The sequence below is a fragment of the Antedon bifida genome, chromosome 3 (genome assembly GCF_963402885.1).
Source record: "Antedon bifida chromosome 3, ecAntBifi1.1, whole genome shotgun sequence".
Lineage (NCBI taxonomy): Eukaryota > Metazoa > Echinodermata > Crinoidea > Comatulida > Antedonidae > Antedon > Antedon bifida.
In genome coordinates this window covers 23,538,660-23,822,254 of record NC_136228.1, presented here as the reverse complement: position 1 = coordinate 23,822,254, position 283,595 = coordinate 23,538,660, and the positions used below count along the sequence as shown (strand labels likewise).

The window sequence follows — 283,595 nt, the reverse complement described above, 5'->3', positions numbered from 1 at the left end:
TTCACAGTGTAATAAGTGATTATGAGATTATTACTAAAATGTCAAATTTAACGAGATTTGAGAAAGACGTGGCTATATATTCAATAAAGCTAGGCCTAGGCCTACTAGAGTCTAGGTATGTAACGATGCTGCTTGGCCTCTAGCTGGCTGCCTGATAGCCTTATACACTACTCAGCAGTGAAGTTTGTTCTGGCACCCAATCTCGGCCTACCCATGATAGGGTGCCTGAATAGTTGCTTTTCAGTCAGACATAAGCTTCCACATCCGTTACTATTCTTTACTATTCTGAGCAATACCAGTCTTGTTTTGTAGAGAATTTTGTGTTTCACAATTCTTAATGTGCGAGAAAACCCAGGAACGATAAATGGGACGAAACGACCAAGCATTTTCGAACCCATGACTACAGTCCTACCTAGACATGAATTCAAGCCTAGCTAGCTAGGCTGAGCAGACGATTTAGCTAGGCCTAGCTTAAAATTAATAAGCAATTTGATTAAGATTATTATGCTGTTGTTGTACAGTGCAAATCATGATGTTACATGTAAATTATGCTGACATTTTTATCGGAAATATTACTTAGGCCTAAACAAATCGTATTAATTGTGTGTATAAATAGGGAGTTGTAAAAATTATTTTACAACTCCCTGGTATAAAATTGATTCGCCATTTTCCCAACACATAATTTACCAAAAGGGAGACATTTCACCAACGCGTTCACCGGCGACTAAAACGCGTCAGTCGCTAAGTGTAACACATTTTGCGACGTATTGTAAACTAATAACCCCTAAGTTACTGAAAAAGTGTAATGTAGTAAAAAACACTATTTTCTGACCGATTTTTTAGAAATTAGTTTTTGGAAAATATTGCCATATCTTCCCTGTTTTTTGTATGTAATCACTTTCAATTAAACATACTTAAACATAATATAAGCTGAGAAAGTCTGAGTGTAGCTCCACTTTAACATAGATCGAAAACCAAATAACATTTTAAATTGAAACTTAGCAAAAGTGTAATTTATATCATGCGCTAACTTTCTGTTGAAAAAAAATGGCATGTTTCACAGACAGTTACACGCACGCGGCATGCACATTTAAAAATTGAAAATGCGAAAACAAAATTTACATGACATTTTGAAAGTTTTTCCTTAGACTTTAATATAGGCCACCATAAGTATCATACTGTATTCCTACCTACCGTTCTTCTCCATTTCATGAAGGAAACTCGTTTGAACATAGTTATCAGGAAAACATTGATTTATGTAAAGCACTTTCTTCCAGTTTTTTTCTCTCTCCATTAGGAATCACCTCTATAGAAAAGATAAAAAGGTTTGTATTGTACTGTCAACTAATGTTTGGGGCATAAAGGAAATGATGTTTGTGGGTTGTCAAAATACTGATTAGGTTTATTTTGAAACTGAAGACTGCCCTCTGTAATAAGTGATGTTTTGTGGCGAATAAGTTGATGATTGACATTTTTTTAGAATGAAAAATTTAACAATATTTAAACTTATTTCTAGAAATAAAAATATCTATAATATATTAGCACTAAGGCAAAATTTGTTCCTCAATCTCTTCTTAAACCACAAGTCCGATATTAACGCCGCTCGAGCTGGGGTACCTTTTAATACCCCTTTATGCATTAGTCTATATTAGAACGGCAAATTTGTACGAAAAATGTGCTTTTTAGACCAATTTCTTTGCCACTACCAAACCTTGCGATCGGTAATCCTCAGCCATTTTCCTACGTCACAATTTGGTCAAACAGGTCATTAGCAAAATATCGAGACAGCATGCAGCACATGTGTGATTAGCGCAATGCTGCCGTACACCATTTCAATTGAATCTCACAGGTGGTAAGTACAATACTGACATATTGTATTCTTGCTCATGTTTCTACCTCATGCACGCTGTTCCTGCTAAACATAAGATGTAATCGATAATTAAGGAGATTTATGAAGAAACCACTGCTTAGCCATATATTAAAAACATGTTTGTTGTACTTGAGACCACAAGAGACGGTAAAAATATACATGGTCAAATGCATAATTTAATATTCTATAGATTAACGCAATTTTTAATGGTAGGAGGTGGCAGGCCAATATGATAATTCAAATATAAAAATTGCATATTTTATTAATATTACCAACTACTTAAAATTACCAGTCATAAGAAAGTGAACTTTTTGTAGTCCGATTGTGATGAAATTAAAACAGAATTGTTCAGCAATATATTGTTTTTGTCAATTAATCGACGCAGACATGTCAATAGAACATTCAGACTGCGCATACGATTTCTACATGGCTACATTTTGTTCTAAACAATTGTAACAGTTGATTCGAAGCGTTCTATAGAGGGCTGCGGTTAGAAACACGGAGTTCAATGAGCGTGTTTGTTTGATTGGCAGCAGTGCTGTAGTATAGGAAAGCACGTTGGAAAATCGTTTGATGTCATCGTCGATGCACCTTCTATTCCTTAATCCATGCTGCTAGTAAGTTGAATAAGTTTTAATAAATAACATGGAGGTCTTAGTAGTAGTAGCCTAGCTAGGCCTAGCATTCTCTAGCTAGACCTAGGCCTAGTACTAGTAGGTAGGCCGCCTAGCTAGCTAGTCTAGACTAGTAAAGGGCAGACCTAGCCTAGGCCTAGCTAGTTTAGGCATAGGCTAGGCCTAATGTAACACTCTGCTCTGATTACACTACTAGGCATAGGCCTACCATTTAGCTAGGCATTAATCATGACATTAGCCTAGCTAGTAGGAGGAGGTGCTAAATAAAGTAGCTGTTTTACATGGTTTGACCACTCAAAAAGAAAAACATACTGTTTATAGCTATCATTCATAACACGAGGAGATCCATACACGACTTAATTATTTATTAAGAGCTCTCTATATGAACTTAAATTAATCAGATCAAACTTGTGGTGCACCCTGCTATCTTGGGCATTATGGCATAGCCTATGACCGTTTCGGCCACAGACTGGAGCTATATTGTGTAGTCGTTTTTTGATAACTGAGAGCTATCAGTGTGTATCATCCTCGTATATAATTGTTTCTTAGTTGTAATAAAGATCACATTATTATAACTTCTAGCATGTTATTATAATATATAAATTTATAGGTAGCAAAACTAATATTTTTATTTAAAAAAAAATTCGATAAGTATTTTAATAACACTGAAACAACATTCTTAATATAACAAATGATATGTAGTACTACTAAATCAATGTCTAATTGCATAGGACTATGTGTACAGTATTATGATCAGTGTAGTTACAATTTGATAACTGAGCACGCATCTTTTAATATCTACCTCATCAATAATTAGCATTGATATCATATATCACATTGTTGGATATGATCAGTGTAGTCAGAATTTGATAACTGAGCACCCATCTTTTAATATCTACCTCATCAATAATTATTATTAATAATCTATATCACATTGTTGGATATGATCAGTGTAGTCATAATTTGATAACTGAGCACGAATCTTTTAATATCTACCTCATCAATAATTATTATTAATATCATATATCACATTGTTGGATATGATCAGTGTAGTCATAGTTTGATAACTGAGCACGCATCTTTTAATATCTACCTCATCAATAATTATTAATAATCTATATCACATTGTTCGATATGATCAGTGTAGTCAGAATTTGATAACTGAGCACGCATCTTTTAATATCTACCTCATCAATAAATATTATTAATAATCTATATCACATTGTTCGATATGATCAGTGTAGTCAGAATTTGATAACTGAGCACGCATCTTTTAATATCTACATCATCAATAATTATTATTAATAATCTATATGACATTGTTGGATATGATCAGTGTAGTCAGAATTTGATAACTGAGCACGCATCTTTTAATATCTACCTCATTAATAATTATTATTAATAATCTATATCACATTGTGGGATATGATCAGTGTAGTCAGAATTTGATAACTGAGCACGCATCTTTTAATATCTACCTCATCAATAATTATTATTGATAATCTATATCACATTGTTCGATATGATCAGTGTAGTCCTAATTTGATAACTGAGCACGCATCTTTTAATATCTACCTCATCAATAATTAATATTATTGATCTATATCACATTGTTGGATATGATCAGTGTAGTAAGAATTTGATAACTGAGCACGCATCTTTTAATATCTACCTCATCAATAATTATTATTAATATCTTATATCACATTGTTCGATATGATCAGTGTAGTCAGAATTTGATAACTGAGCACGCATCTTTTAATATCTACCTCATCAATAATTATTATTAATAATCTATATCACATTGTTCGATATGATCAGTGTAGTCAGAATTTGATAACTGAGCACGCATCTTTTAATATCTACATCATCAATAATTATTATTAATAATCTATATCACATTGTTGGATATGATCAGTGTAGTCAGAATTTGATAACTGAGCACGCATCTTTTAATATCTATCTCATCAATAATTATTATTAATAATTTATATCACATTGTTGGATATGATCAGTGTAGTCAGAATTTGATAACTGAGCACGCATCTTTTAATATCTACCTCATCAATAATTATTATTGATAATCTATATCACATTGTTCGATATGATCAGTGTAGTCATAATTTGATAACTGAGCACGCATCTTTTATTATCTACCTCATCAATAATTATTATTGATAATCTATATCACATTGTTCGATATGATCAGTGTAGTCATAATTTGATAACTGAGCACGCATCTTTTAATATCTACCTCATCAATAATTATTATTAATAATCTATATCACATTGTTCGATATGATCAGTGTAGTCAGAATTTGATAACTGAGCACGCATCTTTTAATATCTACATCATCAATAATTATTATTAATAATCTATATCACATTGTTCGATATGATCAGTGTAGTCAGAATTTGATAACTGAGCACGCATCTTTTAATATCTACTTCATCAATAATTATTATTAATAATCTATATCACATTGTTGGATATGATCAGTGTAGTCAGAATTTGATAACTGAGCACGCATCTTTTAATATCTACCTCATCAATAATTATTATTGATAATCTATATCACATTGTTCGATATGATCAGTGTAGTCATAATTTGATAACTGAGCACGCATCTTTTATTATCTACCTCATCAATAATTATTATTGATAATCTATATCACATTGTTCGATATGATCAGTGTAGTCATAATTTGATAACTGAGCACGCATCTTTTATTATCTACCTCATCAATAATTATTATTGATAATCTATATCACATTGTTCGATATGATCAGTGTAGTCATAATTTGATAACTGAGCACGCATCTTTTAATATCTACCTCATCAATAATTAATATTAATGATCTATATCACATTGTTGGATATGATCAGTGTAGTCAGAATTTGATAACTGAGCACGCATCTTTTAATATCTACCTCATCAATAATTAGCATTGATATCATATATCACATTGTTGGATATGATCAGTGTAGTCATAATTTGATAACTGAGCACGCATCTTTTAATATCTACCTCATCAATAATTATTATTAATAATCTATATCACATTGTTGGATATGATCAGTGTAGTCATAATTTGATAACTGAGCACGAATCTTTTAATATCTACCTCATCAATAATTATTATTAATAATCTATATCACATTGTTGGATATGATCAGTGTAGTCATAATTTGATAACTGAGCACGCATCTTTTAATATCTACCTCATCAATAATTATTATTAATAATCTATATCTCATTGTTCGATATGATCAGTGTAGTAAGAATTTGATAACTGAGCACGCATCTTTTAATATCTACCTCATCAATAATTATTATTTATAATCTATATCACATTGTTGGATATGATCAGTGTAGTCAGAATTTGATAACTGAGCACGCATCTTTTAATATCTACCTCATCAATAATTAGCATTGATATCATATATCACATTGTTGGATATGATCAGTGTAGTCATAATTTGATAACTGAGCACGCATCTTTTAATATCTACCTCATCAATAATTATTATTAATAATCTATATCACATTGTTCGATATGATCAGTGTAGTCAGAATTTGATAACTGAGCACGCATCTTTTAATATCTACCTCATACAATAATTATTATTAGTAATCTATATCACATTGTTCGATATGATCAGTGTAGTCATAATTTGATAACTGAGCACGCATCTGTTAATATCTACATCATCAATATTTATTACTAATAATCTATATCACATTGTTCGATATGATCAGTGTAGTCAGAATTTTATAACTGAGCACGCATCTTTTAATATCTACCTCATCAATAATTATTATTGATAATCTATATCACATTGTTCGATATGATCAGTGTAGTCATAATTTGATAACTGAGCACGCATCTTTTAATATCTCCTCATCAATAATTAATATTAATAATCTATATCACATTGTTGGATATGATCAGTGTAGTCATAATTTGATAACTGAGCACGCATCTTTTAATATCTACCTCATCAATAATTATTATTAATAATCTATATCACATTGTTCGATATGATCAGTGTAGTCAGAATTTGATAACTGAGCACGCATCTTTTAATATCTACCTCATCAATAATTATTATTAATAATCTATATCACATTGTTCGATATGATCAGTGTAGTCAGAATTTGATAACTGAGCACGCATCTTTTAATATCTACCTCATCAATAATTATTATTAATAATCTATATCACATTGTTCGATATGATCAGTGTAGTCATAATTTGATAACTGAGCACGCATCTTTTAATGTCTACATCATCAATATTTATTATTAAGAATCTATATCACATTGTTGGATATGATCAGTGTAGTCATAATTTGATAACTGAGCACGCATCTTTTAATATCTACCTCATCAATAATTATTATTGATAATCTATATCACATTGTTGGATATGATCAGTGTAGTCAGAATTTGATAACTGAGCACGCATCTTTTAATATCTACCTCATCAATAATTAGCATTGATATCATATATCACATTGTTGGATATGATCAGTGTAGTCATAATTTGATAACTGAGCACGCATCTTTTAATATCTACCTCATCAATAATTATTATTAATAATATATATCACATTGTTGGATATGATCTGTGTATTCATAATTTGATATAACGCATCTTTAATATCTACCTAATCAATAATAATTATTAATACTTAATGTTGGATATGATCAGTGTGATTTTGTTAAATTTACTGTATACGAGAGATCGAGTCCGATGGGTTTTGAAAATGTGTTATTCTTTTGTTCCTAATCACCCTATTGATTTGTATCCGTTTGTTGTTTAAATTTATACTTTTAAGAACGCATCGTTTATGATGAACGTGTGCCGTTGTAAAAATAAAAATATTCCATATCTTTTTATGTTTAATATGTATTGTAGGGGCCATCATGAGACATGCTTTGGCTTCTATTGAGGGTCCCAGTTCTTCTTAACAGAATAAATGTGCAGTGAATGAATAATTTGATAAATGAGGACGTGTGTTTTAACATCGATCTATACAGACCGTAATAATACTCTTCCAGAAATGATTTGTTGCTATAATAGGCCTATGACGAATTTCCATTACATTAATAATTCAATTAAAAAGTAAATCTTGTTGATTAATAATTAGTTGTACCATTTCTGATGAACGAACAGAAAACTAAACTTGCAGCCAATCAAAAAGCTGCTGTACTGTATAAGTAGGGAATTTTAAGTAGGAGTTGTTTTAAATGTCATTGGTCTCGGCTAATCAGTTATTGCCATTTGACTATGATAGGCATCTTTATTACCTATAACTATGGGTAGACCAAACAATATTAAAATATAATGACTTCTTTCACTTTTTAAAAGCTTCTGACCTAGTTTGTGTTTTAAAATGTCAATTTTGGATAAATTGACAGATTTTACCATGTAAACTGCATAAACTTAATGCAAACTTTAAAAAAACACCCACAAACATCATCCAAACAACTTAATATTGATTATACCACTACAAGAACTATAAAAGAGGACAATTTATGAAATAATTTTATTGAAATAGCTCTAAGTTTGATTTTTTAGGGTGAAAATGTCAATTTTGGATAAATTTACAGATTTTACCATGTAAACTGCATAAACTTAATGCAAACTTAAAAAAAACACCCCACAACCATCATTCAAACCACTTAATATTGATTATATCACTACTAGAACTGTAAAAGAAGAACATTTTTGAAATAAATTTATTGAAATAGCTCTAAGTTTGACTTTTTAGGGTGAAAAATGTCAATTTTGGATAAATTTACAGATTTTACCATGTAAACTGCATAAACTTAATGCAAACTTTAAAAAAAACACCCCACAAACATCGTCCAAATCACTTAATATTGATTATCACTCCTAAAACTATAAAAGAAGACAACTAGGCCATCTGCAAACATCCTTCAAACCACTTATTATATTAAGACAATATTAATATTTGAAGCAGATATAAAATGATGAATGCTCAGTTATCAAATGACTAGGCCTACACTGATCATATTCGATATTGGTATATAGACAATTAATATTAATTATTTGTGAGGTAGATATTAGAATATGCGTACTCAGTTATAAAACTATGACTACACTGATCATATCCAACATTGTGATATAGGATATTATTAATAGTCATTGATAAGGTAGATATTAAAAGATGCATGCTCAGTTATCAAATTATGACTACACTGATCATATTGAACAATGCGATATAGATTATTAATATTAATTATTGATGAGGTAGATATTAAAAGATGCATGCTCAGTTATCAAATTATGACTACACTGATTATATCCAACAATGTGATATAGATTATTAATAATAATTATTGTTGAGGTAGATATTAAAAGATGCGTGCTCAGTTATCAAATTATGACTACACTGATCATATCCAACAATGTGATATAGATTATTAATAATAATTATTGATGAGGTAGATATTAAAAGATGCATGCTCAGTTATCAAATTATGACTACACTGATCATATCCAACAATGTGATATAGATTATTAATAATAATTATTGATGAGGTAGATATTAAAAGATGCGTGCTCAGTTATCAAATTCTGACTACACTGATCACATCTAACAATGTGATATATGATATTAATAATAATTATTGATGAGGTAGATATTTAAAGATGCGTGCTCAGTTATCAAATTATGACTACACTGATCATATCGAACAATGTGATATAGATTATTATTAATAATTATTGATGAGGTAGATATTAAAAGATGCATGCTCAGTTATCAAATTCTGACTACACTGATCATATCGAACAATGTGATATATGATATTAATATTAATTATTGATGAGGTAGATATTAAAAGATGCATGCTCAGTTATCAAATTATGACTACACTTATAATATTCATCAATGGGTTATAGATTATTAATATTAATTGTTGATGAGGTAGATATTAAAATATGCGTGCTCGGTTATCAAATTATGACTACACTGATCATATCGAACAATGTGATATAGATTATTAATATTAATTATTGATAAGGTAGATATTAAAAGATGCGTGCTCAGTTATCAAATTATGACTACACTGATCATATCCAACAATGTGATATAGATTATTAATATTAATTATTGATGAGGTAGATATTAAAAGATGCGTGCTCAGTTATCAAATTCTGACTACACTGATCATATCGAACAATGTGATATAAATTATTAATAATAATTATTGATGAGGTAGATATTAAAAGATGGGTGCTCAGTTATAACATTATGACTACACTGATCATATCCAACAATGTGATATAGATTATTAATAATAATTATTGATGAAATAGATATTGAAAGATGGGTGCTCAGTTATAAAATTATGACTACACTGATCATATCCAACATTGTGATATAGGATATTATTAATAGTTATTGATAAGGTAGATATTAAAAGATGCGTGCTCAGTTATCAAATTATGACTACACTGATCATATCCAACAATGTGATATAGATTATTAATAATAATTATTGATAAGGTAGATATTAAAAGATGCGTGCTCAGTTATCAAATTCTGACTACACTGATCATATCGAACAATGTGATATAAGATATTAATAATAATTATTGATGAGGTAGATATTAAAAGATGCGTGCTCAGTTATCAAATTCTGACTACACTGATCACATCTAACAATGTGATATATGATATTAATAATAATTATTGATGAGGTAGATATTTAAAGATACGTGCTCAGTTATCAAATTATGACTACACTGATCATATCAAACAATGTGATATAGATTATTAATATTAATTATTGATGAAGTAGATATTAAAAGATGCGTGCTCAGTTATCAAATTATGACTACACTGATCACATCTAACAATGTGATATAGATTATTAATAATAATTATTGATGAGGTAGATATTAAAAGATGCGTGCTCAGTTATCAAATTCGGACTACACTGATCATATCCAAGAATGTGATATAGATTATTAATATTAATTATTGATGAGGTAGATATTAAAAGATGCATGCTCAGTTATCAAATTATGACTACACAGATCATATCCAACAATGTGATATAGATTATTAATATAATTATTGATGATTTAGATATTTAAAGATGCGTGCTCAGTTATAAAATTATGACTACACTGATCATATCCAACAGTGTGATATAGATTATTAATATTAATTATTAATGAGGTAGATATTTAAAGATGCGTGCTCAGTTATCAAATTATGACTACACTGATCATATCCAACAATGTGATCTAGATTATTAATAATAATTATTGATGAAATAGATATTGAAAGATGGGTGCTCAGTTATAAAATTATGACTACACTGATCATATCCAAAATTGTGATATAGGATATTATTAATAGTTATTGATAAGGTAGATATTAAAGTATGCGTGCTCAGTTATCAAATTATGACTACACTGATCATATCCAACAATGTGATGTAGAGTATTAATATTAATTATTGATGATGTAGATATTAAAAGATGCGTGCTCGGTTATCAAATTATGACTACACTGATCATATCCAACAATGTGTTGTAGAGTATTAATATTAATTATTGATGATGTAGATATTATAAGATGCATGCTAAGTTATCAAATTTTGACTACACTGATCATATTTGATATTGTGATTGATGATGATATATTCATATAAAGAGTTTGTTCTTCTGTACAATACTCACAGTATTTTTTAATCCATCCACATGAAGAAGAGACACAAGAAGAGTTGTTTGAAATTGTGAAGCCTCACAACCTTACTAATTGTGATGACATTTAATATAATATTACAGCCATACACAAACAGTAAGGTAGTTAGGGTCACTACAATCTATCAAAATAATTAACATTAATTAACTGGAAACATTGTTAATTATCAGTTTGAGTTTGACTTTTGTCTCTTTTGTTGTAGAATTGAAGCTCTCTTTATCCATTGCTTTCAACCTGAAAATAAACTGGCCTAATACCTTGCCATTAGCAATGAAATCAACTTACACACTAATATTTTATATAGATAGGCTGTCTATGACCCCCCAGCCTATCCCTAGCTAGGCCTATGCCTCTCTATACCATTCTGCTGGCTAGCTAGCAAGGCCCTAGGCCTAGTCCTATAATTAATAGCACAGGTCTCATATATATAGGCCTAGAGTGTTTAGACTGAGCCTGGTTATATGCCTATTTATTTAACTAGGCCTAGGGCAGGCATAATCAGCTTAAACTAAGGCCTAATAAACTAGTCTAGGCCTAGGCCCTAACTAGAATACATAGAGCTAGCTAGTTAGGCTAGCCTAGGCCTAGCTACTTATTAGCTAGTAAGTAGGCCGCTAGCTAGCCTACCAGTTCCCTAGTAGGGCCTAACCAGGTGGGCCTAGGCCTACTAGCCTAGCTAGTAGTAGTACTAGTAGTAGGCCTAGTACTAGTAGTAGCCTGCTGCTAGGCCTAGCTAGACTAGGCTAGCCCTAGTAGTAGGCCTAGGCTATAGGCCTAGTAGTACTAGGCCTACCTAGGCTACTAGCTAGAGTAGAGAGATACTAGCCTACCTAGGCTAGCCTAACTAAGGCTAAGCCTGGCCCTAGCTAGGGCCTAATCTGCCCTTTTTGGAGGCTACAATATTGTCTAAAATAAGCTATGACCTACAAACATAGCTTAACTATCTGTTAAGGGTGACACTTATGATGGGTAATCAATAAAATATGCTTCTAAATCTACCTTTTTGGCTTGATCTTAATATCCAGTATAGCCTAGGCTTGCACGGATCAGGTAGCGAAACGAACGATGTGAGAGCAGAGGAGGAGGAGGCCTCCTCTAGGGCCTAGGTTTCAGGCAGAAAAGAACATCTCGTGTTTGTGAAATTATATATCTATTTATAGTTATTTTAAAATATATTCCTAACATTTAAAAAATTATATATATTACTGATAATTAATTATAAGAATGATACTCTACCTAATGATATAATCAATAAATGTATTTTCCGTACGAAATTAATTATATACGAGGATGGCATAAGTGATAGTTCTCTGTTATCGAAAAACAACTACATAATATACCTGCAGACTGTGACAGACAGTTGTTTCGGCCACAACAGATTTCTATGGAGCGCCATTCACGCATAATATATTAGACCGTGCTATTGTTTTTGCTATTAGTTATCGCATCGCATGCTTTGTTGTACAGTATTTTATGGAACAAAGAGGAATATCAGGAACTCACACATCAATATAAGCAGAATCAAGAAGAAAATTAATGATAAGAAAAAAAAAATTAACAAAACTTTGTCGTTTTCTTCTTGATTTGGTAATAATTGCGCGCCAAAAAGTTCTCTGTTCCGTTTTTTGGGAGAAATATTCAGCAATGTTTTAAACATAGAGGGCAGTATAAAAATTCATGTTAGACTTTTCCTCATTCGTGTTAGACTTTTCCTCTTTTGTCTTTAGAGCGGTATGCTCTTATCTATAGATATATTTGGTTTTATTTTATCTCATATTATCTGAATTATTCTAGTATAATAAAGGATGACAGCAAAATCAAAAAGATTAAAATTTAAAACGATAATAAAATTTAGAAATGTTGTTTACTTGAATGTTGGTATATGTGGGTCACTATTCATTCATTTTATTGGTCAAAATCATTGTCAACATAATGTATACAAGCGAAACTTCGTTTTAATAAATCGTTAATTTTCCCTAATGTTTCGTTGTGTTGATAAATGCTGTTTTATTATTTTCTAAATATGCTGATCTGACAATACTGCTACTGGGAGTAAGTGTATTCCAATCCGTTATGGCTGTACAGTAAAAAGTCCCATATTATTTGTTGTTTTTTGGTAGGATGAAGTTTACACCACTTTGTCGTGTACTATACTATGGTTGTGTTGACCAGAAGCTTTCTTAACGTTAAGTACCGTACTTAGCCAGCATCAAACACAAAACGTCCATAAAACGTTTTGACTTGGTTTTTTAAAGGTTTTTAAACCGTAGTTTTACAAACGCTAATAACATTTTTCAAAAGGACCATGTTTTAAACATATAAAACGGTTTTTGAATGACGTTTATAAAACGTTTTTTTTTACGTTCATAATAATACGCCTTTATTATTAAATTTATAAAATGCACGGATCAAAAACTGAAGTCAGTAAATTATGCATTGAAATTAATTATTTATAGAATCGGGATCAGGATAAACTTGTTACCATCTTCAATCATTGAATTTGAGGTGCTGTTTGAGTGGGCTATTCTTAGTTCATCTTAAGCCCGGCGCACACTAGAGCTTCCAGCTGAGCCAACGGGCACGAGTAACACTTGCCTCACAGTGTGCGCCGGGGATTTCGTGAGGAATCGGCCACGCGTGCCGCTGAGGAAAATATCTATCGTGTTTAATATTTTTTGGCACGCGTGCCATTTTCCTCAAGTGTACGTGCGCCGAACGTGAGCTTCCTGCTCACTAAAAAATTCCACTGCGCATGACATGTTCTGATTTATTATGATATTTCAGCGCGTGCTGTATAGCGTAGTAAGTAATTATCCAATCAGAAAATCGCGTACTGAAGGCGTTTAGTGTGCGTCCGATAGAACGCGATCATAGTTTGCGGCAATTTTTTTAGTGAGCCAAGTGTTACTCGTGCCAGTTGGCTCAGCCGAACCTCTAGTGTGCGCCGGGCTTTAAACAAGGCCATATACATGGCTGCAGTCGCGTGCTCAAATTTTACCGACCATCCGACCAACCGACCGACATAGTGAGCTGTAGAGTCGCGTTGCACGCGACTAAAAATGGCATCTTGAATTAGTGCAAAGAGAGACTAGTGCAAGGCATTGTTATTACATTTGACACATTTGTATTTAAAAAATAAATCTTCTCTGCAACTGTGTTTAACTTAAATTGAACAACTCTATCTACAACATTAATAGACTTAATTTGTCGAGCTCTTTTGTCCAACATATCTTGGTCCTTAATTCATTCAGTATAATTATAACAGACTATATTATTCTGCATTACTTTTTTTTTTGAACTTGCAGAATACCATGCATGATGAACATAACGTTTTCTAGCGTATTGGTTAAGAAATGATGCTTGTCTATAAACAAACTTTTGTCTTGCACAATATTTTGTTCTACATTGTAGGCCTACTAACAACATTTCCACTATTTAACGACTGATCAAGTGATAAACCTAGGTAATTTATTTTAAGTTCCGTTACAACAAATCGAGAACTTATTTACTTGTTTTAATCTGTGATTTGTTCAAAATAAAATAGCCTCGGTTTTTCCTGAATTGATAATGATTATCTAGGCCTACTTGACATTAAGCACTATCGTCTGTATATAGCATAAGCTTACATTTTACGCTAATAATAATTTATGCATGTCATTAACGTAACAAAGAAGGGACCCTAAGTATACTTCCTTGTGAACCGGAGTTTGTTTTGTTGACACATAGGCTAACTGAAAAAAACATTACATCCCATAAAAATCTTGCGGGGATGTTGTCTAGGCCAGTACTCTTGTTTTAACATTTAAATTATTACCCTCTTTTTCAATGAAGTATTCCGACACATGGACTAAGCTCATGCCGGTCTGTGGTACTTTACTTTTATAAAACAACTGTTGACATTCTTCCGAGTCAGTACCAAAACTTGCTTTTCTCTTAGGAACTGACAAGGTTTTTTGACACATTGGTGAAAAAAATATTAAAATGGTCAGCAATGTTTTTGTTAGTTCTCTATATTTAATGAGATTTGGGAAGATTTTTAGTTTTATCATTAAAAAAACATAATGTTCTACGCATGGGCCTAAATTCTCCAGCTAATTAATATTGTATTTCATTGTTTATAATTAGGTTGTTTTGAATTATGATATGATTTTTAGAGCTTTTATCATATGAAAATGGTCGGTCAAAATCTGTGTTGTTTTCTCATCTCATCTAAAAAACACACTGAGGAATGTTTTTCACAGAAATGTTTTTAAAACCGCTTCGAATAAAGCTAATATAATAAAGCACAATAAGTATCAAAATTGTATTTTTGTTGTCAAAAGTCAATACGAATTTTTCGGGTGGCCGCTTACGGGAAGTAATTTATCATACCAAAGAATCAAATTTCTAAAAAGTGGCCGCGGTCGCTTATGGGAGGTATTAAATGCACTAATTAGAGAGGATAAACAAACGGGCTTTTGGAAGTGTGGTCTGTTGGTCACTCAATCACGGAGGTTAACTGTAGTTTACAGAAATCTTTATACAATACTTAGTTATTATTATTATTAGTCACGCAATCCAAATTGTCTAGAATGTTATCATCCATCCATGGTTCTGTTTTATACGTAGTCTTTTAATAAGGGAGCTATTTCTTCAATATGCTTATTAAAAATTACTTTGAAATTACACCAGGCGAAACATCAGTTTGGTCGAGTACATTTAACTTCGATAGAAATTCATCCTTTGTGTATTTCTCCGGATTGAATTTATATTAATTTCAATAAATAACATTCGATTTTATCGTCGTGCAATCAGTCGACTTCTTAAGGAGGTAACAACCCTAGCCCGTATAGGCCTACCTATGTTCTGCACATATTTCTTGTTTATTTGTACCGCTGTTTTCATGTTATGGGTGATGTGGATACGTTTTTCACTTTGTGGTTGTTTCCATGTTGGTGATGAATTCACACGGGTTATTACATTGGCTGATGCGGTTCATATTTTTGAGTTTTTGATGTTTATCCTTTTCACCGTTTTTGGGTTCAACAGGTTTCGGTTCCATTGCTTATTTGGCAATCGCAGTTGACAAAATGTGTTACAAAAGTATTTCAATAATTCTTATGGCCGGCATTAAACTTAAATAAATGGCTGCAAAAACAAATATTTTATGTTTGTAATAATAATTATTAATATCTACGGCACATCACCGTGAATTGATCTAAATAGATTCCTGTCATTTGAATCAAATGTTAATTATGTCAACAAACGACCAAACAATCATAGGCCTAGCAAGGCTAAAACGCCTAGGCCTAACCTAATACTAACAGGCCTAGGCTGGGCCTTTTTGATCTAAATTAGTACATATATCTCTCCAAAAATGTACTTCCATCGCTAAACCAGTCATCATCATAATAATCACCTCCCTGATTATAACAAATAACATTCGCGACGAAAGTACAAAATAGGTTGCGCTGTTGTATTTCAAAAGCAATAGTAACAAAATATTTTCCAAAACGCGAACAGATTTATTTTTCGTACACGAAAAAAAGTGCGTACTATTGCACGCCATGTGACTTACAATCAAATGACCGGAATTTATAATAGTATATATATAAAAAGAGTTACGGCATTGCGTTCACGGATTTTAGAAAGTCAGGTGATACATTACCGGCCATCTTTGTGTCCAACTATGCCTATGTAGAGTATGGAGTCGAGTCATTTGCTTTAAAAATAAATATCGAATTTAATATCAAAACAATCAATTTGTTTAAAGGTTCCGAAATTCAATGGATTAAACTATTTTTGTCGTTTAAAATTAAAATCATGTTCGCAGTAACTTTATAATTTTATTATTAGGCCTATTTTAACAAAAACCTTTAAATTCGATAGTTAAAGCCTTTTGAACGTTATACATTTTAAGTCGCGTGCAACGCGACACTACAGCTCACTGTGTCAGTCGGTTGGTCGGTCGGTAAACACTAACTTGAGCACGCGACTGCAGCCATGGCCTTGTTAAAACAAAGGACTCAACTCCATCTCATAGGAATAGGAATAGTGGACACAAAAATGTATATATGGCTAGCTCTGATTTGCTGCGGATTTGAGCGCCCTCAATTTGTATGGACATTTTGGGATGTGATGTTTGTTGAACAGAGATCGTCGCCATCTTGAATTAAACGCAAACGAAGAAAAGATTGTTGGAAAGTGAATAAAACTAGTAGTTATATCCACTGTAATCATTGCTTTACAATACTTGGTTGTAACTTCATATATTTATATTGGTTTTACGGTGTCACCCAAACGAACGAACAAGGGTTTGTTATTATTTCCATTATACTTAAGCGCATACAATTCAGAGTTGTGTAGTAGAGAGTTTGCTAATAATTTAATACACTAGCCTAGGCCTATGAAGCCTAGCCCTAGGCCTAGAAAAAATAATGTAAGTACAGTAGGCCTAGTCCTTTTAGTAACAAGGTATACAGCACTTTCGCACCTAGCTTCAGAATGAAATATTTTGTAGAAATTGTACAATCTGCTCCAATTATACAGTCAATGTTGAAAAATAGAGATGAAATGCTGCAGTTTTTGTGAACGTTTTTTTTTATAGCCTAGATAGAGGCTAGGGACCTACTAGCCTAGTTGCAGACCTATATTATTACGCGAAAAAGAGACAACTTTCAGGTCAACAACACACTTAGGACAACTACCTCTGGATTTAAGTTTATTAATGATAAACGAAATTTAAACAGTACACAGTCAGTATAGGCCTAGATAGTATCATCAGTAATATAATTATAAACATACAGTACAGAAAGAAAATGCCGCAACTTTTCCTACGAGCTGGCTAGAATGTAGGCTGCGTTGTTGGCTTTATAGGTTACATTGTTTGGCATCAATGAGCTACTTTCTGAATTTTATAGGTAGGGGGTTCGTACCCTTAATTAATAAACAACACTACGATGTTCTTAGTGAAGTAACAAGATGTGAAAATTAATGTGTTAATTTTGACTGGCAGAGAACCAAGTTATACATTACTAAAAAGTTATATAATATTTTTTAATCATAGTCATTTCCTACGTGCATTTTACCTACTCAACGGCAGGCCTCGAATTTGTGGATTTTAAGGGCAAGGCCAGTTGGCCTCCGGTTTTTCATTAATTTGAGGGGCAGCAAGGCCAACTTGGAAGGCACCAAGGCCATTATTTAAAAAAAATAAAATAGGCTAAGCCTAGGCCTACAGTAGTATAGTAGCCTACTTATAATAGTGTAGAATTATGGAATAGTAAATGCAATTTATAACTGAAACGCGATTTCTTGTAAATTGGGGATTCCCCTGCTCCCACGGCAGTTATGGAAACGCATGCAGGGATGTCACCAGCATGTCATAAGTTTTTTGTGAGGTAACAAGGTGTGCAAAATTAATGAGTAATTTTGACTGACGGAGGACCAAGTAAATTTAATTAGTGAACAGTACATTGTTAATTTGCATTGTCCATGCGTTTTCTAGACGATGACAATGTTGTTTATTTACCCTACGAACCACCCTATGATCGACCCGTTAATAATTATAATAACAATACATCGTAGTAGTAGTAGGTTACGAACAATAGGCTACGATTTACATGCTTAAAGATGTATTGTCCCTTTGACTAATTCCAAAAAAATAAAAAATAAAAGATTTCGAAAAAAGGTGGGTCATTTTGAAGTATCATAATAGTTAATAACTATCACCAAAAATTTGTCGAAAAAAAAAATCATTTAACTGAAATTCAGACGTTTTTCTGTTTAAAAAATAACTTTGACTTCCAGTCAAAGTTTTCGATCAAAACATATCCCATAATGAAACGCGCTTGTTTGGCTACTCTGTATGCATATTTCATAAAACTTCCTCACAATCTGTGTGAAAATACCTTCTCAACTGTGACGAGTTGTAAACAATCCTAATTAGCATATGCATAATGCGTACTCATGGTTTGAAATCTTTGTTTACTTTCGCTCACAACGATTTTCCAGACGAAATGTAATCAAACTAATTTACCTGTTAATTACGTAAACTTGTTGTTTTTGGCTCAAATTTTCGACTGAAAGTGAATAACTTTAATATTACTTTGATATGGCCAATTTAAATTTAGAATATTTTGACCTTCATTTTTTTGTGTTTCAAGGGACAATACATCTTTAAATATAGTGGTGGTCGGCGTCATGAAGATGGTGGTCGAAAATTCCGAGTGGTGGACGGGGCCGACCACCGTGGTGACATCCCTGCGCATGATACTGGTTTAGGTGCACTCGCCAAGACAGGGCTGTGGAACGGCCGCTAAACTAGGGAGCGCAAAAAATGAGTTTATCGAAAATAGTACTGATGTGGAAATGGCCGATACTTTACTGTGTAGGCGAAAGCGAATTACATGTGGTGAATCTTGATTACATACAATAGTACGTCTTCAAGCTCCTCGAGCAAGAGTCGAGCAATATTTTCTATAGTTGTGTGAAAACGGAGATGATGAAATGTGGTTTCGTTTTGCACTTTTTTCATACACAGTACTGTACGTCTTGCAAGTCGAGCGTTATAAGAACGAAATATGGTACGATGCTATCGGCATCTCTTTTTTTATTAGACGATCAACTGAACATAGGCCTAGTCTAGTTTTTACTTTATTTATTAGTGTAGCTAGTTCGCCGGTGAAAAATCTGCCTCAAAATTTATATGCACTAATGCACTACCTAAGTACTGTAGCTCGCGGCAAATGAACTCTCGTGGACGGCCTAGCTAGCTAGCTGGTGAACATCGGTAAAGTACGAACAGCGTATGCTAGCTATATACCTAGCCAGATGTTGTATAGTTGCTGCATTAATTGTCTTTCTATTTTTGCCAGACTCTGTTGTACAAATTGGGAAAAACCCGGTATTCCATTTGTTTTGGCCTCGCGATCGATCGAAAAGTGGGTGAATTACAGAAGAAAATCCGCGCGCAATGCATTTTAGGATTTATAGCGGGCCGCTATAATTGTTAGAATCGACTTATTTTTCACATTTTTAACAATTTAAAGACGAAAAAAGTTATCGCAATAGGACCATGTAGTATTATTTTTACATTAAATATGGTTTGTGTCTTTAACTAGCTTTTTTGGGTGCGTGAGGAAGTGACCTGTGCATAAGATGCACCCAAAATTTAGAGGTCAAATTTGCGTGTCAAAGTGCGTCTTGTACACCGACATATATGGTAGGTCTATTGTGTAAAAGGAAAATGGCCCTAATGAATTCGCGCTCGTCAGCTTTTTAATGATCGAAATAAGATTAGAGTAAGAATACATGTGGGTTCGTGGTGGAAAGGTGCAGGTACTATGTATGTATGTAATACGATCTTCTCGCTATCGGCAATCTATGGAGGTAACCACGCTGTGGTAGCACTAAAATTTCATTTAGTCAAAATATTTTTTGTTAGTCAAATCAGTTTATAGCCAAAATGGCTAAAGTTGAATACTTTTATTTAGCCAAATAAATCGATCTTTATTCAAAATTAATTACTGCACTTTCACACCTAAAACTTGGCATACGACTTAGGCGTCATCTACAAATTATTTCAGACCACAAATCAGCGTCCAGACGCGTTTTCTATTGTTTACCCAAAAACGCGTCTCAAAACCCGTCTGATTTGGCTGCGTCTAGACGCCAATATGCATGTTCGACTATGGCCCCGCCCCTATATACGGCTGACTGCACATTGTTATACTGTGTACTGGTGTTAAACGCGCTACATACAAGTGAATTCATTGAGAGCGTGATGTTAAATTATTATTTACAACCGGCAGTAAGACAAACAAATCAGTACAGGACATACCCTTTTACCGCCGACAGAGTATACTGTAAAGCGCAAATTTTCGTTTCTCTTTATTCGCGACTGTTTATTTTTGCGATTTTATTTTTCTTGTGCTAAAGAGTGAATTTACCACATGCAAAAACGTTAAAGTTAACTTTTGAAACATGGAATCACTCAAACTATTGACCTACAGTACAGAAAGAAAATACTGCAACTTTACCTACGAAGTAACTTCGTAGGCTACGTTGTTGGCTTCGTAGGTTCCATTGTTTGGCTTCGTAACCTCAATAAACAAATTTCAATGAGCTACGTTCTGAACTTCGTAACCTAAATAAACAACCCTACGATGTTCTTAGTGAAGTAAGAAGGTGTGAAATTAATGTGTTAAATTTAACTGGCGGAGGACCAAGTTGTAAATATATAATATTTTTTAATCGTAATCGTTTCCTTCGTGCGTGTTTACCTACTCAACGGCGAATATAAATATAAATTTCCCACGATGTAAACGTAGAGACACGATCCAACACAGGTGAACCTCAACGAACAGGCCAACTAATGAACATAATATAGCGAACGTCCAGTCCATCCAGAACGATGCCGAGAAAAAAAGATCGTAAACAATTCATTCTAAATATAGTATCAGAACGTTTTCAGTCGGTCGCTCAAAAAGACTGCCGACAGAAGACCGTAATAATTACAGACCTAGTTTTTTTGGTCACATGGCATGAAACGCGATACTCTCTCTGACTGCAAACTCTCGCATGTTTTTTACGAGTACAGTAATTAAGATCGTGTACCTGGATTTTGTGTCACATGACATGAAACATGATACTCTCTCTAGCTCTAAACTGCTCACATGTTTTTTCCCCTCCAAATTCTGGTCGAGCCTTTTTCTTTACACATGTTGTAATCATTTTAAAAGGCCTAGGCCCTATAGGCCTATGTTAAATCTTAATATGGAATATATATTTATTTTTCATATCCTAGCCTAGGTATGTGTCGTTGTTTTTACAATTCGCTAACCCAACCAAGGTAGGAGCGTTAAATAATTTATAGGCCTAGTGTAGGCCGCCGAAACTAGGCTAGTAGCCTCTAGACTCTCTCCCTCCCTCCCCATGAGCTGAGGTCCACAGGCCCGATGTCGTCTCATCGGCGAATTTCCGTCCAAATTAGGATAACATAGCCTCTAGGCCTAGTCTCAGATTTGTTGGTTCTGTGAAATGATACCAATGTTGTTTCACCATACAAGCAATACAGACGGGTTTTAATCACTCAGACGCGTTTTCTATTGTTTTACCTACTAACAGCGAAGACGGGTTTCAATCACACAGACGCTTCTTTGCTGGGATTGGGTAGCTCATGAATATTCATAATAGATCGTTAATGAGGTTCAGCATTGGACAGACGCGTCTGATGAGTTGGAAGTTTCCAGACGCGTCTCTGTGGTCTGAAATAATTTGTAGATGACGCCTTAACAGTCATTCAACATCACCGCCGCGTAGCGGGTGAACATGTTTGGGAAAGCTTGCAGTAGCACCGCCGGCCTACACAATTACGTATGTCGTATTAAGTATTGAGTACCACATACAGAGTACCACATCATTCCATCCGTCCATTCCATTATGGTCAAATTGTGTTCAGGGAGAAATTACCATCCTGATATTATTACATAATAATTTAATAATAATAATTACATGGCAGTGCATGTGTGTGTGTGTGTTGGCTAAATCTCCATTAGATAGACTCTACCATTTCCCGAATGTTTACTCTACTCACACACTGCACGCACAAGGAAAGTTTATTAAGGAGGGTAAAATATGAAACTACATTAAATAGGCAGCGTCTAAAATGCATAACACATTTTGATTTTGATTCATCGAAAATACTATATTTTTTTTTTCTGAAAAATACACCAAACAGCCAATCCCGGTAAATAGCTGACCGTCGGCTGTTGTCGTTTTTTGCACAGCCCACTACGCGTGATATTTCGTGTAAACTTCATCATCCATGTGTCATATGTAACGTATTGTTTATCAAATACTTAAATCTATGGTCATAAATTAACTTTCCGAAATGAAATAAAAAATAATTGTTGTTGTCAATTAATCCTCGATGCATATGTCAATAGAGCAATTAGACTGCGCATACAATTTATACATGGTACGTTTTGTTGATCCTGATTTTGAATATTGAGTTGATTAGCAACTTCAATGACAAGAGCGTGTTTGTTGATTGGAAGCAAGTGTGTTAAATGATCTTACCTCCGATGCAAGTCCTTGTTTTATTCCATGGTTTCACAAAACATATCTTGTTAGCATTAATGTGTACAGTTCAGATAATGCGATTTCCAAATAGTTTCATAATACAGTATTATGTAAGTCACATTAAACATTTAGACGACTATAATCAGTTTAAAAAACATTTAAAGGCACTATTTTTCAAACAATGTTATGATACCGATTGATGTGAAGCGCCGCTGATTATAATTAAATGTTGTATAAATGTGCGCTATACAAGTAATAATAATAATAATAATAAAAACAGGGATCTTTTTAATTATACTCGATTGATGTAAAATAATTCATGCAATATCGAATAGCTAGTGTGAGCTAATATTTCTTACGTATCTATGGATGTGTTTGGTGAGACCTTTTTTGAAAGGGTTTATAGTAATAATATTGATGAAATGTGTTTCAGATATTAGCCTTGGCGTTCTTTAGGGTCAACACAGCTACCTACTCAATGACAGGCAAGAGAGAATGTCTGAGCGTGCTGGGTTAACAAATAAGGTGAAAGATGGCAAGACGAAATATTCATCACTTAATTTATACGACACTTATAAAGGAGATACCAATAAACCTCAACGACCTACAGGTAAATAAGATAATACATTTTGTATACAAACACATGTCAGCCAAACTCTGATTAAGTTACAAATTTGCTTTGGTAAATTCAGTAAAAAGTTCAAATGGTCCCCTTGTATTACTGTGTAATTATTTATAAGTCAAAATCGTATTGATGTCATATTTAGGTCCTAATACATTGATTTATATCATGCCAAATCAGTCCCAAATCATGCTGTACAGTAACTGTAGAAAGGCAGACGGAAAGTTCTCAACTCGATTACACACTGAGAGCTGCGATAGTATGGGATCATCAGATCTCTTGAGTCAGTAGTATACTGTACTATAGACAGCGCCGCTATCGATCGGCTCCCGAGGCATGTGAACTGATCGAAAGGTGGACTTTGACCTCTTTTTTGTGTTAGCCAGTCACACAATAAATATAATTATGAAAAAAACCTGTGTGTATTAGTATTAAAAATCCCAGTGAAAGAGCCATTGTAGGCATTGGTCCAGTATATTAAAAGACACACAATTCAAAATTAAACCAAAATTACATGATAAACTTAGAATTGAGGCACTATAATAAATTCAGAATATGTATGCAATTTAGCAAAGAAGGTACAGTATACAGAACAAGAATCAATTGCAAAAATGGTCTTTCTGTGCTATGCGTGTGGAACACGCCATTTTTACTTGAACACAGAAAGTTGACCCTTGATATGAATTAAATTTTCAACAAGTACAGTTGAACCTCCCGTAAGCGGCCATCCTCGGGACCGGGAAAAGTGACTGGAGAGATTTGAAAACAAAATTTAAATATGTTTAACAAATTTATAATTAAGATATAACAATGCAGAATACCATTTTTAAAGCATTTCAGCAAAAATGCTTTCTTGCAAAATTTTTAAAATGGATAATAAAACGTTCTCCATACAGTCTCCAACCTGGAGTAAGTATATTAAGGAATGAAATTTGTATTAAACTTTTTGAATTGTAGTGAGTCATGGACGAGGATTGCAAAGTTTGGGGAAAGTGGGCAGTTCACGTAGAGTGCCACCTCCAGCTGTCTTGCCAAGTTTGAGAAGTGAAAGTGGTGGAAACGACCCAAACATTAACTTAGTACCAGACGGAGGTGCAGGATGGAAATCAAAAGACAAAAGAGATACAAGGTAATTTAATATTTAAAATCCCATTCCCTACGTTTTTTAGATCTTATTTAAGGTCACCAACTACATAACTTTTCAGCAAAATACCGGGTTTCCCCCAATTTATAACAACGGTGTCTTGCAAAAACAGAAACACAATTAATGCAGCAACTATACGTCGGGCTAGACCTATAGCTAGCATACGATGTTCGTACGTTACCGATGTTTACCAGCTAGACCTATAAGACTAAGCCTAGCTAGGTTAGACCTAAAGACCGCCCATGAGAGGACATTCACCGTGAGCTACTTGTTGTAGTACATTGTTTCTCTCTTTTTATCATAATTTAACATAAAATGTACATTTAAGACAAGGAATGACCTGGTTTAATGTTTTTAAAGTAATATATATGCATTATTTCTACAAAACAAATTGTAGGGAATCTTAGAGGCTTTAACAATTTACCCAATAAGCAATCCCAAAATTCTTGAAACTTTTAATTCATTCGCCAGTTCTTCATCGGGATCAAGCCTTCTTTCATTGTTACTTTGTCATATTATGTATCACCTTTTATTTTGTTACCATGACATTGAAAGTAAATAAATGTTCAAATGCAACCAAAAAAATTACTAGATTGAGCGTAGAATCTACTACAACATAAACTATGGCAGCTACACGTTGGCTACACATTTTTTATGCGTCTAGTTTCTTTCGTTGGGCGAATCTGAATCACAGTTATGTTATTATTTTTGACTGATTTTTTTCTGCTATAGATTCAATTATTGTAATGTTTTCATTCTAATCTCTAGTTCCCCTCCTGTACATTTAAATGTTGTAAGCCACCAAGGATCAACAAGGCCAGATCAGCCCTCTGGTGTACTTACTGCCATCCAGCCTTCAGATGCTCAACAGAATTCAGTATCCGACCCTGGCAATCCACCATCATGGGGGTCAGTTATTTCCAAAGATGGAAAGAAAGGTAACAATAAATTGGTTGATCTAGCAATAAATGTTTGTAAGGATGTAAATTGTGTCCAATGAGAACACAATTAGTTAAAATAAAGCATCTCAATTGGTAATCTAATTACTACTAATTTATACCGTACAATTCAATATTAGTACATTTTTTGATTTTTAAAAATTACTATATTAAAAATACATTTATTGATTAAATTAATTATAATGGTTGCTTTTTTATATTGTGATTTAGGTATACGTGGCTACAAACCACAAGATTTTCAAGAAGAGTTTCCGAGTCTTGGTGCAAGAGATGCACAAGCTTGCCTGCTTCAAAAAGCAGATCAACAGCAACAGAACCTCTCGACAACCAGCACAGAACAACAATATGGGCCAGGTCCAAGTTTACGGCCACAGAGTGAGTGCTGTTTAGTCATACAGACCTATAATTTGATCATGATGCAGCTTACTTTTTAAATTGTTTTGGCTGTACCCTTGTATAGAAATAAAATAAGCAAAAAATCAGCCAAAAGAAGTGCCAACTTTTCGGAAAATGTTATTTCTTTGTAAGGGCTAACATATTTTTGGCTTGAGTCAATTTCAGTTCCACTATAATTTAATGAAAATGTTCTTTTCAAAGCTATTAGTGGTTTGACATTTTAATTGTTACTCTATTTAAATTACTGTAAAGATGTAGGAAGCTGGAAAGATGGAGGTGGGTCACTTAGCAGACCAAGTGCAATTGAAAGCGATTCAAAAATGTCTGAAAACCAAGAAAAAGAAATTTCCTCTATGTCAGTTAGGCAGATGTCAATTAATGGAGGATCTAAACTGTTACCAGCATCCCAATTACCAAGCGCTCCACCAGTTGGCCCAAGAGAAACAATGCCTCAATATGTAAGTATCTGTATAATTTGTGATGCAATCGTAAAAAAACATCCTTAAAATAATATAATAAAATTTGTTGGCCATCATTGGGAACAAAAAGAGCACATTAATGGTTAACCAATGCACTGGTATACAAATAAGGCCAAAAAAAAAAAATTATTGTGTTGGCCACGCCCGACCGACCCTAAACTGCCGAAAATGAAGGTCTGTTTTTTTTTTTTTTTTGGAGCCAAACCGATTGGTGAAAAAATATTGTCTTATTTGCCAAATTGGCGAACATATTTCACCTCCGCCGGACGTGTAAAAAAGAAGCGTGCAACCAACCGTGAATCAATCACGTGATAACCGGAATACGCGATTATTAATTTTTTGGGGATCCAAGTTGAAATTAAATAAACACTTTGATTACACAGTGGTCGAGACAGGTTTTTAATAGTTATCACATTTTTAAACACCCTCATAATTAATGGACTCTACCAATTTTGATCTGCAGCAAAAGAACAACAGATCGTACATCGCACGAGGTTGTTGATGCGGTGTTTTTTGGTTTTACTGTACAGTACTACGATCCGATTACGGACTTGTTAAATGATTTAAAAGGCATGGGTTCGCCAAGCAAGTAGGCCTATATACGTTTAATAAAAATGTACCTAAGATTGTCGTAAGCTCTTTTGTTCAAACTTGTTATTTATATAGCGATAATCCATCCGTTCCGGCATGCACCCTAGGCTTCTAGCCGGACCTCTAGCCTCGATCGATCGATGTCGCTGGTGGGGAATTTCCCCGCGATAAGAAATCGGCGAAATATGGCTCATAAAACGGCCTACATTTTAATGTTATATCTTTAATGCCAGTGTAATTACGTATGGATAAAACAATATAAAACTCAATATTTTTCATCTAGAATAATATGTAAACTTGCGTAATGTATCATTAACACGGAAATAGTTTATTTCGATCTTGATTGTTTTTGTTGGCTTTAAAAATGGTAGCTAAGCCCGGCTAGCCTAAGCATTTTTGCCTCAAAAAGCTAGGCCTACGTTTATTTAATAATCTAGCTAGCGTGAACCTATGGTGCTATGAAAAGTGTTTAAAAGTCTTTTTGTATCAATTGTGTAAATTGTTTATTATTTTGCTGGCAACACATTTTTGGTCTGAAAAAAAAAAAAAAAAAAAAAAAACTTTTCCTACCGACCTACCCATTTTTAGGATTTACCCAAAACGTGGCCAACACAATAATTTTTTTTTTTTGGCCTAATGAATGATTATGAGTGATGAGAATACTTCACGAGTTGAAACATTGACTGCAGTCAATATTTCATGAGTTAATTTTACGAATACAAAACATTCATTATTTGTTTTATAACACAGCTACGTTTATTCAATTTATTCATCATAAATCATTAACGAAGGCTATGCCGGGAAGCTAAGCCATTATAAAAAGGCAGTGCTCCAACTTTGGACACGAAGTAAAAGAGTTATAAAAGGCGCTTACTAGTATCTGTTGATTTTCGAATGCGGATCAGTCAAAAATTCTCAAAATTTACAAAAAGCTGAATTAAACCCCATTAACTAACATAATTAGAATTTTTTGTTGGGTAGGACTATATCCACTGGTTTTGTACCAAGGTTAACCAATTTAAAAACACCAGCTCCCCACAGGAATCTGGTTTGAATTAACATTTGAAATAATGTGATAATGTGTTCAATTATCTAATTTTTAGGGATATGGACGATTGCCAACAAACGGTTCAGGACCAAACTATGCTGGAAATATTCATTCTGTATCTTCACAACCTTCCTCTTCATTTAATCACTATCCAGAAAAAAGGTAACAAACTTACTCTGTAGTTAAGTTTTATAGAACAGTTATGTCATAATGTTTAGAATGGATGAGGAAATACTGTATGAGTACCATTCAATACTATATAAGGATGGTTATTCAGGCCTGTCCAAAAAACAAGCCTGTTACCTACATCTGCGACAAGTTGACGAGCTATTTCATTGCCGCATGGAATGTCTGCCTGTAATTTTAAAATTGATTATGAAAACAAGACATTTTTACAAACTCTATTTAAAGATGTATTGTCCCCCAAAATCATGAAAAATAAAGATTTTTAAAATCGGACTTTGAATAGGCCATTTTGCAGTTTTAATGAAGTTGTTCACTTCCATAAGAAAAAAAACGGGGGAAAAAAATTATTTCACCAATAAAAAGACAAAATAAACAGTTAAATTACCCAAAAACTCATTGTCTTCCAGACAATTTTATCATTCTTTGCTTTAAACTACATTTTTCTCAGGTAAATAAATTTTTTTCAGACCCAATTTTTTGTGAGAGTGAATAACTATTATGTGACATTAAAATAACATATTCAACAAAAAAATTTTAAAAAATATTTTTTTAGGGGGACAATATATCTTTAAATAGATAAATTGTCTTTATGTGTATCAAATAGTAATATCATGTTTCATTAATAACATTACATTTGCATTTATCGCTTAAGGATACCTACTGGTAACAGAGGAAGTGCTCCCAACAGGCGTGATGATACTCCAAGGCCAGCAATAATAAGTGAAAAAACATTAATGCAAATGGACAATCTTGAGAATGATCTAGATGATTCTGGTTGGGCTGGTGCACCCAAAGAAGTAGATTATGGTGAAAAACTGGTGTTTAGTGATGACGAAGGGCATAACATTTCCAAGTCAAAACGAGAAAGAAAATCTGATACAGACACTCATTTAAGGTAATGTAAGGTTTAGTGCAAAGAGGTAGATTTTTTTTCTCTAATATTTAGGCAATCTCAATATGAGAAAAAGTTGTTGATGCTGCTGTTTTCTTTTATTGTCCAGCAGAAGCATTAAAATGAAGAATAATAAAATCAGACTTCAGGGGGACAATATATCTTTCTACCATGTTTAAAATTGTCAAATCAAATGTACAAAGACAACTGATAACATGTAATAAATCGGTTCATTCTCTATGTTTAGCTTAATTCCAGATGTGGACTTGCTTTGTATTCTACTCGCACTAAGGTCAAATTTGCTTTCGCAAAATTGGCGAAATTGTAAATTCTTATAGCAAATACTTAAAAACCAAAATGTTAGGCCTATCTACTGCAGACTCACCGGCCTGACAACCAAAATGTTAGGCCTATCTACTGCAGACTCACCGGCCTGACACGATACTAGACACCACGGATCGGCGTCGGCATCAAGTTTTTCATCAAAAAATATAAAATAATAAATATCACAAATACATTCACACCATAAACAAACCATAACAAACGTACGCTCGTAGTCAGAATGTTCATACAGCATGTTTGTTAACATGCACAGTTTCTTTGTTTGCAATTATAATTACTGCGCATGTTTATTATGAAAGGAAAAAGTGATTCACAAAATAAATTCTCCTTAGTCGGGCATGTGTACAGTTACAGATAACGCGATTTCCAACTACTCGCCTGTTCAATTAAAGTATGCCTCCGAACGGAAATCTCGAGTGACACAGAAAAACGTTGTTGATAGGCAAGTAACTCAATATCTCTAGATTGCGACCGCTTAGGCTGGCGACGACGGCCATGTTGTGGTTTACAGAAAACTTTATTCATCGCCAGTTTTTATTTTTTCGCCAATTGACAAATCCAATCACCATTTGCAAAAACATAAATGGCTAGCGTTAGCATAGCTACTTTTGAAATTAATTCCCAGGGTGACAATTTCCATTGTGTACATTTTGACAATTCCCAGTTATTAATGCCAATGTAATTCATGCACCTTATTCATGAACCATCTAGAGTGAATTCAAGCATATTCTCTAGCTTATGTATGTTACATTTAATGGTCAATGTGTATGTTGTATTTTAGAGCTGAAGATGATTTCAGGTTAACAGAAGAGAGACATCAACTGAAAATTTGTAAAGATGGAAGACCTCGGCAGGCTTGGTTACAAGAAAGTTCAAATATGCAAAACATGCTCCCTGTTCAGAATCAAGGAATAAGACAACCATGGCCTATTAATCACAGTAGGCAAACAACTCAGATGGGACCACAGGTATGATCATATTTTAGACCACTTTTTAAAAACTATAGCGTTTTTAAATTTCTATTGTTTAATGTGAACTACAGTATTGATCGCTGCACTTTCAACACTGCTTGTTTGATCAAGTATCGACAAGTTTCATTTAAGATATTCATGAGCTTACTGTTTTATCTTCGTCGGACGGCAGCCACCCTCTCACGGACGGCCGTACTGAGTTTTTAAAAAAACATGTAAGAGGTTGCGGTAAAACAGAGAGTATCGCGTTTCATGATATGTGACCAACAAATTAGGTCTGTATTAATTACGGTCTTCTGTCGGCAGTCTTTTTGAGCGACCGTCTGTACGTTCTGATACTATATTTCAATGAATTTTTTACGACCTTTTTTGTTGGCATTGTTTCTGGATCGACTAGATGTTCGCTATATTATTTTTATTAGTATGGTGTTGCATTGTGGAAAATTTAAACTTGCCATTAAGTAGGTAAACACCACAAAGGAAAGGATTACGATTAAAAAATATATATTTTTTTTGTAATTTACAACTTGGTCCTCTGGCAGTCTGACAGTTAGTTTTCACACCTTGTTACTTCACTAAAAACATTGTAGGGTTGTTTATTAAGGTTACGAACTCCCTACGAATTTTATAATGTAGGTCATTAAAAGTTGCTTATTGAGGTTACGATGCCAAACAATGTAACCTATGAAGCCAACAACTTAGCCTACGTTCTATCTACGAAGCCAGCTCGTAGGAAAAGTTGTGATATTTTCTTTCTGCCATATTATTAGTTAATACGCACAAAGAAAACTATTACGATTAAAAAATGTTATACGTTTTAATTTTCAACTTGGGGCCCCTGCCAGTCAAAATTAACTCATTAATTTTCATAGTAGGGTTGTTTAAGGTTACAAACTTCCGAACTTAGCTCATCGAAAGTTGAAGTAACGTAGGTACGTTCCTTTTCATAGGAAAAGTGGCAGTTATTTCTTTCTGTACTGTAGTTATTCACTTTGACCAAAAATTGGATCCAAAAAAAATATTTTTCTGGAAAAACCAATGGGTTTAACTGTTTTTCCATGAAAAATTAAATATGTGGTTCTTAATTTTTAAAAAAAAGAAACTGCATTTACATGTTATATTTTTCAGAGGTGGCATTCTCATAGAATGCCTACATCCGGTTATGAAGCCAAAGAATCTCCCAGTAACTTTGCATCACCGAAACGCTTTGTGCCATCTCATGTTGGTGGGCATCACATACTACAATCACCTCTACAAAGTGATAATTCTGCTGTAGAGCAATCTGTTTGTGATACTTCTGATGCTGGAAAAAACTTCGGAATATCTAACAATGAACAGCTCGGACATTCTTCAAAACCAGTTAATCTGCATCCTCCTACATCACCACCAATGTCCTCACCACCTACTACAGCATCTACAGTTCCTAAAGCACCAGTATGTATGCAACCTTTGCATCCTCCATCTCAGAGTCAGGTTAGTTATATTAGTAAAAATGTTTACCATATACCATAACAACATTGTAATTATTTCTTTGATCCTCTTATTTTTGAAAATTACATGTGTAAAAATGCATGGTGTAAAATTTAATTTAGTAGAAAAAATGTATTGCTTCTAATTTCTCATTTCAATGTAAAGCCTAGACAATCTAGCTAAACAGCCTAAAGTGAAACAAATGTCAAATTGTTCATTTTTAAATGGTCACAACACATATGATGAGAGCATCACAACTCTCTCACTCATCCCAATGATATGCAAATTAGCTTATGCAAATTAGAATGAAATTACAGGGTTATTATATCTAAAATACTACTAGTCAGAGAGTTGATTTTTTACTGATTTATTCAGAATGTATATATTTATGCTCTAATTTACGAAATAATGACCTGAAGTAATCTACAATTTAAGAGGCCAATAAAATCAAATAGTTTGTAGGGTTGACAGGTTTGGTAAGCACAATAATATTACTTTGCTCTTGATCTCACCAGATGCAAGCATTAGATGAAGAAGATGTAACATGGCATCAACAAAGACATAGGCAGTCAGAAAAAATGACAAATGCAATTGAAAGAGCAAGACAGCGTCGGGAAGATGACTCCAAGTCTGATGATGAACGCAAAGCTGCAGCGCAAGAGAAACTACGCTTACTTGAGGAAAAAATTGCACAAAGAAAAGGAGAACCCTTTGGAAAATCAGATGATGATACTGCTCTAAATCCTGCTGAGACAATTAAACGACAAAGAACTGAAAGTGAAAGCAGTGATGGAGCAAGACCAGGAAACAGAAGTATGTGGTCTTCTTGCCTATTTTGTCATAAATTCAGAAACAAATGGCTATATGTGAAAAAATACATGCTTATTTTAGTTTTAAAAAAAACCTCAAAATTATACTGTGATTACAAAAAGTATTTAAGAATTAAAACTATAAATATGTTTTATCTTGGTATTTATTTAACGCACAATGAAACAAATTGTGTAAAAAAATTAAATCCAATTTAGCTTTTAAGGAATGTAAATTTTCTTAAACTTTTTAACCTTACATTAAATTACTGGAACTATTGTCTTTAATAATTGCATATCCAATTAAATCTCATTTAAAAGCCTAAAAGATTTTAGATCCATTTTAAAATTGCCTTCATTAATTTTAATTAGAACTCACAAAATTATTTTCAAACCATTTTATAAAAAATGAAATGTAAATTAAATTAAATGATTTTAACTGATAAAAGAACAAACAGCAACCTTATTTATTTTTACATTTTTTCCCCCTTTAATTATCGTTTAAATGTTTAAAATTGTGCAAAAACTGCTTATTTTTCTTGAATTATTGTTTATATTATATTTTTTTAAGGTGGTAATAGTGGGTACACAACAGGAGCATATAGTTCAAGATCAACTGCAAAAAACCTTCCACCACGCTTTCAAAAGCAAGAAATGATGAGACAGCAAGAAAACCAGTTGCAGGTGAATTAACATAAGTGTGTCAGCAAAAAAGTTAGATACTTATTACAGTTATCCATCCCAAACACTATTGAACATAGTGGAAAATAATTAAGAAACATTAAGAAATACAATTGTTCACAAATTTTTTGTATAAGCAGTTACACATCAGATAAACGATTTAAAATCTCCATATCAACCATGTTTTGTCTTTTTCTGGTAATACCGTCATTAGCCTGGAAACCTTTCCCCAATTCACAATGTTATTTTAAACAGGGAAGTGCCTTTAGATATCTGTATTACTAGGTTTTACCAGTTGTAAGCACCTTTTGATATCTGTAGTAGGCGTCATGTCCAAATGTTTTCAAACCTGACAAAGCGTGTTATTCACGTTTTCTTTTGTTGTAGCATTAGCGTAAAAATTCTAAAATCGTCAGACCGTTTGGAAAATGGCCAATATGCATGGCTTGTAATAGTTCTGCCCACTAACATGCTTGACTGATTTTTAAGAATCATTTAACGTTCGTGTAACGTCGTTTGACAGTGCGTTTAACGATGATTTATCACAAACAAGGCCCAAACACTTTGTTTCAGTTTGCCTTTTAAGAGAGTTTGTGGCTGAATTGTTCTGCTGACGACGATAAAACAGTAATTAAAATCATGTACCTGGATTTTCTCTATCTATATCTATACTGTTCCCACTACTCCGATCCACGGCTCGCATGTTTTTTTCCCCTCCAAATTTTGGTCGGGCCTTTTCTTTACACATGTCGTAATAATATTAATAATTTAAAAGGCCTATGTTAAATGTTAACATGGAATATATATTTATTTTGCATATATTTTGTTGGTGTCCTATACTAAGTGTCGTCGTTTTTATAATTCGCTAACCCAAGGTAGGATTAAATATTAGATAACGATGCATACATGAGGCCGGTTAAAAAAAATTGACGTCTTCCAGCTTCAGATAGGATTTTAATAGGGAACAATACATTGTTTGTGTGTATTGTCCATGCTCCTAAAGGCGATGACACATAGACATAATAAAACAAACAAAGCGCGTGTCTAACGGCTAAACAATTATGGTGGACGGTACAATACTAAATGCATAATTTAATTAAATCTTTTACGATCGTTGCATGCGACAAACAATCAAGCGATCAACGGTGACCGTTTGACGCAGTTTGTACGTTTGAAAACATTTGGACATGACCCTTACTAGGTTTTACCAATTGTAAGCACCTTTTGATATCTGTATTACTAGGTTTTACCAGTTGTAAGCACTTGATTTGTTTGTATTTTAGTGCACAGCAAATCGAAACTTGCGACAACCTAGTGTACATGCGCAAATTGATCAAAGGTCACAGCTAACAGGACCACCACCTATTCCAGCTTTTGTTGCTGATTCAAGAGGTAAGCTACCAGTTTAACCCTAACCCATCAGGCCAATTTACATAGACAAGAAGTAACTCTAAGCGGAAAAGGCATGGTTTCTGACGTAAAATCTGCATCTATACTGAGCTTGCTCAAACAGCCGTTTGTTTTGTTCTTGAGACATAACATAAATTTTCGCGTTACCACTTGTTTGTAAATTGTCTATTCTTGGTGTCCCATAGCCACATATTTTCAATATAGGTGAATCACACTAGGCAGATTGCATATTGGGTTTTGTATGGAATTTTTAATCATCAATGTTATTAGGTTATATATATGCATCAATCTTTTTTATGTCGTCAAAGCTGCGCATCGTAAGTTAATGATGAATTACAAAATGAATGCATGCATGTCAAACTTGTTTGCTTCTCACTGGGCATATTTTTGTAAAAAAAACATTTCAAATTTTGAATATTATTGATTCCACAGTTGGAAGCCAATGAGTTTTAGATAGACCAAAATTGTACATTTATAAATGTCATCATATCACCTAAATTTAAAAATTGGGTTTTCATTCCTTACATGACAGTTTGCCACATTCATTACAGCATATCTCTCATTTCTTTCTCGATTGTTGTTGTTTTATTTATCAATCAATTTACTAGCTCCATTATGCAAAGCTATTTCAAAGAGATTATTACATTATCAAATTAAAATCTAGTTATGAATAACGCTTAATAATAATCAGAAGCATAAATATCATCACCACTTTATATCGGACTTCATCATCACTTTCATAATTCATTTAATTTTACATTTTTTCTTTTCAGTTATTCAAAGCTCAACTGACCGATCTCTAAATCCAAGAATACGAACAGACAGCCAGGGTTCAGATAGGGTATCAAGAGATGAATCTATACAAAGTAAACAGCCTTCCTACCAGAGGAGTATATCGACTGATAAAGAAACCACAGATGAAAAAAAAAGACCATTAAGAAAAGGGACAATAGAAAGAGGAAGACCCGCTTTTCAACAAAATCAAAAAAGTGAACAGGGCGTAGGGAAAGAAAGTGATTATTCTAATGAGACAAAAATGCATAGGAATGAGAATTATTCTATAAAAAAGACAGAAAAACAATTACCTGATACAAAAAATAATGAAGAATCATTGAATAACAGCAAAGATGACAAGCAAAGTAATCAACCAATTCACACATCCAGTGACCAAATACACAGCAGCCAAATTGATGATGAAAATCAAGAAGGCAAGCACAACTTTGTAAAAAAGACTGCAAGATACTCCAATCAGAAAGATCAAAGGAAGTATGTTGAACAGAAAGAAAACAATAGACAACAGAAAGAATCAAGTCGATATGGAAATCAAAAGGAAGGCAAAAGAAATGAACAAAAAGAGGCTGGTAGACAAACTGATGGCAAATATTCTAAAAGATATTCGAACTCGCGGGAAATTGGTAGAAATTCAGATTCAAAAATGAGAGGTTCTGAAACGCAATATGAATCTACTATTGAGAACAAATTTGTGGAGAAGCCATGGCAGTTGGAAAAGAATTCAAGTTGTGAACTTGTAAACCTAGAAGCACAAAGTCATTGTGTATTCGAAAATGAGAAATCCAAATTACCTAGAGAAAATGAAAACCTGAAGATTAATGATTCACTTGATATTAATGTGGAAAAAACAAGAAGAAAAGAACCACAGAGAAGAAAATCTAAGGAGCTTGTGGATAGTTCAAAGAGAAAAGAGAAATTTGTTGAAAGAAAGGAAACAAAGGGTGTCTCATTCTCCCCTTTATTAAAATCATTCACTGAAGATAAAGATAAAACTGAACTAACAGAAACTTCAGCATGGAATAAACCACTCAATGCAATCATACCGAAAGTAAATAAAAATAATGCCAATCAATTAAATACCAAAGGCGAAACTAAGGAAGACACTAAAGAAGATCAGAGAGCCATAGAGACTGCTCAATCTGAATCAAAGTTAAGCCTAAAAGATGGTAATGAGTCTAAAAGTAGGTTTTCCAGAGATAAAGGTCATAGAAGAGAAAATGATAGAAGAAACGAAAATTATAAAAGTGATGAAAGAAAAGTGGTGGATAGCCGACGTATCAGACGAGATTTCTATCCAACAAGAGGCCATGTCAGGGAGTTATCAAATCGGGGAAGAGGTCGTTTTGACCCAAGTAATAAAGGTCATGGAAGGAGCTTTGCCCCCTCTATGAGAAGCCGTGGAAGAGGCGATCGGGGGAAAAGATCAATTAGAGATGGAAGTAATTACAATAGCCATGTTGGAACAAAGAAAAAAAATGAAAGTTTTCAAGAGATTTATTCTGAACACGAAACAAAAGAGAAGAAGGTGGCTCAAGACAATGATATCTCTGCTGACGAGCCTTTATCATTTCCAAATGGTAACAAGAGAATGGAGCAAAAGCCTAACCAAAGTTCCATTGGTGAACATCAAACGGACAAAGAAGGAAAACATAAAAGTCGAAAAGACAACAGCAGTTTCAATAATAAAAAATATGAAGGATGGCAATATGACAGTTCTAAAACATCAAAGACTGATAGCGCCAGGAGAGGTCGTGGTGGGTCAACAAAAGGAAGAGGAAGACCAGTTAGATTTGGCATTTCTTCAAAAGAGGGTTATGATGATGAGTCGCAATCAAAGAGATCTGAAAAAAGCAATTTTAAAGTAGGCGATAATAAAAAGATATATCACGGAAAGAAATTTGACAGGAGGTTCGTAAAAGAGGATGAACCACATAGGGTTTCAAGGTATGAGAAGCGAACTGTGGAACATCGGCGAAGACAGAAGCCTGAAAGACCACCTCGTTTCCAAAAGAATGTTAAAGGAGGATTAATTAAAGGAAAAGAAAATGAACCTCTTTGTGAAAAAGTTGAATCAAGTAGTAATTATGATGATATCACAATTCAAAATGTTGTCAAGCCCCTCCTCTCGCATCAACATTCATCGGATCAAAATAATGAAGACTGGGAAACTGCCTCGGAAAGTAGTGAATTCAGTGAAAAGAATAAGAAAGATAAGGAGAGTTTAGATGCAGTACTTAATGTTGACCTGGATAACAAAATTGACTCAGTAGATCAAAGAAGTTCTATACCAGCAAAGAAGAGCTTCTCGAATCAAAGACCTGGAAATGAAAGAGCTTCTCACAGTAATACTGGTATGTTTTTTGTTTGTTTTTTATTTTGTTACAAAAGAAACTTAAAGCTCAATTACAGGCATTAATTTTGAATATAATATCTGGTTTAATGTACATAAAAAAATGTGTGCAGCAGAAATCATGATGAAAAAAGGTTGGTGGGTATACATTAGATAATTTTTGCTATACCGCGAAAATAAAAACCTGTTCAAATTTGAATAAAAACACCAGAAAAGTAAAATTCAAGTTTATATTACAGTACCTATATTGACTCTAGGTGTAGGACAATAAAAATCCAAACAATTATGAAATATAGGGGAAATTATAGATCGATAATTATTAGAATGTATGATCGATCAAAATTTTTTTTGCCCGCACCTGGCCTTTAAAGTAGCTTTTTTTTTTTTTTTGCAAGTACAGGGGAAAATTTCATTTTAAAATTTTTATTTGAGAAACATAGTTTTGTATTGTAGTTTTTGCTACACAATTTTAGAAATTTGTAGCATTTGTATAGCTTTTTGTTATGCTACACTGGTGAAATTATTCCCTGAAGTAACTAAGCCTGAATATTTTCTGTAGTAACTTGAATCCAGGGAAGAGTGGGTAGGACTTTCCTAGTTATCACTTCTCTCCATCTTTTTCCACAATTGTGCCTGGGTGAGAAATCAAATTTTTTTGCATTCCTATATTTAACCTGTTTTTGATTTTATGAATCGAATTTTGTAAATTTTAATAAATGTAAGGATATAAATATTTACTGGGCTAAAGGGCATGGTTAAAAATATAGCTCAATGTGATCTGGAGACAAAACTGTCGAAAATGAATTTACAAAAAACAAACATTCGTCAGTCTAGATCTGGCTTTGGAGTTTTCTGTAAACCACAATATCGCTGCTGACAACCAATCTTCATATTTTTACACCCATATTCTTAAACACTTTAAAAATGATTAAAAGTCTGACTTCATTCATTCAAACTGCAACCTTCGACTAATGCTTTATGAATCTAATTTGAGAAGTAATGGCTCGAACCAGCACTTTTTGAAGTACGACTAAAGTTCGGTTTAAGAATACGGACGTAAGTCAGGTCCATCTAGGCTAGGCCTATTGTATTGAAGGTAAGAGGATTGTAGGTTAAACTGACATGCACAGTTTAGCCAGTCTATAGTTCCAAGGCATGGTAATAACTATAGACCGATTAACCAATCAGATGACATGAATTGAAAGGTGCCGGTATATAATCCGTGTTATATTCCCTCTAATAACGCCATCCCTAATTTTTTTTCGATAGGCTCTCTATATTTTGAGTGGAACCTTGCCTTGTTTATAGTAATAATATTTATAATAAATGTTTTTAGAATATAGAATGGATAGTAGAAACTCCAATAATCGTAGAGACCAAAGAGGTAGCGGACATAGCAACAGAGCAAGTGAACCAAGGCGAAATTACTCAAAATCTTCTAATAAAAATAATGGAACTAGGTCCGCAAACAGCCATCACAATTCAGAAAATGGTGTAGTGAGACAGCAGCAGAATGTGTTATACAGACTTGATGACATCACTCTCAACAGTCCTCAAGGAGTGACAGTAGGTATTCTCTTAATAATTCTAGCATTGATTAATTTAATATTGAAACTTGGAAGGGTTTTGAATTCAATCAAGGCTATAACGTACAGATTATAGATGGTATCTTTTTGGTATTATCATTCACTTAAATCCTAATGAAATTTTGTGGAAGCCAATGACAAATCAATCAAACATGTAGGACGGGGCATAATTGTTTGGGCTCCAAACTTTTCCATTTGATTTCCTTGATCTGACTGTCTTGCTGTGTAAAGTAAAAAATAAACTAACTGGGAATTTATTTGAAAATCGGGTTACACATAACAAAATTAGGTTAATTGGCAGTCGTGTTCCGTACACTGAAGGCATTCCTGACATTCCAGATTGTTTTTTCATTTTTTTCTTTTCCAAGTTTTTTTGTCTTTGGTACTTCTTCTTCTCCTGATATTAGCATTTTAAAGGAGTGAGTGCAAAATGCAAAACATTGTTAAAATGTGACATCCCTCATTATTTATTTTTTACATTTATTAACATTCTGGTTTTAATATTCTTTTCAGAATGCCTTGACAGATGCAACAACCAAAGTGACTGTTGCCAAAAAAATACAAGATTCGAAGGCTAGGGCATCTGTAGACAAAAAACGAGATGTTCTTGCAGATTTTGATCTGAATAATTATGCTGGTAAGAATTATGTTTTACTACAGGACTACTACAGTAAAACATGCATTTCACGAATGTTCAATTTATGAATGCAAAAAACCAGTTTAATTTTTAGGAGTGTAATGGATGGCCTATAATAATTTAATTGCAGGCGATATAAGCTGCCACAAATAAAATATAACAAATGTATAAATAGAAATATGACCTGATTACACAGAGAAACCACCAAGTTATCAAATTCACCTACGTAGAGTACAGTAGAGTAGGTATCTCTCCTTGTGAACACAGTAATTCTACTCTTTTCTTCTTCATTGTAGTGCTAAATCTGCACAAAAAAATACACACATGAGTTGATCAATCCATTTTTTAATTCAGTCACAAAAATTAGACTAAAGCTTGACCTAAAATAATGCAGATAAATACCCAAATACCAAATTTGTGCTAAGAGATTATTAAAGTGTGAATGAATTATTGATACAGTTCCATGAAAAACATGAACAAATTATTTATTTGATGTTCAGCCATAATCAGACAGGTAATTACCATGTCAAGGTTGACCAAAAAAAACAACAAAAGTATTGGAATTTCATCGTGTTTTTGCATAATTGCATACAAATTGTACACAGACCATTTTATGTATAGTATGTGTTGCCGAACAGCATGCCTACGAAGGGCCCCTTACCACCTGTTTGGCAATTCATCGTTGAAGGAAATACAGTAGTTAAAAACAACGGATATGTTCAATCAAGCATTTAATTGGGCAGAACAAACGTGTCAAACCGAATAAATACATCTAAATGGTCTGCCAGACACTTTGGTCATAATACAATAGAAACACGTTCTTGTCGTTTGAAAATTCCTTCATTAATCTAAGGAATACAATGACAGTTATGCATTCTACAAATATTTATTAAATATTTAGTGTTCAATAATATCTGAAAACTTTATAATTTAGTTTTTTTTTTAGAATGACAATCACATATTTTGATACGTTTTTAGGTGTTGTAATTATTGACAATAACCCTGAGGTGATAGTGGAAGATCCTAATGACTTAATGACACCAGATGAAGGATTTCAAGAGGTTATGTCGAAGCAAACACGCAAGAAAAAAGCTCTACAGGAAGAAGAGCGGAAAAAACAGGAAACTAGTGTCACTGAGGTATGGAAAATATGATAGCAACATTATCCCAATCATTTACAGGCCGTAACACTCGCCTGTAGGACGGCTATATTCAACTTTTATGCGGCTCGTATAATAGAATAGAAGGAATAGAAAATGTACTGTAGCTGTATCTTAATGCAATTTTGCTATACAATGCTGTCTGTAATTGCAATAATAAACGGCAGTGTAGACTTATTATAATATAAAGTATACAAACAAAAAGCTGGTCTGACCATTGACAAAAGAAGATGGCTCAATTGCCCTTGAATGTCATGTTCATCCAGAACATCAAACGGTCGATGCCAATATTCATTTTCATTTTGATGGTTGGTACAAAATTATTTACAAAAGCAGAATTACATTATTTTCCTTCCCTAATATATGATTTTGTTTTAATATTTTATAGGCTGTTATTAAGAAACCAAAACTAGGTACTAGTATGAAGATACGACATGTACAAGGGAAGTCACTGAGATCTATACCAACAAAGGAATTAAATAGTAAAACAGAATTAAGTAAATCTACTTCAAAAGTAGCAAATCCAGACAACGTACAGGCAACCAACATTCCAACCAATGCCTTTCAAGGTGAGATGCAACCTTTTGATAATGAAAGTTATTTTTTTGATTTTACTTTGAAATAATAATAATCATTGTGTGTGCTTTATTGAAGCAACATTTTTAAAGTTGACAATAATATAAGGTTAAATTGGTTTTATTTTTCCATTCATTTGTTAAGTATGTACCACATGTACTTAAAGAACTTTTCACACTTCTCTAGTGCATATATTTCTTTATTTGCAGAATCTTCTAATTCAGTATCTAAAACAACTCAAGTAAATGCATGGATTAAACCATTGGCAGTAACATCAATACCAGGTATGAGAAACCGCACTGCTGCTGATGTCATTGTCAAAGTTGAAACAGAACAACCTGATAGTGGTATTGAATTAAATAGTGATCATCAAGCATCAGCACCATCATCTCAGACAAGTTCACCAACCGGTGACACAAAAGAAGAATCCGCATCTGGCAATCTGTTAGAACATGTAAATGATAAAATCAGACAACAAAAATCAAAGGAGACCGGTATTGGTAATACTATGAACAATTATAATAGGGATGTTAAACCAGACAGTAAGTTTTCTACATCGTATGATTCTGGTTTGTCTGCCCAAATTATTCAGACTGATAGTGTTAATGCATCCAATGTGTTTCTAAATGAAACTAAACCAAGTAGCAAATTTCAGGAAGAAAGTCATGATTCTTCAGGCAGGAACCAGTTGGAGCAATTTGAAGAACGAGGAAGGAAAGCACAAAGTCACCAAAATGGTTCTAGAAATATAGTGCAATCTCATGATAATTCAAAGGTGAGTTCTATCCAGCTTCAGACATGCTAAAAAAAAGTGATTTAAATGCCTTTAAATCTTGTGGTTCAATTAGACCGATCCCTGGTTAGCGACGAGGGCGTATCCCCTTACTTCAGTTTTTCTTTTTTGGCATGGTTGGAATCCATTTTATCGTATTAGTATATGTACAGCGCTTAGAGGTTTCACAATGTTGGGCGCTATATAAATCCAGGATATTATTATTGTCACAAGATGAATTGTTTACCAGATTTTTACATTAGAGATACAATCAATATTAATGCGTAATTTTACGTACCTTTACATGTTTCCGCAGCAATGTATTTTTCATTTAATTTATGTCAACTTTTTTATTTTATCTATAGGTAAATGTGACCATTGCATACACATCACTATTCTCTCACAAAAAAACAACAAAATATCAAATAATACACCACAAAAACACCCAATTTTACACTTCCGTTAGTGTCAACGTGCATCATCTAATTTCGAATACCACCACAATGTGCACTTTTTTGTGTTGATTTCAAGTCCGTAATCATTACAATACTTCTAACTAATTCAATAAATTACCGATTCATATTTTATCATTGAAATGTTTAAACTGCAGACTGATTAACAACTAACATGTTCTCATCTACTTCTCGCCCTCCTATTTGACATGTACAGTACATGTATGTTGTTACTTTTTGATGCGTACCCTAGATTAATATTCAAACAGCACACTTTCTTTAGCGTCTTTTATTTTCGTAAAGTCTGAACACAATAGAGTTCTATATCCAGTATTTTTTTCATTTTTTAGCTTAGATATTTCAAAGTGAAGGAATAGTTTTTCTATAACAAAATCAATGGCTGTAAATAGTTCCCAATTTTATTCCTGATACAATTTTTTTTTTTCAGGGAAGAGTGCACTTTTATTATACTTAATTGAATTGAATATTCACAAATCACAGAAAAAACTGAATTTAATTGAAAATTGATGTCAATGTCTGATTGCTCTGGTTTCATTAATTCATGAGAAACAAGTTTTTTGTGCGATATGAACTATATATAATAACTTGATAAGAATCCAATTTATTAACATCACATCTTTTTTTCTTTCTATAGAGCATCATTGCACAGTCTACCATAGTTGGATCACCGCAAAGCCAAGGTGGGAAACACCAGAAAAGTGCTTTACCAAAGGAATTGCCTCATTCTTTAGCACAGGCACAAGTTGGGCTAGCAAGGGAACCAATAGAAATGCCGAAAAGCTGTGACAGCAATATTGATGTCATTAGATCAAACATAGATACTGGCATTAATCAACAAGAAACTTGCGACAGTAAACCATTGCAGATACCTCACACAATGCATAGGGAGCTTCAAATAAATACACAATCGCCAAATTCTCCTGCAACTGAAGAATTAACCAAGAGTATTAAGTCCACTAAAAAGTTATGGGAATCAAGAAAAAGTTTAGGGGAGACTGCTGTGTCACCTGGCAGTAGCAGTATACCTGTTCAAAGCCAAGTGGTGACTGCTACCGCATCTGTACAGATTGCAAGCTCTGCAGATTTTACTGACTTTCAAAGACGGCAGCATGCCAGTGAAGGTATTGCACTTGGATCACAATCAGGGGTTACATTTGGAAGCTTTGGTACTGAAAGTGACCTCAGGAACTCTTCTGACATTAGCATTCAGGAAACTCGTGCTTCTACTGCGTCAACATCTTCAAGTGAAACATTTGTTTCATATAGTGGGCTAGCACTTAATACTGGAGCTCACCAGGCAAGCAATTCCTATATGGTAGCATCTGGTTATGCTACAAGTCTCAATGGATTCTCAAGTGCTGCCAACAATCTACCATTTCCATCTGTTGTTCTAACTAACACAATAGAAACCAAACCAATTGGTGGCAATATTGCAAAGGTTCCAACAGTGGGATATGCACAGCATACACAGTTTGGCTCTGTATTACGTCCTGGCAACGCATCGCCAAGTATACTCACTCAAGGTCCTGGAAATCAGGTTCCTGCTTTTCAAAGAGGTGACACTCGAATGATGGGATCTGGTGTAACACTTACTGGCCCTTCTATTGCATCGGTTATTCAGCACCAGCCATCAAACAACTATCAATATGGCATTGGGCAGACACATACTATTGCACCGTCACCACCAGTTCAAACATCATTTCCTCCTGTGGGATTTATTACAGGCCAACAACAGCCTCAGCAACAACAACAGAACCAGTTACAAGCTAATCTTGGTGTTTTGTCTCAACCTCTGCCATCTTCTTCTTTGTCTGGCCAAACTTTCCTTGGATTTAGTTCCCTTGGATTTTCACAGGGACTAGAAAATCCTAGTAATGCATCACACATTGGAAAACCTTCTCAAACTGGTGGTCCATCAAACTTGGCACCTGTTACTAAAACAGTTTCTAGTCTGCAGTTTAACAATGTTCCAAATGTAAATATACAGCCAACGGCATTGTATGCTCAGGTAGGCATCTACATTTTCTAGATGTAGAAATGTCAGACCACTACTAAATAGATCATTGTATTATTAATCAGAGGGTTAAAAAATACTGTGTACATTTAAAAAAATATTTTATATGCATATATTATTACAATTAAGCCAAGGTTTGCATAAATTCATTAATTGTTTTATTTTATTTTTTTTGTTTGTCAGTTTTGCTCTTTTCTGCTGTAAAGCTTCACTTAACAAAACATATCCAATTCTCTTAATTAGGATGGTAATTTTATTTTAGCATATAAAAAATGTATACAATTATTTCACATGACTTACTGTATCTTCTGATTATAATGGAATGATCATTTTGTAGTCTGAGTTTTCTAATAGAATAAAATTGGAAGCTTCAAATCTGAGTTTTCTAGACACCTCTTCGTATTGTACACTAAAACTGTTTTGACGTTGGTACAAACAGGGCCTGAAACGCAAATAAAACTAGTGGAGACAATGTCTGTTGCTACTTGTCATTCATTGATTTTTACTTTTAATGTATTATATAACGCTTTTCAATTTCCCTTTTGGTAAGCCACTTGACAGTGATTCATTTCGCTTTTTTTGTTATGTATTTGATCTTTTCCGGCGAAATAAATTAATTGAATGTTTGCAATTTCGAAAATTTGACGCTTCTTGCAATGCATCCATAACTTTTAACACTATTGTAATCTCAGTATTTATAGTATTGATTCTTGTACACATGAAAAGACCTTTTTTTTTTACTTCAGAAACCAACTACACCAGTAGGAAGCCAGCAAAATTTGATTGGATCAACCCTTTTACCTGCAATTCAACGCAACATTCAACAGGCTCAACAACAGTCATCGTTTTTTGCCACCAACAATCCAGTGGGTTCCTTGCAAGCCTCAAACACATATTTTAGTTCACTACAACAACAGCCAACAGTGCAAACCTTGCCACTACAACTAACATCACCCGCTAACCAGTATCAATATCATTCACAAACTCCAGCTAACATACATCAATCTTCTACAAATGTGAATATACCGTCAACGACAATGTTCAGTAATTTGGCACCTGCACAAAACAGCTTTTCCAGGGCAATGACTCAGACCCCAATAAGTTCAACTGTTTCAAATACATTTTCAGCTCCAGTAGACAAAAAAATTGAGTTTTTGGCAAGCCATTCAATAATTACACCACATTCATCTGAACGTAATTTGTCGCAGCGTTTTAGTGAGCGTGCTGGAATGCCAGGTAGGATGATGATTGAACAGAACAGGGGAAACATAGCCATCAGTGATTTGCAACAACATGTTGATGCAAAACCATTCAATCCAGTTAAGAGAAACGAGATGCCTTTCCAGCTTAACTTAAATTGCCCTCCTTCAAACAGAATAGCTATGAAGTCACCATTTGGTAGTGTACCATCTTCCTTTATTACACCAAACAATAGTGACAGTACTCTACAGCAGTTTCACCAGTCTGATATGCCAATGAGATACATATCCTCAAGTTCAAATAATGCAGCACTGCAGAAAGGTTGTCAAAACAAAAATGTATTTAATATTTCCAGCAATCCAAATACATCACTCGGAACTAATTCATCATCATCTGCTTTGTCTGCTATGCAAACTAAACAGCAAGCACTGAATTCTGCAGAGGCAGTCAAACTTGTAGTACAGCATCCAAGCAATAGAAATCCTATGAAAGATGGAAGTACTCTAAGAGGAATTGCAGCATCTGAAGTGTCTCCTTTCCCCAATCCTGCAATGTCTCATAAACCACTACCCTTTGGCTCATCTGTAGGTGGTAGTATGTTTCCAATGCAAAACCCTGCGAATGTTAATGCGTTTCATCAGGCTAATGCCCATCTAGCTGGAAATTCAGTAACATGGCAACCAAACCAAGGAGGTGTTTCTGTGGCAAACCAACATAGAAAAGTTGTTAATGGTAAAATGAGTAGTTATTCTACACGACCGCCTGGATCCAAACCATATGAAAAGTTAAGTGCAGATGAATTGAAATTAAAGCAAGACAAAGAAAAAGAAGCTTTATTGGCCTCGACAAGAGCATTCTTTCATGATATGAATCAACAGGCGAAGCCATCATCCTCTCATAAAGATACTACGGATTCCAACAGCTCTCAAACAAAGAGTAATTAGTTGTTTTTTTCTACAGATGTAGTATCATTTTTCATTTATTATATTATATAATGTACATTAAATTTGCTTTGTGTACATTAGATAGCCGGCCACATGCATTTGTACATGTACACAATTACTATTATTTCTGTGGCAAAACGTTGTAGATTAATTTCCTATTACTGCTTTTTAAGGTGGAATATTTGATACCAATGAAGCTGTGTTTAATGCTTGGAATTGGCTATGAATATTTACAAAAAGTGTTAAGCAGATATTGGTTGGTTTATAAATTTAATGCTAGTGGTGGATGTATAGAATTCCCTGATTTCCAGTTTCTATTTAATCATTTTTATTTATGTCTGTGTTTTTGTAAACAGTGTGTACTGTATAATTATATTTTATCTTGTGTTCCCTGTTATTATTATTAGTATTTACATTAGCAATTAGTTTTTAAAATGTGTAGACTTTGTGTTTGATTAATGCGTTACATAGAAATTGTTTGCTAATTTGTAATACATTATATATACAAATATATTGCTAAATCATTTAAGAAGTGTAGTAAATTTCCTTATTACCAGTGTTGTGACCAGATGCTACACGATTTAACTTAATTGCATGACAGCAGCTTAGAGCTGAGGCAAATGACTTAATTGTTTGCTGTGTCATTTGAACGATAACTATCTGTGTAAATTGGTGCAGAATGTGAAAAGAAGAAACATTCAACACCCAATTGTATGCATAGGTATCCAAAATTGTAAAACATTCTGAATCAATAGTGTGGCAATGATAATGTGGTACTAATTAATTGAATACAATGAATGAAGCTAAATATGTCTATAAAATCTAGTTGTTTTGGTAATTATTTTGCTTTCACTATCATTGCCTCTTATGTACCATTGATATACTGTAGTTAAGATACAACTTTGTAATATTGTAAAGGTAAACTTAATTAGTTTAAAAAAAATATGTTCGAGTAAAATCATATTGTTAGCTACTAGAATTATATGATTTGGATTGTCGACTGATAGGATCATAGACTTTAAATAAACTGTGGGTTTTAAGAGTGCATGATTGTATAGCTATAATTGATTTTTTTTGTTTTTGTTTATAGAGTAATGTAAAATATACTGGTATTAAGTGTTTCGTATAAGGATTTTGTGTATAAAACGACACAATGCTATATCCCAAATGTTGATTCTATTTCATTTTAGAAGCTGCATTTCAGAGGACATTAAAATACCTTTGGATGTTTAATGATGCTAGTTGCCATATTTGTTTTTAGTTTGCTGGAGTATGGTTTTTTTTGTGCATAATCTCACCATAAAAGGACTAAGTTATTGTATTTATTTTTACTTTTATTTTTGCTTTGTTTGCCGATTTAGCTAAAATGTTACGTGTATAATAATATATGGTACTTATAAGGCTTCCTTTAAAAAAGACCAGAGCGTATGAGAGAAAGCTCGCAATTTGTTACTTTATAGAAACTTTTTCTGAAAATTGTGTCGGAAAATGGGTGGAACATAATTAGGATCAACTATCAACTATATCGGAGGTCTTTGAACGTTGGCAAAGTATGCTTCATATCGAGTTTTATCCGGTCACAGAACTAAACTTTTTTTCACTTTTTTTTTTACTAAAAAAGAGATTTTTGTATGATAAATTACCTCCCATAAGCGGCCACCCTAAAAATTTGTATTTGAAAACAAAAATACAATTTTGATACTTATTGTGCTTTATTAGCTTTATTCGAAGCGGTTTTAAAAACATTTCTGTAAGAACATTCCTGTGTTTTTTAGATGAGATGAGAAAACTACACAGAATTTGACCAACCATTTTCAAATATTTTTAAAATTTGTCTGAAAATCATAAATAATACAAAACCACCTGATCATAAACAATAAAATAAAATTATCTGGAGAATTTAGAGCCCTGTTGCGTTAAGAACGTCAAAAAATATCGAGCAATAGCCATAATACGTGATTTTGGCCCTCCATATCGGCAGAGAACCTCCCGTAAGCGACCACCATCGGGACCGGCATAAGTGGTAATATTAACAGGGCCAAAATAATATTTACTGTATTTATATTGCAAGGATGTAGGCTAAGCCGCAACGCAAGCAAATTGACCAATCACAAGCGTTAAGTGTTGGGAGGTATAATGCAATACAATCCAGTGGCACTCCCCCGCACTTTTTTCCGCCATGTGCAAACGCCCACATCTTGCGCGAAGCGCTCTGTTGTGACGCTTAGGCCTATGGGGAAAATGTCCCCCTTTAATAGGCTAGTAGGCCTACTAGTACTAGTACTTCAGTTTTCAAATTAAAAATATCAATTGTTAAAGATGTATTGTCCCCCTGAAAAAATAATTCTTAAAAAAATTTTTGTTGAATATTCCATTTTATATAACATCTAAATAGATTCAAATGACAGGAATTTATTTAGGTGTTATATAATATACAAATAATGAATGTTTATGAGTGTAATGGTACAAATAATGGCATGAGGTGAATGATGAAAGGTTATATCAACGAGGCAACGCCGAGTTGATGTAACCTTTCATCATTCACCAAATGCCATTATTTGTACCATTACACGAATATTAAATATTGGATTGAAAAAAATATATATTTACATGAAAAATGTAATTTAAAGCAAAAAATGGTCAAATTGGCTGCCAGCCAATAGATTTTTGGTTGAATTTTAACATTTATTTTGTCATTTTATAAGTGAAAACCTGGTTTGGTTTTTTCTCTATTGAAGTGATTAACACTATTAAAACTAATGAATAACATATTCAAAGTCTGATTTAATTAATCTTCATTTTTCATGTTTTTGAGGGACAATACATCTGTAATATATCTATAATAACGTGAGAGTGCCATTTCCGTCCATCTAGAGGTGTTATATTTTCAAAATCGCTGAGTTGATGTGGACTCTACAGTTTCCACCCCCCCCCCCCCCCCCCCCCTTTTTCACAAAATCCTGGATCCGCCCCTGCAATCGCGTTTGGATTTTTGTATACATTTAATTTTAAGATATTATTTGTACATTTTAACGTTAAAAGCAATTTTTCAAAATTTTCCTAACTGACTTTTTTTCCCGCAAAATTTGTACTGCACCCAGGCTATTTGTGTATCACGTGTTCCAAAATAGTCAACCATACGGCGCTATATAAACTAATCCAAATTAAATCCAAACAAAATACGTCAACTTGAGTGTGCTATTCATTTTACCATGGAGAAATAAGTTAGTTCTCCATGATTTTACTAATGTACACTGAGGGGCGCTAATACTGATTGATGTTCACCAATCCCACCAATGTGTTACGCTCATGTGTGATTTTCCTTTCTATCATGGAGGTTTATACCTCCATGTTTCTATTGACCTTTAAATGTACAGGCATGTATTATAATATCTGGTACATAAATCAAATATGGGTAACAGAAATCATGACGAAAATACATGAAATGAAAAAATATATTTTGCTATAGCATGAAAATAAAACTATGAAGTTGATAAAAGCCAGAAACGCAAAATTCATCGGATAACATTTTTTACCATACCGTTTATTTTTCACAGTTTTTTAAAATATTCCTCTTACAATATTTTTGTACAAAATAATAGAGATTTCTTAACATTTTACGAATTCAAAGTCACTATTTCTGTTATTCCTACATCACTACTGTACTGTTTAGGATCCAGCTCGACTTCACCAAAACAAGATGCCAGTCTGTCCATTGAGAACTATAATGTCCATTGCCGTTTGGATTGCGCGCATACATACATAGATATGCATGATCAAACACATTTATTAATAGGCTAGATTAATAACTTTTCAATTCAAACAATATTATAATAAATTATAAATCAAATATAAAAATTGCATGATTAATAATTTTAATATTAATTCTCTTAAAGATGCAATACAGTACTTCCATTTTTTGTTGTTTTTATATTTAAATTGAGTAGTACATTGGATAGTGTTTTTTATTATAATTTTATCGCCGTTATACAAATTCTTCTCTCTTTAACTACTGGTTATGTAAACTGTTATGTTCTGATGATTTGTTAAACAAATGCAACACTTTTACAATCAATATTTTTGACATACGGAAAAACCTTCAAAAACATTCAGTTTTTAGTGGGAAATTAAGGCTGCTTTTTTCGCGGTCTATTATTATACAGATATTGCCTGCTTAGAGGTGAAATATAAGATTTGACATCCCCGAGGGAATGATATTATGTTCGAGGGAATATATATATCCCGAAGCGGCAGCTGAGGGATATATAATTCCCCGAGAACATAATATCATCCCGAGGGGATGTTAAATCTTATATTTTACCGATATAAAAGGCGATATCTGTTATATTATATAGCCAAGAACAAGTCTGCTGGGTTGGGTGAAGCTAGGCTAGGCCTCCTATTCTATAGTATTTGTATTGTATGTAAACAAGCCTCCTGCCTAGAAAGACACCTTACCTTGCGAAGAATAATATACAGATAATTACTAATTAATGATTCCTTGGCAATAAAATATTCACTTAGGCCTAGGTCGTTTAAATTAACAGAAGAATTTCCATCAATAAGCCTATTAATAATAATATTATAATCAGGTAGGCCGAATAAACAATTCATCGTCTTCTCTCGCGAGGAGCCGAATCTCCGGATGTTCAGCGCGTACTAGTTACTAGGTTACTACCGTGAGTATTGACCAATCACAAACGGTGTTTCATCACATTTAGGGAGGACTAATAACAAATGAGGGCGCTATGTATGCATAGTTTAAATAGTTTAGATGAATAATTTCTTCAAGCAAGCTGCGTGGCGCCACGGTGGAAGCGTTGTCTTGCGATGGAGTGACAATTCCACCCGAGTTCAAATCCAGTAGATGACTTTTGTTTATTTATCGGCAAACGCGAGTGTTGCCACACGAAAATTACACAGTCAATATCATCGAACTCGAGAATGTATATGTTTAATGACAGGGGACACGATAATTACGCGAAAATTAATCGGTCAATATCATCGTTCTCGAGGATATATACGATTTACGATCCTCGCAGCGGTAGTCATGTGACGCAGTTTCAACCAATCACGTTCACGTATTTACATAGGCTATGTAATATAAAACAATATTATTCGAGGTACAATTGAAGTTTCAATTTGTTCGCACAACAAACGTAACAGGGTGGTGCTGCGCGGTCGAATTGTGTGTGTGTTTATTAATGAACGCGTAAACTGCGTGCTATTTTCCGCTGCTAAGTAACCAGTTATTGTAGCCTATTCAATTCGTTTGTGTCAGTCATACTTCTACTGTATTCATAGCTTCATAGCTATAGCTTCCTAAATACTGTATTGATAATACTATTTTGTTTAGAATGTCATCCCAAAAAAATTGCAAAAGCATTTTAATGACACCAGATCCTTACCACATCCCGGGGTAAGTTTGTATTAAATTGTATGCGTGTGACATAAGGCACTATAGCCGAGCAACTCTAGAGGCATATGTCCTGATGATGCTTATCTAGGAAGGCATTATACTACTTTAATACTATACTAAAAATAGTGGATACAGATCAGGAGGCACAGTAAAATAAATAAGTATTCAATTGTAACTCATTTAGGCTTATTATTTATTTATTTGTTCATGCAGCCAATGAGATGATCAAACTTTTCTTTTCGTTCAGATACCGTGGATTTTGCCCTCAATTTAAGTTTCAAATTGGTAAAACCTTTGGCTGCACAACTTCCAAGTTGTTAACGAGTGATAATTTAGCTTCTTCAGGAAAGGTTATTCTCTCTAAAATAGACCCAGCTGTGTCTGACAAAGATGAGGATGCTAAAAAAGAATTATTACAAACAAGAGTTGCTAGCTTAGGAAATCAGAAATTAAGAAAGAGAATGGTTCCAGGTTATACTGGTCAGTACATCATTCTGTATATTAATTATTATTTATTCTAACAAATAAAAACAGTAGATAAAGTGTTTAGCCTATGGCTTTCTATTTGAATTTGAAAAAAAATATATTATTTTATTTATGAATAGGATCTGGGAAAAATCTTAGATTCTTCAGTACAGAGATTTGAAAAACTAGTCTATATTAAACTGGAATACTGTACTTGACTTGGCGAATTCCAAATCGATGTACTCGAAGTGCCAGTGAAAAAAAAGTGTGTCGTCCCTTTCCCAAAAACAGAAACACTTAGAACAGTGTTGTATCATTAACCTATTTATATGCTTCCCTCTGAACTAAAATGCGGTGTCACTAAATCACTTGAGTCTGTTTTTAAAAAACAATTGACACCTAAAAATCGCTATGTATATATTTTTTTATTTTTGTATAATTGTTTCTGTTTTCTAATGTTGTTAGAATAGTTAAATTAGTGTTATTTTTTTTATGTTTGTTTTAATCTGTTTTATTATGAAGCCATTGATTGTCAGCATATCCTGTTTAGGGCCACCCTCTATATGAGATTAAATAAATAAATAACATTAACAAATTCCCACAACGTATTATTATTAGTTGGTCAGATTTTATTTGATTGTTGAGACTAAGCTTTCTCATGTATGTTATCAGGGTATATTCCAAAAGGGGAGCATTACTACGGATCACGATATGCCAAGACTTGCCTTAATGCAACAGCAGATTTTGAAAATGGCCGACTCGCATACAGAAACAAAGTTGAACAACTTAAGTTAACGGTAATTAGGCCTATACATTTACTTTCTAAATATATATTATTTCAAAACTAATATCGATGTACAGTGTGGTTGTTTTTGGCGCAATACCTTTTTCAGTTTTTTGTTTTTTTGTTTAGAATGCCGGCATCGACCCACTGATACCACAGACAATAACATTCCGGTATGTTTCACCAAATGAGAAGCAACATTCCACATCACCATACTATATGAGCAACAGTAATCCAGAGAAATGTTTCGTCTCAGGTACTACTAAACAAGCAGAAAGTATTATTTAGTCTTCACATGTGCTTCAACAAAGTATTTAGTGTATCTTTTAGTCCAACACACCCACACACCATTCAACAAAACAAAAAATGCATGTTTGATTTGATTTCTTTTTAATTAATCGTTGTATGCTATTGTTTTGAAAAGTTTTGTATCATCGTGTGTAGCAATACATACTAACTATATTTAGGCAATAATTATAACTAAATTAGCCTATAACAAACATCTAATTTGACTATTTGGTCAAACTTAAACTACAGGAGAGCAAACCATTTTGGGCAACAAAAAACACTAATTGAAAACAAAAATTATTATTTAACGAATGGATGGCGAACTAATTTTAAATATTTATTTGTACAATTTGAGCAAAATATTAAAACTACAAAAGAAATTGAACATATAGTATTAGCACGATTATCTATCGAAATTAATCTAGCCGAAAATAATAAAAACAAGAATTAGGCTAGGCCTACAAAATTACAAAACCGGAAAGGTAATAAACGTCCCACCAATAATGTTCGATAGCTTAAAACTGTTGTTCACTGCAATATTTCACTCGGGTAAAATCCCAACCCAAATGGGAATTGGATAATACCGATTTCTAAAATAGGTGATAAGAAATAACAAGAACACTTAGGGCTAGTTTTAATCGTTGGAAAAAAAGTGTTTGACGTTTTTAATAGAATAACTAACCATACTGAAAACGATAAATTATTAACAATCAGGCTTTCGGACGTACTATTTAAAAAAATAAACAACATAATTGAACAAGTTTTTAAAAAATAGGCAGAGTAAATGTAAATGTGTTTTTCCCAAGCGTGCTTTTTAGTATAAATAATCATTTTCTTTTACTTAAATTTAAAAATAGGTGTAAGTGATAAATGTCATATTGTACACAAAATCATATCAGCGCATGTAAATATAAAGAATTCATTAACGCTTCTCTTTGAATGTCCAATTGATACAAGTATCACTATAATACCTGGCATCGTCACTTTCCAACATTATGGATATAAGCTATGCTAAAATTACCTAGGCAGACTCCCTATTGATTGCTTTTTATCCGTTTTTGGTTACGTATCATTGAAATGGATAAAATAAGATTTATTTTAAATGTTACCCTTTTCAATTAACTGATAGAAATATCAAAAAGGTGAAACATTTGCTTTGTTCAAAGTCTAGTACAATCAGAAAGTTGAAAACAAATATAAATTTATTGATGAATTTCTTGATTCACAATTTTAAAAATGCCCGGCTTATACAATATAATATATCTCTTGCATCGTTCACTAATATTAGACATTTGGCTAAATAAAATAAAATAGAATAAATTTCTCCATTTAATTCATATTTAATATATATATATATATATTTGTTTTTGTGAGAATAGGTTACACCGGATTTGTACCTAAAGCCCGAAACCTGATTGGAATGGGCTATCCAATAATAACTCATGAAGCATTGAACCTGTTCTCTGGTGATCTTGAAAAGGCTAAAACTAGAATGGATCATCCAGTAAAGTTGCCTGGACTAACACAAGAACGAAAGACATTTCGACGAATATACACACTTGATACCGGTCTTGTACCACAATATACCGGACATATACCTGGTAAAATATTCCAAATTAATGGTCTTTGTTCTAATAACAAACATATTTGACATATTTTACATGTAAATTAAGTTATCATAACAAACGTTACTGTATTAATATATACTGAAGAGTAAAATGAAACACGAAAACTTTGTTTAAAGTATCGAACGATGTAACAGGCTACCATATTAGACCAATCTCCAATAAACAACATCGGATTTAGTTAGAAAAACTGATGTCCGCTTACAAATACATAATACATAAATAGACAAAGTAACGGTTCTTTATGTGTTTATTATGGCGGGAGGTTCAATTGTATAATGTTGTTCTCACACAAGGTGATATGTTTTAGGTGGTGTAATGACAATTCTTAATTATTTTTTTCAGGTCAGAAGTTTCGATACGGAACGACATTTGGTCATAGCACACGTAATGCAAAGAGAATTTCACTTCCCGCACTGGAAATAAAATGATTTTGTTCACACTTAGGCCAATCTATACATTACATTTTTATTACACTTTTGTAGAAATATGTAAGAACTGTTTATTAAAAGTATGTTAAAATAAATTTGTTAAAGTATTAGGATAAATAAATATTGAAACATTCAAGGACAGTGTTTGTAAATAAGTTTTTGTCATTTAGAATGTTTATTCTAAATCACCTTTACGTCAAAGAGAACGACAAACTTCCATTCTTATATATTATTATGCAGTCTGTAACTATTTAACCAGACAAAATAAACACCTGAGAACAATAGCACAATAGAACAAAGTATATGGGGAAATAACCAGGCTATATCTTTAAGAAAAATCCTATATTATATTTGAAATCCTGGATTGATTCCGGTTTTATAAAAAAAAAATGTTTTTGAGATTCGGATATGTTATAAAAAAAAAATTGATAAATAGGCCCTCTCGCTTGCTTTTTTGCTTAGCTTTGTTTTTTTATAGGTCTACTGTAAAATAAATTTAGATATAAATGTTATAATATAGGAGGTTTAAATACGTATTGCAAAAATGTTCAGAAATGAAAGAAATAAATCTGAAGAAAAAAAATATGAAGAAATGTCTTCAATATAACTATTCTGAAGATGAAGTATCAATTATTAAAAACATTATTGTTGTTATGTATAAGAAGCAAAGATTTATCAAAGATATCAAAGAAAAATAAATACAGTACTATTAATTATGAAATTATACAAAGTGTATAAGAATATCACATTTCAAATTGAAAATATTACATTATAGTTTATATAAAGTGTATATCACGTAATTAAGATATTAAAGTCCCATTCCCTACGTTTTTTGACGTTTTGTCAAAAACAGCAGTAATACGAACATCGTACGGAAACCCGGCAATTTTTTTTTTATTATTAGAATCGACTTATTTTTCACATTTTTAACCATTTAAAGACGAAAACAGTTATCGCAATATAGGAACATATAGTATTTATTTTTACATTAAATGTAGTATGTGACCTTAAATTAGATCTAAAAAACGTAGAGAATGGGACTTTAATAAGAAAATTATAATTATATGTGTAATGTCAAAAGAAAATGTTGCTAATTTTCGTCCCCTTTTTAGCCTGAATAAAGCTGGGCAAAAGACATATTCGTTATGCAATTACAATTTTGTGCTTATATTACAGTATGTTGACCTTTGACCTAAAGTGTAGTAAATTTAATTGATATCTGACAAGAGATATGACAATGGGATTATTATGGGAAAATATTGTGAAATATGAAGATTGAATTTTTAACAATAAAACAATAGTTGATATAATAGAGAATAGTTTTGGCATAATTTCCAGCTAGCTGGAGGGGTCACATCAAGAGCGGATGCAACTTAACCCTATACTAAAACATTAATTTACACTTTTAAAAACTCTTACGACCCTCCGTTCAGAAGTTCCAATTAAATTAACAGTTGACAGGAAATCCCCTGATAATTTGTTTAAACATATGTTCATTTGTACACTTTGCTTTGGTCACTTACCCTCTAGTATAATTAACAAAAACATGATTTCAAAGTTGGTATGAAAAATGTAATCGTATAGTTTCTATATTAAAATATGTGAATATGAGCTGGCCTATATTTGTTTATTGATAACCCTTTTTAATAACTATAAATAAGGGGACCAATAAAGTGTCCCCTGAATAATGCTAAACATCCCCGCATTCGTATCATGAAGAAATTCTTCCTGAATGAGTGTCCCAGAGCAGGGCTTTTACTGTATAAAAGATAAATGACAGCAATTGTGTTCGATCTGAGAATTTTATAACTGAATTTAATCGGAAATTTATAAATTTAAGAATCGAGTTCACTGCAACGACAGGGATTCATAAATCCTTTATTATTAGATTATTACCTCCGCCAAGGAGGTTATGTTTTCACCCCTGTATGTTTGTGTGTGTGTTTGTGTGTCTGTGAACAGCCTGGAGGCCACAGTTTTTATCCGATTCTCACCAAATTTGGCAACAATGATCTATGCCCTAAAAGTTCGGACGAGTTCGAATTTGAGGGGAAAAGGTCATAGGTCAAGGTCACAACTAACAAAAAACTATTTTACTGCCTAGAGACCACAGTTTTTATCCGATTCTCACCAGACTTAGCCACAATGATCAATGACACATCATATAATTGTGGTTAAATTTTGAAGGGTCAGGGTCAAAGATCAAGGTCCACAAAAAACAAAAAAAAAAGAAATAAAAAATTAATAAAAAAAAAAAAACCTCAGTGGGACTTGAACCAGCGATCTCAACTGTGAGAGGCTGGATACATAACCATTACACCACACTGTCATCCACAACTTTGTAGTGTGCAGTTAACATATTTACACTTAGAACTAATAAAAAATGTAAAAAAAAAATATTCAGGGGGCATTTTATGTAGGGGAATTTTACAGTAGGCGGAGGTTTGTACTCTCGGAGTACCCTCTAGTTATTATTATTATTATTTCAAAGGAGAATGTAGTTCGAATATAACTTTTCTGGATTATAAAACTTAAATATTAAACGCAAATTATCATGTTGTTGTGAACATTATTTCAGCGAAATTTGTTTTAAGCTTGTGTTAATTTACATTCGGGTGGCTTTCGATTTGGTTCGTTTCACATTACTCTCAATCCATGCCAATAAACGGTATTTTGCCTCTAGGTACACAATTCTATGGTTGAAGTAGTCACTCTATATTTACGAGGACAGGCCTACGGGAAATATGGCTTCCACTAAGGATATAAACCGTAACATCTTCAGGCTAAAAGTACTTGCTATGAACACATAATGAACGTTTTACAAAACAAACTTTGTGATGACAAATAAGTTAATGATTTCGATGCATTACTTCCAGTTCATAATGTTTGATCATTTTCAGTAATATGGTTGCAGTTAGAACATCGTTTGACAGAGCCGTATTTTCCTTTGATTTTGTTATTTGATTACCACCACAGTATCATGATGTCAGATAGATTTTCGATGTCAAAAAGCTTCTCTGTTTCTCATTTGCTAAATCTTGAAAAAGTAAATTTTGGAGACGGTGGTGCACTATTAAGTACATGTGAGCCGATTGCTAAAGACGTTCAGGCAATGAGACATGCAATATCTTCTCCGGGATATCAATACCACAAAGGTAACACATTATCTTACTAACATTATGAAGGCGACTGAATGTTAAGTCGTTATCCTAATAATACAATAATTATAACTATAACAATATTGTGTTGTGCAATCCACCATTAATAAGGTTTAGGTATTCATCCATGAGCATTAATTAAGGCTTATTTCATAGTAGGCTTACAATAAATAGATATTGATACTCATTTACTTTTCATTATTTATTTTTAGTGGGATGTGTTCATTTTTTGCCGACAAATTATCTTTGTATTAATACTAGATGGTTATTATCACACCATTTCATAAATTGGCCAACTACTAGGATTGTCTGACAAAACCCCAGTTACATCAGTGTCATCGGCATACGTTATAACTGAAACATTTTTGTCGGAGCTTCTACAATCACTCCTCCTATTGCATAGTGTGGTCTTCTATAAGCAAATTAAGTATTAACGATAAAACAAAAGTTTATTTTACAAATGCGGTTCTGACATAGGCCCATGCCTTATAGGTTTTTTTAAGTGTTAAATAGAATCTAAAAGCATTAGTACTGCATCACAACAACATCACCGGGCGGTTTAGAATTTGTGTTTATATAAATTTCAGTATATCACCGGGCGGTTTAGAATTTAATGTTCTTTGCCTGATGTGTTTATATATATAAAAGTATCTCTTCGGAGATCCAGCTTCGTGAATAAAAATACTGAATAGATGAGGGCGTATCAATTTTGATCTCTGGTGCGCGTGCGTACAATTGAGGGACTAGTGCTATTCCGCCGTACCACGCCGAGAATGAGTCACTATCTAATCGAGTTTGAACAATATCATGAAAGCCCCAGTGGTCTAATGGTTAGGACAGCTGCATATCAAGCAGACGGTCCGAGTTCGAGTCTCGGTTTTCTCATTCTCACAGATTTCCTCATCTCTATCGTTTCAAATTTCAGTATATCACAGGGCGGTTTAGAATTGATGTTCTTTGGCTAATGTGTTTAGCCTATGAAATCACAATGCTGTGGGTATCAGTGGCTAGATCATTTTTTCAGTAATTGCCTTTGGATATGAGAGCACTGTTTCGATAATTTGACAGTATGTAGGGAAGACCGAGCGCTTTGAAACAAGGGCACATTGAAACAAAGTCGTTCATTTTCGATACGAACAAATTGGGCGAAAGTTTTAAATGCCCTGGCAACCCTATCACCGTATAAAAGCTATTTACCAAGTATCGGCGATTTTATATATGTTACTGATTGCCGTTTCACTTAAGTAGTTAAGTTAATTAGCCTTCTCAACGAAAATTACCAAAGTTTATTTTTCTTTTTGACTTTAGTAATACTGAATGACACCCATTACTTGCTTTTGACACCATTTTGGAAGTTTCAAGACTATTATTTTCAGAATTATTATTATTAGTACAGTATAGTTAGTAGTGTATTTGATTTGAAGAAACATTTCGTCATTTATATTTATAATGAAGGTGAGCAATCAATGAGTACAAAACGGAAGAAGTCCCGAAGGAATCGAACCACTTTCAGCTCGGTTCAGTTAGAAGCATTAGAGAAGGTGTTTGAACGTACTCATTATCCGGATGCATTCTTGCGAGAGGAACTAGCAAAAAAGGTAGACCTCAGTGAAGCTAGAGTTCAGGTTAGTCAACATAGAATATACATTACATAATAAAATCAACATTTTTATAATAAAAACATTTTTATTTATAAACCCCCATGCAAAAATGTATTTATCTTATGCTTAGCATTAAAGGTCTCACAGAATGGTGTAATACTTACATATGAATGTGAATGCATCTAAATGCTAGGTAATGTCTGTCACCCTTTTATTTTGATTCAAATCAACGCAACTAGTTTAGAGAATTTGCATTGATAGTACCGTAACATCTAGTTTTCATATTGTAATAAGTTTAATAGATAACTTGTTTTTCTTTGATGAATGACTGAAAGGGAACTATTCAATGCAACCTAAACAGCACACTCATAATAAAGAGAGCATTGGTTTTTCTTTAGATTAATATAACGAATTATAATGTTGTAAAGGAGCCGTACTATCCACTGTTTTGTTGCATGTTACACAATTACGTTACTCATTTTAGTACCGTATATAATAATGACGTAACATATTAAATAAAAATCGTATGTGATAGTGCATGTTTAACCAAATTATAAAAGGGCGATAAACAGAGAAGCATTGAAAAAGATAAAAGAAGAATAAAAGTTTCGCCACGATTCGCAAAAAAAAAACCCCAAAAAAACAAGCTTTTTACTCGTGGTGCCCGAGTCTAGGACTCTCTCATCTTCTCCTCTTCCATCTGGACACTATTGAGCCAACTTTCAAGTCATACTAGTTCTTTACGGCTCTGAAACATGGCATGCATATACTAGGGTAATAGGTGAACAAAGCTATAGAGAAAAAATGTTCGTACTTCAACCGGATGCAGAATTATGACGTCATAAACATGGTACCAATCGAAAAAAGTGCGATATATAAAGTACTACTCCTCCCGTATTCGTTGTATTATTGAGCTGGGATTTGGCATGGGTATACTACAGGGACATGTCCTCAAAGCTATAGAGCCGGATTATTTAATTTCAAACCGGATGCAGCCATATGACGTCTCGAAGATGGTACCTTGGTGCCAAACGATTTTCGTCGTAATATAGCCGTGTTTGGTGTCATTTCAAAGGTCTTGACTTGGAGTACACATTAACAACGTAACACACTTTAGATACCTTGGTGTATGGGCTACCTACAATGATGTTCATATTGGAGATCAAGAAGTAAAATACAGAATCAATTCAGCCAAAGGAGCATTTGCAGAGAATAGGGCATTGCTTACCAACAGAACGATCCACCTACAAACAAGAATGATGTTTCTTAATGGTCTAGTTAAGAGTAGACTCACCTATGGTTGCCATGCTTAGAGGGCAACAGGAAGTGAGATGTCCAAACTTAGCACAACATACAAAACCTTCCTAAGAAGAATGCTAGTGAATGGCTTTCAAAGGGTCTGCCCACCAAACCATGTAGACATATCCTCAGATGAAGACACAGATGAAAACTATATAGACTGGCGTTACGTAATTGATAATGACGATCTCTACAAAATTACTGGCTGTCAACCGCTAGAAGAATATGTCTACAAGCAACAATTCAACTGGATCGGACAGTAATTATAGTAGTAATTAGAAAAGAAAATGAAGATCCTACAAAAATTCTTACTTTTCACACAACACAAAGTAAACGAAGAGGTCGGAAGATACCTCAGTACTTGATAGAGTTGTACAACAAAGTCAACTTAATAACTTCATTGGAGCCTGCTTCAACAGAAATTTATAATTATTAAGTTGTTCTGTGACTGTGCAATTTGGTAGTAGTCACTCTCATACTGTACATTTAAAAGTAACACATCCAAATGCCAACTTTAAGTCAATGGCTACCAGATGTCTCTGTGAGACGGTTATTTGAACCAGTACCAGTGCATGCACACAGGAAGATTGAGATGGCCAGTGTGCGAATTTTGTTTTCAGACTAATGTTTTTGTCTATCAAAATAATGTTTAGCTTTGCGACAGCAAGGTTGCTTTTGCTGCTCTTGTAATTTCTGTTCTGGGCTCTTGTCTTTGATTAAAATGTTTAATTGATTGTAATTTTCTTACTTGATGAACAGGCCTTAAGTATCTCTTCGTGAAACTTTATTTATAAAATCGAATTAAATAAACATTGTTTCTTATTTCTATAAAATAGTCCATTTGTTTTTGTTTTCTTTTATTTTGTTGCAGTAAGTCAAGAAAGTATTGACAGAGAACCTTGATGATCTCTCATCAATATTTCTTTATGTGTTCAAAATATCATTGATAATTGTGGTACACGTGATATTTTTTTTCTGATATTCGAAATGGTAATGATAACTTTGATGCCCGTTGGGCTTCCAATACAAAATAATTATGAAAGAACTAGCTCTCTCATTGGGTTGAAGACGGTAGAAATAAAACGTCAATTGAATATTATATGCATATCAAAAATGAACAAAAACTTGAACAGTATCTACTTGATTAAATTGAGCATCTATATATAAATTTACGTAAGGGCAAAATTCGGTAAATCGCGCGTTACTTCTAGAATGTTTACTCGATGGTATATAAAGTTGGTTCGTACTTTCGGTACTAATTGTAACCACCTGATGTAACCCTGTTTACTAATTAAATTGAGTTAGATAATTTAGGTTCAACGATTTGCCCCCGAATAAGGGTGTTTTCCGATCGCGGTATACACTGTTTAATGGATATCCATCTTGAAAAATACCCGCACACAATAATACGAGGATGCTTCGCATTTTCATATCTTCTTCTACGATAATTGTTTTAATAGATGAAAACCGGTTGAACAGCTCGAGTACAGCATCATAATGTTGAAGATTTTCTTTAACAAATACTACTTTGATAGATTTAATATACGTTTATACAAATGTATTGACTTGCGATGAATGGAACATTCCAATCTCTCTTCCAAGTGTCAATTCCCTCAGGCGTCGTAATAACACAAAGGCAAGTACACTCATAACAGAAATTCGATCATTTTTTTCTATCTGTGACTGCAGAGGTGGAATATCTGTACAATCAACTTTATTATTGCAGTTCAACCACCACCCACACCACCACCCCTCCCCTTCAAGTCATGAGTAGCGTTTTAAGCCAGTACTTCTTATTTCAATTGATCAGACAGTTATAATATATAATTAAAATATGTAACTGAAAATGCTAATATCAGTAGATGTACAGTAGTGTACAACAAACATTATATTATATATAATATTGCGTTGTTGTAAGAAAACAATTCATGTTTGATACGAATTTTATAAATATGAAGATACTACTCCATCATAACATAATAAGACAGGAATGTGGCAGGCCGATACCATGCAATACAGACAATTCAAGTCTAAAGTTTATTTTTCATTTTAAAATTCTCATGATGGCAATTATATTTGGCTACACATTACATCGTGTTAGACTGTACTCATTCGCTCTATGTTCATATTTACAATTTCCAGTTATTAACGCCAAAGTTACTGTATTCGACAACCATCTGGGCAACTGCAATCGCGTATATATACATTTACTAAGGACGTAGGTTTTTATAGGACGTATTTAGTTTTATTCGTACAGTATTCGTATTAAGTACATTTTAGAAAGTGGGTTTGTACTTTATGTACTAAATTGTATCAGCAATTGAAAACCATTTAGGCCTACTAAGTTGAGTTAGATAATTATTTATTTATTTTTCACAAACTACATTGTTTTTACCAAAACCGCGGTATCACATAACTTTCTAAGGGCCCGTTTAGGCATAGTTATTTACCCGAGTTAGTTGCTTTCATGAGCACAGTTACCGCAAACTTTGGTGGGTAGGAACCAACTTATCCGGGGGATAGTTTATTACCATTAGTTAGGGTCTAATGTAAAGCACTTAGAGGAGTCAGTGATCCATTATGCGCTATATAAATACTGTTTATTATTATTATTATTACTCTAGACAAATTAGGATATGCCTACAGTACGAAAGATCACATGCCCTAAAGCAGAACAACGTTGGTAGATAGGAACCAACTAAGTATGAATTGGCTCAATCAATTGAAAACCATTAGGCCTACTAATTAAGTTTAGTTAGATAATTATTTATTGGAGATTAAAGGGAATTCACGATTTGCCCCGACGAGGGTTTTTACATTATATAAACACACATTAGGCAAAGAACATTAATTCTAAACCGCCCGGTGATATACTGAAATTTAATTGATTAATATGAAACGATAGAGATGAGGAAATCTGTGAGAATGAGAAAAAGTCTCCCCAACCGAGACTCGAACTCGGACCGTCTGCTTGATATGCAGTTGCCCTAACCATTAGACTACTGGGGCTTTCATGGTATTGTTCAAACTCGATTGGATAGCGACTCTTTAACATTCTCGGCGTGGTACGGCGGAACAGCAGTAGTCCTCAGTTGTACGCACGCGCAACAGAGATCAAATTGATACGCCCTCATCTTTCAGTTTTCATTCACGAGGCGGGATCTCCGAAGAGATACTTTTATATATAAACACATTAGGCAAAGAACATTAATTCTAAACCGCCCGGTGATATACTGAAATTTAATTAATTAATTTGAAACGATAGAGATGAGGAAATCTGTGAGACCGAAACTCGGACCGTCTGCTTGATATGCAGTTGCCCTAACCATTAGACCACTGGGGCTTTCATGGTATTGTTCAAACTCGATTGGATAGCGACTCTTTATTAACATTCTCGGCGTGGTACGGCGGAACAGCAGCACTAGTCCTCAGTTGTACACACGCGCAACAGAGATCAAATTGATACGCCCTCATCTTTCAGTATTTTTTACAAAATTTTTACTTTATTACTGACAGTTGCTTCTCAACGTTTGTATTAATTAATACTGTATTTACAAAAAATATAAACGTCTTAGTGGTGTATCGTTACATGTACTTTACTATTTCAATCGACTATGACAGGTCAAGTTCAATATTGAATATCGAAACGTGGCAGGCTATGGGCGCTTGACCTTTGACAAGATGGCCTAAAATTTATAAATTTAAATTGCATATTCAGGTATAGCCGCTCCATAATCTCTTTGCTTTCTTCCTTATATCTATATATACACTTTTTATAATGTTAGATTATTATTATTATCTATGTACAAGATCATTACATCCAACTATTTACCAAACTATTTACATTAAAATAAGCCAAATCATACATCTTATACTCTATCTCTAACAAAACATTTCAATCTTCTATCAACTAAAGCCGAAGTATAGTCATTTCCCGGGACCACACTCTATTAATATTAGTCACCACGGATAGACTTTCTTCATCAGTGCTTCTATGAATGGATGACTTTTGGAGCAGGAACGATAGTAGACCAAACCCAGTAGGCCTACCGTTTTGATTTTCATCATTCGGGAAATCTCCTCATGACATTATTTCAACAAAGTATTAAATCGTAATGTTTTACTGTGTTTAGTGGTATATTATTTGTAAAACGTGAAAACAATTGATATTTCGTTACTGAATTGATAAAGAATATATTTAAAAATTGTTCCTCTTTGCACCCATCCTCTTCCCCATCCCTCAACGCTAATGTTACATACAAAACACAAATTGGGTTTATTTAAATTTGACTCAAACAACGGGTCTCATTTTTTGACAAGTTTCTCTTTCGGAAGTAATTCTCAGGGTGCTAATTTTAGTTGACTACATAAATCACCGTGTCTATTTATTCGTTACTATAAACGACATGTATTATTGTCCTGCGGTACGTACATTCGAAATCGCCAGTTTTGACTCTACAGCTCACTATGTCGGTCGGTTGGTCGGTAAGCACTAACTTGAGCACGCGACTGCAGCCATGTATATGGCCTTGTTTTACGCTGAAATTACTATGCATTCGAGAACCATCTGTGGGCACGACCTAGATAGTACGTGAGCGAAGCGAGCGTACCATCTAGTCGTTAACATTTAAGCTGCTATCAAACACCCTTCCCCTTGAAAGAAAAACACCTAATGCTAATGCTTGTTGTAAATTGTGCAACAGAAATGGAGAAGAAACCATTATGCACTTTCTATTAACATGCACGACTCTAGAAGAAGAAAGCAAGTTAAATTGCTAAATTCCAAAACTTTTGGAATTTAATCATTTTTAGAAATATTTTCAAAATTTAGATTTAATCAACAAAACTTTTATTCTAGGCAATGACAATGATTTATTTGATAATACTGTATTACTTAATCTTTAATGGAAGATTCCCAAAGTCATTGGGTAAATCTTTATGGAAGGAACGATGTGCTATTTTAAACTATGTCAATGCTGTTGTGTTATAAATTGCTTTTTTTTTGTGTCATTTTTATTTCTGTTTAGTTAGTGTTAAGTTTATAAGTATCTTTGTTTAATTTTAAGCCTTAGTGTTTTGTATTACATGCACCATTATACTCTTTTTGATTCATTTTTACTCATACCATGAAATTTATTTTATTTTTGTCTTTGTATAATATTAAGCCTTTTGTGTGTATCTAAGCACAATAAGACACATTACGACACTTTATTTATTTTTTATTCATTTTATTTTAATATATGTTTTATTTTTAATTTATTTTTGTATGCCTTATATTTTGTATTTCACACTACCTTTTATTATTTTTTCATTTATTTTGATTTATTATAAGTTAATAATTGTATTTATTTTTTATGTCTTTTATGTTATTTTTTGGCATTTATTTTGTTATTATTTGGACGCACCTTTATCATCGAAGAGTGCCAGTATTGTAAAAGTGAAGTTTCCAATAAATTGTCATTGCCATTGCCATTGTCATTATCATCATCATCCCTAACACCATCGTCATCATTATCGCTATCACTATCCCTATCCCTATTACTATCACTTTCATTATTATTATTATTTATTACAAATTACACATGTATCCCGTAACAATGTATATGATGGTGACACTTATTTTAATTGAAACTGATGTACTTACAAAAACATGTGCAGTGTTTTGATTATATATGAACATAATATCTATGTATAACCCATATTATATATGAACATAATATCTATGTATAACCCATATTATATATGAACATAATATCTATGTATAACCCATATTATATATGAACATAATATCTATGTATAACCCATATTCATTTTTTTTATGAAGGTTTGGTTTCAAAATCGACGAGCGAAGTTTCGTAGAAACGAGCGTAGTTCTCATGCAACGAAATCATCGTCGACGATGCGGCAACCATTTACCGAGGCAGTGGCGGTAGAACAACCGATTGCTGCGCGACCACGACCAGTCTCGTCTGATTTCCCTGCTATCTGGAACTCAAACTGCTATGGCAATATGAACATGGTCCAGTCAACCTCCATGTTTGGAATTGAAAGTGATTCCATTAACGTCCAAAACTGGAGGATGAGATCACGTGAATTGAATGTTCAGCCAATGCTATAGAGTTGTATTTGACGCTATGAAAACAAGCAGGTCTATTTATTTTATATGAGTATTATATAAGTCATTGTGCTTTCACACGTAGAGTTAATGATGTTTACTCTGAGGAATTAGAATAATTTCACATAAATAGCAATTATATATTTAATAACTTGCATAACTTTTTTGCAGGGTATAAATTAATTGATTTATAAAAATAAATAGAGGATATATCTGGACTTGACGTATATTACATACCCATTGCTCTTAATAACATCATAATATCCGGCTTATTATTTAAATGTACATTTTTACTTACATAAGTAATAATAGAAATGGCAATGATTAAGATTATCAATTGTATAATATGCATATTAAATAGATGGATAGATTTCTTTTTGTAAATGATAGATATTCTAAGATTATAAATGTAACATCTGGTTTGTAGTATGCAAATGAGATATAACATTTCCTTTTTTGTAAAACATATACAATTCAAATGTTCCTTAATTTTGGTTTGATTAAAATATAATGATTTTTGTTTATTTTACCTTTCCATTTTTCTAAATATATCATTAGAAATATTTAAAAAATGAACAAAATCATCTTTATTGCAATCATAATAAAAAATACAAGATTGGATATTTGTTTGTAAACAAAAAATGTATTATCCGGTAATAAATTTGGGTTTAGAAATGCATATAAGTACTGAATATAAGTAACTAAATATTTTCATTAATGTGCTTTAGAATCAAAAGACTGCAAACAAGTAGGCTAGAGATTATTTTCTTATTCTTATTCTACCTTTGATAAAGTACCCCATAAGCGTTTGATTAAAAGAATTTTAATTGGATTTTATATCAGGTAGAAAGCAAAGCGTTTTTAAGAATATAAAATCAGGTGTTTCCTAAGTTCTTGACCCGGTGTTATTTTTAATGTATGTGAGTGATTTAGAATATGGTAGAGACTGTTCAATTTTTTCAATTTCCTGATGATGAACATTATTTGTTATGCTTAGAATGTTGTCTTAAGCTAAACAATGATTTAAATAAGATTTGTGAATGGTCAGTTCATAAGTAAGTAAGTAATTAGGCAAGCATTTTGTTGTTATGTTTCAAGGTGTAGCAAGGCAATGACTTGATCAGCAATGCTATATCTTTTATAAAGCTTTAATTTTACCAGTGCCCATCAAGAAACATCAGTGTTGCAAATGTGAGCACGTACCATTCAGCGGTTTCGGAGGAGATACGTAAAATTAAGCGACCAATTTAGTTAGCATTAATATATAGATTTTGTTGTATCTAGTTCGTATTATTTTATGTATATGTTAACTAATTAGCTAATGTTTATAAAGTAGTGTTTTGTTAATGTGTTTCGGTCTATGCTTATTGCTTGTTTTTTGCAAGGTTGTTCTTGATATGCCAAATAAATATTATTATAATGTAAATGTAACGATCCGCATATTAGTACATTTTGCTCTGTAGGCAATTCAGCAATTCACACTTTCTAGGAATTGATTACACTTATTTATACCTCGGCGGAGCTTGTTTGAAAAAACTCTCTCTGTAATTCTTTCAAAACATCATCATCACCGTGGTGCCGTGCCTGTGGAGTTGACGACCATGCTGCTCCATATATTTTTGTTTTTTGTGTTGTATAATAATTCAGCCACAACAGGATTGTGATCACTTCCGCAGTCTGCTCCTGGGAATGTTCTGCAGCTTTTATCAATTGTAATAAAATCAATTTCATTCTTTATTTTGTAATCTGGTCTGCTTAACTGGGCTAAGTATTACTGATCATCGTTGTATTAGGTTTACCTGTTCATCTTGTCTCACATATTCCGAGAACATTAATGTTCAATTTTCTCTCTAACTCTATATTTTCAGACTTTCCTTCTTGCCTCATATAGTTGACATTCCAAGTTGCAATTTTTATTTGCTCGTAATTATTGTCAGTAGCAGTATTACGATCTGGCCCAATGTCGTACATGGTATCCATACCGAGTGAGGCAGTGGATTTATTACTCCCCTTAACACTGTTAGGTTTTTTCCTATTTACCTCCGCCAAGGAGGTATATGTAATCGATCGCGTGTGTTTGTTTGTTACTTGGCCAAATTGAAAATTGGCCAAGTATGTTGATCTGTTCGGTTTGTTACTTGGCCAATTGAAAATTGGCCAAGTATGTTGATCTGTTTGGTTTGTGTGTTTGTTACTTGGCCAAATTGAAAATTGGCCAAGTATGTTGATCTGTTCGGTTTGTGTGTGTGTTTGTTTGTTTGTCATCACTCTAGCGCTCACGATTTTGATGCGAATGACTCCAAATTACTACCATACATGTCGCCTGGTGCATGCCAGGGACGACACTGCACAATTTTGGTTAAAATCTGGATCATGGTCCCAATTCTGGACCACTTTTTATAATTATTTTCAAACCTGCTAGTGTTAAAAGATATGTGAGCAGTCTTAAAGTAACAAGTAAACTTAAACTGCATTTTCTCGAGAACTACTTTTCCAGTCGGTTGAAGCTATTGTTAGTTGAAAGGCGGGTTACGTAACCTTTACATCAAACACGCATACACATGCTTGTAGTGAAATTAGTCTAAATCACACACAGCATTAAGACACACTTTCCGGTGACTAAATCTGATGTAGAAGAATTTTACAGTAGGTGGAGGTATGCACTCTCGGAGTGATTCTTCTTGTTATGAACAGTTATGGTATTCTTGGATAATACGTGGTGTGGTCTCCAATTCCCTTCCACGTTATGAGCCAGATGTTTTACAATCCAGCAAGGAGACAGCTTGGTAATTGAAAGTGATGGTTGTTAGTCATCATTCAATTCTCCTAACGCTGGCCTGCCTCAATACACTGATGCAGCCTCTGTAATCATCCTCTCATCATATAACTTTTGCTTATTCTTCACTTCAAAAACTATTTAATTTTAATTATTATTATTATTATTGTTTTTAAATAATACCGTAATGTTTCCATAAAACAAATCTAATTTTTTAGCATTATAAAATGTATCCACGTGCGACGTATAATTTACTAAAAGAACAGAATGAACAATATCATTCATGCAAAATTATATAATATTTTAAATATTTTCTGCATTCTTGTAAATGATCGATTTTATTCTTTCATTTTTATTGGATGGGAATAGGCTTGATCATAAACATACGTCATGTAAACATTCTTATTTAAAATATTAATTTGAGACAGAGAATCTGGAACCGAAACTGATAGAAGAACTACCGAGGGTCTTTGTCTGCATATAGTTATTTCGATCAGTGGAACCATAATAAAACCTTCCACCATGTCAACATATTGTCCACCTTTTTGGAGGAATTTATCACAGAGATACCTACTCCTTTCGAAAAAAGTTTGAAGATGGATGACGGTCTTGATGCATACTCCACCGGCACCTGATGCTGCTGAGATGTCGCAATTCGTTATATGAGTTGTTTTTAGTCGCGTGGACGCGACTCTATAGTTCACTATGTCGGTCTGTCTGTCTGTCTGTCTGTCTGTCTGTCTGTCTGTCTGTCTGTATGTATGTCTGTCTGTCTGTCTGTCTGTCTGTCTGTCTGTCTGTCTGTCTGTCTGTCTGTCGGTCCGGTATCACTATGCATTGTAGCACGCGACTTAATGGCTGTTGGCCTTGTTCTTAAAAATAATGACGTATTCTTTAGCTTACTCAAACTGGTAGACTGATTACTCTGAATCAAACACTAAACGTTGCCGACAATCATTTGTTTATAATTCTATTTATGTATTTAATAGCAAGTTTGTAAGATCTCTTTAATCTACTGGGTTTTTGTTTTCATTATATATTTGTATATTGTATGTATATCAAATGTAAATCAACCAACCAAATTTCATTTGTACCTCCTAGTTGTAAAAAGGACAATAATACTATCGTATCGTATTGTATAACAGTAAAAATACGTTCAGTGATGGAACAGAAGATCGACGTACCATCGTTGTTGTAAATAAAGTACGAATGAATTATCACCTGAGAAGATTATTGTGAAAGGCATAAATATATTGTGGACTCGAGAACCCGCTTTTGAAATACAAATAACTTTTAAAGTTCAATTGATGTACTATTGTAGTAAATTTGTAGGCGTATTATCTTTTAACTGGTGAATTAGAAATGTTCGTGAAACATCTATCTATTGATTATGGGATAATTATTATTTTAGAAAATTAAACGGGAAGATAAATATGTCAATTCAAGTGAATCGCGTCTATTCATTTGCATACACAAGCATTTTCGAACTTCACGATTTAGGGAAGGACAACATCCATTCTTATACATTTATGAAGCATTAATGCTAGTAAATTGTGAATACCTACTACCCTTGGGCAAAATCAACCATCTAAGACTGTGAAACTTTATTATTTATTAGGCCCTATGCCGCAGAATGTGAACCAACCAAAAATAATTGTGTGAATGCAAATAGCAAAGATTAATAATAGATTTAGTGTACATGGGAATCACAGTTAAATAACTTGGATTGTAGGCCTAATATACTGGATAAGACTTTAACAATAGTGAGATAATTGATTCTAGAAATTGAATGTCCGTGCTAAGGCTCGATGAATTATTTAGCATTCTTATAGACGATTTTCCGTAAAGTATATAATTATTTAATTTGTTCAATTTGCTATTATCACATCCAGGTACCAGCTATTTAAACTAAGTCAGAGGTAGGCTCTATGCAGAAAGGCTATACTGTACTATTTAGCTTTCTTTCTTTTAACAACTGCTTTCACCAGGGAAGAGCACTCTTTCATGGTTTCATTGATCTACCACATTGTCATTTCGAAAGAAAAAATCAGTTACTATAGGCTATATGTAACACTTTGTTTTAGTTGAATACCGAATCCAGAACACGAGGCCACAAACTGAAAATTTGTAAACCTCGTACTAGTCATCTAAGAATTCGGCAGAAATGTTCTCGACATCTGTTATTGACTTTTAAAACAACTTGCCCCAGCACAATAGCAGCTATGAATGTTAACCAATTCAAAAGCCTTGTAGAGAAGTTTTGGAAGCATCATCCACTGCAATTCGCCCCATATATAAAAGAATATACGACAGGGACCACACAAGCACAGCTTTAGATGTCCAAGATCAAGGTAAATCAAATCTAAGTGCACACTTTGTTCCGTATTCTTTAGTGCTTTTTACTTTATACGGTTTTTCAAAGCTGATCACCTGAAGATTTTAGGCCTTTGTATTTTTGTTGTCATATGTTTAAATACATGATTTTGTTTTTGTAATCATTTCTCTATCCGTTATCATTATTTACCAGAATTGTTATGATTTTTATACATATCATCTTTTAATATATTTCCAAAACCTGTTTATAGTTCTTATACATATTTTCTACATATATTCTTTTCTTTATACATACATTATCAATTAACACCATTTATGTTAATTAATCTATTTATAAACTTTTTAACAATTTTATCATTTTAAATCTCACATGCAGGAAGAATGTACATATTTACATATATATGCATACATATAAGCATTGATAAATACACATTTAACTACGTATTCATAAACATCTTACATAAAAAAACAAAACATATAACATGCAAATTTGTCTGGCTGTTTTACTTTATCATTTTACAATTAACTATTCATTTATTATCTCACTATATTCACAGCATTGACATTTTTCTAAATTGGGATTTATATATGCAACTCTACAAAACACAACAGACACAGAAACATTAATTTTAAACGGTCCTGTGTATATGCATGGACCTATACATAAGATAATTATATAGGTTTATGGTATTTGTATAATAATTAATAAAAAACTACAGTTTTACCAACCAAATGTCCTTCTTATCCTTCATCATTGTTTTGTTTATCATCCATCTATAAAAAGCTTTTCACACTTTGTCTTTTCTTTTCAAATCACCTAGTTATAATACATATTTATATTTGATTTAGTTTTTTTTTGTTTTCTTTAAAAACAAATAAATAAATAAAAAACAATAGAATTAATAACCGAGAGATAAAAAGGTGGTACGGATATATTACACGGAACTTTTGATATATTTGAGGTTAATTGATTTGGACCTATTTTTTCTATATACAATGTTGGTAAATATTTCCATTTGGCGTCATCGTTTTCATACAGTCTCCTCTTCTCTTAGTGTTATATGTCTGTCAAAGTTGTTTTTGAATGTGTTTACTGATGTGCTAAGAACAACATAATTAGGTAGGGAGTTCCATAAATTCACAATTCGTGAGTCAAAGAAAGAATAATGTGCTGTCTCTGGAGTCTAGATTCTACGTGAAGATCACTAATCTCCGGAACAAGTTTGGTAGCTCGATTTTGGACTAATATGTGTTAATATCTCTTTTAAGATGAGGAGACCATACCTGGACTGCATATTCCATCAGAGGTGTCACAAGCGATTTATATAGTGCAAGAAACATATCAGAGTTCAAGTATGTAAATGTTTTCTTTGCGTCCAATCATCGAGTTAAGCTTTTGCTGCAGATGTATTAGTGTGGATTGTTGATTTCAGGTTAGGTGTAACAACAAGGCCAACAGCCATAAGTCGCGTGCTCTCAGTACAGAAAAGCGATAAAACGCATAGTGATACCAGACCGACCGACCGACCGACATAGTGAACTATTGAGTCGCGTCCACGCGACTAAAAACCTCGAAGTCTTTCATGCTATTGACAGGTTCCAGAGGTGTATCCCCCAGGTGATATGTGTATTTAGGATTGTGTACGCCAAAATGCGTTGTTTTACACTTCGATTCGTTAAACTCTAGTAACCATTTTTTACTCCATTGTCGTAGTTTTGTAAGGTCAGCTTGAAGTATTTCGTTTAATTCGTCTGTAGATTTTGGCGTCATCAGCAAAAAGTTTAGAATTTGAGCTAAGGTCGTCAAGAAGACCGTTTACAAAGATGAGAAATAGTATTGGGTCTAGAACGCTACTTTGTGGTACACCGCTAGCTACTGGCAGAAAACCAGACAAAGAACCTTTCACTACAACCTGTTGACTGCGCCCATCCAGGAACTTGGAGGATAAGAGAGCCGATTCCATATAGAAGGCTTTTTTACAGTCGAGGTAAATAACATGGACTGGATCTCTGTCATCGGTTGCATTGTGAAGGTCTTGAAAAAACTCTGGGTTAGGCAGGAACGTCGAGCTGGAAAGCCATGTTGATGTAAACTGAGCAGTTATGGGTCTCCAGATGAGAAACTACGATTTTAGCTATGGCTACTACTATTAGATACGATTTTAGCTATGGCTACTACTATTATTTACCGAATTAACATAACATGCCTAGCATTGATATGTTTATGCGTTGTGGATGTTTATGCGGTCCGAGCCCAATACTTATCATCATAATATGTTGTCCATCCTAACCCATCTAGTCGCAGCAGGGATTGTTGGTATGAATCACCACTACAATTTCGACCTAGGCCTAGAATTTTACGGCGTACCAAGCATGGTCATTACTCTGCACCGTATAGGAGGTATGATAATTCTACTTCTTCATTTCAAACATTTTATGGAAAAGTCTCCGTTAATAATCTATACTTATGTGGAGATATTGAAGAAAACCCTGAACCACAAAATGTTGGAGTCGAAGGTATGCTACTCGGTGGTTACGTAACCAACTATGCACTTAAAGGTGGCGTTAATTTTTTAAATATCAACGCTCACAGCATTGTAAATAAGTAATTGTGTTTACAACCAGTGCTTGTAGCCGAAACAATTGACATCGTTTTTATGACTGAATCATGGCTAGATGGTCATATAAATTCCACTGAAATTTTCCCAAAAGAATATGCTGTTTTTAGAAAGGATCGCAATCGTCAAGGAGATGGTGTTGTTGTTGCGGTACATGATGATTTGCGTGCGATACCATGTCTTAATTATTCCTGTCTCGGAATCGATCTAATATGGTGTACAATTGAAAGCAAACACGGGAACATTTTAGCAGGGACGCTGTACAGACCTCGGGATAGCAGAGTGGATTTCTTCGAAAAGCTACAGGAATGTGTCGACCAAGTGTTAGTGGACGCCCATTTGTACTATACAGTTTAATAATTATTGCAGGTGACCTTAACATTAATTTTAAATCTACTGGCACAATTTCAACGGAACAACGAAATATGCAAAGCACGTCTTAAATCTAAGGCAATGTGTTAACTTTTACACGCATTACAGTAAGAATTCGGCTAATACAATTATCGATCATGTTTACTCTAGTAGTACTGACATGGGAGCTTATATTCAACCTCACCCAGGTGTCAACAGTGTTCATGAAGGAGTTTCCTTCAAACTTCGTATCTTAAAGAAGAACATTTCAAGACCAGCGGGTATTTTTTATGATTATTCTAAAATTTGTCTCCAACGTTTTATTGAAAAATTCGCAAATAATAACTGGAACTGTAATATATATATATATATAATATCAATCACACGTATATATATAGAAATACATACTATATATATCAAACATATATATACATACACATACCCATACAATATATACACATATGCATGAAATTAACATTAAAACCAAGAACGATAAAAAATATACACAAATATAATACATTAGACCTATATACACGGGCATAAAAAAACCTATAAACTTTAAATGTAAATTTATTGCAGCTATTAATGATGTTGTGCCCCTAAGGTCGGCCAAAAGGCGCCCTAAAAAAACTTGGATCTCAAGGAAGATTTTTAGTTTAATTAGAAAAAAGAATAGATTTTATAAAGCATCTATTAGGTCTGTAAATAACGACAAGTGGGATAGATACAAACGTATTTGTAATGACTTGAAATCTAAAATTAAAAAATCATATAAAAGTTATCTAAAGAACCTTTCCTTAAAAAATGGCCATTGTAAACAGTTCTGGCCCTTGCTAGAAGCTCCAGGGCTAAACCCGGCACTGATAACTTTGTCATCGAGGGTAATCGTGTCAACAACCTAAAGATCATAGCTGAGGCCTTCAATAAAAGATTCTCAGCTAAGTTTACTCATGACGACCCTGACCACCTTTTAAATAATTCTTGTATTTCTCATGCTGGCTACCCCAATTTCACTGATATCCAAAACACTGGTGCTGAGATATTATCTGTTATTAACAAACTAAAAACAGGTAAATCTCCTGGACCTGATGGAATAACCACAACTATGATTAAAATTGCTGCTATCTACATAATTGAACCGGCCATTTATGTAAAATATTTAATATATCGCTCAGCACTGGTGTGTTTCCCATTGAAATGAAGGCAGCTAACATCATTCCAATCCATAAGTCAGATGACTGTAGTGATGTTTCTAATTATAGACCGATTTCTTTATGTTCTACAATTGGTAATTGCTTGAGAGAGTTCTTCTTGAAGACAACATGGCTTTTTGAAGGGCAGGTCTTGACGTACCACCTTACTTACAGATGTTATAACTGATTGGTCTAAAACACTTGATGAGCGTTCTCCGCCCCATATCGATGCGTTTTTTCTCGATTGGCGGAAAGCTTTTGATAAAATTAGCCATACGAATCTGTTAAATAAATTACATAATTTTGGTATCTGTGATTCAATGCTGGACTGGTTTAAATCCTACCTATCCTGTAGATCTCAAAGAGTTACATTTAGGGGCTCCACTTCCGAGGATATATTGGTAAAATCCGGGGTTCCTCAGGGATCAGTGATTGGACCAATTCTCTTTAATCTCTTTGTATCCGATCTCCTCTCCTGCATTGAATCACAGATACAGCAATATGCTAATGGTACTCTCATATACAGAGCCATCAGAAACAAAGATAACCATAATGATGAAATGATTTTACAGTTGGATCTTCATGCTATTAACAACTGGTGTGTGACGAACAAAATGCTACTAAATACTGACAAATGTTTTTGTGATGCACATAACTAGATCTAACAGTCGTCTTGAACAAGCATGTGATTATTTTATTGGAGATGATAGATTGCCCGTTACGAATTAAATATTAAATATCTTGGAATTCACCTGAATCGCAAACTCACTTGGGCTGATCATGTCCAATATGTTAAATCCAAATCTAATCGCATGTTTGGTTTTGTGATACGCATTGTCAAATGTCGTGATAAAGCTAGTATATTGCGACTATATATATCGTTAGTTAGACCATACATTGATTACGGTTTACCTGCCTGGATCCCCTTTCTTAAAAAAGCTGTCCAAGGGAGGGTCACTCGTACATGCTTCCCAAGATCAGCCAGTGTCCCTTACTCTGAACGTTTGAAACGCCTTAATCTGATGTCAATTAACAATCGTATTAGGTATTTATGTATTAATTTTGTTACCATATGTATGTACAAATTATATGATGTTAAAGTTTTTAAATGTTTATAATTAATAATTTTATAGCTCGGAACTGATTCATTTTATAACTCTGTCTTTAATTTGTTAGACATTTCCGGGATCTGCCTGCGAATCTCTGCGACCAACTATTAATTAATATAAACTCGAAATATCTTACCAATCTGTTTTAAACTGTACATTTTAAAGATATTTTCTTAATTCTATCTATTTAAATTAACAATATTTTATATAAATCAATTGCAGAATGTTATAGTTTTATCTCAATTTTATAGGAATTCATGTTTTTTTTTTGTGTGTGCTATTCATTTTATGTAAGTATTTCGATGTGGAGAGCCTCTCGACGGTTATTTTTATTTATAACTTTTAGGTAATCCGGCCTCATTGATTTACTTTTATAATATTGTTTTATGTCTTACTTTGTACTGTACTGTATATTGGCGATATAAATGATATGATATGATAACTATAGCATTTCTTAAAAGCTTTTCCATAAGTTTGCATGCAACGGATTGAGCGATAATTGAGAGTATCAGATCGGGAACTGCCCTTGTGAAAAGGCGTGACAGTAGCGTCTTTCCAGATCTTTGGAATTTCACCTGTTGCCAATGATTTAGACATAATTAAACATAAAGGTAATGCCAGCACTGGACCACATTCTTTCAATACTTTAGGATGAACAGTGTCAGGACCAGCACACGAATTTGACAGCAGCTAGAACATCACCAGGTGAAAGACAATGTTGGGAATTTCAGGTCCGTGGTGAAGTGGGTTAAACTGTGGAAGTTCGGTAGAAGGCACTACTTTCACGATTAGAAGAAGAGAAAAGGTGCCATCAGGACGTTTAGTGTTGGTAACTTTTATAGTAATCTTACTTTTGGCATAGGCGTAAAACGCTTTGGGATTAGTCTTTATGTTAGCTGCTATATATTCTTCTTAAATTTCAGTTTGGCATGCCTTACTGCAGAAACAGATGCGTTTCTAGCCTTACAATATTGTTGGTAACGTGTTGTTGTTTTGCGATACTTTAACCAGGCTCGGTTCTTTGCTTTAATTTTGGACATCGCTAATCTTGTTAACCACTTTTGTTTGGTGGGTGGTTTGTTTAAACATATTTTTCTTGAGGGAATAAACTGATTAACAGCTTTATTGTAGTTAAGTAGAAAACAGTCCCACATGACATTTACAGCTGCCCTTTAAAAGGTTTCTGCCAATCCACCAATGAAAAAAAGTTTTACATTGATTTGTAATCTCCTTTATTGTAAACGTATTTATAAATAAAAGTTTCTTTTCGATTTCAAATCCTTCTAGTATAAAATCAAAAACCAAAACTGAGTGGTCGCTTGCACCAATCGGAGAAAAATAATTCAAGTTCTCTACCTCAAGCTCATTTTTAGTTAGAATTAGGTCTAAAAGTGAAGGTTGGTTTTTCCCTCTTGCTTGTGTTGGTTCAGTAATGTGTTGCGTAAGGAAATTATCGTTGCAAACATCGTAAAACATCTGTTGCTCGCTGGTTGGTCCACCCTGCACTAAATAGTCTGTCGAAATTATAGATTTTAAATTTTTAAATCACCAGTTATTAGTAGTTGGTTGTCAGCGGACAGTCTCGACAGTGTGTCAATAGTGTTTCTGATAGTTCGGTTGTACTGCTGGTGGAATATGGAGGCCGATACACGCAAGCGAGAAAAAGAGTCTTATTCCCATATTTTTTGATTGAACATACTGATGTTTCGTTGTTCTCCCAAGCAATGTCAAAATGACTATCAGTTGCAAGATGTTTCCTTACAAGAATGACCACACCTCCGCCTTCTTTACCTACTCTGTCTTTTCTAAAGATAGTAAATAAGTTAGTATCAAAATAAATGTTCGAACAATCAACTTCTTAATTTACTTTCTGTTATAAAAATAATATCTGGTTGATGGCTTCACCAACTAAAATATTAAAAAGTTCACTTGTGCTTGAAATACTTGCAATTTAGTTTACAGTTTTTTCTGCGCTTACTCTGTTGTTGGTTGGCTTCGACGAATGATCCATTTGCGATTGGCTACTCCTTGGTGAAGATCGGACTCCGTTTTTTTTTATCCCGGATGGTTATCAGTTGGGAACGTTCACTTCTTTGTTTTCACTTGAATTGTTCAGTGTATGTACAATAGATGAATGATAGATAGATGAATGATAGAGATATATAAATTAGTAGTAGATCCAGGATGTTGATTGAATGAAAAAAGTTTCCTAGTGTATATTTTGACCAATCACAGGGGGAGCGGGCGCGATCGAGTAAAAGTTTCATCGCGCCGCGCGCGTAGGAGGAGGCTAGTCTCCTCCACCGTACACCCCGATCCTCTCCTCATAGCAGCTCTCCTTCTCCCCTCTCATTCAGCAGCTACGCAGCAGCAGCAGTTGTCGTTAAATAACTGATTTAGCCTAATTATGATTAGGCCCTATTAGTATAGGTTATTGGATTATAGAATGGCTTTTCTCTACTACTACGACTAGTAGTGCTATTAATCTATACTATTCTGGAAGCCTAGACTCCTATAGTCTAGTGTGTAGGGTCTAGCTAGCCTTGCCTCTGGGCGGCCTACTGGCCTATCATATTATTAAAGGAGGCTAGGGCCTAGCTGGGCCTGCTGTTGGGTGACACTGAAAATAATGTAGGCCTACGTGTGTTTTGAGAGATCCTATGCAAACTTTGAACATGTTTTACAAAACAATAACCAATGATCTTCTGCTGATGACTCTTATTATTATTTGGCATTTCCTACCACCGGTATTCCTGCATGGTAAGTGAGAACACACTCCTCATAATAATTATTACTAGGCCTACTAGGCTAGCCTATTCTAGTAGGCCTACTACTAGGCTCTAGTTTTAGGCTAGAATATTATTATTAGTTGTTATAGTAGGACGTAGACCTAGCGCTTTAGAGAGTCAGTTTAGGCCCAAGCCCGATGCTACTGCAATTTCGCAACTAAAAAACTGGGCACAAGAATTCAGCGGGTGAATGTTTTTAAATTGGGTAAGCTCAAGAGATTGTGGTGCGAAAGGGCAGTAGCACTCCAGCAGGCCCCTACTACAAAAGGCCTGTACTGTACATTGTTAATACCATATAGGCCTAGGTCTGTCTATGTACTATAGGGTTCGGTACTATTCTGTTTCTCCACATCTATGGAATTCCGATTAGGTATATATGTTGTCAATGTAAAATGTTCGTTGAAAATAACTCAATTTAGAAATGCTTTGGAGATATTAAAAAAATTAATTATAAAGAAAAAAGAAGACCCATTCCCTACATTTTTTAGATCTAATTTAAGGTCACAAAACTACATTTAATGATGTAAAAATAAATATTATATGGTCCAATTACGATAACTTTTTCGTCTTTGAACGGTTAAAAATGTGAAATATAAGTTGATTCTAATAATTTTAGCGGCCTGCTATAAATCCCAACGTGCCTTGCGCACGGATTGATTTTAGTTTTCGTAATTCAGCAAAAATACAGATTTCACCCAAATTGTCTTTTCTTCTTGTTTTTCATAAATTGTCTTCTGTTTTATAGTCAGAGTATTATTATTTTAATCAAAATATTTATTTTATCATAATAGATTGTAATAAATTAACAAAAAACAATTATTTTGAAAAAAAAAATGTTTGAAATTGTTTTGGCTTTTTAGATGAAAACATTTTTTTAATTACAAATTTTATAGCGCAAACCTAAAAATCTTGTGAAAACCTTTTCCAAACCACTTAACATTGATCCTACACTACATTATGTTCTTGGAAATACTATGAATGAGTTGATCATTTTAAAAACATTTACCAGATAATCACATTTAATTTATAATTTCAAATATTTTTTTAGATGTTTTCCAGGTTTCTGCCAAAGTTACCAAGTATGGCGATTCTACCACTTTCAATTTCAATGTTGATTTTAATGCTGAACCAAACATTTTATGTGCTTGGTCATTTGGTGATGGTACAACAACTGTTACGCAGAAAAACATACTTAGAAATGAAGATATCTTGCATCACTATTATCAAGTTGGTTCATATCAAACTGTGACATCATGTTTGACATCACAGGGTGTTCTTGACAGGATTACAACTGTTGTTGTACAGAAATTTATTGATTATCTTGATTGTTGGATAGTTGATGAAAATCTTTCTGATCGTAACCTTTTTTTAGGTACAGAAAATGTTTTTTTAAAGTTTCAAACAAAAAGTATTCAATCGCAAAAGTTTTACTGTCAAGTGGATGGTATTTACCTGAAAGATCCTATAAGCAATATAACATCTCTTTCAAATGAAGATATTATTGAAGGTTTTCTCAAAGTCCAGTCTTCCCTTCTCCAGTCGATGTTGTCAGGTGAACACATTGTCTCATTTGTTGTTTATAATAATGTCGGAGGTTTGAAGTGTGATAAACAATTTATTTTGGTTGCTCCTTTAACAAATATGGCATTACGTATGTATGATAGCTTTGTTGAAGTTGGTAAAGAATTTGTTGTTGCTGTTTCTGCTGATGGAGGATACCCAGCAGATGTTAGATGGAAAGTGATTGAGAATAGCAATGTCATTTTGACAAGGAACAGCACAAAAGTTGGCTCAACAAGTCTGGAACTGGATTCCCAACTGCTTGCTCTAGATTTTCCAGGTGCGCTATTAACAAACATTTTTTAATCATTATAGTATTTTATATTATAGTAACATTAATAATTCTGCTAATGAATTGTTGACGCAACAGTAAAGTAAAAGTAACATCTAAGCGAATACTTGACATTTGATGTTAATTTTGTATCAAATTGTAGGTACTACTACAAAAATATGTAATAGTAATTTACAAAAATTCAGTAAAATAGATCTATTTTTTTTTAAACCACCTTTTGTAAATAAATGTCGGGGATACTCTTTGTTTATAATTTATTATTATTTATTATTTTCTTTAAAACAACACCTTTTGTAATAAACCTTTTTACTTTCCAAAAAGATTAATATTAAGTTGATATTTATTTTAGGAACATACACAGTTGTGGTTACATATACAAATATTTTAATGCAACTTAGCCAAGATGCAAACATCACAATTCAGTATCCAATAACAAACGTTCTCATGATGACCAATAGTCCCCTTCATTATCCAGCTGAGGATAACATTGTTTTAACTATCATGTTTGGACATTTGCTACCAAGCAGACCATTCTACAATGTATCATTTGGAGAAGTCTGTAAGTATACTACTGTATGTTTTTAAAACTTTAAAGCCTATTATGTAATTGAATAAAAATTGACAACTATTGGCAATCAAATTCATTGAGAACATTATCTTAAATCGCAAAGGTTAGAACATCAATTTTTGATTGATTTTGTAATGCCATTATGATAGAGTTGATTTTATTTATCAAGACAAAATTATTATAACTTACTAGTCTTGTAAGATGGATGCAACGGAAGTACAGTTCCATCCAGCCGCAACGGGAGTCGATAATTCTACTAACTACGCCTTGTCGTAGGCCTAGGCCCAGTGAGTCGGTTCCTTCTAGAAAAATAGGAAACTGTAGTCTTTGAGCCTGATTTAATATACCATCGGGAAACTTAAGATAGAAAATTAATATAAATTACGTCCTCAACTGTTGATTTTTTATCATTTTACCTGTTTTTACAAGTTGGTACAAAAGATCAATTCCTTATAAAAAACACACTACAAATAACTCAGAAATTATCGTTCTACGTCCTCACTTCTACTGTAGATGTCTATGTAACAGATTAAGGCGTTTAGACATTAGTTTTCTGTAACTGTGAAACCTGACTTTTTTTATGATTTTTTGGTTTCTGAAAACTTCTGAACGAGAATGATACAACATGAATTTAATGGTAATTGGCCTTGGTTTTGCTTTTGTTGCATCAACTTTCATTTTCATTGGCGATGCATTTCATCAAGATCGCTTTATTCAATACTGTCTGTTATTTTATAGGCAATTAAATTAATATAGCTATATAGTGTCTTCTTCAAGTTTACCATGCAAAATTAGGTAGTTCTGTCGACTGAAGGACTACTGTCCCAACTCATCAAGCTTTTCCATCATGGTGCTTTTTTCTGTTAAAGATTTTCATTCTTGTGGCGGATTTTATCAACATCGCCTGCAGTTGAGCCGTTGTCCTTGGTTATGTTATGCTGTTTAAACAGATTCCAAGACCGCCTCTAAAATATGTTTACTAATTGCAGATATTAATGCTTTGTTGATTGGAATTACATGTATCATCACTGGGGGCAAGGGGGCCGAGTTTATGTTAACGGCAGCGCTACTGTTCAAAGTGTACTGTCCAACTGGGATTAGTACACTTACAACGGCAGTAAATAAAGGATCTAGTGGAACTTTGAAGTTGTCACGTTTAAACAAAACATTAGCCTTTTATGGTAGCAACTTGCGCATAATGTAAAGGGTAGAAACGCAAATGAAAGCACAGCATCGGACACTAACTTTGTATTTATTTTTGTCCGCCCTTTCATGAATTAATTTATACTATTATTTGTTTGCTTTACTATATTTATTTATTTTCTTGCGTTGCTGCAGGGCCCCTGGAGATGCGGGGCTCCGGGGCCCTTGGGTTTAGCCAGTGAGCACTCATAGGTGTTACGTCACTGCAACAGATTAATGAGTTGTACTGAAAGTGGAACTATCAATCCCACTACATAGGATTTCGTTTTCGGTCATTTAAAAAAAAAAAAATCAAAATAAAGTGCTTTGTCTGGGTTGATTGAGACCTACAGTACTAATTATTTTCAGAACAACCAGTCAAATTAAGTATATATTATAAACCATGGTACACTTCCCAGCTATACTGTCAATCATACATTGGAAAGTAGTAGTAGTATGCACTAGTCTAGTGAGATGTTCTCAACAGACGTTTACATTGAAGGTCGTAATGGCATGTAGTATTTTTCGCTAGTTTATCAAGGTATCTGTATATAAAATTATGTAAGTGTAAAATTCGGTAAATCGTGCGTTACATCTAGAATTTTTACTTGATGAGGTATAAAGTTGGTTCATACTTTTGGTACTGATTTTAACCACCTAACCCTGTTTACTAATTAAGATGAGATTAGATAATTAGTTATTGACACTACAATTAAAACAAAGTGGTATACATTGTCAATGGATGTCGATGCTGAAAAATACCTGCACATGATAATACAAGGATACTTCGCATTTACATCTCTTTCTACAATAATTTAAATAGCTGAAAACATATCGAGTACAGTATCATAATGAAGACAATCCAACTTTATTTTTAAAATATATTTTAATAGATTTAATATCTTAATATCTTATATTTAATATATTTTTTTTTTTGTCTTTCTTGGAAATAAAAAAATTGTCCACTTACTAGGATTGAACCAATGAGATGTTACTTGAATTCATTTACTTAATTTTTATTTAAAATCAGATAACATCAAGAATATTGCAATAGAAGAAAATGTACAGGAATTCAATATCTCACAACAACTTGCACCTAGTCTTTACAGTGTGACACTTGACGTCTACAATGAGATCAGTGTTTTAAGAACACTAGAAAATATTGCTGTTCTTCAAGATATATCAAATATCATAATTGTTTCTTATAAAGGTAGTGTAGCAATATAAATATCATTGAAGTAAAAAAAAAATGTTATTTATTTTAGATTTATTTATATTATACAGTAAATCATACCTAAATCTCATTGGAACTCGTTAGTAGAATTTCAATGGACCAGTTGTTAAGATGCATGAAACCTGAAAAATGAAGATTATTGATAAAATCAGATTTTCAATAGGCCTAGACCATTTTGTAGTTTTAATAAAGTTATCACTTCCACACAGAAAAAAAAAATGTTTTCACTTATAAAAAGAAAAAAATGGCTAAATTCAACCAAAAACCCATTGACTGGCATCCAATTTGACTGTTCTTTTTTTTTTTCGATCCAATTTTTGGTCAAATTGAAAAATTATTATGAAACATCAAAATGGCATATTCAAATGCAAAATTACTTTTTCAGGGGGACAATTTATTTTCACATATTCACCATGTCATTTTGACCCTGAGTTTATGAACAAAAAATCACCTGTCCCTCCATTTAGGTACACTTGTCAGACAAAAATAGTATAAATTGTTTACTTGTTTATATTAATTTGTTATTTGTAGAAGGAAGTCATGTTCCTGCAATAATTCTTCCTATTGAATACCAAGTAAACTTTGAACTAGATGTCACTGGAACTGTTCAATGGGTTGAATGGAATTTTAATGGACAGATTATTAATACTACAACTACTCATAATACATGGAAATTTGAACAAGTTGGTTACAATAACATTTCTGTGACAGTTGGAAATACGTTTTCAACTGAGAAGTCATCTTTGCAGATCAACCTTCTCCATGGTATCACTGATGTACTTCTTGTAAACAATGGTCCTGTTCTGTTGACAGAAAACATTACATTTATCTTCTTTGTGAAGCACTTTGGAAGTGGATCAAAGTTTAATGTGAATACTGGTGATGGCAGTGTCCTGTCCTTAGATGAACCTGTGAAGCAACAGGATGTACAAAAGTACCTACCAACAGGTTTAAATCTACCTTTTGATCCAGAAATGTACTACACTTCAATTCTACATTATGAGTATTCACTAGATGGAAAGTATACAGCTAATGCTACTGCCTGGAATCTTGTAAATTCAAGGACTACATCTTCTATTGCATACGTCCAATTAAGACCATGTCGACTTCCAGACATCCACATTCGAGATGGAAGTGAAGTGACAAGTGATCTTTTTAAGTATAAAAGATATCAAAATATTTTATTCATTCCTGTCATCAAATTAGATTGTCAAGGTTCTATAAAAACTATTTTGGACTGGAAAGTATTTAAAATATCTGGTGCATTTTCAATTCCGGATGAAACAAATGAGTATCATCTACCCTCAAATATAAAGACATCATTAAAGGAGTTTTTTATTCCAAGTTTTACTCTGGATTATGGTTATTATATCTTCCAATTGACAGTAGCAATGGTTATGAGGGATGGCTCCATCGGAGTCAGTAATGTGGATCATAGCAAGCTAGAAGTTGTAGAAACTACTCTTGTTGCTTGGATAATTGGTGGCTCATTGATAAGAACAGGTAAATTGTGATTTTTCATTAATTAAATTAAGCAATAAGTTTAACCCTTCTTAAGTAGTATACTAATTCGGGGAGTAAGTGTGGCCGAGCGGTTAAGACAGTGGAACCGAAATCCATAGCCATAACATTGGCAAGGGTTTGAGGCTCACTCGCTCCATGGTTCTGGTGGTAGAACAAGTCTTCTCGGATAAGGACTATAAACCGTTTAAACTTTAAAAAACCTAGTACATCTTTTGAGACGAGTAGGGGGTTACCCCCGTGTACTAGTTCATTCATACACACACACCATCGTGGACAGACGTATTGGCGCTGTAGTTGGCTGCCGATGTCACAATGGAACCCTTAGTGGAGCAGTAGCCTTCAACTATGAAGTTTGCTCCTTAAAATAGAAGCAGTAGAAGAAGAAGATTTGTTCACTGATTTTATAAAAAAAATGTTGTTCTAAAAATATATTTATATAGCAGCTTATTAGCTTTTAACAAAATTGATAAACTATCCATAGTATAATTACGTCATAGTAAGAAAAAACTATAATTATTATAAATTGTAAAGATGCTGTATTTTATATTCTATTATTTTTACTGTATAGTATAGAGATATAATTGAAGCAATTGAAACATCTGACCAATTAACTCCCTAAGAAAAATGTAATTTCAATGATTTTTGTACTGTTTGGTAACAAAAGCGTTATCATGAAATTCCTTCTTTACTTAACTTCATCGGTCTGGACATAAACATAGAGAAGGAAATGTTTAAAGCCCCCTTCCCTACGTTTTTTAGATCTAATTTAAGATCACAAACTATATTTAATGTAAAAATAATACTATATGGTCCTATTGCGATAACTTTTTTCTTCTTTAAACGGTTAAAAATGTGAAAAATAAGTCGATTCTAATAATTATAGCGGCCCGCTATAAATCCCAAAATGCATTGCGCGCAGATTGATATTTTTGTTTTTCACCTGTAATTCGCCCACTTTTCGATCGATCGTGAGGCCAAAACAAATGGAAGACTCCTAACTTTTCAGCGAAAATACCAGGTTTTCCCCAATTTGTATCAATGGAGTCTGGCAAAAATAGAAAGACAATTAATGCAGCAACTATACAACGTCAGGCTAGGTATATAGCTAGCGTACGATGTTCGTACGTTACCGATGTTTACCAGCTAGGCCTACAAAACTAAGCTTACTAAGCCTAGCTAGGCTAGGCCTAAGACAGACCGTCCACGCGAGGTCGATCGCCGTGAGGTACTTAGGTAGTGCATTGTTTCTCACTTTTTATCATAATTTACCATAAAACGTACATTTAAGACAAGGAATGACATGGTTTAATGTTTTTAAAGTGATATATATGTATTATTTTCCAAAAAACGTCCAAAATTGCAGGGAAGGGGTCTTTAATATAAGGAACTTTATTAATCAATTATTTTTTTCTAGGATGGTATAAAAACATCACTATTGATGGTAGTGAATCTCATGACCCTGACTCAGCTGTTCCAAAATTTGTTTATAACTGGTTCTGTAGAACAGAGAACGAGACATTTCCAGATGATTTCAATGAATTAATGAACACGAAAACAATTTCAAAAGGTACTGTGATATTTTTTTCAATAAAGAAAAAAACGAGAGATTGACATTTTCGAAACAATCATGGAACCGTTTTAAAGATCAAGTAAATGTACCTCCGCCAAGGAGGTTATATTTTCACCCCTGTGTGTTTGTGTGTGTGTCTGGAGGCCACAGTTTTTATCCGATTCTCACCAAATTTGGCCACAATGATCTATGCCCCAAAAGCTCGGACGAGTTCGAATTTGAGGGGAAAGGGTCATAGGTCACGGTCAAAACTAACAAAAAACTATTTTACTGCCTAGAGACCACAATTTTTATCCGATTCTCACCAAACTTAGCCACAATGATCAATGACTCATCATATAATTGTGGTTAAATTTGAAGGGTTCAAAGATCAAGGTCCACAAAAAAAAAGAAATAAAAAAATAATAAAAAAAAACCTCAGTGGGACTTGAACCAGCAATCTCAACTGTGAGTGGCTGGATACATAACCATTGCACCAAATTCTCATCCACAACTTTGTAGTGTGCAGTTAGCCTATTTACACTTATAACTAATAACAAAAAATGTTTTAAATATATATATTTTTTCCGGGGACATTTTATGTAGGGGAATTTTAAAACATTGTAAATATTGTCTGTATTTGTATTGTGATTTTAAAGTTTTATTGTAAGTTTTTAATGTCTATTTATGAATTTATGCATGAACTATTGATTGTCACTTTCTTTACAATCTAAAACTTGTTTGAACTACTTGTTACATAGTATTCCCAAGTATCCCTCATCAGTAACACTCGCACCATACTAATAGATATTAGAATAGCAGTTCAAGTTTTTCACATCATGTTTTCACACGACATTAAGTTTTAAGGAAACCAACCTTTAAAGGTGAAACCAAATCGAGTAACGGATGCAAGTCTCTGGATGACTTCAGAGGAACAATTAAATGATATATCAAAATTGAAAAAATATTTATGCAATTGCCTTTGAAATTGAACATTATGATCACAAACAACAAACATGTTGATTCAGTTACAAACAATGTCCAAATCAATAAGCTTCTCACATACGAAATTCATTCATACTTTATAAACACATCTGGCCTGTTACCTAATGCTATTATTGTTATCAATATCATAGAGGAAGTTAAAATGTTGAACAAGCTTTTAGAAGAATTGTCAAAAAAGAGACAGTTGTTGATGTCGCCAAATTGCACCTATAAAAGTGGCTCTATTATAGACAACTCAATCTTGACTGACTAACAAATTGCTTTCCTGAAATGCTATACTTTGACCTGAGTAAAAAGGTTGCTTGGTGAAAATTAAATCTATACAATTTTGAAATTTAGTTTACAGGAAATCCTATATAGAATTCCAGATTGATAATTATGTGATATATTATTATATTATTATTAAATAGTGAATGAAGGTATGACCTGATAGTGGGGAACCTAATGAAATTTTGTGAGAAAGCTTCAACTCCTTTTTTATCATCTCTGTTTAAGATATATTTCTTGACTTCATTTGAAATTATTACTAAGACAATGTTAAAAATAAGTGTTGATTTTGTTATGAATGTATTTTGATAAAATTTGTGTATTTTCTGTTGAATAGTGAGTTCGATGGGAAATCCAGTTCGATTTCCTCGTTTTGAGTAATGCCGCGCCAACAAGACCACCAACCCATTTTAACTGTGTTCCTTCTGTTCTTCTAGAGCCTGATCCGGGAAAAGAGCACTATTTAAATACAGATTTTTTTTCTTTACATTCAAATTAATTACATTTTTTTATTTTCTGTTATTTGGTCATCAAGCCAAGCTGGTTCATTATGTGAATTAGAAATTAGCTATTCAAATGATAATAATAATATGTATAAACCCATTGTTTAATACCTACCACAAATAATTACCGATTATTGTATACATCAAGTTCATGTTTATTAGGTCAAAGGTCAATAAGTTTACTTCCGGTCATTTTCTAACAAAATGTTGCATTACAATAAATATAAATATATATAAATTTCAATGGCCAGCCGTTTTTTAGATACAATGCAAGTCACGGTGAAAGGTCAATAGTGCAGAAAAAAAGAATTTCTATTACATTTCGTCAAAATGTTCCATTACAATGAATATAAATATATACGCTCTGAGTATTTTGATACCAATATCTTGTTGATAGACCAAAGGGATACGAAGATAGGGCCAATTGGGCGCCATTTTTATCTTGGGGCTGTTACCATGGTTACGGGATCGTGACAATTTGTTACCTGGCATTTTTGGTATCCTAGCACCATATTAAAGAAGTGAAATCTCACTTTGGGCATTAAAATCCTACGGAAATAAACGAGGACCCTGACTATAAAATGCATACATTATATACGTTTTTAATGGTGGCCATTTTGAAATCTAAGATGGCGGCCAAAATAGGGTCAGGAAAAATTGGCCCCCAGTTGCAATGAATTCTGCTAGTCTTAAGGATTCCAAAACTGCCAAAAACTCAACTTGAGCATTAAAATCTCACGGAACTGATTTTTGGAACATTAGGTTCCCCACTATGATGTGTACTGAACTTGAAATTATTATTATCATTGCAGCAAAATATGTACAGAGTATATAAAATTGAACTGGAAAACTAAATTGTGAAAAAATTTCAACATACAACGTCCATGGGACATTTATTGCAGACAATACTGTGATGATATGATATTGTTTCATTTCAGGTGGTTGTTTACAAAAAGGAATGCACATTAAATCTAGTTATGAGAGTAAGCTCTTCATACCAGCTCAGACTCTTAAAGGCAATAACACATTTGTGTTTCGTCTAGTGATCACAGAACCGGGAAGAGATCCAGTTAGTACTCAACAAACTATATATATTAGTCCAGGACGTCCACCCTCACTTCATATACGGTATAGTATATAATATATTTTTGTTGGCTTAGTTGGAGGTGAAGGGGTTTACCTTGGTTTTCGAGGCTTAGTTAGAGGCCTATGCTCGTATGTCCCTCTTCAATCATCTTAGCGTCTTCTTTGAACTGGCAACTGGCAACTTTAGTTGGCCAGGTGGCCAAACCATATCCAGGGAAAAATTTCATTTAAAGACACCTTCCCTACGTTTTTTAGATCTAATTTAAGATCACAAACTATATTTAACTTTTTTCGTCTTTAAATGGTTAAAAATGTGAAAAATAAGTCGATTCTAATAATGATAGCGGCCCGCTATAAATCCCAAAATGCATTGCGCACGGATTGATATTTTTGTTTTTCTTCTGTAATTCACCCACTTTTCGATCGATCGTGAGGCCAAAATAACTTTTCAGCGAAAATACCGGGTTTTCCCCAATTTGTATCAACGGAGTCTGGCAAAAATTGAAAGACAATTAATGCAGCAACTATACAACGTCAGGCTAGGTATATAGCTAGCGTACGATGTTCGTACGTTCCGATGTTTACCAGCTAGGCCTACAAAGCTAAGCCTAGCTAGGCTAGGCCTAAAGACCGTCCACGAGAGGTCACTCGCCGCGAGCTACTTAGGTAGTGCATGGTTTCTCACTTTTTATCATAATTTACCATAAAACGTACATTTAAGACAAGGAATGACCTGGTTTAATGTTTTTAAAGTAATATATATTTATTATTTTTACAAAACATCACAAATTGTAGGGAAGGTGTCTTTAAAAATGTTGTTTAGCAATGTTGCTAATCAAACTGATTTTTAAGTTGAGAAATATAGTTTTGTATTGTATTTTTTGCTACACAATTTTAGAAATGTTTAGCAATAAGGTTGTTTTGTATAGCTGTTTGCTATGCTACACTGGCGAAAATGTTCCTTTTCAAAAAGATGCTGGACTACAAACTTCAACTTTGTCGGCCTAACTAAGCAAGCAAATAGACCTACCTTATTTTAATCATAAAATCACACAAGTATAAAAAAAAAAAAAAAATAACTTTATTGAACAGACGCTTTTAGAACAGCGGCACACGTTTTATGACGTGCGTTCATAAGTTTAAAGAAAAGGAAATGAATTATACAATAGTGAAAAAGTACAACACTTAACTATAGAGTATAGGACTACTGTATATAAGTATATTTATTCATTATTATTATTATTTATGTTCTTGTTAATACTGTATTATTATGAACGTTAATTGTAATTTATTTACAGTGGTACTATTTTTATTATTATTTATGTTTTCCTAATTATTTTTATACTTTAGTCTTATTTTTAGTATTTTATTAACATTTTTATCTTAGAAAAATCATGATTTATGTTTTGAGAGTTATAATGAATATAAATTTTTAAGAAGAAACCTCCATGTAACAGTTAAGTGTTGTTTACAGTGATAAAATAATTAATAATATGAAAGGCCTAAAATAAACCAAACTTAGCATTTGTAAAAATTAACAAATTAAAGTATGAAGTTAAACATAAGAAAATAAACATTTAAAATCAACGAATACAGTAAACACAAATAGTAATTTTAAAAAGATTTACAGAGATGTACACCAGTCTTTCTCTGTAACATTAAATACAATAATAGCGAAAATTAATAAACAAAATTATAAAGCAACAATGCAAATTAGCTATTTTTTAACTCGGATCTTTTTTTCCAGGCAACTTTAAGAAAATTCTTACAGTATTTGTCAAATGCTGTCAAGACAGCTTTACTAGGATCCAAGTTAATATCCCCGCCTAAAACTATAGTAGTTTTTCCATTAACATCAGCATTTATAAAATGTTCCCATGTTGCAGACTCATCCAAATTTTCAAGGTCATTATTTAGCTTCACTAATTGGATCTCCCTTATAGCATTAAAAGCTTGGCAATTAAATAAAAAGTGTTGTACATTTTCTATTTCACCACTCTGACATAAAGTGCAGTGGCCAGATATTTCTTTAGACCATTTACAGGTTCGTCCATCTAGAGGTAAAGTGTTGGATCTTAATTTAAATTTTAAGCTTGCACCTGTGAAATTGGTTTTATCAAGAAGATAACTCTCAAGGCTAGGACTTTCTTTTAGTTTGGAGTAATCTTCAAGGGATGACTTTTGGTTTATATTATTTAACCAATCCAAAGTGTATGCATCTGCAACATGATCATCTATGGTTTTAACAGAGAATGAATTAAAAGTATAATTTTCAGTATCAAAAACTTGTTCAAACATATTTAAGTCTTGGCATTTATCTAAATTTTCTTTACATAAAGCTAAAAAGTTGTATTTTAAAGAATCAAAATCACTGTTAAGTTGAAACATGCAATGGAGTGAAATATTAGGCCATCTATTTACATTCATATTTATAACACAAGTGTGAAAACAAATAGTTTGTAATCGATTTGAGATTCCATAATTCTTACTTGGTTTCCTGCTTCAAATAGACAGAATCGGGCGGTGTCGAGGTCGCACATTAACATCTCCATATCCCTTGTATGCAATTCAGACTATCGTAAAAACGCCCTCATTTGGTGAGAGTGGTGGTCTGGTATGGTATCATCTAGTCCTGACATGTTTTAAAAGCGGGTTCCACCTCCAATGTTAGGGTACTATCGTGCATGAAAATACCTGTTAACCATAGTTGTTGTAGATCTTTTTGCAGAATCTGTGATAACTCCCTCCACTGAATACCTGAAATATATAAAGGATTTCTACAGAACATTTCTGAGCCCGGGGCTGAAAGGAAATCTTGACCGTTCTTCCATGATCCATGACATGTATGGGGCTCTGGTTGAGTACCTGTCCAACAGCGATGGTGGTCGGCAACATTAGGTGAGTTCACCAACTCGATATCTGGATGGAGGATAATCCGGTCCGCTTGTCTAGTGGCTAGGAGCCACTACCAAGCCCACCGCACAGCCATGCCCCCTCAAGGTGCCTGATCTCACGATCAGTGGGAAACATGGTTGGACCGCCAAACAAAGTAATCTCACCTACCACTTCCACAGTAGTCCACTTACCAGCCATACCATTCTTTCCACATCCCAGAGGTCCACATGTCGATACATTTTGCAGGTCTCCCTGTGGCCGATCAAAATAGAAACGGCCGTCGAACCAAATGAAGCCCATGACAACAACTACACTCAAGCCCTCTGTCGGGTACTCTGGGCCAGTGGTTTAAACCACGCCGGAGCAAGTGACACATGTGAATGGCAAAAGACTTGACACCGGGCAAGATTGAACTCACCAGGAGCACCTCCTCCATCTTGGAGACATCTGTTTCGCTGACATCGGCAAACAGTAACCGATTCATATCGATAACAGCTCCTTGCGGATAATATGAAGAAAATCCTCACACAAAAGCATATTATCAATGATGGGGAAAACATAAAAAAATTTGTGCTACTCTTTTGTTTGCATCGCATACTGTTCACATTAATTTCCACACATCCCAGATTGGTTAGTTAGTTTCTCCTCACAGCTGCCAGTCAGGCCTCCATAGTGGAAGTACTGTAGTGTTGGTAGGTGGCTCCAATGTCATAGTCCCAGACTGGTCAGTGCTGAGACCACGAGCCTCTGGAAAGTGACTCGGATTCCCCTCATAGGCCCTCCTTGCACTTGCTTTATTATTATTATTATTATTACTTGTATAGCGCACATTTATACAACATTTAATTATAATCAGCGGCGCTTCACATCAATTAGTATCGTAACATTGTTTGAAATATAGTGCTTTTAAATGTTTTTTATGTGTCATCATTATCTTCTGAGAGTACCTGAAATGATTGTGGGGGCGCAAAAGAAGTAAGGACCATATCCTTGACCTTATTCCTATCCCTTATAACTATCATACTTTTCAAATTCCCTAATTGTTTGGGGAGAATTGTCCCTGGACCCAATACAAAACTATAGCAAGCTCCTGTATCTATTCTAAAATATATCTCCCCATTCTTTTTTTTTTTGTCTCCCCTCCTGTTGCGTAGAGGTATCTAATTTTGCTTGGAAGATTGCGGGAAGCTCGTCCTCCATGAATGCTTTAATGATTCACCTAAAACCCTCCATTTCTATTAGATTAGATTCACACTAAAGTCACTTTCGCTAATCAATGGTGAGACCTATAGCTTTAGATTTAGGAGTTCTCGATTTTCTTTTGGGAGCTCTCTCCTCATCCTCCTCCCTAGAGCTAAAACTTAAATCTAATGTAAAAAGCAACTAGATAAATAAAAATCAATCAATCAATCAATCTTTATTTCCATCATAACAAACATAAAATACAAACTAGACATGAAACTCGTCACTTTGACGAGTTAGTTATCTGCACGACAAACGCCACGCACACGTCATACGTTAGAATTTTGCACACAGAAAAAAATTATGGCATATGACCTGATCTGAAGAATATGATATGTTGTTAGATCTGAATTCTGTCAATTTTGTGTCATATAGTATATACAGTATAAACAGTATAATTTGTATACATATAACATACAGTGTAGAATAGGTGAAATTACGGGACCAGCCATTTCTTCAATTTTTTAACATGGCGACGGTATCAAAATGAAACACTAAAATAATAATTTCGGAAGGATATTATCTCAGCAACAACATATTAGCATGTAGAAGAAATTTGGATACGTAAAATATAGATGCGCGCTCTTTTAAATGTGATGAACTGTGACGCAAAATATGAAAATATGACTTTTTTTATTTAACTGGCCATATGATGACGTCACAACATCCGATTGGCAAAATTTTCACATGATTTTGTATCTACAATCCAATAGCTTCCAGAAAACGTTTTAATCGTGATTATTACATTTTATTCTTACGAGCTATAACAGATTAAAATTTACTGTAAAGATAAAATTAATGACCCACATAATTTAAATTTTTAGGCATGATGACGTTATAAAAATCAAAATATTTTTAACTCATGCGAAAGATAGTTGATTGACCTAGATAATATTAAAATCTCGGAGAAAATGGAAGACGGATAAGCGTGATGCGCTCCATTGAATGTGATGAGCAATAACGAAAGAGACAAAAATCCTATTTTTTACATTTGTGTGGCCATACGATGACGTCACAACATCCGTAAGGAAAAAATTCTGCATGAATTCATATCTACAACATATCTGCTTACATATTAAGTTAAAAAACTCGGGGGTAACGGTTGATCCTGAGGAGCTATAATAGATTCAAAATAGGCATAATTTTGACAATATTTTGTAACTTTTGCAACTAAAACGCATGCAAATGGTCTAAATAAACGTGTACGTACGACGTCATTTTAATTTGAAATGATGTCAATCTTTTTAAAAATGACTAGGAAAGGCTGGAAAATCACAATTTAATAGAAAAAAACATGATTTTCATGTTGCGTGCGCACTGCACGGCTAAAATTGTTCGCGCGCGGGGGAAATTTTGACATGCGCAAAATGTCATGAACGGCGTAAAAAGTTGATTAGAAATTAATTTTGCGCATTTTAAAATTTTAAATGCGCGTGCGCGCGTAACTTCGTGTAAAACATGCCATTTTTAGGGCACAAAAAGTTAGCGCAAGATATAAATTAGACTTTTGCTAAGTTTCAAATTAAATTGTTATATGGTTTTCGATCTATGTTAAATACGCGAAATTCATAAAAATGCGCGTAAGTCATGTTGCGCAACTCTGACGTCATTCAATTATAGGAAAGCACAACTTCACGTGATTGCCCATATGTTGACAAAGTTATAAAATGTTAACTTTACACGTTTTAGAGATACGCTCTGCACAAAAATGACAGAAAGAAAGAAGAGTAATACAGAAAAACTAGATTTGAACTCGTCCCTTTGACGAGTTCGGGTTATCCGCGCAAACGCAACATGCACATACTTAACTATATGAACCTCGACAATTATTATGCCATCCTATGACATGAAATAAATATGTTTACAGTGCTGAATTGTACCTATTATGTAGCATACACCATTACAGTATTTTACAGAATAAACTGTATATTTTGCCAATCAGATGCTGTGACGTCATCATATGGCCAGTTGAATTCAAAAAGTCATATTTTCATCTCTTGCGTAAAAGTTCATTGCGTTTAAACGAGAGCGCATCTCACTTTTTCACAAAGTATGTGCATGTTGTGTCTACAATCCAATAGCTTCCAGAAAACTTTTTAATCATGATTATCACTTTTTATTCTGACGAGCTATAACAGATTGAACTTTACCGTAAAGATGAAAATAAGTGACCACCGTTATTTACGTTTTTAGACATGATGACGTTATAAAAATTAAAATATTTTTAATTCATGCGAAAGATAGTTGATTGACATAGACAATTTTAAAATTTCGGGAGAAATGGAATACGTATAAGCGAGATGCGCTTTGTTGAATGTGATGGGCAATAACGAAAGAGTAAAAAATCCTATATTTTACATTCGTGTGGCCATACGATGACATCATAACATCCGAGTGGTAAAGGTTCTGCATGAATTCATATCTACAACATATCTGCTTACATATTAAATTAAAAAAATTGGGGGTCGTGGATGATCCTGAGGAGCTATAATAGATTAAAAATAGGCTTAATTATGACAATATGTTGTCACTTTTGCAACTAAAACGCGCGCAAATGGTCTAAATCAACGTGTTCGTATGACGTTATTTTAATTTGAAATGATGTAAATCTTTTTTAAAATGACTAAGAAAGGCTGTAAAATCATTATTCAAGAAAAAAACACATGATTTTCATGCTCCGTGCGCACCTTACGCGTAAATTTTTTCGCGCGCGTGGGAAATTTTTACATGCTCAAAACGTCCCGATCAGCGTAGAAAGTTGATTAGAAATTAATTTTGCGCATTTTTAAATTTTAAATGCGCGTGCGCGCGTAACTTCTTGTGAAACATGTCATTTTTAATCCATAGAAAGTTTGCCCTTGATATGACTTAAATTTTTACCAAGTGTCAATACAAAATGACTTTTGGTTTATAATCTATGACCTATTATTGAAATTCATAAAATTGCGCGTAACTTACGCTGCGCGACTCTAACGTCATTAAAAATATGGAGGTGCACAACTTCAGGTAAATGTCCATATACAAAGTTATGTCTACAAAAATTTGAGATATAGCTGCAACAAAAATCCGGGAAAGAAAGAAGAATAAAGATGAAGAAAAAGAAACGTGACAATAACAAGGGTTATCCGCAACTAAGTTGCGGATAACCAAAAAAAAAAAAAAAAAGATGATGATGAAACAGGACAGTTACAAGGAGTTATCCGCCATAGTGCGGATAACTAATAATACAGAAAAAAAATATTGATCCACTACAATCACAAGGAGTTATCCGCTACTAAGCGGATAACTAATTAAGATGGAGGACGTACAACTAAAGCAGAGCCTGAAAAAAGCGTTGTACTACCTTTACAATAATAACACTAACAGTAACTTACACATAATAATATTGAAGGAACATAAATAAATATTTATAAATATACATATTCACAATTTACAAAAGACATAACCCACCCACCCTTGTAATATGCATAGCCAACAGGCAAATTATTCCAATATTTGGGACCCGTTGAAAATACAGATTTGATTTTATGAATATCTAGCCGATAATTGTTTTTATTTCTAGTATCGTACCCATGGATACTTTTGTGTTCAGTTCGTTCGTTCATTTTTATTTCACAATGCATCAAACTTGTTATTTATACAGATTAATTCAATTCAAAGTATTAAACTAGATTTGAACTCTGACGAGTTAGTTATCCGCACGACAAACGCTACGCGCACGTCATACGTTGGAATTTTGCACATGGACAAAATTATGGCATTATGACCTGAACTGAAGAATATGATATGCTGTTAGTGCTGAATTCTGTCAATTTTGTGTCATATAGCATATACAGTGCAAACGGTATAATCTGTATACATGTTACATACAGTGTAGAATAGGTGAAATTACGGGACCCCCCGTTTATTCTTATTTTTAACATGGCGACGGTATCAAAATGAAACACTAAGATAGCAATTTCGGAAGGACATTATCTCAGCAATCACATAATTAACGTGTAGAAGAAATTTAAATACGTAAAATATAGATGCGCGCCCTTTTAAATGTGATGAACTATTACGCAAAATATGAAAATACGACTTTTTTTATTCAACTGGCCATATGATGACGTCACAACGTCCGATTGGCAAAATGTTTACATGAATTCGTATCTACAATCCAATAGCTTCCAGAAAAAGTTTTAATCATGATTATCCCGATTTATTCTGACGAGCTATAACAGATTGAAAATTACTGTAAAGATGAAAATAAGTGACCCACGTTATTTACATTTTTAGACATGATGACGTCAAAAAATTAAAATATTTTTAACCCATGCGAAAGGTAGTTGATTGACCTAGAAAATATCAAAATCTGGGTTAAAATGAAAAGCGGATAAGTGGAGATGCGCTCTATTAAATGTGATGCTCTATGACGAAAGATACAAAAATCCTATATTTTCTATTCGCATGGCCATACGATGACGTCACAATGTCCTGTTAGCAATATTGATGCATGATAAGATATCTACAACTCATCATCTTCCAGAATACGTTATAAAAATAACTTTTACCGTTTAGTTTAGAAACTACGACTGTTTTAAAAAAGGTATAATTTTGACAAATTTTAAGGACTTTTTCATCAAAAACGTACGTAAATTATCCAATTCGACGTGCTCGTATGACGTTAATTTTAAGTCAAAATTGTTTAAAAGTTGGTAAAATTACTAGAAAAGGCTGGAAAAACATAAATCCCGCGAAAAAAAATTGTTTTCAACGCTATGTGCGCACCACGCGCGTAAAAATATGCGTGCGCGTGGGAATTTTTGACATGCTCAAACTGACGTAAAACGCGTAGAAAGTTGATTAGAAATTGATTTTTCGAATTTTGAAATTTTAAACGCGCGGGCGCACGTAACTTTGTGTGAAACATGCCATTTTTTTCCCACAGTCAGTTAGTGCAAGATATAACTTAAACTTTTTCTAAGTTTCAATATAAAATGTTATATGGTTTTCGATCTATGTTAAATACGCGAAATTCATAAAAACGCGCGCAAGTCACGTTGCGCAACTCTGACGTCATTCACAATAGCAGGTGCACAACATCATGTGAATGCCCACATGTTGACAAAGTTATAAAATGTTATGTTTACACGTTTTTGAGTTACGCGTGACACAAAAATGACAGAAAGAAAGAAGAATACAGACTAGATTTGAACTCGTCACTTTGACGAGTTAGTTATCCGCACGACAAACGCCACGTGCACGTCATACGTTGGAATATAGCACACGGAAAAAGATTATAGCATTATGACCTGAACTGAACAATATGATATGTTGTTAGTTTTGAATTCTGTCAATTTTGTGTCATATAGTATATACAGTATAAACGGTATAATCTGTATACATATTACATACAGTGTAGAATAGGTGAAATTACGGGACCCCCCCGTTTATTCCTATTTTTAACATGGCGACGGTATCAAAATGAAACACTAAGATAGCAATTTCGGAAGGATATTATCTCAGTAACAACATATTAACATGTAGAAGAAATTTGAATACGTAAAAAATAGATGCGTGCTCTTTTAAATGTGATGAACTATGACGCAAAAGATGAAAATACAATTTTTTTTGTTCAACTGGCCATATGATGACGTCACAACGTCGGATTGGAAAAATTTTGATATGAATTCGTATTTACAATACAATAGCTTCCAGAAAACGTTTTAATCATGATTACCGCTTTTTATTCTTACGAGCTATAACAGATTGAAAGTTACTGTAAAGATGAAAATAAGTGACCCACGTTATTTACATTTTTAGACATGATGACGTCAAAAAAATTAAAATATTTTTAACCCATGCGAAAGGTAGTTGATTGACCTAAAAAATATCAAAATCTGGGTTAAAATGAAAAACGGATAAGCGAAGATGCGCTCTATTAAATGTGATGCTCTATGACAAAAGATACAAAAATCCTATATTTTATATTCGCATGGCCATACGATGACGTCACAATGTCCTGTTAGCAATATTGATGCATGATACGATATCTACAACTCATCATCTTCCAGAATACGTAATAAAAATAACTTTTACCGTTTAGTTTAGAAACTACGACTGTTTTAAAAAAGGTATAATTTTGACAAATTTTAAGGAATTTTTGAACTTTTTCATCAAAAACGTACGTAAATTATCCAATTCGACGTGCTGGTATGACGTTAATTTTAAGTCGAAATTGTTTAAAAGTTGGTAAAATTACTTGAAAAGGCTGGAAAAACATAAATCACGACGAAAAAATTGTTTTTAACGCAACGTGCGCACCGCGCGCATAAAAATATGCGCGCGCGTGGGAATTTTTGACATGCTCAAAATGACATAAAACGCGTAGAAAGTTGATTAGTAATTGATTTTTCGCATTTTGAAATTTTAAACGCGCGTGCGCGCGTAACTTCGTGTAAAACATGCCATTTTTTTCTCACAGTCAGTTAGCGCAAGATATAACTTAAACCTTTTCTAAGTTTCAAATTAAAATGTTATATGGTTTTCGATCTATGTTAAATACGCGAAATTCATAAAAACGCGCGTAAGTCACGTTGCGCAACTATGACGTCATTCACAATAGCGGGTGCACAAATTCATGTGAACGCCCACATGTTGACAAAGTTATAAAATGTTATGTTTACACGTTTTTGAGTTACGCGTGACACAAAAATGACAGAAAGAAAGAAGAATACAGACTAGATTTGAACTCGTCACTACGGACGAGTTAGGTTATCCGCAGCCCAAAAGCCACGTGCACGTCATACGTTAGAATATTGCACACAGAAAAAGATTATTATGACTACTATACTATACTATAGGTCCCTGGACCTATTTGTTTATCACAAATAGCCAATCAGTACTTAGTCTTATTTGGCCTGCTACATTATAGCAGTAGGTAGGAAATAACTGATTTGGGCTATACCAAATGCTGTTACAGCATATACAGTATAAGCTTTATACGTACTATATACAGTTCAGAATAGGTGAAAATAAGTGACCAAAGTTATTGACGCTTTTGAACATGATGACGTCATCACAAATTTAAAAATGGTAAATCATGCGAAAGATAATTGATTGACCTAGACATTATATAAAAATAGGAGGAAATAGAATACGGATAAGTAGAGATGAGCTCTACTAAATGTGATGCACTATGACAAAAGAGACAAAAATCCTATATTTTATATTCGAGTGGCCATACGATGACGTCACAATGTCCGGTTAGCCATATTCATGCATGATTCGATATCTACAACTCATCTACTTCCAGAATATGTAATTTAAAAAAAGTTCACCACGTAGTTTAGAATTTATGACTGTTTAAAAAAGGGCATAATTTTCACAAATTTTTTAACTTTTTCAACAAAAACGCGCGCAAATTGTGCAATTCTACGTTCTCCTATGACGTGATTTTAAGTCGAAATTGTTTAAAAGTTGGTAAAATTACTATAGAGAAATGGCTTGAAAAACCAAAATCTCGCAAAAAAATGATTTTTTTTGCGCTACGTGTGCGCACGTAAAAAATGCGCATGCGTTGGAATTTTTGACATGCTCAAAATGACATGAAACGCGTAAAAAATTGATTAGAAATTGATTTTTCGCATTTTTAAATTTTAAACGCGCGTGCGCACGTAACTTCGTGTGAAACATGCCATTTTTTTCCACAGTCAGTTAGCGCAAGACATAAATTAAACTTTTGTTAAGTTTCAATTAAAAATGTTGTTTGGTTTTTGACCTATGTTAAATACGCGAAATTCATAAAATCGCGCAAAAATCATGTTGCGCAATTGCAAACGTCGTGAAAACCTTCGCTGCACAACTTCACGTGAATGGCGATATGTTGAGAAAGTTACGAAACGTTACGTGTGCAAGTTTTTGAGATACGCGTGACACAAAAAATGGAGTAGAAGGGTGGAAGGTAGGAAATAAATACTAGACATGAAACTCGTCACTTTGACGAGTTAGTTATCCGCACGACAAACGCCACGTGCACGTCATACGTTAGAATTTTGCACACAGAAAAAAATTATGGCATATGACCTGATCTGAAGAATATGATACGTTGTTAGTGCTGAATTCTGTCAATTTTGTGTCATATAGTACAGTACAGTATAAACAGTATAATCTGTATACATATTACATACAGTGTGGAATAGGTGAAATTACGGGACCGGCCATTTATTCCATTTTTTAACATGGCGACGGTATCAAAATGAAACACTAAAATAATAATTTCGGAAGGATATTATCTCAGCAACAACATATTAGCGTGTAGAAGAAATTTGGATACATAAAATATAGATGCGCGCTCTTTTAAATGTGATGAACTATGACGTAAAATATGAAAATACGACTTTTTTTATTTAACTGGCCATATGATGACGTCACCACATCCGATTGGCAAAATTTTCACATGATTTTGTATCTACAATCCAATAGCTTCAAGAAAACGTTTTAATCGTGATTATCACATTTTATTCTTACGAGCTATAACAGATTGAAATTTACTGTAAAGATGAAATTAATGCCACACGTAACTTAAATTTTTAGGCATGATGACGTCATAAAAATTAAAATATTTTTAACTCATGCTAAAGATAGTTCATTGACCTAGACAATATCAAAATCGGGGTGAAAATGGAAAACGGATAAGTGGAGATGCGCTCTATTAAATGTGAGGAGTTATGACGAAAGATACAAAAATCCTAAATTTCATATTCGCGTGGCCATACGATGACGTCACAATGTCCAGTTAGCCAAATTAATGCATGATCTGATATCTACAACTCATCAACTTCCAGAATGTTTAATAAAAATAATTTTTACCGTTTAGTTTAAAAACTACGATTGTTTAAAAAAAGGCTTAATTTTGACGAATTTTTGAAGTTTTTTATCAAAAAAGCGCGCAAATTATCATATTCTACGTGCTCGTATGACGTAATTTAAAGTCGAAATTGTTTAAAAGTTGGTAAAATTACTAGAAAAGGCTGGAAAAACATAAATCACTCGAAAAAATGACGTTTTTAACGCTACGTGTGCACCACGCGCGTAAAAATTTGCGCACGTGTGGGAATTTTTGACATGCTCAAAATGACATGAAACGCGTAGAAAGTTGATTAGAAATTGATTTTTCGCATTGTAAAATTTTAAACGCGTGTGCGCGCGTAACTTCGTGTAAAACATGTCATTTTTAGTGCACAAAAAGTTAGCGCACGATATAAATTAGACTTTTGCTAAGTTTCAATTTAAATTGTTATATGGTTTTCGATCTATGTTAAATACGCGAAATTCATAAAAACGCGCGTAAGTCATGTTGCGCAACTCTGACGTCATTCAATTATAGGAAAGCACAACTTCACGTGATTGCCCATATGTTGACAAAGTTATAAAATGTTAACTTTACACGTTTTAGAGATACGCTCTGCACAAAAATGACAGAAAGAAAGAAGAATAATACAGAAAAAAAAAAAAAATAAGATGATGAAACAGGACAGTTACAAGGAGTTATCCGCCATAGTGCGGATAACTAACTAGATTTGAACTCGTCACTTTGACGAGTTAGTTATCCGCACGACAAACGCTACGTGCACGTCATACGTTGGAATATAGCACACGGAAAAAGATTATAGCACACGGAAAAAGATTATAGCATTATGACCTGAACTGAACAATATGATATGTTGTTAGTTTTGAATTCTGTCAATTTTGTGTCATATAGTATATACAGTATAAACGGTATAATCTGTATACATATTACATACAGTGTAGAATAGGTGAAATTACGGGACCCCCCCGTTTATTCCTATTTTTAACATGGCGACGGTATCAAAATGAAACACAAAGATAGCAATTTCGGAAGGATATTACCTCAGTAACAACATATTAACATGTAGAAGAAATTTGAATACGTAAAATATAGATGCGCGCTCTTTTAAATGTGATGAACTATGACGCAAAAGATGAAAATACAATTTTTTTTGTTCAACTGGCCATATGATGACGTCACAACGTCGGATTGGAAAAATTTTGATATGAATTCGTATTTACAATACAATAGCATCCAGAAAACGTTTTAATCATGATTACCGCTTTTTATTCTGACGAGCTATAACAGATTGAAAGTTACTGTAAAGATGAAAATAAGTGACCCACGTTATTTACATTTTTAGACATGATGACGTCAAAAAAATTAAAATATTTTTAACCCATGCGAAAGGTAGTTGATTGACCTAAAAAATATCAAAATCTGGGTTAAAATGAAAAACGGATAAGCGAAGATGCGCTCTATTAAATGTGATGCTCTATGACAAAAGATACAAAAATCCTATATTTTATATTCGCATGGCCATACGATGACGTCACAATGTCCTGTTAGCAATATTGATGCATGATACGATATCTACAACTCATCATCTTCCAGAATACGTAATAAAAATAACTTTTACCGTTTAGTTTAGAAACTACGACTGTTTTAAAAAAGGTATAATTTTGACAAATTTTAAGGAATTTTTGAACTTTTTCATCAAAAACGTACGTAAATTATCCAATTCGACGTGCTGGTATGACGTTAATTTTAAGTCGAAATTGTTTAAAAGTTGGTAAAATTACTTGAAAAGGCTGGAAAAACATAAATCACGCGGAAAAAATTGTTTTTAACGCTACGTGCGCACCGCGCGCATAAAAATATGCGCGCGCGTGGGAATTTTTGACATGCTCAAAATGACATAAAACGCGTAGAAAGTTGATTAGAAATTGATTTTTCGCATTTTGAAATTTTAATCGCGCGTGCGCGCGTAACTTCGTGTAAAGCATGCCATTTTTTTCTCACAGTCAGTTAGCGCAAGATATAACTTAAACTTTTTCTAAGTTTCAAATTAAAATGTTATATGGTTTTCAATCTATGTTAAATATGCAAAATTCATAAAAACGCGCGTAAGTCACGTTGCGCAACTATGACGTCATTCACAATAGCGGGTGCACAACTTCACGTGAACGCCCACATGTTGACAAAGTTATAAAATGTTATGTTTACACGTTTTTGAGTTACGCGTGACACAAAAATGACAGAAAGAAAGAAGAATACAGAAAAAAAAAAAGATGATGAAACAGGACAGTTACAAGGAGTTATCCTCTGAATGCGGATAACTTAAAAAAAAAAAAAAAGATGATGAAACAGGACAGTTAACAGGAGTTATCCGCTAAATGCGGATAACTGAAAAAAAAACTAGACATGAAACTCGTCACTTTGACGAGTTAGTTATCCGCACGACAAACGCCACGTGCACGTCATACGTTAGAATTTTGCACACAGAAAAAGATATGGCATTATGACCTGATCTGAAGAATATGATATGTTGTTAGTGCTGAATTCTGTCAATTTTGTGTCATATAGTATATACAGTATAAACAGTATAATCTGTATACATATTACATACAGTGTAGAATAGGTGAAATTACGGGACCCGCCATTTATTCCATTTTTTAACATGGCGACGGTATCAAAATGAAACACTAAAATAACAATTTCGGAAGGATATTATCTCAGCAACAACATATTAGCTTGTAGAAGAAATTTGGATACGTAAAATATAGATGCGCGCTCTTTTAAATGTGATGAACTATGACGCAAAATATGAAAATATGACTTTTTTTATTCAACTGGCCATATGATGACGTCACTACATCTGATTGGCAAAATGTTCACATGAATTCGTATCTACAATCCAATAGCTTCCAGAAAACGTTTTAATCGTGATTATCACATTTTATTCTTACAAGCTATAACAGATTAAAATTTACTGTAAAGATAAAATTAATGACCCACGTAATTTAAATTTTTAGGCATGATGACATTATAAAAATGAAAATATTTTTAACTCATGCGAAAGATAGTTGATTGACCTAGATAATATTAAAATCTTGGAGAAAATGGAAGACGGATAAGCGTGATGCGCTCCATTGAATGTGATGAGCAATAACGAAAGAGACAAAAATCCTATTTTTTACATTTGTGTGGCCATACGATGACGTCACAACATCCGTAAGGAAAAAATTCTGCATGAATTCATATCTACAACATATCTGCTTACATATTAAGTTAAAAAACTTGGGGGTAACGGTTGATCCTGAGGAGCTATAATAGATTCAAAATAGGCATAATTTTAACAATATTTTGTAACTTTTGCAACTAAAACGCATGCAAATGATCTAAATCAACGTGTACGTATGACGTCATTTTAATTTGAAATGATGTCAATCTTTTTAAAAATGACTATGAAAGGCTGGAAAATCACAATTTAATAGAAAAAAACATGATCTTCATTCTGCGTGCGCACTGCACGCGTAAAATTGTTCGCGCGCGAGGGAAATTTTGACATGCGCAAAATGTCATGAATGGCGTAAAAAGTTGATTAGAAATTAATTTTACGCATTTCGAAATTTTAAATGCGCGTGTGCGCGTAACTTCTTGTAAAACACGCCATTTTTAGTTAGCTAAAAGTTTGCCCTTGATATGACTTAAATTTTCATAAAGGGTAAAAAAAAAATTACGCTTGGTTTTTAAGCTATGATCAATCATTAAAAATCATAAAATCGCGTGTAAGTCACGTTGCGCAACTCTGACGTCATTCAAAATAGGAGGTGCACAACTTCACGTAAATGCCCACATGTTGTCAAAGTTATGAAATATTATGTTTACACATTTTAGAGATACGTGAGCAACAAAAAAACGGGAAAGAAATAAGAATAATACAGAAAAACTAGATTTGAACTCGTCACTTTTGACGAGTTCGGGTTATCCGCGCAAACGCAACATGCACATACTTAAATATATGAACCTCGACAATTATTATGCCATCCTATGACATGAAATAAATATGTTTACAGTGCTGAATTGTACCTATTATGTAGCATACACCATATTACAGTATTTTACAGAATAAACTGTATATGTTATATACAGTGTAGCATAGACAAAATTACGAGACCCATCTTTTAAATCCAATTTTTAACACGATGACGTCATCAAATTGACATATAAAGATAACAATTTTAGAAGATAATTATCTAAAAATTAATATTAAAACAAATTTGAAGAATTTTGGGCACGTAAAAGTGGGATGCGCTCTCGTTTAAACGCAATTAACTTTTACGCAAGAGATGAAAATATGACTTTTTGAATTCAACTGGCCATATGATGACGTCACAACATCTGATTGGCAAAATATTCACATCAATTCGTATCTACAATCCAATAGCTTCCAGAAAACGTTTTGATCATGATTATCACTTTTTATTCTGAGGAGCTATAACAGTTTGAAATTTACTGTAAAGATGAAAATAAGTGACCCACGTTATTTACGTTTTTAGACATGATGATGTTATAAAAATTAAAATATTTTTAATTCATGCGAAAGATAGTTGATTGACATAGACAATTTTAAAATTTCGGGGAAAAATGGAATACGTATAAGCGAGGTGCGCTTTGTTGAATGTGATGAGCAATAACGAAAGAGTAAAAAATCCTATATTTTACATTCGTGTGGCCATACGATGACGTCATAACATCCGAGTGGTAAAGGTTCTGCATGAATTCATATCTACAACATATCTGCTTACATATTAAATTTTAAAAAATGGGGGTCGTGGATGATCCTGAGGAGCTATAATAGATTAAAAATAGGCTTAATTATGACAATATGTTGTCACTTTTGCAACTAAAACGCGCGCAAATGGTCTAAATCAACGTGTTCGTATGACGTTATTTTAATTTGAAATGATGTTACATATATTAAAAATATTACACACAGAAAAAGATTATGGCATTATGACCTGAACTGAAGAATATGTTGTTATTGCTGAATTCTATTGTTTTGATTCATATATAGTATACACAGTATAATCTGTATCCGTATCACATACAGTGTACATGTAGAATAGGTGAAATTACGGGACCCGCTATTTATTGCAATTTTTAACATGTTGACGGTTTTAAAAAATGAAATGCGAAGGTAGCAATTTTGCAAGGAAATTATCTCAGCAACAACATGTTAACGTGTAGAAGAAATATAAATACGTGAAATATTAATGCGCACTCTTTTAAATGTAATGAACTATGACGCAAAATATGAAAATACTACTTTTTTTATTTAACTGGCCATATGATGACGTCACAACATCCGATTGGCAATAGATAATATCAAAATCGGGGTGAAAATGGAAAATGGATAAGTGGAGATGCGCTCTATTAAATGTTATGACCTATTACGAAAGACAAAAAAATCCTAAATTTTATATTCGCGTGGCCATACGATGACGTCACAATGTCCGGTTAGCCATATTAATACATTATTCGATATTTACAACTCATCAACCTCCAGAATATGTAATAAAAACAACTTTCACCGTTTAGTTTAGAAACTATGACTGTTTAAAAAAAGGCATAATTTTGAAAAAATTTTGTGATTTTAAGTCAAAATTGTTTAAAAGTGCTAGAAAAACATAAATCACGTGAAGAAAATATGTTTTTACGCTACATGCGCACCGCACACGTAAAAATTTTCGGGCGCGTGAGAATTTTTGACATGCTCAAAATGTCATGATCAGCGTAGAAAGTTGATTAGAAATTAATTTTGCGCATTTTTAAATTTTAAATGCGTGTGCGCGCGTAACTTCTTGTAAAACACACCATTCTTAGTTAACTAAAAGTTTGCCCTTGATATGACTTAAATTTTCATAAAGGGTAAAAAAAAAATTACGCTTAGTTTTTAAGCTATGATCAATCATTAAAAATCATAAAATCGTGCGTAAGTCACGTTGTGCAACTCTGACGTCATTCATTAGATCAGGAGTTTCCTGTCCTAGACTTTTCCTTGCTAATGCCCGCTCTGTTAAAAATAAGATTGACGAATTTGAAGCCACCAAATTCAAAGTCGATATAGCTGTGTTAACAGAGACTTGACTGAATGATGCTACTATTGATTTTGTGAATTGTTCCGGTTTTAAAAAGTTCACGAAGAATAGATGCAACAAGAGAGGTGGTGGTGTTGCTATTTTTGTTGGTGATGATTTTGTCTGTGAATCTTGCATTACACATGGTAGCTGTAATTTCGAATGCTTTTGGATAAAGACAACTATTCCAGGCAAGTCAAATCAAGGTATAGTCACTTTTATATTGGAGCTATTTATTATCCACCGTCTGCCGCTAATGCGGATTTGTTGATTGAGCACATTGTTGATACAATTGATAACATTCGTTCTATGGATTTCGCTGCTCCTATTGCTATTTTGGGTGACTTTAATGACCTAGATCTAGCTGAGCTGGAAGTGAATGTTGGACTGTCGCAAGTTGTTAACTTCGCTACGCGAAAGGATGCCCTGTTGGACAAGATATTTTTGAGTCGTGCTGATCTTTACCATCTTCCGGAACGCTTAGCGCCACTGGGTCGGAGTGACCATAATGCCATCCTATTGGAACCACTGATTGAATTACCTCAGCACAAGCGTCTATCAGTGCGTTCTCAGCCATATCGTGACTCCTCTGTTTTGTCCTTTGGTCAATGTGTTACAACCCATGAGTGGAATGATGTGCTGAATATTGAGGACGTCAATCGAAAAACCAAAATGTTCTCTTCAATTTTGAATGGTGCTTTTAACAAGATCTTTCCTGTGCTGATTAGGAACAAGCGCACTGCTGACAAACCCTGGATGTCCGACAAGATTCGAAGATTAATTGACTCTAGACAAACTTTGTTTCGTAGGTTTGGTAGAACGGATGAGTGGCGTTCAATTCGCAACTTAGTCCAAGATTGTATTAGAAAGGCAAAAAACAAATATTATTGTAATTCCTTATTAAGTCTTAAACGTAACAACCCTGTCATGTGGCATAAAGGTATTAAACAACTATGTAATCTTAAGACTAAAAATTCTAATTTCACCTTGCCTGGGCTGTCCAAAGTTGAAACTGCCTCTGAGATTAATGCCCATTTCTCTAGTGTTTGTGATGCCATCCCTCCTCTTAATTTAAACGATTTGCCTGCTTATCTCCCAGCCCCTGGGCCACCACCTTTAATATATGCTGGTCAGGTCCTAAAAGCCCTTTGTAATCTTAAGCCTAACAAAGCTGGCCATCCAGATGAACCCCCTATTAAATTATATCGAGATTTTGCTCCTGAACTTGCTGAGCCTGTTGCGGATATCTTCAATCATGCATTGAAGGATGGTGTTTTCCCCGACCTTTGGAAAAGGGCTACTGCAGTTCCCATTCCTAAAACTGTGAATGCTAGTTCTGTCTCTGACCTTAGACCTATTTCCCTTACCTATATTCTTGCCAGGGTTTTTGAATCTTTTATTGTTAAGTGGATTCTTGAAGATATTAAGGGTAAATTAGATTCTCGTCAATTTGGTAGTAGGAAAAAGGCTTCCTCAACTCACTATCTTGTTAGTCTTATTGACTCTACACTCAAAGATGTTGAGAAGGGTAAATGTTATGTGAACCTATGTGCCACTGACTTTACTAAAGCTTTTGATCGTGTTGATCATAATGTTATTATTATAAAGTTAATTGAACTGGGTGTGAGGTCGTCCATAATTCCCATCGTCTGCAGCTTTCTCACTTCCCGTTCTCTCAACACCAAGTTTGCTGGGATTTTGTCATCTTCCAAGTCACTGACTTGTGGTGTCCCTCAGGGGACATTGCTTGGCCCTGTACTTTTCCTAGTACTTATTAACGATGCTTGTGTTGATTGCTGCAGACGATGGAAATATGTGGATGACCTCACCCTTGGGGAGGTCGTTCGCAAAGGTGATTTGCCTTCCATGCAATCCCTGTTAGATGATTAGATGAGTGTTTGGTGTTCATCCAATAACATGATACCCAAACCCTCCAAATGCCATATCTTGGTTGTCAATTTTCTTAAGGACAAGTCGGACGATATTACATCGCCTTCTTTTAGTCTGAGTGGTTCCATTTTACAAGTAGTTGATCACATGACGCTTCTTGGTGTAATCATTCAAAATGACCTGAAATGGGAACTTAACACTAATAATATTGTGTCTAGAGCTTCTAGACATTTATTTTCCTTGTGCATTTTGAAAAAAGTTGGAATCTTAATTAATGATCTGTTGACTGTTTATATGGCTTATATAAGACCTATTTTAGAATATGCTGCCCCTGTTTGGCATGGCGCTATCACTAAGGATATGTCCAAGTCTATTGAAAAGGTACAAAAGAGAGCATTGCGAATCATGCTAGGTAACAACTATTTGTGCTATGATCATGCATTGTCTGTTACTGGTTTACCTACTCTTATTGAGAGAAGAAACAAACTGGTGTTGTCTTTCGGGGAAGGCTTATTAAAATCCGAGCTGTTTAGAGAAATACTTCCCCCTCTTCATAAGCCAGCTCGGTCTCTCAGATTCAACCGCTTTCTAGAAGTACCTCATTGTAAAACCAGCATGTCTGTGAAGTTGGTTACTAGTTCCTAGTTCCTAGTTCCTTATTCAAATTCAATTAAAGGGACAGTCACGTCACAAATATTTTTAAAAACAGATTTTAATACGTAATAATTGTCTAATTGAGTTGTTATTGCATCAACATGTTAGCCTTGACCTCCTCTACTTCTTCCGGTCAAAGTTCATTAACATTTATTCATTTACACCCTCTACGGCGAATAAGTAACTAGCTTTTACGAACGTTATAACACTTGACCTACTTAATTTTTTCAAAATGTTTTTGTATGGATCGATCACCCTTGACCTACTTTACCATTTTCCACCCCAGTTCCGCGAACTTTTTTGCATCTACGCCCTCTACGGCGAATAAGTAACTGGCTTTACGAACATTATAACACTTGACCTGCTAAATTTTTTCAAAATATTTTGGTATGAATCGATCACCCTTGACCTACTCTACCATTTGCCACTCCAGTTCCGCAAACTTTTTTGCATCTACGCCCTCTACGACGAATAAGTAACTGGCTTTACGAATGTTAAAACACTTGACCTACTTAATTTTTTCAAAATGTTTTGGTATGGATCGATCACCCTTGACCTACTTTACCATTTGCCACCCCAGTTCCGCGAACTTTTTTGCATCTTCGCCCTCTACGGCGAATAAGTAACTGGCTTTACGAGCGTTATAACACTTGACCTACTTAATTTTTTCAAAATATTTTGGTATGAATCGATCACCTTTGACCTACTCTTTCATTTGCCACCCCAGTTCCGCGAACTTTTTTGCATCTACGCCCTCTACGGTGAATAAGTAACTGGCTTTACGAACCTTATAACACTTGACCTGCTTAATTGTTTCAAAATATTTAGGTATAAATCGATCACCCTAGACCTACTCTACTAATTGCCACTCCAGTTCCGCGAACTTTTTTGCATCTACGCCCTCTACGGCGAATAAGTAACTGGCTTTACAAACGTTATAACACCTGACCTACTTAATTTTTTCAAAATGTTTTGGTATGGATCGATCACCCTTGACCTACTTTACCATTTGCCACCCCATTTCCGCGAACTTTTTGGCATCTACGCCCTCTACGGCGAATAAGTAACTGGCTTTACGAACGTTTTAACACTTGACCTACTTATTTTAAAAAAAATATTTTGGTATGGATCGATTACCCTTGACCTACTCTACCATTTGCCACCCCAGTTCCGTGAACTTTTTTGCGTCTACGCCCTCAACGGCGAATAAGTAACTGGCTTTTACGAACGTTATAACACTTGACCTATATATTTTTTCCAAAATATTTTGGTATGAATCGATCACCTTTGACCTACTTTACCATTTGCCACCCCAGTTCCGCGAACTTTTTTGCATCTACGCCCTCTACGGCGAATAAGTAACTGGCTTTACGAACGTTATAACACTTGACCTACTTAATTTTTTCAAAATATTTTGGTATGGATCGATCACCCTTGACCTACTCTATCATTTGCCACCCCAGTTCCGCGAACTTTTTTGCGTCTACGCCCTCTACGGCGAATAAGTAACTGGCTTTTACGAACGTTATAACACTTGACCTACTTAATTTTTTCAAAATATTTTGGTATGAATCGATCACCCTTGACCTACTTTAACATTTGCCACACCAGTTCCGTGAACTTTTTGGCATCTACGCCCTCTACGGCGAATAAGTAACTGGCTTTTACGAACGTTATAACACTTGACCTACTTAATTTTTTTGGGGGGTGGCAAATGGTAAAATAGGTCAAGGGTGATCGATCCATACCAAAACATTTTGAAAGAATTAAGTAGGTAAAGTGTTATAACATTCGTAAAAGCCAGTTACTTATTCGCCGTAGAGGGCGTAGATGCAAAAAAGTTTGCGGAACTGGGGTGGAAAATGATAGAGTAGGTCAAGGGTGATCGATCCATACCAAAACATTTTGCAAAAATTAAGTAGGTCAAGTGTTATAATGTTCGTAAAAGCCAGTTACTTATTCGCCGTAGAGGGCGTAGATGCAAAAAAGTTCGCAGAACTGGGGTGGCAAATGATAGAGTAGGTCAAGGGTGATCGATTCATACCAAAATATTTTGAAAACATTAAGTAGGTCAAGTGTTATAACGTTCGTAAAAGCCAGTTACTTATTCGCCGTAGAAGGCGTAGATGCAAAAAAGTTCGCGGAACTGGGGTGGCAAATGGTAAAGTAGGTCAAGGGTGATCGATTCATACCAAAATATTTTGAAAAAATTAAGTAGGTCAAGTGTTATAACGTTCGTAAAGCCAGTTACTTATTCGCCGTAGAGGGCGAAGATGCAAAAAAGTTCGCGGAACTGGGGTGGCAAATGGTAAAGTAGGTCAAGAGTGATCGATCCATACCAAAACATTTTGAAAAAATTAAGTAGGTCAAGTGTTATAACGTTCGTAAAGCCAGTTACTTATTCGCCGTAGAGGGCGTAGACGAAAAAAAGTTCGCGGAACTGTAGTGGCAAATGGTAGAGTAGGTCAAGGGTGATCGATTCATACCAAAATATTTTGAAAACATTTACAGGTCAAGTGTTATAATGTTCGTAAAGCCAGTTACTTATTCGCCGTAGAGGGTGTAAATGAATAAAATGTTATTGAACTTTGACCGGAAGATGTAGAGGAGGTCAAGGCTAACATGTTGATGCAATAACAACTCAATTAAACAATTATTACGTATTAAAATCTGTTTTTAAAAATATTTGTGACGTGACTGTTCCTTTAATTGAATTTGATTAAGGAACTAGGAACTAGGAACTATTAACCAACTTCACAGACATAAAACCAACAGACTTTAGGTCGTCTCCAGTTCCCACCATGGTGGATATAATTAATAGGCATCACTAGCTCTTTTTTAGATATGTAATAAGTGAATGTTTTAAGGTTTTTTATTCATCTATGGTTTATAATTTTAGGGTGCGATATCTAATTTTAATAAGATGTTTCTATTTTTATAGCAATTTTAACTAATTTTTATTTATTTGTAATACAATTCATTTCAGTCTTTGACTGTCGTTTTGTAATATATTTTTATATACCGATTAAATAAAAAAAAAAATTCAAAATAGGAGGTGCACAACTTCACGTAAATGCCCACATGTTGTCAAAGTTATAAAATATTATGTTTACACATTTTAGAGATACGTGAGCCACAAAAAAACGGGAAAGAAATAAGAATAATACAGAAAAAAAAAATATTGATCCACTACAATCACAAGGAGTTATCCGCTACTAAGCGGATAACTAAAAAAAAAAGATGATGAAACAGGACAGTTACAAGGAGTATGCGGATAACTAATAAAAGATGCAAAGCCTGGAAAAGACCAAATAAGCTCAATATAAAGCTTTAAGCCTGGTTTCACCAGTACAAAATAAACTAATAATTGTATCAAAAAAAGTTTAATGAAAAATTTTAATTAATGCGATTAATATACTAAATAAAAAAGAAAAAATCAAAGAAACATGCAACTGTTAAAAGAATAGTTTAAAATCTTGTTAAAATCTGTCCAACAGCAGTAGATAAATAAAATACTGTGTGACGTCATTTGAACAGGCATGTGCTGCCCGGAGGAAAATTTTGTTTGAAAAAAATTTATTTGATTTAATCTTATCAGGTTTAGATAATATTATTACGCCATAACAATAGCCAAGGGACTAATTATATAGGTTTCATATAGTCTAGTAAAGCATAAATTGTATACACCATTATTTACTACATTAAATTATAATAAGACACAAACGTGAAACTGTTCACTGAAACAGACAATTTTTTAATAATGTTAAATGTTATGTTATCACTATCAATCATCAGTTAGTAGAATGGTGCTTTTTTACCTTGTTTATCACGCCATTCTCCAGCAAAAAATCAAAGTCGCACACCCTTCTCGTACAGTTTCTTAACTTTATCAGAATACTTGTTTTTTCCTTCAAGTCAGAACGCACAAGATCATCCACAATAAAGTACACGCTCCCATCTAATTTCTCTCTCCTATTTCTCATTATGGTAATTTTATCTTGATAACTCAGGAACTTCACGAGAATGTGGCGTGGTCGCGAATCCTTTCCAATATAGAGCTTCCCGTCCTGATGAGCTCGCTCAACCACAATATCCTCCAAGTCAAACATGTCATGTAATATATTTTGCACAATGGTTTCTGCATGTTTGAATGTCTCTCCAACTTATTCATATCTCTGTACAAATTTTCAATCTTGTCTTTTTGACCGTCAATCGTAAGCCCTTGTTGGGTAGTAAATTCATCCACACGTAACATGTCAGCCTTCAGCTTCGTAATTTCTTCTGCTTGAAAATCAACTGATTTAGTGGAGTGGAGTTGTGGCTTGGTGGTTATGATGCTTGGCTACCACTCCAAGGGTTCTGGGTTCAAGTCACGTCACATGTCAGGATTTTTTCTAAGGACCAAATTACTCCACTCCCAAAGACTTGTAATAAGACTTTGTTTATGTAGAGCATCTTATGTATATGTTTGTCTTGTGAACCTCTGAGGGTCCCTAATGATCAGCAATAGCTGGATGGATCACCCTCATTAAATATGGTTTTAAAAAAAAAAAAAAGTAATATCACGCCTAAAGTTGTCAGCATTCAGCATCCAGTCTGATTTCCACTTGTCTTTTGAGGATTTTTTCAAGTGTCGCCTTTACATAGCTTTGGAACTCATTAACATCTTCCCCGCCAGCTGCCACTACAGTCTGGAATGGACTGGTATGCTTCGCTGGTTTCGCTAGGCCGGTTTAGGTTTGAGGTTACCGCCTGACCTTCGCGAGCGTCATCCGCCTCGGTAGAAGTATTTGTATGACACTGGTTAGGCTTACATCCTTCGGTTGTTTTTTTTCTTGTTGTTATTTCTAGTATTCATGTTTAAGGCTTACAAGAAGCATGTACTAGTATTTAACAATTGTAGCTACTATGCTTGTCTGGTAAGAAAAAAGAGGAAATATATTTTATATATATATATTGTTTTTCTCCGAGCACTCAGCCAAACGTGTTGCTCGCCTCAGCACGTCATACCAACAAAAGACGTCAATACAGTTGTTAAAACAACACTTACCACTAAACCTTACCCCAATGCAAAGAAAGGAGTGCGATAATGCCACTGTGAAGTTAACACAATATATTACGCACAGACAATAACATTTCTCAAGATGAAAAACCTCACTGACAGATGAAAAAGATGTTAAAACTAAAAACAAGATTACAATTAGTGGTAAATACAGCTCAACAGCAGCCATGCCTAGTATCCCACCAGGTGATACAGCCTAGGGAATTGCCTACTAATAAACTAAAAAAAATGCACCGTGGGCACAATAAACTGATAGGTTTCGGAGGACGAAACACCTCGCATTTAACCCGATCACATTAGGAATGCCAACCCTGCAATAGGTTCCCATCTCTCCGTTCACAGCGCCAAGTTTCAAGTTGCACTGTAATGTGGAGATAGCTGATCCAAGAATAGTTTGTAATTGATTTAACGTTCCATCCTTTCTGCTCGCAGTACCATGTTATGATTTCAGGTAGCACTATAATGGCCTACTATATCAAACAAATAGGATTACCTTATTCTAGGTTGAAACCCTTCGTCTTCTTGGCTTTGCTTCGCGAACGAAGATTTTATGAAGGGGTTTGTCCACGTCTGTCACATGCTCGTTTGTGGCTTACAAGTCCGATGCGAGAAAGGCATGTCCGTCCACAACGGCTGCAGAGGAATGTCGGGTGCAACTCTTGTGGTTGTGGTTCAGCATTTAAGTTTTTTCTCTTTTTTCTTTTTTCTTCAAGGGCTATCCTGCGTGTGTTTTCAAAGGAGTTGATCGCTTGGTGGGTGGTGTGCCGCCAGGCCACACGGTTTTTGGCTAGGGTGGACCATTGGTTATGGTTAATGTGACCAGAAATTAGGTTTTTCTTCAGGTTGTCTTGTTGAATCTTTTCTTTGGGGCTCCTATATTTCGATGACCGGAAGATAGTTCTCCGTATAGTACTATTTTTGGTAATCGGCGGTCCTCCATTCTGGAGATGTGTCCTGTCCAACGTAGCTGCATCTTCATCAACATGGACTCAATACTGGTTACATCAGCTTTTAAGAGGACTTCGGTGTTGGGGATGTAGTCATTCCAGTGGATGTTCAGGATGGTGCAAAGACAACGTTGGTGGAAGCGCTCAAGGAGTCGGAGGTGGTGACGGTACAGGACCCATGATTCAGAACCATACAGGAGGGTGGTCATTACAACAGCTCTATATACGCTGATCTTCGTATCTTTCTTTAGGTGTTTGTTGTGCCAGAGTCTTTTGTACAGCCTACCAAAAGCACTGTTTGCCTTTGCCAGTCGGTTGTCAATTTCTCTGTCAAGTTTGGCATCTGAGGAGATGGTACATCCCAGGTAACAGAACTGATGTACTGGTTTCAGGTCGGTCTCATCGATGGTGATGTGAGGGGGACGGTACTCTGTCCGAGGTGCAGGCTGGTGGAGAACTTCTGTCTTTTTCAGGCTAACTTCCAGACCAAAGAGCTTGTAGCCTCTGCAAAACAGGATGTCAGACGTTGCAGTGTTGTCTCTGTATGTGCAACAAGGACAGCATCATCAGCAAAAAGTAGCTCTCGAAACAGTTGCTCTGAAGTTTTTGTGTGTAGTCGTCTGAGGTTGAATAGGCTGCCATCGGTACGGTAACGTACGTAGACACCATCTTCGTCATCAAGATCTGCGGTGGCTCTTTGGAGCATCATGCTGAAGAAAATGGAAAAGAGGAATCTCAGAGTAGGTTGGGCCCCAGAGGTGCAGTGTGCAGGCCCACCGGCGTGTGGACACGTCCTGGCACTCACTAACCAACCACCTGCTGCCTTGCGGATAAAGCTCATGAAGCAAAGGCTAAGAGAAGAAAAACTCTGATTCCAAACTTGGGCAGATAAAGCTTGTTAGCCGTGATTACGGCAATTCTTCTAGGAGAAGGACACTCTGACATAACACCTACGACCTAAGGACCTCGCTGTCACCGTCCAAGTTTTTCTAGGCTATGGCAGATCAACCCTGGGTTTAAAGGAGCGGGGACAGTACTGCACACACTGTACTCCACTTTAAAACCCCATTGCAGCGATGGGAAAGGGCCAAGATCGGCAGGTGGAAGATGTCACTGGAAGCTGGTTGTTCCAATCCTGCATGTAGGCGGTTCAAGATATTGGACGGTCGCTTGTTGCTGTGGTGTGGTGTGGTGTTTTTACACAGGGCTTAGTATAGCGTCTAGTGCTGCAGCGTAGTGTAGTTGCTTTTGCTTCTCGCTTTCAGCTACAGCCGCCACCTAAATCATCTGAGTGAAAAGAAGGCCGAGTGCGTAAGTCCTTCCTGATGGTATATAGCTTCTGCTAAATCAAGACTCTCATTCCGCCTCCTCGTGGCACACCATGGTAAACTGGCGCCTTGCGGCCCCAGGCAAGGATGTGGGGATCTCGGAGTAGGTTGAAACCCTAATCTGCACTAAATTGATAGTGGTCATATTCTGTATTTCACTCCCATCTTTTTTACCCTTTCTTGTATATTTCACATTTTATTCTATAGATTAAATGACATTTAAAAGATACTTGTGGTTTTTGTAACTCAGCAATGATTTTGTGCCTATAAATTGAGAGTAGATAACATTTATTAACAAGTATTGCTACCAAGGACAAGTTTCTTAAAAGATATAATTGTTCATCTTTTAACAATAAGAATCTTTTACTTTTTTTACATTTGTTGTTCATCTTCAGCTATATCACAATGTGTACAGTTTTTACTATCTTATAATTTCCAGATACATAGCTTTTGATTTGTAGGTAATATTTATGCAAAAACTTGTAATTTAGTTGTGCCAATTTTGTATCCTTCATACCTTTGATATTACCATACAGTTTTCCTTAAATATGCATTCTTTATTAATACTTTCCAAAGCATAGGATTGCATTGCATTGAAGTCCATTAGATTTACACTTCAGTTTTTTTTAATATTATCATTTCATTTCATTTATTTTGTCTCCATAAAAATACAATATAAAAAATGTGGACAAAGAACAAGAAGACATCACACAAAACCAGGCAGAGACAGGATTCCTAAAAAGCGAACTTATAATCACTTTCTAGTAGGTCTCCTATTGCACTGATTGTATAAAAAACATTTAGAATAAAATTTGTATAAACATTAAAAATGAAAAAAATTATCATCGTCTTTATATTGTTAGCTCAAAAGATAAACAGCGCCCCTTGCCTTAAACGCTCAGCCATTTGACTCGTTCCTCAGCCGTTCGACTTGAGCTCATAGTCTTTCACCAATAATGCTATTTTTTTCAGAAATTGTAAATATGAGATTTTATACTGTGATTAAAAATGTTCATCTCATTTTGAATATTCATGAATTTGTAAAAAAAACAAAAAATTAGTGAAAGTAACATGCTTGACAGTTTCGCTGTCCTACTTGTACAGCTTCTTCAGAAGAAATGACAAATTTGTCATTAAACAGATTGAAAGAAAGAAGGAGGTAAATCATATACGCACAGCCTTAGGACCGTGTGGATATATCGCAAGTGGATCTTTGACTTAGCCAAACGAAAAAAGTCCAATCACCCTGAACATAATGGGGGGGGGGGGGGGGGGAGAGGACGTACGTTACCAACAACAAAACCTTTGTTACTCTTCCTGTTGTGGATGGCTTATCACAAAAATGTCAGCGGATTTATAAAACGTATGGTATAGCCACTTTATTTAAACCACATAGCACTCTAAGGAAACAAAAGATCTCACCCCACACAAAAAAAGTCAGGTTTGGTTTATGAAATTAATTGTCTTGACTTTTACATAGGACACACGGTGACAGACTCAAGGAACATAAATCTTTTGTCCCCAGCCGGTATGAAATTTCATTAAAATATACTACTTACTTTACTGAAGCAACAGTATGGATCTAGCTCTCTAGTCTGCTACCTATAGTTTAGTCTAGTAGTAGCAGTCAATCACGACATAGAATCTAAAGAGACCGATCCTCTCTTCGTGAGCAGCTCACATGACCTTGTTTGTCTGTACCATACTAACTGTATCCTTAGGCAAGATGCTTTACTCTCATTGCCTTGTGCTTCGGATGGGACGTAAAGCCGCTGGTCCTGTACATACAGTAGTGCATATGAAAGAACTTGGTACACTATTCGCAAAGAGTAGGGAATCGTCTCCCAGTGTGATGATCTGGAGCTGCCGTGGGTCCGTGGAGGGCCTATAATCCGAATTTCCTCAATTTCCAGTTAAGCTTGATGACAAATACCTTTACCTTTACCAACATCTGCAACTGGCCTGCCAAGTTGCACACACTTGGCATAACAAATCACCTTATATGTAGCCAAATGCAATTCAAGATATTTCCAGTCCAATCATGTCCAACAGTTGCTGTGCACAAGATCGTCCACACCTAAAACCAAATTGCTCATACTGTGTAACAACTGTTCCCTATTATCCGTTCAATAGTTTTTCCAATAAACCAAAGTGAGGCTAACAGATCTGTTGTTCATCAAAGTGAAACACTTTCTTTTTTATTGTTACTAGATGCACAATGAACTGTGAGACATTCTTGAACCCTTCAGAAAGACTGATCCTTGCTGGTAAATGTGGTGATTGCACAGAGTTTACAAGGCCTTCTTACTTGTGGTACTTCATACCAAAGAGTACAAGTAACAGGAAACAAGAATTGGTATGGGGTCATGATACCACAACAAGTCAAGTCAATGCCTATCTTTCACTTCATGCTAATGTTTTTAATGCTGAAAATTCTGAAATATACACCTTGCGACTAACAAGTAAGTACTGTTGATAGTGTTATTCCTATTTCAGTCATATCCTGTGGCGTAACACAGGAAGAGACCCCTGGTTTAGCACTCCTAAAGGGACTCTGTAACATTGGGTAGTTGCATTGGGCTGCTCATGCTCTGAGTTTAGCCAGTGAGCAGTGGTCTTCACATTAAGGTTTTTTAACTAGACAAGAGGACCAGTAAATTTCTTTTTTACTGGAACTCCACTCTTTTTCTCTGACACAGAATATTGGCCTTAACATTAACAATCAAAATACTGTTCATACCTGAACATTAACTTTTTTTAAAAACTAAAAACGAGGTACAGAAAATCAATCTTAGATTACATTAGTTCAGGTATGAAATATATATATATATATATGAAAGCCTTGTCTACACTATCAAACTTTATTTGTCAAAAAAGTTTGATGGTGTAGACAAGGCTTAAGGAAATTGTGAAGCTCTAGGTGAATTGAGTAAAATTATTGACATTTTATCAGATTTTACTAAAATTGTAACTGGTCAAGCGGACTTGTTATTTGAATATTTAACTAGTCCACCACACATTTAACTGGCCATTGGTCAGCGGACCAGTGTTTTTTCTAACAGTGAGTGAGCATTCATAGCTGTAGTTCATGACTGTAGCCACTTTTCATATCAAAATAGAATGACAGATGGGAATACATACAGCAACTTGCAAATTTGAGAACATGTCTGAACAATCTGTTAGATGTATGACTTCTTCGCATAAAGTTTTCAAAAATCATGGTAGAGGATGGTGTCGTGATGTATTTCTGGGAATGTAGTACATATAATTCTCGGATAAGGACTATAAACCGTAGGTCCAGTGTACATCTGGCTCATGTGCACTTTAAAGAACCTAGTACATCTTTCGAGATAAGTAGGGGGTTACCCCGGTGTACTAGTTCATTCATACACACACTGTCGTGGACAGACGTATTGGCGCCGTAGTTGGCTGCCGATGTCACAATGGGACCCTTAGTGGAGCGGCCTTCAACTATGAAGTTTGCTCCTTAAAATAGAAGAAGAAGATAATTTAATTATAATTTATATAAATACATTTACAAAAGTTTAAAAACTGTGTGATCAATTCGTCGGCGACACCACTAATGTGGCTACAGACACTACGCGCGTGAAATGGATTTTGTGTTTTATGTTTAGCCTTAACATACTAGTTCATTAATTAACAAGATTACAATAAAATGACACCTTTTAATAGCTGAATTGTCTAGCTTTATAGATGTGTAAATAAAACATAAATGCAAATTTCTATAAGCTAAAATTATGTGTTTTGTGAAGCTCTCGACTAAACCGTGTTTTTCGTGAAACGCATGGTTATGACAAATGACTATGCGATTAGTTTTACTTTGTGGTGTCGTTGACGAATTATTGAGAATCAAGATTTTTAAAACAGGCTAGAGCCGGGCCAGACTTCATTCAGGGTATTCATCATCTAAGCTATCCTAGATTTTGTTGTTGGTAATAATGATGACATTGGCATTGACCATTGTGGTGATGTTGATTGTAGTGATAATAATAATAGTAATATTGTATTTTAATATTAGTTAGAAGTTGGAGTGGTTCATCCAGCTACTCAGAGTTTATGTTTTTAATAAATGCTCGGCCTAGAGGTGGAACATGTTCTGTCAAGCCGACTGAAGGCATTGTGCTATCAACTTTATTTGCAATTCAGTGTCTTGAATTCCATGATGATGATATTCCGCTACACTATGTGGTGCATGCTGAGACAGGTGCTGAAGTGGTTGCAGGGGTCAGCTCGTTGAAAGACCACTCAGGAGATGGTAAATATGTGTATTTAATTTATATCATACTTTTTAATTTTTAATTGATTTTTATTTAACCTCCCACTTTCGGCAAGGGCTTGATTGATATTGAAGTACTATATTAATTATGCGGCTTCATTTGGGTGTGGGCAGAGTTTTCGTAAGTACAATGAATTGAAATTTGAATTGATGTTGTTTAGATAGCATACAGTATGCCTTTCTTGTTTGTGGTTAATTGGTTCTAATGACTGTGATAGCAGCCCTATTTCATTAATTTAAGTTTAGTAATTTCATCTTGGTTTAGTTTTTAATGGTTGTCCTACTAAAAAAAACAAACTAACAATTAATTCAAGTGAAGGGAAAGAATGCTTATACCATGTTGCGCTGCCATACTACACAAATATAAAAAATGATAGTGTTATAGGACATAGTGAAATTTGCTTAATTCTGAGATAGTTAGAAATATTTTAACAATGGGAATCACGACATTTATTGCACACTTGTTTGATTAGGTAATTTGATATACTATGGTGTTGATCCTGTTTTTACTCCAACACTACTACCAATTGGACGGGATGAAAATAACTATATGGTCAAATTAAATATAAAAGTTTTAGATGCATATGGAGCATATACGGACACTTTTCTGGATGTTAAGGTATCTTAATTGTTTATCTTTATTTTCTGGTTATATTTGTTTGTAAAAAATTAGAATATAATTAGGTCCCGTAATTTCATCTACACAGTATTTACTGTAGGCAATAGGCACAATTCACCACTATATAAGTGTATGACATACTTTCATACTTACATGTTTGGTTTACGCGGATAACACAATAAGATTGTTGTGCAGATTATCACGAAGATGACATAATTCGTCAACATGACAAGATCTTCTTTTTTTTTATTATGGAGGCCAATAAGTTGATGCTCATGTACAATTTTGACCTACTTTTTATATATCACTTTGTAATGTTTTTTTTGTATTTGATTTTGTAAATCGCAAGCAATTCATGTTTTTTTCTTATTCTGATTTGTGTACATTTGAATAATAAATAAATTAATACAAAATAATGTGACAATAGGAAAAATAATGAAAATAGGAAACCATTAAACAATTTTTAAACAATTGCTAACAATTATTTTTATAGTATAATTGTATTGATCTTCCCTAGGTGATGCCCCAACAAGTTGTTAAAGGTAAAGACATTGAAGATGTAGCACTAGAAATGACCACGGCAGAAGATTCCAGGTTAGATCAGCTGCTTACAGATGGAGATACACAATCAGCTGTACAGCTTATTACAACTGTCGGTTCCATCCTCAATGCAGAAGCAGAGAAAAGTCACTCAGAATCAGGTAGTATTACCAAGAAGAAAGTTAGGAAAGAAGAAAAGAAGCAGAAGAGAACTGAAGTTAGTTTTTTATAGTTCTTCAAAACTTCCCTACAATTGTTAACATTTATAAAAAAATAATGCATATATTTTACCATGAAAACATTAAACCAGGTCATTCCTTGTCTTAAATGTATACTCTATGGTAAAAGAGAAAACAATGCACTACCTAAAGTAGCTCACATTGAATGTCCACTCATTGATGGTGGCTTAAAGCCTAGCCTATAGGCTGAGTTTGTAGGCCTACAGCTAGTAAACATCGGTAATGTACGAAAATCATAGGCTAGCCATATTCCTAGCTTGGAATTCTGTTATGTTAAAACAAATCAAGGAAGTTTTGGTTCTTCCTTGTTTTTCATCCCAATAATAAAAGTGGGTGCATGAAGCAAAATGTCAATCCTTCAGGCTTATATTTATAGCGGACTACTTAAAGCATTAGAATTATTAGTACTTAATTTTGCATATGCAATTTGTGATTTTAAATTAGATTGAAAACAATTTGGGAAAATTTCTATAATTTATTTATTTTTTGATTAATGCAATACAGTGGTTCTAGGACACCTACCCCCTAGACAGTTACCCCCCGGATGTTTACCACCCGGACAACTACCCCCTTAGGACAACTACCCCCCGGACAACTACTCCCCGGACAACTACCCCCTTAGGACAACTACCCCCTTAGGACAACTACCCCCTTAGGATAACAATCCCCCGGACAACTACCCCCTTAGGACAACTACCCCCTTAGGATAACTACCCCCCGGTCAACTACCTATTATACACTGTTGCAGAGTCAGGTTGTTCCTAGGGGGTAATTGTCCGGGGGGTAATTGTCCGGGGGTAGTTGTCCTAAGGGGGTTGTTGTCCTAAGGGGGTAGTTGTCCGGGGGGTATTTGTCCGGGGGGTATTTGTCCGGGGGGTAGTTGTCCGGGGGGTAGTTGTCCTAAAGGGGTAGTTGTCCTAAGGGGGTAGTTGTCCAGGTGGTGGTTGTCCGGGGGGTAGTTTTCCGGGGGGTAAATGTCCAGGGGGTGAATATCCGGATACGCAATACAGTATATAACTGTCTATTGTCAGATATACTAATTTTATCTGAATAGGCACGTGAAGCAATTATTGAAAGTATTCAAAACGTTGAAATACGTGATATGGAATCTCTGAAGCAAACGTCTGCTGCTATCACTCAAGTAACTCAAGAAAAAGAAGAGATATCAGACAAAGCACAGGTTATTAATAAATACATTTTATTTTATAATAATAGAATAGTTTTATATCAGAATTTTGCAGGTCAATGATTTTAGACATTGTAGGAACGAGTGTTTTACTTTCTGTATTAAAATGGTATATCCAATGATTACATTGTTTTTTATTTATTTATTTATAAAAAAACATATTGTTTGGTCAGGTAGTCGAGCGTAGGGCAAATCTGTGGTCATATGCGAAATAAATTAACATAAATGACTAAAATCTATATATTAATGCTACTTTTTTTACTTAATGCTAAATTTTTTGCGTAATTTTACGTATCCGAAACAGCTGAACAGTACGTGTTCACATTTGGCACACTGATGTTTATTGAGGGGCCGTGCACGATTGGCTATATCACTTTCCTGAAGTAATTTTCTAACAGTAATTTTACATGCTTCGTGAATATCAACTACGCAACATCCTCTGTTGTGTACCGCTATGGCCGGATCTACAAATATCATGCCGGGCCGCCAAATTAAAACAGTGTTTAGTCTCGGCAGCCAGTCAATCGAATGATCGCGTCGATGAAGTTTTAATTAATTACACCTATCCTTTGAACAGAATGATTTTTGTAAATCACGGCTTGGCTCAGTGAGTAAAATGCTGTGGCCATTGATATCAATGCTTAGTACGTTCGAGTTTGAATCCACGATATGTGTAAATAATAAGTGTCACCACTTAAAACAAAAAATTAAAACTAGACCACAATGTAATTACAAACTAGCAAAAAAGATATAAAACCTCACACAAAGAAATTGCAAAATATAAAAAAACCATTCAAATTTTTTAAAATGTAAATGAAAAAAAAAAACCCAAAAAACACACAAATACAAATGGGTGTCGTGTTTCCACAAAATATCAAATATCTACGAAAACATAAAAATTATTTTATTATTCCAATACTTAATTCACATCTTAATTCTATAACTTACCAATTGACCGTCATGTCCCTCTCATGCACGTTGTCACTTTCTGATGCGCACAGTACAGCACAAAGTCCTATATTGCTTTCATTTTGTAGCTTACAGATTCCAAAATAAAGGAATACTTCAAAATTTTATTCTTGACAATTTTTTTTTTTTTTTTTAAATAATTTTTCAGGGGCCGGGAAGAGTGCGCTTTTATTATACTTCTTACTAGTCATCCCATGCGAATTATTATTAAGGCAGACAAGACCGTGCAGAGCACGAGTTACTACTAGACCACAATTTATTTTTGTTTGTTGTTATTCAAAAGTAGCGAATAAGTAAAAAATCTCCCACACAAAATCTCCAATGCAAAAATATCAAAACCATTGAAAAAAATGTAAATGAATAAAATGAACACACACAAACAAAATGATGGTTTGATATATTGTTGAACATGAAAACAACTTAGCAATTCATGTTTCCGCAGCAATGTGTTTTTCATTCGATTTATGTCCACTTTTTTATTTTATCTATATCTATATATAAATTATGGTTAATTCTGACATAGGCGAGCACAATACAAAAACTTCGGTACAAATCTCCGCCTTGGATACCTACCTTATCTATCTCAGATGTACCGCGAAACTTAGATTTGATAACATTAGTGTTCAGTTCGACGCTATTTTTCCATATTTCTATCTTAGCAAGATATTATAAAGAGTTTTTGAACAACATTTATGATTTCAACAGTAGATTTTCTACTCAATTTCAATTCTTGGCGGTCAAGTCATTTCCAGGTTTATGATAAGTTCACCTTGCAGCAACATGGTTTCAACTATTTTCTCTCTTTTATACATAAGGGAGCAGTTAAAATAATAGATTTGACCCTAAAGGTGACTGGAAACAGGCACTTTCCATCAATCAATACAGTGTCCCTTTGGAAGACGGAAGAAAAAAAACAGATAGTAGGACTGGAGCTTAAGTTGGCCATTAGTCATAGCCATTTTAGTTTTTTGTTTATTTTAGGAACGGACCGTGCGTGTGAAAGGTACAGTAGTTAAAAAATAAAAATTATACTGCAAATTAATAAAGATCAAATTAAATATACGCCATAAAGAATCGGAATATATTGTGGGGAATAGTATTATAAAATTACATAGGGAGATTTGATGATAAGACATAAATCGAGTGAAATCCCGATAGCTGAGTTTTATTAAGTAAGCTGGCAGGAATAACTGTAGGCTATCTGTGTCCCGTTAGGACCGAGTTGTCTGCCCATGTTGCAAGCCGTAATGTCTTCTTTCTTGGGCCAAAACGACCCACTCTGTCACGGCAGTTAGTTTCAAAAGATGTTTAAATTAAATAATGTATTAATACTTATTAGGATGATATTTATTTGAATAAATGCCTCTCCAATAAAACATCACTTTGAATAATAATCACCCCCCCCCCCCAACCCAACTATCTAATAAACGTCCATCCGATCCACATTTATAATAACACAATTATACTATTTGTAGTAGAATTCATCGCACTGTTATCTACAATTCACCAAGCATTTGTTATTCTTTTTTACCACCTTTCATATCTATTACAGGATTTCATTTATTATAAATGTTACCATATTATTAAAATGAACTCCGCCTCCACACCTCCGCCCTATAAGGGCCCTACCAAATAATAAAGACTATACTTTAAAATGTTATTAATCATCTAAGGCACTGTGAAACAGAATAGTTTATTTTTACGAATGTCAAGCATTTTCAATAATGGTAACCGACAGAAAACGTACAAGAAGAACGTTATCATTCTGAGAACTATCGTCTACACTTCCTAGAGGGGGAGCGAGCGAAGCGAGTTCACCCTCTAGTGTATCAAATAATTAATACACCACGAAAAACACCCAAAATAATATAGTTTGTCAACTCGGCCCTAAACCGTCTCGGCCAAAGTCAAGTCGGACCAAAGTCAACTCGGCCCAAAGTCAACTCGGCCCCAAGCCAAGTTGGCCCAAAGTGAACGCGCCTCACCTCATCTCGGCCTCAAACCAACTCGGCCTCACGTCAACTCAGCCAAATACTAATCGGTCAACTCGGCCACATTAAAGTATGGAACGCAAAAAGTGCTAATAGTTAAAATGGTAGGATTAGTAAGGTTAGGCCTACACATAGGCCTTGACAAAATAAAACGGACAATTCAATATAAATTATAACACACTCTGTCGTTTTTCGTTTTATTGATAAGTAGTATTTATCTATATTATTGGTTGTGATGATGTACAGTTTCAGTATGTGTTTGTTAGTCCGGCCTAGACTATATATTTTGATACATTACAAGGATGTTCCCAGAAAGAATGATAGATATATTAGATAACAGTAAAATAAAAATGTTTATAAAAAATAATATATTTAAAATTATTTTATTCTTTTATCAATTCGCTTCACTTTTTGTGTTCCATACTTTATTGGGGCCGAGTTGACCGATTAGTTTTTGGCCGAGTTGACGTGAGGCCGAGATGACTCGAGGCCGAAATTGACTTGAGGCCAAGTTGACTTGAGGCCGAGTTGACCTGGGGCTGACTTGACTTGGGGCAGAGTTGACTAGGGGCCGACTTGACTTTGGCCGAGACGGTTTAGGGCCGAGTTGGATCTAATTCCTTTCGCTAGTGTTTGCGCGCATCATATAATTCACACAGTACAATTTTTTCTTTAGCGTTTTTTATTTTCGTAAAGTTCCATATCCAGTATTGCTTTCAATTTTGAGCTTACAGATATTTCAAAGTGAAGGGATAGTGTATAACAAAATCAATGGCCGTAAAATAGTTCCGAATTTTATTCTTGATACAATTTGTTTTTATTTTAATAATTTGTCAAAGTAGTTTAACAGAGTGTGCTTTTATTATACTTGCCTATGCAAAGTATATAACTACATATTAAGGTAGGAAAAGACTGTGCGAAGCACTGGTTACTGCTAGTTTGAGAGGAAGTTGTTTTATTTTAATGGTCTCATTCAATTCTAAAATATACATACAAAACATAATCATATCTTCATTACATTTCTTTAACATGTCAAATACACTTGTCTATTCTTATGGAAACTTAACGAATAGAAACCTAACCATAGACGAGCACAATGGAAAAACTGTGTAAAGATCTTCTTGGTTACCTACCTCATCTATCTCAGATGTACCGCGAAATGTAGTTTTGATAATATTAGTGTTCACTATTACGATATTGTTCCATATTTCTCTCTTAGGAAGATAAAGGGTTATAAATTTATTTATAAACCTTTATCTAATTATTTATAAATTTCTGATTTCATTGGTAGATTTTCAACATTTCGCGGTAAGTGATTTTTGGGTTGATGTTAATAATCACTTTGCGACTTCCAGGTTTTTGCTTTCATGGGCCGTGCGTGAAGTTATGCAAAATGAAACTATACTGCATACTTGATAAAGTCGATTTACTAGCATCTAATTAAAAGTTGTGCGAAATTGTGAAAGTGCAGCCAATATTTGGTTTCTTACTACCACAAATCTCCCTCCTCTCCCCATAAGTCTATGCTAAGTTTATCAACTACAAATATAAGTTAAATGTGTTTAGTTATGTTTATGTTTAATTTTTTTCAGAAATATGCAGCTGAAGTTTATGTAAATTTGGGGAAATACCTGAATGAACAGTCTAGTATAGGTGTAGGAGGAGAAGCCGTAGAAGGAACAGCCAGGTATTGAACATGCACCTTGTAGTAAGGATTATTAGGTTTTCCAGCTATTTGTGCAAAAATAGATTGTTTTTAGCTAATTTTGTTCTTCTTGAGATGCTGAATCCAAAAAAAGGTGCCTTTTGTTTTTTCGACCACTCCTTCAGCCACCATTTTGTATTTCAAAATGGCTGACATTCCACACTAAACTTAAGTCATCCATGGTATCATTAGAAAGGGAATGTAATACTGATCATTTTATTCCATTACATCTATATCAATAAACGCAAGGTCAAAAGATCAACATGCAATTTCACCATATACTGTACTGTTTGGTATCATTGGATAGTTTTTTTTATTCTGAATACAGCTTTGTTAATGTTTGTTTGATTTTCTTTTTATTTTGTTATTATTGTTCATTTGATATTTTTTATAATATATATTATCTTAATACTGAATAAGTACGGTACGGCATAAAATGTAAAGTTTCCGAGTTATTTAAATCGTTTGTCAAATCACACCCTTGTTTCGTTGGGTATTTTTTTAAATTCTGAATCTATTTTAGCTTGAGAAGTCTAAATTTCTGTTTTCGTTAAAAAAAATTCTAAGGGTCATGGTATCATTTGCGTAGCGTTCAAAATCATTTGTATAACAGTGCTATTGTTGTCCAACCAATATTATTATACAGTGAAATTATATTAAAATCAATTAGTTTTCCTCAAATTAACACGAAATAAAGAAAAGTCAGTGTCCTACTGCCTATAAACTACTAATCGATATTGTAAAGAAACGAATTACTGGGTTTTTAACGTCTAAAAGTACAAAGTGATATGATATGATTTGCGATTATCGCAATATAAACCCTAACTATAAGTTATAATAATATTCAAATTAGTTTGAGAAAAAACAAAAAATGTTCACACTCTACAACTACAGACAGCTTATAAATGTATGTACAAATGTATTTACAGTATGTAACGATGTCAGTTATTGATTTCCCTTTCTGCATTTACTGCATTTCTCACTTTATTCAAAATACAGTGGGGTTTTTTTAATGAGTGAAGTGCGATCGACTTAGACCACACTCCGGTAGGGAATCGAATCAGCTTTTCAGTCATCGGTGTGTTTTGAATTATTATTTTATTGTTCTCAGGCATGATTCTCATTGTGTCTGTTGTTTGTTGTTCATATTTGTATTCTTATGAGTATGAGCGTATGCCACCGATTTAAATGTATATTCAATATATTATGTTATCATCTGAAACCGTGGAAGATTATTCGACTAATTATCATATACAGTAGATGAGCTGTTTTCTATCCTGCCTTAATGATCAATTTACCTGCAAAGCAATGGTTGTTTGATCTTTTTACTTGCAATGCGAAAACCGGGCATATCGAGGATCTTGATAGTTAAACTTAACTTATACTATAAAGTATTTTCACACACTGAAATTGTTATTATAACCAGATAAATGTTACAAACATTTGAATGAATTGTTAAACCAATAAGAAAAACCGTATTAATCTTAATATGAAGGAAACCTTGTTCAATTTACATTTAAAAACAATTTATGTACATTTATTGGAAAAAAACAAAGTAAAATCGAATAGGTATTAGTAAAACTGTATTCAGAATAAAAAAAACTATCCTACGATACCAAACTGTATTTGAGAAAATTAAATGTTGAACTTTTGACCTTTATTGGTCACGTGCCTTGTTTTATTGTTAAATAACTATGTAACTATGCACTTTTTTGTATGGATGTATGGGATAAAATGATCAGTATTACATTCCCTTTCTAATGATACCATGGATGACAAAGTTTAGTGTGGAATGTCAGCCATTTTAAAATTCAAAATGGTGGCTGAAAGGATGGTCGAAAAAAATTCCACCTAACTTTTTTTAATTCAGCAACTCAAGAATAACAAAGTTAACGAATAAAATCTATTTTGCCATAAATATCGAGCTGGAGCTAGTTTTCTTTTCCTTGACTGTACTATTGTTTATTTTATTGTTTTATGTCACACAATATATGTTACCATCAAGTGACCAGCCTTAATGCAAACATTAGGCTGAAAAAAGGGGGATGGTTGGTCATTACAGTTTTTCAAAAGAGTAACATGGTAAAATGATGGTGCGTCGCGTGCTGTATAGACCAGATAGTGATGGTGTAATGATAAGGCAATCAAACTAGCATGTGATAGGCATAGGTTTCAAGTTTGATGACCAAATCCTTCAGATGGCACATTAAGCCACTTGTCTCGTGTACATATTAATGAACCATGCCTGCACCGTCTACAAATATATCATTCATAAAAGCAATGTAGTAATATTTTAATGTTTTTAATGTAAGAGTCTTACCTAACCTAACCTCTAAATCTGTAGCACCCATTTCACCACTAAATCTTGTAGCATTTCATGATACCATAATTTCTTTTTATAATATTTATGAAAAAGTTATGATCTTCAACAGAAGATGCTTTTATCTTTCTCTATAGGTCTAATGTTCTATTAAATTTGTCTGAAACAATATACTGTATAGTATAAACATAACTTCCTGGCAATTTATTATCTGTAGTCCTGTGAACAAATTGCATCACTCATGTTTTGTAATTCACCTAAATGGTGTGATTAGCTTTGCTGGCCATACAAAAAAACAAGCTTATATTGAATAAATATGAATTCATCTTAGTTCATCTTGTATCGTTTCTAATCTTTTAATGAAATTAAGAAAAAATATATAAATAATGAGGGTCTAACAATCATATTAATATTGTAGGCTCTTTTTTTTTTAACCAAAATGAAATTCAGAGGTTCTCTGCTGTAGAATACAAATTGGAGTCAAATGAAATAAATAGAAATGTTCAAGTTGAACATAAACATATTATATAAGTATAATTCTTTAGGCCCTAAAAAATGTTTATTGTCTCATTTTTTCAGAAGGCAATAATTATTTAGGTTGAAATATATCGACCTTTTCAAACATCCATACACGATACAACTGAAGAGGTAAAAATAATATCATTACGTTCCTCTTGTTTGATTTTTTGTAGGATCAACGTTCCCTTCAGCAAACCATGGGGGTAGTCTGTTGTTGTAAAATTCATTGTAAAGTTCTTCTATAAAGTAGTTAACAATCAAACAAATCTTCCAGATTACTGGTCTTTTGTTTTAGAAAAAACTAAACTGTAATTCCTGGTCTCAATTGTTTTTTTAAAGGTATATTTTGAGTGGACTTTCTAATATCATGAGTACCACAGCTCCACCACCACAAACAGAAAACAAAATTTCAATGAAAAGTGAAGACAAGAAAGATTATGTATCTCAGGTAAACAATTTTTAGAATAGATTTCCTTGAATAATTATATTAATATAGAGATTTTGTAATAAAATGATAGTAGATTAATGTTTTTTTTTTTTGTGATTTTCAGAATCGTAATGTGACTTTAGTGTCCATGAAATCTCTTGAAGAAGTGAAGTCGGCAATTCTTGTCAACAAAGTGCCAGGCGAGGAACCAACCCGTTTGAAAACTGACATTATGTCTGTTGTACTTCAAAAGCAGGAGAAATGGGACATTGATGGCTTGGTGTGTGAGGATGGTGACAGTGGTATAGCTTTTAGATTGCCTGATAATATTCATAGTGAAATTACAGTATCTGATGATAATTATGATGAAGTTATTGATATAAAGGTATTTTTGATATATCAGCTCTATTATTCTTACTGTGAATTAATTTATTTGTACCTAAGTAAAGGACCTATAGGACCTATACCACCAACTGAAAACAATACATTCAACATATGATCATTTACTTTATAAAATGCACAATGTCTTATATATTGTCCCCCTGAAAAAAATAATTTTTTTAATGTTTTTGTTGAATATGTCATTTTATGTGGCATAATACTAATAGTTAACTTTGACCAAATATTGAATCGAAAAATAATTATTTACCTGAAAAAACTGTAATTTGAAACAAATAATAATCAAATTCACTGCAATTATCAATGAGCTTTTGGTTGAAATTAACCCTTTATTTTATCCTTAAAAAAGGTTGTTTTTCCTACATAAGTGATTAACTTGATTGAAGCTGCAAATGGCCTATTTAAAGTACTTTTTTTATTAATCTTCATTTTTCATGTTTTTGGGAGACGATATATCTTTCATAATTGTTTTCCTATTTACCAAAGATGAACAACTTCAAATCAAATCCATTTATCTGGGATGAATCAAGTTCAAGTGTAACATCTCAAGTTACAAGTTTAGAACTCAATAAGCCTGGTGGTAAGGCAATCATACTGGAAAATCTACCCGAAACTATTAACATGTTTGTTGCTAACCCTCAACCTGTTCCTGTTGTACCCCTTCCGGGTAAGTGTTTTTATTTTGGCTACAGTAGGTTTTTTTTTATTTCCTTCTGGAAAATATAAATGAATAGACTAATAATTATAATTTTGTTTAAATTTTTAATTTCAGGTATTTATTTGGACAACACAACTGCATCACTTACCTATGGATTCAACTTAACTAGCAATGAGGGGTCTCTAGTTTTATTAGTGAACCCAAACAACATCACATCCAAAATGACACTTTACATGCGCTACCAATATCCTTCAAATGGTTCACAATATGATCTTGCAATGGATCTGCCTTTACATGTTAATAATGTTACAGTAAATTGGAATGCAACTACAAACCTGACAGGAAATATTTTTACATTGGTTATTAACACTGACAATTTACTTGGTATTGGTTCCTACTTTATTACTGTTGATATCCAAAATGCTGCTGATGACAACTACACAATATCTGCATTCATGGCAAACTGTTTGTATTGGAATACAGAAGTTGAGCAATGGAACACTGATGGTTGTCAGGTAAAACCGTATTTATATATAAATGTACGTAAGGGCAAAATTCGGTAAATCTCGCGTTACTTCTAGAATGTTTACTCGATGGTATATAAAGTACTTTCGGTGCTGATTTTAACCACCTGATGTAACCCTGTTTACTATTTAAATTGAGTTAGATAGTTAGTTATCTGACATTTAAACCAAATTTAGGTTCAACGATTTGCCCCAAATATGGGTATACACTGTCTAATGGATGTCCATCTTGAAAAATGCCTTCACACAATAATACGAGGATGCTTCGCATTTATCTATCTCCTTCTACGATAATTGTTTTTAATACCTGAAAACTGGTTTGCTCGAGCTCGAGTACAGCATGATAATTTTGAAGACAGGCCGATTTTATTTTTTTTAAATACTATCTCTCAGTCTCCCAGTATAATTATTTGGTTTAACACAAGTAGGTAAATTTATGGGCCCTTGGGGATAAACTTAAAACCTTTAGATATATTAGTAAAAAGGTTCATCTGGATCTCTGTATAGTATTTTTTTTCTTTCTAAAGGGAATAAAACCGTAAAACTCTAGCTTTCACTGGTTCAACCACACAGATTAATCATGAGTGAGCCTATGTGACTTGGAATTGTTATCATGAAATCTCGTATTTGATATAGCGCCATCTATGGAACGTTCAGGTTTACCCAAATGGGATTGTCGGGGCCTCCTCTTTAGTAACTTGTTATACAATTTTGGTAGTTCTAATCTGCTGTCGTCTCTGTTCATAGTATTACCATGTTTTCTTATTTTTATGGATTCTTTTATTTTTCTATCTTTTCATGAAGATTCTGTGCCTAGTATTTTTGCATTCCAATTTGGTAAATGAGTGTGAGTGGTCATGTGATCAGTGATGGCTGAGTTATGAACAATTTCTGAGGCTGAATTTCTGGCTGAACGTGTTAGAATACCTGTGCAATGTGAAGTGACATCTGCTTTGTGTTCTTTTATCCTTGTGGATAAGGTTCTCGCTTTTTCACAGTTTGTTGTAATTTACTTGGTATGTGACACTCATGATTTCATGGTAACAATTCCAAGTCACATAGACTCACTCATGATTAAGCTGTGTCGTTGAACCAGCGAAAGCTAGAGTAAAAATTTAAGTTTTACGGTTTTATTCCCTTTAGATATAGTATTGCAATACTTTGACAATACTGTAAATACGTATAAACCATTTTTGATCGCCATTTGAATCGCAAATTTCTTACTTTGAGTGTAGGTTTACTGTTAGATATATAAACACATAATATACAAATAAACTTATTGCTGTGAGTGTTGGTAGGCCCTGTTAGATATATAAACACATAATATACAAATAAACTTATTACTGTGAGTGTTGGTAGGCCCTACTGTTAGATATATAAACACATAATATACAAATAAACTTTATTTCTGACAGTTGCTTCTCAACGTCTGTATTAATTAATAATTACAAAAAATATAAACGTTGTAGTGGTGTATTTCAATCGTCTATAACAGATAACAGTGACAGTTTTAACAAAGCATTAAATCGCAAATGTTTTACTGTATTTAGTGGTATATTATTGAACAAATATTTCGTTACTGAGTGGATGAAGAATACATTTAAAAATTGTTCCTCTGTACCCATCCTCTTCCCATTCCTCAACCCTGTTACCTACAAAACACAAATTGGGTTTGTTTAAATGATTTTTGTGACATATTTTTCTCTTTCGGTAGTAATTCCCAGTGTGCTAATTTTAGTTGAATACATAAATCATTGTGTTTATTTATTTGTTTCTGTAAATGACAATGTATTATAGTTCTGCGGTACGTACATTTGAAATCGCCAGTTTTTTTTATACGCTGAAATTACTGTGTATTCGAGAACCATCTGTCGGCACGACCTAGATGGTATGCGAGTGAAGCGAGCGTACCATCTAGTAGTTTAAAATTGCTTTTCAAAATGTAATACTGTACATATTATTATTAACTGGCAGTTCAGTTGCTGCAAAAATGGATAATTGGTATAATTGTGGGGTTTTTTTTAGGTTGGAGTTTTAACCACAGAAAATGTTCTGCATTGTCAGTGCTCTCATCTAACCTTTTTTGGTGGTAGTTTTTTTGTACTACCCAATACAATACATTTTGTAGAGGATGCAAAACTATTCAAAGGATTTCTAGACAACCCTGTTGTAATCAGTGCAGTGATTGTAGTATTTTGTTTGCAAGTTCTATGTTCCATCTGGGCCAGAAGAAAAGATAAAACAGACCAACTTCAGGTACTATATTTTGTAGATTTATGCTTGGCCTACATGGTGGTACATGGTTTCAATGTACCTGAAGTTAAGTAGACCTGTAGGATCTAGTATTTGTGTAGATTATAGCTTATATATAAATAATAAGTGTTGACTATTTTCTAGTTAATTACTGCCATGTTTCGTGTGCACACACAACATGCATCCAATATCTACAGTAACTTGATCTTTATTTTGTACTATTAGGCACATTTGATTGTTCTCCATGACAACGATCCACTTCATTGTCATCGTTACCACGTGACTATATTCACTGGAATGCGTAGTGGAGCAGGTACATCTGCCATTATCACATTGACCCTGTCAGGCCTCCTAGGCAAGACTAAGCCACATGTGATGATTTCTAAAACCAGGAAAGTGTTGCAACAGGGATCATCTGATTCATTCCTCCTGACAACCAAGGAGTCTCTAGGGGATCTTTTGTCAGTTAGAGTATGGCATGACAACTCTGGTAGCCATCCAGAATGGTCAGTTTTTTTCAAATTTAGTCACTTCTGAATAAATATTTGGTTTTCTTCGTTGAGATGAGCTGTATTTCTAGGCTAATACTAATCTAGGCCAGGCCCAGCAACAATACTGCTAAACTATAGCCAAGCTGGCCGACAAAGTTTGGTCAGTACAGCAAACATGTTTTTAGCGAACACCTTTGAGAGGTAATTGCTCGAAATCAACTGGATTTATAGAATGCGCTAACAGTAACATAACAATCACAATCACCTTGATTTTAATATTATGCATAAAAATAACATCGTCTCAATGTGTGTTGAGACTTAGATGTTACACTTTTCAAGTAAGTCCTTCTCCCCTAAAGGTCATGTCATGTTCTTGATTTTTGCGGCCGACTTAACCAGTAGGAAACTCCAAACCCAAAACCCAGAAATTTAGATTCCGGAAATCACACTCTTTAAAAATCTTCCGGTCTATGCAATCTTATAAACAATTTATACTGTACTTGCTTGATAGTAATAGGTTGGTTAACAAGCTTAATACTTTGTAGACGTTCGAGGGATCCGGGTGCGAAAAACAATTGTTATATTAAACAAATAACTGTAATAATAATATTGATCATATTTGATCATTGATTTAAACTTGCTTTTATACAACTTGTATTCATGACCTCTAGTTACATGACAATCAACAAAAGTAAACAATTTGCTGCAAGACTATTAATTCTGAATTTTCCCAAGTTAAAATATTATTTATTTCAGGTACCTGAGTCGTATACTGATTCATGAAGTAGACAGTGAAAAGTGTTGGTACTTTCTCTGCAAGAGCTGGTTGGCAGTAGACATTGGCGACTGTGTCATTGACCAAACTTTTTTAGCAGCTACCAAAGATGAACTCAACTTATTTCATAATCAATTCTTGATTAAATCAATGAAAGACTTTCGGGATGGACATCTCTGGTTCTCTGTCATCACACGACCTGCACGTTCCTCATTTACAAGACTGCAACGTATTGCCTGCTGTTTTTCAGTTCTTTTTACTTCAATGCTTACTAGTATAATGTTTTATGGAGTTCCTGATGATCCAGATACACAAGATCTTGATTTTGGGAAGTTTCAAATTAGTTGGAGAGAAATCATAATTGGCATTGAGTGTAGCATTTTAGTGTTTCCAATCAATTTTTTTACCGTAACATTGTTTCGTAATGCAAGATGCGACAAAGAAGAAGCAGTACTGCTAGAGATTGAAGGTCTTATTGATGATGATTCCGATATTCCATTGTATTTTTTTGAGTCCAATGACAACTCTGAATATAGTGCTTTTTCTTTGTCTGACACAGCTGAGTCTAACAGAAAGCAAGCAGTTTGCAAATGTAAATCAACAATGATACTTGAGAGAAAACCTGAAGCTGTGGGTATAGAATCTAACAAAAAACATGGCTGCTTGCCATGGTGGATTATCTATTTTGCTTGGTTCATCTTGTTTTCATGTGAAGGTGTCTCGGCTTATGTTATTATGTTGTATGGTTTGAAATACGGAAAACAGCGCTCCTTAGACTGGTTGATGTCCATCTTGATTGCATTCTTTCAAAACATCTTTGTTATCCAGCCAACTAAGATGATTTTTATAGCAGCACTACTCTCGTTGTTGTTTAGGATGAAAGAAAAAGAAGATGTTGGTGTGCAGTTATTTAAGAACTTCCATATAGGTAATGTATTTATATTGTTGGTTTGTGATCTGTTAAAATTATATATATAGTATCTGTTTTTTTATTCTACCAAGTTAAGTCACTATACAGTATATCATTATCACTAAAGATAAGTATTAATAAAATCATTGCATTTGGGTGTGATCATCCAAAGTGCCGGCAGAATGAAAAAGTTGCAATCAGAACTTTTATATTCATTGATGTATTTTATTGATATCTATTATATAATTAATTCACTATGCGAAGTGCTATAAAAAAGCAATAAAATAAATATGACATTTTATTACACCATGATGAAGATTATTTTTCAAACAATGGTTTAAAATGGTATTTCCTCCATTTTTCAAATAATTGTTGTGTTCCATTTTTCAGTTAAGTCCGAACACCATCAAACAGTGGGTTGTAAATACAACATGGAGCACTACAGTCCCCCACCAATTCAGGCTATTGAAATTGCGCGCAAGAAGCGGCAAGCAGACTTCAAGTTGCATTCAATTTTACGAGAATTCGTCGGACAACTGATACTGGTATGGCTTGTTATGGAAATTGTCTACACACAGCAAGATCCAAATTCTTTCTATTTTAATAAAATTATTCAAGATACATTTACTGATACACTTGATGAGGTAAAGCCTTTTATTTTATGTTATATTATCATTTTGTTAATACATATTGCCTACTGCAGGAACCTCGTTAATAATTGGTTATTGCCTATTGAGGTTTTTTTTTATTTGCAAGTTGTTATATATTTTTGGTAATTTCAAACCGCCATCTGCTAATTGTGTTACCATGTTTCCTTATCTTAATTGATTCCTTAATTTTTCTGTCCTTCGATAACGTAGATGAGAGTGTGTTCGAATGAAAGTTAAAATATCAAATGTTTTTTAAGCAAACTTACAGCACAAAATTCAGCATACCTCGAATTTTCGACACGTTTTATGTGTTTTAATCAGTAGTGTTTATGAGGATTCTTCTATGACCTGATGACATCAGTCAGAAGATTCCATATAGAAGGACGGTCATTCCAGTCCTTCTATATCACAGTTCAGAGAAGGTTTTTTCTCTTTCTTTTGTAAATGGCCTCCCATACTATCCGGAAGTATGTATTGTCCCAATCAATAGTGTGTCATGTAGTGGAAAATGTTCTGTAACCTCCGAAAGTTTGTGTCTAGGGGGCTCTTTGTGTACTAAATTTAAGCAAAATCTATGACGTGAAAATGTAAAATTTTATTTATTTTGTTTAGAAGTGGAGTTGTGGTGTGGTGGTTTTGATGCTTGGCTACCACTCCAAGGGTCCTGAGTTCAAGTCCTGTCACATGTCAGGATTTTTTCTAAGGCCAAAATTACAACTCCACAGCTCCCAAAGACTTGTAACAAGACTTTGTTTATGTAGAGCATCTTGTGTATATGTTTGTCTTGTGAACTTCTGAGGGTCCCCTAATGATCAGCAATTGCTGGATGGATCACCCTCATTAAATATGGTTTTAAAAAAAAAAAAAAAAAAAAGCTCTTGGGATTGCATAGATAATAATAGCAATTATGGAAAGTAAATTTTGCTATTCATAGGTTTCTCGAACTAACAATAATAATTTGTTACAATGATTTTTGTAGTGTGAATTTGGTATAAATAGATTTTATCAGTACCTTATTTTAATTATAGCATGGTAATGTATTACATCAAAATATATAGATTGGAATTCAATTGTTAAAATCATTTTCTCCTACAGCACATTTTTGACAAAGGCCTACCTAAATGATTTTTTTTTTTTAAACCTGTATAGGTTTCCAGTTTTGTTGATCTATTTGAGTGGTTGAGGGAAACAGCTGGACCAGCCTGGTTTGATCAAAATTCAGAGTTTCTAAGCAATACAAGCTCAGTGCTTGTCGGCACAGTTCGGCTAAGACAGCTTAGAGTTTTACCAGGTACTACTCCTTTGCTCAGACTGTTTGTTTGCTCTTGGCAAGTTGTGAGAATCCAGAGCAAGATAAAATAATAGTGGATAGCAATTTTCCGATCAGCCAGTTGATGAAGGCATCTGCCTTTATTCTTTGACTCAATCACGTTTCATTTGCTTTTATTTTTATTGTATTACTCTATTTGCTTTGTATATTTTTTATTTTATCACTATAATTGTAAGAGGTTGTAAGTAAATGTCATGTATCCAGAACAACATACGACATTGCTAGGTTGCAATTTTTTACGGAAGCTAACTGGTCTAAAGATTCTTTACAAAATCTAAATCACCAAAACATGTTGAACCCCCCCCCCCCTCCCCCCTTAACCGACTGCAAACATAAAAAAAATGCAAGGCAGTGGGCAGGCAGGGCAGTGACCCAAATATTTAGTTTTGCACTTGGCAGATCCTGGCTACGGTCCTGTGATGGCTACATTGATGAACTACAAATGATGACCAATATTATCATCATATGTTTTTGCTTGGCAATTATTTGTTGCAAATGTTACCTTTATCTTCATTTTGTCTACATTGTCAGGTGTGTCCCATAATGTCATAATGTCACCTATATAACTCACATAAAGTCAATAGGAAATTTACAGTATGCATAAATTTAGGGTTGAGTCATAGAATCACCAAATATCCGCAAACATATTTTGATGCACATATTTTGCACAGATCCACTCTCTGGTGATGAACTAAAATCTTTCTTCCTACCAGTTTAGTTGTGTGCTATGAATTATGGCTCCATAGATAGAACTACAAGTGATGACTAATGTTACTATTTGATAAGCATTCTAAAATGTGATAAATATATTTTATAAAATAACGTCTATAAATTTATTTATTTTTTTTAGAATCGTGCTCTAAACCAAGAGTAATAAACTCAACTTTGATACCTGAGTGTACAAGTCCTCTCACTAAGCACAATTTGGATAAACGCTCCTACACTAAACCTTGGTCAACTACAGGTCATCATATCCCAGGCCAAGGCATTTGGTCATTTCAGCACAAACATAAAGCCAAAGGCAGCTACTTTGTGGGTAAACTTCACATGTATGACCGTGGTGGTCATATTGCAGAGCTTAGGGGCAATATAAGTACAGCCAATAATATATTAGGAACTTTGCAAAAATCTAAATGGTTTGACAAGCACACTCGAGCGGTGTTTATAGAGTGGACTTTATACAATGCCGATGTGAACTTGTTCTGCGTGTGTACACTATTGTTTGAAGTTCCCGGAACAGGAGCTCTCATAGCATCCAGTGAGTTTCTTGTCATGAGACTCTATAGATTCACATCCAAGCTACAAATGTTTGTGTTGGTTCTTGAAATTTCCTATATTTTCGTACTTATATTTATGATGTACAAAGAAGTTGCACGATTTTATCAGCGTGGTTTGAAATACTTTAACACATGGAGCATTTTAACATTATGTAACATTACATCATCCTTAATTGCAGTTGTGCTTTACAACATTCGTTTAGCACTTGCAAACATAGCCCTTGAACAAATAAACAAAACAACAAATATTTTTATAAGCTTTAATGATGTAGCAATACATCACCAAGTGTTTGGCTATGTAATATCAATTGTTGTTGTTGGTACTACTCTCAAATTGTTAAAAATGCTACGCTTCAACAACAGCATATTTCTCATGAGCAACACGATATCTCAAATTTCATCAAATGCATTCAGCTATTTCTGTACAATTAGCATTGCAATGATGGCATTCGCTACATATTCATATTTAATTTTTGGGCCCATCGTTTACGATTTTAGTACCCTGGTTAGCTGTTTGGAAAACATAGCTGTCATCATGGTAGGTGGCTCTGAAGTGATGGAAGAGGTATATTATTATTTCCCATTAATCGGGTCACTCTTTTTTGCACTTATTACTCTGACATTTGCATACGTTCTTTTAAATGCCTTTGTGGCAATGATGTTGGATGCTTTCACTGAAATAAAGCATGGCTTCATTCCTTGCCCTGACAAAGATGTCATTTCAATGCTAGTGGACAGATTTTACTCATTATTAGGGATTAGACGACCTCAAAATAAGCTACAAGAAAACAGTGATTTACTGAAAGTGAACAATGAATAAGAAATGTAGATAATTTGTAAAGACTTTGGTTGTTTATATTTCAAAATAATAATAATAACTCATTTATTCAATCTTTTATTTCGAAATCTCTGGTCCATAGAAAGTAAAATTACATATAAATGAAATTAAAAATAAACAAGACTAATTACTACTACTCATCTCAGGATAATAGTAATACACATTTAAATTCATAATTTATGTTAAATTTAAAATAAGTAATTACAATAGATTGTTAATGAAATTGCAATATTACACTTTTTAGTGCGACTTCTAAAATAATAGTAGAATTATTACTTTCTTTATTTGTAAAAACTGTTGTATTCACAAATAGCCTGTTTTTTTTATAAATATAATATATATAACATGTATATAACTACAAATTTGTTGTTTATACATTTCATTGTATAGATTAAATTAAATATCTATTTTATGTAATTGATCAATTGTATATTTAAAGATTGAAAGAAAGTTGATACATTGTGTTTGACCATAATATCATTAGTACTTTAGTCATAGCTACAGATTCGATATACCAAAGAAACAATCTGAAATTTTTGAGGTACAGTAATTGTGGTTTTTAGTTCTAGGTCCTAGTCCTAGAATGGGTGCAGGTCAACTCGGCCCTAAACCGTCTCGGCCAAAGTCAAGTCGGCCCCACTTCAAGTTGGCCCAAAGTCAACTCGGCTCCAAGTCAAGTCGGCCTCAAGTCAACTCGGCCTCACGTCATCTGGGCCTCAAACCAACTCAGTCTCACGTCAACTCGGCCAAATACTAATAATATGTTTAAAATTATTTTATTCTTTTATCAATTCGCTTCGCTTTTTGCGTTCCATACTTTATTGGGGCCGAGTTGACCGATTAGTTTTTGGCCGAGTTGACGTGAGGCCAAGATGACTCTAGGCCGAGTTCACTTGAGGCCGAGTTGACGTGGGGTCGAGTTGACTAGGGGCCGACTTGACTTTGGCCGAAACGGTTTAGGGCCGAGTTGGATCGAATTCCCTAGAATACTGCTAAATGATAGGTGTGGTGGGTTAAAAGTTGTCAATTTCTTCTGTTTGTGTTTGTATTTTTAACGTTACTGTCTGTATACTGATCACCCAGTATCAAGAAGAATTTAAATAAAAACAAGAAAGAAAAGAAATTGCTCTAATGGCTCAATGTTACTTTCATTAATAAAAATTGGTGATCATTTTATTCTTCATTACGTAGATGTCATATGATCTTATTTTTCTTTTTAAATTTCTTCATTCTATTTTTGACTGCAACTTTATCTCCAATTTCGGTATTCGTGTTCCCGCCCGTAATTTAAGAAACAACAATATCCTTCGTGTTCCCTTTAGTAGAGTCAATGTTCTTAAAAATGGTTACATCAGTAGATTAAGTAATAGTTTAGTCCAGGCCCATCCCCATATCGACATTTTTAATTCCAATCTATCTGTTTTGTCGTAATTTAAGTGGTGTAATTGCCTTTGTACGGTTAAACCAAGCTGTAAGTGGCGGATTTGTTTCTGCTGTTGTTTCTGGTTTTAAAAATAAAATAAGAATATAAAGTAAGAAATGTTACACTGTACTCGGCACTATTATATAAGCGTAAATGCATCAGGTCATAGGATGGCATACATCAATTTTTTTGCGCTAGTATTTTAAGTTTTAGTTATCACAATAATTGCCTTAGGCCTATGTCAGTTGTATGCCTCCTTTCAAAACCTTAAAGATGTATTGTCCCTTTGACTAACTCCAAAAAAAACAATGCCAATAGCCATAAGTCGCGTGCTAAAACGCATAGTGATACCGGACCGACAGACAGACAGACCGACCGACATAGTGAACTATAGAGTCGCGTCCATGCGACTAAAAAGTGGGTCATTTTGAAGTATCATAATAGTTATTAACTTTCACCAAAAATTAGTCGAAAAAAAAATTATTTAACTGAAATACAGACAAAATAATGCAACGCGCTTCTTTGGCTACTCTGTATGCATAATCATAAAACTTCCTCGCGATCTGTGTGAAAACACCTTCTCAACCGTGACGAGTTGTAAACAATCCTAATTAGCATCATGCATAATGCATACTCATGGTTTGAAATCTTTGTTTACTTTCGCTCGCAACGATTTTCCAGACAAAATGTAATCAAATTACAGGTTGGAAGAGTCTATATGTAAATTGACTGACTGCAGCGTAAAATTAACCGCGCACAATTTAACGGCGGTCAGTGGATTTTTTTTTTTCATTTCTCTACGTCCGTAAAATTAGGCCGAATTTCCATAGTAATTACAAACTACTAATTACAAAATCCGTAGTAATCCGAAACCCCTAAGCCACTTTCACATCGCGTCCGGATTCGGTCCGGCGTCCTAAGAAAAATATTTCTACCATTGGGCATGCTTTTACATCGATCAAGAAATCTGATATCCGATGTCAAGCAAGGTCATTCATACTCAAAGCTGATCGGACGAAAGAAAAAAATCGTACGATTTCAGAAAACAAATGGCTTCTTGATCCATCGCTACGAATTTGAAACCCGAATCATGTACGTACTCAAATCGTACGAATTCAGTGTGAACGATTCGTATGCTTTACAACTGAACCCATTTTCCATGATATTTTTCTCATGGTACCTCAAGAATCCGAGCGCGGTGTTTTGTTTCGTTTTGTTTTATATTTATACTGGGTAACCTCTTCAGTCAAAGACTGGTCTCCCAGAGGGCCCAGTTGGTGATCAGTGGCTGTGATGTACTAATACACCGGGGTAACCCCCTACTCGTCTCGAAAGATGTACTAGGTTCTTTAAAGTGCACACGAGCTAGATGTGTACACTGGACCTACATGCAGCTTAATAAATGAGCTAGATCGTGTACATCAATGCACTATGTGGCATGGTATTCTAAACTACCAAACAGTATTGTATTAAACAAGAAGTTCCTTAATCGTTTGATCTATTAGGCATAATAATTATGATTAGGTCAACTCTGTTACTAATGCACTACCCGATACTGAATACTTTAGGCCCACTCTGTTCAATCCGTTACATGTAGACCTAAAGCAACAGATTATGTTGACAAAAAAAAAAGAAAATTAAGTACTGTACCCATGAAGTACTCATTAAAACCATTTTTATGGTACATGAAAAAAAGGTTCCAGTATTCATGAAAAGAAAAAAAATACATAATATAATACAAAGTTAAAAACAAAATAAATATTTTTAGGCCTATGGTTAAAATTAGACTTGTTTTACTGCATGTGATTTGTTGTTTTTACCTAAAATGTTGAGAGCATCATCTTGCATTCATTCCTTGGTGATGAGATGTGGTAGTTGTCGTACATGAAAAGAAAGTGTATAAAAGTTATAAACATACATATTTGTATGGTTAAAATTTCGCAAGTTAGACTCGAAGTTGTTGTTTTTACCTAAAATGTTGAGAACATTATCTTGCATTAATTCCTTGGTTGTCGTAGTTCCCGTCGTACATGAAAAGAAAAAAATATATAAATTTATAAACAAACATAATATATTTGGTTTAACAGTTACAAGCTAGACTCGAAATATATGATTGGTTAATTACTTACCTTGTTGTTGTTGTTGTGGTGGTTGCCGTAAATCTAGGGAAAAAATACCAAGCTATGAAACAATAATATTTGTGTGTAAACGCTTAATTCAACTAGGTTAAGCCAGACTCAACCGTAAATTAATACTTCGAGTGGAGTTGTGGCTTGGTGGTTATGATGCTTGGCTACCACTCCAAGAGTCCTGGGTTCAAATCCTGTCACATGTCAGGATTTTTTCTAAGGACAAAATTACAACTCCACTCCCAAAGACTTGTAATAAGACTTTGTTTATGTAGAGCATCTTGTGTATATGTTTGTCTTGTGAACCTCTGAGGGTCCCTAATGATCAGCAATTGCTGGATGGATCACCCTCATTAAATATGGTAAAAAAAAAAAAAAAACTACTAAGTTAATAATTATATTATTTTTATTGAAATTAATTAAAATTGCCTGTCCAAGGTCAATCATCTCCCTACTTCCAATTGCTAGTGCTATGATCTTCAAAGCATGACCGACGGAATACACGTCACCCTTAACTGAATCGCAAGCACCATTAAGATATTTTTCTGGTGCTAAGTCCGGATAATCTTGTCGGAACTTCAGGCCCTCGTCCATCGATGAAAAGGTTAACTTCTTATGTTCTCTTGGGTATTGCAGTCTCATGCCATCCCGAAATCTGTAATCTTCGCTCTATATGTTGTTCCATCGTGGTGGATTAAGATATTTCTAAGCGCTACGTCATTGTGAAGCAGTCCTCTTTGATGGATGGTATTGAGGGCAGTGACCACTTCTATTGCCATAGACATACATTCAAGCGCACTTAATGAAGGTTGTCCTGTTTGCAATACCTGCAGAAATGTTGTACTGGACATGCTGCGAATGTTGCCAATAAACTCCTGTACCATACAACATACTTGACCTTGGCGAAAAACGCCAAAGACTTGAGGAACAGAAGGTAGATCGTATAAAAACTTCATAACACGCGCTTCCATAACCATCTGGTACCATGCTTCATCAGGATTGTTATAGCTATCCAAAAAGGCTTTTTTGACTGCGACAAGGAGTTGATGACCTGGAAAAAGATTTGATGACATCAAGTCAACACGTCCATAACTTCCCTGCCCAAGACGTACGGGATTACAAAGGTGAGAGACGCATGTGCTATCCAACAACCTCATAGGCGGAAGCATTTCCGAAAGTTTTGCTGTAGCATCTCTACAGTTAAGGACGGATGTTGGTGAGGTGGTGGTGTTACTTGTCGACGCACTATCGAAGCTACTTACAGATGACAATGGCCATTGCGATGAAGAAGATGATGGAACACTACCCAAACGTTTCCTTTGTGAAAGCTCACCAGTTGATAACGCGGATGTTGGTTTTTTTTAAATACACCGGGATGGAGAAGCGGTAGATGCCGAGGATGATGACGCCGCACTACGATCACCTTGCCTTGGGAGACTGATCTTTCCAGGTGATAGACCTGGTATGGCAAGTGTTTGGCCAGGAGAAAGCGCGAATGTCGATGACCGTGGCCTCGCAGACGATTGTGATGATGATGGTGGTGATGATGATGACGATGACGACGACGACAAAAACAACGACGACGACGATGACGACGACGAACTCAAGTTGCTATCCGCTGATTCATCAAAAAAGATGAATTACTGCTGTCCAAATCCTTCTAAATATTGACTTTCTTCTTGCTTTCTGGGGTACATCTTGTTGAGATCTACTTAATTCAAAACAAAACATAATTAATTCATAACAGTTACACTAGATTATTCGATAATAATTTCAATAGTAGACCAAGTTCCAGTAGTACTAAAGAATAGCGATCAGCTTTGTAGGCCTACACTCAGCATGTTATCAGGGCTATGCCATACAAAAACTATCCTAGTATTAGTAAGTTCAGGAGCTGGTATACAAATTACAATCACGTTTCTGCTTACCTTCACTACAGCAGAGCCAAGAACTAGGCCTAGTCTAGGCCATGGCTGTATTTATTATTTTTTATTATTACATATAGGCAGTAGGAATAGGTCTAGGCTAGTGGCCTACTTAATCTACTAGGTAGGCTAGTTATAGCGCCTAATTACCTAGGCCTAAGAAGTAAGAATAAGATTTTTATTAATTATGCCTAGGTTAGCTTAGACCTAGTTTAGCTAGGCTACCTATCTAGTATATTACTAATAGGCCTGCTTCAAGGCCCTACCTATGTTGAAAGTCTCTCTCTAGTCTAGCCTACAGTTTGGACTAGTAGATAGAGGCTAGACCTAGGCTACCTTTTAATTAGTACTAATTATACTACTACTACTACTACTACCTAACCTAGCCTAGTACTTTATCCTACTAGTACTAGGCCTAACCTAGGCCTACTACTAGCGATAGGCTATATATTTAGTTTTACGCACAGACCTCTAGGCCTAGGCCTAGATAGCTAGACTAGACTAGGATTAGGAAAGAAGGCGTGTAGGCCTAGGCCTCTAGCCTAGGCTAGTATGCTAGACCTAGCTAGGCATAAGCTAGAAATAGAATACTATTTATTACGCCTACAGTTACACGGCATAGGACTAGAGGTTAGTCTGCTAATTTGGTCTACGCCTAGGCATAGAGTAGATAGGCCTAGGCCTATAACCTAGGATTTTGCCTTAAATAACAAATTACCACTTTATTAATTAAAGCTACCCTATTACGGGTAGGCTAGGCCTGGCCTAGGGCCTTCGTAGTAGGCCTACCAACTAGGGCCTAGGCTAGCTAGGGCCTAGTAGGCCAAATACAGAACTAGGCCTAGCCTACTCTCTCTAGTAGGCTACTACCTAGGCCTACTACTAGGCCTATAGTACTACTAAATTAAAGGGGCCTAGCTAGATAGCTAGCGAGGCCTAGAGGCTAGCCTAGCCTAGGCCTAGTTATAGAATAAGCTAACTAAGCTAGCCTCCTAGTCTAGGCTAGGCCTAGTACTACTAGTAGGGTACTAACCTAACTAGGCTAGGCCTCCTACCTAGCCTACGCTAGGCCTATATGCTAGGGCCTGTCATTTTATAATAGGCCTAGTACTAGTAGGGCCTAGTTGGGTTAGCTTAGTCCTAGGTAGGCCTAGGCCTAGTAAGTAGTACTATGCCTAGGCCTAGTAAGTAGGCCTCTAGCCTAGGCCTAGCCTAGCCTCTAGGCCGAACAAAACAAACAAAACATTTGTTCACAGTCCAAAATAGAAGCATGGGCTTAGGCCTACCCTTCTTCATTTGGTTGGTCCATGATGCCTTGTTGAAGCTCAATCGATTTGTTGGTGGCCATGCTTGGTTAAAACAGAATCTTAGAATAGTTTTCGAATTCGAATTTTGCTTAGTAACACGTTATGTGAAGACTATACACTTCACACGTTAAAACAACTGATAGAGAGAAATCTCAGGTTGCTGTCGATTTTTAGGTGGCTGATGCGCTGCTTATATAGATAATAAGTAGCGCGTATGCGTGCACGTTCGAAATGCATCTTTTTGTTCTACGCAGGGTGAAAAGAACGGTTGGAATGTTCTATGGTTGCCATGATACGCTTTTCGAAATTCCATGATCATTTTCGTACAGTTAGGACAAACAGAGCCATACGACATTGAAAATTAGAAGCCATTTTTGTGTCAAAGAATTCGCACGCTGAGGGCGCGCGCGTCTCTTTTGTATAGCGTTTTCCTATAGTTCATGCATTATTTTTAGATTTTTTTGTCTATGAAATAACGCTTATATTCCGTTTTTATTTTAGTAATTAATTTTATTAATGGTATTAATTTGGTAACATATATATATTGTGTCTATAATAACAAAAGAATAAATGCTAGGGCCTACATGCAAGTCAGGATACATCAAAGCATGAACCAATACAAAAAACACACAAATTCACCCCTCTTTTTATACAGTATATGGCTCTCTGTGTGTTTTTGACACAAACTTTCAGAGACTCGTTCATCATTTCATTTGTAATAATTTGCCTTTATTATTTTAATATTGGTCATACCCTATTCAATATATTAACAAATATATCCACGACACTTTATTATTTTATTTAGTCATCAAAGCATGCATTATGAATTGAAAATATTACATAATTGCTATTAATAGGACGTAGTTATGGGATGTTTCGTTTCAAAATCAATCAATCGAACTTTATAATGTACTAGCGCACGCGCGCGCAATATTCTTTGCCGCAAGTACTTCTGTACGCTGTGCACATCGATATTTCACCGTAAAATGTGCAATTACATTTTTTTAAATATAAGAAAAAGTTTAAAGTATTTTCTTGCTCCTATACTTTACATGAAAGGGTCTTTCAGACCTGTTCCGGCACGGTTCCGGTCCGGCGCCGGAAAATCCAATCGAACGTCAATGTTTCGTTTTCACGCGGCTACGCGCATATCGATTGGCGCATAGCCGCGTGGAGCGTCGTGAAAACGAAACATTGATGTTCGATTCGCCGGACCGGAACCGTGCCGGAACAGGTGTGAAAGACCCTTTAACGTAACGGAGACAAGTTTGACACAAATTGATCTGCATATCACGTGACTATAATCCAATGTCGTAACTCTTTATATATATGGCTCTGGGACAAAGATTGTATAGCGCCGCTATACAATCTTTGGTTAGGAGGCCTGGCCTGGGCCTAGGCCTCCTAGCATATTATGCAAATTTACCAAGGCACTGTTATTGCATGGAGGTTATACCTCCATGGTTATTGACTACGTGTCTCCAAATGCTACATGGTACCTGCTAGTATAAGCAATGAATGATGGATGATTAATTTATATCAACAAAATTTACGCGAAAAAAGGAAAGATGATAAACGGCCAAGGAGGTTGCCGTGAGTCGTCCGATTCCCAACAACAAAACTAACTCCCACTCCCCTTCAATTAAAAATAAAAGTAGGTTACGGTAGACCTAGGCTAGGCCTAGCCTAGTTTTTATGCCTATTTTAGAAATAGTCATAATAAATAACACTCTCTACCTAAACAAGTTATTAATTGATTAGGAATACACCAGGCCTAGAGAGTACATCCGTTTTATTAATTTGGTTGTCTAACAAAAAAGGGACATTTTCTTTTTTTTTTTAATCATAATGCAGATAGGCCTAGTAGTAGTAGTAGCAGGGGTGTTGCCCCAGTTGCCCGGGCAACACCCTTAATTTCATACTAAATGTTTTTTTCTGCCACTAAATTAAAATTTAAATCCCACTTCATCATAGGCGCGCATATATTAACCACGTCTGTTAAAGAAATCCAGTGTTGGAAGAGTCTATATGTAAATTTGCTGACTGCAGCGTAAAATTAACCACGCACAATTTAACGGCGGTCAGTGGATTTTTTTTTCATTTCTCTACGTCCGTAAAATTAGGCCGAATTTCCGTAGTAATTACAAACCTGTGGCGTAAATGCTTGGTTTCTATTATGGCCCTGGACTCTTGGGCAACCTAGTCCTGCGACCGCCCCTGACTGTAGTACTCCATGCCAGGTTCTATGAATCACTAGAGACCCGGATTGGAACAAACTACTGAGGAATCAATGTTACAGTGTTTCCCAAGTAATGATTAGAAATTATAATATTAATATAAATATTGAACCTGGATACCACATATCTTTGCACCAGTAGTACCATTCTGTACTGTATACTACAGGAAGATTTTTTTAACAGATTATAGACACATTATTAAGTTATAATCTAAAAACATAATAACCCAATGATTGATATTTATAAATGTTATAAATGTAATATCTCAAGTAGGAGTGTTATATTAATGCACAATAGTGTTTCCCATCAAATGCAGTATTTCAAATGTACACTATGTGTTTTCATACATGCACAATGTAGTATTTCCCATCAAATGCAGTATTTCAAATGTACAGTATGTGTTTTCATAAATGCACAATGTAGTGTTTCCCATCAAATGCAGTATTTCAAATGTACAGTATGTATTTTCATACATGCACAATGTAGTGTTTCCCATCAAATGCAGTATATTAAATGTACAGTATGTGTTTTCATACATGCACAATGTAGTATTTCAAATGAGATACAGTATATTAAAGATGTATTGTCCCTTTGTCAAATTCCAAAAAAATAAAAATTAAAGATTTCGAAAAAAAAGTGGCTCATTTTGAAGTATCATAATAGTTATTAACTTTCACCAAAAATTAGTCGAAAAAAAAATCATTTAACTGAAATACAGACGTTTTTTGGTTCAAAAAATAACTTTGACTTCCAGTCAAAGTTTTCAATCAAAACATACCTCATAATGCAACGCGCTTATTTGGCTACTCTGTATGCATACTCATAAAACTTCCTCGCGATCTGTGTGAAAACACCTTCTCAACCGTGAAGAGTTGTAAACAATCCTAATTAGCATCATGCATAATGTATACTCGTGGTTTGAAATCTTTGTTTACTTTCACTCGCGACGATTTTCCAGACGAAATGTAATTAATTAATTTAGCTTTTAATTACATAAAATTGTTGTTTTTGACTCAAATTTTCGACTTAAAGTGAATAACTTTAATATTACTTTGATATGGCCAATTTAAATTTAGAATATTTTGACCTTCATTTTTTTGTGTTTCAAGGGACAATACATCTTTAAATGTACAGTATGTGTTTTCATAAATGCACAATGTAGTATTTCAAATGAGATGCGGTATATTAAATGTACAATATGTGTTTTCATACATGCACAATGTAGTATTTTAAATGAGATGCAGTATATTAAATGTACAGTATGTGTTTTCATAAATGCACAATGTAGTATTTCAAATGAGATGCAGTATATTAAATGTACAGTATGTGTTTTCATAATGCACAATGTAATATTTCAAATGAGATGCAGTATATTAAATGCACAGTATGTGTTTTCATACATGCACAATGTAGTGTTTCCCATGAAATGCAGTACCTCAAATGCACAGTATGTGTTTGAGATGCAGTATTTCAAATGAGATGCAGTATATTAAATGTACAGTATGTGTTTTCATACATGCACAATGTAGTATTTCAAATGAGATGCAGTATATTAAATGTACAGTATGTGTTTTCATAAATGCACAATGTAGTATTTCAAATGAGATGCAGTATATTAAATGTACAGTATGTGTTTTCATACATGCACAATGTAGTATTTCAAATGAGATGCAGTATATTAAATGTACAGTATGTGTTTTCATAATGCACAATGTAGTATTTCAAATGAGATGCAGTATATTAAATGCACAGTATGTGTTTTCATACATGCAGAATGTAGTGTTTCCCATGAAATGCAGTACCTCAAATGCACAGTATGTGTTTGAGATGCAGTATATTAAATGTACAGTATGTGTTTTCATAAATGCACAATGTAGTATTTCAAATGAGATGCAGTATATTAAATGTACAGTATGTGTTTTCATACATGTACAATGTAGTATTTTAAATGAGATGCAGTATATTAAATGTACAGTATGTGTTTTCATACATGCACAGTGTAGTATTTCAAATGAGATGCAGTATATTAAATGCACAGTATGTGTTTTCATACATGTACAATGTAGTATTTTAAATGAGATGCAGTATATTAAATGTACAGTATGTGTTTTCATACATGCACAATGTAGTATTTTAAATGAGATGCAGTATATTAAATGTACAGTATGTGTTTTCATACATGCACAATGTAGTGTTTCCCATGAAATGCAGTACCTCAAATGCACAGTATGTGTTTTCATAAATGCACAATGTAGTATTTCAAATGAGATGCAGTATATTAAATGTACAGTATGTGTTTTCATACATGCACAATGTAGTATTTCAAATGAGATGCAGTATATTAAATGTACAGTATGTGTTTTCATAAATGCACAGTGTAGTATTTCAAATGAGATGCAGTACCTCAAATGCACAGTATGTGTTTTCATACATGCACAATGTAGTATTTCAAATGAGATGCAGTATATTAAATGTACAGTATGTGTTTTCATAAATGCACAATGTAGTATTTCAAATGAGATGCAGTATATTAAATGTACAGTATGTGTTTTCATACATGCACAATGTAGTATTTCAAATGAGATGCAGTATATTAAATGTACAGTATGTGTTTTCATACATGCACAATGTAGTATTTCAAATGAGATGCAGTATATTAAATGTACAGTATGTGTTTTCATAAATGCACAATGTAGTATTTCAAATGAGATGCAGTATATTAAATGTACAGTATGTGTTTTCATACATGCACAATGTAGTATTTCAAATGAGATGCAGTATATTAAATGTACAGTATGTGTTTTCATACATGCACAATGTAGTATTTCAAATGAGATGCAGTATATTAAATGTACAGTATGTGTTTTCATACATGCACAATGTAGTATTTCAAATGAGATGCAGTATATTAAATGTACAGTATGTGTAAAAAGTAAAAATGTTTATGGAGCGAGATAAACAGCATAATTATGGCAGTAATTTTAAAAGTCTTGAAACTGACAATTACATCTGAATACATTATACACTTTAAGAACAGTAGTAAAAGTCATAAGTTTATTAGAAAAAGAAAAAAATCAATCTTTTACAATTGTTTAAGATAGAAAATAAGTACAGAGGTATATTAAAAATCAATATCAATGGGTAGACATAATGACTTAACAAAAACAATAATAAAAGGTAAACAATGTTTGTAAACAGTATATAACAGGAAATAATGTAAAAGGGTAGGCAATACATATAAACAATTTTTTTTTAATGTTTAAAAAAACAATCTGAAGTTATTGAATACTGAGGAATAGAAACAAATATGAATATTTACGTTTAACAATGATTAAATAAATTAATGTTAAAATAGGAAATAATTAAAACAGCAATAATTTGAAAATAGTGTTGTATGACATACACTTTTAATTTTATAATTATTATGTACAATGTCTTGTAAAGAAATGTAATAAATGATGAAATAAAGTGGGATGAACCAAGAAAGGAAAAATAAACACATTATAAGTAGAAATACATTTTCGAAAGACCAGGTATCACATTATACTGTTTTCGAAAAAAAAAACAAACTTTTATTTAATCATAGAAAGATCTATTACTTTAAAAAAAGGTGAACTACACCTTTTTTTCATACTTAACTATCAATTACGGTCATGCAATTTTTATGGTAAATTGTTGTTTTTTTTTATTGTTCTTATACGTAATACAACAATTTCTTTTAAAAATAGTATTAAAATACTGTATTAAAAAAATTCACATGGCTCCAAAATTGAAAAGCTCTATTGGAAAAGGGCATTCTATGTCCAATGTTACAGAATAGCTACAATAGGGAGTGGACCCACTGGTGTGCAGTCTAGGAATTTTTAACTGTTAGGTCGACGTAAAAAAAAGTGTTGAGTTGATCATCTATTTAAAGGCACCATGGAATGAATGCAAGGGACATAATGAGGTATGTGTGCCGGTATATTCCTTGTTTTACTTTATTCAAATGCTTGTAAATTACTACAACTTACAAAAGATATATATAAATAGCTTTGAAATTTGACTTTCGCTATTTCCAAAACTTTCAGGAGTAGGGGGAATTCAGATGTAGGGATGAGATGAACAACTTTTTTTTACATGGCCTTATTGCATTTATTCTTGATAATAATTTATGTTAAAAATATACAATCACTTGAAAATTATCACAAACTATTTTGTACACTATTATATATTACACATATAACTGTATAAAATTCATTACAAAAATTCATCAAAATACCTTATAATTCCTTGTTATTTTACAGAAGATGTTTCCTGTTGTTGAATTACACATGGTTATTTTAGTAGCTTACCATATTTTGGTTGATTATGTTCCATATACTGATATTTTTTAAATTATTTGTTTAAATAAAATATTCTGGTTTCCTAGGAAAATGTTTTGCAATATTTTGTAATGTATGGAGAATTGAAAACTATTATTTTATAATTTTTTTTTTACAAATCACTACAGGTACAGTATATTATTTTACTTTTATACAATCATGTATTTCCTTTAATTTCATTTAATTTTAATTTTAAACATTTTTTTCGTATATTGGTAATGTTTGTTTTCCAAACTTAAGCAGTTTACATCCGTGTTATTTGTTAGGGCCGAGGTGAGAAAATGAACTACAAACAGTAGGCCAGAAATTTCACTCTTCTTACACTAACAATCACGGTAGTGGTAGGTAGGCTCAACATCAAGTGCACATTTTGGGAGGTGGAACTAAAATTAGGAAATGACATTTAGCTGCCTCATTGTTTTACATTGTTCTGTCCATGTTTTTGTTTGGCAAAAAAAATTATAATGATAATTTGTGAAAAAGAGAATTGAAAAAAAAATGATTTGTGTTGATAATAAATAATCTGCGCACAAAACATATACCTATCTATATTCTATTTATTTAGATGAATTATTGCACAATTTTTCCTTGTGAATCACGAATTGGTAAAGGATGAGCTTCCGTATTAAATACATACTTATCAAAAGAAATCAAGTTCTCATCGTCACTAAATAATAAGAAGAAGTATTTTAAGGTTTCTCCTAAAAAGAAGCTTTCCATTTTGTCGCGAATTCCTGGATCTTTCACATTCTGAACATTCCCTATTGATGAATAGCCATGGGGTAGTTTTGTATGCTTTTCAAAAGCTTGAAAGATCTCCCATCCCCATTTTCGGTAAATTTCATCACCTGTAATTCGATACATATATAGCAGACTTTCGACAGTCTCCGGTCTCAAAAGGTTGTGTGCATCAGCAGGCTGTTAAAACAAGAAAACAAATATTGAAATGAAATTCAACAGATATAGAAATCCAATAAAAGCAGTGGTTTTTTAAGCCAGCTGACCAGTACAAGCAGTGGTAACTTTTAAACCTGCTTGAATAAAAGGAATGTATACCTGATGTGTGTACTTAGTCTTTGTCTACTGCGACTATACTAACCAATTTATTCTTTAAACGGCAATAAAGCTATAATTTATCATGAACCCAATTAGATTTGCCCACAATGCCCAACAAAAAACCATCAATCGATTCTAAAAAAAAAAAGTTGTTACAAACCTTAATAATTATATCATCTCCTTTTGTTCCAGGAACCATATTAAAATGTGAAATTTCTGGGCTTAGTTTGGTTGCTGTACGTGCATATGTTTGATAGCATGTATGGATAAGGTCTTTAGCCATCTGTAGATGCCATTCATCAAGACCATTTTTGTAGCCGAGAGCTAACGTTCCAGGTAAAAAACAAGCTAAGTGATCCTAGATAAAGCAAGTCATGATAAACAACAGGAAACATGTTAAAAATCCACCAACCAAGATAAGACAAAAAAGTGAAGAACCACAAGAAGAGATGGACTTCCCTAGTCAAAAACTGTTTTATAGACTGTTACTGAGGGACTTTCCACAGGTATATGAACATTTCAATTGAAGTGGACATTCATGTTGGCAATGCCACTGGAAAAGTTCTAAAATTTGAAAGTTGATGTGCCAGTCGGCTTGCGCATGTATATGCATATCATACAAATCACATAATGTATCAGTCAACAAAGTGGACATGCAAATCAAGTCCCTATATGACCCCAAATCATAAAAAGTGAAGGTTCTAATAATACAATTTTAATAAAAAAGTAATCACCATTTTCGCAGAAAATCTTTCTCCACTCAGTAGTTCTCCAATAAAAGTTAATTTGCTTGGTTCTGATGTTCGTACTAATTTTTCTTTGGCTCCATTCATAGCATTTAAATAGTCATCAAGAAACCTAAGAATAAAAGAACAATAAGTATAACTGTTGACTGTAGAAACAATTTATTAATATATATATTATATATTGTGTTACCAAGTCGATATGAATTATGCAATGCAATATTACATTATTTTTCAACAGTTTTAGTTTTATTATCAGTCAAAAAAAAGTAGAATAGAACCTCTATTGAAGGGAAACATTTGGAAACCAAGAAAGTGTCTCCTAATATGGATTGGCTTTAGTGTTTATTCACTTCACAGGAATGTGTCCTTAACAGGTGTCCTCGTAATAGAACCGTCCCAAAAAAGGGATTACTACGTATTACAGTACCTTTGTACTTTGTACCGTTTAAATCTATATTATAATTTGAGTAAGAGAAAAAAGGTTTGTTTGTAAAACTCATTAGTGGGTGAATATCACTGTTTGTATACATGTAGTTCCATGTAAAGTTTTTGTTTTTAAACGGTTTTAATTTTCATTCAATAACATACATTTTACAATAACACACAAACACATACAACTACTACATACACTATTCCACATGGTATTACTTTCTTTTGTAAACTGCTGTTCCCACCGGCAGGAGAGACACATTCGCCAATCAGTCATTTTTCAACGTTCAGTTGGGTAAGTTACACCACCATTGTTGAATTTCAATCACAATTAACCCTACCCTTCCCACCCCTGTTTAATATAACACTTCATAATAAGATTTATGCGAAATCAAGCTAGATGTATTAATAAAGCACAAGAAAGGATTTCGGAAATGTGTTGAGATACAACCGCATGTACTAAACAAAATCTCACACAACCAAGAAAAACAGTTCTTGGCAGATAGCAGTGCCGATCTATACAGTCAAACAAAACTTGATGTTGTTTCAGTTTCTTTTTGTACTGATATGGATATAACAATACCGAAATAAAAGAAATTGAAACTGAAAAAAAAAACTTAACTGCTTGAAACATTGTAGGTCTACGTTTTTATGTATTACAGTACTGAATTACTATTTATAATTTAGTATGTATACTAATATTTATTTTGTGTCAATAAAAAACAATGTTCTTCATTGTACAATATTTGAATACACAAATCAGCACAAAAACAGTTTGTATTCAAATATATTGAGGTGTAACTTAGCTATCAGTAGACCTGTATCAAACAAAAAGAAATTAGGTAAGAAAAACATTTTTTTTAAAAGGTATATAATTACGATGTAAACCAATTGATTATATTTCACTCAATTTTATAATAAGATAGGGAAAGTTGATTGTGTTATGTTATAATAGGGGAGGGGATACTTTGTAGTGCATCGTCATTTCTACGTCATTTGTTGTATGAAAATACTACCAAATTGTACACTGTAATTGTGTTTTAAAACAAGATTAGAGCATTTAAATCTTTATACAAAATAATAATTTTTCAATACTATATAATAATAGGTTAATAGTCCTACTTACATTGTTTCACTTTTACTTGTCTGAATCCACTGCTTTAGCAAATATTCATAATAACTATCGCCTCGGGCACCAAAAGTAACGGTAGAGCGAGCACGAAACTGTCCATTGTTTGCATTGATGAAGATCGGTACAAGACCATTAGCTTTTGGAAGATTATGAATATGTGTACTGACTTTATCTACAGCCTCTTTATACCTCATATCTCCAGTTGTAAAACTTAAGTCTCTAAATTCCAACTGAATGGTAGTCACCTCAGATACTGTGCTGTCTGGACCCCACTTAGGCGCCTTGGCAACTCCAGTCAATAAGTTCACATCTGCATATGGTATACTAGACTTGCTTCCAAAACAGGGTAATAATTCATTGCCAAGTAATATCTGTTTAAAAATAAATTAGATACCCTAAAAAGTACAGTGAAGTTGTTCACACTGCCCAAAAAAACATTATACTGTAGATCCACAATCTAAATTTTAATTACCTACACTTTAGTTGGACAAAAAAAATCTATTTTCATCAAAAAATATTCATTAAATCATGTGTAAGAAATGTATGGTAATTAAATAATAAGTGTTCATGAGAGAATAAAAGAGAAATTTTCAAAAGATTGTTTTCATTTGTTTGAATTCAAAGAGTTGAAAGATTATGACTAAATTGACTTTAACACATATTGTAATTACAAACGCTATTTCCATCTTGATTTAAATGTTGAAGGATACCATTTAAAAGGCGGCCCATGTGGTCGGTTAATTTCAACAACATCAGAGGTAAAATTACAGTGACATAACTCAGTCATAAGCAAAATCAAAAGGCCCAACTCAGCCTCTAGGTTTGGAAAAATATGTTTCACTGGAAAACAAAGTCAAGTATCACAATGGTGTTCATATTATAAGACACTGTATAAAGAGACAATATCTTTTAATGATGTAAAATATTGTTTATCTTACCGCTTTTTCCAAAAATACAGGTTCATCAGATAAATGATAAGCTGATAATAATCCTCCTAAAACTCGTATTGTAGTTTCAAATAAATTCACATCCTTACGTGGCTTAATATTCATATCATTAGCAACCCAATCTCTTGCCTCTAAAAACTCTGTAAAGTAAAATTTTCAATGAAAAACTTGTTTTGTTTTTAAAGATGTATTGTCCCTTTGACTAATTCCAACAAAAATTAAAAATAAAATATTTCAAAAAAAAGTGTGTCATTTTGAAATATCATAATAGTTATTAACTTTCACCAAAAATTAGTTTAAAAAAAAATCATTTAACTGAAATACAGACGTTTTTTGTTAAAAAAATAACTTTGACTTTCAGTCAAAGTTTTCGATTAAAACATCTCATAATGCAACGCGCTTGTTTGGCTACTCTGTATGCATAATCATTAAACTTCCTCGCGATCTGTCCGAAAACACCTTCTCAACCATGACGAGTTGTAAACAATCCTAATTAGCATCATGCATATGCATACTCGTGGTTTGAAATCTTTGTTTACTATCGATCGCGAGGATTTTCCAGACAAAATGTAATCAAATTAATTTACCTGTTAATTACGTAAACTTGTTGTTTTTGGCTCGAATTTTCGACTTAAAGTGAATAACTTTAATATTACTTTGATATGGCCAATTTAAATTTAGAATATTTTGTCCTTCATTTTTTGTGTTTCAAGGGACAATACATCTTTAAATACTCATAATAATAATATACTATATTTTAAATTTTATATAATAAGTATTGATTGACAAGAGGCAATAGCACAAGGTTTTATAAAATTGCAAGATGATGCTTTACTTTTTTCTGCAAAAAATTAGGACACAGGCTTGAAAATCCTACATTTTATTCATTATACTCTGCAGGGGATACAACTACTACTTTTCATTATAATTCTAATCGGCTAAAAGAATAAAAGTTTAGTTAAAGATTGTTGAATTACCTTTTTTTAAGCCTAAAAGAATCATTGTATCTAAGGAGTCAATTAATGTCAAGCCTAGGTTAAACCATTCATTCCAAGACTTTGAGACTGGCTTGAGTTCATCATGTCCCCAAGCATAGGCTTTGTATGCCTTCCATGCATGTTGGAAGGCTGCTAGTACTGCTTCTTGCTTTTTATTTTGAGGGCCTAAATAAAAAATAAAAATTAGATTTTAGTTGATCACCTTGACGAATAAATTGGTAGGGTAATGACAGAAGATTTTTCAAGCAACATACTGAAAATTGGAAGAAATCAAAAAATGCAAGATAAATTTATTAATGAATAATTATGATGAATGAGATAAAAATCTAATTTTTAAAATTCATAACATAAAATCCACTTTGTTTAAAATTTGGACCAAATTCATCAATTTTTTCATGGTACAATTGCCAGTTACCATTTCTCTTTATTATTGTCACTAAAAGAAAACAGGTTGCTTAATTTTCTATGCCCATATCCATATTGTAATGTAATGATATAGATTTATAACTGAAGAATCAACCTTTGTATCACAATTCAATTGAGTTCACAACTTTGCCCCAGAAAGGTCCAGAAAAGAAATTGTCCAGATGTTTTAATGTCCATTAGGCATAATAATAAGAAAACAGTTGACCTATTTGACCTATGATCTTTTCCATCGTAAAACTATTAGAGATTGTCACTTTTTAAGCAGAGATTGACAGGGTCAATTCGTCATTGTAACCCCCCAGATACAATTAATCACTCCCTCCAAAAAGTACCTGGATAAACTTAGGAACAATGGTTAAGCTCTGAGATGATGTAATGACATATGCTAATGAACAGAAGGCGATATACCTTCAAGTTTCAGAAGAGCCCAGACACACCTTACAGACACTTCCTCAGAAGCACGTCTACAGCCACACCTCACTTACAGCCACACCTCACTTACAGCATCATTCATCCTCTGCTCCTGTTTCTTTATTACCGTAATATCCTGTATAATTCCTGAATTTGTATTATATTGTGTATTATACCGTATTACTGAATAACAACTGTGATATTCAATCAACCGAGCGAGTAGAGTCTTTAATGCAGTAAAACCTCACACATTATATTATAATATAAGCGCTTCTCTAGGAATTCCCTTAAAATGTTTCCTGTTGTTGAATTACACATGGTTATTTTAGTAGCTTACCATATTTTGGTTGATATTTGATTGGAATTTCATGGTTCTCAACATTCTGCTTCTCATCTTCTCCATCATCTTCATCATCATCTCCACCAGGTTGATGAATCACTGGTTCATCGACATTATTATCTTGATCAACCTATAAAAAAATGTCACTTGTCAAACCAAGCCCTATAATCTCTGTCTAACATGATTTCATTCATTCATTCAGATAATATTTATTTAGATAATAATGAATGAATATACAAAGTAGAAAAAAGATATTAAAGTGAACATAGATAAAGCAGTAATAGGTAGTCATGATGATGATGTCATATCGCTATAGGCACATCACATTTTTTTGTCAAACTAGTTTGATAATGTGTATCAAACTTTATGTGACAAAAAAATGTGATGTGCTCATATAATGGACATGATGATGTCATATCACTACCATATTTGGGCATATCAATACCATATTTGGGCATAGCACAACTATATTTGGCCACATCACGCTTTTTTGTCAAACTAGTTTATAGTGTCGACAAAGCGATTGAAGATTTTAACGGTTTTTAACGTTAATTTTTACCCCATTTTCCTGTCAAATCTGTCAACTCAACGCACCTTAACGCATCTCAACGATCGACAGGAAAACAGGCTTTAAAGAATACAATAATATATTAGACCGGGCGCCCGGAAGATTTATTCATGTGAAAAGATACAAAAGGTTTGATGATGTAGTTAGGTGCGTATTAGGGCGAGATGCAATATTTGACATTGCTGCCGGGTCACAGCCTGTACATGGGGCCTGTGGGAATCATAACATAGGGGGGGTAAAAATGCATTTATTCATGTGAAGCGATACAAGGATAAACTTTTTTGGATATCATTCGCAGTGGGCTACTAATGATTACATCACCAATGACAGCAACTTTATCCTGTACGGGGCGCCAAACAGCAACATTTTAGGGCCACGCCCAAATGGGTTTATTCATGTGAAGCGATACAAGGTTGAATCTTTTTTTAATGGCAGAAGTACATATTGGGGTTGACAAAAACACCAATGACAGCAACTTTATCCTGTACATAAGCTCAGACAGCAGCCCTAAAGGTCCGCAATTTCCCCCTATTCGGCTATATACTCGGCGCGTATGTCGTCTTATGGCGTTCAGCTGAGTTAGAAATACGTGATACGGACTGACAATAAATACACAGTACAATGCTAAAACAATAAAGAGAGCAGTTGTTTCCTGTACCAAATCATCAAACATCAAACTCTTAGGAACTCGCCCAAAATGGGTTTATCCATGAAGTATGAATGTTTTTTTCACTTTTTTTTTCACCGGTACACAGCAACTCAAATGCCCGAGGCTCCATTCGTGATCAAAAATGTTGATAATACAAACACATTCACGATAACGAGTGACTTTTATTTTATAATTGAAATATATCTTTATTTTGGAATAATAAATAACACCAACAAAAACACTTTAAAATAACCAATAGCAGATTTGTATTTTAGGGTAACATTTTGAACAATCAATATTATATCAAAATCATTATTTCGATCAAAATAATATAATTTTAAAAATATTTTTCAGATAAACTAAATAATTACACTCATAATGATCGACACCGGTACCGATTATTGTACATTATTATTATAACTCGATTTAAATATTGTTTAGTGATATGTCTATATGAAAAAAGGCAACGAAATCTAAATTTGCAACATTTTTTAACATAACATAACATAATAGTAAAGTAAATAATAGTTCGAATTCAATGTGTTTGTCTTACTCAACGTAGTACGGCTGTATCTAAGATGAAGGATATGTGTGGCATCCAGCCTGGTGAAACCCCAGCTAACCAGTTACGTAAGCGGAGGATTGAACGGGATAACCGCGATGTAAATAATCTACTAGACATGCTACACAACACATGTAATCCGTTTGCCGTTGAAGCACCAACCAAATTGGTCTGCTAATCCGCGGATACCCGTTCGTATCTACTCGATACACTGCAGCGAGGAGCAAAGCTGAGGCATGTATTTCACAAGGAGTGTGTAGCAGACGACACAAGATTATTGAAGACGGTCAAGCATGTAAAGGTTCGAAACAAACATGAAGATCAAATCATCTAAAGACAAAAAGGCTCTTTAAGCTGCTGAGGGTGTTCGTGATGCATTTGGTTATTTACTTTCAATGACTACCATTGATTTACACCAGGTCCTGTGCTTCCCTATCACTGATATACCGCTTTCAATCGCACATACTGATGGTACTCCGACAAAAACAGAGAAGGCAACGCTTACCAAGATTTTAGAGTCGCAAATACCAAATCAGAATGACATCCCAGATCCGGTGATCGACGAAACACTTTTCGATGGTGGACTTGTACTTCATGAAATTTTGGCGCGACACAATTCATCCACATTATGGCAAAATAGTTACAGATATCATGATCAAGGTATGCTCAGCTGCTGGAAATTCTGTTCATCTACTTCTAGACAAGTATGTTACTCCATCTATAAAAGATGTTGAAAGGCATAAGAGAGGAGCGGAAGATACCGGGTCCACGTTCACAATAACCGGGGCGGTGCAACAACAACACAAGAAAGGTACGGAGCTGCTAAAAAATGGGGAATTTATAAAGACGCATTTGCCCAGTACATTCTACGTGAGATAACAAACCAGCATTCAGACACTTGCCTGCAATGCAATGTAATAGAAGATGATAAACACTTCTTTTACCAATGTACTGAAGCAAATGATTTATGGAAATACATTAATGTTTATACCACATATAAGTTTGGAATTGAGGCAAACTTTCAAAATATTGTACTCGGTACCGGAAACAGATATGTTGACCACATGTTCTCTCTTGGATGCTTCTGTATCTATAAAGCACACATTTTGAAAAAAGTAAAGAAATGGAATTATGGTTCACTTTCTCGCCTCTTTTTGGCAGAAAAAAATAATAGGTTATACCTTAACCGACTATTATAATACGGTATATTCTACAGAGGTTTATATAACGCTGTACAATGACAATAGGTGGTTAAATCTTTATATAGAATTATTTTTAAAAAAATGAAAATAAATGAAATAAATATTAAAAACAAAACGAAACGTAACATATAAGTAAGCAACAATTATAACCATGAGACATAAAACTAAAACACAAGAGTAAGGAAAGAATTTTTAAAGCTTACTATAACTATTTGAATTTTATATTTTTATTTATGTTCTTATTGTAAAAAAAAAAAAAAAAAGAATTAAGAATAATAATTGTATTGCATTTTATATATTGTAAATATTTATTCATTTATATACCTTTGTCGTGGGTATGCATGTGTGCAATCATGTACTCGAATATATGCACTTGTGTGTTTTGTACAAAGACATAGACCTATTGTAGAAAGGAATAGTTAAAATAAAAGAAAATAATGAAAAAAGTGGATAATACATATAAAAGTATAAAGTATATATAAATATATATAAATCATACTGTAAATTATAGAAACAGTGCTCATATTCGGAACATGATCTCATAATCGCGTCGAGCATAGCTCATTGGCGAAAGTTCCGTATTTTTTTTAGTTGTATGAAAAAATGTCTCTGGCGGGATTCGAACCTGCAACCTCTCGCTTACAGGGCGAGTATCATACCACTAGACCACAGAGCCATGTATGGTATTATCACAGATTTTCACCCACCAGATACATTCTCTCATACAACAAACGCCCTCACAATCAGTGGAGGCTTAACAAGTCAGAATAAATTCAAATTCATAAATTCATACAACTAAAAAAAATACGGAACTTTCGCCAATGAGCTATGCTCGACGCGATTATGAGATCATGTTCCGAATATGAGCACTGTTTCTATAATTTACAGTATGATTTATATATAATTTACACAGTGCTACGCAACATCATTGATTTACATATACACAATATTATTTAAAAAACCGTTGCGAATTAAAGTTGGAATTTATTCTGACTTGTTAAGCCTCCACTGATTGTGAGGGCGTTTGTTGTATGAGAGAATGTATCTGGTGGGTGAAAATCTGTGATAATACCATACATGGCTCTGTGGTCTAGTGGTATGATACTCGCCCTGTAAGCGAGAGGTTGCAGGTTCGAATCCCGCCAGAGACATTTTTTCATACAACTAAAAAAAATACGGAACTTTCGCCAATGAGCTATGCTCGACGCGATTATGAGATCATGTTCCGAATATGAGCACTGTTTCTATAATTTACAGTATGATTTATATATAATTTACACAGTGCTACGCAACATCATTGATTTACATATACACAATATTATTTAAAAAACCGTTGCGAATTAAAGTTGGAATTTATTCTGACTTGTTAAGCCTCCACTGATTGTGAGGGCGTTTGTTGTATGAGAGAATGTATCTGGTGGGTGAAAATCTGTGATAATACCATACATGGCTCTGTGGTCTAGTGGTATGATACTCGCCCTGTAAGCGAGAGGTTGCAGGTTCGAATCCCGCCAGAGACATTTTTTCATACAACTAAAAAAAATACGGAACTTTCGCCAATGAGCTATGCTCGACGCGATTATGAGATCATGTTCCGAATATGAGCACTGTTTCTATAATTTACAGTATGATTTATATATAATTTACACAGTGCTACGCAACATCATTGATTTACATATACACAATATTATTTAAAAAACCGTTGCGAATTAAAGTTGGAATTTATTCTGACTTGTTAAGCCTCCACTGATTGTGAGGGCGTTTGTTGTATGAGAGAATGTATCTGGTGGGTGAAAATCTGTGATAATACCATACATGGCTCTGTGGTCTAGTGGTATGATACTCGCCCTGTAAGCGAGAGGTTGCAGGTTCGAATCCCGCCAGAGACATTTTTTCATACAACTAAAAAAAATACGGAACTTTCGCCAATGAGCTATGCTCGACGCGATTATGAGATCATGTTCCGAATATGAGCACTGTTTCTATAATTTACAGTATGATTTATATATAATTTACACAGTGCTACGCAACATCATTGATTTATATATAAATATATATATATATATTTGACCGAGTTGTTTCGATCAAATCGTACTAAAGATAAAAGAAAGTACAAGAAAATAACAGAAAAGAATAACAAGGGAATATATATTTGGATGAAGTGTAAAATCATTGTATTGATCATTTGAGAATGAAATGAATAAAATAGTGGTTAACGCCACAAAAGAGAAAAAAAAACAAACCAGCATTATGCAGAGATTGTTGGGAGAAAGACGTTATATGTATCGTATGGTGGAAAGTGCGAGGTGGAAAGTCAGACTCAAGGTAAACTTAGTTGGGAAGTTAATAGTAGACAACAGCATTCCAAGGGGACCACGAAGAAGCTGACACGCTGCTAGCATTTCACGCTTATCTAACTGACGGGAACTTAAAGATCCGATCATCGGATACAAATGTCCTCGTCGTTCTAATATAGGTCTTGCAGCAAAAAAGACAAGGTACTATCCTAATGGACTATGGGTCGGCAAACAACCGACGTATGATTAATGTGTCAGCAGTGTCCAGAGATCTTGAAGAGAAGCAGGAGGGATTAAGTGAGGCGCTCATTGCATTTCACGCACTCACTGGGTGTGATTTCACTTCGGCATTTTACCGCAAAGGCAAGTCAATCCCATTTACATATTTAGTGAAGGACAAGAAACATGTTGCTGCATTGCGATCGCTTTGTGGTGACAGGATGGACAAACCCGCAGTCACTGCCTATGTATGCAAGATATATGGGTTTAAAAGCATGAACAGTATTAATGAGGCCATGTACCAATCGTTTCGCAAAATGACAACTGGAAAGGAGAAAGTCAAGAAGATCAAGTGTTCGTCATTGCCACCATGTGAAATCACACTCATCCAGCATCTGTTGAGGGCAAATTATGTATCTATTATGTGGAGACACGCTCATACTCCCCAGCCAACACAAAACCTACACCCACTAAACTATGGATGGGTTGATAATGGTGATGGAAGGTATGTACCTAAATGGTTTGATGGAAATGCTCTACCAGATACGTTGACTAGTGATCCACACTCGAACAAAGTGCTGAATCAAACACAGTTCTTGACGATACTGATGCAGGAATATTGGAAGAAAGTGATGACGAAGAACTTGAAATAATAGATTTTGAAGCTGAAATCGATGATGACCAACCTTGGAGTGATGACAGTGAAAGTGACTGTGATGATGACAAATAGAGAAACTCAAAAGATTATGCATTACGGCTGATTTAATAGTTTTTAATCGTTTACATAAAACATTTGACAGTTTTGAAGTAAATATTGTATAATATATCAAATATAAATACTGAACTATTTTTTATCCATAGATAGTTGGCAAGAAGAATCCAGTATCATTACAGTGTGATATAATCAAATTTATAAATGACGCTGTTACAAATCATGTAAAAAGAAATCCAATAGCCCAATAGTTTTATTATATCGTGTATTTTGTTCAGCTAGTAATGGAATATGATGAATGTACAATATTCAGTTATTTAATGCATACAGCCAGTAACCTCGATGTCTTTGCTCAATTGTGCTTTTACAGTGTGTCGGTAGTTACACTGCATGTAAAATATTCGACCTGGGTTCAGTTAGAGAAAAATAATGTGCAATAATCAATACAGTAGTCGATCCATTGTGGATAAGTAACGATATTTATTTTGGCCCAGTATTATTAATGTTGCCTTTTATCAGATATCACTGTCTAATGTTAGTACAGTAACAATTTAAATGACTTGGACAGTTATAGTAAAATAATGTGCAATAATCGATACAGTAGTCGATCCATTATGGATAAGTAACGATATTTAATTTGGTCCTGAGTATGTTGCATTTTATCAGATATCACTGTCTAATGTTAGTACAGTAACAATTTTAAATTTGACTAGGGCAGTTATAGTAAAATAATGTGCAATAATCGATACAGTAGTCGATCCATTATGGATAAGTGTAACGATATTTAATTTGGTCCTGAGTATGTTGCATTTTATCAGATATCACTGTCTAATGTTAGTACAGTAACCATTTTAAATTTGACTTGGGCAGTTATAGTAAAATAATGTGCGGTAATCAATACAGTAGTCGATCCATTATGGATAAGTAACGATATTTAATTCGATTCAGTTTGTTGCGTTTTATCAGATATCACTTTCTTATGTTAGTTAGTAAAATAATGTGCAATAATCAATACAGTAGTCGCATTGTGTATAAGTAACGATATATAATTTGGTCCAGTATTATTAATGTTGCCTTTTATCAGATATCACTGTCTAATGTTCGTACAGTAACAATTAAAAATTTGACTTTGGTTCAGTTAAAGTAAAAAAATGTGCAGTAATCGATACAGTAGTCGATCCATTATGGACAAGTAACGATGTTTAAAATGTTGGCAAATTAGGTATTTTGTTGGTTTTTATCAGTCTAATTCACATGAAAACGGTTACCTTTTTTTAAAATTTAAATTGAGTTAAAAATACAGTAATAGTGTGCAATCGATAGTCTAATCATACCTTACCAATTCTCTAAGTGATTATGTTGAATTTGAACTATTATTTACTTTACTATTATGTTATGTTATGTCAAAAAATGTTGCAAATTTAGATTTCGTTGCTTTTTTCATATAGACATATCACTAGTGTCTAGTGTGTAATTAAAACAATATTTAAATCGAGTTATAATAATAATGTACAATAATCGGTACCGGTGTCGATCATTATGAGTGTAATTATTTAGTTTATCTGAAAAATATTCTTAAAATTATATTATTTTGATCGAAATAATGATTTTGATATAATATTGATTGTTCAAAATGTTACCCTAAAATACAAATCTGAATGTGTTTGTATTATCAACATTGTTGATCACGAATGGAGCCTCGGGCATTTGAGCTGCAGTGTACCGAATAAAGTGAAAAAAAAAAATGATTCATACTTCATGAATAAACCCATTTTGGGCGAGTTGCTAAGAGTTTGATGTTTGATGATTTGGTACAGGAAACAACTGCTCTCTTTATTGTTTTAGCATTGTACTGTGTATTTATTGTCGAGTCCGTATCACGTATTTCTAACTCAGCTGAACGCCATAAGACGACATACGCGCCGAGTATATAGACGAATAAGGGGAAACTGCGGACCTTTAGGGCTGCTGTCTGAGCTTATGTACAGGATAAAGTTGCTGTCATTGGTGATGTAATCATTAGTAGGCCACTGCGAATGATATCCAAAAAAGTTTATTCTTGTATCGCTTCACATGAATAAATGCATTTTTACCCCCCTATGTTATGATCCCCACAGGCCCCATGTACAGGCTGTGACCCGGCAGCAATGTCGAATATTGCATCTCGCCCTAATACGCACCTAACTACATCATCAAACCTTTTGTATCTTTTCACATGAATAAATCTTCCGGGTGCCCGGTCTATATGGGGTCTCTGTTTTAAAAATCTTAAAAATAGATCCATTTAGAACACATATTGAGAGTTTCAGATGGATCTCTTCTCGATGAAAGAACTAGAATTTAGCTCAGCAGAGACAAAGCGCCCAGGAGGTTTCCTTTAGTAAAATAAGATTTCATCAAAACCATCGGAGAAGCATTACACAAACACTACATTACATTTGACAGTCACACAGTGAGCTGTTGGAAAGTTTTCATTAATTAAGATCATAACTAGGCTACCATTGCAGTTAGGTTAGGTAGGCTATGGATAGACGCATGTTCTTGCTCGGTAAACTAGACACTATCTACCAATAGCCTTGGCTAGCCTAGACCTGATCACATTGGTCCTATTGTCATTTCTATCTATGCCTACACGATTTTCCTTCAACATACTTTTTAGGTTATATGCAATCATGCATATAACCTTATTGATTTTGTCAGAATCTTTATTATTTATTTATTCTTTCCTTAGCATTATTTTGTCCGTCAATTATCTTAAGATCAATTTCATCCAGCTACGTCAATTTTTTTATATTCCTTATAGACAGGAATCGATGTGATTATCTTTTCACAGTGAGCAATAAAAAATTTAGATGTAACTAAATCACGTTTGTAATTCAAAACCAAATTTGGTACTCATACATTTCAGGTCATACTTCATCATATGGTTATACATTTACGTGTGTAGCACATATAACGCATGCGTACGCACGCTTAAAATTGTCAAAATAAGAGTATGTTTCAAGCAAATTTATCTTTCATATATTATAAATAATTAAAGATTCTGACAAAATCAATCAATCAATCAATATATCTTTTAAAAATCAATTATCTTTATCTAAGTAAATGCATATAACTCCTAATTCGTCATAGTGACGAATTAAATCTAGTTAGACATTGAAATGCACAATACAACAATTCAAAATTAACAATTACCTCATTCACTGTATCTGGATGGTTTACATTTGCTATATCTTCTTTGTTTTGGTCAGCCTTTTTACCAGGCTTTAAAAAAATGTAATAAGATAGGCAAGTACAGTTATAAACAAAGGCAATTGTTTTATTAGTAAATATAACCATAACAAGTTTTAATTGCATTGAAGTTATTCCTATAGTGTATTAACAAATTCCATTTGAACAAAAAATAACAAACCTGGCCATCATTCTCAAAATGAACATAATCTTCACCTACACCATAATCCCAAGGTGGTGCTTTTACTGCATTTTCCATACCAGACGTTGATGCCTTTCTATGTAACAATATGTATATACATAAAACTATACCTATAGCTAACAGGAAGGAGATTATATTCCTCTGAAGTCGAGACATTCTGCGCCAAACCTTGAGAGAAGAAAAATATTTACTAATAATCTCAATCCCATTTTTAATTGAAAAAATGTAAACATAAGAGTAAATTATCACTTATCACTGATGAAGGGATAGTTTTGCCCAAAATTTTCTGGCTGTTTTAATACTTTATTGTTTTGATTCACCTTGTTGCTTATTTTATTTTGTATCTAGCCACTGATACCCACAGAATTGTCATTTTTTCAGTAATTTCCCGATACCTTTGTATTCATAATAGTAAATTAATATCATACATAAAATCAATGTTTATGAGATGAAAGGTTATATTTTTACCTCAAGACAATTCATATTTTTAGGAGGCCGACTGAAAAAAAAATCCATTTTTCCCCATTACACGAATATACAATATTAATTATTTGTTTTATAATCATTACTGTGAATTATTTCAACAATTTAGGGTAGGATTTTTTTTTTAAATTCCACGCTCTGACGGTATCCTTTTCAAAAGAGCACCCTCGCTCAACAGGGGCTCTGCTTCGATGCAGTTTATAAGGATGAGGAGATAATGAAACCGATGGTGGATCTGTAGCCTGAATGGTGCGAACCTGAAGACCTGATTCAAAAAGGTAATGCAGGAAGGCACAAACTTGCTTAGGGTGTTGTCCGAATGAATTAGGATGTGACGATCGGACATGTGGGGCAAGAATGCCTTTAGAGTCCTTTAGACTGCCCAAAGTTCTAGGAGGTTAGTGTGGGCGCGCCTCCTCCGATGTCCAGACACTGGAGGCCCGTATTGCCTTGGAGCAACTGCACCGCCCTCTATGGATGTCCAGCATTGATTTTTGAATTGGCACTCCCAGCCATTCGTAAGCCGTCTGAGCACGAGCAGTGATTAGATTGCGTACTGCACTCATTGCAGACACTATTCACGAGATTTATCTGTGCTCCACGGTATAACAGGGATTGAGTTGGCACTAGGCACGACTTTTCCCGATTTATAATAAAACCCGCCTGTTCAGTATCGTAGACTGCTCATCAGTCTGTTCTGGGACATGAACAATATTATGCCATGTTGGCATACACTGTTATGTTCATGTAAGCGTTCTTACCATGCATGTAAACATGCGAGGAGCCGTGAGGCCAAACGGCAATGCAACGAATTGGTAAAGTTGGTCGTGGATTCTGAAACTCATTGATCTGCCTCGGCGATAGGGACGTGAAAGTATGCATCTTTCAGATCTATCGAAGCCGCTGAGTCTCCTCGTCTTAGCCCCAACAGGATGGATGAGACTGTCTCTGCGGTCTAGACTCATAAGGTTCAGTATGGGTTGCAATCGCCCGTTTTTGTCTCAGTCAGGAAGACGGTAGACTTGTGTCCCAAGATGGTGCATTGTATGTCGACTTGTTCCACTGCCTCTTCTGGAGCAGAAAAGTAGGGCCACAACTCTTTTGTGGCTCTGGCGGTATCCTTGTCGAGCGAACTCCCCCAATTACTATATGTTTATCAATGCTAATCCGATAGCTGTGTGCAATTGTGGAGACCACCTACTCTCCAGAAGGGTCTTCCACACTCAGGCAAACCATCTTAGCCGATTATTATACTAGCCTACTAAGAGGCTAGGCCTTAGAAAGTTACGTAGTATCTATTATTAATACAGTATAGTATAGCCAGCAGACAGACAATATAATAAAGGTTACTGTTTTATATTTTACAGATTGATCTGAGATTTTAACTAATTAATGTTTAATGTTTTATTTAAATTTCAGCTGCTTTCGTCTTTTTGGGTATTCGACCTCCTTAATTATTTCAGGGACTATTGACATGATATGCGCCTTCATAATGGACATCGCTCTGGTATTCTCATTGCGCATACCCCAAAATTATCATTTCCTTCTGTTGATTGAGGCATGTATGGACTCGCCTCCCTGCTCTCCTAGCAGTCCCAACTCAACTCCCCACTTCTGTATTGATGGCAGTACATGATCCTCAAGTAAGTGGAGCTTAGGGGATATTCTTTCATTTTATTGATGAAAGTCGCCCATAAATCTGTATAAATATAAAATTATTTTAAATATTGATTACATTTGTTCTCATTCCATAATTTTACAACTCGTAAAGAAAACTTATTTATATATAGTAGTTTGAAATAAAGAAAAATCATACCAACTGATTGGATGTCACCGGTTGTTACACCCTGCAATGGTTAATGCTGTTGTGTACTGCTAAGTATTTAGAGAGTAAGTTGATGTACTTTACTTCAATCTCTGCTGCTTTCGTCATTAACAGTTATCCCTTACAAATGGACAAGAGATCTGCCTCTATACCAACCACTTTAGAAACATTCTTGCATAGATCACATAAGACTTTTATAAAAATAAATAACACAGTATTATAATAGTAGTAATAATAATATAAATAAGGGTCATGTATATAAGGAGGCCTACTACTATTATTTATTAAAATTAGAATACATAATTCTACATACAGTTAATGTGCATACCTTTAGTGCCTTGTGCACATGATTGCCATTGAAAGATACTATATTGATACCATTTTTCTGGAGTGTTTGGTCCATAGATGCTACCATTGGACCACTCCCAACCTTCAGTTGTACATCCACTTGCCTTTTTTCCTACAGCAAAATCCATTTTGTGGCATTCGCTCTCCATCTTCTCATACAGTTTTTTTTAATATCCCTAAAGAGATGTGGAGGGTAGTGACAGAGACCTATAAAGATAATTATAAAAAAATATTTACAAAATTTTAAAACATTTACTTGGCATTTAGAGTACAAAATAAAGGTTACTTACTTGCTCAATTTCAATATCAATCATAGGCTCTCGTATTACGCTGACCAATACATTCTTAGAAATGTCCTTTTTCCCTCCATTGTTCTCAAATGCTTTTAGGTTTGCTGCCAATGACTCCAGTGTCCTACACTCTCCATTAATATACTTTGTTTGCTGTTCCTCTTTTGATTTTTTACAAAATAGGCAACAACATCGGCCTAAAACAAATATAATTTACTATTAATATTATTTCACATTCTCAATATTTTTGTTAGAAAAACATGTATTGTTTTTTTCATATTAATTATGTTTATTTACTACATACAGTTTGGTCCATTGATCCTGTTGATTTTTGTTAAAAAATCATAATCACCGAAGCAAAACACTCGCAGATTAAACTCTCTGTGAAAGAAAAAAAAATTCAAATTTATTAAAACTAAACATTCATAGATAAATATATGTGTAATTGTTACTCTGTTGTAATACATACAATGTTTTTAAATAATGAAACAACAAAACTACCACTGTTAGATCATTCAGTTCCATAACTTGTTCCGTCACTCTTGGTAATGTTTGCGTTTTAAAGTTATAGATGCTGTCCTTTGCATAAAACATCAAGACTAAAACATTTCTGACTACATTGGGATCAGCAACACTTACGATTTGTATCTCTACTTTTACCACCATGATTTCCGCCAAACATCTCATTGTCCATGTATATTTGAAGTTTATTTTGCCTGTAAAATATAATAACATTGTTATTCTTTTTTGACAGGGACATATAAAATGTAGGCACATAATTGAGAAGATGAAATTATAAACTTACTGGTGGTACTCATCAAGGTAAAAACCAAAGCCCTTATATCTGGGATGTGAACAACAGCTACCTCTTTCAAACCTTTGTGCCGACTGGAATAAACAACAGTAGTGATGGATTGGAAATGAATTCAACTTTCCTAGGCTGCAAAACAGGCGTGTTTAAAAAGTTTAGTGTATAGATTGGATTACCAGATAATCTATTGGAAGAATTTTTAGAAGAATTTAATGCACTTGTCAATTGTATGACCCACCGCATCATACCCCTGCATAAAAAAGTGGATTACCTTATGGTGACCATGTTCATGATAATTATGGTGGGTGGTAAAGTGACGGGCATTGACACACCATTGTTTATTGATGTGACATACCATAGGTTTTTTGATGAACTCCCGCCGGCGTCAAAATTTATTAGTAAAAGATGCACCTCTTCCTGGGTTCGTATAGTGGGTCATTCAATTGACAAGTGCATACAAATGGATTACAAATATTTGGTGTTCTAAGGTATGTTACAAATTATTATTTTCTTTAAATATTATACAGACTATTCATTGCCATCCAGCTCAACTAGGAATACTGTACTGTATGTACAATAATTATTTATCTATTAATTTTAATTAACCAAAAACCAACCTAGGATTTTCTTTGTGTTATGAATGAATTATAACTATATTATATTGTAATTATATTAATTATATATGAATAATATGGTATTACTTACTCTCCCATTTGCTGCCATGAGTGTTTCCCGCCACATTGTCGTAGTCGTGTAATGACCAATTTATCATTTAGTTGGGAAATAGCAGGAGGAATGTGAACATTCTTAATTAATGATTCTTTTAGAATTTTAACTGCATCTACAACAGTGTTGTCTTCTACCTTATCTGCATTGTTCAAGCATGTGTGGATATGTGTAGATTCGTATTTCATTGCCAGATTACATGCCTTACACCGTACAATTGACTCGTGTAAAGCCTTAGTTGAACTCTTTGGGAGAAATACTGATGAATCATGATGAACATTCTGATCACAAATTATACAATCAAAGGTAGATTTACGAAGAGCAGCGAAGACATAATTTAAACAGGACGTACAATAAATGTGAGCACAGGGGGCTATACAGTGATCAAAACTTAAAATGTTTGAACACAATTTACAACAAAAAAGATCTGCCTCTTCATCAATAAGAAAGTTTGAACTTGAACCATGTGTTAACATAAACGGTTGAATTTTTGATGGTCTGTACGGTTTCTGCTGCTTTTAGAAAAAGAAAATTTACTTTGTACCGTGTCATTTCTTTTTGTACTGTCCAAAAGACAATAGCTGCAGACATTTGCAGGGAAGATGGACAATTTAAATAATTCAGATTTGTGATGGATTTTACTGATCAGCACCTTTCATTTGTTTTGATCTTCTTGCCAAAAACACAGCAAATTGACTGTAGAGCCCGTAAATGGAACGACCTCTCCATCGTTGCACATGCGACAGACAGGCTGTTTAGGCATAGATAGGCTGCTATGATGTCGCGCGATCGCCGAAAATATTGCCTATGTTCAGGATACAATAAAATCAGTTTTAAAAATATCACCAATTTTATATTTTGGAAAAAGAAAATAACAACATTAACAATTAATTCTATCTTTTCAGAAATTTATTTAAAAATTATGTTTCGATTTTAGCTTTAAAAGAAACAAAGTGAATTTACACTCCCTGGCTCATCGCCGTATACGTTGGTTTGTTTATATTTTTAGAAATACCTAGGTTGTGTAAGGAAAATCGTTGTAAATTAATTTCCTTTTCACTATATAACTATTATTGTTGGTACTGTTAGTACAATTATAAGTTTCTAAAAATAATAACTAAGGTTTTATTTTAAATTATATTGTTCATTTTTAGCAATGTGTGCAGCAAATATGGGTATACATTATGAAATTTATTTCTTTTTTCTATCGCGCGAAATATTCGCACTTCCGTGTCAAACACAGACTACTAAAAACCTGTGGCTGATTTTAGCAATTAAAATGGCTCTCGGAACACTTAATTTCCATTTTTGCCTATATGACGATGTGAGGGTGGCCTGCTGTTTCTGCCTAACTGATAAGCAGTGTAGCCTCAAAGCCTCAAAGATTGACTGGGCTGTAAGCTCCACATGAACCTCAGCACAGATACAGAATTTACCATGCACATGTAGTCGGCCAGGCAACTCAAGTAGTCAGGCCGGAGGTCAAATTCTGAGATCAGAAAAGGCGATGTCTAGCACAATGTTAGGCTTCTTTCTCCAGTAAAACAGAATGCCCAGTATTATTATGCAGCATGCAAAGACTGGAACTGCCCCATAAAGGGGGTAAGTTTGTCCTGCAAGATCTAAGTCATGCCTCTATCGAAATGTGTTGGTACGATAACTCAGTAGGCCTAAACACTATGTGTTAGGCCGTAAGCAAGAGCCAGAGCTGCCTATTCGGCCCACTTATAGTGAGACGTTTCGGCCCACTTTGTGGGCCGAAACGTCTCACTTTAGACCAAATTCATATTCATTTTTTTGGGTATTTATCAAGTTTTTAAAGGTGTTTAACAATCCGTATTTTATTGATATTGACAATGTTGATATAATATATATAATAAATTACTAAAACAACGTAATTTTATATTCAATTTATTACTTCGACAACCTTGTTTATTTGTGCATTCGACAAGCGGCCAACAGAGGGCGTAACTTGTTTACATCGTTCGCATGACTAAAAAATGATCATTTTCGACAATGTTTTCAAAATGTTTGCTTTATTGCATCTTTATCCCTAGTAGTACTACCCCATAGTCTCTCTGAAAATAAAGTTTGGGGGAAAAAAGCTTATTTTATGCATTATAAAATGCATCAAAGCCGATAAATTTAAGTGTGCCGAATCGTCTCAGGGCCGAATCGTCCCGGGCCGAATAGTCCCGGGCCGAATCGTCTCAGAGCCGAATCGTCCCGGGCCGAATCGTCCCGTTACCGAATTAAAGCTTGACCTGCAAGATCTAAGTCTAGAGGCTAGGCCTCTTATGAGATGTTGAATGATCAGAAAGTAAGCCCAAACAGAACTGCTGTATGCCTAACCACTAGACTATGTTAGGCCGTAATGAGTGTTCTGAAATTTGTTGGGCACTAGGAAATTGACATTTGTGTTTGGAAGAGAGTTTGGAATGTTCCATTCTGATTCAGAATCATTCATTGCCAAGCAACAATCATATCAATCAGGGAATTAATTGATATAGGCCTAGGCCTATTATTGGCCATCAGCTAGGCCTGGTATACTAGAGAGAGGCTATTTAGCCTAAGCCTAGTACAGGCCTACCTACATATACTGCAGGCCTAGGCTAATTAGACTAGCCTAGCCTAGGCCTAGACCTAGGCTAGGCTAGAGAGACGCGGTATGGCGACCGAAATGTATTACATCAGGACCGAAATGAAGTCTAAGCATGGTCTAAACTCACCCTCCAACATGATTGCCTTTTTATAGTTTTATCATCTTCTTTTGTAACCGTAAAAGAAATAAAATCGCGTTTTTGGGGGGAACCATACATCTTTGTATTCCTCTCTGTGTTGTGTTAAACCTCCTCGCTCATACATAAACTATATAAAACAACTATAACTTGGAGTGCCTACGTACACAGGCCTCTCATCTTCAAGTTTCTTCAGCAGAAACAATCCACGATTTTCCAATGGAGTGGAGGGCGCCGCGTACGTCACATCAACAGAGCCATATATATATATGGCTCTGCACATCAATAGTACAAACAACACACAACATCATCATGAGTGTGTTATTAGTCGCGTGCACGCGACTCTATAGTTCACTATGTCGGTCGGTCGGTCGGTCGGTCTGTCTGTCGGTCTGTCTGTCGGTCCGGTATCACTATGCATTGTAGCACGCGACTTAATGGCTGTTGGCCTTGTTTAATTCAATTTCGGAAAAATTTCATCAATCAACAAACGTACAAACAGAAAAAGACTAAAAACTATTTTATTATTTCTATTTGTATTGTATTTTTTCCTTACATTTTTTGTCAGAGTTTGTAAATAAATAAATGTTATGAAATGTTAAATGTAAATGTTAAAAATGTTAAATATTTTTTAAATTGTTACAAATTCACAAACACGTACCAGTTGCTGGAGACCAGCAAGTAAGTGAGCAAGTAGGGCCTAAAACAAGGTCAACTGCATATGTTACTACATTGGCAACCCTAATTAAACCATTTAGTCCAGAGTTAAGTATGTTGTTGTGCACTGTTTATACCGCTAATGTAGAAAACCCAGCTAATGTCGAAAGAACAACAACAAAATTGCCTCCCAGCTTATGTAGTTACATATGCTAATGTAGAAAATGTTATATATTTCACAAAAATGTCTAAATCATGTGCAAATGCATCGATCTTTACTTAACTATCAGTCTTTCCACCTCGCGTAAGCAACAAACTTTCTAAAACGACCACACATCGTAAGCAACCATCTCTGTTTAAGGGACCGCTTCATAATCGACCACCTCTCGTAAGCGACCACCTCTATTAACGACCACACCTCTCGTAAATGACCACCTCTTTTAAGGGACCACGACCTCTTTCTCTCTATTAAACGACCGCTTCTCATAATCGACCATCTCCCCCATTACAACGACCTCTCGAAAGTATAGATAACTAGAGGGTACTCCGAGAGTACAAACCTCCGCCTACTGTAAAAGTCCCCTACATAAAATTCCCCCCGAAAATGTTTTTTTTTTTACATTTTTTTATTAGTTCTAAGTGTAAATAGGCTAACTGCACACTACAAAGTAGTGGATGAGAGTTTGGTGTAATGGTTATGTATCCAGCCTCCCACAGTTGAGATCCCTGGTTCAAGTCCTGCTGAGGTTTTTTTTAATTCTTTTTTTTTTTTCTTTTTTATGGACCTTGATCTTTAACCCTGACTCTTCAAAATGTAACCACAATTATATGATGAGTCATTGATCATTGTGGCTAAGTTTGGTGAGAATCGGATAAAAACTGTGGTCTCTAGGCAGTAAAATAGTTTTTTGGTAGTTGTGACCTTGACCTATGACCTTTCCCCTCAAATTCGACCAATTTGGTGAGAATCGGATAAAAACTGTGGCATCCAGGCTGTTCACAGACAGACACACACACACACACACACACAAACATACAGGGGTGAAAATATAACCTCCTTGGCGGAGGTAACTAAATAAATTCTATAGAAATCCTATAAAATTGAAACATTCTATATAAATGGACATGTTTCTATAGATACCATAGAGTATAGAACACATTTTTTTAAAGGGATTATTAGGAAGATTTTCCATTTCCAAATCTGTATGACACATACTGTACTTTCATTTAGAGATTTGTTTGTTAGAGGGATAATGATTTCTCTATAAAAAACTATGTTTGCAATTGGTATGAGCAGTATCAATCAATGATATAGGTGTTTAGTTCTTATACATAGTTCCTTGTTTAAACAATTTTTTTTTTAATTACTTATTTAATAGGCCTAAACTAGAAATTATTAAAATATTAAAATATTAGAAAATCGGGAAAAATACGTTTTTACATGCAAAAATGAAGTATTCAGTCCAAGCAAGGAGATCTGAACAATTGAAGTGGTGGATTTTTTTGTTTTGCTTGGCGAAGTCTGTATAGTAGTAGAATGAGGTGTGCATTTTATTACCAAAGCATAAAACTTGTAATAGATTCAAAATATCGGGGGTGCCAAGTGTTCCACGTCCAGTATTGATTTAAAAATGGCCACCATTAAACGAAAAGTGTTCAAATCTTGGCAACTATACACAGTAGACTTGATTCTGGTCTGATCTTACATATTTCTATTTGCTCCAATGAAACGTTTCGTCCAAAAATAACCGGAAATTATGTTCTTTCAGTTCTACCTTTGACCTAGGATTTGTAATATCTCGATAACTACCGTACTGGTAATTTTTTCATTTTGTTTAGAATAAATACATTATAGGCCTATTCGTTGTAATAAAACATTTTCACATAAAATGACCGAAAATACCATTTATAACCTTTGACATTTATACGATTTTTAATTTTGTTACCATAATGTATGTGGTTTATGTTGGTATTAAATGTTATCACTTTGTATGTATTTTTTATAATGATTTTCCAAATAAATTGTTAAATATGACAGCATAAAAGTCAAAGTTACTTTCTAGCTCTTTCAAATTAATTACTTTTTTATACCTTTGAACTAAGATATCAAAAAAATGGGATTGAATCCACTTGATTTCATAATCAATGTACATAAGTTGGCTTAAGAAACTTTCTTTCACATCTATCAACGGATTATAATGGTTAGCAACTGGCATCATTTGTTTTTAAAAAAGGATGAGAAGCGGCTACTTTGAAATATTGCTCATTCATATCACATATTTGATCTTTTAGTAAAGGTCGACAACATGTAAGGAAAACCTATATTACAATCGAAAAATTTACTCCCAATTCCTTCCAGATCGACTGCATTTATTTCAAAAGTATCGAATGTGGGGCCAAAAAAGATCGAGTACATTGTTATCGGAGCGAGCAATGTTCGCCTTTGAGCCACCAGTGGATTATTCTTTAAACAAGGCCATATAGATGGCTGTAGTCGCGTGCTCAAGTTAGTGTTTACCGACCGACCAACGGACCAACCGACCAAAATTGCTGAACATGTTTAAAAATGTTGAAAATGTTATTTTTTAAATTTACACGTGCGTAGCCTGTCACTTTTGACGTGCTCGTATAACGTAATTTCGAGTTGAAAAGTGAATCAAATATGATTAAAATTATTAAAGAAAGTTTGTAAAACAGAAATCGGGCAAAAATAGTGCATATTATTAACATTTAACGCGCAGTGCGCGTGCAAAAATCTGCGCACTCATGGCAATTTTTTAAACGCTAAAAATTGCCTGAAACGTACTCTTATTTCATTGAAAATAAATTTTGACCATTTTGAAAATTTTAAGCACGCGTACGTATGCGTTACATGCGCTACGCACGTAATTATATTGCCATATGATGATTTATGCCCTGAAATTTATGAGTACCAAATTTTATTTAATTGTGATTCATGCTTGTGAAGATATGATTACAAACGTAATTTCGTTAAATCATGCGTAGACCGCGTAATTTTTAATTGCGCACCGTGAAAACATAACCACATCGATTCCTGGCCATAAGGAATATACTGTGAAAAATTGACTTAGCTAGATGAAACTGATCAAGACAAGGCCATATACAAGTTAGTGTTTACCGACCAACCGACCGACCAACCCACCGACATAGTGAGCTGTAGAGTCGCGTTGCACGCGACTAAAAACATGAGACTAACTAACTAATTTGAAGAAGTATTTGTCACACAGCCGCAATTACGGCTCTTTCGGACATGTAATTGCCGGTAACCAACGATGAACAACGGTAAATAGCCACAACTGTACACATATAAATGTAAAAAGTAAAATTTAATAATAATCTTTGACAACCAATTCTTTCTTTTATAATTCAAACCCCCAAAAAAAACCACAAAAAAAAACCCCCAACCAATTCTCAAACAATGATACCGTATTCCTATTCCCCACAAACTTTATGCAATTCCCCAAATTTCCCAATCCTTCCAAACAAAATATCAACAATCTTCTTATTTTTAAATAAATCCCCGAAACCCCCCTTTCAAATACAATAATATCACAAGATGAATAATTAAACAATAATAAATGTCCACAATATCGTTCCTTCTTGCCTTCTCTCCTACGCTGACACAAAACAAATTAGAAAGATAAAAGTTAAAACGATTCTGCAAATAAACAACTCCCACGCCTCTGCTCCCGTTCTGCTTGTATTATCAATTATAATTCTTCCTATTTTCTGACATATAAATAAATCAAATATAAAGTTAAAATGTTTCTTGATGTCGTTCTGCCCTGCAATCCGCTCCCCGACCAATTATTTCTTTCTTCTTTTCCACGTAAAATAATATCAGTATCAATCCAGTTACTCTTCAATATTTCCAAACAATTCTTTACATGCAACAACTTCTGCTGTTTCCAACAGTTATTTCTTCCGTCAATTTACATTCACAATTTCAATTAATCTTCAGTAATCTCAACAATTAACAGTTCTACATTTAAGTACAGCCTTATAGTATTACTTCCAACTCACAATTTATTAACTTCATGTATATCACTTTATTTCCTTTCTGCTTCAGCTCTATATCACCATAATTATCTCCAACTCACAATTTATTAACTTCATGTATATCTCTTTATTTCCTTTCTGCTTCAGCTGCTCTATTTCACCATAATTCAATTACTTCTTCTCCTGTACGTCTTAGTTTCTCATATCAATATTCACCTATCCCTTTCTGGCTTAACATAACATAGCCCTCCTTCTCTGTCTCCTCTCAATTTCCATCTACCTCAAAATTCCCTCAATTATCCACATATCACCACCTTATCCTTCTCCACCAATCAGCAACTCACACACTAACTTAACTCTTATACCTCTCCTCCAATCAGCAAACACCACACAATCCTTCTCTGCAACACAAAAACTCTGCTCCACTGGCTTCACACAATAGCTTCCTAAAACAAAAGAAAGGTTCAAATAGTGAAAACAAAAGGAAAAGTAAGAATGACTTGCAAAATATATACACAACTTTATGTCACTTGTGACATTTACTCCCCTCTAAAAGAATAATGTATCAACATTTTCTCCATACCGTGACGGGTCCTATTTACACTCGACTTAAATAATCAGCTCCTACATTTTCACTGCCTTTAATCGCCTCTATTCGGAACTTGTACGGTTGTAGAGCCAGGGCCCATCTCATAATTCGCCCATTGGACAATTTCGCTCTGTGCATAAACACAAGCGGCTGGTGATCAGTTTCCAACGTGAAGTTTCGTCCATATAAATAAGACTCAAATTTTCGTACACTCCATACAATGGCTAAGCATTCTTTTTCCATCACTGAATATGCTTTTTCTCGAGGAAGCAGTTTCTTACTAGCGTACGCCACGGGAAACTTCACGTCACCATACTGCTGCATTAGAACCGCTCCCACTCCATATTCGGACGCATCTGTTCTCAAAATAAAATCTTTGTTTAAATTAGGAAGGCATAAAATTGGAGTACTGTTTAATTTTCCCTTAAGTTTAACAAACGCACTTTCCTGGGCCTTCTCCCAACATATTCGGTTAGGTTCTCGATTCTTCGTTTTGTCGGTTAATGGACAAGCAATCACAGAGTAATTAGGAATGAACTTTCTATAGTAGTTGGTCATCCCAAGGAATGACCGGAGTTGTTTCTTTGTTTCTGGTTGTTTGGCTGACAAGATGCTTTGTATCTTCTCCACTCGAGGTTGAACATGTCCTTTCCCTACCACATGGCCAAGAAACTCGATTGTTTCATAACCAATGAAACATTTGCTTGGTTGAGCAGTTAGATTGGCCCTGCGGAGACGTCCAAACAATTCAGACAAACATTTCATATGTTGATCCCAAGAAGCTGTGTGAATTAGAATGTCATCAATATAATTAAGTGTATTATCCATTCCTTTGAGTAATTTTCTCATGATACGACTGAAAGTAGCCGGTGCATTGACTAAGCCGAACGGCATGACATTAAATTGAAACAAACCATCTGGTGTTAGAAAGGCTGTTAAAGGTTTTGACGCTTCATCCATGGGAACTTGCCAATACCCTTTACTTAAATCTATCTTAGTAAAATAATGATCATGGGCCAACTTTGTGAACAGTTCCTCTTGGTCCGGAATCGGTTCGGCGTCAAAAACTGTAACCTGATTAAGTTTTCGAAAGTCCACGCAGAATCGATTTGACCCATCCGGTTTCTTTACCAATACTATTGGAGAGGCAAACGGTGCCCCTGAAGGCTCCACTACACCCAGATATTATTTACCTCATCCTTAATGGTACCTCGCAACGCATGTGGAAGTGGATAGGGCTTGGAACGGATTGTATCATCAGTTTCCAGCTTGATTTCATGCTGCCCAAGTGTAGTCTTACCCGGTAAATCCGTCAGTACATCTTTGTAGTTTCCGATAAGTCGGTGCACCTCATGCTTTAGTGTATCATCCAGGCTTTCGTTGATGTGGATGTCGGCTGTTGTTTCTTTTGCTAGTAGAGGGTGGAGCTGTAAAAGATTCTCATTAGATAGATGATAATTTTGGTTATTTGTAAATGTTTCATTAGGTTCGCATTCAATAACAGCGGTGCTAGCTAATTCAAGGATACCAGAAGGCTCGGATACCCCTAAGGCAGCACTAATGTCTGCGGTTCGCTCATAATACTTTTTCAAGAGATTGGCGTGAAATATTTTGAATTTCCCGTTAAGGTCAATTTGGTAGTCTAGATACCCAAATTTCTTTACAACCTTAAAAGGACCTTTCCATTGAAGCAATAGTTTGTTTTTGTCTGTGGGTAATAAAAGTAGTACCTTATCCCCAACCTCAAATTCCCGGGACTTACTCTTTTTGTCATAATATTGTTTGTACCTGACCTTAGATTTTTGTAGATTCTTCTGAGCCATTTGACAGGTTTCATGTAGTCGTTCCCGTAAATCCATAACGTACTGGTAGGTGGTTTTTGTTTCTGGTGTTTCGATTTCTTCGGTCCACAATTCCCTTAGGATGGACATGGGTCCTCGTACGGTACGGCCATATAACAGTTCAAAAGGAGAAAACCCTAAACTTTCCTGTGAAGATTCCCTAACCGCAAAAAGTAGTGGGTCAATGTAACGATCCCAATCAGTAGGCCTTTCTGCACACATACGTTTCAGCATTTGTTTGAGTGTTCCATTGAACCGTTCGACCAAACCATTACAAGCTGGGTGATATGGAGATGTCATTACCTGACGTATAGACAACAACTTACTAACTTGCCTCATGACTTCAGATGTAAATTGTGATCCCCTATCGGTAAGCATTTCTTTCGGGATACCAAGTCTAGAGAAAACACCAACCAAGGCCTCAGCAACCCGTTCAGCTTCAATATTTGGTAGAGGCACTGCCTCTGGATAACGAGTAGCAAAATCTATTATTGTGAGTATATAACGATTACGACCTTTAGACATGGGGAAAATGGGACCAACTATATCAACGGCAATCCGTTCAAACGGCACCTCGATCAAAGGCATGCTTCCTAGAGGCACTTTCGTAACTCTACCTTTTTGTACAGTTCTCTGACAAATGTCACAGGATCGACAATATCGAGTAATATCTGCAGTTACCCCAGGCCACCAAAATGTTGTCAACACTTTATCTGTCGTCTTTTTTACCCCTTGGTGTCCTCCTAATAAGGTTTCATGGGCTTGGCGCATTACCTGGCGTCGATAGTCAGCTGGCACTACTAGTTGGGTAAACTTATCCCCGTGTTCAATATTAGGAGAGGAAAATTGCCTATATAATAGGTCTTTATGATAAATAAACCTAGCCTCGGCTTGTTTGTTACTCACAGTTGTAGTTTGTTTCTCTGCAAGATCCTTGAATTTTGCAAGGCTGATATCTTGTTGCTGGGCGGTTTTCATAATTCCCGCTGTGATGATTTGCTTGTGTATTTCTGTAGTTTTAAGTGTTCTGAATGGTTTATCCATAGTGTTAGCTTGAGACCGGGTAACAACAGAACATCCTTGAAGATTTCGCTCTGTCCATGTGGGATCTGGATTTCCTGGTGCTCGTACTCCTGCAATATTACCTAATATCAAGTCATAAATAGGGTTATTCATACATAGTGCATACGTCTTTCCTGAAAAAAATGGAGTATTAACATGTATTAATGCAACCGGTAAGTTGCGGACCGTGCCATCAATCAGCACACAGGTTTTCTCCTTACCAGTAAGTTGTTCGGCTGATACAAGATCTTTCTTCACAACCACCCCACTACAGCCACTGTCACGAAGAACAGAGACGCAGCGTGACCCAACACAACCTGTATAAACGGGCATTTTACTAATTGAATTATTTAGAGCCGCTGTCATAATTGGAAGACAGTGCCCACATTGAAGAGTGACCTTATCACCATCATTATTGATACAACATTGATTTAAAGACTCTGACATTTTCGTAACCATACTGGCACCCACATCGGGAATTTCTTCTTTGGCTTTACATTCGTGTTGTTTTGCACATTTCTGGCAATCAGACTCTGTTTGTGGTGAAGTAGACAACCCAGCGCAACTGTTGGCGTCCTGTCTACAATTTCTGGCAATATGTCCTGTTTTTAAGCATCGGTAACATTTTGGAGGAGAGTTTGGCTTATGCATAGTTGAGGCTCTGCAATTTCTAGCTAGGTGACCTACACGATGACATATAAAACAAGTTGGACTACGGAAACTAGAAGGGCTTTGTGATGAGGATGTACTGGGAACATTATTAGAGGAAAGTTGAGGAGAATTTGGCTCTTTTTGTTTAAACTCTATTGGTTTACCAAATAATCCCCCACGAGCTTCCAAATATTGCTCCGCAATTTCAGCCATCGCTTGTATCGTTTTCGGTTGACGTTCCCTTAGGAACAGAGCTAGGTCCTTCCCACACCCATCGGTAAACTGCTCTCGCAGCAATAAATCTTTTAACCCCTGAAAGGTTTTTTCCCCCTCTGCTAGGTCAATCCACCTATCAAGATAATTGCTTATCCTCGCAGCAAATTGCGGGCCGCTTTCTCCGTATTCGGGCTTAGCTGTTCGTAACTTATGTCGAAATCCATCGGCGGTTAACTGAAACCGTTTTAGAAGAGCCAATTTCAACAGTTTGTAATCGTTAGCTTCAGCTGACGACAACCTGGAATAAACCTCGAGAGCCTTCCCAGTTAGTAGGGCACTTAAGTTAACCGGCCACTCAATTTCTTTCCACTCCTGACTAGTCGCATACCGTTCAAACCTTTTCAGATAGGCATCTAGGTCATCTGTTCGATCATGGAAAGGGGGTAATTTAGGTTTACTGGCCTTAACCCGTGACTCAGGATTGGGTAATACTCTACCACCCGGCCGTGCCCGATTCTTTTCTTGTTCTAATTGGATTTCTAACCTTCGCATTTCTATAAGATAGGCCTGATTCTCAGCTTCTTTCGCCCTTTCGTTTTCTCTCTCTTTTTCTTCACTCGCTCTTTTTCTCTCTGCTTCGTCCCTCTCTAGTACCTCTCTTCTCTCTCTCTCTTCCTTCTCTAGTGCCTCTCTTCTCTCTCTCTCTTCCTTCTCTAGTGCCTCTCTTCTCTCTCTCTCTTCCTTCTCTAGTGCTCTCTCTTCCCTGTCTCTGTTTCGCTCCATTTCTTCTCTCTCCCTGTTTCTCTCTTCTCTCTCTAGTGCTCTCTCTTCTCTCTCTCTGGCAGCTTCCTCTCTCTTTTCCACAAACTCTCTTAATTCCACTCCATCTAACCCCAACGCTTTTCCTGCGTCAACAATTTTAGTGAGATCCATTTCTTAAGAAAAAAAAAAATATATATATATATATATAAGTATCCAATATAAGTATACAGTATGCCAATAATATGGCAAATAGACAATCCAAGAATCACGTACAATTGTTTCATCTACCAATGTTCACGCTAGGTTACAAAGTTTCCCGGATGAGCCCCCATAAATGTCACACAGCCGCAATTACGGCTCTTTCGGACATGTAATTGCCGGTAACCAACGATGAACAACGGTAAATAGCCACAACTGTACACATATAAATGTAAAAAGTAAAATTTAATAATAATCTTTGACAACCAATTCTTTCTTTTATAATTCAAACCCCCAAAAAAAACCACAAAAAAAAAACCCAACCAATTCTCAAACAATGATACCGTATTCCTATTCCCCACAAACTTTATGCAATTCCCCAAATTTCCCAATCCTTCCAAACAAAATATCAACAATCTTCTTATTTTTAAATAAATCCCCGAAACCCCCCTTTCAAATACAATAATATCACAAGATGAATAATTAAACAATAATAAATGTCCACAATATCGTTCCTTCTTGCCTTCTCTCCTACGCTGACACAAAACAAATTAGAAAGATAAAAGTTAAAACGATTCTGCAAATAAACAACTCCCACGCCTCTGCTCCCGTTCTGCTTGTATTATCAATTATAATTCTTCCTATTTTCTGACATATAAATAAATCAAATATAAAGTTAAAATGTTTCTTGATGTCGTTCTGCCCTGCAATCCGCTCCCCGACCAATTATTTCTTTCTTCTTTTCCACGTAAAATAATATCAGTATCAATCCAGTTACTCTTCAATATTTCCAAACAATTCTTTACATGCAACAACTTCTGCTGTTTCCAACAGTTATTTCTTCCGTCAATTTACATTCACAATTTCAATTAATCTTCAGTAATCTCAACAATTAACAGTTCTACATTTAAGTACAGCCTTATAGTATTACTTCCAACTCACAATTTATTAACTTCATGTATATCACTTTATTTCCTTTCTGCTTCAGCTCTATATCACCATAATTATCTCCAACTCACAATTTATTAACTTCATGTATATCTCTTTATTTCCTTTCTGCTTCAGCTCTATTTCACCATAATTCAATTACTTCTTCTCCTGTACGTCTTAGTTTCTCATATCAATATTCACCTATCCCTTTCTGGCTTAACATAACATAGCCCTCCTTCTCTGTCTCCTCTCAATTTCCATCTACCTCAAAATTCCCTCAATTATCCACATATCACCACCTTATCCTTCTCCACCAATCAGCAACTCACACACTAACTTAACTCTTATACCTCTCCTCCAATCAGCAAACACCACACAATCCTTCTCTGCAACACAAAAACTCTGCTCCACTGGCTTCACACAATAGCTTCCTAAAACAAAAGAAAGGTTCAAATAGTGAAAACAAAAGGAAAAGTAAGAATGACTTGCAAAATATATACACAACTTTATGTCACTTGTGACAGTATTCTTGTTTACAAAATTAAGAACTGCTTCTATTAAACGAACAGGTACAGTCGATGTGTTAGTATTTAAATTTGATTAAATCTCTTAAACTTCTTCAATAAATATGTGTCGGTAAATGAATATAGGGAACTGGAATGCTTGTCAGGCTTGTCAAAAAATAAACCGTCACTATCTATAGTATCTGTGCAAGTACCGTATATGCCTACACAAGGAGAATTTTACTAGTAGTAGTACTGTAGTAGTAGTACTGTAGTAGTATTGAATCATTTGTTTGGTCAAGGTTTATCATTGTTCTCCACAATAAGCTGTTTTGGATCATTGCGTCGCAAAAATTGTAGTGTACCTATATTCAGAATAAATTGTATATGCATACTACTGTATGCTAATTTGAATAACTATTACATGCCTACTTTATTACTGAAGTAAACAGTATAATGGCCCCATCAAACCTTTTTAGCAGGTTAAATGCATCACTATTACGTTTCAAAATACTGTATTTCACTAGCATTGGAATTGTGTCAACTCTGAAAACATATATGCAGTTGTTTATGAAGCAGTTGGGCCTTAATCCATACCAGGTTGGTGTTTTACTGTGTATTACTCAACTTACAGGGTTCTGCCTTTCAATTTGTGTTGGATTCATCGTGGACAGATTTAGAATACGCAAGCCATGTTTGATTACCGCCTTCACTATCATAATATTATCTTCATTAGGTTTATCTTTTGCATTCTCTTACAACGTTGAAACTTCATGTGAAAATGTTCAAGCACAATTTAATCAAAGTTTTTCATTATATTGTCAACATCATTCTGAGTGTACAGAACAGGATTTCGTTGCTACTGATCGCTCTTGGCTGTATACAGAATACAGGATACGATATACGATGTACAAACTGTTTGTTTTCTTGTTACCGCTTGAAGTCTGCTTTATTTCCACTTATGCTCTTCTTGACGTGTTTACAATGAACGTTCTCCGGAAAGATACTGACCAACTACCTTTTCAACGAGGATTTGGTGCACTTGGGTGGGGGTGTATGTAAGTTACGTAACTATTTAATCAATTTTAATTATTATTAAAATATAATTATCTACCAAATTCATGTATTTTCAGTATATCACCGGGCGGTTTAGAATTAATGTTCTTTGCCTGATGTGTTTATAATGTTCTTTGCCTGTTGTGTTTATATATATATAAACACATCAGGCAAAGAACATTAATTCTAAACCGCCCGGTGAAATATATATATCAAGCAGGCGGTCCGAGTTCGAGTCTCGGTTGGGGCGACTTTTTCTCATTCTCACAGATTTCCTCATCTTTATCGTTTCAAATTAATTAATTAAATTTCAGTATATCACCGGGCGGTTTAGAATTATTGTTCTTTGCCTGATTTGTTTATATATATAAACACATATATATATATATATTCCTGTCCACCCAGGCAGCACTTGCCAGTTCTTATGCTATGACGTTATCCAAATTCCTTCACTTGCACTGATGATGAAGGGATAGTGTTGCCCGAAAGCTCTGCTAACTTTCTGGCTGTTTTACTTTATCGTTTTGATTTAGCTTTGTGCTTTTCTGTTGTATCTCCATTGAGATCCAGCCACTGATACCCACAGCATTGTCATTTTTTCAGTAATTTGCCTTTGGATTGATTGATATATATATATATATATATTCTAAACTGCCCGGTGAAATATATATATCAAGCAGGCGGTCCGAGTTCGAGTCTCGGTTGGGGCGACTTTTTCTCATTCTCACAGATTTCCTCATCTTTATCGTTTCAAATTAATTATATTAATATATAACTGAGGACTAGTGCTGTTCCGCCGTACCACGCCGAGAATGTTAAAGAGTCGTTATCCAATCGAGTTCGAACAATACCATGAAAGCCCCAGTGGTCTAATGGTTAGGACATCTGCATATCAAGCAGGCGGTCCGAGTTCGAGTCTCGGTTGGGGCGACTTTTTCTCATTCTCACAGATTTCCTCATCTTTATCGTTTCAAATTAATTAATTAAATTTCAGTATATCACCGGGCGGTTTAGAATTAATGTTCTTTGCCTCTTGTGTTTATATATATATATATATATATCTACCCATAGGGAGAAAATCTTTTGTTCTTTTTTCGCCTTAAGGACAGTATTTTTTCCCTTAAGGAGCGACTTCTTTTGTTCTTGAACTTAACCTTTTGTCTATGTTTCTCCCTAAGTCACTTATAGGCTTATAATATATAAAATGCTAATAGTATTCACAACAAAAATGCACCGTTTCGAACTGAAGAGTGCTCTACAAAACAACATACTATATAGTATATAGCAGAAAGTAGAGGAGCGTAATATATATATATATAAATCCAAAGCCAAATTACTGAAAAAATGAATATGCTGTTTAGGTAATATATATATATATATATATATATTACATTTGTATCATATTTTAAATATGTAGGGCGAATAATGATCATTTCCACTGTTTCCATACGGTCGTTCTAAGTTTTAATAGGCAATATTCAAAAAAATATACTTACTGAATCTGTATCACTTTTATAGAAACTTTATAGCATCCTTCATTATGTCATTGACAAAATCAAACATCCAGTATTGTGGAATTGCAGTTAGTGTCGTGGATTTTTCATATATGTTTATTTTCTTGATAATCATAATATCGATAACACTTCCACTAGTTGTTACAATAAAACCAATAGAGGTACGTTCCCAGATTTAGTTTTATAATTATGTTGATGTTAAAATTATATTACTCTATTAAGGAATTAAAGAATTTAGGCCTTATGAATAATATTAAAAGTTGTTTTGCATCAATGATACACTAATTCATTATTACGATCCCTGTATTTTCGCAACATCCCGTGTTAATTTGTTAAATACGTATTAACCTTTAAACAAAACAAAAAAATATAATTCGAATAAATGTTTTAAAATATCCATAGTAAATAGTAAATAGCAATAAGCTAGGCGATGGGACAATTATCATGTCTTCCACTTATAAGGGCAGGCCCAATTACAATTGTAAGCAAATGTTTCGTTTATTATTAGTTCTGTAGGTTTATTAGTGCTTTCACCCAGGTTTGAAACTATTTCTAAATACCGACTTTTTTTCATAGCATAATACAAACGCAAGCCAGTCGGTACAACTAGACACTGAAACTTTGAAAGGCATCAAAGACTTTGTAAGAAACTGGCGTAACTTGATGGTCATACTAGGCGATGGAATTCTAGTTGGTACAGTTTATGGGTTTAAAATAGCTTTTGTTTTTTGGAGAGTAGACGATCTTGGTAAACTCAATTGTTATTATTAACCATTAGTTTAATTATTATTTAAATCAATTAAATTAATTATTATCTGAACCTTATGATACCATGTAGCAACGTGTTGCATACAAACTATGATTTATAATTGCTTTTATTGTATTACAGGCGGAGGCAAGAAACTTTTAGGTGTAGCCATCTTTATTCATGGAGCCATGGAGTTTATCGTAGGAATATTTGGCTCAAAGCTTTTACAACTGTTTAGTTGTGTGCAGATAATAGCATTTGGTGCATTTATGTATGCTTTAGACTTCTTTGGATATGCTGTAATGCAAACCCCAATCTGGACATTAGTTTTACAAGCGATTGAAGGTAGGCCTACAGTTAGGTGATACGAAAGGCAGGCCTTCTTCGTATAACCTATTGTTTTTTACTCGGGGTACCCGAGTCTATGACTTACTCATTTTCTCCTCCTCCTCCATCTGGACACTATTGAGTAAAAAGTGCGATTTATAAAGTACTACTCCTCCCTTATTCGTTGTAGTATTGAGCTGGGATTTGGCATGAATATACTACATGGACATGTCCTCAAAGCTATAGAGCCGGATTTTTTAATTTCAAACCAGATGCAGCCATATGACGTCTCGAAGATGGTACCGTATAGCCGTATTTGGTAGCGAGGTTATTGATGTGTATGTGACGTCACATCCCGTCTTATGACGTCATTACAGCTTAATTTGCTGTACCCCGAGTATCGCACATTCGTGCTTTTTTGTTAATTAATTTGTTTAATTAAGAATCCACAATGTGTGCCACACACCACAGAGTTATGTTGTTATATGCGGCTTCTTGGCGTGGTGGTTATCAAGTCTGCTTAACACGCAGAAAGTCCCCGGTTCGAGCCCTGGCGAAACCTATTTTTCTTAAACTTTATGGTGAAATATAGTGTATACGTAATATGATATAGAGTATATCTCGTTTTATTAACCGAGTCTAGGACTCTTTCATCTTTTCCTCTTCTTCTTCCATCCGGACACTATTGAGTAAAAAGTGGGACTTATAAAGTACTACTCCTCCCTTATTCGTTGTAGTATTGAGCTGGGATTTGGCATGAATATACTACAGGGACATGTACATACATCATTTGAAAGAGTAATAAAAATGAAAGCGTATCAAAATATTACCGGTGAACCCTCGGGAAAATACACAATTTAGGATGGTTGTAATGTAGGTCCTATAATTTGTGTTATGGACTTATATAGTAGAGATAATATTATAGAGATGTTGAGATTAATTGTTAAACCTACGGACATAAAGTGACTATTGCGTAGGCTGCCAACCACCTGTTAAATTAACATTTAACAATTCTTTATTTCTTTTCAAATTGCTAGGTTTTGCCTTTTTCTGTACATACATATTTGGTTTGGTATATATTGCGAATACGACTCATCAGAGAAGCCTGGCCTCAATCACATTTATGTTTAGTTCCAGTTACGTGTCGTTAGGACGCAGTATGGGTTCCAGTGTCGGAGGGACACTCGTCCAGAAGTTTGGAATAAAAAATGCTTTTATGATGTATAGTGTTTTCGCTACAATTTTGTCCGTTCTTCTTGGAACAACAGATTTGGTTGGTATATCTTTTTAATAGACCTACTGTATTATTATATTATTTTTAAAATAGGATTCTTTTTATTTCAATCGGAAAGCGTAAATTTAAGATTGTACAGGCTTACCAATATATAAATAATATTACACCTCTATCTAATATTTTATATATAGAGGTAGGTGGTGCAGCATTGATGTTAGCAGACTCTATGTTCCAAGCGTCGCTATCATCTGAAATAATCTTTCTACAAAATACGGATCACATCTCTGAAATGACCTACCAATTATTCAATCATTTCATGTATTGTTTCCCAAAACATGAAAAATGAAGATTAATAAATTTAGACTTTGAATATGTTAACAAAGTTACAAAATAAATCATTAAATTCAGATTTAGATCAAAGTGAATAACTATTTTGGAACATCAAAATGGCATATTAAACAACAAAATTAGAAAAAAGTATATTTTTCAGAGTACCACTTTGCTTTTGACAAATTCATAAATTAATATATTTTACAGTAGTCTAGCTAGAATATACATGCATAATTACTCTAGGCCTAGTAGTACAATCATAATATAACATGCTTACCAAGGTTGTGCAAACTTTCTTCCTTCTCTAAACGTAACAAAAGACAATAACAAATGGGACAGCCCACCTGGCTGAACATGCAAATTGACTCAATAAAAGCTTAACCATTGGTGGCAGCAGACTAATTAAGTACAGATAAAGTATACATGAACATAAAAGAAAAGTCATTACAAAAAGTTAAAACATACAATAACTATATAAATTCTACACACATTATATAAAATTGAATATTCTATAAGAAACATTCCATAGATAACTATACAAATTCTATATATTTTATAGAAAAGATCAAATATAAATTCTATAAAATTATAGATTCTGAAGAAACAATGTAAAGACAACTAACTAAATAAATTCTATAGAAATCCTATAAAATTGAGACATTCTATATAAATGGACGTTTCTATAGAATACCATAGAGCATAGAACAAATTTTTGTAAGGGATTATTAGGAAGATTTCCCATTTCCAAATCTGCACATACTGTACTTTCTTTTAGAGATTTGTTTGTTAGAGGGATATATCAAAGATGTGGAAAACAGTGCATCCCTTTGAACCACATTAAATTGTCCATTCTCTTAACATACTAATAGTTTTTCAAGATTGAAATAATAAACCAACGTTTCATTGATAAATTATACATATTTTTCAACAATACTACTATACTTACAGCTTACGCGAAAGAAGAACCACAAACCTGAAGCTAATATTGTCGGTAGTGACATCAGTCTAGATCAAACTGCATTGATTGGGCAGTCACCTGAATTGGACAGTGAGCAGATGGCCAATTATGGCAGCAGCAACAATTAACAGGAATACACCGTAAACATTGTTGAAAACTAACTCATAAGAATGCTGCAGGAACGTGCATCCAGCAATACACTGCGAAACTCGCATAAGGTATCTTGCTGAATTAAATGATGTTTTTAAACATTTTAGTGTCTGTAATACTGCAAACAAAATTGGTTAGAGGTTTCATAGCACAAAAACAATATTGGCTCCAGTCATCGTTCAAATATGGAATACCTCCAAGCAAACAGCATTATTCAAATAATGCTATTACAGAAATGTGTGCTGGTGTTTAGATTGTGTGATATCTGTTTACAAATGTGATGTGATATAAGAATCATCCAATAATGAAATATATATGTCGGAGACTGAAATTTTATTACTATTATTTTGTTACTTTTATTGAGAATGATTCTATTCAATTTATTCATATTTTACACTTAAATAATTATTTTGATTGGAACTACTTTATTATTATAGAATGTTTGCTTTTGTGATTTTGTACGTATGCGCATTAATAATTAGATAGCGTCGATGTTATAAGGTTGTAGGGCGAGCAATTACCTCGTGGGCAGTTGACATATAAAAGCTCGAGGAGGATAAGCTGTGTTAAGAAGAGTTTAAAGATTGTTAGTTTGTTATTTTTTGCGAAGAAAACCACTTTAATTATGGTTGGTGTTACTGACAATTGCAGACTGCAGTAGATTGAGCTGATTTGAGAGCAACTTTAAATTGTAACTATACTAAGCTGTGTTAGTGTTACAGGAGGGCATTGCAGGGGTGTGTGTTTTAGTCTGTTTAATAATTCACGTTCGATGATTTACAGTCCAGTTACAATAAACGTCTTACAACGTAAATACAGAACAGAGTGCGAGGTTCATTCTTTTGTTCTTTGTGTATGGCCCACGACATTTTGGTGGCAGCGGTGGGATGACACTGGATCTATAGACAGAACTGAATTCTAAGAGGAAGCGCGACGAGTGACAATCTGGTGCTGCAAGTTGGTGTGGTACAGAGACTGATTCAGCTTCAACAGAATACCAGACCCCTGGATGCTAGATGACATCAAGATTTTATTGATGGTTTTTTATTGATGCTTGATTTGATTTACATGCTTTTTGTATTGAGATTTTTTTATCACTGTATTTTTTAATTGCTTGTGCATAGTTTCTTCTCCCAACATAGTATAGCAATGGCAGAAGCAAACGAAATGATACTGGCGCTGACGGCTGCCTTACAAGGTCTGACAACTCAACGTGGACCGCCTCCAGTGAAGTTAAACAAATTCAAGGGTCTTCCGGTAGCTGCTGGAGATCCATCTTTGAAAGAGTGGTTGGACGACTTCAACAGTTATGCAGGGTATTATAACCTGACTGGCGAGGCTAAAGCTAATTCTCTCCTAGCTCATCTTGGTGGAGCAGCCAAGGAAGAGATTATGTGTCACGAGGACGCTATTAGGAAGAATTATGATCTTGCTGTTAGCAAGTTAGAGGTGCTTTTTGCTCCGGTGAGTACAGTTCAGTCACTTGGTAGAACGTATCATAGTAGGTGTCAGCTAGATGGAGAGTCTCTAGGTGACTACAGCAGAGTGTTAATGAGACTATACCAAAGGATGGTGAAGGCAGCTTCGAATGACGACGAGAGGACTGCTTTGGAGAGCTTGAAAGACAATTCACTTAAAGAACGGTTTTCAAGTGGAGCGAGGGAACCATGGATGCAAAGAGAATTGCGACGCATTGAGATGGCTCACAAAGGGAAAGGCTTCCAGAAAATGAGAGAAGAAGCATTATAATTCTTTCAACACCAAGAGACGGCAAAACGCAGAGTGCAGGTACATGAGGTGGTAGGAGATCCAAGCCGTGGAGAAATAGAGGCTCTGAAAGTCGAGTTGCAGGCTATGCGAGCTCAGTTAGATAGACAAGCAGCAAATGATCGAGGCGGATACGAGAAGACCAATAGGAAGCCCCTTACATGTTATAAGTGCTTAGAAACCGGCCATAGAAAAGAGAATTGTACAGGTTCGTACAAGTGCCTACATTGCAAGCAAGAAGGCCATTTCCAGAAAGATTGCCCTGTTCTAGCAGCAGCAAGTGGAAATCCAGCAGAAGGAATTCCTGGAGTTCCGGTCAGCAGTGTCCATGGAGACGACTCGCAACAGGTTTCGGGATTAGTAGCTAACAGCCCGACAGCAAAAATATCTTTAGCTGGTGTTGAACTAGGCTGCGTAATCGATACTGGAGCGGAGACTTCGCTGATCCCTGTCGATGTGTACGATAGAATGATTAAGGCTAAAGCTGGAAGTTACTTACCTAAATATATATGGTGCAAATGGAGAGCCTGTTGAGATTCAAGGGTATGTTGAGTTGCCGATGAAGTACGGGACAGCAGAGTTGATGGGGAGTTTCTTGATCACCAAACGCTGTGCAGGTATGCGAGGAGAGCAATATCCAGTATTGTTGGGCTGTAACATCTTGCGGAAGTTGACTAAGCTGAGTGTTCCTCACCAAGATAGCTTTGCCTGGAATTTTGTTCGAAGTTTGCTAAGTTCTTCTGAATCTGAACACCCTGAACCAGTGCAACAAGAAGTTCAAGTAGGACGGTTACAAGTAGCGGCTAAGGTGACGCTTCCTGCTCATAGCATTCGCAGAGTAACTTGTCAAGTGCAGAATGTGACTGGTACTGTGTTGGTAAGCCCTATGGATTCTGATAATTTGGTTAAAGTGGTAGAAGGATGCGATGCGGTTAAAGATGGTGTTGTTCGAGTAATGATAGAAAACCCTGAAGATAGACAAATTAGTTTGCAGAAAGAACGTATAATCGGTATGGTGTCTTCAGTAAACAGCGAGAAAAGGGTAGATCTAGTGGAAGTAGCAGATGGACTGCAGGTGCATGTGGGAGAGGTGATGGTGTCTCAAGATCATAGAGTATCGGCTGTACCATCCGCTCAAGCTAATATTATGGTGAGTGAAGGGGTAGCTCCAGGTCTTAATTTGGACCATTTAGGAGAAGAAATCAAAATTAAAGTCACCAATTGCATCAACAAATATCCCACAGTCTTTTCTACAGGAGTCTATGACGTAGGTAGATGCGATCTAATCCCACACTCTATCAAACTAACTACAGATAAATCGGTACAACAACCTTTCAGACGCATTCATCCGCAGAAAATCCCAGAGGTCAAAGCGATGTTAAATGAGATGGTTAAACAAGAGATTATTCGTCCATCCAAGAGTTCATATGCTAGCCCGATAGTGCTTGTTGCAAAGAAGGATGGGACGCTTCGTCTGTGTATAGATTACAGAAAGATCAATGCAGTTACGGTAAAAGATTTATTTCCGCTTCCAAGAATTGACGAAGTTCTAGATATACTGGGAGGAGCAAAGTACTTTTCAACGCTTGATCTGGCTCATGGTTTTTATCAAGTTACAATGGACGATGTGTCTGTTGATAAGACGGCTTTCCGTGTACCTTTGGGGATTATACGAATTTCTGAGAATGCCACAAGGTCTAAGTAACTCTGCCAATACGTTTCAAAGACTAATGGTTTTTATATTTGCTGACATGAATCTAAATGACCTCGTGTTATATCTTGACGATATATTGATATTTTCCGCTACGTTAGAAGAACATATGGCTAGATTAGAGAAGGTGTTAACAAGGCTGTCAGAACATGGATTGAAACTCAAGGGGAAAAAATGTGATCTCCTGCGACAAGAGGTAGAGTATTTGGGACATGTGGTAAGCGATAGTGGTGTGAGGGTGTCCGAAGATAAAGTCAAGAGGATACGAGAGTGGCCAACACCAACATCTGGTAAAGAGGTTAGTTCATTCCTAGGACTTGCCTCTTACTACAGGCGATTTATTCATGGGTTCTCCCAGATAGCGGCACCATTGCATGCGTTGGTAGGAAAGTCTAGGAGTAAAACAGACATTCAAGCGAGGAACTTCAAATGGTCTGATGGCGAAGAGATGGCTTTTCAACAGTTAAAGGATATGCTGAGCTCTACACCTGTCTTGGCTTACCCAGATTTTCAACAAGACCTTGTACTCGAAGTGGATGCATCCTTTCAGGGTCTTGGAGCGTGCTTGATGCAATCAGACACCCAAGGTAAACTGCATCCAATAGCTTACGCAAGCAGAGGACTTAGAGGGGCTGAAAGAAATTACAGTGACCTGTCGAGTTTCAAAGTCGAATTACTTGCCCTAAAGTGGGCAGTGACAGAAAAGTTTAGCTCGTATTTACTTGGCTGTAAGTGCACTGTATACACCGATCACAATCCACTTGTTCACCTGGAGACAGCAAGATTGGGAGCGACTGAACATCGCTGGGTTGCACAGCTGGCGACGTTCCACTTGGATATTAAGTATAAACCTGGTAAAGAGAATAAGTGTGCCGATGCGTTAAGCAGAACTGTTCCAGTTAGCGAGATGGTCAGCGGAATACTCGGAAGTTTACCCAAACCAGAGTTAGATGCTGTTGTAGTCGAAAGAGTTAGTGTGAGTCGTCCAGCTGTGTTTCCTTCCTATAGCGATCTACAACTCTACCAATTTTAGTGTGAGTCGCCTGAGCTTAGAGAGGTATTGAAAATGAAAGTTGAAGGATGGGAACCTGGCTGTGAGTTTGATAAGTCTATCGATGGGCTAGCAAGCTGGTTAAGACAGTGGAACAACCTAAAGCTAATGGACGGAATCTTATATAGAGTGGGTAGAGATGAGGTACACGGAGATGTCAATCAATATGCCGTTCCAGTTAGTATGAGGAGTACCATATTAGATATGTTACATGACCAATGGGGACATCAGGGGGTAACGAGAACACTCAAATTACTGGTTCTAGGACACCTACCCCCTAGACAGTTACCCCCCGGATGTTTACCACCCGGACAACTACCCCCTTAGGACAACTACCCCCTTAGGACAACTACCCCCCGGACAACTACTCCCCGGACAACTACCCCCTTAGGATAACAACCCCCCGGACAACTACCCCCTTAGGACAACTACCCCCTTAGGATAACTACCCCCTTAGGATAACTATCCCCCGGTCAACTACCCCCCTCCCTTAGGACTATATTTATGTTCAATCTTTTACTTTTGTTTACAATAATGAATAGTAATTCGTCAAAGTAACGAAATAAAATATAGTTATTAATTCCTATTATTACACTGTTGCAGAGTCAGGTTGTTGAATGGTCTGGGTGGTAGTTGTCCGTCCGGGGGGTATTTGTTCTAAAGGGATAGTTGTCTGGGTGGTAGTTGTCCAGGGGTTAGTTGTCCTACGGAGGTAGTTGTCCTAAAAGATTATTTGCCCTCGGAGTATTGTCCAGGTCCATGAGGTAGTTGTCCTACGGGGAGTATTGTGTCAGAGGTAGTTGTCCGCGGGGTAATTACCCGGGGGGGGGGGGGAAATTACTCTATGCGAGATGTTACTGGCCAGGCGCAAAAACTGCTGTAAAACAACATATCAAAAAGTGCTTTCGATGTACGGTAAGCAAGAGTCAAGTACCTGTTGTTCGCCCGCCGCTGCGACATCTGTTAGCCTTTAGACCGCTGGAATTGTTGGCTGTTGACTTTTTAAAGTTAGACAAAGGGAGAGGCGGAGTGGAAGACGTATTGGTAATGACAGATGCTTTCACCAAATTTGCCATAGCTGTTCCATGCCGAGATCAGACTGCAAGAAGCGTAGCCGTAGCCTTAAGAGGCGGATGGTTCTGCTATTATGGTGTGCCAGATCGCATACACTCTGATCAAGGCAAGAACTTTGAGAGTTCCTTAATTAAAGAACTATGCCTACTCTATGGAATCAACAAATCGCGTACTTCTGGATATCATCCAGCTGGCAATGGGCAGACCGAACGCTTTAATAAAACTTTATGTGCTCTGCTGAGGTTCATAAAACCTGCTGAAAAGAGAAGATGGCCTGACAACGTACTTTTTGATGATGGGTCATCACCCTAAACTCCCAATTGACCAATTTTTAAATTCTACAAATGCAGATTGGAATGAAGATTATGTTCAGACACAACAAGAATCTATGGAGCTTGCGCATGAAGTAGTGAAGCGCCGACTCGTTCTTGCAGCAGAGTCAGAAGAACGGAGACATAAAACGAGTAACTGTGACCCGTTCCCTGTGGGTGCTCGAGTGCTGTTAAGAGATCATTTCGAAGGTAGACACAAGCTAGAAGATAAATTTGAGAACATGTCATACATAGTGATAAGTGTAAACGATGAAAAAGATGTATACGAAGTGAGACCTTTCTGTGGTGGCCTGAGTAAGAGGGTCAACCGTAGACGATTGATTGCTGATCCAAGGGAATGTGAAGAGGCGGAGTTGGTCGAGCCAGAGATCCCTAATGTTGTACCTGAAAATTCTTTAGATATGGTTTCAGAGGATTCATCAGAGGACTCATCGGAAGATGAAGATGATGTTTGGGTACAGTTTGGAAACATCCAGATACCCCAACCTGTTCGTAGGTCGTCTCGACAAAGTAAGGGACAACATAGTAACGTAAACCATCTTCCGCAACCTGCCAGATTATAACTTTTTTTTTGTCTTTCGGGTCGAAAGGGAATCAGCGAGGAAGATGTCGGAGACTGAAAGTGTATTACTATTATATTGTTACTTTTATTGAGAATGATTCTATTCAATTTATTCATATTTTACACTTAAATAATTATTTTGATTGGAACTACTTTATTATTATAGAATGTTTGCTTTTGTGATTTTGTACGTATGCGCATTAATAATTAGATAGCGTCGATGTTATAAGGTTGTAAGGCGAGCAATTACCTTGTGGGCAGTTGACATATAAAAGCTCGAGGAGGATAAGCTGTGTTAAGAAGAGTTTAAAGATTGTTAGTTTGTTATTTTTTGCGAAGAAAACCACTTTAATTATGGTTGGTGTTGCTGACAATTGCAGACTGCAGTAGATTGAGCTGATTTGAGAGCAACTTGTTTTTAATTGTAACTATACTAAGCTGTGTTAGTGTTACAGGAGGGCATTGCAGGGGTGTGTGTTTTAGTCTGTTTAATAATTCACGCTCGATGATTTACAGTCCAGTTACAATAAACGTCTTACAACGTAAATACAGAACAGAGTGCGAGGTTCATTCTTTTGTTCTTTGTGTATGGCCCACGACATATATATTTTTTAAAGATTTTACTATTGTGGTATGATATAAATAAAAACAAAACACATGAGAATTTAGACAAGTTTCAGTTTGTACCTAGTGTATTCTTGAAGATGACACTTGTTAGCAGTTTAAAAAACAAAGGTCTTAATATTATCTGTCCGTAATTTTTTACCAATATAATATTTATTTTTATATAATCACCTAAATAAATTCCTGTCATTTGATTGGACGATTGTGGGTCACATGATGTGCAATAGTACGCACTATTAAACGGTCGTTTCATAGCACTTTTTGCGGATGAAAAACAAAATCTAGTGTACAAATTACTGTGAAATACAACAGCACCACCTGTTGTCTTGCCTCTGTTTTGTTTTGTAAACACCACCGTGAGATACACAGCAGCAGATTTTTGTGTACGATTTGGAGATATATATGTACTAATTTCATTCAAAAAGGCATTTAAATTAGATCGTTTTATTGGGGACATCCCTACAAGACGTGGAAACGTTGGAAAAAACATAATTAGCCTGTATATGAGTTTCAGTTGCCGGTCGTCGAAGTTTCGTATTGCTGCAGCCTAGCTGGGCCTAGGATTGTTTGGTCGTTTGTTGACATAATTAACACTACAGTAGGTGCGTTTATAAAATCCATATAAATAATATTTAATATAATGTGAATCAAATGTTTTTATTTGATTCAAATGAAATGAATCTATTTAGATGTTATATAAAACAAATAATAAATGTTTTCGTTTTTGTCATATACGTGTCGCGACTTGTTGAAATATAACCTTTCATTTTTCACCTCATGCCATTATTTGTACCATTACACTCATAAACATTCATTATTTGTATTATAGTCTCTAGTATCCCAGGAGCAAAGATGGGTGTGTAAGGCTCTCTCTGCATCAATTCATGTTTGTTATTAAAGTACATATATTGGTAAGATTATAAGTGACCTTGACCGTAGATTAAATTGTTAACTTTTGGGGCAAAATAATTCCTAAGAATTTCATTGCATTTTTATTGTTATGTAATCATGAATGTACCAATGTTTTACACAATTTTCTCATCTACATGTCTCATGATATGCTTCCAACTTTCTCAGGTCACGGTGCGTTGGGGGTAAGTTATCCTGCAGGTACTTTCCACATCGCTTGCAAGGTGTTGAAAACAGCTTGTTATAACTTCTTAACCAATTCTGTAGAAAACAGAAAAAATGTTCCAATACCCCTAAATGATACAGTGCAAGTGTGCAATATAATTTATAATAACAACTGTGCACAGTTTAACAGTGTCCTAGCAGCTGTAGCATGTAATTTAGGATTAAAGTATAGTAATGGTGAATGGGAGAACGCCATACTGTAAATATAAATGTCATACGTAGTGGTGATCGTTACATATGTACTTTACTATTTCAAACAACTATGACAGTGACAGTATTCCCAGGTGTGTTAATTTTAGTTGACTACATAAATCACTGTCTCTATTTATTCCTTCCTGTAAACGACAAGGTATTATAGTCCTGCGGTACGTACATTTGAAATCATCAGTTTTTTTTTACGCTGAAATTACTATTTATTCGAGAACCATCTGGTGTATAGTAATTTAGGATTAAATTGAGTATATAATAATAATGCAACATTTATATAGCGCTATTTCGTGAAGTATACTGTCCTTGACTTACATGCAACAACATTATAAAGAAAGTTCACTGTGGTACTTTATTAATACTATAATTCTGTTACAGTTATTGTAACTATTGATTTAAACATAAACTGGATTTTTTAATGCAAATGTGACTTACCATAAATTGTTTAAGTGCCATTTCTGGTGAATTTGGATAATGGTAGTGCAGCATTGTAGATGTCACGTGGTCTGTAATCTAAAAACAAACTTGTTGAAATTTAGGGCCTAAATGAAAATCAAACACATTTAATTTGAATATTTATTGAAATTTCTTTACACCGATGACATAAAAACAGTCAATAAATATTTGTATTCTAAATCAACAGCATATGATATACACATTCAAAAACCTACACTACAAAACATAATTACTTTTACTGTTAAATATGTTCAAGTGGCTAGTTTCTGCGTGAGAAAATATCCTTAATGATCGTTAAAAAAGGTTTGATTAAATAGTGTTCCCAACTCGGCATCCATTTATAGTACTTTAATGATGTTTTCTGGTGGTGACTATAGTTTGGAGAAACGGATTTTGACTTGATTAGATTGTAATACTATAGACTTATACATTTTCATACACAAATACATGAACGGCGAGAAATCTCGGGAGGAAGAATAGCTGAGCACTATTTGATTACTATGATTAGACAGTTTAATACCAAGCCAATACATGCATGTGCATTAACAACTCAGGACATCTCAGAACAAAAACAGGCCTCTCATCAGTGTGTTGTTCTCCCAAGATTTCCACAAAATTGTCTTCACACTATGCAAACCTAGTTCTAGTTGGTAATTTTTTATTTTAGGTTGAATAAATTCATTAATCCAACTATTAAACAATAAAAATAATTATAATATAACATAACCATGAAAATGTTATTTACCTTTTGAAAGACAAGATATTTTGAGGGGGTCCAGCAATCAGGCTAAAAACAATGATACATAAACATATAAAGCATCAATAAACAAGCATTGTTGTTCCTTTATAATGAAAAACAAAACTTAAATCAATACAATGTCAAAAAAGAAATTTAAATTGCAATCAATGTTGGTTGAACTAATAATAAACTTTGATTTATTTTATTGAAAATTAATAAAAGATATGTATCGGAAACAAAACATACAACTCCCCTAAGAGTGCTTTCAAGCTGAGTGGTCACAAATGGGTAACCCCTAATAACCCCTAATGAAAGTTAATGGGTTCTTTATTCAGGTAGAGTGGTCGAGCTGTTAAGGCAGGGGCGCCGCAAGCCATAGCCAAACAAATTTTTGACATTGTATTGATTTAAGTTTTGTTTTATGGCGAGTGGTCGAGCAGTTAAGACACCGTGATACGTAGCCATAACATCGGCAAGGCTCTCAAGGCTCACTCGCTCCATGGTTCTGGTGATAGAACGAGTCTTCTAGGATAAGGACTATAAACTGTAGGCCCAGTGTACACATCTTTCTCATGTGCACTTTAAAGAACCTAGTACCATCTTTCGAGATGAGTAGGGGGTTACCTCGGTGTACTAGTTCACACACAGCCACTGTCACAAACTCATCATATTATTTAATAAATAATAATCATCAAATACTCAAGACACTCCTCGACCATAGTTCTAATGACCACGCCCTTCTCAGATAAGGACATAAACTGGAAGCCCAGTGTACATATATGGCTCATGTGCACTTAAAAAGAACCCAGTGCATCTGCCGTTTGTGGTAGGTGCAGCACTGTAACTGCTGTGGATCCGTAAAGGACCTAATCCGAATTGAAGATTAATATTGATACAAGATACAGATATATACACTGCACCTCTAGTTTTCAATCAGTGGTTTCTAAAATAATAACTTCTAGTTACTGAAAGTCACTTTCTTTCTGTAACTAGAATATCCACAAACAACAAAGGCATGATTGGGAAGAATTAAACTTGTATGGGTAAAATGCATTCTATGAAAGGGTGAAATTGTTTAATTTCAGTAGTTCAGAAAGAATTTAAATCAAGCATTAAACTTACTGATCCATCTTCTCTTGTTTCCTTTTCATGTGTTGCCCTGACAACGACCCTCTCTATCAACAAACCACGAAGCACTATGATGGCTTTGAATGTTCTGCTTACTGTTACCTAATAACATTCAACAGTGTAATAATATGTAATCAGTGGATTTTAAGAAAACTACTAATCAAAAACATACAGCAATTTAAGATTGCTTTATTTTATATAATACTGTAATAAAGTTGTTGATCCAATACAGGATTTTTAATATCGTATGACCTACATTCAATATTACAATCACTACAATTTCAGCATTCATATCCTTTAACCGACGACGTATGGATGCTTAAAAACAATGACCTTAGTAACTGGTGTTTAAGGTGTAGTCACTGACAACATGCTGGGGAAAATCCCTGTATACAAAACACTCAATGTTTTCTGTATTCTCACCTGAAGAACATAGGGGGATGTCTGCTTCCTATGAACAGTAAGATCTGCAAAATACTGATCTATACTTAAGATTATTGAATCAACATTACTGGAAATAAATAAATGATATAAGAGTATCCTACATTATATTATATAACATGCACCTGAGTGTATCCTCAATATCTGATTGGTTAATTTCACATGACATTCAGTATTAGTTTAACTGAACCTGAGTGTGGTTCTTATTGATATAGGTTTTCGTAAATATTATGTAAATGCTGTGTAATCCAAGGTTGGTAAATATAACCTGTTCTACTTCTTGAATAAGGACTTTTGATTTAAGATGGAAGTAGCGGATTTATTAAATATTATTTTTTTTTTTTTCATTAGTTGAAATTTTAAATAAACATTTTCCCTTGTTGTAATGATGGGACATAAAACAGAAAAAACATTTTTTTTATTCCTCGGTATTTAAACCAATATTAAAAATTGGACATATAACAGAAATATATATCTACTTTTCTACTGTTCATAATGTGTTCATACTGAGTATACTAAAAAAATATCAATTCAAATTTTATCACTGATAATTCATTATATATTCAAACATTCAAAATGAAGACAATAGTGTTCTTGATGGCAAACATAAGAACTTACTCAGGAGCAATGGCATGGCTTCCAATGCTAGGCTTTTTCCTCTTGCTAGCATGGTGTCCAAAGTTGGATGAACGTTTGATTTGTGACAACAACATTGTAGACAAGTTACAATGATCTCGCATCTTAGGATTGAAAATAAAATCATTTCCAATGATACATATGATAATTTTAAATTTTGTAGTAAGCATAAATAAATAAAGCAATAGAATTCATGGAAATGGAATATGTTTGACTTATAATACTACTCATATTTCAAAATTTAAATACTGTACATTCCACACCCCCCCCCCCCCCCCCACCCAATAAATTGTGTATCCTTTGAATGAATTTTCCTTAGATCCGTACAGTAGGCTGTTGTACATTTCCAATGGCATGCAAATATGTTTTACAACAAATACTGCACAATTGAAAAAGAATTTGTTCTCTCTTTTGTGGTGTAATTTTTGCATTTCTTTCAATAAAATACTAAATTTAATATTCTAAATTATAAATGTGTTACCTTGTCAGACCATTTGTAGGCATCTAAAGCTTCACGGTAGAATGACATTCTATCAGTAATTGGGTCAAGAGACAGTAAACTTGTGTTACCTAGTGGTGGTACTTCAGTCCATTTAGGTAACAATGCCGCCTGCTTTTCAAAATGCCTTTTAATTAGAAAAATGTTCATTTATTTTATTTCAACTAAAATATTGTCCCCTAAAAACATGAACAATGGAGATTAATTAAATCAGGCTTTGAATATGCTATTTTGTAGTTTTAATAAAGTTAATCACTTCCATAGGAAAAAAAAACGGGAAAAAAATGTTTTCACTTGTAAATTGAAGAAATAAATGGTTCAATTCAACTAAAAATCCATTGGCTGGCAGCCAATTTGACCATTTTTTGCTTTAAATTACATTTTTTTTCAGGTAAATACATTTTTTTTCGATTACATTATTGGTCAAAGTGGATATTAATACATTAAAATGAAATATTCAACAAAATTTTTTTTAAGAATTATTTTTTCAGGGGGACAATACATCTTTAAAAACTTCAGATTTAAAATAGTCTTATCTCTAATATAGAAATTGAATTATAAAGCTTGGATAATCTTTGAATAAAACCATTTATACGGGCAAGGGAAAAAAGTTTAACAGTGTGCTGCATGTGATTAGGCTAATTGCACTATATCCTTATGAATGGTGAATTTGGTGTAATGGTTATGTAGCCAGCCTTTCACAGTAGGGATCCTTGGTTCATTATTTATTAATTTTGTATGATATATTTTCATAAAAAAATATTTGTTTGTGACGTGACTATGAACCAGATACAAAATGTGGCTTGTAAGTGGTAAATATTTATAAAATAGTATTTTGTGGATTCGATTTTTCTTCACATTCACATCATTTTGCCCAAGTTTGGTGAGATTCTGATAAAAATATGGCCGCTAATATGCTGTTCATACACACACACAAACATGTGGGTGAAAAAGCATACAGTACATGGGTGAAAAATCATAACCTCCTTGGCGGAGGTAAAAACATACAGAGGTGAAAACATAACCTTTTTGGCAGAGGTAATACATGTAGATTGAGAGATAATGTGTGTGTATTCTATTTTTTAATGTTTGTTTATATATATATTAGCATACTATTGTTCACATAAACAGTTACTATTGTTCACCTTACAACTTCATTATAGCTTTTTGTATTCACTTGTGACTATCATTCAGAGCCAAGCACCTGAAGATTGAGTTCATACTCATGAAACAGCTTGTAGTGCAATAAAATGTTCAGTTGGTAATTTACTAGCGTCTTTATCATTTATTTATATATATATATATCTGTTTTTAATTGTGAAGTCACATTGTCTCTCGGGACTAATAAAGTATTGACATTCTTCGAATGAGGTTAAATAAATATTAGGCCTAATCATTTAATATCATATTTTATTGAATTTTACAATGTTAATACACAAAATATTTTACTAAAAAAAGTGATTATATGTAATTATTTTACCAAAAAATGGCATAGTTCATATAACTGCCGACTGAGGGGGCAATATGTTTACGTCATTTTTGGCTAAAAACGATCATTTTCGGCGATGTTTTAGACCTTATATTTCGGAAACTACAAGTCAGACTTTCAAAATTATTTCTTTAATTGTAATATTTAATACCGTGATATTAACTTTTGAATAATTAATACTGTTCTAAAGTTTATAAAGAAACAAGCACCGGCAAAAGTTATCATTTTGGCGTTTCATAGAAAATAATGTTTTTCCGGCTCAACTTGGCCTAGTCTGGGTTCCAGACGGAGTTTTGTCTTAATTTTAGTAAAAAGATAAATATTTTTGCACATATGGCATTTCATACGTATACTACTTGAGTTTGGATACCCCGTCTGGGCACACACGTACAAGTCACATGGTTTGACACAACAATTATCCAGTTTCAGACCAGTTTCAGCCGCATGTGATTGGCCACTCACGCGTAAGTTTTAATATTCATATTTCAGAATTTCAAAGATTCAACAACTAAGATGTGCACATGCGCTATGTTACGTTTATTAGACGATTTGTGGAGAGACACACGTGTGTACTTGGATACATTATCGCAAAGTCTAGAAATGATTTTCAATGCGTAGTTTATTTGATGGGAATTTTCCCAAGAACATGAAAAAGTCTTGATATGAATGATAGGCTACCTTCTCCACAAATCAAGCATTGAATGGATTATTTATTATGTGGAGATAATTTGATTTAATTCCCACCCAGACCCTGTCCTGTGTTGTGTACAGCTCTGTGTGCCGGTGGTGTGGTATGTACCTTCTATTGGCATTTTATTTTGCACGTACGAGTAGGCCTACAAGGGAGGCCTAGGCTAGGACTAGACAATAATTTTTAAACTTGGTAACACGATATTAGATTTAGTCTTTCGATTTTTGATCCAGAAACCAACGCATTTACTCCTCACATTAATTGTGAACGTTAATCCATAGTCAATAGAAAGTAAATCGACTATGGTTCTCATGGTAATCATGAGCAATTTAATTAAATTATAGATTTTTAAAGATAGTAATACAAAAATGATATTTTAAGAATATTGATATTAGGGACTATAAAGTACAGTATACTTAAAACAAGCTCACGATAAAGGATTCACAATAAAATATATTCAGTAAAATTACCGTAGTCGAGTTATAAAATACTACGTTTTTTTATCCTTATTAATTTAAGTGCAGAAAACGCAATGTTATTTAGGTAAAATCATGCTTTGTTTTTGAAAATCTAATGACTAAAAACGAAATGTGTTTATAGATTTTGTAAATGTAGTGTACGGTGTATATCATTGAATTTATACGATTTTTACAAGTCTGTATTTTCAGACAATTTAATCAAAATAATAAAAAAGAAGAAGAATACAGACTTGGGGAAAGTCTAAACAGTAGAACTTGGCCTAGGCCTCCCAGGCCTAATAATCCCTATATATGTGCGCCTTTAGCTTAAAGTTTAGGCATATTGAGTATTATTTATGAAATAAAGCCCAGCTCAGTCAGTCGAAACAGGCTTCTTTTCGAAAAGGTAGAGTACTCTTAGACGTAATGAAGTCTACTAGCCTCGGCTAGAAGAAGGGATACTGTATAAGTCTAGGCCTGGGTTGTTTCGCCCCAGTATTACAATTTATGAAGCGGGAGAAAATGCATATTTCCACTTGTGTGTGTAACTCACTCATATTCAATAGTAACAAGCATCAGCCCAGCCTGCAAGTCAGATAAAAAAGCTCGCTTCTTCGTATCATTACCGTGTGCTGGCGTCTTTTTCCCATCTTTCAAATGGTCAAAAACATTGGTAACACTTCCACGAAGTTTTTGTATAGCTTCAATTGCAAGGGAAAATGCTATGCTATTTTTCTCGTGTACCTCCACCATCTTTTTTTATACAAAACAAAAATAATCCGATCCGCCGCCCGGCCCGCGCCCATCTATATATTATGCTGCTGCTCTCTCTCTACTATGGAACGCCGTTACTGCCTTCTTCGGCTCTTTTACCATTCGGCCCTTCACCATTTGGCTCTTGCACCATTTTATACGGCTCTTTTACCATTACGTTCGGCACTTTTACCATTTCATATGGCACTTTTACCACTAATTGTAGCTTAAATTATGTATTGGTGCGAGGACCGATTTGTTTATTCCTTTGGTGGGATTATTGTGAAGTAAACATTAATTAATTTTCACAGACAAAAAGCAAACACTTAATGATCACTAACAATTTGGAAAGTTATGCATGAGGTCTAAACTGAAACCAAATATCAGGTCCCCACGGCTGTTGGACACATCTGACATACCCATAATTCTCTATAGGCCTACAGAAGAGGATAATATACTAAAAAAAAACAAATTTTAACAAATTGCTTTACTGTACTACTAGCTTGCCGTTCGGCACTTTTACCATTTTATATGGCACTTTTACCACTAATTGTAGCTTGAATTATGTATTGGTGCGAGGACCGATTTGTTTATTCCTTTAGTGGGATTATTGTGAAGTAAACATTAATTAATTTTCACAGACAAAAAGCAAACACTTAATGATCACTAACAATTTGGAAAGTTATGCATGAGGTCTAAACTGAAACCAAATATCAGGTCCCCACGGCTGTTGGACACATCTGATATACCCATAATTCTCTATAGGCCTACAGAAGAGGATAATATACTAAAAAACAAATGTTAACAAATTGCTTTACTGTACTACTAGCTTGTGAATTATCTGATCCTGTTTTCATGACACCGCTATAACGCGACTGCCCTATCAATAATGGAAACGTAAATAAAATTGATATGCTTCATTATGAATTTTGTTCGCAACGAGATCAGTTAAAGATAAGTGCCCTGTTAAAATACATTTTTACAATTTTAAAATTAAAAAAAAACAGCCAAGCGCTGCCTGAGTGGACAGGAATACAAAAAATACAGCAAAGGAGATACAGGCTGGTGAATAGAGGGTGGAGAGAGTAAGGGTAGAAAACAAAGAAGATAGCTTGGTAGATATAAACAGTTTTGGAATGGAACTAAACAAGGCCAACAGCCATTAAGTCGCGTGCTACAATGCATAGTGATACCGGACCGACAGACAGACAGACAGACAGACAGACCGACAGACAGACAGACAGACAGACAGACAGACAGACAGACAGACCGACAGACAGACAGACAGACAGACAGACAGACAGACAGACAGACAGACCGACCGACATAGTGAACTATAGAGTCGCGTCCACGCGACTAAAAACAGGAATAATTTTACCGATCTGGGAGTCGAGTATGTTTCTAATGTTAAGTCCAAAAGTAGTAATTCCCAGTGGTTTTCTTTGCGAGTTTTGTCGCTCCATTTGACATTGTGGTCTATTGCACTGATCTGTGTTGTGTCATTCTCTCACACGGAGCGTGTTTTTTGTTTCCCCGACGTACTGTTTACCACAAACATTTCAGTATATGAGATGAATGACGTTTTTGGTTAGACAATTAATTGATTGTCTTATCCGAAAAATGCGGTCAGTTTGGTTTGCAAGATTTGCCGCAAAGGCGACAGCCCAAATTGGCTGTCATGAGAGTTAATTTCACTCTTAAATTTGGATCTTACTAATATATCACGAAGGTTGGGAGGTCTACGAAATGCAATAATGGGTGGTTTCGGAAAAACAGTCCTGAGACGTTCTGTGGGCTATAGAATGGGAATATGTTTCTCAATAATAGCCCAATGGTACTCTGGTCGAATTTGGCTGACGTGGTTTGTACGTCAGAGTTTGGCATCGAGGAATATCTTTTGCTTTCTTTATAGCAGTTTTGATGTATTCCTTCTTGTAATTTCTATTCCGGAGATGTCCGGTTAGTTCTTCTGTACAATTCTGAACATCTAAATCTGAAGAACAGATACATCTGATACGTAATGCTTAACTACGGTATGTTTTAGTACAGTGTCGGGGATGACAACTGCTAGGGAGCAGGTACATATTTTTATCCGTGGGTTTACGGAATAGGTCAGTTTTGAGTGTACCATTTTCTATGTTCACTATAGTGTCCAAAAAGTCAACGCTACTAGTGGATTTAGTAGTAGCTGTAAATTTGATAGTTGGGTGGGGTGAATTAATATTCAGAAGAAAAGAGTTCAGATTATCTTCACTATGGGTCCAGATAATGAAGATGTCGCCAATGTTTCTAAACCAAACCAAAGTGGTTTATTAGGTTGGAGGGACAGATTGGCCTCAAATTGTCCCATAAATAAATTTGCAAAAGATGGCGCCATTTTTGTGCCCATCGCTGTGCCATGAATTTGGAGGTAATGATTATTTCCAAAAATAAAATTATTGTTGGTTAAAATCAACATGACCAGTTCTCATAAATGAGCTTTAGGGGCGTTTTGCCTGGAATTTGTTTGTAATTTAAAATGCATGTGTCGGCTCCTTCTTCGTGAGGGATATTAGTATACAGCGATGAAACATCTAATGTAGCCAGAACAGAATTATTAGGTACATTTTGAATTTGGTTATTTTTTAGGATATAGTCCGTGTGGAGTCCTAAATGTATGAAGGGAGATCATTCACATAGGGTCTAAGTAAATCATCCACATATTCAGAAATTTTCTCTGTAGCAGTGCCATTTGTGAGAAGCGAAATACCACCATCCCAATCCGCTCACATTATAAAATACTGTATTGTTATGAATATTATACCAGCATAGGCCTAGTGAGTACAAAATGTTGCTTAAATGCTTTGAAAACTAGGCAGGCTATGGCTAAGCTAAGCCCAAAAGAATAGTGACTGATGTAAGTGCCAAATAATAATTTTAATACTAAGCAAATTATGTTGGTTAAAACATATTATGGTTTTGCTAAAATTATTAAAGCATATGTTAAAAAACTTATGGACGGAAAACTCTCCATTATGAAAATCAAAATGGTGAAAAGTTTTGAATCATGAAATTGCGAAAATGTAGTGCCATGAAAATAAAAGATTTTACAGTATATCATTGTAACTGTATGAAACATCCCTCAATGTTTTTTCTAATTAGTATAAAAACAGTATTTTTATGTCTTTTTAAATTTTGGATAGGTATTGCTATACACTTGCTATAGGCCAGAACTAGTGATGAAGTGAGTGTTATACTTTCAATATACATTTTGAATCGTACACCACGTCATTGTCAGCATTTATTATGTAAATTATTAATGAATATATTTATCCAGTTGAAACAGAATCGAACAGAAATATCTTATAAAGTTTTATGCAGGACAAGTTAGGTGTGGGACATGATCACAAAGTATCTCTTGAGCAAATTATTGTTTACAAATGCATATTATCACTAAATCAAACAAGTTTTATGTTTTTTTGATTGAAGTTGAAGAAGTAGTAAGTAGTAATTTAATTCCATATTATTTAGCAGTAGCAACCTTTTCTCGCAGACATTAATTTCATACCCATACTTTTTTTTTCTGTGTGAAGGGAATTGTCAATATTTTTATATGAAAGCTTATGCGAAAAACCAGTCAACATACCATTTACTTTTGCGATGAGAACAATTAAGTGCTCGTGAAAATCGTGAAATTCAAGGCAAAGTTTTTTGCCATTAAAAACGATCACAAATGTAGTCACTTTAGTGTGCATTGATATTTTATGCCTTAGGCCTATATTATACAAGATACAACGTAATGTATTGCCAAGGCCCAAACTACTACTTCTTTATCTAGCTCGATCGAAGGTGCTTGTTAATGTTTAAACTTAATTTATTTGAAATAAATACATTTATATATTACTATGTAAAGATTTAGGCTAAAATAATTTTGTCTTTATCATAGGATCCTGAAATTCCAAAAAAAAACAAAAAAAAATTAAGGAAACCAGCAAGTTTGTGTCCATTCTGTAAAAGGTATTATCGGGAAATACTAACAAGACACATTAAAACAGTACACAATGACAATAAAAGATGCTCTTAAATTACCAAAGCGAGAAATGCAAAAAACAGGTCGACCTAATGAGAAAAGAGGGTATATATATTGTAAATAATGATGAAATGAAGAAGAATGATCCAAAGTACGAACAAGAAAGAAGAACAACAAGTAAGAAGCAACCTGTAATGTGTGGGCTTTGTAAGGGATTTTACAACCTGGCATCGTTTAGCCGGCACAAGATTAAGTGTCGGGGTAAAACTAGTGCTAACTGCGACCACATTCCGATGAGTGGAATTAGTTGTGAGCTTCAACGTAGATATTCTTAATCGTTTTAGGACCGATGAAGTTGGTGAGATTTGCAGAACCGATTTAACATTAATAAATATCGGGAAAAATGTTGTTGTAACTTCTTTTAAAACATCTAGTTAATAAAACCCAATGCGATCTAAAAGGTGACATTAGCAACATGTTTAAAAGAAAGCACTTTACCTCCCTAGTGTAATATAGTGTTATGAGGTTTCTGACTTGTAAGGAAGACTCTTTACTCGCTTGACTGTCGTAACACATATATTGTTTATTCAGTATAATACTTGATACGATAATACTTCAGTATAATATAAGGATAAGGAACTATAAGGAACGGAGGATCAGTGATGCTGTCGGTGAGATGTGAGTGTAGATCTGCTTCTGGAGAAGTGGCTGTGAGGTGTGTCTTCCGTGAGGTGGCTGTAAGGTGTGTCTGGGCTCTTCTGAAACTTGGGGGTATATTGGCTTCGGTTCATTTGCATATGTCACTACGTCATCTGTGAGGGTAACGATTGGTCCTAAGTTGATCCAGGGGTGTTTAAGTAGAAGTGATTAACGGTATAATAAGGTATTTCAATGATGGATGACACTGTCAAATCTGTACTTAAATAGTGTCAATCTCTCCTGGTTTAACGATGGGAAAAGTCACAAAGTTAAGCAAAGTGTTTTCTTTAGGGATTCTATTATAAACTAAATGGACTTTAAAAACATCTGGACAAACTCTCCTCTGGACTTTCTGGGTCAAGTTTGTGAACTTATTTGAATTCTAATACAAAGGTTGATTTCTAAATTATAAAAGTATATCATTATATTACACTAGTTGAGGTAATCGACAGGCCTAGCCTACATATCTGGTGTTGAAAGAATGCGGTATTAACCTTAAACCTAAATACTACTGATAATTTTGACAAAAACCGAAATAAAAACAAGACAAAACGAAGCGAAAACTTTACCAACTTACACTACCCCACAACCTCAGCCATCGCCTGCCCAGTCACTCGGGTGCTAAGATTAACTTAGCCACATGGAATGCCAGATCTATTAGGGCCAAGAACAAATCAACTGCGCTCTGTGATTTTATCATTGATAATCATCTTGATATACTTGCTGTTGTGAATGTGGAGACATGGCTGACGGGTGATAGTAGAGATGATCGTACCATTGCTGATATAAAAACAACACTGTCTAACTACAATGGCTGGAGGTGGCATTGCAGTCATTATTCGTGATGGTATTCAGATTGTTGCGAGTCTCCTCCTTTCAAATCTATGGAATGTTCAAAGATTACTCTGGCGTCTTTTTCTTCCTTTTTCAGATTGTGGTTGTCTATAGGGTTCCTCCAAATGCTAAAAACAAATTAACTTCATCTATGTTCATTAATGAATTTTCTTCTTTACTAGAATAATTAAGTGTGAACTTCTCCAAGTTAGTTATTTTAGGGGATTTTATCTTTCATGTTGATAATTCTAACAACAGGGATGCTGCATTGTTTCTCAACACTCTTGAGACATTTGATTTATATCAGCACATCCAAGACCCAACTCACATCGCCAACCATACATTAGATTTACTTATCTCCCGTAAAGAATCTGACCTGCTTAGCAAAATATGCCTTCGGATCACCAGGTTGACATCAATCGTCCTGGGCCCAGCAGAACACAAGTAGTTTCACGAAATGTCAAAAACATAGACATCGTCAAATTCCAGTCAGATGTTCGTGATTCTCTCTCCCAATGTTCCCTGGCTTCTGACATTGATTCTATGGTGAAGGGGTATAATGTGTCGTTATAGAAAAAATATTGGATTCTCATTCTCCACCTGTGCATCGCACTCTTGTGCTTCGCCCACATGCACCCTGGTATACGTCGACGTCTGGAGCGCAAGTGGCTGAAATCTGGTCTTATGGTAGACAAACAACTGTCAGTGCACTAACTACAATGAACATCTTTTCAAGGCCAAGACGGAGTATCACAAAGATGAGGTATTAGGATGTGATCAACGCAAGTTATTTCGTGTTGTTGATAAGTTAACATCTACTGCCATCTCCAGTCCTCTTCCCGCTCATGATGATGCTAAAACTCTTGCAAATCTATTCTCTGACTTTTTTAAGAACAAGATTGAGAGATATTGCAGCACTTTTTCATCAACCTCCCCTCATACTGTATCTCAATCATGTAAAAGTAATTTCAATACATTTGACCCTGTCTCTGCAGATAATTTACTTAATTTCATTAGGTCAGCCTCCATTACTTCTTGCTCTCTGGATCCGCTTCCTCTTAAATTATTTAAGATTTGTCTTCCTACCCTTCTTCACCAAAGTTGTCAACACCTCACTGAGCTTAGGTATCTTTCTATCTTCACTCAAACATGCCTGCATAACACCATTGTTAAAGAAGCCATCTCTGGATACTGAGGAATTTGCAAGTTACAGACCCATGTTATGTTATAATAACTATGTATATATTTGTAATGGATGTAATATAAGGTAAAAAGAAAAAAAAGAAACATACAAATTGTGAGTACTCATTTAAAATATAATAAAAGAAACAGTTACTTTTTAATACATTTGTTAATATAAAGTAAATTTAAATGATAAATAGTCGTACTTTTAATAACTTGCAATAAACATAAAATGTACATTTTTAAAGCATACTTTTACTCCATCGATTGTATGTACATGTATAGATATAGTGCCTTTTTAACTACTCTATTGAATTTTATTGTTTTTATATTTTTACAAAAATGTAAGTATAATATATATAATATATATTTGTAAAAGGTACCGTATAACAGAATGAATAAATGTGGGTGACCCCAACGAAAGAGAAAAAAACAAGTTACAGACCCATTTCCAATCTTCCATTTCTTGGAAAAATTATTGAAAGGGTTGTGTCCAGTCAGCTGCAATCATATCTGAATAGCAATGGCTTATTTGCCACTAGACAATCCGCCTATCGTTCAAACCATAGTGTAGAATCTGCACTTCTTCTTGTGCATAATGATATTAGCATTGCACTTGATAACCATAATGAGGTTCTTATGGTCCTTTTGGACTTCAGTGCTGCTTGACACCATCAACCATAAGCCGTTATTAAATCGTCTATCATCACGTTACGGTATCTCTGGAATCGGTCATAATTGGTTTGCATCATCTAAATGATAGGTCCCAGTCAATAATATTGTCATCAAGGATGTTTTGTCGAACCCGACTCTACTTACAGTAGGTGTTCCACAAGGGCCTGTGGTTGGTCCTCTTCTGTTTATTAACCCCCCCCCCCCCCTATTACTTGACCTCAATGAATCTCACAATGTGAAGTGTATGGCGTATGCTGATGACACTCAGCTTTATATCACTTTCAACCCTAATTAGCGTGATTCTGCTGTCAGTAAACTTGAATCCTGTATTGCCGAGTCCGAGCTTGGTGTCAATCTAACAACCTTGTTATGAATGATGCTAAAATAGAACTTATTCATTTTTCTTCTCATTTTAAGCCTGCCTGTTGGACTGCATCTGTTAAGATTGGTCATTCTTTCATTCAACCTTCGTCATCCTGTAGAAACCTTGGAGTTGTCATGGATTAAACGCTTAGTATGTCCAATCAGGTACATAACATCTGCAATGCTGGGCTTCACGCTATTCGTAAAATTTGAAGCATTCGGAAGTACCTGGATTCAAGATCAACTGAGATTCTTGTTCACGCCTTTGTTACATCAAGGCTAGACTGTTTCATCCTTCCACTAAGTTTTTTGGAAATCGTTTTTTTTCTTCTGCATCCGTTTCTCTTTGGAATGTGTTGCCTATTGACATCCGTCAGGCAACTTCCCCCAGTGTCTTCAAATCTCTCCTCAAAACTCAACTTTTGAATTTTTAATTTTCTAAATTTTTCTGTCAATGTAAAGCGCATTGAGGCTTTCAGCATAATGCGCTATATCAAGTACCAGTTATTATTATATTACACTATCAACGAGGTAACTACATCTTTAAAAGCTGGTCTGAAGTCTAGTTTATACTACTTGATTAGAAGAGCATGCTTGATTATCAAAGGCACTCATCTTGAACAAGAAAGAGATACAGATGCTTCAGAAGTTGACAAATTCCTAGATGTCCTTAAGTTAAATGAAGATTTTGTTTTTGTAGATGCTTCCTACCAACAGAATCAGAACATTAACTAATAATTCCTCCAACAGTTCTTTTGTATATGAATTCAAATCAATAAATACTGCTCTGTATTGTAATCAGAATTTGATACTTATACTTATCTAAAATACAATTATCTACTTGTTGAATATTCTTAAATGTTTATATTTTACAGGTGCCAATAATTCACCAGGAAACTCTTACAGAAGGTAATTATGTAGGCCTAATTATAACAGACAATTAACTTGTTCTTTTTCTAATAATTGTTTATAAAACTTACATTATATCGGTTAGCCTTTAATAAACTTATTTTTTTGAATTTTTAATTTTTTTTTTAAAGGGAGTGATAAGTCAGATTTAGCGTGTAATGTATTTTCCGGGTGGTCAGTACTGAAGAATCAAATATATATATTATATTAGTTAAATATTTGCCTAGAGTATGAGCGACTCCACTACTACAATAGAGTACATAGAAACGTATCTAATATGACTTAGGAATATATGAATAATATAAAACAATTCTCTATGACTTCTTTGATATTTTACAGATGACATGAGGGATTTGGAGGAGGAAGAGGAGATAATTGAAAAAAGGAAGCGAAGAAAAGGGAAAGGTATGCGGGAATATGTGTGTTTGTGTTTTAAGTGTGGCTAAATATTTTTAATTTAGAAAAAGACACCAAACTTGAGCTAAATATTTGCCTAGAGTATGAGCCACTCCACTAAATCAATTTATCAAATCAATTTATTTGGAAATTGCACCTTTACATCGATGGCACACACAGGAAGTGGTGCATCCATATTGAACACAAATAACATAAAATGACGGATACGGATACTTAAGCAAATTTACAAGGTTAAAAGATTTTAAAAAAATAAAAATTATTACTATATACTGTGGCAATATTTGTCTTACATGAGTTGATACATTTTAGTTATATATATATACATACATCTACATAAAGAGTACTACAATAGAGTACATAGAAACGTTGCCAGCAACCCCCTCACCCATCAGGCCTGGTTCAAAAGTCTTAATACCAACCCATATCTTTGTTCTTGGTTCCCCAAAATCAATTTTGAAAGCAATTCAGACATTACCAAACAGTTTTGTTTACTATCTAATATGACTTAGGAATATATGAATAAAGAATTCTCTATGACTTCTTTGATATTTTACAGATGACATGATGGATTCGGAGGAGGAAGGGGAGATAATTGAAAGAGGGAAAAGTTTGAAAGATATGCGGGAATATTTTTGTTTTAAATGTGGCTAAATATATATAATATCTAAATAGAGCTGTGTACTAGATGTTACACTTTTCAACTGTATGCTTCTCCCCTTGTCTATGCTGCCAATCAGATTGATCGGCGCTTACGCGACTGTCCATGACAGTAGCTGTATGAACTGGTACACCGGGAGTAACTCCCCTACTTGTCTTCGAAAGATGTAGTAGGTTCACATGAGTAGTATGTGTGCACTGGACCTACGGTTTTATAGTCCTTATGCGAGAAGAACCGTTGGCTATGAATTACGGTTCTACTGTCTTGTCAACAACTCGCTCTATATATCACATATAAATTATTTAAAATGTCATGCTGCATGACAGCTATTCATGGAAGACCATAAGATCGAAAGTAATGAATGAAGAGTAAAGAGGCAAAGAACTATTAAAGAACAGATGGAGATAATGGAGATGTAAGATGTCATGAAAATCAATGTATTAACAAGCTATTATCATTAAAACAATTTTAATTAAATTTGCCTAATGGCACAAGATTTGATTCTGATTAAATTATATAATAATTGCAGTATTACAATTTCCTGTTATAATGCTGAAAATCACAAATAACAAAAATGATATTATTTTCAGACCAGCTAGTGTTTAAAAGATAGGAGACAATTTTCAAAAGCCGGTGAGAGAGTGTTAGTCATATTGGTCATCTCACAAAAGCTTATCTTCCCTACGATATATTAAAGATGTATTGTCCCTTTGACTAATTCCAAAAAAATAAAAAAGAACAGATTTCGAAAAAAGGTGGGTCATTTTGAAGAATCATAATAGTTATTAACTATCACCAAAAATTTGTCGAAAAAAAAATCATTTAACTGAAATACAGACATTTTTTTGTTAAAAAAATAACTCTGACTTCCAGTCAAAGTTTTCGATCAAAACATACCCCATAATGAAACGCGCTTGTTTGGCTACTCTGTATGCATAATCATAAAACTTCCTCATGATCGGTGTGAAAATACCTTCTCAACCGTGACGAGTTGTAAACAATCCTAATTAGCATATGCATAATGCGTACTTGTCGTTTGAAATCTTTGTTTACTTTCGCTCGCGATGATTTTCCAGACGAAATGTAATCAAACTAATTTACCTGTTAATTACGTAAACTTGTTGCTTTTGGCTCGAATTTTCGACTTAAAGTGAATAACTTTAATATTACTTTGATATGGCCAATTTAAATTTAGAATATTTTGACCTTCATTTTTTTGTGTTTCAAGGGACAATACATCTTTAACTAGCAAGCATTCTGTCTTCTTTTAACATGGACGTTAGCCTAGGCTACATGCTCTGTTTATGGACCAAACTATTTTATCATGGATTTAAAATAAATATTTAGGCCTAGTCTAGAGGCTATTCTTTCTTTTTTTGATATTAAATAAGCTTGATATGAAATAGGCTAGACTAGGTCTATGTAGAGGTAGACCTACAATAGCTGCCTGGGCCTAGGCCTAAACTAGTCTTGCAATCCCGGTCGGGATGACCGGTATTCCAACGCAACGGGATCCGGGTCATCCCGACCGGGATTGTAGTTTTAATATAATTATTCAATAAGTTTTCAGTGTGACATATAGGGGCTTATTTATACGATTCTGATATCAAATAAATACCTCCTAGATATGGACAAATTATAATAACTAATATCGTTTATTCGAGAGAGGCGTTTTATTCGAATAAATACGGTAATAGCAAAGCACATATTAATATACATGTAGGCCTAGTCAAATTATTTACATATAGGGCCTAGGCCTAAACAGTTTCAGGTCTCCGACAAAAAACATACACAGGAAAGAGGCAAGGAGTTGTTAGAGAAAATCCGCATCAAAACAAAAAGATGTAGGTATTATTATTAATATTATTCTTTAATATTATTTTTATTAAATATAATTATTAATACGCAAAAATAATATGAATTAAAATGCTAATTAGCGCTAATTATTGGCTTTCGTAAGCGGACTAGGTACAGGAGTTGGCACTTAAGAATGATGAATCTTCATTTAGACCCTAAAAATAAACATTTTAGCATTGGTTTCATATGTACTCGATTATGCTAATTAAATCAAATGTTAGGGTATTTTGATTTCCCCTCTCTTGAGTTGGTACAGGGGCGGGAACTTGAGAAAGGCCGTTTGATGGTCCCTGGACACTACTTGACATATTCTATGCCTCAGACCTATTGTACTTGCAATTCTAAACAAATCTTCATGGGCTCGCGGACTATATACTGAACGACTAAGTAGATATTCATAGTATAATCCCATTAAGTGAGTAAACGGGAACAGCGGTCCTACTCTAACCTACAGAAGGTATCATAGTAATCTCACCAAGTGACTCCTGGGAACAATCCGCCATACAGTATCAAATTTCACTATAATAAAAAAATTTGAGTTACACACACATTTAAAAGATGAGGGTTGAGTAAACGGGACCAGTGGTCCTACTCTAACCTATACTGTAAGTTATTCCCAAATCCGCCGTTTTATAAAAAATACAATCAAATTTCACTATAATAAAAATCGCCGTGAGTTACACTCAAATTTAAAAGATGAAGGCTGAGTAAATGGGACCAGTGGTCCCACCCTAACCTATACTGGATGACTAACGAGGTACCCTAGTATAATTCCAACAAGTGATTCCCAGGAACAATCTGCCGTTTTCTCACAAATACAGTATTAAATTTCACTATATTAAAAATCGTAATTGAGTTACACTCAAATTTAAAAGATGAAGGCGGAGTAAACGGGACCAGTGGTCTCACTCTAACCTATACTGGACAACTAAGGAGGTACTCCAGTATAATCCCACCAAGTGATTCCCAGGAACAATCTGCCGTTTTCTCACAAATACAGTATTAAATTTCACTATATTAAAAATCGTAATTGAGTTACACTCAAATTTAAAAGACGAGGGCTGAGTAAATGGGACCAGTGGTCCCACTCTAACCTATACTGGATGACTAACGAGGTACCCTGTATAATTCCAACAAGTGATTCCCAGGAACAATCTGCCGTTTTCTCACAAATACAGTATTAAATTTCACTATATTAAAAATCGTAATTGAGTTACACTCAAATTTAAAAGATGAAGGCTGAGTAAACGGGACCAGTGGTGTCACTCTAACCTATACTGGACAACTAAGGAGGTACTCCAGTATAATTCCAACAAGTGATTCCCAGGAACAATCTGCCGTTTTCTCACAGATACAGTATTAAATTTCACTATATTAAAAATCATAATTGAGTTACACTCAAATTTAAAAGATGAAGGCTGAGTAAACGGGACCAGTGGTCTCACTCTAACCTATACTGGACAACTAAGGAGGTACTCCAGTATAATCCCACCAAGTGATTCCCAGGAACAATCTGCCGTTTTCTCACAAATACAGTATTAAATTTCACTATATTAAAAATCGTAATTGAGTTACACTCAAATTTAAAAGACGAGGGCTGAGTAAATGGGACCAGTGGTCCCACTCTAACCTATACTGGATGACTAACGAGGTACCCTAGTATAATTCCAACAAGTGATTCCCAGGAACAATCTGCCGTTTTCTCACAAATACAGTATTAAATTTCACTATATTAAAAATCGTAATTGAGTTACACACAAATTTAAAAGATGAAGGCTGAGTAAACGGGACCAGTGGTCTCACTCTAACCTATACTGGACAACTAAGGATGTACTCCAGTATAATCCCACCAAGTGATTCCCAGGAACAATCCGCCCTTCTCACAAATATTTAACATCTAATACCATAAAAACCATAAGCAACACTAATACAGTAATAAGAATCAAAAGATCAAACAAATCTATATTTCTATAATTTCACATTCTTATATATTTATTATGGTGATACGGTTGCTTTATTAACCTTAAATTTATGAACATTTTGGGAACTTTTTCAACTCTTCTCCTATTTGTGGACGATTTCGATATCTGTTCGGATGTACATGAATGCTTAACTGATAGAAGCCATTTTCAAGATCTATTTAAAAACAAAAAATATAAGAACGGTCACAGAAGGAAAACATATAGGAAGAGAGTATAAATCAAGTTTATTTTGTAACTCATGGACCTAATGTAATTTATCAACTCCGGAGGTAGGCTAATTTTATGATTCGCACCAAACGCTTAAGTGTATCAATGTACCAAGTACGTTGTGAAATGTATTTTTGGTGCAGACTCGGGCTCGGTACAAACAAAAACATGAATAATGCATTTTAGGAGGTGGGCGATAAGATAATACGATTTGGACTAGCTAGGTCTAGGCCACGGCCTCATATAGGCCTAGGCCTACCTAGCCTAGCCTAGGCCTAGGCTATACTATAGGCCTAGGGCTAGCCTAGCCTAATATTTAAAGCAGAACAATCATGACCTTAAAAACGTTTTCGTCACCAACCCACACAAACCTTCATTTCTCTGCCATATTCCTTCTGTGTAAATGTCAGTTAACTTAATACATAGTCGATCCTGAAGCTTTTGAAATATTTTTATTTCATGGGCAGCTAATAGAAGGTCTCTCCGTACTTCCCAAGACAGATACGTTCCGTCTGCAGCCGTCAATACGTCATCAATTATCTCGTGCCCGGTCTTTCCTAATAATAATTGTGCGTCCGTAAATTCAAGTAATGTTTTCTTCACATTATTGTACCTTTGACTATCAAAAAAATTAATATTAAGTCGGTTCAAAAGATCGCGCTGTTCTTCATCTTTAAACTCATTAACATTCTTGTGGTTGCCGTCAAATGAGTTCTCTACTTTTAGTGATTTGCAACTTTTTCCTTTTATGCACCTCCATTTTTCTGTTATCTCGCGGGAATCCATGATTCGTGGTTTAAAATCTTCCAACGAGAGACTTTTAAGAAACCTGATTGGCTGGGTGGAATGTTTTGTTTTAGAACGAATACGCAGTTTGGATTGTTCTAACACGCGAGCGGTTTCAATAATTACGAGTGTTTATTTCTCTCTATTTTGTTTAGTTTTATCGTAGGCCTATAGGCCTATGCCTCTGTCTTTGCCTATATGATTATTATCTACATTCATTTATTCATTCATTCAGGCTTATCGCCTGACTTTATTTACTTTAGGCCTCTGGCCCCTAGTAATTAACAAAATAATAATTACATTGAAAAATAAAGCAATTTATGGTCACAAGATAAATGAATTAATTAATTTCGTTCTCTAAGCAAAACATATATCTTAACTTATAAGCATGATAAATATATTTAGATAGATTAGCAATAATTATTGGATCCTGTGATGACATTAAACGGCAGAATTTAAAAGTATTTAGATTTTCAAAAAATAAAGAAGGTATAATATTTTTTTTCTGATTTCCTTGTAACGAGAGCAAACCGTAACAAAATGATATTCATCTTCAACTTCATTTATATTACATATTTTACATAACCTATTGCTGCGCTCTATTCTTCTCCATCTTCCATTTTCTACCTCTAGTTGAAGTGTGCCCAGTTGACTTAAAGCTCGCTTATATCTAGTATCAAGGGTCTGTAGTAAGTATCCATCTACTCCGAAATTGTTTTTGAACATTTTATAATATCTTAATTTTGAAGAAATATTTATGCTTTCATGAAAGGATTGGCGTTCCATATCGGTTAGCCTTTCTTTTATTTTATTAATTATATAAAATTTATCCTTTGCATTACATCAATAGAATAGGTAATGAGAATATTTTATTCAGTATGTCATGCATAAATCTCACTAATCAGAAGATCTTTCAAGGTATACCATTATTTTATTTAAAAGTTATTGAGAGCTGCGTCGATTTTAACAAGGTTGACGTTGAAACGATCAGTAATTATGAACAGATTGTTGAACAATATTTATGGGGAAACAAGAATATTAAAATAAATAACAAGGCTTTATTTTATAAAAATTGGGTTTCATCAGGGATTACAAAAGTGAAACACATTGTTTCCTTTAATCGTTTATTAAACCCAAGTGAAATAAAGAATAATTTGGGTATAAAAAGAAATTGGATTAGTGAATACACTACACTTGTTGAGGCAATTCCAAAAATGTGGATAAATGTAATTAAGAAAAACAATAAACAGGTAAATAATATGGTTACAAAATGTGACGTAATCGATACAATTTTAGGAACGACCACAAAAGATGCATATTTATACTTTGTCGACAGCATTTTTATTCCTCCTCAATGTATATGTAAATGGGAGAATGTCTTTAAAATTACAATAAAATGGCCAGAAGTTTGGAAACAAAAAGTATTAAATGAAAAAAACCAAAAATATGCACAATTTAATTATAAATTGTTGAATCGAACTATTCCTACCAATAGTCGATTATATATGTGGAATATTAAGAGTACTAGTAAATGCAATAATTGTGATGCCTTTGACGATGAAAAACACATGTTCTTTGAATGTCCAGGTAACAAGAATTTATGGAGAAATAGATAAAATTTTTAAAAATATTGATGGTAGTAAAAGCTCTTTTAAAGAGCTCATTCTTGGCAGTGGAAATTGTACAAAAAACCAATTATATACCATCGCTACCTATTCTATTTATAAAATAAAAATATATAATGAATTAAAAAAACCGTTTTGTCAAAATCCATGGGTGGTCTTTAAATCTAATGTAGTTGATATGACTGCCGTAGGTTTGATTTAAATGTGTTTTATTATATCTATTTTACCATACAATGTAGCATAATTATATTGCATGAATTAATTTTAAATATATTCAGTTTATGTTACACAACAAAAGTGAAAAAAAAAATCTGCAATGCAAATGGTGCTATTTTTTTTTATAAACAAACAAATGGAAATGTGTAAACTATTTTAAAACGGGATAGATGATAATGATGATCCTGTCAAGTGTATAGCAAAATATAAGAAAATTAATGAAAAAGAGATTAATATACAGAATTCATATATGTAAATATGTTACTTATGAACTGTAATGACATTTACAAGTTAAATAATACGATTTTATGTAATATGAGATAATATGAATGTGAATAAAAGTGGTGTTTGCGCCACAAAAGAGAAAAAAAAATTTTATCAAGGAAATTATTTTGTGAAAACCATATGTTTCCATGACCAATAGAGCATAACATATGCTTTACATCGCTTACCCAACAATTACTATTATTTTGCGCTTTATGAAGTTGAGATTTATAACATTTCTTCGCATATTTGTCCTCGTTCATATTTACTAGTCTTACCCAATAACGAATAACATTGAGTACACTTTCGATTGATAAAGAGAATCGTCCACATTCTCCTCTAATTGAAACATTTGTGGCTGATTTCCCGACCCCTAAAACATATCTACAGAAATTATTTTGAATATCATCAATTTTTTTGTTGTTTAGTTTTCCTCATATTTCACTACCATACAGTATAATTGGGTTTATTTTAATATCAAATAAGTAGTTCCAAATATTCACTGGTAGATGTCCATATTTCTGATATACTATATTTTTGAGTGAGAAAAGTGCTTTATTAGCCTGTGTATTATTTTGTTCTCTGGCCTTTTCCCAATTTCCTGAACAATCGAAAGTGACTCCAAGATATTTAAGAGATTTTACTATTTCAATTTCTTTACCAAGATAATTCCACTTTTCGTAGTTCTTAAGTTTTCCATTTTTTTTAAATAGGCCTACTATTATTTTACTTTTGTCAATGTTAACTACCAATCCCCACCTATTACAATAATATGCTAATTTATTTAAAAGATCTTGTAATGAGTACACTGTATCACTGATTAAAACTAGATCATCTGCATACAGTAGGTGATTAATATTTATGTTATCAATTTTTATTTTGTTTCGATTTTCAGCAGTATGTAATAACTCAGTTATATCATTAATAAAAATATTAAATAACTAGAGGGTACTCCGAGAGTACAAACCTCCGCCTACTGTAAAATTTCCCTACATAAAATGTCTCCGGAAAATATATAGGCCTATATATTTTTTTAAAATTTTTTTTATTAGTTCTAAGTGTAAAAAGGTTAACTGCACACTTCAAAGTTGTGGATGAGAGTTTGGTGTAATGGTTATGTATCCAGCCTCTCACAGTTGAGATCGCTGGTTCAAGTCCCGCTGAGGGGTTTTTTTTTTAATTATTTTTTTATTTCTTTTTTTTTTTGTGGACCTTGATCTTTGACCCTGACCCTTCAATTCAAATTTAACCAAAGTTATATGATGAGTCATTGATCATTGTGGCTAAGTTTGGTGAGAATCGGATAAAAACTGTGGTCTCTAGGCAGTTAAATAGTATTTTGTTAGTTGTGGCCTTGACCTATGACCTTTTCCCCTCAAATTCGAACTCGTCCGAGCTTTTGGGGTATAGATCATTGTGGCTAAATTTGGTGAGAATCGGATAAAAACTGTGGCCTCCAGGCTGTTCACAGACACACACACAAACACACAAACTCACAAACACACAAACATACAGGGGTGAAAATATAACCTCCTTGGCGGAGGTAATAATGAAGATAAAGGTGACCCTTGTTGTATTCCTACTTCACATTTAAAGGATTCTCCAATTTTGTTGCCAACCTTTACATGCCCTTTTAGTTTACTATTCATTGTTTTTATAACTTTGATTATTTTACCTTTTATACCAGATTTTCTTAGTTTACTTATAAGGAAATCGTGTCTAATAGAATCGAAAGCGCGTTTTAAATCTATAAACGCCATGTACACAGTTCCTCGTTTTTTTGAGAGATATTTGTTAACAATTGTGTCTAAAATAAATATGTTATCAATAGTACGACAATCTTTTTTAAACCCTCCCTGTTCTTGATGTAATATTTCATTTTCTTCTGTCCATTTGCTTAATCTATTGCTTATAATGTATAAAAACACCTTGCCTAAAGTGGATATTAAGGATACGCCTCTATAATTTGCTGGTTGATCTCTTTTACCCTTTCTAAATATAGGAATAATAATGCTTGTTGCCCATTGTTGGGGAAAATTTCCAGAGGTAAAAATACTATTAAACATTTTCGTAATTGCGCTAATAGCTACGGTGGCCCACAACTGTCACGCACACTATATAAATCATATTCACACAATTAAAGAAGGAATCACACAATTAAAGAAGAAATCACACAATAAAGAAGGAATCGCATATAAACAAAAGAAAGCATGAAAATATAAAACGAAATACACAAATAAAGAAGAAACGCGCAATTAAAGAAGAGCTAAGCACAATTAAAAAAGTCCGCAACAAATTCAAAAGCTCCTCGCACAATTAAAGAAGTTTGCAACAAAATCAAAAGCTCCTCGCACAATTAAAGAAGTCCGCAACAAATTCGATACTACCTCGCACAATTAAAGAAGTTCGTAACAAATTCGAAAGCTCCTCGCACAATTAAAGAAGTCCGCAACAAATTCGAAAGTACCTCGCACAATTAAAGTACAGTAGTCCGTATGGAACGCCATCGCTGCCTCCGGCAGCAAACTTTAGTTCTATTCGGCTCTTTTACCATTACGTTCGGCGCATTTCTATTCGGCCCATTTACCATTGCGTTCAGCTCTTTCAGCATTCGCCGCATTTCTATTTGGCCCATTTACCATTACGTTCGGCTCTTTCAGCATTCGGCTCTTTTTTATTCGGCCTATTTACTATTACGTTCGGCTCTTTCAGCATTCGGCTCTTTTTTATTCGGCCTATTTACCATTACGTTCGGCTCTTTTTGATTCAGCCCTTTTTTATTCGGCTCTTTCTGCATTACGTTGGGCTCTTTTTAAATCGGCATTTTTTTACTGGCGCAATTAAAATCTAACCTTTGACATGGGTCAAATGGAAGAAAATCAACGACTGGAAATAAGTCTATGAAAAGTTTACAAACATTTCATCATCATGGCGCCAACCATGAGAAGCCAACCGATTAAAGATGTGTTGAATAACCTAAAATTAATTCAAATTTTGAGAGAGAAAGGGTAAATTATTATTATTAAATGTTAGGCTGACACTAGGCTAGGCCTAGCTAGCCTAGGCCATAAATCAAACCTTTTCACTCTCAAAATTGTCAATAAGGTGGGACAATTGCAAGTTCTCTAACACATTAATCATGTCAATAAAATCATATTGAAATAGCCTTCAAATTCATTTAATTCAACCAACCAAACACTCTACATGCTGCATCTATATGTTTTGTAAACTTTTCATAGACTCATTTCCAGCCGTTGATTTTCTTCCATTTGACCCCATGTAAAAGGTTAGAATTTAATTGAGCCGTATAAAAAAGGGCCAAATCAGAAAGAGCTGAATAAAAAAGGGCCGAATTAAAAAGAGCCGAACGTAATGGTATGGGCCGAATAAAAAAGAGCCGAATGCTGAAAGAGCCGAACGTAATGGTAAATGGGCCAAATAGAAATGCGCCGAATGCTGAAAGAGCCGTAAATGGGCCAAATAGAAATGCGCCGAAGGCTAAAAGAGCCGAACGTAATGGTAAAAGAAAAAATAGAATTAAAGTTTACTGCCGGAGGCAGCGATGGCGTTCCATACGGACTCTACTGTACTTTGATTTAATTTCCCAATATCATCATCTTTCCATTGCTTGTATGTCATTTCAAAAACTTGCTCATACAATTGTTTTTTTTTATTTTAATCTTAAATGTATACTGTATGCCTACTTTGAAATTGCATGAAAAGTATTGTTACAGTATATTAATTAACTAACTCTAATGATGGTTACTCATTCATTCAATTAAAATAAAAGAAGAAGAATCTATGTTTATCATTTTCACTTTGTTGATTTGTTTTTTCAAGGACACGCTAAGTCTCCCATGGGATATCCCTATTAAGGGGACACTATTGGTGTGGTTGAGTTTTTGATGTGCATGGAAATTGATCCAGGCTAGTTATTCCTAGACTTTACTGCCTTACTGCAATCGCTGTATAAATCACCTACGGTACTACTTCATAACATTCGTTGTATTATTATGTAATGTTTTTTTTTGCAGATCTTGACAAGCCAACTACTAGTACACCACCAGATATACCACCATCATCAAATTTCATGCCTACAGGTAATTAGACAAAAAAGTAGGATCAGGCATACTGTAAGGCTATTGAAGAAGACGACGACGACATTAAAAAAATGAGAAACCTCACTATTAGTAGTTAAAACACTGTTATAAAAAAACTTAATTTTGAATTACTGAAGCCTACCCGTAACTGGTTTTAAAATTTTATTTTTTAGGTAGTGGCCTTATTAAATCTTTTGAATCATACAGAAAAGGCAAAGGCAGAGAGTGGAAAACAAGAGTGACCAAGAAAAAAGATGATAAAGATAGAGACCAAGATGTTGTTATCACGCTTGGTCTTCTTGAATGGTCAGCGCAAGGATTATTCCTAAAACAAAAGCGTGGTCAACGATTGGCATTGAGAGTGAGCACAAAGGATTCTTACAAGACAATCCTTGACAAAGCAGAGAAGAAATGGAAAGACTACAATTGTGATTCATACACTGAAACAGAGTACATTCTTGCATACAGTAATGGTAAATGTGCACAGTTTATGCCAGGGACATTTCAGTTTTTTGACTTGAAGAAGTACAGAGAAGAGGTGGGAAAGGAATTCAAGCGTATAGTGTTCTATCTGTGCACTCTGGAAGACCATCTCTTGGCAGAAAAGAAGGATATTGATAGTGAACACGATTCTGAACCTCTCACTAAGCAGATGAGAGTATTTGATGAATTTGATATCACTACCTTTGATGATAATGCATTTACAGCAGAGTCATTGCTAAGCAACGTACAACCACAACATACAGCCACTGAGAACAATCACAGCTCTACAGCAATATCCACAGAAACCACAAATCCACCAGTAGCAACAAACGAGCAAGTGATAAATACATCATGCACAGAAGCTGAAGAATTTGACAGGAAAGAATTGTCATTCAAAGAGAAACTGGAAAACATTGGAAAGGCATTTCAAGAAAGTGGTAATCCGGAAATTCTATCTGTACGTCGAAGGAAGCTCTGGCAGGACACTGCTCAAAAACTTGGTCGTTTTTATGCGAATTGCATAAAACCATTCAGTGTGTCATTCATTGGAGAAGCTGGTATTGATGCAGGGGGCCCGAAAAGAGAATTCTTTTCTTTACTTTTTGATGACTGCAAAAAGCATCTCTTCGCTACTGGTGATGGTAGCAGTTTCACCTTACTCCATGATTTTGAGAAGATGAGAAAGGGGGAATTTCAGCTACTTGGTAACATGATTTCTATTGCACTGCTGTATGAATGTGCAGGGCCACGTTGCTTCACCCCCTCATTGACTGCATGCTTACTGAATGGTCCAGAAATTCGACCAACCATTCAGGAGATTCCCGATTTCGAAATTCAGGAGAGATTAAGATCTTTAATGGCAGCAAAAGATGACGAGGAATTTCAGGGTATGATGTCAACCTTTGAAGAAAGGTTTTCCTTTGGTGTGACCTGGTTCAAGGTTCCCTTTTCTGAAAGGGAAGATATGACCAGAAATATTGCTCAGCATTTTTGTATTTCCGCTTGCAATGAAGAAATACAAGAGGTTCGAAGAGGAATGGAGGTTATCGGGGTGCTTAAGGTTTTAGAAGAGCATTATGAGGAAAGTAAACCTGTCAGGAATTCAGAAAGCTTCAAGTATTCTCGGTATATTTACCAGCATAGAATACACATATGTGAAAGAAGGGGATTCGCTTGATAGGGGGAAAAGAGATTTGGAAGAAGACATATTTTATAACTTCACAAACTGCATGGAGACTCTACAGCACGAGGGTGCAATGGAATTACCCCTTATCATCCTTGAAGATGATGGCTCTGAGAGGGAAATTAACACTGTAATTACTTTGCAGGAAGATTTGTCACAGGATCAAAATATGTAACGGCATCATTAGAGGGCAAAGGCACGATTTGCTTCGACCACTTAAAAAGAAGTGGCACACTCATGGTCAACACATGCAACATTGTATTGACTTTTCCTGTTTTGGAGAAATACTATGGATCTCCAGATGTTTTTATTAAGAGTTTCTTTGAAGATATGCGTTCAGATTCTGGCTTTGGTATGGTATAGCATGGATAAACATTTCTGTTACACATCAACACATTTATTTTACGTCATATAGTATTAACATAGTATAACATGTGATAATTAATAACAATCATTAGGCCTACATATCATAACCATTTTGATGATTATTATTACATATAACAGTTTTTATCGTATTCAAACTAAATTAAGCTTGAGTCGTTCTGTGACAAAACGACGTAACTTGGAATCAGTTTCTGAGAAAATGTATACAGTCATGTGATAATCAACATTTCAAAATTTAAATATAAGTATAAGTAGTAAAGTAAAGTGATATGTCCTCTTTACAGTAACAGACAGTTATTACACTACCGTATTAGAAAAACATTGTAAAAAATAATTGGAGGCCAATTTCACTACTAAATTTATGACTACAAAATTGCTTCTAAAGTGTTGTCCTCTATAGTCAGTCAGTAGGCCTAATAAAGAGTTTTGTTTTCATTTATTACGTATACAAAGATTTCCCAACGTGTCTGTCTTTATGATGTGCTTCCATTTTCTGTTTCAATTGTTACGCATGGAACATTTACGCGTAGATTCCAGTGGCCGTATTCACCAATCTCACTTAGGCTAAGGGAAATACTTACCCTTAAAATTTAAGAATTCCCTTAACAAAGGGAAACACTTAAGGGGTATTCACAAATGAGTTAAGGGATTCACTTACCTAAGGAAAACACTTAATTTAAGGGTAAAACTTAAGGGTAAAAATAATCATAAATATTCATGAGTTGTCCCATTGTCCAATCACAGAGGATTTAATTCCCCTATGGTCCAATCACTTTCCTCTCTAAAACTAATTTGCATATTTAAAAAAAGAGTAAGGGGTTGGGGGGACGGGGAGGGTGAAGAGAAAAGTGTATGGACGACGATGATCAATAAAAAGAAAATGGCAGTCAAAACAAAAACAAGTAAATGAATATTAAACCTAGACTAATTTGTATGAGGATCAAGAAAAATAGGTCTAGCCTAGATGTTACTAACAAACCAACATTCTGTGTAGGCCTATGCATCCTAGGCTGGTTACTGGGCAGACCAACAGGGGGCCTAGCATCTCTACCTAGCCTACTAGAATGGGGCTAATTTCTATTACAACGAAATGGGAAGCCATCTTCCACGAAAATAATGGCGGTCAAAACAAAACAAATAAATGAATATATAGGCATATACTAATTTGTATGGTGGGGATCAGCAAAAAAAGGTCTAGGCCTAGGCGCTACTCAAACCAAACATGAATCCTAGGCCGGTTAGTGGGCAGACCAACAGGGGGCCTAGCATCTCTACCTAGCCTAGACTGGGGCCATCTACAAGTAGGCATAGTACTCGCACATACAGAATCGTCAGCACAACCAAGGTACTGAATAGTTAAGGGAACTTTTAAGGGACCTCTGAGGTCCCTTAAAAGTTAAGGGGAAAATAGACCAAGTTAAGGCCTAAGGGTTTCCCTTAACCTTAAACCCTTTGTGAATACCACTTAAGTGAAACCCTTAATATTTTCTTGATTAAGGGAAATTCTTAGGATTTAAGGGAAATATCTCACTTAAGTGTGATTGGTGAATACGGCCACAGGCATTCCTGCGTAAAAAGCGCAACAAATTCTACCCGTAGGCTAGCTCCTACACATACCTAGCAACGGGTAGCTAACCTCCCGAAAGCTCTAGTGTGCACCGGGCTTAAAGCCCGGCGCACACTAGAGCTTTCGGCTGAGCCAACTGGAACGAGTAACACCAAAGAACTTATAACACAAGAATCTCCTGTTCGTCCGAAGCGCGTAACAATTTCGAAAGGCATTGTGGGATAGAATAGAGCTATGGGTGGCGCCATTGTGAGCCATGGAGTAGGGCGCCCGCATCAAATTAGAAAGTAAAAATCATAGAGGGGATCTGCTAATACTCTAGGGGGATAGAGTAATGGACTGAGGAGTAGGGCGCCCGCATCAAATTAGAAAGTCAAAATCATAGAGGGGATCTGCTAATACTCTAGGGGGTCGAGTAATTGACTTCCTAGTTTGGAGGGGGCGCTGCTCCATGCTGTGAAATGGCGTCGCCCAGTTTGACCTTTTAACCCTGTACTTCCGATACTGTGTTTTGAATGCAAATTGAAGAACAGGAGATTCTTGTGTTATAAGCAAAGAATGCCCCTTTATATGGAACGCCAGTAATCTCTTCTCATTCGATGACGTAACATGCTCTTATGACTGCACAGCATGCTCTTATGCTCATTGCTAATGCTCTTATACTCATTCTTAATGCTCTTATACTCATTCTTACGCCAGTAATCTCTTCTCATTCGATGACGTCATGCTCTTATACTATTTAATTATGCTCTTATATACTGCACACAATGCTCTTATGCTCATATGTAATGCTCTTCGTCATTATGCGACGTATCATGCGCTTATGAATATGAGGTGTGCTCTTCTTAACTCGTTCGTCATTATGCGACGTATCATGCTCTTATGAGGTATGCTCTTATACTCTTTCGTCATTATGCGACGTATCATGCTCTTATGAGGTAACTGAAAATGCAACACAGATTCCCCACGCACGTGGCGCACTACTTAGAATTGTCGTAGACTGAATTCATTCAAACTAACTAGAACAGTGTAATAATATAGTTCATCAAATTAAGTGTTATTTGACGATGTTCAATTTTAGAGCTTGGTTGTTAAATTACGATTTATACATTAATACAATTTTGTTATACTTTACATTACAAACTTTGAATGCGATAGTGAGAATTAAGAAACGATTATAGGAGTAATAATTTTTGATGATGGTTCGGTGTAATGAGGCTGTTATCGCGACTGCGAGAGGACATGTTTTTGGAGCGCCGATAACTGAGATTGAGGTTAATAACATCCGTTATTTATCTTTATGCATCTGATTGATTAAACCTGTTAAACTTCAAATTTTAGATTGATATTATTTTGTTCTAAGGTACGTTGGTTACAGTAGATGATAAAAGTAGTTTGCACGATATATTAAGTAACTTTAGGCTAGGCTCGAATGAATGTTATTCGCAGCCGAGTTATGTTGGATATGTTCGCTTTGTGCCAACAGAATCAGCTAGTGTACCTCGCTGTCCAATCAGTCATAGAGTGGTACAAATTGAGTTAATAATTACATTGGAGATATTGTTTCTCAGACTAGTTGTGTGTCAGTGATTGACCTATAAGTAATTATATTATTGAGGGAAGAGTATAATTATTGGATTATGAGTATTTATTATGTTGCGAGGATTATGTTCACGGAACATGAGTTTTATCGATAAAATTGTGAATTTGTAAACTAGTTTTTGACCGATGAGGGCGTCATGCTGTAGTTGATTAAGATTTATTTTATGATTGGTGGCGCTATAGTTGTAAACAAAGATCCAAGATGGCTGCGCCCATGTGGATCTAGCGTCAGATTTTAAATGAATATTTTAGAGTTTTGAGCTAGTTATAAGTAGTATAGAAGAGTAATAGATAATTAGGTTGGTTGTTTATACTATTGTGGCTTATATTGATTATTGTTTTTAGTGTTTTGCACAAGTGAGATTTGACAACAAAATTGGAGGATTACCGTCATTTTCTTGAGTTGAGGATTTAAGATAGTTTATCTCTAGTTGGGTAAGTCGGAATGGTTCTGTTTTTAGAAATTAGAAATTTACAGAATAATTCTTAATTCTCCCGTTATACCGTTTTTATGCTTTTTATTTAATATAAATGTTTATATGTCCATGTCAATACAATTATCCAACTCTCACTAATGCAGCAAGGGCTACAATATAATATTTACTTTAACATGTACGTTTACATACAGTACTGACTACATATCATATACCAAGCCCACACATTTTACACGGGTGTGAAAAACGCGTGACTCGCGTGTAATTAGGTACTAACAATACTGTCCATATTCACTCATGCATTACTGCATTGAGTAATTCAACTGCAGCGAACTGTATTTATAATTTGTTGATGTTTTGTTCATAATATATTATTATCATCAAACAGACAACAACTGGAATTACAGTAGGATAACAGCATTTTATATAACAAAATATAGGCCTATTTGAAATAAAAAATCGATTTATTTATTTTAGTGCAATCATGGAGGTAAAAACCTCCATCATGGTGCAATCATCATGGAGACCTCCATTGTGCAATTATGTCTGTGATTGAAAATACTAGTTCTAGGCCTAGTTTGGTTTCAGGGTTTGTTTATATATATATATATATTTTAAGTCATATTTGAGTAAACTCATTAAAAAAAACAAGATAGAAAAGACCCAACAATATCTTTCGCAAACACTTGAAATTCACAAAACACGATCTTCGCTGGTGGCCGATCGAATGACGTACTTTCTGTACGCACCACGTTGTAGAGTTCCTCCATGCATTGAGTACACACAGTTGCTAGGCCAAATAATAACATAAAGGTTTTACCATTTCCCGTCGGGGAGGAAAACAGTTATATAGTATTACAACGCCTGTATCATGCATGTATTATTTAGCGCGGTAACTAATGTACACCCCTGTTACGGACTGGACCATTAATCGCTCCACGAAACCACGTTGGAGCGATCCTCCGCACACAGCCAGAGCGAGAGAGAAACGAGGTCGAATAAATACAAGTTTTTACCATTTCCCGTCCAGGGGAAATTAGTTCTCTTATAATTACAGCCCTGATACCGTGCGCATATGTTTACGTTGATATTATTTAATTGCACACCTCATTTTGGACTGTACCATTTTCGGAACCTTGTTTGTTTTCATTATAAACATGGGCTGATGTCAGACAAATATCTGCTTTAAACGTCAATTTAGCAACTTATTAAGTCGTTTCATAAGCAGAGAATTTATAAAGCAAGTATACAATGCAGACATGTTAGATAGAAATATACTAAAAGACATTTAATAAACGTGTTAGAAGAACGTAATAATTTGACTTTCTACACCACCGGGCGGCGGAAAACCCATTCACACTCGCAGTTATTTGAGCGAATACTGTACTTGGCCTAAAACACTAGCTCTGTATTTTAATTTAAATATTTGGCTTACGGTTAGGAAAATACAAGGAAACATCATTTTATAATATTACTATTATTAGGCTATTTATTGACCTATTAAAGATCGCTAAATATGTTTTTGTGGGGGCTTAGTTTAGGTAGCTCTCTATTCTAGCCTAGCCTCCCTGTTGTACACTTCTCGCTGTACGCCTCACATAAAATAATACGACGTGAACTCTAAACAACACATGTATAAAACCTCGATGAAAAACAATTGACATGAATTCTATAAACTTTCTTATTTATTGTTTGCCTAACAATAGAGAAAAAATAAACTTTGTTACATACAGTAACGGGCGGGTTCAGATTACATAAATATGAGGGTAGGCCTAAACAATAGAAACAAAACAACTGATACCCACGTGTGTGTTGTTGTCGCGGGCGTCGTACCGGGAGTTCCATATTTTACCAGTAAAAAGCTACAAAGTGATGACGTCATGGTCCACACGGCAAATACAGGCACGCGGCAATTACACATATTTTACACGCGCGACAAACGCGGGTTATGGTACATGATTTGTAGTCAGTACTGTAGTAATATCCAGTATTTTGCGAGAGAGAAAAAAAAATATATTAAACACAATAATTATTATTTTAAATACTTTTAATACTTTTAGCCGAGTTTGGTCAGTATATGTACATCTAAACACATTTTAAAACCATTCAATGTTAATAGTAGATTCCATTATAAAAATATTAAATATACTATTTTAATCAGCATTGGGTTACAGTACTTTTATTGTAAAAGTTATTTATTTAATACACAAACTTTGTTCAAAATAATGATTAATATACTCTTCTTAACTTACAAATTGTTAATGTACATTATATATATATATAACAAAGAAATATTTAAATAAAAAGAAAACTTTCGTTGTAAAGGTTATTCATTTAATACTACTTGGTTGGTCAGAATTATGTTTAAATGTTAATAGTACATAATAACCACATTATGTTACAAATAATTATTATTATTATACTCTTCTAAAAAGCATTGGGCAACAGATCGTTTTTTTTACTTAAAATTGTATGTACAGTAGGCTTATAAATAGTTCAGTATGTTGTACTGTCCCTAGAAAAAAGGTATTTAAAGTTATTGCTGTAAAACTACAGCGTTTGGTCAGTAAAATATGTTTTAGGTAGATTCCAACCATATCATACGTTGAAAAGTTTTTATTACTTGGCTTATATAAGTTTTAAGTGAAACTATTTTTCCCTTTAGAATGGTAATGGTCATTTTATCGTCATTGATGGGATATATGTTCAATTGTTTTGTGTTAGTTTGATTAAAGTTAAACTTTATTCAATTAAACATGTTGTTTTGGGGGTTTTTTTTGCTGCTGGTTGTATCTACAATATCTAAGGTAGGCTATAATTGGGGTAAATGGGGTCTCTAGTCGAACTTTAGAGGGGTCTGCCAGGGCCAAGGCAGTGTACAGATAGTCTGTGATAGGTCATTTGGTATTGCTTACAATGTGCTAAATCATATAACATTGGTTGCTGGTGGTATCTACAATATCTAAGCTGAGCTAGTTGGGGAAAGGGGTCCCTAGTCGACATTTAGAGGGGTCTGCCAGGGCCAAGGCAGTGTACAGATAGTCTGTAATAGGTCATTTGGTATTGCTTAAAATATGCTAAATCATATAACATTGGTTGCTGGTGGTATCTCCAATATCTAAGCTGGGCTAGTTGGGGGAAGGGGGGGGGGTCTCTAGTCTAACTTTAGGGTGTCTGGCACTTGCGGTGCAACAGACAATTAGTCTGTTGTTATCCATTTAGTATTGTATGAACACACCTTGTTCATTTGGCATTAATTTTGAGTGGTACCTCACTCATCTATGCTGGCCCCATTTTAGGCCCTCCCTCGGGGGGGTCTGGCGGGCCTTTTGCAGCAGAGAAAAAGTCTGTCGTTTGTGATACTGGTATAAGGATGCCAATGGGCATCCCATGGTGGTAAAATTAGGTGGTATCTCTCTCATCTAACCTGGGCCGATTTTTTAGCATGTTTCGGGGGTCCCCCCGGTCTAGACGCAGCAGGGGGTACCCGGCAGACTCCCATTTTCATTGACTTCAAGTGACCCCCAACACACTTAAATAGTCAGATATTGGTACCTAGCTCATCTAACCAAATGTCTCTGGGCTGCCTGTCTATAAGTTTAAATGGAGATGTTACAGAAGTAATTTTTTTTTCATCGTACCAACCATGATTAATATGTCAATTATGTTTATGTATTTTATCTGGTGATTTTGAAGTTCCTTGCTAATAACCAAAAATTTGTTCATTTGTTTTCCTTTTTATTTAGCTTGGAGAATTTGTTTCAACAACAAAGTATAAAAGAAAAAGTATTACACTCGAGTGTGATGATGTCAATATGGATATTTACTGTGGGGGCAAGTTGCCGAGGAAGCAAACGATCTTGTAATTGGGGAAAACGTTTCGATAACTGCCCTAATAAAAGAAAGTAATCGGTTGGTTTCAACGCTTTCGAGCAAAATTGAAGTAAATATGAATTTAATATATTAATATACTACGTTCATGCATATTAGTGTGACAATGGAAAATGATTAGTACACATTTTTGTCCTTGGTAAAACATGACAATTGTACTTTGGTGGGTACATTGTATTAATGAAAAGTCGGAGTACATTCTCTTTTTAAATTGTATTTTTCAGGTGTCGGAATCTAAAGAAAAAGTAGGAATTGTTATTGGTATTGATGATTCCAATGGGTATGTAAATTTCAGACCACTGTTGCTCAGAGATTATACAATATTAAAGCCCCCTTCCCTACGTTTTTTAGATCTAATTTAAGATCACAAACTATATTTAATGTAAAAATAATACTATATGGTCCTATTGCGATAACTTTTTTCGTCTTTAAACGGTTAAAAATGTGAAAAATAAGTCGATTCTAATAATTATAGCGGCCCGCTATAAATCCCAAAATGCATTGCGCGCGGATTGATATTTTTGTTTTTCACCTGTAATTCGCCCACTTTTCGATCGATCGTGAGGCCAAAACAAATGGAAGACTCCTAACTTTTCAGCGAAAATACCGGGTTTTCCCCAATTTGTATCAACGGAGTCTGGCAAAAATAGAAAGACAATTAATGCAGCAACTATACAACGTCAGGCTAGGTATATAGCTAGCGTACGATGTTCGTACGTTACCGATGTTTACCAGCTAGGCCTACAAAACTAAGCCTAGCTAGGCTAGGCCTAAGACCGTCCACGAGAGGTCGATCGCCGCGAGCTACTTAGGTAGTGCATTGTTTCTCACTTTTTATCATAATTTACCATAAAACGTACATTTAAGACAAGGAATGACATGGTTTAATGTTTTTAAAGTGATATACATGTATTATTTTCCAAAAAACGTCCAAAATTGAAGGGAAGGGGTCTTTAACTATTCAATAGTTATCGTCAATTGTTTATACGTTTTTTTTTCTTTTAAGATACCCAATTGACATTGTGCTTGAAAGTGGAGAAACCATTCTTGTACCAGAAGAAGTCAACTTTGATGTTGAAGCAGAATTACCTATAACGATTAAATTTACAGTATCAAAAGAAAAAGTGACATCGATCTCTATTGTCGATGAACAGATGAATAAATAAAAAAAAGAAAAATGTTTAGTTGTGTTTTTTATTTTATTTTAAATTGTCTATAACCCATTTCAAAATGGATAATTGCTAAAACGTAAAAAGGTATTCAATGTTTTATTTTTGTACCGTGTATTAGGTAAATTAAATAAAGGTAAATTTAACATTTTTTTAAATAAAAAATAAATAATGAATTATCTAAATCAAGGAATTCTCAATATACGAAAATAAGTAAAAAACCAAATAACAATAAACATAAGGTTTGCCGTTTTCCGTCACTTGTTATTATTATATTGCATATTAATAACATTCTTTAAATTGTTATCATCAAACAAACAATAACATTTTCAAAAAGGAAAACAATAGGCCTAATGTAAAGTTTATCTCTTTATGAAACTTGAAAGTTTGCACTTTCATAATATGTCACTGTTCAACATTTGTGAAGATTTCATGACAGTAAGGGTTAGGGTTAGGGTTCTTTTGCATAGATTGTGCTTTTCAAACTTCTGTTATGAATGTAAACATTTAGACATTTAACTGAAGTTCTGCAGCGAAGCTTTTGGACGCTGTCAGAGCCACGTAGCGTAAGTTACGCGCGATTTTCTTAAATAATAAGGATTGATCATAACTTCGAAATAAATAAATATTTTTTAACGTAATTTTCAGCCGCGTTTGCTTCACATCAATTGTTAACTTTTTAATCGCTACCGAAATTTGTAACATTAGAAAGTGCGCGCGTAAATTGCGTTTGAAATTTTAAAATGCTTCAAATCAATTTCTGATTAAATTAGAGCACGTTTCAGGTCATTTTAAGCGTTTAAAAAATTTCCACTGGTGCGCAAATTTTTACGTGCGCACAGCGCAGGAAACGCGTATGAGCTTTTCGTTTACATAAATTGTGTTTTTCAAACTTCGGTTAACAATTTTACGTTGTTTTATTCATTTTCAAAACTTGAATTGGCGTTCTACGAGCATGTTACACATGACAGGTTGCGCACGAGAACGTCAACAAATTGTGAAAATGTTGCAAAATATGTCTACTTTTAAAAGTGATACAGTTCATCAGAATGCAAGGTTACCTCAATTTTTTATTTTATTTTATTACAGTCTATGAATCGTAGGTCTGATTTATTATAGTGTTGAATGTTAAAACGTGTTTGATGGCTACATTATTTGCCTATTAAATGTAATTTTTGAAATAATTATCATCAAAAAAACAAACATTTTCAAAGAGCAAAACAATAAACATAACGTTTATCTTTTTTCTTTACATGTTAGTATATAAAACTTGAAAGTATGCACTTTCATAATATGTCACTGTTTAAAATTTGTGAAGATTTCATCATAGTAAAAATTATGATTTAGTTTGATAGGTAATAATCAACTTGCATCGAGGAGGGTTCACGACATACCGAATGAACGAGTAATCTTTCTTCGGATTTTCTTCAGCAGGTGCTTATGGCTCGATGTGTAGTGCAACCGACTTTGGTATCAGAGGTACCGGGATCGAATCCCGTCACGGGAAAATAATTAAATAAAAGGATTTATTTGGTTATTACACTGAAAGGGCAGTTTTATTTTCGAATCGGCTACTTTTTGGAAAATTCATAATTGAAAAGTACTTCAATGCGCAAGATACGTTTGTTGCGGGCGGATAACCAAACTCGTCCCCAAGTGACGAGTTTAAGTATATAGGAGATCTGGTTTTATAGTCCTCTAAACCGGCTGTTGCTCAGTAGACCTACTAATCTTGGTTACCAGAGTGTAATCTGATTGGCCAGTTTGTTAGTTGGTCTTTCTCCTATGAACATCTTCAACTACCAATCACGTTTACTTACTAGAAATAAACCCAATGGACCAATCACATTTCACTTGAGTTCAATTGCAATTGCAGTTAGGTTGAATACAATTCGAGTTAAGAATTGTAAATTTTATAAGCGAAGTGAGAACGTGACTTTTTACATAAATAATTAAAAGAAATTGTTGGTAGTCAAATATTGAGAGCATTCGTTTGTTCATGAGTCGTTTAGCTCTCTCGGCAGCAGTTTGATCAAGAAATACAGTCTGAACAAGACTAAACATGAAAACTGTCGAATTGTAGTTGTATTAGGCACACATTGTTAAAATCACCTGCTTTAATGACACAATTTAAATTATCCTCCGCGTCTATACCCAGTTGTGAATCCAATGTATCTCACCTCCAGTGGATATGGATCCTGCCATTCCATGAATGGATCCTTGTCTATCAGGCCAACACCGATTAACCCATTTTTAAATGATATCCAGAATTTGGTAAATTCATACGGAGAAAAGAGTCCAGCATGGTAGTATGATGCTTCATTAGTACAGTGCTGACATCGACGGATTACAGAATTGACATTTCCCCAACCACCTATGGCGATTATATATATAATACTATCCTGGGCCTCTGGACCGAATTCTATTCTCGTCATTTCTTCAAGGAGTTGGTAATCAAACTGGTAATTGTTACAGTATATTAATTAATTAACTCTAATGATGGCTCTCTCTCTCTCTAGGTGCCATATCTACTGACGTAGGCGATCATGGTCTGCCACAATTTTCTGCTTCTTGCTTTCTTTAAAAGGTCCACTCCTTGATTCGTTAATTCCATTAACTTGCAACCACTCGATTAGGCTTGTCATCCACATTACACGTTTTCTACCCCTGCTCCTCTTTCCTTCAATCTTTCCGGTTATTGACAGGTTCTCCAAGCCGTCTTTTCTGATTACATGACCGAGAAATTTTAGCTGCCTTATCCTTATTTCCTTTACACCTTTCCTTTTCACTTTGGCTCTCCTAAACACCTCTACATTGGTTACTTTATCAGTCCACAAAATCCTTAGCATTCTCCTCAAAAACCACACTTCACAACTTTCAAGGTACTTTCTACATTCCGATGTTAATGACCAAGTCTCGCTTCCATACTTCAAGACAGGATACACATAGCAGATCAAAAACGATCCTTCTTTTGATCTCTCTTGTACACCTCGCATCATTGGTTATCAGACTGCCAAGATAGTTGAAGGAAGCAACTTACTTGATTTCCTTATTGTTGGCCTTCAACTTGCATGTTTTGTAGCCTTCCTTGGACACGACCATACATTCTGTCTTTTTGCAGTTTAAAGATAAACCCATCTTTTCACTTTCTGTGACAACCACATCCTGTAGTCTCTGAAGGTCTTCTGTTGACTCAGCTAGCAATACTGTATCATCTGCATACCTGATGTTTGTAAGGTTACATCCGCCAACTCTGAACCCCTGTTCTTTATTCAATTCTCTGAGAATGAGCTCACTGTAAACACACCCCTGCCTCACTCCTCTCTTAATATGTGTATATTCACTGCATTCTTCATCTACTCTGATACAGGCGGATTGGTTCCAATAAAGGTTTTGCATCAGTCTTAGATCTTTACCATGTAACAATACATTATTTCTACATATTTCCTTCTTTTTATACAAGAAATACTTTTTTTTCGAATATTTTATAACAACAGGGTATAAGTGGTGATACCTCAGAATACCTTAGAATCTCATTTAAATACAAAAATAACTTTGATTGCCTAATTAAGGAAATGTTGTGGAACAAAGAAAAAAGAAAAGACAAAAAAGAAAAACAAAAAACCTACACTCAATAAACAATCTGATTCTACATCAAAGCTAGAATGTTTATCTAACACAGTAGGAGGAGCTAATTACTTAATTAGCCCTCAGTAGCATTTACTGTCACCAACTTTCGTGCTTAGAGCACATAATTATTATTGTTTTCTATTCACAATGGTTCTATAATCGTACCGAAATGTCGATCTCTCTTTTTGTCATTAAATTATATATTGAAATTACTAACAATTGTTGGCTCCAAAATTGCAGTACGTACCAAATACTGTATGTATTAAAATGATACACCTTTCTATAAAATTATTTCTATTATAATATTATCTATTAACAACAAATAATTTAAATTTATATTATTCTTTATCAAAGAATAATAAAAAAACAAATTACATAAACATATGTATTAGTTGTTTTCAAAATTATAAAAACAAACAAATTCTTTTCCATGTATAAACAAGTGTATGATCCACATCTACTTATTAAATAGCTTCTTATTTACATATAACATTTACCCTATTTATATATGATATGAAACAACAAGTGTATTTTTACTTTAAAACAACACAACATCATTAGGTCACTTTTAGGTGTCAACAAATCCTTATTATATCTCCGTATTGTGCAATTGATAACATGCCCATTGATCTATCCACAAAGACAAAACCACTGTGGACTACTACTACAATTACCCCTTTTCATTTTGAAATATTCAATAAACCAAGAGGCCTTCAAACTTGTCACGCCAATATTATCAACTACCATTTACCAATCTACAAAGCAACTTAATGTCAACAATCTTTTACGTAGTATACGTCTTTTCTTGTAAAAATACTCATCACAATTCTTTACCGCATACATGTTACATTCAATTATAATGTGTTACAATATCAATATTATGATTTGTTTTCATCTGGTATCCATTTTTTTAGATTGGTGAAATCATTCAGCTCGAAAATAACAAACTTCGACGCATTCAATTAAGTGATGGGCCAAACACTGTAGCCTTGTCTTTGTGGGGAACCCACACGTTAAAAGACATGGTTATGGGCCAAAGGATCCAAGCAAGTGGCGTTTTAGTCACTGAATATAAGAAAACATTTCAATCTTTTTATATCAATATAATCAATAATCATTAAATTAACTTTTATAATAAGCTTTGGACATTCCATTTACAAACAAAATCAGATGACTGCATAATTACAACACTATGTGACTGACATTCAAAAATAATGCAATATAATTAATAAATTATTGGGTTTAATTTCACCATTCTTTGCATTTATGTTACATTTTGACATTTTAAATAGCCTTGACAAAAAATAAGTTCTGTACCTACCCAACAAATTTAAATAATTCATTTCAAACAATTCAATATTTATTTTTTTTTATTAGAATGTTTTGGAGAACATAGATGTTATTGCAGAAGTTGTGGCAATAACTGATGAAACGTAAGTATTACATTTGATTTAACAAAATTGCATAATGAAATTGCCATAACCTTAATTTTTTTTTATTTCTCCAAATATATATATGTAAACTTTAAATCCAAAGGCAAATTACTGAAAAAATGACAATGCTCAGTGGCTGGATCTCAATGGTGATACATAAAAAAGCGCAAAGCTATTATATACATATATTTATTACTTTCATATATTTAACAACAATATATAAACACATCAGGTAAAGAACATTAGTTCTAAACCGCCCGGTGATATACTGAAATTCAGTTAATTAATTTGAAATGATGAAGATGAGGAAATCTGTGAGAATGAGAAAAAGTCTCATATATATATATATATATATATATATAAATTACTGAAAAAAATGACAATGCTGTGGGTATCAGTGGCTGGATCTCAATGGAGATACAAAAAAAAAAAAAGCAAAAACCTAAATCAAAATGATAAAGTAAACAGCCAGAAAAGTTAGCAGAGCTTTCGGGCAACACTAGCCCTTCATCAGTGCAAGTGATATATATTTCAAAAGTTGATTTAGACCATTTGCATGTGTTTTAGTTGCAAAAGTTACAAAATATTGTCAAAATTAATGTTCTTTGTCTGATGTGTATATATATATATAAACACAACAGGCATAGAAATAAATTCTAAACCGCCAGGTGATACACTGAAAATTATTTTAATTAATGTATATGTATATATATATCACTGATATATAATTTTTAAAAAATCCAAATTATTAACTTCATCTTCTTTTTCTCTTTTCTTTATCCTACAGTTTAACACGTCCATTTGAGGCCGTAATTGCCACACCAGACGACGAATTCCTTGTTACCATCACACAAGATACAGTTGAAGGTGATCTCCAAAACCTGCCACTACCAGTGCATGTCACCTTCCAAAACGGTGGTGGCTCAAACACATGTCTCGCCATAATAGTTATAGAAGACAACGAAGAGAATGAAGAGACCGAAGTCTAACTATTTCATATATACTGTATTAACAATAACATAACAAACAAATAAACAACAGTTCGATATATTTTACAAACAAAATAATTCTATTAATTATTACACAATAATACAATCTCCAGCATAGAAATTGAAATTGTACTGCTTTTCAATTTTAAGTTTCGAATTTCCTGCTTGTACAATTTGTTTCCTTTTTGTTTTTAAAAGTTAAATGTATTTTTTTTTTGTATTCTTTTCAATTTGTATGTTTTAATGCATACATGCCATTTCTTAAATAAACATTGTTTTTGTTGGGTAATTAAAACTCATTTGTCGATTATTAAACATAATAATACAATCTCCAGCATAAAAATGAAATTGTACTGCTTTTCAATTATAAGTTTCGAATTTCCTGCTTGTACAATTCGTTTCCTTTTTGTTTTTAAAAGTTTGAATGTATTTTTTTTTTATTCTTTTCTATTTGTATGTTTTTATGCATACATGCCATTTCTTAAATAAACATTGTTTTTGTTTGGTAATTTACTTAAAACTCATTTGTCGATTATTGTGTCTAGACTTTTAATATAAAAAAATACTGTAAAATATATATACTGAATGAAACCAATACTATAATGGACCTTTGAGTTGATGAATAGAATGATTTGTGGGAATAAATTGACAGCTGATGAAATTTAGATCTGAATTCACATAAAAATCGGATGTTGTGACGTTATGATATGGCCAGTTGAATTTAAAAAGTAGTTCTTACATCTCTTTCGTCACATTTATAACAATCTTAAAGAGTGCACACTGCGCATCAACGTGCCAAATTTTCTTCCAAAACTTAAATTTTTTGGCTAAATTCATTATCTTTTAAAATTGTCGTCTTCAAGTTTATTTTGATAACGTCATCGTACCAAAAAATTAGAACATGATGTGGATCCTGTAATTTCACCTATGCTACACTGTATATGAATATACAGTATACACTAGCCCTTCATCAGTGCAAGTGATATATATTTCAAAAGTTGATTTAGACCATTTGCATGCGTTTTAGTTGCAAAAGTTACAAAATATTGTCAAAATTAATGTTCTTTGTCTGATGTGTATATATATATATATATATATAAACACAACAGGCATAGAAATAAATTCTAAACCGCCAGGTGATACACTGAAAATTATTTTAATTAATATATATGTATATATATATTCGAGTTTGAACAATACCATGAAAGCCCCAGTGGTCTAATGGTTAGGGCAACTGCATATCAAGCAGACGGTCCGAGTTCGAGTCTCGGTTGGGGCGACTTTTTCTCATTCTCACAGATTTCCTCATCTTTATCGTTTCAAATTAATTAATTAAATTTCAGTATATCACCGGGCGGTTTAGAATTAATGTTCTTTGCCTACTGTGTTTATATATATAAAAAGTAGTATCTCTTCGGAGATCCCGCCTCGTGAATAAAAATACTGAAAGATGAGGGCGTATCAATTTGATCTCTGTTGCGCGTGCGTACAACTGAGGACTAGTGCTGTTCCGCCGTACCACGCCGAGAATGTTAAAGAGTCGCTATCCAATCGAGTTTGAACAATACCATGAAAGTCCCAGTGGTCTAATGGTTAGGGCAACTGCATATCAAGCAGACGGTCCGAGTTCGAGTCTCGGTTGGGGCGACTTTTTCTCATTCTCACAGATTTCCTCATCTTTATCGTTTCAAATTAATTAATTAAATTTCAGTATATCACCGGGCGGTTTAGAATTAATGTTCTTTGCCTACTGTGTTTATATATATAAAAAGTATCTCTTCGGAGATCCCGCCTCGTGAATAAAAATACTGAAAGATGAGGGCGTATCAATTTGATCTCTGTTGCGCGTGCGTACAACTGAGGACTAGTGCTGTTCCGCCGTACCACGCCGAGAATGTTAAAGAGTCGCTATCCAATCGAGTTTGAACAATACCATGAAAGCCCCAGTGGTCTAATGGTTAGGGCAACTGCATATCAAGCAGACGGTCCGAGTTCGAGTCTCGGTTGGGGCGACTTTTTCTCATTCTCACAGATTTCCTCATCTTTATCGTTTCAAATTAATTAATTAAATTTCAGTATATCACCGGGCGGTTTAGAATTAATGTTCTTTGCCTACTGTGTTTATATATATAAAAAGTATCTCTTCGGAGATCCCGCCTCGTGAATAAAAATACTGAAAGATGAGGGCGTATCAATTTGATCTCTGTTGCGCGTGCGTACAACTGAGGACTAGTGCTGTTCCGCCGTACCACGCCGAGAATGTTAAAGAGTCGCTATCCAATCGAGTTTGAACAATACCATGAAAGCCCCAGTGGTCTAATGGTTAGGGCAACTGCATATCAAGCAGACGGTCCGAGTTCGAGTCTCGGTTGGGGCGACTTTTTCTCATTCTCACAGATTTCCTCATCTTTATCGTTTCAAATTAATTAATTAAATTTCAGTATATCACCGGGCGGTTTAGAATTAATGTTCTTTGCCTACTGTGTTTATATATATAAAAAGTAGTATCTCTTCGGAGATCCCGCCTCGTGAATAAAAATACTGAAAGATGAGGGCGTATCAATTTGATCTCTGTTGCGCGTGCGTACAACTGAGGACTAGTGCTGTTCCGCCGTACCACGCCGAGAATGTTAAAGAGTCGCTATCCAATCGAGTTTGAACAATACCATGAAAGCCCCAGTGGTCTAATGGTTAGGGCAACTGCATATCAAGCAGACGGTCCGAGTTCGAGTCTCGGTTGGGGCGACTTTTTCTCATTCTCACAGATTTCCTCATCTTTATCGTTTCAAATTAATTAATTAAATTTCAGTATATCACCGGGCGGTTTAGAATTAATGTTCTTTGCCTACTGTGTTTATATATATAAAAAGTATCTCTTCGGAGATCCCGCCTCGTGAATAAAAATACTGAAAGATGAGGGCGTATCAATTTGATCTCTGTTGCGCGTGCGTACAACTGAGGACTAGTGCTGTTCCGCCGTACCACGCCGAGAATGTTAAAGAGTCGCTATCCAATCGAGTTTGAACAATACCATGAAAGCCCCAGTGGTCTAATGGTTAGGGCAACTGCATATCAAGCAGACGGTCCGAGTTCGAGTCTCGGTTGGGGCGACTTTTTCTCATTCTCACAGATTTCCTCATCTTTATCGTTTCAAATTAATTAATTAAATTTCAGTATATCACCGGGCGGTTTAGAATTAATGTTCTTTGCCTACTGTGTTTATATATATATATCACTGATATATAATTTTAATTTTTTAAAAAATCCAAATTATTAACTTCATCTTCAATTTGTTTCCTTTTTGTTTTTAAAAGTTAAATGTATTTTTTTTTTGTATTCTTTTCAATTTGTATGTTTTAATGCATACATGCCATTTCTTAAATAAACATTGTTTTTGTTGGGTAATTAAAACTCATTTGTCGATTATTAAACATAATAATACAATCTCCAGCATAAAAATGAAATTGTACTGCTTTTCAATTATAAGTTTCGAATTTCCTGCTTGTACAATTCGTTTCCTTTTTGTTTTTAAAAGTTTGAATGTATTTTTTTTTTATTCTTTTCTATTTGTATGTTTTTATGCATACATGCCATTTCTTAAATAAACATTGTTTTTGTTTGGTAATTTACTTAAAACTCATTTGTCGATTATTGTGTCTAGACTTTTAATATTAAAAAATACTGTAAAATATATATACTGAATGAAACCAATACTATAATGGACCTTTGAGTTGATGAATAGAATGATTTGTGGGAATAAATTGACAGCTGATGAAATTTAGATCTGAATTCACATAAAAATCGGATGTTGTGACGTTATGATATGGCCAGTTGAATTTAAAAAGTAGTTCTTACATCTCTTTCGTCACATTTATAACAATCTTAAAGAGTGCACACTGCGCATCAACGTGCCAAATTTTCTTCCAAAACTTAAATTTTTTGGCTAAATTCATTATCTTTTAAAATTGTCGTCTTCAAGTTTATTTTGATAACGTCATCGTACCAAAAAATTAGAACATGATGTGGATCCTGTAATTTCACCTATGCTACACTGTATATGAATATACAGTATACTGTGCATATTATGTGACACATAATAGGTAGAGTCCATTTCGACTTAAAATAGTGATATACGAGCACGTTAAAAATGACAAAAATGCGCACATTAATTGTACAAAAGTGCTAAAAATGGTTAAAAACAAGGCCTTTTTAAAATGAATAGAACTCTTCAAAATGGAAGATGCCCCCAATTTTTTTAACTTATTATGGAAGCCAATGAGTTGTAGATATAAATGTATATACACATTAGACGTACAAAATGATATGACGTCATCATTTGGCCACATGAATAAAACAAATTGGATTTTTTTCCTTTCATCTTAGACAATCATATTCAACAGTGCGCATCTCGCTTATCTGTGATCGATTTTCTTTAAATTTGTAATATGTCCTAACTCAACCAATTATGTTACTCATGAGTTGCCAACATTTTCATTTAGATGATGTCATCATGTCTAAAAATCTAAATAACGCTGATTACGTAATTTAACCTACAACGGATATTTGAATACCTTACAGCTCTTCTGAAATAAAGTTGACCTTGATTTTTATAACTTATTATGAGAGCTGGTAAAATGTAGATATGAATTTATTTAAAAATTAGGCCTATCGGATGTTGTAACGTTATCATATGGTCAGTTGAAGTTAAAAAGTAGTTTTTTCATCTCTTTTGTCAAAGTTATACAAATTTTAAAGAGCGCGCACCGCTCTTCAACGTGCCAAATTTTCTTCCAATTGTTATATTTTATTGGTCAATTCATTATCTTTCGATATTGTTATCCACAAGTTTATTTTGATAATGTCATCAGTGCCGAAAAATTAAAACATGATGTGTGTCTGTAATTTCACCAATGCTACACTGTACAGTATATAGATATACAGTATATACTGTACATAATGTATATGGCATATAATAGGCACAACTCAGCACTATAAGCGTATAATAGGATGGCATACATCAACATTTTCCGATTGTATGTTAACATACGTTTATGTTTAAAAAATATTAATGTCAATAAAATTATAAAAATGATCACCTATAATTCGTCAAAGTGACGAATTAAATTCTAGTTTTTTTTTGTTATGCTATTTCTATCCTTAAATATGAAATAATAATGATTATGTACATATGAAATAATTGCATTGTTTCTGAATTTCTTGTTTTGATTGTTTTATTATAGTATGGCGCCCTCTATAATTAAATATATGACTGACGAATACAACACTTAGTTTTTTTATTTCTCTACATATATTTTATCCATCCTGTCCGTTCTGTCCAATTATGACGTCATACATTGGTACTTAGTTTTTTTATTTCTCTACATATAATCTGTCCGTCCTGTCCACAATATGACGTCATCAGTACAATATATTATAATAACAATGTGGACGGGTCAAAGGACAAAAAATGGATATGATACAAAGAACAAGCCTAGAATTTGCATATTGACCTCAAAGGTCACTTCCGGTTGACATGACCCCGGAAGTTTGTAGGTCTATTTCTATTTTAAGAAGAGATAATGGCGATATTGTAAATTCGCAATGCCTTTTACAATATACGATACAAGATGAAGCATGTACTCAAGTTGAATTTAGTGTCCCAGCACATGGCAACAGCAAAACAAAACCGTATTACTGCACCAAAAAAAGCACCTTGGACAACATCAAGAAGGGACTTGCCACACATCCAGTTCCTGTTGTGTATAGAAACACTTCATTGTCTGCAGGCGGTGTTCTTGGTGCAAGCAATCCAAGTGACCTTCCAAGATCAAAAAAACAACTGCATGATATAAAATATCTCATGGAAAGAAAGTGTGATGTCCAAGCTCTACTGGAGTACGCAAGTCATTCCGAAGAAACAGTGGTCATCGAACATCAAGATGTCTCGGAAGACCTGTGTATTTTAGGGAAGCCACATATGACAAGAGATTTAGCGAGGTTCTGCACATCGAGCATTCTTAGTCATCCGTTTAGTGTAGATCCTACTTTTAATTTTGGCCGGTACGAGGTAACACCATTTACCTACAAACATCTTTTTCTCAGAAGTACACGAACTGGAAAAGCTCCAACATTCATTCATTCCAACAACAATCCACCACAGTAAAAAAAAACTTGTATACAAAAAAATTGTTCATGCTGTCGCAAATGCAAGCCATGGTCTTGCTGATAACGCAATCGGTTACATCACTGACGGTGAAGAAGCATTGTATAGCGCGTTAAGCGAAGAGCTAAAGCACGCAACAGGCTTACGGTGCTTTAGGCACTTCCGAAAGAACTGTCAAGGAAAATTACACACTATTGGGATTCAAACTGACAAACAACAGCCATTTCTTGAGAGAATATTCGGTGAAGTGAGGTCGTGGATGGCGTTTTAAACGCAGTGGATAAGGATGACTTAAGGAATCGACTTTTTTGAATTAAACAAGTTAGGGATTGGAATTACAGGGAAAGAACATCCTGAATTCTCTATATACATTAAAAACCACAGAAAAATGTTTCGAAAATCTATGATTGCGTCAGCCAGATTGAAGGCAGGTATGCCTACAGATTCACCGGGCTAAATGTTATAATAATCAATCAGAAAGCGTGAACAACAAATTAACCAGAATGAAGGAGGCTGTCACTAGTAAAGGCAAATGCAAGGTCAACATGAACAAGTTGGAATTTACTAGTACGGTATTTGAAGAAGTTGGAGCCAGACAAATGGTTTACTCTTACCACAAAAGAAAGAACTGATTATTTGGCCAATTTCAACAAAATGACAGTACAAGAAGCATCCACCAAAAAACCAATCCCGATTCGGAAAGGGGCATACATGAAAGAGCACGGATGCAGACAATTTTCCGCAGATGTAGCTGGTGCATTGACCGATATCAATAGCTGGCCAAAGACCACAATTGATATGGTTGTAAAGAATGCAGAAAATCTGTTGAACAATGAAAACCAGGTCCAAAAAGAGCCTTCAATTGACCCATCTGCAAGAAGAAGCTATCTTGTTGCATCTAGTGACACCAAGAAGGGTTGGTATAAATGTACAGTATTTATAGGGCATGTTAATTGCACATGTCCATCTTACAAATACAAAAACATGTGTAAACACAGTATTGCTGTAGCAGAAATAGAAGGGATTTTGATAAACCACTTAGATCACTTAAGGACATCACATAAGCGATCAGCGCCACTAAAAAGGAATCTTCAAAAGACGGGCAAGGGAAAAAGGGTGGAAAGCACAAGAACCCTTGGAGACCAAGAAATACCCCTTCTACAGGCTGCCCTTCTAATACGCCTTCGGCTGAGAACCAAGGGTGTCTTTTCACTGAAAACTTTCACAACAATAATCCCTTTATTGTTCGATTTGTGAAAGATATCACAGATATTGGCCACTGCTTTAAATGCAAAATGGCAATAAAACCATATGACATCATGTTGACTCACCAAGAGAGATGGATGTACCCTGATAAAACCAGACCCGAAGGACGACTCCCATCACATAAGCTAACTACCAAATATTATTGCATCAAGGCTTCGTGCATCAAAACTCGATTCCCGTATTTTATTCCATCGCTTATCAAGATTTTGCCAGACACCATGACCAAGCTTGATGTATCACATTTTAGTTTACTAAATAGGGAGTTGGGGTTTGATTCTGTTTAAATCATTATATCACCGCCATTATGCTGTTTTTAGTCTAATTTGCCTTTTTATTCAAACTATCACCCAACCGCCCTTTTGAAACCAAATGCCATTTTGGTGTATCGCTTTTCACAAAAACAAACAAAATATTACCACAATGTTGTTTACAGTTGCGCAACGTTTCATGCATTTTGCGTATTTTATCAGAATGAGAATTTTGAATTTATGAGAATAGGTTGCGAGCTTACTTATAGTTTGAGCATATAAGGGTTTTTTTTATGTATTGAATATCGTTTTTTAATATATTCAGTTCCTTTTTTAGAGCGCAATCAAGTTTAAACTTTGTTATGTCTGACCCATCCTAGTAAAAAAAAATCACTCGCGCCGCTTCCTTATATAGTAAGGGCCCAGATACTAGCCAGGGCGGGAGTTTGATGTTGCATTGATGAAAGTTTAGAGAATCGACTGATATATATTTCAATCTTTTGTGGTGGTTTCCCATCTATTTTATTAAAATGTAAATATTAATTAATGCAGAAAGAAGTAAAAATAGAATGTAACATTCTCGGCTGTATATTAAATAATACAGATGTTTATAACATCTGCTTTAACTGTGTAATGTGTCGTATTGGATAATGATTGAAATTGTTTTGTTCGCCTTCATAAGGTCAACTATATTGTGTTTTGAGAATATACCCTTCCCAGCATGCCAAGCGAGCTGCCTGAATCTTCCTGTTCGGCGGAAAACAACTGTTGTGAACGTTCGAAAGGCGACCCTGGGCCGACCTAAAACACTGACTGTGAACAAAACTTTGGTTTTGAGTTTTTACAGTTAAGGCGGCTCTGGGCGACGTAATAAACTCCTTATTTATGTGTCCAGTGTCTGATACTGAAATTATAGATATTGTCAAGTGTTTTAAAACTAATAAAGCGCAAGGACTTGATGAATTCAGTCCAAAAGTTATTAAACAATCAATTTCCTTTTTGGTTAAACCTCTATGTCACATATTTAATCTATCTTTAACAAAAGGAGTTTTTCCAGATAAATTGAAATTGGCAAGAGTTACTCCCATCTTTAAAGCAGGAAAAAAGGACACTTTATCTAATTACCGACCGATCTCAGTCCTTTCGCTATTTTCTTAAATATTAGAAAGAATTATCTATAATAGAACCTATGCCTTTATGGAAAAAAACAATATTCTATTTAATAAGCAATTTGGATTTCGCAAAAATGTTGATACCGCAATGGCCTTAATTGATTTGTCCAATGAAATAATAGATGCATTTGAAAATGATGAGTTTGCAATTGGTGTTTTTGTCGATCTATCGAAAGCATTCGATACCATTAACCATCCCATTCTCCTTTCAAAACTGTATCATTATGGTATTCGCGGTGTTCCTCTCAATTTATTTAAGAGCTATTTATCCAACCGCTACCAATGTACCACGTTTTGTGATTCCCAATCTGACTATTTGCCTATTAGCTGTGGAGTACCACAAGGTTCATTACTAGGTCCTCTTCTGTTTCTTTTATATGTGAATGATATTTACAATTCGTCAGTATCTTTATCTTATTTTTTATATGCAGATGACACAACACTAATCTGTAAAAATTATTTAACACTGTAAATACAAGTTTAATTAATGTATCCGAATGGTTTCTGGCAAACAGCCTTTCTGTAAATCTAAAAAAGTGCAGCTATGTTTTGTTTAGAAGTAGTACGATGCCGGTTAAATTAGGTCCATTGCAAATTAAACTAAATGGTTCTGTTCTCCCCATGGTCAATCATGCTAAATTTTTGGGTGTATCCATTGATAGTCGTCTGACATGGAAACCCCATATTATTGAGACAGAAAACAAAATCTCAAAAAATATTGGTATAATTTGTAGACTGGCATCTTTTCTTCCATATCATATTCTCCGAACACTCTACTGCTCCCTTGTTTTGCCATATCTTTTATATTGCAATATCATTTGGTGTAACACATTCCCATCCAATTTAAATAAACTTCAAATACTACAAAAGAAAATCATGTTTCACCTAGAACTAGTACAGATCCTTTATTTCGTTCTCTTAAATTATTAAAATTAACAGATATTAATATTTTTCAACAATGTTTATTTATTTACAAAAGCCAAAATGCTCTTCTTCCATCTCATTTACGCGATATGTTTTCTCCCAATTATGAATTTCACGGCTATTCCACAAGAATCCTCAATAACCTTCATATTCCTAAACACAAAAAGACTTCTTTTCAACATAATATTAGATTTACTGGACCCAAGATATGGAACTCACTTCCTAACAAAATTACAACTTCTGCAAACAAACATAGCTTCGTCTTTAACACTAAACAATATTTAATACAAAAGTAATTTAATAATTAGTTATATTCTAGGTATCAGTTTTTATTGTTTTCATATTCCATTATGGTAATTACTTTATTCCTATATTCCATTTATTTACTAACTTGATTATATAGTTACTTTTTGTTTCTGTTCAGGCACTTCCAACACAAGCTTTTGCTTTTTAGAAATTGTGCCTCCTTCATAATATTTTTTTTTTTTTTTTTTTTATTCATTTTAAAGATGAGAAAAAAATTGTATTGTTTTAACTATCTTTCTTCTCGTTATGAATTTAACTGTATATATTTTAGGTTTCCATTTTCGGGCGCTAATGCACTTTTTCACCCTATCCTCAAAATCAAATTTATAATTAATTATTTTCCAATTTTTTTATATAGACTTGCTGTACATATATTATATAACACAGTTTACCATACTAAACTTTACTTTTCGTCCTTTGATATAGTAAAAATAACGTTTATTTGCGCAACATTTCGTATCGCGATCAGCGACACTTGTTCGTGGCCATCTTGTAATTGTAGCGTTGCCAGAGTCAAACAGAGAATTGTTCCCAATTAAGTATAAAAACCATAACACGTATGGATAAAGAGTCTACAAAAACGAATTCTTCACTAAGGTAGGGCAGGCCCGTATCCAGGGGGGGGGGGGGGTCCCAAAAGGTCCACTATTCCCTCGGTTGGTATTTTTTCTTGTCTTGTTTAACTAAAGACAATCATTATATATATACCAAATTTACATTATCAATGGTATACAAACAAAAATATGTTAATATAAAATGAAAAAATACCGGTAATTAAATTACGGAATCTGAACTGACTACAAACTCGTTGTGAAACATGCGCAGTCAATCATGTGACGACAAGCAATAGCTTAGCGCTTCATGTACGCGGTACGCGGTAAAGTGTTTTTGCATGCTGGAAATACAGACAACCGGCGGTAATTTGCTGGAAATACAGACAACCGGCGGTAAATACAGACACTATCGAATACGGCGCCTAAACATGGAAAGGAAGCAGGAAGCTAGAAAGCGGAAAGCTGCTGGAAAATCGACGCTGTCTAAGTTGGCCTTTAAACATCATGAAAGCGTTAAGTTCTGGTGTCCATCGTTCAACTAGCCCAAGCCACAACAAAGAGTCTTAAATCAGTCTTTAGAACGTCAAATAGCGCAAATTTTGCCGGGGCCTTTGGCCCCTGACCGGGGGCCCTTGGCGGCCCCCTGGCCCCCAGCCATTGTTGCTCGCTTCGCTCGCACCCCCCCATTATAAATGCTGCATACGGGCCTGTAGGGTGTCACATCGTCGGTATAATGTCATTGTGCGGTACTATAATTATATAGATGACTGAGCATACTGTCCCAATACCCGTTTGTTTTTATTTCCTGTCCTTATGACCCCGTCGTCCTTATGTTATGATTAGCATTGTGCGCTACTATACCAATTTTGGTTATACTTGCGTACAATGATATTAATTAGGTCTAACTTTGATTAATTAACAAAGTTTAGCATTTTGCGCTACTATACCATTTTTGGTTATACTAGCGCACAATGATAGTCTATTGAATAGGTTAAACTTTGATTAATAAACGAAGTTTAGCATTGCGTGCTACTGTACCATTTTTGGTTATACTAGCGCACAATGATATTAAATAGGGCTAACTTTGATTAATGAACGAAGTTTAGCATTGTGCGCTACTATACTCATTTTATTCATCCTTGTATTGTCTTTTATTCATATATTATTGTAACTTTCTAAATGTATACCAGAAGACGTCTAGTTCTTATTTTTTGTATTGTTCCTATATAATATGTAGATTAACCGAATCAGACTTTGAGTTGGCCATTTTACAGTTTTTATGTTATGATTAGCATTGTGCGCTACTATACCATTTTTTTGTTATACTAGCGCACAATGATATTGAATAGGTTAAACTTTGATTAATAAACGAAGTTTAGCATTGTGCGCTACTATACCATTTTGGTTATACTTACGTACAATGATATTAATTAGGTCTAACTTTGATTAATTAATGAAGTTTAGCATTGTCCGCTACTATATTACCTTCCAATATTAAAGATGCTGTATCTAAGAAAAGCTTTTCATTTAAACTTAAAAAGTATTTTACATGCAAATATTAATTGTTATCATTTTATTCATCCTTAGGTATTGTCTTTTATTCATATATTATTGTAACTTTCTAAATGTATACCAGAAGACGTCTAGTTTTTATTTTTTGTATTGTCCCTATATAATATGCAGATTAACCGAATCAGACTTTGAGTTGGCCATTTTACAGTTTTAAGTCACTTGTGTGACAAGAGACAAGAAAAATTATGGAAATGAAGTTTTCATTTACAAATAGACTAAACAAATTGATCTAAATTATAGTTTTTATTTTTCAGGTAAATCTCATTTTTTTTTTTCTTCTTGGCTAAGTGAGTCTAAGACTTATGTTTGACATATGTTTATGTATGTATATGTCTATGTGTTTTTTTTATGTATTTGTTCATAGGCATGTCTGCCACAAGCTTTATGCTTTTTTGTACATGCCTTCTTCAAATTAACTAATTTTTAATTCTTTACCTCCATCTGTTTACCTGAGTTTGTTTTTGAAGAAAATAAATGTCACTTGAATAATGAAATGAATGAATGAATGAATATACCATTTTGGGTTAAACTAGCACACAATGATATTGAATAGGTTAAACTTTGATTAATAAACGAAGTTTAGCATTGTGCGCTACTATACCATTTTTTTGTTATACTAGCGCACAATGATATTGAATAGGTTAAACTTTGATTAATAAACGAAGTTTAGCATTGTGCGCTACTATACCATTTTTTTGTTATACTAGCGCACAATGATATTGAATAGGTTAAACTTTGATTAATAAACGAAGTTTAGCATTGTGCGCTACTATACCATTTTTTTGTTATACTAGCGCACAATGATATTGAATAGGTCTAACTTTGATTTATGAACGAAGTTTAGCATTGTGCGCTACTGTACCATTTTTGGTTATACTAGCGCACAATGATATTGAATACACTGTAAAAACAGTGTTTAGCTGTTAAACATAAAATACACGTATCACACCTAAACATGTTTAGCATTGTGTTTAATTTTAAAACACATAAACACATTTCTAAACATTTCATATGTTTAGATTCTAAACACAACCGTTTATACAACAATATTTCAATGTGTTTAGCTTTTTTAGAATAGGGTATTGCAGCGTTAACATTATTGCTAAACACATTTCTAAACACGTCCTAAACACCAGTGTTTAAGTTGTATACGCCTCTTGTGTTTAATATTTGTTCGTGCTTAGTATATATTATGTTTAGTAAAATTAACGTTTGAATCTTAATCATGATTGTGTTTAATACAACAAACTTACATGTTTAATATTTGTTTGTGCTTATTAAAATTGGTGTTTAGAAGTGAAAGCGTTTGTTTAAATTATGCTTAGAGAATTTACATTTCAAATCTAAACACCACTGTGCTTAATAACACACTTATTGTGTTTAATATTTGTTTGTGCTTACTAAAATTGGTGTTTAGAAGTGAAAGTGTTTGTTTAAATTATGCTTAGAGAAGTAACGTTTCAAATCTAAACACCACTGTGTTTAATAACACACTTATTGTGTTTAATATTTGTTTGTGCTTACTAAAATTGGTGTTTAGAAGTGAAAGCGTTTGTTTAATTAACTATGCTTAGAGAATTTACGTTTCAAATCTAAACACCACTGTGTTTCATAACATTACTTATTGTGTTTAATATTTTTATTATGCTGGCATGCATTTGGAAATGTGTATTGGATTGAATAGATCCATTTAGTTTGGTAAATTGTTTGTTGAATTAATGTTCTGTTATTTCGATTTACGGTACCAACATGTTGTTTGGAAAGTACAGTAAATAGATTCATTTAGATACGTTTTATTATATTATAATTTGATTAATAGAGTAAAAAGTTTTTTGATGCATCGCTTTCGACCAAAATACACCACATTTCCCATCCTTTTACCACACGCCGTGCATCTCCCCCCCCTAAAAATGATTGACCATGATGCATCAAAATACAGTTGATACCATTAATTCCCATGGTAGATGATGATTTTGGCATGAACAATTTCAAATTAAAAATATTAATTATTTACATAAACACATATTTCATAACTAATATAAAACACTTTATGGCGTTAAGATTATAATTTAAGCTATAAATGTTTATGAAATGATGAAATATCCATATATACATACAATAGCAACACCCCAAGGAAAGACTGATTATGATGGATGAGGAGAAAAAACCGCGAATCAGTGCGCGCCTTTTCAGCAGAAGCCGTTGAGTTGGATGGGAGTGGTGTCGGGAAGGTGAAACAAAAATCTTTCTAATTCTTAGCTTTACGTTGATTAAAGTAATCATAATATATTGCAGGTAAGTTATTTCACATTGTTTGTATTGGTAATATGTATATAGTGATTATATTAAATTTGCTTTTTGGAATAATAGTTGCTTGCCGATGTCTTGTATAGCCGGCCTAATTTTGGCCAACGGTCGACAACAGCAGCTTCGAAAGTAGGTGAAAAGCAAAGAAATCGGCAAACCTAGAAATCGCCCCATCCACTATCGATATTATAACAATAAAATTAGCTATCCTATCTTTTTTTACTTTGAATATAGTTAATAATAGCCTAGAGGAAAAATGGTAAAACAGCATGTTACAAGAGTTGTCAAAACAATATATCCTAACCCTGTAGATTATTTGATAACAATCCTAGAAAATACTAAGTAGGAAACCTTTCCATTTCTTCCCTGAGTGAATATTAGGAACTGGACTCAAAAAGTATTTACTTATTTTTCTAGACTAGGCCTTAGCTCCTTCATAGGCCATGATAATGTTAATGTAATTTACTATTAGTATTATATTATTTAATTTTATAGGAAAAAAGAAAGGAAAATAAATATTTTCATTGAGAATGAGGACAAGAATTAGGAGAGAGAAATCACTCAAGCATTACTATCCTCAATTTGTTAGAGTAAGCTGAATTATTTAAGAATGAATCAGCTGAATGATTGATCACTGAAAGGTGATGGGTTGTTGCCACAAATATCTAGTGTATCAGTATAGCCTAGTACTGTATTATATAAAAATACTGGAGACTACAAATATACTGTATTTTTAAGGTATATGTTTATACAGTATTAGGCCTATTGGTTCTTTTTTATTTCAGCATGGATTTAATAGATGATAACAGTTCTGCTGAAGAAATCAAAACTTGTTTGATTGAGTGTGGGATCCCAGAAGATAATGCCAAAAATAAATGAAGGTGAGAATCTAAAATCTAGTTTTATTTTTAGATATCACTAAGCTATTATATTTTGCTCTTTTATTCTTTATTTAAAAAAAAAAAAATTGAATGTATTATTGTTTTAACATAGTCTGGTAAATTTCTTGTATATTTCCAGAATCTGACCACATATTATAATGGTAATAGGCCTAACCTGTATTAAAAAAAATTAAATAATGCATTGGAAAACAATAATTGTCGTTATATTATTATAGGCCTACAGTAAAACTAATACTTAAAATAAATAGACTATTGTCTCAATGAAGCTCTAACTAGTCAGCCTCATGAGGTCTTCGGGCAACTGAAGCCTTCTAGTGGAGTATAGTTGTTTCAATATGTCTTTAAATTAAAAAATAAATAATGTATGTTTATTAAAAAAATTATTAAAATATCAATAATAACAGTACACTCCAAATAAATAGACTATTGTCTCAATGAAGTTCTAACTAGTCAGCCTCATGAGGTCTTAGGGCAACTGCAGGCTTCTAGTGGAGTGTAGTTGTTTCAATAGGTCTTTAAATTAAAAAATAAATAATGTATGTTTATTTAAAAACAAAACAAATTATACAATTATTAAAATATCAATAATAACAGTACACTCCAAATAAATAGACTATTGTCTCAATGAAGCTCTAACTAGTCAGCCTCATGAGGTCTTCGGGCAACTGAAGGCTTCTAGTGGAGTGTAGTTGTTTCAATATGTCTTTAAATTAAAAAATAAATAAAAATGTTTATTTAAAAAAATTATTAAAATATCAATAATAACAGTACACTCCAAATAAATAGACTATTGTCTCAATGAAGTTCTAACTAGTCAGCCTCATGAGGTCTTAGGGCAACTGCAGGCTTCTAGTGGAGTGTAGTTGTTTCAATGTCTTTAAATTAAAAAATAAATAATGTATGTTTATTTAAAAACAACAAAATTATACAATTATTAAAATATCAATAATAACAGTACACTCCAAATAAATAGACTATTGTCTCAATGAAGTTCTAACTAGTCAGCCTCATGAGGTCTTAGGGCAACTGAAGCCTTCTAGTGGAGTGTAGTTGTTTTAATATGTCTTTTTTAAATAAAAAATAAATAATGTATGTTTATTTAAAAACAACAAAATTATACAATTATTAAAATACCAGTAACAACAATACACTCCAAATATAAAGACTATTGTCTCAATGAAGTTCTAACTAAACAGCCTCATGAGGTCTTAGGGCAACTGCAGGCTTCTAGTGGAGTGTAGTTGTTTCAATAAATATGTCTTTTTAAAATAAAAATTAGTAAAAAAAAAATGTCATGTCAATAAACCTTGGAACAAGGCCTACCTCAATGGAAATAAGACTACATTGGTCATTAAGCTATCGTGACTGATAATGGCATCAACAATTCAATATGCAATTTTATTGTTTCAAAATAATATTTCTTATATTTTTCTTAGACATCTGATATGGATATTGAGCTTGTCTTGAATACCACAGGAAAACGGGTAGAATCCTGCATTCTCTGCAATGAAAATGTTTTTAAAGTCAACGCTATAAGTTGATGGCAATTTTTTATGTTTTCGATTTACATTATCCGACTCAGTATCTCAAATATTAGGTATTTTTCAATACTGGATTTTAAAGGATAAAGAAAATACATTTTTTCAATCCACAGCTTTCCATAATGTCAACATATTGTTGGAAGCTGTATATTAAACTCAACTGCCTTATTAATTTAAAATGTTATAGTTGATATTATTATACAGTTGTATTATCATACAATGTATCTTTCATGTTATTATTTCAGTTTATATTGGTAGAAATGAATAAATAATTTAAATGTTTTGATTAAAATATCACTTTCGTCCGTTGTGTTCTTAATTAATGATGTCAATCTGATACGCATAAAGACCAATAGGAGTTTAAAAAGATAACAACAAAATAAGTGATTATTGGCTATGAAAAATGTTAATGAAGAGCATGAAAACAGTTACATTCTTCCATGTTTGCTAAATATTTCAAGTAAGCATGGATTCTTAATTGTATACCACAGGAAATACATTGCTAAGCTCTTCTATGCTAAACGCAAAACGGCCTAAACACTTGCATTTAAGCACAAATGATATTCTAAACACTATAGAGTTAAAACACTATCCTTTTTCTAAGCACTTCTGTGCTAAACACAAAACGGTCTAAACACTTGAAAGATAAGCATATTTTTCTTCTAAACACTACATCAAAAACACTACAATTTTCTAAACACAGAACGAGCTAAACACAGAAAAGGCTAAACACTTGAAAGATAAGCATATTTTTCTTCTAAACACCAAAGTAAAAAACACAAAACGAAACTAAACACATTAGTGCTAAACACTAAATAAGCCTAAGCACATAGAATGCTAAACATGTTTAGCATTCTATGTGTCTCCAAAGTGACTACAAGAATTGTCTTTAGCATTGTGTTTATAGTTTTTACAGTGTAGGTTAAACTTTGATTAATAAGTTTAGCATTGTGCGCTACTATACCATTTATGGTTATACTAGCGCATAATGATATTGAATAGGTTAAACTTTGATTAATAAACAAAGTTTAGTGTTGTGCGCTACTATACCGTAGGATACTCGAACGCAAATGGAGAAAAAAAATATGTTTTAGATAAGTTTAATTTCGCCGAACAGCTTAAACGTGTCTGTTATTACAGCTTGAGTATATAATAATAGCGTTTTATACTATGACATTAATGACCTTTCATAACAATGCAACAATATCTTCTTGCTCCTCAAATTACAAGATTACTGTGTTGTTTGCATCGAAATAATCAGTCAGTTAACTGATAATGTAAAGAGTTAATTTGTCCAAAAGGGCATAGTTTGCAGATAGACGTATGTTTATTTTGAATTGTTTTGTTTAGTAACCATTTAGGAATCATCGTATATGAATCTTAACATGAATAATTATTTAGTTTAGTTATATTAGTGATTTAAAGTTTGACCATGCTTTGCCAGGGTTGATCCCTGTGTATGGTGTGTGGTTGCATTAGCGTGAAGATGCAGTCAGCCCTGTATTTACACTTTATTGATGGGTTTTTAGTCTATATGTTAAAACTTATATAATCACAATATGTTTGTATTATGCATTATAAATTCAAGTTAGTTAATTCAATATAAATATTATCTTTAGTAGTCAACTTTATAATAGTTTTATGGAAGATAGCTAGTGTGTTATTTCTTATTAAGTTAAATGTATATAAATAATACATTTCACATGAATGTAGACCGTGCGGTCTTCCACGCCCAGGATTATCCATTCCGATTGACTAAGCACCAAAATATAGATAACCAATCAGATTCATGATATTCAGTATAGGCAATACAGTACAGTGTATTATGTTAGATATAGTATTGTCTTTTAGTATTGCTATATTATTATTTATTTTCCTTTGTTTATTAAATTTCAGTTTAAACCGTTTGCTCAACACAACGAGTTACAAGTTTCTGCTTTATTTGTCCTTTTCAAGTGACTGGAAGTCACAACATCTGTGATTTAATTAAATTAGAAAAAACAAAAGTTTTCAAATCTGTCTTTTTTAAATGCAATCCGATAGAAATGTATCATGTTCTCTATAAATTGTTAGAAAAATCTAAACGTAGTTTACCATTGTGTAATTCTAATAAATCACTATGTCAAGAGTTTGCTGACTATTTTAGAAATAAAGTAGTTAATACCCGAGCATGTATAGATGATCGTGTGATTGAGGTTTGAAACATAGTTGTTTGCCCAGACAATATTACAGTATGAAATAAAAGGTAAAATAAGTGAACAGTAAATCATGCGAAGGATTTCTTTGGGTAAATAAAATGAGAGATTCCAATATTTTTCTATTTCGACTCCAAGAAATTAAGTTGACTTAACAAGAGGAATTTTGTGGGCAGAAATATAAACACTATGTGTGTCATTAATCAAATGTTGATGTCGAGAACCAAAAAGCATAAAATGGCATTTGTTAATATTATGGATAGTTTATTTGCATTGAAATAATAATTAACGTTTTTCAATTCTCTATTAAAAGTATTGAAAATAAAACCAAAAACTGTGTGCGAATAAAAAATTGTAGTGTCATCAGCATAAAGATAAAGGATGGGAGAGGCATTAGGTAAATCATTGATACTACTATCAATGATTCCGTTTGTTTTGCATCAATGGCCGTTTTTTGTTGTTTGCGGGTTTTATCCATGCCTATCAAATTTATATATATATTCATCATTTACATTTGTAATGCAATTCGGAAAATGAAAGCTGATTGATATGGAAATTCAAAGCACTGCCAATTACAAAGCAAAAGCCACACAAAAAGAATGAATGACATTGATACTGTGGTGATGATGATGATGGTGACATAGCCATCCAATCAAAAACAATTATTCACAAACCAATCAAATATCGTTTTACTCGCATTTATAAGCAAGCAAAACTTAACAGTTACCAACTTTTTGGGAGAATTCTCGAACCAAAAAGTCTTTAGTGTTCAAAGTTTGCCTTTTCTTTACCGCTTTCTTTCCGTTTTCGTTAATTGAATTTATTTCCGAATATGGCTCAAGCAGGTCCTGATGTACGGCCATTGCCGGATAGAGCCGAGTTTGAATCCATCAGATATGCTACAATTGCTTTCCGATTCATGGAAAACATTCCCGCTACTATAGCGTGGTGCAGACGGTATGGTTTGTTACCAGTGACGATGGTTTGTCCTACATGCAATGTTATCTGCCAAGAAGGGATCGACAGCAGATGTAGCGACGGTCGAGTTTTTCGCTGCCCCACCCGGAACTGCAAAAAAACAATAAGTAATCGAAAGGGAAGTTTTTTCGAGAAGTCGCACCTCGCATTGTGGAAGATTATTGCGTTTACTTTTTTGTGGTCTACGCATTGCAGTAGATCAAGAGGTATATCACAGGAATTCATTATGAAAGTTTTGGAAATTGGCTCACAACACACTATCGTGGATTGAAATCAATTTTGCAGAGACGTGGCAATAGAATACGTACTCATAACTACATACTGTCCTCATTTGCAAAAGAATGATCATATCAACATCATCATCGTCATAGTCAACATTATTAATAATAGTATAAATAGCGCACAATCATAAACAGCACACACTGATAAATTGTTAAAACGTTATCCAGTTCGTTATGTCATATTTGGCGCCTATTGAACTATTTACTATCGGTACAATCGTCATCGTGGTTATTATCACTTCAACTGTCATTGACATCGTCATCATTATTATTATTAACAGCAAATGTAATCTCCTTTTACTTAGGGGGGGGTGGTGTTCAATGGAAGTAAATATAAAAATAACGGTTTTTTTGTGTGTGTAAACAAGAAAAAACACATCGTACGTCTGAAACAGTTAATGTGACGTTCTTTTGAATGTGTATCGTCTAATTTGATTGTTTTACTTTTAATAATTGCCATTCAATTACGGAAACTGTTTTGTTATTATATCGTTAATAGAGCGGCTCATCGAAATGGTGCATGCAATTCATTTGCCTTTACCAAGAACAGGACCCGCAATGGTCGGAGCAAAGAAAAATGCTGCGTTTTCGTTTGTCGACGAGACAAACACAAACTACGAAGAAGAGATGAACCAGATGATGTCTGACGTTGCCATTGCGAGCAGAACCACATCTGTTAACGCAATACAAATGGCAGCGTCAGTACTCGTTGTGGCTAAACGCCACAACATTTCACCTCAGCAGTTGTCTAAAACGCTGTTAAACAAGCCAGACCACATAAAAAAACCCAACACCACTCTCACTGAAGAAACCCAATTGAATAGAAACGATACTCAGTCAATCGGAGGGTGGCTGAATGACGCGGTAAATATACTATTTTTTTTTGCGAGGTAATTGTAGTATTTTTAAAGTAAAGAGAAAACACGCCTCACCTGGGATTCGAACCCGGTATCTTTAGTTATCAATGTGAAATTTAACACTTTTGAACACAGAAAAGGCGACTTTTATCAAGACGCTTACCAGATGTTAAGAATCACTAAAAAAGGAAAAAATGTTACTAAAAATGTGTTTATGGATTGTGGACTCGAACCCACGGTAAAGACTGAGCACATATTAAACTACTTTTCATTTTTTCAAGGTTATTGATGCGTTCCTCAACGTAACGGCTGCCAGGTACCCGTCCGCAATGATTTTATCTTCGTTTGATATTTTATTACTTCTCCACATATACTGTGTCCTGTCCTACCGTCCTGTCCATAATATGACGTCATACCTGTTGTATATTATACTGACAATAGAGACAGGTCAAAGTACAAAAAGTGGATATGATACAAAAAATAAAGCCTAAAATTTGCATATTGACCTTAAAGGTCACTTCCGGGTCAGGTCAACCGGAAGTATGTCAAGATGTCAATATTTTAAAGTGGCTGAGATTTTTTCTGTAAATCTGGCACCTAATAATAAACATATTTCAGCCAGTTGTTTCTGCATTTTTTTAAAGTATCATTTATTTTTATGATTTATATCTAAAAGTATATATTTTTTCTTCAAAATGTAATAATAATGAACTTAATATAGCATTAAACTTGGGTCAGGACCACCCCTGATTAATGTACAAGGTTTGTCCAAATGAACATAAATCAATGTTTTAACTAATCACCTGCTTATAACATTGTCATGACGGTCTTAGATCTGGTACCTTTCCCTTTAAGAACTTGTGTAATTCTTACAATCAAGCTGATTATGCCTATTTAAATAATTTTGTAAATATTATTTTAGGTTTTCAGAAAATTTATGAAAATTACACCTTTAAAATCAGAAAGTCATTTTATTTACAGGCAACAGACAGATAAATATACTTTTATCAGAAACTTGTTCATAGATACACTGTATAGCAATGTGGAATGGAAGCATAATTAATTAATTGTGTAGCGCGCTATATAAATACTATTATTATTATTATTAAAATATAATATCCACCTGAACATGCATCAGTTAGATATGCCTAAAAGTGACTCTCAATCAAATAAAATAACTGAAAATGAAATCAATTTACATTTCCTAATATTTCAGGTAGAGGAAATAGACGTCAGATGATGTTCTGGCTAAAAAGCTTCAAGTGAAAGACAAAAGTCCTTTTGCCCTACGAATTGTGTGTATGGATGGCAGTACAAAGATGATATTTATTGTTGGCAGTTTATAAACTGACAAGAGTGTGAATGTTAAAGATGCATTGATTCAGCTGTTTGGAGCACTAGATTTACCATTTGAATTACCCTGCCATTTATGGTCAATTGCTAGGATTCCTAGAACAACAGATACCGGAACAGCCTTATCCCTTTTCAAGGGCACACTGTTCCAAACATTCTCTACCAAATACCAAAATCAAAAACGCAAAGCAATGATCGCATAATTTACAAGATCTGAAACAGTGACAAAAATGATTGTTTTTTTCATTTTAGTGTTTATTACAGATACTATTTTACGAGTACTTTAACACCATGCTGTTTACTTTTTAACACCATTCTGTATATAAACATGTTTTAGCATTAATAAAGTGTTATCCACTCATAAACGTGTATACGCCTGAACATGTTAATTATTTGGAACTTTAACACATAAACGTGTTAATAACTTTGAAACATTAACACCTAAACGTGTTAATAATTATGGAAACATTAACACTTAAAGTGTTACCCGAAACGTGTTAATTTTAGCGTTTAAACATTAACACTACTTTTTACAGTGTTGCTTTAATTTAGACACTAATTTTCAGTAGTTTAATTGAGCATGTTAGTTCGTTTACGGCAACATATCATAAATTTACTGAATGCTATATGTATACAGAAAGTTAAACTTTTGATGATTTTTCTGAAATTTTGTTATTACATACTTTGTGTAATATTACAACATATGTTGCTGTAATTTAAACACTAATTTTCAGTAGTTCAGGCAACATATCATAAATTTACTGAATGTTGTATGTATACAGAAATTTAAACATTTGATGATTTTCCTGAAATGTTGTTAATTTACATTACTTTGTGTAATATCACAACAAATTGTTGCTGTAGTTTAAACACAATTTTTCCGTAGTTTAATAAATAATGATTATTAGTTAATATTGTAAAAGCCCACAGATAATTATTATATTTTGTTTGTATAACAAATAATTAAATTAATAAAATAGGCTACTTTCTGTTTTTTAGCACGTAGTAAGTAGTCCGAACTGTACAATAATATAATTGTGAAAAAGCTGCAGAAGAAGAAACAGGAATGGATTACACAGGAAATACTGGATTTAATGGAAGAACGAAGAATTGTTAAGGTAAATCACAATGACAGAGTATACAAGGAATTTCAAAGAAGGATAAGGCGAATGTGTATAGTGAAGATGGAAAGTTGGTTAAACAAGAAATGAAGAGAAATAGAAGGACTCAGAGCAGACAACTCTACAGGAATGCATGAAAGGATTAAGGAGGTTGTAGGACGAAAGAAGAAAGATAACTCATCAGGTGGCTGTATAAAAGACAGATGGAACGATGCTAATCAAAAGGGACCAGATAATTACTAGATGGAAAGAATATATTGGTGAACTCTTCAATGATAACAGAGGTGAGAATCCAGTAATTTCAAAGGAAATGAAAGGTCCAAAAATACTAGCGTCGGAAAGTGAGGAAGCAATTCGTAGGATGAAATGAGGAAAGTCAATAGGACAAGATGACCTTGCAGCACAACACTGGGAAATACCAGAAATATTGTACAAATCAATATTCATCACAATACCAAAGAAGCCTGGTGCAATGGAATGTGGACATTATAGAATTATTAGTATCATGAGCCATGTTACAAAAATTCTACTCAGGATAATAATGGCAAAAGCGAAGAACAAAATAAACTCAGAAATACATATAAGACAGTGTTGTTTTGTGGTCGACTCAGGAACAAGAAATGCAATTCTAATGCTGAGGTCTCTAGTAGAAAGATCAGTGCAGGTACAAAGAGATGTCTTTGCATGCTTCATCGATTACTCAAAGGCATTTGATAGAGTCCAGCATGAACATCTTCTAGACATACTACAAGGGTTGGAGATAGATGGAAAAGACCTCAGAATTATAAGGAACATGTACTGGAATCAACTGGCAGCTGTGTGGATGGAGAAGTAGGAGAATGGACTCAAATTAAAAGAGGTGTCAGACAAGGTTGTGTCTTTTCTCCAGATTTATTTAGCCTATATAGTGAGATGATTTGGAGGAAAATTGAAAGTTTACCTGGCATCATAATAGGAGGAGTAATATAAACAATCCAAGATATGCAGACGACACTGTACTTATTTCCAGTTCCGAAGAAGGTTTACAGAACATTAATAATAAGCTTTATTTAATCACGGATACTTAACTCAACTGAAAGGTGTTTTTCAGTAAGACCGTGCTCAAAGGCAAACACTAACAAAAATAAAAAGACCTTAATTACTATCAAAGCAGATAATAAAACAATTACAATGAAATAAAGTGAAACAAGGATACACTTACTAACTATAACATTAAATAATACACTACATTTAAATAAAGCTACATGAAATTAGCAGTTAACAGTTTCTTAAAAAGAGAGACAGTGTTCACATTTTTAATATCTTCATTTAGCTCATTCCAAACCTTGGCACCTCTATATGATAAGCTACGTTTTTTGTAGTTTGTTTTTGGTTTTGGTACTATTAAATTTGGTTTAGTTCTAATATTATAGTAATTGTTTTTGATATTGAACTTATTTAATAAATATGGAGGTGCAAGGTTGTTCATAATCTTAAACATAACAATAGCATCATTTATATATAATCTTTCATCTAAGTTCATCCAATTTAGACTTTGTAGAGCTTGAGTACGGTGAGTCGGTTTGAGTTTTATTTGTTAGAACTTGTAGTGTCTTACTTTGAGTTATATTTGAACGTTCCCAAACAACATGGCAATACTCAAGATGAGGAGCCATAAGTGATTTGTATAGTTTGCATTGAAATTCTTTTGGAAATATATTACTATTAGTCTTTAGTAGTACAAGCTCTGCAAAGCCTTAGATTTTACATTATCGATTTGTGAGCACCAAGAAAGATTATTATCTAATATCACACCAAGGTGTTTACATTTATTCAAAAGAAAGATTGGTTCTCCATCTATGTTAATGTTGACTTGTAAGTCAGATAGCTTACTTAACCTCTGTCTCGTTCCAATTAACATAAATTCAGTTTTTTTGTTGCATATGAGCCATCTTTTAAGACACAATAAGTCAGAATTTATTGTTTCAGTAAGGTTATTAATATTATTATAAGTGTAGTATATGGCAGTGTCATCAGCATACATAGAAACAGAGCATCTATTTACAACATTAGGCAAGTCATTAACATAAAGGAGAAACTATAATGGTCCTAGGATAGACCCCTGAGGGATTCCATATATACTGTGACTTTCATCAGAAAAATCACCATTTACATTGGTTACATGTACACGATTATGCAGGTAGTTTTTAAACCACTTAATAACAACATTTGAATGAAAATTGAAAGATTATTGATAAGAATACTGTGATTTACTGTATCAAATGCCTTTTTCAAGTCTATCATTATTAGCCGAATATAATTTCCTGTGTCAATGGCTTCTAGCCAGGTCTCTGTGATATTAAGCAATGCAGTCGTAGTGGTCTAAACCAGATTTAGATTTAGGAAATCATGAACTTGTTCAAATACAACTTTTTCAAGAACTTTAGATAATATTGGGAGAATTGAAATTGGCCTATAGTTATTACATTCGTTTTAATTTCCACCTTTATGAACAGGACAGATCTTGGCCCTTTTCCATTGTTTTGGAAAAGTTAAATTTTTTAAAGATAAATTAATTATATATGTTATTGGGTAAACAATTTCGACAGCGATTTTTAGAAGAGTAGCTGGTATTTCATCAGTTCCAGTTGCTTTTTTTGATGAGAGTGAGTTAAGAATTTTATGTATGTCTTGTTTATTAACATATTTAAAAGTTAATTTGTCGTTAGTATTATTTACATCATTTTAGTAAAGTTGAGAGTTGATTAGTAGATTAAATACTTTGAGCTAATTTTGGACCCACATTGGCAAAATACTTATTTAATACATTTGCACTATCTTTAGAATTAGTTACTTCATCATTTTCTTCATCATTTGTGGTTTTAATACTGGTTATATTCATGCTTTTAGTTTTGCCAGGAATAATTAATTTAATATTTTCCCATATCTTTTTCTGATCTTTAGTATTGAGTTGATTGATTTCTTAATTTTTTATATTCAGGCCAAAGATGAGGCCTATTGTTCTTATTTATGCGAACTCTTTTACGTTTAATGGGTGCATTTTTATTCGCATATTAAGGTTTAACGCGCAGTGCGTGTGCGAAAATCTGCGCACTCATGGACATTTTTTAAACGCTTACAATTGCCTGAAACATACTCTAATTTCATCGAAAATAAATTTTGACAATTTTAAGCGCACGTTATATGCGCTGCGCAAGTAATTGTATTGCCATATGATGAAATATGACTTGAAATTTATGAGTACCAAATTTTATTTAATTGTGATTCATGCTTGTGAAGATATGATTACAAACGTGATTTCGTTAAATCGTGCGTAGACCGCATAATTTTTTATTGCGCACCGTGAAAAACATAACCACATCGAGTCCTGACCATAAGGAATATACTGTAAAAAATTTAGACTTAGCTAGATGAAACTGATATCAAGACAAGGCCATATAAAGTTAGCGTTCACCGACTGACCGACTGTAGAGTCGCGTTGCACGCGACTAAAAATCGGGGCTGACACCATTTCTCAGGTCACTTGGGAAGTATTATTACAGCAAATGGTAATTGTGATGAAGAAGGAAGATGTTGTATTGGTAATGCAAAAACTGCGTTCAGGAAAATGGACAAAATTTTATGCAACAGCAGAGACACGATTTAGAGTATTTGCAATGTTATGTCCATCCAATTTGGTTTTAATTAACGAATACTGTGTTGGCCTTATAAGTGCTAGCTTACCTGGATAAACCAACATTGGCCTATTCTCTCTGAGGGGAGAGCTACAACACGAATAAATAAAAACATTTTGAAATACCCCTGTCAGATAATGGTACATTCCACGAACCCTGCCCTCAAGTGGGAACATCCCAACACACCACCATCATCATTGAACGAGATGCTTGTCTTTGTGGGGACGGCCATCATAGTATTCCCTTCAGCTATACAGCCAGTAGAGCATCTACAAAAGGATACATGGATGAGGAACTTGTATAAGCTCCATGTTGTTGAGGTCATTTGACCATTGGAGTGCTTTCACCACATCCAAGGCTAAGATGTACAACCACAACCAGTACATGTGTAGCCCAATTATTATTTTCAGTAAAATAAAATACCAAAAACAGTCACCCATGTGTCAACATGATAGAGGTCAGGCCACCTAGGCCCACCTCATGTTATGGTACTGCAGGTAGGCAAAGGGCATTTTCCTCCACCCAGTAAAGTGTGGGTCTGCCACTCAAGGGTAGCCTAGAGCCTAGGCCCCCTAAAGCAACAATCAATACATGTTGCTCTGACATACAAACACTTTAAAATGCTTGTAATATTACTAATATCACAACAACTACTGAGCTTCGTGTTCTCGCAGTAGTTGTAGTAGTAGTCAGCAGTATCTAAGCTCAAGTTTCCACTCAGCGCTTAACAAAGTAGTGTAGCTCTTCATTCAGACATGTTACTTCTACCATGTCTCGAAAAGAAATGATGATGGTGGTGTGTTGGGATGTTCCCACTTGAGGGCAGGATTCATGGAATGTACCATTATCTGACAGGGGTATTTTAAATTTGTGTTATATATTCGAGTTGTAGCTCTCTTCTCAGAGAGAATAGGCCAATGTCGGTTTATCCAGGTAAATTAGGCACGAAAGAGACTCAATATGTTTTAATTTTTTTATTAATAGCAATTGTTGGCTATATACTAGCTTGGCTATAATACTAGGCCTTAGGCCCTTATTTAGAGTATTAAGTAGGCCTAGGCTAGGCCTAGTAGGCTAGACTATACCTAATTAATACTACCTACCAGCAGTACCAGTGAGTAGGTGTATGCCTAGCCTAGTAGGGCTAAATAAAAGATAGCTAGTTAGGCTTCCTAGGGCGGGACTACTATAGTACTATATAGGCTATGATGAGCCTGTTCGAGGTGGAATAGTTTTTATTTCAGGAGACAATTTAGGGTCCCATGGAATTGGTGGGTTTATTGAAAACTTTAGATTAAATAAGTACCCATGTCACTATTGTTCAATAACAAGAGATGAAATGATGGCAGATGAATTAGCTGTTGGCCAACAGAGAATTGTAACAAGTTACAAACATTGTGTTGGTGAACTCGAAGATAGTGGTGTTCGTGGTGTGAAGCTTGATTCTCCCTTTAACCAACTCAAAAGTTTTCATGTCTGTGGGCCTGGTCTTCCACCATGCATTGCTCATGATTTGTTTGAAGGTGTTGTGGCCTATGATTTAC

General features: G+C 34.3%; 15 protein-coding genes, 1 long non-coding RNA gene and 5 other non-coding genes across 25 annotated transcripts in view; 12 read left to right on the top strand and 9 right to left on the bottom strand.

The window, feature by feature from the left end:
* LOC144838048 (phosphatidylinositol N-acetylglucosaminyltransferase subunit C-like) overlaps window positions 1-2,987 on the bottom strand; it is a 13,725-nt gene extending 10,738 nt beyond the window's left edge. The window contains exons 1-2 of one of the 2 annotated variants that reach the window (XM_078693406.1): window positions 2,818-2,987; window positions 1,195-1,306 (exon numbers count right to left, since the gene is read on the bottom strand). In XM_078693406.1, the coding sequence (XP_078549532.1) occupies window positions 1,195-1,294 (100 nt within the window). In that variant the 5' untranslated portion in view covers window positions 1,295-1,306; window positions 2,818-2,987. Of the gene's footprint in view, window positions 1-1,194; window positions 2,242-2,817 lie in introns of those variants that run through there. The other variant, XM_078693407.1, reaches the window with a different exon arrangement.
* A 14,413-nt stretch (window positions 2,988-17,400) lies between these two features.
* On the top strand, window positions 17,401-49,055 carry LOC144838018 (uncharacterized). Of its 3 annotated transcripts, none has more exons than XM_078693354.1 (21): window positions 17,401-17,551; window positions 23,755-23,931; window positions 24,901-25,072; window positions 25,856-26,025; window positions 26,257-26,421; window positions 26,695-26,900; window positions 28,616-28,722; window positions 29,399-29,641; window positions 30,762-30,948; window positions 32,080-32,385; window positions 32,937-33,234; window positions 33,799-33,911; window positions 35,192-35,300; window positions 36,092-38,461; window positions 39,797-40,026; window positions 40,560-40,683; window positions 41,662-41,822; window positions 42,232-42,412; window positions 42,629-43,194; window positions 44,299-45,672; window positions 46,425-49,055. In XM_078693354.1, exons 2-21 carry the CDS (start codon window positions 23,817-23,819, stop codon window positions 47,820-47,822), a joined length of 8,595 nt encoding a protein of 2,864 aa, XP_078549480.1. In that variant the 5' UTR covers window positions 17,401-17,551; window positions 23,755-23,816; the 3' UTR covers window positions 47,823-49,055. The 3 variants fall into 3 exon arrangements, with proteins under 3 accessions (XP_078549480.1, XP_078549478.1, XP_078549479.1); XM_078693352.1 differs by having other exon boundaries at window positions 32,080-32,424; XM_078693353.1 differs by having other exon boundaries at window positions 32,080-32,424; window positions 36,092-38,465; window positions 39,804-40,026.
* A 4,063-nt stretch (window positions 49,056-53,118) lies between these two features.
* On the top strand, window positions 53,119-56,965 carry LOC144838010 (ciliary microtubule inner protein 2B-like). The gene is made up of 6 exons (XM_078693347.1): window positions 53,119-53,241; window positions 53,489-53,721; window positions 54,379-54,503; window positions 54,620-54,746; window positions 56,158-56,379; window positions 56,749-56,965. Exons 1-6 carry the CDS (start codon window positions 53,180-53,182, stop codon window positions 56,832-56,834), a joined length of 855 nt encoding a protein of 284 aa, XP_078549473.1. The 5' UTR covers window positions 53,119-53,179; the 3' UTR covers window positions 56,835-56,965.
* Window positions 56,966-59,659: 2,694 nt separating this feature from the next.
* On the top strand, window positions 59,660-69,124 carry LOC144838052 (paired mesoderm homeobox protein 2-like). Its single transcript, XM_078693410.1, has 3 exons — window positions 59,660-59,989; window positions 61,448-61,617; window positions 68,717-69,124. Exons 1-3 carry the CDS (start codon window positions 59,815-59,817, stop codon window positions 69,008-69,010), a joined length of 639 nt encoding a protein of 212 aa, XP_078549536.1. The 5' UTR covers window positions 59,660-59,814; the 3' UTR covers window positions 69,011-69,124.
* An 18,863-nt stretch (window positions 69,125-87,987) lies between these two features.
* On the top strand, window positions 87,988-91,344 carry LOC144838321 (polycystin family receptor for egg jelly-like). Its single transcript, XM_078693658.1, has 3 exons — window positions 87,988-88,516; window positions 89,952-90,104; window positions 91,223-91,344. The coding sequence occupies exons 1-3, from the start codon at window positions 87,988-87,990 to the stop codon at window positions 91,342-91,344; spliced, it is 804 nt and encodes a 267-aa protein (XP_078549784.1).
* Window positions 91,345-92,767: 1,423 nt separating this feature from the next.
* LOC144838320 (polycystin-1-like protein 2) lies at window positions 92,768-147,116 on the top strand. The gene is made up of 17 exons (XM_078693657.1): window positions 92,768-92,989; window positions 124,153-124,403; window positions 125,981-126,217; window positions 126,712-126,857; window positions 127,375-127,614; window positions 128,691-128,816; window positions 133,375-133,469; window positions 136,666-136,774; window positions 136,878-137,138; window positions 137,639-137,843; window positions 137,925-138,325; window positions 140,360-140,590; window positions 140,813-141,093; window positions 141,835-142,781; window positions 143,154-143,407; window positions 144,563-144,704; window positions 145,594-147,116. The coding sequence occupies exons 1-17, from the start codon at window positions 92,820-92,822 to the stop codon at window positions 146,838-146,840; spliced, it is 5,343 nt and encodes a 1,780-aa protein (XP_078549783.1). The 5' UTR covers window positions 92,768-92,819; the 3' UTR covers window positions 146,841-147,116.
* A 3,932-nt stretch (window positions 147,117-151,048) lies between these two features.
* Window positions 151,049-151,579, bottom strand: LOC144838319 (discoidin domain-containing receptor tyrosine kinase B-like). The gene has a single exon (XM_078693656.1). The coding sequence runs from the start codon at window positions 151,577-151,579 to the stop codon at window positions 151,049-151,051; it is 531 nt and encodes a 176-aa protein (XP_078549782.1).
* A 9,207-nt stretch (window positions 151,580-160,786) lies between these two features.
* LOC144838034 (endoplasmic reticulum mannosyl-oligosaccharide 1,2-alpha-mannosidase-like) lies at window positions 160,787-183,767 on the bottom strand. The gene is made up of 10 exons (XM_078693386.1): window positions 183,583-183,767; window positions 176,350-176,538; window positions 176,133-176,201; window positions 166,726-166,858; window positions 165,531-165,716; window positions 164,545-164,693; window positions 163,601-163,977; window positions 162,034-162,157; window positions 161,460-161,657; window positions 160,787-161,161 (listed from the first exon to the last, which is right to left on the bottom strand). The coding sequence occupies exons 1-10, from the start codon at window positions 183,670-183,672 to the stop codon at window positions 160,814-160,816; spliced, it is 1,863 nt and encodes a 620-aa protein (XP_078549512.1). The 5' UTR covers window positions 183,673-183,767; the 3' UTR covers window positions 160,787-160,813.
* On the bottom strand, window positions 170,314-170,385 carry Trnat-ugu (transfer RNA threonine (anticodon UGU)). The gene has a single exon. It is a non-coding gene; the product is annotated as a tRNA-Thr (tRNA).
* On the top strand, window positions 170,789-170,860 carry Trnat-ugu (transfer RNA threonine (anticodon UGU)). Its single transcript has one exon. It is a non-coding gene; the product is annotated as a tRNA-Thr (tRNA).
* Trnat-ugu (transfer RNA threonine (anticodon UGU)) lies at window positions 171,158-171,229 on the top strand. The gene has a single exon. It is a non-coding gene; the product is annotated as a tRNA-Thr (tRNA).
* Trnat-ugu (transfer RNA threonine (anticodon UGU)) lies at window positions 171,527-171,598 on the top strand. The gene has a single exon. It is a non-coding gene; the product is annotated as a tRNA-Thr (tRNA).
* On the bottom strand, window positions 178,418-180,016 carry LOC144838642 (uncharacterized). Of its 2 annotated transcripts, XR_013611681.1 has the most exons (6): window positions 179,956-180,016; window positions 179,621-179,697; window positions 179,317-179,513; window positions 179,007-179,233; window positions 178,670-178,869; window positions 178,418-178,552 (listed from the first exon to the last, which is right to left on the bottom strand). It is a non-coding gene; the product is annotated as an uncharacterized LOC144838642 (long non-coding RNA). The 2 variants fall into 2 exon arrangements; XR_013611680.1 differs by having other exon boundaries at window positions 178,418-178,869.
* Window positions 183,768-188,866: 5,099 nt separating the features above from the next.
* LOC144838318 (uncharacterized) lies at window positions 188,867-193,560 on the bottom strand. The gene is made up of 2 exons (XM_078693654.1): window positions 190,051-193,560; window positions 188,867-189,850 (listed from the first exon to the last, which is right to left on the bottom strand). Exons 1-2 carry the CDS (start codon window positions 193,558-193,560, stop codon window positions 188,867-188,869), a joined length of 4,494 nt encoding a protein of 1,497 aa, XP_078549780.1.
* Window positions 193,561-195,388: 1,828 nt separating this feature from the next.
* On the top strand, window positions 195,389-201,643 carry LOC144838036 (major facilitator superfamily domain-containing protein 6-like). The gene is made up of 6 exons (XM_078693389.1): window positions 195,389-196,078; window positions 197,595-197,751; window positions 198,167-198,338; window positions 198,480-198,683; window positions 199,703-199,938; window positions 201,178-201,643. Exons 1-6 carry the CDS (start codon window positions 195,477-195,479, stop codon window positions 201,313-201,315), a joined length of 1,509 nt encoding a protein of 502 aa, XP_078549515.1. The 5' UTR covers window positions 195,389-195,476; the 3' UTR covers window positions 201,316-201,643.
* Window positions 196,935-197,006, top strand: Trnad-auc (transfer RNA aspartic acid (anticodon AUC)). Its single transcript has one exon. It is a non-coding gene; the product is annotated as a tRNA-Asp (tRNA).
* Window positions 201,644-203,663: 2,020 nt separating the features above from the next.
* LOC144838317 (uncharacterized) lies at window positions 203,664-204,809 on the top strand. The gene has a single exon (XM_078693653.1). It carries the CDS (start codon window positions 203,664-203,666, stop codon window positions 204,807-204,809), a length of 1,146 nt encoding a protein of 381 aa, XP_078549779.1.
* Window positions 204,810-208,464: 3,655 nt separating this feature from the next.
* LOC144837174 (mediator of RNA polymerase II transcription subunit 27-like) lies at window positions 208,465-217,126 on the bottom strand. The gene is made up of 8 exons (XM_078692189.1): window positions 216,890-217,126; window positions 213,681-213,825; window positions 213,182-213,303; window positions 212,546-212,633; window positions 212,117-212,224; window positions 211,001-211,042; window positions 210,235-210,312; window positions 208,465-209,628 (listed from the first exon to the last, which is right to left on the bottom strand). The coding sequence occupies exons 1-8, from the start codon at window positions 217,087-217,089 to the stop codon at window positions 209,497-209,499; spliced, it is 915 nt and encodes a 304-aa protein (XP_078548315.1). The 5' UTR covers window positions 217,090-217,126; the 3' UTR covers window positions 208,465-209,496.
* A 13,552-nt stretch (window positions 217,127-230,678) lies between these two features.
* On the bottom strand, window positions 230,679-231,700 carry LOC144838619 (uncharacterized). Its single transcript, XM_078694047.1, has 2 exons — window positions 231,253-231,700; window positions 230,679-230,828 (listed from the first exon to the last, which is right to left on the bottom strand). The coding sequence occupies exons 1-2, from the start codon at window positions 231,665-231,667 to the stop codon at window positions 230,722-230,724; spliced, it is 522 nt and encodes a 173-aa protein (XP_078550173.1). The 5' UTR covers window positions 231,668-231,700; the 3' UTR covers window positions 230,679-230,721.
* Window positions 231,701-237,194: 5,494 nt separating this feature from the next.
* On the top strand, window positions 237,195-239,532 carry LOC144838316 (uncharacterized). Its single transcript, XM_078693652.1, has 3 exons — window positions 237,195-237,291; window positions 237,807-237,872; window positions 238,046-239,532. Exons 1-3 carry the CDS (start codon window positions 237,195-237,197, stop codon window positions 239,530-239,532), a joined length of 1,650 nt encoding a protein of 549 aa, XP_078549778.1.
* An 11,581-nt stretch (window positions 239,533-251,113) lies between these two features.
* On the bottom strand, window positions 251,114-251,581 carry LOC144838315 (uncharacterized). Its single transcript, XM_078693651.1, has one exon. The coding sequence runs from the start codon at window positions 251,579-251,581 to the stop codon at window positions 251,114-251,116; it is 468 nt and encodes a 155-aa protein (XP_078549777.1).
* Between the last annotated feature and the right edge of the window lie 32,014 nt (window positions 251,582-283,595).

Excerpts from the sequence above, each read along its gene's own strand:
- LOC144838018 (XM_078693352.1), top strand. The coding sequence starts at position 23,817 with ATGTCTGAGCGTGCTGGGTTAACAAATAAGGTGAAAGATGGCAAGACG. Across the intron at positions 25,073-25,855 it reads AAAGACAAAAGAGATACAAG|TTCCCCTCCTGTACATTTAA; the intron begins GTAATTTAATAT and ends TCTAATCTCTAG. Across the intron at positions 26,901-28,615 it reads GAGAAACAATGCCTCAATAT|GGATATGGACGATTGCCAAC; the intron begins GTAAGTATCTGT and ends TCTAATTTTTAG.
- LOC144838010 (XM_078693347.1), top strand. The coding sequence starts at position 53,180 with ATGTCATCCCAAAAAAATTGCAAAAGCATTTTAATGACACCAGATCCT. Across the intron at positions 54,504-54,619 it reads TTGAACAACTTAAGTTAACG|AATGCCGGCATCGACCCACT; the intron begins GTAATTAGGCCT and ends TTTTTTGTTTAG. Across the intron at positions 56,380-56,748 it reads ATATACCGGACATATACCTG|GTCAGAAGTTTCGATACGGA; the intron begins GTAAAATATTCC and ends TATTTTTTTCAG.
- LOC144838052 (XM_078693410.1), top strand. The coding sequence starts at position 59,815 with ATGATGTCAGATAGATTTTCGATGTCAAAAAGCTTCTCTGTTTCTCAT. Across the intron at positions 59,990-61,447 it reads GGGATATCAATACCACAAAG|GTGAGCAATCAATGAGTACA; the intron begins GTAACACATTAT and ends TTTATAATGAAG. Across the intron at positions 61,618-68,716 it reads TCAGTGAAGCTAGAGTTCAG|GTTTGGTTTCAAAATCGACG; the intron begins GTTAGTCAACAT and ends TTTTTTATGAAG.
- LOC144838321 (XM_078693658.1), top strand. The coding sequence starts at position 87,988 with ATGTACTACACTTCAATTCTACATTATGAGTATTCACTAGATGGAAAG. Across the intron at positions 88,517-89,951 it reads TGGCTCATTGATAAGAACAG|GATGGTATAAAAACATCACT; the intron begins GTAAATTGTGAT and ends ATTTTTTTCTAG. Across the intron at positions 90,105-91,222 it reads CACGAAAACAATTTCAAAAG|AGGAAGTTAAAATGTTGAAC; the intron begins GTACTGTGATAT and ends TCAATATCATAG.
- LOC144838320 (XM_078693657.1), top strand. The coding sequence starts at position 92,820 with ATGCACATTAAATCTAGTTATGAGAGTAAGCTCTTCATACCAGCTCAG. Across the intron at positions 126,218-126,711 it reads GAAAGACCACTCAGGAGATG|GTAATTTGATATACTATGGT; the intron begins GTAAATATGTGT and ends TTGTTTGATTAG. Across the intron at positions 137,844-137,924 it reads GTGTTTTTATTTTGGCTACA|GTATTTATTTGGACAACACA; the intron begins GTAGGTTTTTTT and ends TTTTAATTTCAG.
- LOC144838319 (XM_078693656.1), bottom strand. The coding sequence starts at position 151,579 with ATGCTTCCGCCTATGAGGTTGTTGGATAGCACATGCGTCTCTCACCTT.
- LOC144838034 (XM_078693386.1), bottom strand. The coding sequence starts at position 183,672 with ATGTATGGTTCCCCCCAAAAACGCGATTTTATTTCTTTTACGGTTACA. Across the intron at positions 176,539-183,582 it reads AAAGGCAATCATGTTGGAGG|GTTTGGCGCAGAATGTCTCG; the intron begins GTGAGTTTAGAC and ends TCTTCTCTCAAG. Across the intron at positions 165,717-166,725 it reads CAAATATCAACCAAAATATG|GCCCTCAAAATAAAAAGCAA; the intron begins GTAAGCTACTAA and ends TTTTTTATTTAG.
- LOC144838318 (XM_078693654.1), bottom strand. The coding sequence starts at position 193,560 with ATGGATCTCACTAAAATTGTTGACGCAGGAAAAGCGTTGGGGTTAGAT. Across the intron at positions 189,851-190,050 it reads GAGGTACCATTAAGGATGAG|ATAGATTTAAGTAAAGGGTA; the intron begins GTAAATAATATC and ends TATTTTACTAAG.
- LOC144838036 (XM_078693389.1), top strand. The coding sequence starts at position 195,477 with ATGGCCCCATCAAACCTTTTTAGCAGGTTAAATGCATCACTATTACGT. Across the intron at positions 197,752-198,166 it reads TTACAATAAAACCAATAGAG|CATAATACAAACGCAAGCCA; the intron begins GTACGTTCCCAG and ends TTTTTTTCATAG. Across the intron at positions 198,339-198,479 it reads TTGGAGAGTAGACGATCTTG|GCGGAGGCAAGAAACTTTTA; the intron begins GTAAACTCAATT and ends ATTGTATTACAG.
- LOC144838317 (XM_078693653.1), top strand. The coding sequence starts at position 203,664 with ATGAAGTACGGGACAGCAGAGTTGATGGGGAGTTTCTTGATCACCAAA.
- LOC144837174 (XM_078692189.1), bottom strand. The coding sequence starts at position 217,089 with ATGGTGGAGGTACACGAGAAAAATAGCATAGCATTTTCCCTTGCAATT. Across the intron at positions 212,634-213,181 it reads AGCCATGCCATTGCTCCTGA|TAATGTTGATTCAATAATCT; the intron begins GTAAGTTCTTAT and ends ATTTATTTCCAG. Across the intron at positions 212,225-212,545 it reads CATCCCCCTATGTTCTTCAG|GTAACAGTAAGCAGAACATT; the intron begins GTGAGAATACAG and ends GAATGTTATTAG.
- LOC144838619 (XM_078694047.1), bottom strand. The coding sequence starts at position 231,667 with ATGGATTCCCGCGAGATAACAGAAAAATGGAGGTGCATAAAAGGAAAA. Across the intron at positions 230,829-231,252 it reads AATATGGCAGAGAAATGAAG|ATCTTGAAAATGGCTTCTAT; the intron begins GTTTGTGTGGGT and ends GTTTTTAAATAG.
- LOC144838316 (XM_078693652.1), top strand. The coding sequence starts at position 237,195 with ATGGTAAATGGGCCAAATAGAAATGCGCCGAATGCTGAAAGAGCCGTA. Across the intron at positions 237,292-237,806 it reads TAAAAGAGCCGAACGTAATG|ATCTTGACAAGCCAACTACT; the intron begins GTAAAAGAAAAA and ends TTTTTTTTGCAG. Across the intron at positions 237,873-238,045 it reads ATCAAATTTCATGCCTACAG|GTAGTGGCCTTATTAAATCT; the intron begins GTAATTAGACAA and ends TTTATTTTTTAG.
- LOC144838315 (XM_078693651.1), bottom strand. The coding sequence starts at position 251,581 with ATGCGAGGTGTACAAGAGAGATCAAAAGAAGGATCGTTTTTGATCTGC.